Genomic DNA, 288,358 nt, shown 5'->3' on the forward strand with positions numbered 1-288,358 from the left:
AATCAAAATGCAGAAAAAAACCCTAAAGCATTATATGGGAATATATTATGGAGCTGTCACTAGATTTAACTGTAGCTTGATAGCAAAAAAAAGTATGGAAGATGAGAAATAGTATGAAATTTCAAAATGTTATTTTTAAAGTAGATAATTCCTTATGCTTTTGAATCAACAGAGGCTAAAATTTAAATGAATGATGTTGACAGTACTACTATAGGCTATGCATCATTTCTGTAAAGAGGAGAATTTTGAGATTTTTCCCAAGCAAGGGACAAAGTTCTTTTTACGAAATAAGTTATAACAACTCCCCCCCCCCACCCCACGAAAAAGCCTTCTGCAGTGCATGGTTTACTGGAGCATCTAATGCACTTGTGGAGTATGATATCTGAAGAAGCGATCTAATTGCTGACACAACTACAGTTTTACTATATTTTCAATGTCAAGCTTCTAAAATCTGACTACTAAAATTGTAATAATTACATAAAACTGAAATAAAATTTGAGATTTATATTCATAACATAGTGACGCTCCAGGATGTGTCCATCATCCAAAATCCAAAAATGTGTGTTTGGTGTACTTTTAACTGCCTCCTTTTAACATTAATCTAGTATCCCATGAACTTATCCTTTTGATTTTCCCTGATGTTCCAATATCTGTCTTGCTCCTTTCCGCATTTTCCATGTACTCACTTGGTTCCCAGTTTCCTAGAGACCTACTTCCTGAAACCCCCATCCTACTTACTTGACCTGGTAGCCATCCCAGCACTTTCCTTTATTGCATTCCTTCGTGAGGTCTTCTTTTCTGGATCCCAAGCCTTCTTTAGATTTACTCCTTTGTTTTGGTGAAGCATGTTCTGCAGGAACCTCCTAAGAAAGGGTATATGGTAAGATAAAATTTTGAAATCATGCAAGTCTAAACTTTATTTTAGCCCCATACTTGCTTGATTGGATTGTTGGGGTACAGAATTCTACATTGGAAATAATTTTTCCTTTTATATTTGAAGGCCTTGCTTTCATAGTCTCCCTTCAACCAGTGTTGTTACCAAGAAGTCTAAATATCAGGGGTGCCTGGGTGGCTCAGTCGGTTAAACATCTGCCTTCGGCTCAGAGTTCAGGGATTGAGCCCTGCATGGGGCTCCCTGGTCAGCAGGGAGTCTGCTTCTCCCTCTGCCTCTGCCCCTGCTCGTGCTCTCTCAGATAAATAAAATCTTTATTTAAAAAAATCTAAATACCATTATAAAAATATCTTTTTAAAGATTTATCTGAGAAAGAGAAAAAGAGCAGGGGAAGGGAGAGAGAGAATCCTTAAGCAGACTCCCCACATGTGGGGCTTGATCCCAGGACCCTGCGATCATGACCTGACCTAAAATCAAGAGCTGGCGGGCACCTGGGTGGCTCAGTGGGTTAAGCCACTGCCTTCCGCTCAGGTCATGATCTCAGGGTCCTGGAATCGAGCCCCACATCAGGCTCTCTGCTCAGCAGGGAGCCTGTTTCCCACTCTCTCTGCCTGCCTCTCTGCCTACTGGTGATCTCTCTCTCTGTCCAAAAAAAAAAAAAAAAAATCCAGATCTGGATGCTTAACTGACTGAATCAACCAGGTGCCCTGTGAAAAATATCAAAAGTAACTCTTGTTTCATCCCCTTTGGCAACTTTTAGGATCTTTTTAAATCCTGGCATCCTGAAATATCATGGTATGCTTTTCTGTGTTTAATTCATTGTGCTGGGCACTCAGTGGATCCTTTTAATTTGTGTGACTCATTTCCTACATTTTGGGGAAATATTCTTTAATTTTGTTATCTCTTTTCACCTCCTTTCTCTGTTCTCATTTTGGAGATCTTACTAATCAGTTGGTGTATCCCATTCTGATCTTCTGAAATTACTTTTTGTTCTTTCCTATTTTCCATGTCTTTTGGTTCTACTTATTGAATTTTTTTCAACTTATCTTCCAACGTAACTACTGAATGTTTAATTCTAGCTCTATTTTTCCAGTATTTTAATTTTCTGATTGTTCATTTTTTCTAGCATCCTGTTCATATTTCATGGCTGCAGTATATTCTCCTATTTCTGAGGGTATGATAGGTTCTTCTGGGAGTTTTATGTTCTTTGCATTATTTACAGGTTTTTGTTTGTTTTGGTTTTTGGTTCTTTTGATCTTCATGTTTCATTTCAATAGCCAATGTCTATTGATCCTTGGCTATCAGTTTATCATGATTATAAGAGCCTGGAAGCTATGTACGAGTGGACTCTGGGTTTTATTGTAACAAATAACCAAGTGGCAAGTTGTTTTTATAATTGTTCACCTCTCTGGCTGGGGTGGGTAGGGCTGGGTATAAACCTAGCTGCCAGATTTGGAGCTAGCTAATTAACTGCCAATTAGCCAGTTGGAGAAGGGAACTGAAGGCCCATATTCAGAATACTGACATTTTCTCCATCTCCTGTTTTCAGTGTAACACCTCACTAACACCACTACTCTTCTCAAGTCCCAGTTCTAATCCGTTTGATTTGTCCAGAGAATAAGCCTCCCACCTTTGGCTAGAAAGCAGGATAAGTTTCAAATCCTTGAGTCTTTGGGGGGATCTGGAAGGAAAAGATAAGTGTTCCAAATGTGTGGATCTTTCCTGCAATGCAGAATGGTTGCCACAACTGTGCTACCTATCAAGTATTTTTTTTTTTTTTTAAGTAATACCTATTCCCTTCATGGTAAAGCAAGGTGAGAAATTAACTGCTTAAAACATGGCTTAAAATTTAGCAGTTAATCCAAACAGAACATGGACAACAACAAACTTAACCTACCTATTATTGTGACTGGATTTTAAAAATGTGTGTCTGTAAATGTTTTACTGGTTATGCGATTATTTTAGCCAAATAAAATGTGTCTCCTATAAAACTCTCATACCAGCAATTGGGTTTCCCTTACACCTCACATCTCTCTAATCTTGGGTCAACTATGTGTTTGTCTCCCTCTCCCCTAACCCACATCAAGTAGTTGGAGGTAAGTAGGCAACATACAATGGCAGAACCAGACTGCGCTCCAGGAAACTCCATGACTACAACCCACTCAATGCTATTAACACATTTATAGAGCTGCCAGATAAAAAAATGGATTAAATGTGAATTTCAGATAAGTAATTTTTTTCCCGTATAATATTTTCTTGTTTATCAGAAATTCAAATTTATTTGGGCATCCTGTATTTTTATTTGCTGAATCAGTAACCCAACATATTTAAAGAAAGAATGTGTAGGAAAGTGACCAACATAAACAAGTGGAGTATAAAGAGGGAATGTGGGATCTGGACCAAAGCATTCAAGTCACTGGGAGTCTACATTACTACCAGGCAGGTAGCTAGGGGCCGACACCATATAACCCATTGTGTGATAAAATCCTGTGGAATGCATTGGTTGTGGCCCACATTAATGCTTTCAATTAACACAGAATTTAGTTCTCTAGGTGTTGGCCCCTTGTGTCACCGGAACTCTGCCGGTGGTGCAGGATCAAGTCTTTCTAGTTGTTCAGGGTGCAATCATAATCTAGGGTATTCTTTCATGAAAACTGGCCATACCCTTCGACGGTTCCAGATGTTTGGGTGCCTCCCAAAGGAAGCTGTCCCTGCCAGATTATTGCCTAATTAAAACATTGAGAAACACCAGTTGATGTATTGGGGTGTCAGGTCCCACACTTGACACCATGGATGGAATGTTAGTGTTAAATAAGCACAACTTTGGCAGTTAAGCCAAACGTATTTCCCCCCAAGTAAGAACGAGCTCCTGAATTTACAAACTACAACACTGATTCTGACACTTTCATCTGGTTTCTGCTAAAATCTAACTTGATACCACACCAACCTGGTTTCTGTGTATACTAGGAACTTAGTTTTAATCTTGTCAGGCTGACCAGGATCCCGAGTCTTCAAGATGATTACAAATTATGTTCTACTCCAGGAATAGCAAAACAATTCCCAAATAATTCCAGGAATTTTCATATTATGTCAGGGTCATCTATGTCTTCTTAAATAAATTGCCCAAACTCCAGTCAACTTGTTTAAAGGTCCAACCCTAAACCGTCACTACCATTTTAAATTGACTCCATGCTATTTGGAAGCAACAACTCTGGGACACTCTGCCTGCTCTTTTAAATTATTTTTAAAATCAGGCATTCCTTTCCCACATCTGAGAAGAGTTGGTCATAGTTCCCACCGTGAAGAGGAGTTGCATAGCCAACAAGTGTCAGGTCATTGTGTAACCTTTATCCTCCCCATTTTTTTGGTCTCATGTCCAAAACTATTGTATCATCCTACTGTGGCCACCAATTGAAAGGAAGAATTTATAGAGGACTGTGCACAATGATCAGACTCAAACATGTAACTGTTAACTAAACTTTGTTTAAAACTGGCAAAGACATGCCAGAGATTTTCTTTTTGATAACAGCAACTCTACACAGGAGAAGTACCTGGTGGTTGGTGTCAGCTAGTACAGCTCCCTCAATTTCCCTCAGTCCGGTGGATATTGCTCATTGGTGGACTCATATGCCAGGAGCTTGCATAGACTTGTATCACGAAGTCTGACAAGGCATCCAAACTTTCTGGGCTTTTCAATGCGCCCTAGCCATATGAGCAAAACACTCCTGTCCCCGATCTTTATGTGCCATTGCCTTGTGAACTTATCAAATACAGCTTAAATCTGTGTATAAAAGACCTCTTTATCTATTCCTAAGCTGACTACCCCTTTTGGGCTTTCATTGTTGGAGTGTGGCCTCCATGCAACTTTCCATTACACTTGGATGGCCACACATTTACAAATATCTAAGGGTCTGTATGAGGATTAGGCTAATTTAATGTGACCCTAGGAAGCAAAAACAGCATCAATGGCCAAAAGCTTTGGGGTAGTTTATATTGGCTCAATGTATATTATTTTATTGTTTTTATTATTTTAAAAAAGATTTTATTGGAGAGAGAGAGAGAGAGCAAAGCAGTGGAAGTGCAGAGGGAGAGGGAGAAGCAAACTGCCCACTGAGCAAGGAGCCAGATGTGGGGCTCAGCCTCTATCTTAGGACTCTGAGATCATGACCGGAGCAGAGGTCGGATGCACAACCAACTCAGCCATCCAGACACCCCAGTTCAGTATATTTTAAAACTTCTTATGTATAGTACCTTATTTAATTTTGCACTCCCAGGGTCTGGATAGTAGATACTCCATAATGTTATTAGATGAATGACTAAATTTCTAACAAGAGACATGTAAATGTAATGGCCTGCTCCAAAAGGCATTAATTTTTCTAATACTGAAGGCAAAAGGAGAAAATAGAGACAGAAGAGAGAATTTATGAATCAGTAAGGAAATAACCCAAGTGATTTCTAAATTCCCTAACAGCTTTACTAATCTACTTTAATACCAGAATATTTTTATCATAGAGAAATTTTTTTAAATGGATACTTATGATAGGAGTCCCATCAGGATAATCCCCAAAAGGCGACTTAAATCTGTCCCTCATCAGATATGTACCAATTTTTTCCTTCCCTTAGGAAAGCTGATGGGTTTAAAAGACATGATTATGGTCTTCTGTGCTCAAAGTATCTGGACTGCTTCAAAGAGGCTGCCTATCTGCACTGTGAGAATACCTTTAAATAATATTAATGTTTGTTGCTTTAGAAATCCTGTTTTCTTTGATAAATATTTCTATGAAAGCATAGTAAATTTGTCATTTCTCCTAATCCCTTGTGCGGGGGGAGGGTGAAAAGTGGTAAATCTACCCCTAACCCCAGGTCCATGGCACACAAAAAGAAGTAAAGGCTTAAGGCTTTTTCAGGTATCTCTCATTTTGTGTAACCTGTAGTTATTTAACATATGCAAACAAATGGGTTCAAATCCAGGTCTTGACTGACATTTTCTTTTACAAGTATGTTTCATTTTCTAGAGCTGCCAAGTCACCTCCTATCAGAGACACTATATTTTCTTTCTTTATCTATCTATCTATCTATCTATCTAATCAGTTGACTCTATTCAGCACTTAGTGAATATTGAATATGCTTTAAGAAAAGCAAGGTCTACTTCATTTGTTGGGAACAAATGATTATACTCTGTTCAGCATGTACAAAGCTGTTGGTTTATTCAGCTGCAGAGCTGGGGAAAGGCTTTCTTTCAGAGTGAATAGCAAAAACGCTTCATGGCAAGGCACTTTTATATACACACACAGAAAAAGGAACATATTATGGTTACATAAACATCAATATATTTTAATTTTCAGACCTCCCTACCTCTTCCCCCCGCCCCCTTAAAAAAAAAAAGGGAACAGGTTCTTATAACACTTTAAAAGCCCAATTTCACAGAACATCTATACATAGGAACAGTTTGTGATACATTCAGTTACACTAACAGTATGATATGGTTTTTCAGTAATTTTCCATTAACAAATATCTTTTCTACCTACTACAGGTCCCTCTTTTTTCCTTAAGACATGAGAACTAAGGCTCAGTAGAAATATTCATTGGATTATAAACATTCTCCTCTCTCCTTAAAGTTGCCATACATGTATAGAATTTGTGATTTCATTAGTGCTTCCATTTTTTTTTGATGCCACATCATATATAGCACTTAATTATGGAGAATAGGAAAAAGTAAAAGTAAAATGAAAGGATATAGGATCTTTAACAATCTATTTTCTGATTCCTTTTAGATGCCCAGTGAACCAGGATCACACACACAGGTTTTATTCTATGGTAGACGTGTGAAAAGATTTATTGGTCCCATACATCTTCTTTTATGTATGATTTCTATGTTTTGATTCATTTAAATAAATGCATCAAGATTCATTTACAAGGGTACAGTCTCTTCCTTGTTGAGCTAGAAGAAAATCTGAAGCTGATCTACGTAGAAAAACAATGAAGCTAAAAACTCCAACTTCTGATAGATATACTATAGTGCTAAGTTCTTTAAAGTTAGAAGACTTCCTGAAAAGTTTGCAATGGATGTAAACAGTGCATAAAGTACTGCTGAGAACATTATACAGATGAAATATTTTAATTCACTAGCAGTTAATATTGAAAGCATAAATGCCCTTAATCCTCTTCCCGTTTGTCTTTTAAAATGTGATGTGCTATTGACTGAAGTCTGAATGCCAAGATGCGGGAAACCTATTCCCTGCAGAACAGGTGTCTGTTTAACCCCTGGTTGCAATTATTAGGCCAATGTAGCGAGAGACAGCATGGTGGGAAAGTATGATATAAAGGTTTATACTGTAACTGCAGGTACTATGTAACAGGCCTGAAGAAATGCAGTCTAGGTTTGAAACTGCACTCCTTCCCCCCAAAATAGGAACCCTAAAGGGTGCCATATATAGCCTATCTGTATAAAAGCTGGGAGATAAGTCCATAGCCCCACCATTTTCTTTTGTCTAGGGAATTCAAATTCATGCAACTGTCTTACAGACACTAATGTTAGAAAAGAGTATGCTCAGAGAGGTGTTATTGGGAGTAGCTAAGTTCCTCCTTTTTCCACTGGCTAGTCTGAAGGTTAGGTAACAAAAGGGGTAGGGAGCTACTACTTCTTCCTTCCTGTTCACAATGAGACATCTGGTCAAGAGTCCATTCAGAGAGGCATAACAAATTGGTGGGGGAACTGAGTGTGGACAAGAGTCTACCTAACTTTTGTAATATGGTCCCTTTGGTCTAATTTTCTACTGAAGTTCTCTTTTTATCCACAGGGTCTGTCAAAGGGCATGCTCACCATGCATTTTCTATAGCTGAGTTATGGGACCGCTAGGTAGTACTTATGGGCTTGTTAGGACAGGGCACGGTTTGGTTGAAAAGGCATTTGTTTCTTAACCGTGGTAAGTGTGACTTTGTACTTCCTTCCTCAATCAGCAATACGAGAGAGATCAGAATAAATGGTGGGTCTTTAGAGTGATGTGGTTAAGAGTTTGTTAACTGCCTTCTGGAAGTCAGTGTACGAGTATGTAGTGTTGATAGGCTCAGTGCGGGTTGTTTCCTTAACTGTTTTAGTTAACCAGCCACAGCAACAACCAGAAACACATGAATTAGGGATCTGTTTTAGGTATTCAGGTATGGGAGTGGCCCTACTCAACGTTCGGCTTAGCTGTTTGGTGGCAAACTGCAGCGCTCCATTAAGAGTGGCATGATCTCTAGAAAGCCGACTGGCATTTGTAAGGGGCTTTTGAAAAGGTGGGACTCCACAAGAAGCCAGAGGAGGCCATTCAGGAATTGGTTCCAGTTTGGGTACACAATGGGAGCAATGGGAGAGTCTTAGACCTATTTCTCGAAGTATATGGACCGGTGTGCTTGGATCCAAGAGTTTAGCGTGATATAACCAGGAATTAGGATTTAAAGGTTTCCAAGTTGTAGAGTATTTTAAAAGGCACTTAACCTGCCAGGCAAGACTCTCAAGAGGTGTGAGGTTGGGCACCACAGGATCTTCTTCTTCAGAGGAATCCCACTCTTGCCCAGAACTCTCATTTAGGTAGTTAGCGTTTTCTTCTCCCTCACTTTCTGATTCTGATAAGGGGTCAGGAGAGGGATTTCTGGGACCCATTAGATAAGAACAGAAGAAACTAGAAAAAGGTAACAATCTAAGCCAGCAAAATATTGACTAAAACTAGCAAATAGAAACAAAAGGTGGAAAAATCCTTCAGCAAGATTAATTTTGTCAGTCCATTACACACACACAGTATGCCTTTGGCTCATTATCACACTGTGCAGTTCTTCAAGATTATGTTGTATATTCTTCACTTACAAAGAAGACATCTCAGTTCTCAGGACCAGTTCAGTGTGTAAAAGTGTTAAGTCACTTACCAGCGGTGTGGTACAGGTCAGAGTCTCTCCTTCAAATACTGGCTACCCAAGAAGAGAAGGGGTCCTCATCTAGGCAAGCTGATTTTCTTAGCCTGTTCTCAATTGGTCGGGATACTGTGGAGACACTTTGTGTATTCTGTTTTGTTGGTAGGGATATTATATCTACTTGGTAACAAAAAGAAACAATGGTTGCCTTTGTTGTCCGCTGGTGGTGCAAATTTTGTGCAGGGAGACGTGGATGAGTTGTCAGGGACATCTGGTGTACACGGATCCGATGTTTTCCAGAGGTGGTGCAAATGCCCTTGGAAACTGGTGACTTAGTTGTTGAACTATCTGGAAAGGTAGCTTTAACCTGTGAATGAAAAGACTAGAGAAATGATATTAAAGCCTGAAAGCAATGGGTAACATTACTGTCCATCTAACTCTATATGGAGTATTTAAGAACACAGGTGCTGAACATGAACACTTACTGGGCTTTTCCATCTCTCTGTCTTACTCTTAGGCATATTTTTCTACTGGGAATGACTCCTGGGAAGAAGAGCCTGGGGTCATTCTAATCGTTTATTGGTACATATCTGGGTCAATTTATTTTTTAGTGTACTGTTCTAGCCCCAAAAATTATTTCTGCAAAAGCAGTTCCTTTATGCCCCAAACTCCAGACAGAGAGCTGTAAAAGGTGCTTTTTACCCTTTAGATGAGTTTGTTGGGATTAGTTTTAGAGGACCTGTCCTGGTTAGAGAGCTGCTTAGGACTCTTGCTGGGGCCCAAAGGTTGTGGTCATATAACCATATTCTATAGATATGAGAGAGAGATATAAATTTCTTTTTTTTTCCTCACCAGGTATAATTCCCTTTTTTAAAAAAATAATTCGTAATATACCAGAAATTACAATCACAATGAATGTAAACAGGTTAAACTCATGGTTAAAAGATAGACACCCTGATTGGATTAAAAGAAACAAAACAAGATTCAATAATATGCAACCAACAGAAGATACTTCAAAGCAAAAAGACACAGAAAGGTAAAAAGTAAAAGAATGAAAAAAGATGTTATCAGGCAACTGTGGACCAAAATAAAGCTGAGAAGCAATCTTAATACCCAACAAAAAAGATTTCAAGAAAAAAGATCTAAGGGACAAAGAAGGACAATAACACCAGTAAAAGGAACAGAATAAAATTATATAGTAGTCACCATAAACATTTACAATCCTGAAAGCACATCCTCAAAATTTCTCAAGTAACAATGGACAGAACTATATAAGCAGGAGACAGAAGAAGCCCTGAAAACAGTCAAAATATTAATATACTTTAGATGTTATGTCAGTAGTCAGAACTCTATACCAAACAGAACAGATATTTGAGAGTGCACATACACACACATGAAAACAGATCATGTATTAGGTTATAAAGTAAAACTAGATTCTGAAGGGTCTATTTCATTCAGACTAAATTCTCTGACCAAAATGAGTAAAAGTAATATTAAAGGTTAGTTAGAAGTAATTCTATGTTGGGAAGTTAAGTGACTCATGAGTTAAAATGGAATATAAAGGATATCAAATACTAAAACTGAATAATATAAACCACACAAGGCAAAATTTGTGGGACATGAGGAAACATGTACCTAAAAGAAAATTACAGCTTTGAATACTATGATGAGGAAATGAGGAAGTTTAAATATCTACAAGTTAACCATTCAATTCAAAATAATGGAAAAGATCAAGAGCAAAATAAGCAGGAAGGAAATAAAGGCAGAAATGAAATAGCATACAGGAATAATACAGAAGACTGATAAAACTAAAAGATGGTTTTTTGCAAATATGAATAAGAAAAGTGAAACTAGTGAAACTTATCGAGAGACTTAAAAACACAAAAAGACAAAAAAGAGATTAAAAATAAAAAAACACGGGATGCCTGGGTGGCTAAGTTGGTTAAGCATCGTCTGCCTTTGGCTTAGGTCATGATACCAGGATTCTGGGATCAAGTCCTGCACTGGGCTCCTTGCTCAGTGGGGAGCCTACTTCTCCCACTGCCTGCTGCTCCCTGCTGCTTGTGTTCTCTCTCTGACAAATAAATAAATCTTAAAAAAAAAAAAAAAGACAAAAATATACTAAATGGGAAAATCAAGATGAAATGGCTTAATTCTGGAAGAGAATTCTAAAACTCATATAGGAAGAAGGAGATAACTTGAAAAGACCAAACCAGTAAGTGTTTAAGAAAATGAAAAGGCACCAACCTCCTTTTAAAAGCACTAGGCCTATACGGTTTTATAAGCGAGTTCCACTAAACTTCCAAGGAAATTAACTTATTTGTTTCAGAAAAAAGGAAAAAAGCATATAAACTGACAAATTCCTTTTATGAAGATAACAAAATATGAATTCTAAACCTAAAGATGAACCAAATGAAAAAAGTACAGGCTCATTTCACCTGCAAAAATTCCAAATAATACCTAACAAAATCTAATAGTAGGTTAAAGGAAAAAAAAAAGAATATGCCATTCCATAGAGCTTATCCCAGGGAGAGGAAGAATATCTCAACTTCAAAAAATTTATAAATTTATTTCATCATTATAAGAAAATAAAGCAAAAAAAAAAATTTTCATCAAGTGTATATATTTAACCTTTCTTAGTTCCTTCAAAAACAAAACAAAAGGGGTATCTGGGTGGCTCAGTGGGTTAAGCCTCTGCCTTTGGCTCAGGTCATGGCCTCAGGGTCCTGGGATCGAGCCCCGCATTGCGCTCTCTGCTCAGTCCTCTCCCTCTCTGCCTACCTGTGATCTCTCTCTCTCTCTGTCAAATAAAAAAATCTTTAAAAACAAACAAACAAAAAACCAAAAAAATATTCTTACCAAACTAGGAAGAAAAGTTACCCTCTTGATTTGGTAAATGTTATCACCAAAAACTTTCAGCAAATATAACCTACAGGAGAAAATTTACATATATTCCTTCTAAAAATACAATGAGATAAGGATAACCATGATAACTGATATTGCCTGATATAGTACCAAAAGTCCTAATCAATGCTATAAAAATAAGAATAATATAAAAAAGAATAGATGACAGGTGTCAACTGGAAGAAAAGAGATGCAACAATTTACAAATGATATGGTCATCGAATTAAAAAAAAAACCTAACATATCAACAATTAAAGCTAATAAAAAGGCTCAACAAAGTTTCCGGATTTGAGATTAATCTATGGATATTCATTACTTATTATATAGTATATACCACCTACTGTTCTAGGAACTGCAAATGTTAACTCCTTTAAAATTCTCCTAACAACCCTATTAGACAGGTGCTTTTATTCCCTCATTTTAACATGAGGTTTAAGTTACCTGCTCAAGGCCATCCATACCTCTACTAAGTGACAGGATGTGGATTTGAACAGAGGAAATTTTAACTTCTACACAAGCAATACTAACTAAAAATATGTATTACATATTTACAATGAGAAAAAAACACAGCCCCAAACTTCTCACAGATCTAGGAACTACTTAAAAATATATAAGACCTCTATGAAAAATGTAAAATTCTAATAAAAAACATAGAAGGTGATTTAAAAATCTTGGAACAAATGACTATTAAGGGGTTCTTGGCCTACAAGACATTAACACATATTACAAAAATCACAGACATAAAAATAGGGTAGTTAGTGTATTAGAACAAATAGTCCAATCAAACAGAACAAAACTCAGAAACTCAGCCATATAAAGTTTTGGAATGTAGTACAAAATAAAGTTAGCACATAAATCAAGGGGGAATGAACGTATTTAGTACATAATATTGGTAAAGCTGGGGCGCCTGGGTGGCTCAGTGGGTTAAGCCTCTGCCTTCGGCTCAGGTTGTGATCGCAGGGTCCTGGGATCGAGCCCTGCATCGGGCTCTCTGCTCAGCGGGGAGCCTGCTTCCTCCTCTCTCTCTGCCTGCCTCTCTGCCTACTTGTGATCTCTCTCCCTCTGTCAAATAAATAAATAAAACCTTTAAAAAAATATTGGTAAAGCTGGCTTATTACGTAAAGAAAAACCAAACTATATATATACCTATATAATTTTACATACAAAGGAGGACTCATGTTGGATGAAAGACCTAAGTGAGAATGGTAAACTATGATGTTAAAAGAATATAATACAAGAATATAGAATATCATTTTGACTTGGGGCCAGGAAGACTTATTTTTATTATTATTATTTTAAGATTTTATTTATTTATTTTAGAGATGGGGGAGAGAGAGAGAGAGAAAGAGAGTGTGAATGTGTGTGGGGGGAGAAGCAGAGGGCAAGGGACAAGCAGACTCCATGCTGAGCACAGAGCCCCACGTGTGGCTTGATCCCATCGCCTTGAGATCATGACCTGAGCCGAAATCAAGAGTTGGATGCCCAACTGACTGAGCCACCCAGACATCCCGCAGGGAGACTTTTAAATGAAAAAAACATAAAGCACAAGACCAAAATATGGTGGATTCAATTACACCAAAATTAATTATTTCTGGATTGAGCTAAAGATAACAAGAACTAACTTAACTACAAATTCACAATAAAAAGATAGCAACCTCAACAAAGCAAGGGAAAAGGACAAAAATATTCAATTTATAGAAGAGAAAAATCAACTGGCCATTAGCCATATGATGAGTTAAGAGTTATCACACTATTCTACTTGGTAAAAATTAGAAAGCTGGAGACAATGCTAAGTGTTAGTGAGGAGACAAAGAAACAAGACCTGTAGGAACCAGTACCGCTGGTAATATTAGAGCCTGGGGTAATTTTTCTGAAGAGAAATCTGGCTGCACCATTTAGCCAAACTCTTTGCACATCTCATGATTCAGCAATCCTACTCGTGTGTGTGTGTGTGTGTGTGTGTGTGTGTGTGCGTGCATGTATACAGTAAAGAAATTCTCCATTAAGACCAACATGTCCTCTGAAGCTTCATCTTTGATGGTAAGAAGCATCCTAGGTTTCCATCACTGGAGGAATGGATAAGCAAAATGTGGTAAAGGCACACTAGAAGTATACATAGCGACGCAGATGTACTAAAGGCAGAACTCTAAATGTAAAAAGCAAAAAGCAAAATATCAACACCCCATTTGTGCCATTCTGTAGGACTGATTTTCAAAATGAGTTAGTAAACATCTCTAGTTTCAAATACATACTAAGTTGTGCTAATAACATATGGTATGTCTTCAGGTCAATATTCCCCTAAAGAACATTTCTCTGGTTTCTACACATTCTCTTTACTTAACTCTGTTCCCCAAAATGTCTGGCATATATTACAGTTTAATAAGTCTTTTGAAAGAAAATGAGAGATGACAAAGTCTGCTGTAAGTAACTATACAAGCATGTTCTATTTTTATTCTATGAAGACAAAAATTCCCAAATTATATTCAGGTGATTGGGTAGTATGTTGCACAAAGACAAATGAAAAAATTTTTAAAGCAGAATCAATATTGCTACATTTTTACTAGATTCCACCTGCAAGATTATTATTGAGCTATTCTTGTTACTGTGTTACTCAAAGCACTCTTTAAAATGCCCACTGTACTTTGACAAAGACTCTTTGGAGGCATATGTAATTCTAGAGTGAACCCATCACTGAATTCCTTTACATTCCATGTGTATCATTTTCCCACATCAAAACTGAATTAACCACATCTATTCCATTTACTCCTACCTATAATTTACCTTTAAAGAATGACTATCATAATTTCAGAACTACGTAGCCTTACCTTACAAAATCTTCACTTTTGTCATTTCTCCAACTAAACTAAGTTTACCGAGAACAGGAAGAAATTTATTCCCATAGTTGGTATCATTTGTTTTTTCCCACAAAACTAATAGCAAAACTGAAGAAACAGGTAAGCTTTAAGGCAGTGAGACTAGGATGTTTAATAAGCATCTATTTTTTTCCAGCTTTATTGAGGTACATTACATATATTTAACATGTGCAATGTGATGTTTTATGTATACACCGTGAAATGATTACCGCAAACAAGTTACTAATACATCCAACACCCCAGTTACCATTTTCTTGTGTATGGTGTGAACGCTTGAGATCTAGTCTCAGCAAATTTCAGGTATACATACATTATTACTAACTATAGTCACTAGGCTATACATTAGGTTTCCAGAATTTATAACTCAAAGTTTGTACTTTGTCCAATATCTCCCAATTTCCTCCATCCCCAAACCACTGATAACTTACATTCTACTCTTTGTTACGATGAGTTTGACTTTTTTCGATTCCACATATAAGCAGGATTACACAGTATTTGCCTTTCTGGGTCCGGCTTATTTCACTTAGCCATATTGTAGCAAATAGCAAGATCTCCTTCCTTTTTAAGACTAAAGAGTATTCCATTATATATAAATCACATCTTCTTTATCCATTCATTCATTCATGGGCACTTATGTTGTTTCCATATCTTGGTTATGGTGACTAATGCTGCAATGAACATGGGAGTGCAGATACATCTTTTGAGAAAGTGATTTCATTTCCTTTGGCTATATACCTAGATAGGACTGCTGGATCATATTGGTATTTCTCTTTTTAATTTTTTGAAGAAACTCCAGACTGTCTTCTATATAATGGCTATGACAATTTACATTCCCACCAAAATGTATAAGGGTTCTCTTTTCTTCACATCCTCACTAACACTTGTTATCTTTTGATTTTTTGCTAATAGTCATCCCAACAGGGGTGAGGTGATATCTCACGGAGGTTTTGATTTGCATTTCTCTGGTAATTAGTGATGTTGAGCACCTCTTCATATACTTGTTGGCTGTATGTCTTCTGTGGAAAAATGTCTATTCAGGTCTTTTGCTCATTTTTTAATTAGGTTTTTGCTTTTTACCTATTAAATTGTAGGAGTTTCTTATATATTTTGGATATTAACTCCTTATGGGAAATATACTTTGCAAAGGTTGTCTTTTCATTTTATGATCCATCTTTCTTTTTTACTTTTCAGATTATAATGGTCAAAAAATACTAAACAAAACCTTGTTACTAAAGCCTAAAAAAAGTTAATCAATATAGTTAGGCTGACCTCTGGTGGCCAGATGCCTCATCCTTTAGTATCTGACAAAATGATACAAAGTCATCTCTCATTAGTGGAGGGATCACCCAATAAAATACAGTAAAGGAAATAATATTGTTAGAAACTTCAGAGTCAGAGGAACAAGTAGTAAGAACCCAAAGAATAAAAAAGCTGAGCAATTAAAGGCCACAAAATAAGAAAAATGTCTCTAAATGTCAGTTTGTTCTAATTTCTAGTTCGCCAATTTTACATGAAAAACAAATGGCATACACAATGGTTCTCAAAATAATAACAGTTTCACACTATCCAATAATGTAGTCACTGGCCCCATATGTCTATGGAGCACCCAAAATGTGGCTAGTGTAAAATAACACCGAATTTCAAAGACTTAGTAGGGAAAAAAGAGAATGTAAATTATTCCATTAATAATTTGTTGATTACAGGTTGAAATAATATCTTGGATATACTTGGCTAATAAATTAATGCCATTTCTAGCTTTCTTTCTCCACAGCTTTCCAGGCATTCTACATTAGGCACTTATGTTAGCAGTATATCCCATGAATTTTTCAGCCTCTATGCTTTTGCTCCAGCTGATTAACCTAAAATACTCATACTTCTTTGCTTTTTCTGAATTAGACCTCTTGATAATTTGAAATTATAGGCAGCTTAAATGCAACCATATTCATTACTTTAGCATTTGAATACTTACAGTGTTGTATGTATAATATGAAGCAAGAAAATGGGTGAATAAATTATCAAATATCTATAGAACGGAATACTACAGCAACCCATCTGTGCCTCTGTTTCTTCATCTTAAAAGGGGCTAGAAGTTACGTTATCGGGGTTGTTCATAAGGACTGAATGAAGTAAAGTGCTTAGAATAGTGTCTGGCAAGTAAGGTGTAAGTTATTATTACGAAAGTACCCATATGAATAAACCTCAACAACAATAATAATTGAAAAAAGCAAGTTGCAAAGGACTATTTTGTTTGCAAATGACGATTTATATAATGTTAGAACATGAAAACAATACAGTATATTTTTCAGACTTATTCATATGTCATTAATACATAAAATAGTTGACTTCAGAAAAGCCGTTGATGGAAAGAGAAGGTAATTCAGTTGGAAAAAGGTATGCAGGCGTCTTTATAATCTATTTCTTTAGTTGGCTTTGAGTATTGAGATGTTTTTGTCTGATATAATTCCATTTTTTTAAAAAGTTTAAAGACCTAGTTCCTGCTGGAAGGCATTCCAAATTTCTTTCTTTACCACTACCCTAAACACCATCACGCGTTCTCCTTTGTTGGATACATTGTCGTTATGCACCCCGGTAAACTAGGCCTCGGGAGCTGGTGCAACTAGAATAAGGTGGGTCTAAATTAAATCATGCCTCTCTTCACAGCTCTTCCCAGACTGCCTCCCTTTTGCAGACCCTCCACCAGCCGCGGTCCTAAAGTTTAAAATGACGGAGGCGCGCTTCCATCAGCAGACCTCGTTAACGCCCCCCTCAGCGGATCTGGAACGTCTGCTTTCTCAGGGGAAGCCGGGCCGCTGCCCAGCCTCCAGCACGCCCTCTTCCCCTTTCGACGGATCTCTAAACGAATCCCTATGCTTGGCATCCCCAGCTCCCCTATTTAGCCGGAGCAGAAACTGTTCCCCTCAGCAGATTCCCTATTCTCACCCATGGAAGATCCTTTCTTCTTTCTCGCCCCACGCCCAGGGGCACGACCCGGATAGGCCTGGCACCGCTACCTCTGCCTGGACGGCAGAACAGCCCTTCGGCAAACGGCCGATACCACTTCCGGGCAAGCCGACGCCCCCTCCTCTTACAAACGCCACTTCACACTCGCAAAACCTCCGCGCAGAACCTAAGCGCATGCGCCCAAAGTGCCGTACTTGAGGGAGGTGGACCTTTCTCTTCCGGCTCCCGCGGCAGTCTCGCGGTATTTCCTTTACCCGCGGGAGTTATTTGAACGCTCTGGCGGTAACTCCACCCAGCGTGCTCACTCTGCTGCGGGCTAACCTGGAGGTGAGGCGATTTTATATCCTTGACCTGCGCTCTGTGGGGCCTCTGCAGCCCGCAGCTGACGAGGCTCGTCCCGGCCGGGTCCCGCCGCCATGGGGGCGGAGAAGAAGCTGCTGCCGGTTAAGGAGGCTTTTCAGCTGGCGCAGCAGCCGCACCAAAACCAGGCGAAGCTAGTGGTGGCGCTGAGCCGCACCTACCGCACGGTAAGCGCGGCCCGGGGTCTCGGCCGCCGCCCCTCGCCCTCCTGGGACCAGCTTACCCCAGGAGCCTCCCGTGGCCCTCCGGACTCCAACCTTCTGAACCAGTTCGGAGAGGTCTGGAGGCCTGCCCGACGTCGCCCGGGCACCCCCTCTCCCCAGCAGCCTCCGGCGCGGACCGTTAATTCTTTGTGAATTTGGAAAGCAACGTTTACGAGCACCTGGCCGACCAGGCGCCGAGTGTGGGGCCGCTGGGTGGATCCTGAACGGGGAGGTTCAGCGGTTGTTGTCCCTCAGGTCACCGCCCATATCAGGACCGCCAAAGTATTCAGTTAAATTGAATGGAATCCCCGCATAACAAATTAACCGTTAAGACCCGGATCTTTCTATTTATGTAACTACTGTCTTGAGTGGTGCCTTGAGAAGAATAGGACAATGACTTTCGGGAAAATAAATTATTTTGAGGTCCAAGAAAAACCGTAAGTTAATATAATCGGGTTTAAGAATGCGAGATAGGATGTGAAAAGGTAATTGCTGTGTAAAATTAAGGCTAAATGTGGTAAAATATGAAAGCCATTGTTGATTTTGGGTTGTTTCATGAAGAAGCCTGTTTTTACTAATCTGGCACCAAGCATATTGAGAATTCAAGGGTATTAAGAGTCAAAGGAATCCTTTCACTGTCAATATTCACATTTGTTTTCCTTGGAAAAGTACATTTCTCTGGAGAGAAATTTGTGCAGTTTTTTTTCCCTTTGATAGTTTGGAAACTGAGCTGAGAGTTTACTAAATAATGATTTTAGTTTTTCTGAGTTATGAGTAGGGCTTTCAGCAGCCTTCCTGTACTGTTGGGAAAAAGGGATTGTATCAGTGCAGTTTGTGAAGGGTTTCTCTTTTGTCTTTCAGATGGATGTTAAAACAGTTTTTCATGAGGAGTTTGTTCATTATCTTAAATATGCTATGGTGGTCTATAAACGTGAACCAGCTGTGGAGAGAGTAATAGACTTTGCAGCCAAGTTTGTTACTTCATTTCACCAGTCAGATATGGAAGATGATGAAGAGGAGGAAGATGGTGGCATTTTAAATTATTTGTTTACCTTTCTTTTAAAGGTATGAAAACTAGAACTTTGGGGAAGTATTGTAGAAAATTTTGCTATATTAAAAGGGCCATGGGAGTCTTAGAGAATGAAATAATTTATTAACTGAGAAAATGTAAATACTAGAACTGTCATTAAGATTAAAAAATGGACTTAAAATAACTGCAGTATTAAGTTTTTAATGATCTCTCTTAGCCAGTTCTCAGAGCATTTTAAATGAGTTTTCTGTTTTAGAAGTAAAGTAAGAATTCCTACAAAGAGAAGTATGCTCTTGTAATTTAGCTTATACTTACGACTGTGTGTATTGTGAGACTTTTAGTATGCATATGGATAAAGGTAGCATTGTAGTTTCTCTGCGAGTAATGAATTACTTTAGTAATGAAGAACTTTAGTAAGTTCCTGAATTCTAAACAAATTCAAATGATATGTGATTGTAAATAAATTGTGATTTGTTCCCATTTCAGTCTCATGAAGCAAACAGCAATGCAGTTAGGTTTAGAGTGTGCCAGCTCATCAATAAGCTGTTGGGAAGTATGCCAGAAAATGCCCAGATTGATGATGATTTGTTTGATAAAATTAATGAAGCCATGCTTATTAGATTGAAAGATAAAATTCCAAATGTGAGGATACAGGCAGTTCTGGCTCTTTCACGACTTCAGGATCCCAAAGATGATGAATGTCCTGTTGTTAATGGTATGTGTAACTTCCTAAATTCTTTTACAGTTTCCTTGACTTTGTTAAATTCTCAGTAGAGAGCTTTTTTTTTTCTCCTCTCTCTCTCCATGTGGAATAGTATAGGTCAAATATATATATATTTAATTTATATATATATTTATAGTTTATATGTATAACCAAATTACATATATAATTTATATTAATATATGTTTGAATTTTTAAAATACCCAGGTAGCCACCACCCAACTTAAAAAAATAGAGCATCATCAGTGCCTTTGAAGTCTACCTTATGTCCCACCCACTCTCCCTCAGAGTTAATGATTATCCTGAATTTTGGGTTAATTATTCTCTTGTCTTTCTGTTTAAACAATTAGCCACATGTGTGTATCTTTAAAAAGTTTTGTCTGTCATTTTTGTATGCTATATGAGTCATACTTTTCTGTACTTTCCAATAATTATTTATAATTGTAACATTCATCCATGTTGATATATTTACTGTCTTAGAGCATTCTGTTGTGTAAATTGTAACACAGTTAATTATTTCTAATAATGACAGACCATCTGGTTTCCAGTTATTTTGCTCTGCAAAAATGGTGTTGTTGCTATGAACTTCTTATCATGGCTTCTGGTGCACAGGTTAAAGAGTGTTTTCTGGGATATATACCTAGGGTGGACTTGTTAGGATATGTGCACATTCAGCTTTATTAGATAAGATACAAGTGTTCTACAAAACAGTTTACCAATTAATAACCCCAGTAACAGTGCATAAAAACATTCATTGGTCCATATTCTCTCCAGTGTTAGATATTGTCAGATTTTAAAATTTTTGTTTATCTGTTTGTGTGTGTGATATATATCCTTTTTATGCTTCTTTTCATATATTTAACAGTCAGCTGTATTTCTTCTATATAATGCCTATTAATGTGTTCTCATTTTCCTGTTGTCTTATTGATTTACTGGAGTTCTATATTTTGGAAAGAAATTTTGGAGTTGTGTGAATTGTAGATCTTCTTAAACTTTAGATGGCTCTTGTTTCACCCTCTTTGGGATATCTTCTGTTAGAAATTACTAATGTCAAAATTAATCAGTCTCTGACTTTATGACTTGTGCTTTTTTTCTTTTATTTTTTTTTGATTTGCACTTTCTTTTGTTTAAGAAATTTTTCTCTGCCTCTGGGCTTGTAAAGATACCATATTCCACCTTTCCATATATGCCTATCTACATTTCGGGCACATTTTCATTTTTCTCTTTGTCCTTGTTACTAGCTTTATAGTCAGTTTTGATTAATATTTTTTGGTGTTAAATGGTACACAAAATATTGTATAAAATAAATGTTTAATAGTCAACATGTACTTAAGTATAAAACTGGGGAAAATTTGAAAAGTAAGGGTGAATAAACATTTACATACAGGGAATGGATTTGGTTTCAGGGAGTAAAACGAGAACTTTTTTTTTTATAAAGCCTTATTATTTTAAAATATATTGCCTGCTATGCTGGCCTTTCTTCTAGATCTTGATTAACAAAGACATAATCTTATTGATGGATTTTCCATGATCTTTAGGGCTCTTTGTTTTTAGTTTTAGCCTTTGCCTAGTCTATTGACAAATTTTTTATTCTATTTTTTAAAGGAAGTTGGCAGAGAAAAATCTTTCGCTAAAATTAAGTGTGTAAGACTAAAAAATGAATTTAAAAAAAAATATTTTATTTATTTATTTGACAGAGAGAGACCACGTGAGAGAGGGAACACAAGTGGGGGGGCGAGTGGGAGAAGGCAGGCTTCCTGCTGAGCAGGGAGCCTGGTGCAGGGCTCCATCCCAGGACCCTGGGATCATGACCTGAGCTAGAGGCAGACACTTAACAACTGAGCCACCCAGGTGCCCCCAAAATGAATATCTTTATAAAACATATTGTCAGAGGGGTGCCTGGGTGGCTCAGTGGGTTAAAGCCTCTGCCTTCGGCTCAGGTCATGATCTCAGGGTCCTGGGATCGAGCCCCGCATTGGGCTCTCTGCTTGGCGGGGAGCCTGCTCCCCCCCCCCACCTGCTTGTGATCTCTGTCTGTCAAATAAATAAATAAAATCTTAAAAAACAAAACAAAACATATTGTCAGATAACAAAATGTGGGCTATCTTATGACTGTGGTTAAAGAGATAATATTTCTTTAGTGTACTAAAATGTATTGCTCTATTTTTAGCATATGTTACTTTGATTGAAAATGATTCAAATCCAGAAGTTAGGCGTGCAGTGTTATCCTGTATTGCACCATCAGCAAAGACTTTGGCAAAAATTGTGGAGCGCACCAAGGATGTAAAGGAGGCTGTCAGAAAGCTGGCTTATCAGGTAAATAGGCCTAGTAACTTGTGTAGACATATTCTTAAAATACTTTTGAAAAATATTTGGCATGTAATAATGATTTCTTCAATTTTTATGGATTTTTATGACATTTTTATGGATGGAGAGTATAGATAATTTAGGTAGATTCTTATTACATTGAATGTGTTACCAGATATCAAATTGTTTTGGAAATTCTGGGTTGTTAGATGGAGATATTACTAGTTATGAAAAATGTAGACTGTGTTGAGTTTAATGACCACCTTATTATCATTACTATCTCTTTAAGGTTTTAGCTGAAAAGGTTCATATGAGAGCTATGTCCATTGCTCAGAGAGTAATGCTCCTTCAACAAGGTCTTAATGACAGATCAGGTAAGATAGACTTCTGTATATACAAAACATCACTAGGTTTTGCTGTAGTAGATTTTGAAGATTTAGAAAGCATGTGTCCTTAATTATGTCAAGTAAGCCTGTCATTGACATGGCCTGTCAAAGTTTAGCTGGTTACATCATGTAGAAAACATTTCAAAGGGTCAAAGATCCTGGTAGTTAAAGGAGCGGTGTTTTTTAAAAATTTTCCTGTGTTTTACAGATGAAGAAACTATATCTGAAGGCTATATAGCTAATTTATATCAGAGGTAGGGCAGAAACTCTTTTCAACTCTCTCATCTAAAAAAGTGCTATCTAGTGCTCGCTTCGGCAGCACATATACTAAAAAAGTGCTATCTATTCCCTTATTCCCTTTGTGTATTTCTTTTTTTTTTTTTTTTTGGTATTTGAGAGAGAAAGAAGCAGATGACCTCCCACTTAGGCTGAGCAGGAAGGCCTGACACTGGGCATAATCCCAGGACCCTGGAATATGACCTAACCTGAAGGCAGACACTTAATGCACTGAGCCACCCAGGCACTCTCCACTTTGTGTATATCTTGATAGGAATGTGTGCCATGCTATGGAAACAGAAATTAGGAATGATCAGAGTAGCATAATTTTCCTTTTTTTTTTTAAATTTAAGATTTTATTTATTTATTTGACAGAGAGATCACAAGTAGGCAAAGAGGCAGGCAGAGAAAGCGGGGAGGGAAGCAGGCTCCCTGCTGAGCAGAGAGCCCAATGCGGGGCTGGATCCCAGGATGCTGAGATCATGACCTGAGCCGAAGGCAGAGGCTAATCCACTGAGCCACCCAGGCACCCTTTTTTCCCTTTTTCTCTCTGTTAAAACTAGAGACTGCTTACAGGAATGATGAGGAATGATATATTTTAAATTTCCAAACCCCATGAGAAGACTAAGATAGCTTAATTTTGCTGTAGCAAGAAAACTTGAGTTTTAAAACATTGTCAGCAGACTAATGACTGGGAGGATGACTAAAAACTAAGAATAAAGTTTGTTCAGTGATACATGCTTGTATGATTCACTACTGCAAATAGCAGTCATGTAATAGAAGAAGTCAGACATCAGGTGATAAAATCGCTATCGTAATGTTAGGACTAACACTGTAGTCAGTGAACCCTGGGGAGAAGGAATGCAGAAATTTTTGTAGGCTGTGATAGTGGTTGAGCATTTGGGTTTGGGCCTTTTCCATTTTTATTAGAAGTGAGCAGCATTGTGACTTTTGCAATATTATTGTACCTTTATTTTTTCTTCAGTATTTTTCTTTGTTGTTCTTAGTCTCTTCTCGTTTTTATTATAAATGTTGGTTTTATGTTAGCATTAATCTGATAAAAGGTAATTAATACAGACAAAATATAGGAAATGGAAGCTAGAGGGAGCCTCTGTTCACTTGTATTTCAAATGACTTAACAGATGCTGTGAAACAAGCAGTGCAGAAGCATCTTCTCCAAGGCTGGCTACGTTTCACTGAAGGAAATATATTAGAGTTACTTCATCGGTTAGATGTGGAAAATTCTTCTGAAGTGGCAGTCTCTGTTCTTAATGCCTTATTTTCAGTGACTCCTCTTAATGAACTGGCAGAAATCTGTAAAAATAACGATGGCAGGTATATTATTCATTACTTGTAATGTGATGCTCATGAACTTCTGCAATTACAATTAGTTCTTTTCTAGTCCTTTTCTGATTACTTCAGGCTGTTTCAATAGCTTTTGTCTACCTCACTTGTGTTTTCTTTACTCTGGTGGATGTCTTTTCTCTTCTATCCTCCTTGTGTAAGAACTCACTACCTTATAGACTACTTTAGCTGCATTCTTTCTTTTCCCCATTTTTGCATTAGCTTACCATGCAAAGTCCAACAACATGCTTCCCTCTTGTATGCTTGCTTGTTTGATTCTTTTTCTCTAAATATTTTCATTTGTGTGTGGGTGGATAAGATAATGACTTTGCAAATTAAAAGGATGCTAGTTTTAAATCAGGTCTGCTTTTTATTTCCCATTTTTTATACTCCATTCAAATTTTTAACTTTAAGATTATTCTTTTTCTTATTCTCTCCCTTTTAAATGAAGGAAACTGATTCCAACAGAAACATTGACTCCTGAAAATGCTTTGTATTGGCGTGTCCTTTGTGAATACGTGAAATCGAAAGGAGATGAGGGTGAAGAATTTTTGGAGCAGATTCTACCAGAGCCCATAGTATATGCAGAGTATTTACTAAGGTAAAATTTTTTCTTTTTGTTTGAATTATACTTTTGTTCCTGCATGTGTCAACCCTCTAGCCCCCTCTCTCAAAGTCATGCTTGATTGGGGGTCAATTAAAAAGCATTTTTTGGCTAGGCAGAGATAAATAGGAATGTACATTGAGTCTTTCTGAAGAATATTCTGTGCTGGACAGTACACTGAAAGAGTAAAAAGTCAATGTTTAGGGACATTCCTTAAAACCATTAGGATGTGATTATGAACATTTCTCCATAAAGTTGATAATGATGGTGTGTTAACTCTTTGAAATTGGTTGGCAAACCTTTTCTGAGGGTCAGATAGTAACTATTTTATTTATTTATTTATTTATTTATTTTAAATTTATTTATTTGACAGAGAGAGATAGATCACAAGTAGGCAGAGAGGCGGGCAGAGAGAGGGGGGAAGCAGGCTCCCTGCTGAGCAGAAAGCCCAATGCACCCAGATAGTAACTATTTTAGTCTGTAGACCTGTGTCATAATGACAGTTCTGCTGTGGGGGTTCAAAAACAGCCAGAGAATATGTGATGAATGATTGCAACTGTTTTCCAATAAAACTTTTTTCTACTTATATGGACATTAAATTTTAATTTCATATAATTTTCATCTGTATATATTTTCTTTTTTTTTACTTTTTTTAAAGAAAGATTTTATTTATTTATTTGACAGAGAGACAGATCACAAGTAGGCAGAGAGAGAGGGGGAAGCAGGCTCCCCGCTGAGCAGAGAGCCTGATGCGGGGCTCGATCCCAGGACCTTGAGATCATGACCTGAGCCAAAGGCAGAGGTTTAACCCACTGAGCCACTCATGCGCCCCACATCTGTATATATTTTCAAATGTATTTGTGTATACATCCATGTGTAAACAAACTTCCATTTAAAACTTCCACCTGGGTGGCTCAGTGGGTTAAGCCTCTGCCTTCCACTCAGGTCATGATCTCAGGGTCCTGGGATCCAGCCCTGCATCAGGCTCTCTGCTCAGTGGGGAGCATGCTTCCCCCTCTCTCTCTCTGCCTGCCTCTCTGCCTACTTGTGATCTGTATCTGTCAAATAAATAAATAAATAAACAAACAAATAAATCTTTAAAAAAATAAAAATGTTAAACTCTTAGCTTAGAAGCTGTATGAAAACAAGCAGCAGGTCGTATCTGGTGCATGCGCCATACTTTTCCAACTGACAGGTGAACCTTGGTGGCTAGTTTAATATTAATTAAAACTTTCACTATTTGACTTTTTGTTTTTTAAAGCTTTTTCAGGATATACCTTTTTCTTTATTATTCTCATTTCACTTTAAAATTACTAACTCAAACATGAATGCAATTCTTGTCAAAATTCAAATATAGAAATATGTAGAAGAAAAATGTGGAATTTTTCTTTCATCTCCTAATTCCTCAATTCCATTTATCTGAGTTAACAATTTAGGATATACACTTTCAGACCTCTTTCTTTACATTTATATACACATATATTAAAATACATAATTTAAAAAAATTTATATAAATTTTTTTAAACACAGCACACGATACATATTTTTGGTTTTTTTTCCCAACCTCTTATATCTGTGATCATTATATGTTGGTGCATATAAATTTACCACGCTCTTAACAACATATCATCTCATAGTATGATGGCAATGCTTAATTTACTTCTCTGTTAATGGACGTTTAGTATAATTCCAGTTTTCACTGATAAAGTTGTGTTAACTATACATTTTATGTATGTTTGGGATTTTATGGGGTTGATTCCCAGAAGTGAAATTGCTGGCCCAAAAGTTACATATATTTTGGTAGATTTTGGTGTGTAGATTTTTAACTTTGTGCTTTTGATGCATTTTTTAAAAAGCTTCTTTCATATAATATGAATTATAGACCTGAATTCTCTTTATGTGGAATGTAGTATTCTGCTTTTGCTTATAATGATTCCACATAAGTTAGGAGGCAAAACTCTAAATGCATTTTAATTTGTAGGCAAAATATTGAATCAAGGATAAATATCTTAAATGTGAACCAAAATGGAAACTTACAGCCTGAGTTGATAGTAACATCATAAAAAATATGTGTGAATCTACTGTTTCAATAGTAATTGTTTCAGACTTCACTATTTAATTAGAGTGTTCATTATAATGCTGTTTGGGCCATGTTGCAGTATGTCCAAAATGAGTTTGATGCAATGCTTAATAATATGAATTAATATAGAAGTAATAAATGCTTATAGAAAGTAAAGAAAATATGAGGAAGTAAATATTTAAGTAACAGAGGGAAAGCCTCTCCTCAAGGATTGCTTCACAGATTAACTCTTAGTTACTCCTTAGTTGGTAAGGAGCTTGCTTCCCCTGGCTCTGAGAATTCAGGGATTCTTATAATTCCTCTGTCACTTAATCTGTGAGTTTGAAATAGGTAACTTTTTAATCAACTTTTTTTCATTTATAAAGAAGAAAACTTTGAAAATTATATTTTAATTATATTAAAAGAATACCTTAGAAATAGAATGGCTTTCTTTTTGGAGCAACATCACTAGATAGGATTAGCTTATTCAGGTACAGAAACAAAATTAAATGGAAAAATTACTTCCTCATAATCTCAGAGAAGTATTTTCAGACATATTGTAGCAGAAAGAGGTAGTAACTCAGAATTCTGATATGAAACAATTTCCTGTTACCTGAGGTATTCTCATAAAGGAAGAAATCAGGGATATTAAATTAGGCTTGCCAAATATGAGGAAGAAAAAGAGACACCAACACAAGTTTTAGAAAGTGACCTTAAGTATAAATTTTTGAAGAGAGCTTTAGGAAAAGGCTTTCTTATTCTTGAGTGCTCTTCATTGTAATGAATGTGTTTAAAATGGTTAAAAAAATTATTTCATGGTAATTAAAATTGGTGGGTCCATTTTCAGTTGTATTTATGCAGTTTGAAATTTGTACTCTATTAACGAAACAACTACTCTTTGGACTTATTTAAAAAAATTATTTTAAAAAAATTTATTGATGCTATGCATTGTGCTAAAGCTGGAATGGTAAAGTGCTCAAATGGGAGGGAAGGATTCAAAGATGAGTGAAGGCTTTATAGCCTGTGAAAAACCAGTAACTCTAAGCTAATGATTTTGATCATTATTAGCTTCTTTCCTTTAGTTTTCTACTAGAACCCAAAGAGTGCTGATACCACTGAAAGTCCTAATCTCATGGCCAGAGATTTGTGACCTTTTATTTACTCTTGGTTATCATTTTATAGGCGAGTCAGTTTATTCATCATACATAGTTCTGCAGTTTTTATAACTTGATTTTTGTTGACATTTTATTTATTTATTTATTTTTTAAAGATTTGTATTTATTTATTTGACAGAGAGATCACAAGTAGGCAGAGAAGCAGGCAGAGAGAGGGGAAGCAGACTCCCCGCTGAGCAGAGAGCCCGATGTGATGTGGGACTCGATCCCAGAACCCTGACATCATGACCTGAACCGCAGGCAGAGGCCTAACCCACTGAGCCACCCAGGCGTCCCAGTTGACATTTTAAAAACAACGAGCACTGGGTGTGGTGCAAAAACAATGAATACTGTTATGCTGAAAAGAAATAAAAAATTAAAAAAAAATAAAAATGACATTTTTCATCAGGATTGATTTTCATATTACTTTCAGCCTAAAGGCACCTAATTGTGTAAGCTTAAACTCCTAATTCTACCTTTAAGTAGCCTTTTTTTGTTCACACAAAAAGAGAGACCTTTTGGTAGGCTGTTGAATTTTATCTAGGTGAGGCTTGTAAAAGGCCTTAATTTGAGCAGGGGTAGTAAGAATAAAAGGGTAGTTGATGGTACTTGTTTAGGAATATCTACACTAAAATAAGAACAATACAGATATTAGTAGGGCCTCTAAGTAAGGATAATACAAATTCATGAAGCTCTATTTTTCTGATTTTTTGAAAGGTCATTGCATTCCTGGATTACTTGCATAATTAATATTAATTATTACTTTTCTTTTAAGCAAAAGAATAATGGTCAGTTAGGGATGATGAGGAAGACTAACTCTTTTTGAAAAATTGGGTTTTTAGGGGCGCCTGGGTGGCTTAGTTGTTTAAGCGTCTGTCTTTGGCCCAGGTCATGATTCCAGGATCCTGGGATCTAGCTATCTACCCCCATGTTGGGCTCCTTGCTCAGTGGGAGCCTGCTTCTCCTTCTGCCTCTGCCTGCTGCTCCCCTTACTTCTGTCAAATAAAAAAAAACTAAAAAAAAAAAAAAAAAAAAAAAAGCGGGGGTACCTGGGTGGCTGAGTTGGTTAAGCATTTGTGTTTGGTTTAAGTGGTGATCTCACGGTCCTGGGGTGGAGTCCTGCATTGGGCTCTCTGCTCAGCGGGGAGTCTGCTTCTCCCTTTCACTCTTCCTCTGTGCGCGCTCTCAATCTCTCTCAATAAAAAATCTTTAAAAGAAAAAAAAAGAAAATTGAGTTTTTATTAAAGGGATCCAAGACTGTAATTGAGAATACTGGTTACATTGAAATAACGTTACCAATTTGAGAGACATAAATATGTGCTTTTTGAAAATTTCCCATAAGAAATTTGAATCTTTAATGAGTGTATTTTCCAAATTCTTTCTGATTCAAGCCCATAAGTTTGTTTGCAACAGTTCATAACAATCGCATAGAATTTATTCTTTAGGCCAAATTAGTATAACATGGTATAAACATCCATTTGGTTGAAGGTATATGAACTGAAAAAGACACTTTTCTGACCTCATGGGGGAACTGTTTAATGTTTTTTTTAAACAGATTTTACGTTTTATTTATTCTGCTTGTTTTAGTTATATTCAGAGTATCCCAGTTGTGAAAGATGAAAAGAAAAATGATTTTTCCTATATTGGAAATTTGATGTCAAAAGAATTTATAGGTCAACAGTTGATTCTAATTATCAAGTCTTTGGATACAAGTGAAGAAGGAGGAAGGTACGTCTAAATATTAATCCTCGTCCTAATTTGCTCTTTTAATATCCTGTATTGAAATATATTCTTGTTACAGTATGATTAAATATATTTATATTTAACCTATCTCTCTACAGTGTAATAGAGTTTTCTTTTTCCTGTTATACATGTAATATCTAGCAGGAAATACACCCTTTCTCTCTCTCTCTATGTATACATACATACGTGTGTGTGTGTCTGTGAGTGTGTATATGCACACACATATGTATATACTTATACATAAATATAATTGATTCTCTGATCCCCCATCCCACCTCTGTGGAGTCAGAAATCCACATAAAACTGTTGACCTCTCAAAAACCCAATTATTGGGGCAGCTGGGTAGCTCAGTGGGTTAAGCCTCTGCCTTCAGTTCAGGTCATGATCTCAGGATCCTGGGATCGAGCCCTCTGCTCAGCAGGGAGTGTGCTTCCCTCTCTTTCTCTGCCTGCCTCTCTGCCTACTTGTGATCTCTCTCTCTGTCAAATAAATAAATAAAATCTTAAAAAAAAAAAACTATGAATAGCCTATTGACTAAAAGCTTTACCAATAAGCATAACACAAAAATTGATGTAAACAGTTGATTAACATGATTTTCTATATTATATGTATTATATACCACATTCTTATAATAAAGTAAGCTAGAAAAAATGTTATTAAGAAAATCATAAGGAAGAGAAAATACTGTACTGTATTTCCGGAATTATACTGTACTATATATATACACATAAATATATATATATATTTGCCCATATATATGGACAAAAATATGCATATAGGTGTTACCTGTGCAGTTTGTATCCATTTTGTTCATATATATGGAAATACATTCAATTTTTTCAGAATAAATCAATAAAATTGCAGGCTTTGCTTAAAGATCTCTATTACAGGGATGTCTGGGTGGCTCAGGGGGTTGAGCCTCTGCCTTCGGCTCAGGTCATGATCTCGGGGTCCTGGGATCGAGCCCTGTGTCGGGCTTTCTGCTCAGCAGGGAGCCTGCTTCCCTCTCCCTCTCTGCCTGCCTCCCTGCCTACTTGTGATCTCTGTCAAAAAGAAAAAAAAATCTCTATTACAGAGAGGGCTAGTGATATTATCTGAAAAAAATTTTTTTTAAAGATTTTATTTATTTATTTGACATAGAGAGATCACAAGTAGGCAGAGAGGCAAGCAGAGAGAGAGGAGGAAGCAGGCTCCCCACGGAGCAGAGAGCGTGATTCGGAACTCGATCTCAGGACCCTGAGTTCATGACCTAAGCCGAAGGCAGAGGCTTAACCCACTGAGCCACCCAGGCACCCACAATCTGAAAATCTGATTCACTTCTGATATTTAGTCATTTCATCATGCTGATTTATGACAGATTGTAGGGCCATTTATAAAAAAATATTTTTTTGCAGAACATGAATTTTTGACCTAGTCTGTACATATATTTTGTACCTATAGTGATAAAAAAGAACTGATATAAATATAATTAAGTCTGCAGAATGAATGTTAGAGATAAAATGTGTTTCTGTCATGGTTAAATGAAAATAGTTCTTTTTGAATGTAGGAAAGGACTACTGGCTGTTTTACAGGAGATTCTTACTCTACCCACAACCCCGGTATCCCTACTTTCTTTTCTTGTTGAGAGATTGCTCTGCATCGTTACAGATGATAATAAGAGAACACAAATTGTAAGTAATTTTCTTAATTGTTGATAAAGGTTAAAAGGTTTTGGTCAGTGAGATTGAGGATTGTCTTGTTTTCTTTTCAGTATTTTTTGCTGTATCTTCACAATTGCTTTTTGTCTTAGTCTTGTCTATTAAATTTTTAGTTTTTAAAAATGAATCTCTGTCCCACACATGCATTTGAAAAATCATCTTCTCTTCCTATCATTCTGTTGAATCAGTTTGAAATAGAACAAGTTAGGGTAGAGGGGACAGGTGTCTTGATCACTAGAGTGTTTGAGTGTTTGAGAGCTGGCTTAAGTTAGACACGCTTAGGTTCAGATCCTTTCTACTTTCTGGCTTTGTGACTTTCAGCAAGTTATTTAATTTAGCCTTTTTACTTGTCTGTAAAATGAGAATAACAATAAGACCTACCTTGTTCAATGAAATAGTATTCATCGAGTACTTGGTAAATACAGAATTAAGTGTTATCTATTATTATTATTGTTATTTTTAAAAGATTTTATTTATTTATTTGATAGAGATCACAAATAGGCAGAGAGAGAGGAGGAAGCAGGCTCCCCGCCGAGCAGAGAGCCCGATGCGGGGCTCGATCCCAGGACCCTGGGATCATGACCTGAGCCGAAGGCAGAGGCTTTAACCCGCTGAGCCACCCAGGCGCCCCAAGTGTTATCTGTTATTATACTATTGCCAAGTATCATTTTTTCGGGAGTAGCCAAAAAGACCTGTATCAGTGCTTTTCATAAATTCATATAATCTTTGCATTGCAAATTAATTGAGGGGTTGTCTTTTCCAACCCCTTCTTATACATACTTATACATAAATCCTTTCTACAACATACAACATTCCCAGTTAGTGGTTATCCAACGTCTGCTTAAGTACCTTCATATGGATGTAACCTTCTCCTGAGTCAGCCAACTCTTGTGTCCCAGTGGCTCTGAAAGGAAAGTCTTTAGTTATGCTGGCATTATTTATGCATTCTATACCCAAAGGAAGAATAAAAGCGTATTCTGTTTTTCTATATTTAACTCCTGTGGAGCTAAACTAGGGAGGGAGTTGAGGATTGTAGACAGAGAATTTTAGTTTTTGGTGCCTAAGATTAGATACTATATTCATTTTTCTTTGTTTTTCAAGCATTGTATGAGGGAATTTATCTTCAGTGTCTATGTACCTGTTTACCTTCTCATAATCTTAGAGTTTTTAGTCAAATATATTGTTTGGTCATTCCCCACTCTCCCCCCGCCCCCAGATTGTCTAGCAAGTTCTTTACTCTATTTTGCTCGATTTTTAAAGAGATTGTGGATACTATTTGGAGTTCTGTGTAGCAGTTTGGTTTCATTTTATGATATAGAACATATATTAAAGGATGTGCTCTGACTTATAATTTATCAGGTTACAGAAATTATCTCAGAGATTCGGGCACCTATTGTTACTGTCGGTGCTGATGATCCAGCTGATGCAAGAAAGAAAGAACTCAAGGTAAATTTCTTCTAAATTAAATAAATGCTTGAGTATAATGTAGCTGTGCAAGTCTTTTATTTCTTCTTGCTGTACATTTTCAGAATTGTTCTCACAGAGTCAAATTATTGATTAACAGTTAATCTATAAGAGTATCTAAAATGTTACCAGATTATGCAGTCTGAAAGATTTGTCCTTCTTTGGATCAGGAAGACCACAGCTTTTTGTATATACCTGATTCTGCTTAACTTCTGGGTTGTCATAATGTTAAATATTACTCTTTAGTTTGCTATAGATGTTCATAATAATAGCTTTTGCTAAAGCAATTTATATCTTTCCTTAGATGGCAGAAATAAAAGTTAAGCTTATTGAGGCAAAAGAAGCTTTGGAAAATTGCATTAACTTACAGGATTTTAATCGAGCATCAGAATTAAAAGAAGAAATAAAAGCATTGGAAGATGCCAGAATAAACCTATTGAAAGAGACAGAGCAACTTGAAATCAAAGAAGTCCATATAGAGAAGGTATAGATAACTTTATCATACTAAGTTTCAGCTGTTATTAATCATCTCAACTACACTTTTTTTCTTTCTTAACTCAGAAAGCTGCCAGAATATCTTTACTATGGAGGGCTTTTTAGCAGTATCGTGAATTAAGATGAAAATAATTTTTTTTCTCTTGTTCCTTTTTATTTTAGGCTTTGAAAGGAAGGCCTTGATTAGCTTTAATTATTATAACTAAGACTTTATTTGCTCTCCTGTCATGCTAATCTCTGTAGTCTGTAGTCTTTCTTCCTTGCTAGGGAAACTTACCTTCCAGTGTTTTCCTTCTTTGTGTGTGAGTGTATTTTGATTGCTTTAGAGGAGGAAAATGCATCCATCTATCCATCTTTTTCTTTGTGGAAAACTCCTGACCTTTCTGAGCTAGGAAAAGAATTTCTATGGTAACTATACCATTATACAGGTAATTATTAAAGCTTAACTACACTTTTTGTTTTTAGAAAAAGCTAAGTAGTTTGTTATTTTAAATGAAATACTAAGCATTTTATCTAGTAACACTTAAAGCTGAGTTTCAGCAGTTATTTATTTTTTTTAACTTCATTGGTTTGATAAACTAGTCATATTTTAACATAAGATAGAATGGTGTCAATTACTATAATATTCGATGTTAACTTTCAGGAGGTCTTTTAGAATTCTGCTTTTGTAGTAAACATCATTATTATTTCACTTCAGTTTAGAAAGTGCTGATTGGAGTACGTTCATGAGGGGAATACTGAATAGGGAAGAATTTACTATACAGGAGCGTTTTGTAAGTTGTGCTATGTCCTTGGTGTTCTCTAGTCATAGACATCCCTGCTCCAACACTCCACTTTGAGTATGCCTGAATTTTATTTTCATAACTAGTATCTTATTTTGTTTGGCAAAGTCTATGGATCATTATAGGTTCTTAATTTGAGGAGTGGATTTAAAGTGAAAAATGAAAATATAAACTGAAAAACAATATAAACTGCAGGTCTGAATTGGGAAAATATGAACAAATATGGTTTATCATGATTAATATCTGTTTAACTTGACTTCCCTTGATCTGTTGTGTGTCATTTGTCCTACTTAAGGGTTATAAATTTATTATAGTATAATTACAGCATGGCATAATAAATGGTATATGCAAGGAAGTTATAGGGGTTTTATGGTGAGGTATCTAACTCAGGTATGGTGTTGTTGGCTTCCCCAGGGGAAGAAATGTTTTTACTTGATATCTGAGTAAAAATTAATAATGTAAGCTAACATTTTACAAGATGTTTTTTCTGTGGTAGTCACTGCTTCAGGCACTTCACAAGTGTTTGATTCTCACTATAACCTTTTGGGACGGTGCTATTTTCATTTTATAGAGGAAAAGTAACTTGCCCAAAGTCACACAGATAGTAAGTTGTAGAGGCAGGAGTCATATCCAGGCAAGTCAGGCAAGTGGCTTTAGATTTGTGCCTTTAGTGCACTCTGTTGTCTCTCCCTGATGAATTGTTAGAATGCAGGCAGATGGAAGGCATGTGGAAAGGCCCAGAAATTAAAGAGTACCTGCTATGTTTGAAAACTTCAGGTCCACACGACTAGAGAATTGAGGGGGGGAGAGGTAAGAGATAAATCTGGTGGAAAAATTAAGGGCCAGGTCTTGTAAGGCCTTGCATAAGCAATATTGAAAACTTTCATCCTTAGCCAAGGATCATGGTGAACCACTAAATGTTTTAAGTGGTAGAATGAGATTTATATCTTCCTCAGAAAATGTGATAAGAGCTTACATGGTATAGTCGTTGAAGACTACTATGTTATAATGTAGGCTTGATATGACTTCAGCCTGAACAAGATAATGATGGTGGATGTGGAAAGAAGTAATGGATTTGAGAAGTATTTAGAAATTAGTAACAGGGAGAAGAGTGAGTTAAAACTGTATCATAGGTTTTTTGGTTTGGACATTTGGATAGATGACAGTGTTATTTATGGAAATAGCACAAGAGGAGGGATTGGGATAATGATGATTTGGTTCTCTTTTGGACATATGAGTTTGGGAAGCCTGTGGAACATACATGAGGAAATGTCTTGTAGCAATTGTATATATGAATCTGAAACTTAGAAAATAGCTGGGTCAACTCATGGATGGTAAATGGAGTTGGAGGTCTGGATAAGATTCCCTAGGGAATGTGTGTAGAGACAGTACGTTTACCCTGAAAAAGCTAACATTTAAGGAATGGGCAGAAGATATTCTTACTAATGCAGAGTATTTTGTGTTTCATTTTAGAATGATGTTGAAACACTACAGAAGTGTCTTATTTTGTGCTATGAACTGTTGAAGCAGATGTCCACTTCAACAGGAATAGGTGCAACCATGAATGGCATCATTGACTCTTTGGTATGTTTGTGGCCTTTGAGGCTTTATCTTTTAGCCCACTCCTTCCTCATTTCATAAGTAGTATGTTCCTTGAAGTTCCAAAGAAGAAAAAGATGACTGTCTTAAACATCTGATAAATAAAAGTGGTAAAAAAAAAATTATATAGTGGGTACTTCATATTGTGAATATTAAATTAAGATAATGTATATAAAAGTCCTGGTATATAAGTGATATTTATTCTTTTAAGAAGTATGAAAAAATTATGCTAGAAAAAGATGTAGAATATCTTCATTTTTTGAAAGTAAGAGGAAATAGTGAAAAACATTAGGAATATTTAAGTACTGGAATCTTGCTATCTAGAAAGACTATGAGACTGTTAACATTGTGAGTCCTGTGAAAGGAATTTTTTTCCTATATATTTAAAGGACTTTATACTTAAGTAGCTTTTCAAAGGTAATTCCCATATTAGTGACCATGGAGACATAAATACTGTAAGACTGTAGTAAAACAACATTGTCTGAAAACGATATAATTCAAACACATGTAACTTTTCATTTTCTGTAGTCACATTTAAAAATTAAAAAGAAACAGGTGAAATTAATTTTAATATATTTAACCCAATATACCCAAAATGTTTTAATGGCTTCATTTACTCAGTAATAAACTATTGAGATATTTTACATTCAGTTCTTGTTGCTGTCTTTTTTTTTCCTTTTTAAGTATGCTCTGTGCCCAGTGTCGAGCCCCATGTGGGGCTTGCTTGAATTTCCGACTCTGAGATCAGAGCTTGAGCTGAAATCAAGAGTCAGACACTTGACCAACTGAGTCACCCATGCTCCCCCATACTAAGTCTTAATAGCACATCTCAGTCTGGTGTAATCATATTTCCAGTGTTCAATAGCCACAAGTGCTCAGCGGCTACAGTATCACTTTAGTGCAACTCTAGGGTATTGTTTTTACAAGTGCTACTTATCCAAAGCAAATTTTGAATGTGTCCAGACTCTTTCAGGATTCTCCCCCAATTGTTTTTACTTGGGATTATTGAAAAACAGCCAATTAATATAATCTAAAATCAGGTTCCTTGGATTGTCATGAGTTTCTAAAGTCAGTAAAGACCAATTATTGTTTATAACAATGTTATAAAGCTTCTGATTAAAAGATTTTACTGAACCATTAGAATTTAGCTTTATTCTTAGTGAAGCAAATGTCTTTAGTAAAAGTAGTACTTTTAAAGTTCTGTTTGCATACTTTATGTCTGGTCCTATTGTAAGAGAATGTTAAACTATCATATAATTACACAATTGAAGTAGTATATATGAAAACTATACATGTTGGAAAAGATACTCAATTTTGAGTGAAGAAAGAACACAAAATTGAATGGTCATAATGGTTTTAAGTGTACAAAGACAATTATGTCTAAAGATTGAAAGAAACTAGAGGGATGTAAATGAGTAGAGTATTTAGATAGAGGAGTTATAGTATTTTAATGAAGTTACCATTTCTAAATAAAAATTGTAAGTTATTAATTGAACAAATATTTATTGAACATCTACTGTATACTAATTGTCAGTGATAGAGTGTACATGGGATACAAAACATGTAGACTGCCCTTGTAGATCTTCTGGTCAAATGAGAAGGGACATCAATCAAATAAACAAGTGGAAGGTTAGGCCATTGATAATTGCTAGGAAGAAGAGCTATATGGCCATATGTGAACTTGTAATAGTGGAATTTGCTCTATTCAGGGAAGATGACTTTGATCTGATGTTTGAAGGGACATCAACTATGTGTAAAAGGGAATGAAGAATATTCTAGATTTGCTCTTTCCAGTAGAGCTACAACTAGCCACGTGTGGCTATTAAAAACCTGTGTCAATGGCGCCTAGGTGGCTCAGTTGGTTAAGCGTCTTCCTTTGACTCAGATCATGATATCAGGGTCCTGGGATTGAGTCCCATGTACCGCTCCCTGCTCAGCTGGGAGTCTGATTCTCACTCTCCCTCCGTGCTCTCTCTTACTCAAATAAATAAATAAAATCTTTAAAAAACAACCTGTGGCTATTAACCGTCCAAACTGAGATGTGCTTCAAGTGTCAAAATACATTGGGTTTTGAAGACTTAGTACAAACAACACAATGTAGATTATCTCAGTTTTTTTTAATATTGATTACATGTTGTAATGTTAATATTTTCTTTATATTGAGTATAAGGTATTAAAATTAGCTTCATATGTTTCTTTTTAATGTGCATAGCATAAAATTTAAAATAACCTATGACTTATTATATTTCTTTTGAATAGCACTGAATAAAAGACATCAAAATCAATATAAGCAAAGAATAAGGGTTAGCATGATATAAGATGGTACTAAGAAAGACTATGCAATGAGATATATGTCATGTAAGGGAGTTTTATCTGCCCTGTCAACACTGGGGAGCCATTGAGTCACTTTTAGCAGGTGGAAGGGGAGGTATCTCATGATTAGACTGTATTTCATTCTGGCTACATCCTTCTTTTTCAGCAATTTAATATTAACCTTTTTTTTTTTAATTGAAAATTGAGTTACGCAATATGGATAAGAAGTAGATCTATGACATCATACAGAAATTATCTGTTTGACCATGTTTTTTAATATACTGTTATAAATTTCTTGTCCTGGTCAAAATTATTTTAATTAAATTTATTTAATTTAGATTCTTCCTGGAATAATAAGTGTTCATCCTGTAATAAGAAATCTGGCTGTTTTATGCTTGGGATGCTGTGGATTACAGAATCAGGATTTTGCAAGTAAACACTTCGTATTACTGTTGCAGGTAGGATTTATCCTATGATAAAATCTGGGTTGTATTTCCTGAAATAAGTACTTAGAGTCTGTGGAGATCCTGTGAGTGCTCTACATTTAATTTATTCCAGGGCTTATTAATGATGATGACTATAATGGATGACTTTTAGGGACTGGATGATTTCTACCTTTTTATTTCTTTCTTGTTAAAGTAGAAAAATGTCAGTTATTTAAGGTATTTTTTAAATTAAACATATAGCTTATTCTATTCCCAGCATTATTCTAGGCTTAGAAAATAATAAGATGGGGGTGCCTGTGTGGCTCAATCAATTAAGCGTCTGCTTTCAGTTCAGGTCGTGATCCCAAGATCAAGCCCCATGTTGGGCTCCCTGCTCAGTATGGAGTCTGCTTCTCCCTCTGCCCCTGCTTCTGTTCTCTCTCTCTGACACTGTCTCATGTGTGCACTGTCTCTCTAATAAATAAACAAAATCTTTTTTAAAAAAAGAAAATAGTAAGATAGGTAATGAAAAAAAAAGATAAAAGTTGCTGTCCTAATGGAGTTTACATTTTTTTTTTAAGATTTTATTTATTTATTAGAGAGAGAGAATGAGAGAGAAAGAGAGAGCATGAGAAGGGGATGGGTCAGAGGGAGAAGCAGACTCCCCGCTGAGCAGGGAGTCCGATGCGGGACTCGATCCCAGGACTCCAGGATCATGACCTGAGCCAAAGGCAGTCGTGCAACCAACTGAGCCAACCAGGCACCCCTGGAGTTTACATTTTAGAAGGGTAAACACATAATGAAAAATAAACAATATATAGTGTGTCAGATTGAGAAAAGCAAAGAAGACTTAGTACAAAAAAAAAAAAAAGCAAAGAAGAGGAGTAAGGAGTAGAAATAGAGGGATCTGTTTCATAGGAAAGGCCTCACTAAAAGTTAAAATTTGGGTCACTACTAGAGGAAAGTGGGTGAATGAATTATGTTAGGTATCTGAGTAAGATGTTTCTGAGGAGAGGGAAGAACAAGGGAAGGGGCCCTGAAGTAGGATTTTGTTTCACATGCTCAAGGAACAGGGTAACTATGGCTAGGGCCAACAGCAAAGAGAATAGTAGGAGAAAGGATTAGCAGGCAACAGGATCTTCTACGGAATTAATAGATTTCACAGTGAATGAAATGGGAAAGAACTGGAGGATTTCGAGAAGAGGATTATTAGGATCTGACTGGGGTATAGTGTAGATATAGAGCAGGGGTTAGCAAACTTCTGTAAAGAGCTACAGAATAAATATTTTGGACTTTGCAGACCGTATGGTATGTCTCCAGTACTATTCTGTGGTACAAGTGTGAAAACAGCCTTAATAACATATATATATATGAATCGATGTGGCTGTAGTTTAGTAAAAATTTATTTATGGACCCTAAAATTGGAATTTCATATAATTTCATATGTAATGAAGTTATTTTTTTTAACCATATAAAGATGTAGCTCTTCTTAACTTTAAGACTCTGTAAAAACAGGCAGCAGACTGGATTTAGCCCCATAGCCATAGTTTGCAGGTCCCTAATATTAACTGTAGGAGTACAAGTATGGAAGCACAGATACTCATAAGGAAGGTATGCAATAATTCAGGAAAGAGATGATAATGGCTTAGACCAGTATTCAAGTGGTTACTGGGGTTGCAAAAAGGGGTGGTAATTTAAGTTTGGAAGACAACATCTTTAGAATTTGGTGAGGAATCTGATGGGACATGTGAGAGAACGAGGTTGAAGATAGCTGAGAATTTTATGAGACTGACGTGCTGCCTGCTGCGCTAAGGAGGCAGGTGATAGCTGAGAATTTTAGACAAAATAATTGGAAAGATAGACTTGCCCTTTCTGATGATGGGGAAAACAGAGGGAATGGGTTGTAGGGCAGGTGGATGAAATAAGGAGTTCAATTTTGGGCATGGTAAGTTTGAAGTTTGAGTTCCAAGTGGATATATCAAATAGGCATTTGTATGTGAATTTGGAGATACAAGGGAAGTGCAAGCTGGAGAAATGAATCTAAGTCTTTGTAATAGTATCCAGTGCTTAGAGACTGGATTTTACATGAGCGATGAATGTAGATTGATTGGAGATCTTGACTTTGTAGTTCCCGAGGACTTAGGCCACATTTAAAGGAGAGATCAAGAAGAACCAGTACACACTAAGTTGAAATAGACAGTAAGAGGACAGTAAGAACACTTCCTAGAAGGCAATTGAAGATGATATTTTATAGGGGCTAGTATCGCCTGACTGTCCAATGCTGGTGATAGGTTGACAAGGATTTATCATTGACCATTTGGGGCAAATAAGGAAATGTTTGGTGATGTTCATGAAAATAGCTTATGTGGAGGGCAAAGCTTTATTGGAGTGGGCTGAAGAGAGAATTATGAGAGAAGAAGTGGAGATAGCCAGTGTAGACTACTATTTCAAGATTTCATTTTTGTTAGGAGAAACAGAAATGGGAGGTAGCAAGAGAAGGGTTTGGAATAAAAAGAAGTGCTTTTTGGTTTTAATTTTTTTTTAAGATGGAGAAGATTATACCATGTTTGTAATGAATGCTAAGGACAATGGCCCTGTTGAAAGGAAAAAAAAATTGATAATATAGGAAGAGAAGGCACTTGCTAGAGTGCTGTTGAATAGATAAGAAGGATGAAATCTAGTGTATCAGTGGAATATATTTGACTTTTTAACTCCTTTGGACATCTGTCTTTAACATTTAGGCCTGGCTTAACTTCAGAAATATACCTCGTTCCATTTCCCTATATGAAAAGACAGTGTGACTCATGTAGCATCTGGTGTTGCCAAATGTAACAGTATAAAAAAGCTGCAAGGAATTTTAGTGCAAATTGGTTGCCAGCAGGTATATGAGAGTACTTTGCTCAATTTGAAAATAACATGTGACAACACAGATCATCATTTTCATGAAAAGACTATTTTAAAAGACTGAAATCTTGGGTGTCTGGGTGGCTCAGTTGGTTAAGCATCTCACTCTTAGCTCAGGTCATGATCTCTTAGGGTCCTGAGATCTGGCAGTGTTGGGGCTCAGCAGGAATCTGCTAGAGATGCTCTCTCCCATTGCCTACCCCAAATAAATAACTAAATAAATCTTAAAAAAAAAAAAAAAAAGCCTGAACTCAACCAATAATAGATTATTCCCTCAGCATGAAACCCTTATCTTGGAGCATCCTTTTATTTATTTATTTATTTATTCATTTAATTTAAAGATGTTATTTATTTGACAGACAGAGATCACAAGTAGGCAGAGGGGCAGGCAGAGAGGGAGGGCAGGCGAAACAGGCTCCCTGCCGAGCAGAGAGCCGGATGCTGCGGGGCTTGATCCCAGGACCCTGGGATCATGACCTGAGCTGAAGACAGAGGCTTAACCCACTGAGCCACCCAGGTGCCCCTTGGAACATCCTTTAATGTTGCAATCACATTACCAAGAGAAAGAAAGCATACAGTTAGAACTTGGGGAAATTATATGTTCTAGAAATGGTCAAACTGCTAATGGCTTATCAGAGGAAGAGAATTAAAATCATACTTATGTCAAAAGATAGTCATTAGGAATTTCAGGGTTTTGTTCTAATTTCCTTTTTTGTATCATTTGGCATCTCATCAATTTGTTTACTGTACAGTGATGAAATTCCTGTTGATGCTTTGTTTATAGTTATGCTATGCTGCTGTTGTCACAGAAAGATTTCTGTTATTGTTAGATCCTTTTGGAAACTTGAAATGTCAGTAGTATCTTTAAAATGATGTGAAGTTCCTTTCTCAAACGGAAAGAAAAATTTTGGTACTTTGTCCGGGTGAATCATTTGTAGTACTTGGCCCTACATCTGGTTTTGCTCCAAGGTATAGAATGAATCTGCATGTGTTATAGGAAGTCATTCCTTTTCAGTCATTTGGCATCAGTGATTCTGTTAGTAATTTGAAAGGAAGTTTTGTTTACTATTGTGAAATTTTTTGACTTAATATAGGTGCCCAGAGAATAAAATCCTATATTTTCAAAGAGATTTTGCTAAGAACTTAGTGAACAGTAACCTCTTTACTTCTGTTTCCTGGCTTCCTGAAAGATGGGTCTTGATTGATCTCTGGTTATTACTTTAAAGTGGGAGAAAATTCTTTTTAGAACATTTGATAGTAAAGAATTCATTTATTTCTAGCTTAAGTAGTATTTTTTTTTTTTTTGGCTCTAAAAATGGGATAAAACATTCATGAAGATATTCTATATACCATTAAGAATGGTGCTGAAGAACTGTGAGTTGTAGTCAGGTTTGAACTCTAATAGAGGAGATTAAAGGTAGACAGTTATATAAAATTTCTAGTATTGCAGTAAAGTAAATACCATAGAACTTTTCCCAAAAACAATTAAGTTCACTTAACCTTTAAAGATGAAATGTGAATTTTGACCCTTTTAATATTTACTGGTCATAACATCAATAATAAGTGCTGTGGTCATTTAAGCCAGAAGAAATGTAGTATGATTGTAATGCTTAAGTGTGTCCTGGAGTATTCTGAAGTATTTACTACTAACTCATACTCCACTTGACAGAGCTTATAGGAATCTTGATACTGTTTGTTTTTATATTTATACTTTTCTTTTATGGAAAGGAATTGTCAAAATCAAGCAGGTGTGAAAGAGAAATGATTTTTCTTACCCAGACCATTCCACAATTTTACCCTTCTCCAAATCAAACCAGTCAATAAAAAGCAGCCTCGTCATGGAATTAAAGTTTTGAAGAATTGAAGTTTTCCCCCCCTCGCCTTTTTGGTACAATAAACTGAGATCTCTAAACTTTTTTTTTAAGGATGAGCTATTAATATTTGCCTGAAAATATAGCTAGATATAGTTTTTTGGTGGTTTTTTTTGTTTTTTAAACTATGCTCCATGCCCAACGTGAGCCCAGTGTGGGGCTCAAACTCATGACTCTGATGAGATAAAGAGTCAGACACTGAGCCACTCAGTCGCCCTTAGATATTTTTTATAAATTAAAAATATTGTTTGTGAATATCAGGTTCAAATGCAGTAAAATAAGTTACATGTAAAATGTTGTCTTTGTTTTTTTTATGTCATCCTACGTTGGGGTTTTCATCTCTTCTCACGTAAAAGGGTTCATGATCAAAAGAAGTTAACCACTGAATAAATTCATTTGTTTATAAAGTAATTTTTAGGACTATCATTAGAAGATTTTAGATTAAGGGAAAATAGCTCTCTTTTGGAGGAGTAAGAAATTTGTTCTTCTTTAAATCAAGTTTTAGTAATAAAACTTTTAAAACACGTATACACATACTTGCTAGAAAGGCAGGGGAGAGAAATCCTTCTTTCCTTCCCTTGGCTCCAAGCCCAACATGGGGCTCAAACTCAACAACTTCAGGATCCAGAGTCACATGCTCTACTGACTTGAACTAGCCAGGTGCCCCAGAAATTATTTTATTTTAAAGTCTTGCTTAGATAAATACAGTATTGAGTATTTTATTTTAAAGTCTTGCTTAGATAAATACAGTATTGAGAGCTATTGCTAACCAGTAAGGGACTAAGAAGGACAAGGAAAACCTGCTGCTGAAAGGGTAGCATGTTTAGAAATCTTAGAGAACAGTCCTGACATTGCATTTCGCTTTGGCAAATTTGCAGATATGTTTTGAAATTTCAGAGATTTGAGCTATTTTTCTCAGTTCACACTTGACCAACTTGCAGGTGATTTTTATTCATTTTTATTCATTCTAAAGGCTAGGCCATATAACCAAGTAATGTATCAATGTCCAAAATTTAAGTGCAATAAAGAATATAATAAAGCTCTTCATAATAGAAATATACAGCTCTTTTTTTTTTTTCATGGCTTTGATATTTGGTATATAGGAATTCAGTGTTCTTAACCTAGGACAAACTCCTAGAACCTGCTGGATTTTATGGTTTATCTCCTTTTATAAAGGAGTCCAGTTCATTGAGAACTGAATTTACTTTTAATGAAATCTGAATTTATTGAACTAATAAAATTTTATCTTTAGTGAAGCTTGATAACCTGGGAGAGTACTGATAATCTAATGAATTATTTTTATTGGTTAGAATGTAATGTTTTTGACTTAATAGATGGCTGAAACAATTTCAATGTAATTTTCTGGATCTTAAAAAAAATTATATCCAATATATTCATTCTTTTTCAAATAAAAGGAACAGATAAATCAGCCTGATTCTAATGCTAGGAGTTTTCTTGTACTTAAGGTAAGCTTTTTCTGAATGAACTAGAAGTCTAAATGTTATGGTATAAATAAAAGTAATAACTTAAAAGAAAAATTTTTAATTTTTGAAATATGTTTCGTGTGGTAGTTTCATAGACTGAGAAACTAAGGTACATGTTAATTTTGTGCATTATAGACAATGAAAAGTTTACTGAATTTATTTTGGGGGGGGCTGTTTCGATTTAGGTTTTGCAAATTGATGATGTGACAATAAAAATAAGTGCTTTAAAGGCAATCTTCGACCAACTGATGACATTTGGGATTGAGACATTTAAAACTAAAAACAAAGCCTTTCAAAGTGAAAATGCAGAAATAAACACTGATGGAGACCAAGATATCAAAGATGCTGAAGAAGAGACTGCTACAGCCAAGAATGTTCTGAAACTCCTTTCTGATTTCCTAGATAGTGAGGTAAGAAATAATTACAGCCCTGTTATTATGAAATTTCTTTTTATTGTGTATGTTTATGCTCTTTATTTTTTTAGACTAAAGCTTAAATTTGACCAATAAAGACTAAAGCTTTAAATTTGACATTTAAAAATTTTGGCTTTTAAGTATAATTAAATTCTACTTTCATTCCTAATATACCTCATTTCTTACTGTTACATTGTACGTGCAGAGAATTGAAATGTAAACAAAAATGACAATTAGAGGGAGTTTTTTTTTTGTCCTCATGTCTTTGTGATTTATGATTCAAAGTTTTTCCCCTGAAGTCTGAAGAAATAATTTAATTTTACATTGGGTTGGTGGAAGGTCTGAGATAGAATATGGGATTAAATTTTTTTCCTTAAGGTACTCTTGAACTACACTTTTATAGCATATATAAATAATTAATCAAAAAATTTTTGTACTGGGACACCTGGGTGGCTCAGTCATTTAAAGTGGCTGCCTTTGGCTTAGGTCATGATACCAGGGCCCTGGGATGGAGGTCCACATGGAGCTCTCTCTTCAGTGGAGAGCCTGTTTCTTCCTCCCCCTCTACCTGTAGCTCTGCCTACCTGTGCTCTCCATCTCTCAAATAAGTAAATAAAAATCTTTTTTAAAATGTTTATATTTTTTTTATTAAGGTGAAATTGATATAAACAGTTTTAAAGTGGACAGTTGATTGGCATATAGTACCTTCACTTTGTAATGCAACTGCCACCACCTCTATTTAATTTTTAAGAATTTTTGTTATCCCAAAAGGAATATCCTTTGAGCATCCTTTGTATCCTTGAGCAGTTGCTCCCTATTTCCCATGCAACCTGCTCCTTAAAGTCACCAGTATACCTTTTGTCTCTATGGATTTAACTATTCTGGGTGTTTCTTATAAATGGTATCATACAGTATGTGACTTTAAGTCTGCTTTCTTTCACTTAGCTTCTTCTCTTTTCTTTTTCTTTTTTCTTTTTGATTTATTTATTTGCTTTATCTGTAAGTCCCATGGAGGAAGGGACTATATTTGCATGTTTTTGGGGTTTTTGTTTGTTATTTAAATGTCCAAGGTGTAATACATCATTACTTTTTGATGTAATGTTCAGTGGTTCATTAGTTAAATATAACACCCCGTGCTCATCATATCATATGCCCTCTTTAATTCCCATCATCCTGTTACCCCATGCAACTGATTTCTATGCATTGATTTTATATCCTGCCAATTTACTGAATTCCCATATGAGTCCTAGCAGTTTTGGGGTGAAGTCTTTTGGGTTTTTCCACATAAAGTATCATACCATCTTGCAAAGAATGAGATTTTGACTACTTCTTTGCTGATTTGGATGTCTTTTATTTCTTTTTTGTTGTCTGTTTGCTGAGGCTAAGACTTCTAGTACTATGTTGAATAGCAGTGGTGATAGTGGACAACCCTGCCATGTACCTGACCTTAGGGGGAAAGCTCTCAGTTTTTCCCCACTGAGAATGATATTCGCTATGGGTTTTACATAGATGGCTTTCATGATATTGAGGTATGTACCCTCTATCCCTACACTGTGAAGAGTTTTAATCAAGAAACGATGTTGTACTTTGTCAAATGCTTTTTCAGCATCTATTGAGAGTATCATATGGTTCTTGTCCTTTCTTTTATTAGTGTAGTGTATCACATTGATTGATTTGTGAATGTTGAACCAACCTTGCAGCCCAGGAATAAATCTCACTTGGTTGTGGTGAATAATCCTTTTACTGTACTGTTGGATCCTATTGGCTAGTGTTTTGGTGAGAATTTTCGCATCTGTGTTCATCAAGGATATTGGTCTGTGATTCTCCTTTTTGGTGGGGTCTTTTTCTGGTTTTGGGATCAAGGTAATGCTGGCCTTATAAAATGAGTTTGGAAGTTTTCTTTATGTTTCTATTTTTTGGAACAGTCTCAAAAGAATAGGTGTTGATTCTTCTTTAAAGGAAGCCATCTGGCCCTGAACTCTTGTTTGTTGGGAGATTTTTGATAACCGCTTTGATTTCCTTGCTGGTTGTGGGTCTGTTCAGGTTTCCTATTTCTTCCTGGTTCAGTTTTGTAGTTTATACATCTCTAGGAATGCATCCATTTCTTCCAGAATGTCTAATTTTTTTTTTTGCCTGTAGTTGCTCATGATATGTTCTTATAATCGTTTTTATTTCTTTGGTATTGGTTGTAATCTCTCCTCTTTCATTCCTGATTTTATTTGGGTCCTTTCTCCTTGTTTTGTTGATCTGTTCTACTGTTCTTTTGGTTTCTATTTTATTGATTTCTGTTCTTATCTTTATTATTTCTCTTCTTCTGATGGCTTTATTTGCTGTTCTTTCTCCAACTCCTTTAGGTATAGGGTTATCTTGCATATTTGAGATCTTTCTTGTTTCTTGAGAAGGGCTTATAGTGCTATATACTTCCCTCTTAGACTGCCTTTGCAGCATCCCAAAAATTTAACTGGTTGTGTTTTCATTTTCATTTGTTTCCATGAATTTTTAAAAATTTTTAATTTACTGGTTGACCCATTCATTCTTTAGTAGGATTCTCTTTAGTCTCCATGTATTTGAGTTCTTTCCAACTTTCCTCTTGTGATTGAGTTCAAGTTTTAAAGCTCTGAAAATATGCAGGGAATGATCCCAGTCTTTTGGTACCATTTGAGACCTGATTTGTGACCCAGGATGTGATCTATTCTGGAGAATGTTCCATGTGCACTTGAGAAGAATGTGTATTCTGTAGCTTTGGGGTGGAATGTTCTGAATATATCTGTGAAGTCCATCTAGTCCAGTGTGTCATTTAAAGCCCTTATTTCCTTGTTGGTCTTTTGCTTAGATGATCTGTCCATTTCAGTAAGGGGGTGTTAAAGTTCCCTACTATTATTGTATTGTTGAGGTGTTTCTTTGATTTTGTTACTAATTGGCTTATATAATTGGCTGCTCCCATGTTAGGGGCATAAATATTTACAGTCGTTAGATCTTATTGGTTAGACCCTGTAAATGTGATGTAGTGTCTTTCCTCATCTCTTATTATAGTGTTGGGTTTAAAATCTAATTTGTCTGATATAATGATTGCCACCCCAGCTTTCTTTTGATGTCCATTAGCATGGTAAATGGTTTTCCATCCCCACACTTTAAATCTGGAGGTGTCTTTGGGTCTAAAATGAGTCTCTTTCAGACAGCATATCAATGGGTCTTGCTTTTTTATCCAATATGATACACTGTGTCTTTTGATTGGAGCATTTAGCCCATTTACATTCAGGGTAACTATTGAAAGATATGAATTTAGTGCCATTAAATTGCCTGTAAGGTGACTATTACTGTATATTGTCTCTATTCCTTTCTGGTCTATTTATTTCTGGGCTCTCTCTCTTTGCTTAGAGGACCCCTTTCAGTATTTTTTGTAGGGTTGGTTTGGTGGTAACAAATTCTTTTAGTTTCTGTTTGTCCTGGAAGCTTTTTATCTTTCCTTCTATTTTCAATGAGAACATAGCTGGATAAATTATTCTTGGCTGCATATTTTTCTCATTTGGTTCCTGAATATATCCTGCAAGTCCTTTCTGGCCTGCTAGGTCTCTGTGGATTAGTCTGCTGCCAATCTAATGTTTCTACTGTTGTAGGTTACAGTCCTCTCGTCCCAAGCTGCTTTCAGGATTTTCACTTTATTTCTGAGATTTGTAAGTTTTATTATTAGATGTTGGGGTGTTGACCTATTTTTATTCATTTTTGAGGAGGGTACTCTGAGCTTCCTGGATTGTGACTTCTGTTTCCTTCCCCAGATTAGAGAAGTTCTCTGCTGTAATTTGCTCCAGTATGCCTTCTACCCCTCTCTTTCTTCTTCTGGGATTCTGATTATTTTAATATTGTTTTGCTTCATGGTGTCCCTTATCTCTCAAATTCTCCCCTTGTGATCCAGTAGTGTTTATCTCTCTTTTACTCAGCTTCTTTATACTCCATCATTTGGTCTTCTTTATCACTAATTCTCCTGCCTCATTTATCCTAGAAGTTAGAGCCTGCATTTTTTATTACATCTCAATAATAGTCTTTTTTATTTTGACTTGGTTAGATTTTATTTCTCCAGAAAGGGATTCTGTAGTGTCTTCTGCGCTTTTTTCAAGCCCAGCTAGTACCTTTATAATCGTTATTCTGAACTCTAGTTCCAACTTCTTACTAATGACCTTATTGATTAGGTCCCTGGCAGTCGGTACTGCCTCTTGTTCTATTTTTTTGAGGTGAATTTTTCTGTTTTGTCATTTTTTTGAAAGAAGAATAGATGAATGAGAGAAAAAAATGCTAAAAGGGTAATAACAACCCCAGAGAAATGTAGATTAAACAAATCAGAGGAGACCCAAAACTGGGGTGGGGGGGGAAGGAAAGGAAAAAAAAGAATATGGTCAGGTGGTGAATAGAACAGAGCCATACACTGGGTTTCAGGTATATTTTGGTCTGTTAGAAGAAACTGAATCCCAAAATTTTAAAGAAAGAAAAACATAGATGTATGAAAAATAAGGTTAAATACAACAAAAGGATAGAATATATTGTAAAGATGAAAATTTTAAAAGATTTTTAAAAAGGAATTGATAGGAAGTTGAAAAAGAAAAGAAAAGTTTAAAAAGAGAGAGAATGTGGTCAGCAGGTGAATAGAACATAGTGATACACTGGATTTTGGGTTTGTTTTGGTCTTTTAGAAGAAACTGCATCCCAAAATTTTAAGGAAAGAAAAACTTATATATGTACAAAAAATAAGGTTAAATACAATGAAAGGATAGAATATGACTATAAAAATGAAAATTAAAGATTTTAAAAAGAATTGATAAGATAAAAATTTGCTTGAAAAAAGAAATAATAAGCCAAAAGAAAGGAAATAAGTAAAAAACAAAGAAAAATAAAAATTTAACTTTGAAAGACTAAAGAATCATGGGGGGAAAAACCCATGAATTCTGTGTGTTGTATTCCCCTAGCGCTGGAGTTTTGCAATTCTCATTGATTGGTAAACTTGGTCTTGGCTGGATGTTCTTGCTGATCTTCTGGGGGAGGGGCCTCCCAGTGATTCTCAAATGTCTTTGCCCTAGACGAAATTGCACTGGCCTTGCCAGGGGCCAGGCTAAGTAATCTGTTCCTGTTTGCTCTTGATAGCTTTTGTTCCCTGAAAGCTTTCAGGGAGGAGAATGAAAATGGCGGCCTCCCAATCTCTGACCCCAGAGGAGCCTAGAGCTTGGGACCCTGCTCATCAGTGAGCCCTCAGAGACAGTTAATCGTTCCTGTCTCCTTGGTCTCCTGCTGCACACTGTGCTCACCCAGCCTGGTCAAGACAAACAGTTAATCATTCCTGTCTCCTTGGTCTCCCACTACACTCTTTGCTCACCCAGCCTGTGACCAGGTGTTTCTGTCTCTGGCATATGGCCCTGTTTGGAGTTTCCAAACCCAGCAGATTCTTGCGGTGCACTTCCATGCTGCTCCTTCCAGGGGAGGATGGCGAGTCTCCCCAGATCTGCCATTTGTTGGGCCCTTGCAGTGGATCTGTGGCATGGATCACAGTTTATGGCAATCCCAAGCTGAGAGCCCACTCCTGGGCTCACTCTTTGCAGCTGGCTTCCCTGCTTTGATGCCTGGGAGCTTTGCTGCACTCAAGCAACCCCAGTCTTTTTGTGACCCCAAGAGTCCTGAGACAGCACTGTCCCAGCAACGGTTGCACCCCCTGCTTAGCCACCAGAGTGACATCCCTTTCCAGAGCAGATTTCTAAAAGTTCCGATTTTGTGCCGGTAGCCAGCTGATGGAGGCTCCCTTCACCTGTGGTCTTTCTTCCTATATATTGCCTCAGATTGATTTCTGTACATGTCCTTCCTTCCAGAAAGTGGTTGCTTTTCTGTTCATAGAATTGCTGCTATTCTTTTCTTCAATCTCCTATTGAGTTCATAGGTGTTCAGAATGGTTTGCTAAATATCTAGCTGAATTCCTGGGATCAGACAAAATTTAGGTCTCCCACTCCTCCATCATCTTGGACTCTCCACCTCTCTATTTTATTTTCTTTTTCCTGCCTAATTGCCCTAACTGGAACTTCCAGTACACTGTTGAGCAGCAGTGGTTAAAACAAGCAACATTGTTTTGTCTCTAATCTTAAGGGGGAAATTTTCAGTCTTTTAACTATTGAGTATGATGTAGGTTCTTCATAAGTGACTATCATTTTGAGAAAGTTTCCTTCTATTCTTCTCTGGATTTTTTTTTCTTCATTCTGGCTTTGGGTTGCTTTTGTCACAAAAGCATGTTTAAAATGTCAGATGCTTCTTCTACATCACTTGAGATGCTCATATGGGTTTTTATTGTTTTGTTTTATTGATCTACATTATTTTGCTTTGTTTTCTTCTGTTGATCCACCCTCACATTCTTGGGATAAGTTCTACTTGATTATGGTTTATATGGTGTATAATCTTTTAAATATGTGGTCGGATTTGATTTGGTGCCATTTTGTTGAAGATTTTTATGTCTGTATTCATAAGGGAAATTGGGCTGTAGTTGTCTTGCACACTGTTTTTATCTGCCTTTGGTATCAGGTTAATACTGACTTCATATACTGAGTTAGGAATTGTTTGTTCCTCTTCTGTTTATTGGAAGGCTTTGAGAAGATTTCTTTGAATTCTTTTACTGCTTGGTGGGGATTTACCAGTAAAGACATCTGGGGTTGGACTTTTCTCTTGGAGGTGTTTCTGATTACTTATTTAATTGGAGTATTATTATAGGTCTATTTGGACTTTCTATTTTTTTTACTGAGTTAGTTTTATAATTTGTCTTTCTAGGAAATTTTCCATTTTATCTAAGTTATTTAATTTTTTTGTTGGTCAGTTTTTAGTATTTTCTTACAGTTCTTTTTATTACTGTAAGGTCAAATGTAACATTCTTGCTTTTAGTTCTGATTTCAGTTATTTGCATCTTTTCTTTTATCTTTGTCACTCTAATTGAAGGTTTGTCAATTGTGTTCATATTTTCAAAGAACCAGCTTTTGGTTTCATTGATTTTTCTTGTTTTCTATCTCTGTTTTGGTTCTCTTCTCTAATCTTTAGTATTGTCTTTCTCCTTCCTTCTTTAGGTTTAGTTTGTTCTTTTTTTAGTTCCTTAAAGCATAAAGTTATGTTATTGAGGGTTTTTAAAAAAAATTCCAATGTAATTAGTGTACACTGTTATATTAGTTTCAGGTGTACAATTTGGTGATTCAACAGTTCTGTGGATTACTCAGTGCTTATTATGAGAAGTGTACTTTTAATTCCTTTCATCTATTTCACCCATCCCCACCCCTCCCCTCTTTCCTTTGGTAACCACGAGTTCCTTATATTTAAGGTCTGTTTTTTGGTTTGTATATTTTTTCTTTGTTTTGTTTCTTAAATTTCACATGTGAATGAAGCATATGGGGATTGTCTTTCTCTGATTCACTTATTTCTTTTTTCTTTCTTTCTTTTTTTAATGTGGTGCTTGAACTCACGACTGTGAGATTAAGACCTGAACCAAGATCAGGAGTTGGACACTTGGGGTGCCTGGGTGGCTCAGTTGATAAGTGTCTGCCTTCAGCTCAGGTCATGATCCTAGGGTACTGGGATTGAGCGCCTCATTGGGCTTCCTGCTCTGCAGGAAGCCTGCTTCTCTTTCTCCCACTACCCCTGCTTCTGTTTCCTTGCTGTGTCTCTGTCAAATAAATAAATAAAATCTTAAAAAAAAAAGAGTCGAATACTTAACCCACTGAGGCACCGCACCGATTGACTTATTTTATTTAGCATTATATCCTCTAGATCCATTCATGTTGTTGCAAGTGGCAAGATTTCACATTCTCTCTCTTTTTTTTGGCTGAGTAATATTCCATTATATATATCATATAAAGAGGATATATATATCATCTTTATTCATTCATCTATTGATGGACACTTAGGTTGTTTTCTTATTTTAATTATTGTTAATAATACTACAGTAAATGTGTATATATTTTTTCGGAATTGATGTTTTTATATTCTTTGGGTAAATATCCAGTAATGGAATTACTGGATCATATGATAATTCTATTTTTAAGCTTTTGAGGCATCTCCATACTGTTTTCCAAAGTGACTGCACCAGTTTGCATTCCCACCAACAACACATGAGGGTTCCTTTCCTCCACATTCTTGCCAAACTTGTTGTCTCTTGTGTTTTTTATTTTAGCCATTCTTACAGGTACAAGATGGTATCATTAAGGTATTGATTTGCATTTCCCTGGTTAAGTGATACTGAGCATCTTTTCATGTGTCTCTTGGCCATCTGTATGTCTTCTTTAGAGAAATGTCTGTTCATATCTTCTATCCATTTTTTAATTGGATTATTTTTTGGTGTTGAATTGTATGAGTTCTTTATATATTTTGGTTACCAATCCTTTATCAAATGTGTCATTTGCACATATCTTCTCCCATTCAGTAGGTTGTTTTTTAGTTTTGTTGACTATTTCCTTTGCTTGCAGTAGCTTTTTGTTTTGATTAATACCAGTAGTTTGTTTATTTTTGCTTTTGTTTCCTTTGCCTCAGGAGACTTATCTAGGAAAGTGTTGCTACTGTTGATGTCAAAGAAATTATTGCCTCTGTTCTTTTCTAGGATATTTATGGTTTCAGGTCTCACATTTAGGTTTTTAAAGCTTTTTGAGTTTATTTTTGTGTATGGTGTAAGAAAATGGTCCAGTTTCATTGTTTTGCATATAGCTGTTCAGTTTTCCCAACACCATTTGTTGAAGAGACTTATTTTTTTCCTGTTTGTATATTTTTGCCTCCTTTCTTGTAGATTAATTGACCATATAATTGTGTGTTTATTTCTGGGCTCTCTATTCTATTCTTTTGATCTTTATGTCTGTTTTTTGTGCCAGTACCTTACTGTTCTAATTACTACAGCTTTGTAGTGTATCTTGAAATCTGGGATTGTGAAACATCCACTTTTTTTCTTTTTCAAGGGTACTTTGGCTATTTGGGTCTTTCATGGTTCTGTACAAATTTTAAGGGTTATTCTAGTTTTGTGAAAATGTTATTGGTATATTTATAGGGATTGCATTAAATGTGTAGATTGCTTTGGGTAGTATGGACATTTTAACAATATTTGTTCTTCCAGTCAGTGAACATGGACTGTCTTTCCATTTGTTTGTGTCATCTTCAATTTCTTTTATCAGTGTTTGATAGTTTTCAGAGTATGGGTTTTCACCTTGGTTGTGTTCATTCCTAGGTATTTTATTCTTTTTGGTGCAAATGTAAATGGGATTGTTTTCTCAATTTCTCTTTTTGTTACTTCATTTTTTGTGTATAGGAATGCAAACGATATCTATATATTGATTTTGTATGTGAACTTCCTGAATTCATTTATCAGTGCTAATAGTGTTTTGGTGGTCTTTAGGGTTTTCTCTATAGGCTATCATGTCATCTGTAAATAGTGAATTTTACTTCTCCCTTACTGATTTAGATACCTTTTATTCCTTTTTGTCATCTGCTTTGGCTAGAACTTCCAGAAAAAATGTTGAGTAAAAGTACTGAGAGTGGATATTTTTGTCTTGTTCCTGTTCTTAAGGGAAGAGCTCCCAGTTGTTTTTTTACCATTGACTACGATGTTAGCTCTGGGTTTTTCATATACGGCCTTTAGTATGTTGAGGTATGTTCCCTCTAAACCTACTTTGTTGAGGGTTTTTATTATAAATGGTTGTTGTACTTGTCGTACACTTTTTCTACATCTACTGAAATGATCATATGGTTTTTATCCTTTGTGGTATTGATGTGATGTATCACATTGATTTGCAGATATTGAACCACCCTTGCAACCCAGAAATAAATCCCACTTGATCATGGTGAATGATTTTTTTTTTTCAATTTTTGAAAATTAAAAAAAAAATGTACTGTTTCCATTTGCTAATATTTTGTTGAGAAATTTTGCCTCTATATTCATTAGATATATTGGTGTGTAGTGTCTTTATGTGGTTTGGTATCAGAGTGATGCTGACCTCATAGAATGAATTTGGAAGCTTTCCTTTTCTATTTTTTTGGAATAGTTTGAGAAAAATAGGTAATAAGTTTTCTTTAAATGTTTGATAAAATTCGCCTGTGAAGCCTAGTGGCAAGTGGTCTTGAACTTTTGTTTGTTGGGAATTTTTTTGTAATTACTGACTCAATTTCATTGCTTGGTAATTGAACCATTCAAATTTTCTATTTATTCCTGATTCAGTTTTGGGAGGTTACATATTTCTAGGAATTTATCCATTTCTTCTTGGTTTTCTAATTTGTTGGCATATAATGTTTCATAATATTTGCTTTAATCTTCCATATTTCTGTGATGTTGGTTGTTATTTTTCTTCTTTTATTTCTGATTAGGAGTCCTTTTCTTTTTCTTTTTCTTCCGCTTTCCCCCTCTTTTTTTTTGATGAATCTTGCTAAAGTTTGTCAGTTTTATTGATCCTTTCAAGAATAAGCTCCTGGCTTCATTTATGTGTTCTATTAGTTTTTATTTCATTTATTTTTCCTCTAATTTTTGTTATTTTCTTCCTTCTATTGGTTTAGGGTTTTGTTTATTCTTTTTTCTAGGTCCTTTACGTGTAAGTGTAGGTTGTTTATTTGAGATTTTTCTGCCTTCTTGAGGTAGGCCTGTGTTGGGATAAACTTCCCTCCTAGTATAACTTTTGCTGCATCCCAAAGATTTTATTCATTTTCATGTGTCTCTGTTTTACTTTTTGATTTGTTTGATTTCTTGGTTGCTTCCTTAATTGTTTAGTAGCATATTATTTAACCTCCATTTGTTTGTGTTCTTTCCAGGTCTTTTCTTGTGGTTGATACATAGTTTCATTGTGTTGTGGTTGGAAAAGATGCATGGTATGATTTCAGTCCTTTTGTTGAGGTTTGTTTTGTTGGCTAACATGTGATCTGTTCTTGAGAATGTTCCTTGTGCACTTGAAAACAGTGTATATTCTGCTCTTTTGGGATGGAATGTTTTGAATATATCTGTTAGTTCCATCTTGTTTAATGTGTCATTGAAAGTCATTGTTTCCTTCTTTATTTTCTGTTTGGATGTTGTATCCATTTCTGTAAGTGGTATGTTGAAGTCCCCTACTATAATTATATTGCTATCGATTACTTACTTTTGTTTTTGTTGTTGTTGTTGTTGTTGTTACCTGCTTAATGTATTTGGGTACTGTCATTTGGGGGAATAAATATTTACAGTTTTTATATCTTCTTGTTGCATTGTTCCCTTTTGATTATATGCTGTCCTTTGTAGTTACAGACTTTGTTTTAAAGTCTGTTTTTTCTGATATAATTGTTTCTGCCCCAGGTTTCTTTTCACTTCCATTTGCAGATAAATGGTTTTCTATGCCTCAGTTTCAATTTGCATGTGTCTTTAGGTCTGAAAAGAGTCTTTTAGGCAGCACTTTTAAAAAATCCATTCCGTCACTATATGTCTTTTGATTGGAGCATTTAGTCCATTTATATTCAAAGTAATTATTGATAGGTAGGTACTTACTGCTTTTCTGTTACTTGTTTTGTGTTTTGTAGTACTTTTCTGTTTCTTTCTTGGTCTCTTCGTTCACAGTTTGCTGGCTTTATTTAGTGAAATACATGGATTCCTCTCTACTTTTTGCATATCTATTACCGATTTTTTATTTGTGGTTACCATCAGGCTTACATAAAACATGGATATAGCAGTTTATATATATATATTTTATATATATATATATATTTTTAGCAGTTTATATTAAGTTGATGGTTGCTTAAGTTTGAACCATTTTAAAAGTACTAAATTTCTACTTCTCTTTCCCCACATTTTAGATATAAGGTGTTATACTTTATTTCATTTACTTTTGTGAATTCCTTGACTGATTTTCATAGGTATTCTTAATTTTACTCTTTTTGTGCTTCCTAGTTTTCTTACTCCTGCTTATGGCGTTTCTTTTCCACTAATCCCCTGTAACATTTCTCATAAGTCGGATTTATGGTGATGAATTCCGTTAAGTTCTGTTTGTCTGAAAAACTCTTTATCTCTCTGATTCTGAATAATAGTTGTTTTTTTGTTTTTGTTTTTTTTTTTTTTAAGATTTTATTTATTTATTTGACAGAGAGAGAACACAAGCAGGGGGAGTGGGAGAGGGAGAAGCAGGCTTCCCACCGAGCAAGGAGTCCGATGCAGGGCTTGATCTCAGGACCCTGGGATCATGACCCAAGCAGATGCTTAACAACTGAGCCACCCAGGTGCCCCCTGAATGATAGTCTTTCTGGATGAGTATTCTTGGTTGCAGGTTTTTTCTTTAAGCATTTTGAATATATCATGCCACTTTTTTCTTAGCTGCAAAATTTCTGCTGAACAATCAGCTGATATTCTTATGGGGTTTCCCTTGTATGTAACGGTCTTCTCTTTCTACTTTTGAAATTCTCTCTTTATCACCACTTTTTGCCAATTTTTAAAAGATTTAATTTATTTTGGAGAGCATGTGAGTGAGGGGAGGGGCAGAGGGAGAGGCAGAGAATCTCAAGCAGACTCCATGCTGAGTGTGGAGCCCGATGCAGGGCTTGATTCCATGACCCTGAGATCATGACTTGAGCTGAAAACCAAGACTTGGCCACTCAACCGACTCAGCCACCCAGGCACCCCACTACTTTTTGCCAATTTAATTACTGTGTGTTTTGGTGTGAACCTCCTTGGGATGATTTTGTAGGGGGCTTTCTGTGCCTCCTTGGTCTGGATTTCTATTTCCTTCCCCAGTTTCAGACAGTTTTCACCCCTTATTTCTTCAAGTGAGTTTTATTTCCTCTCTACTGTCTCTTCTCTTTCTGGGATCCCTGTAATGCAGATGTTACTGTATTTGATGGTGTTGCTGAGTTCCCTTAATCTATTCTCATTTTTTATTGTTTTTTTCTTTTGTTCAGCTTGATTGCTTTCTATTACTCTGTCTTCCAGATTACTGATCTGTTCTACTTCCTCCAATCTACTGTTTATTCCCTCTAGTGTGTTTTTAATTTCAGTTACTGAATTCTTCATTTCTGATTGGTTCTTTATTTTTTCTATCCCTTGGTTGTCGGTCTCACTGAGATCCTCCATTCTTTTCTCAAGTCCAGTATCTTAGACACTATTACTTTATTTTTTTAAATTGTTTATTTATTTTTAAATTTTATTTTTTCAGTGTTCCAAGGTTCATTGTTTATGCACCACACCCAGTGCTCCCTGCAATACGTGCCCTCCTTAATATCCAACCCCCCACCCCTCTCCCCTCCAAAACCGTCAGTTTGTTTCTCAGAGTCCACAGTCTCTCATGGTTCGTCTCCCCCTCTGATTTCCCCCAATTCACTTCTCCTCTCCTTCACCCAATTTCCTCCATGCTATTCCTTATGCACCACAAGTAAGTGAAACCATATGATAATTGTCTCTCTCTGCTTGACTTATTTCAGCATAATCTCCTTCAGTCCCGTCCATATTGATACAAAAGTTGGGTATTCGTTCTTTTTGAAGGAGGCATAATACTCCATTGTTTGTATGGACCATATCTTCTTTATCCCTTCATCTGTTGAAGGGCATCTTGGCTCTTTCCACAGTTTGGCGACTGGTCATTGCTGCTATAAACACTGGGGTACGGATGGCCCTTCTCTAGTGACCATTACTTTAAATGATCTGTCAGACATATTACATATCTCTTTTTCATTTAGCTGTCTTTTCAACTTTTTTTCTTGTTCTTTTATTTGGGATATACTCCTCTTATTTTCTTTAACTCTGTGTCTATTTCTATGTGTTAGGAAAGTCAGCTTTGTCTTCTGCTCTTGAAAGAGTGGCTGTATAAAGAAGAGTTCCTGTTGTGTCCTGAGTGCAGTGTCCCCTGTTCACCAAAACCTGGTGCTTCAGGGGTATCTCCTATGTGTGCTACAAAGCCTCCTGTTGTGGCTGAGCCATGTTTGCCGTCAATCCAGTCATCTATAATGGTTTTTCCCATTGCTTATTGGCAAGCTTTAGTCCCTATATTTTTAGTGGGCCAGTCTGGGGCCACTTCGGGCTTGATTGGGTCAAACTGGGTTTTAGAGATGTGGTCACAGTGAACTGAAAGGGCTGTCCTGGTGTTGTGCCCTGGGAAGCTTCATTGTTAGGCAGGGCTGGCAGGCAGATTAGATGCCCACCTTCACCGCGCTGCTTTAGCTGCTTTGGAGAATTCCTGCTGTGGGTGGGTTAGAAGGGGTAGGTCTGGAGAATTCAGGAGTGGGGTGTGCTATTAGCAAGGTAGGTGGAAAGTGTTCATCCTGGGTTGGTTCCCTCAAGTGTTGGGTATCTGGGCTGGGGATCAGAGGAGGAAAATGGCACCTGCCAGCCCTGTTCTTGGAGAAGGCTTCTAAAGATCCCTGTTCCTCTAGCACATATTCAGAGATTAGTAAATAAATCTTCCTGTATATTCCAGGCCTTTTTCAAATTATTGCTTCCGTGCTGTATTTTAGCGGGGTTGTTTGATATGCTGTCCCTTTAAGGGCAGGGACTGAGTTTCCTATCTCCATTTGTCTCTCCCAGAGCCCAGTTGGGTGATGTTTTCAAGTTCCAGGTGTTAAGCCCCACTGATTATAAGAACTCACAGTGTTAAGCCTCTCTGGTTTTCAAAGCCATATGTTATGGGGATTCATTTTCCCAGTGAAGGTCTCCAGTGCCTGGGGTACCTGGGGGTGGGGTCTTCTCCTCTCCTCTGTCCAGTGGCTGCAGTGTCCCTCCTGTGGACAGTTCTGTGGGTCAGTTTGGTTCCTGACTATGTCTCCACCCTTCCTGCTCTTTTTGATGTGGCCTCTTCTCTGCATGTAGCTGTGGAGTCTGTTCTGCCAGTCTTTAGGTTGTTTTCTGGATTATTTACACTGATGTGGGTGTTATCTAGGTATATCCATGGGAAGAGATGAGCTTAGGATACTCCTACTTCACCATCTTCCTGGAAGTCCCAAGTTTTTTTTTTTTTTTTTTTTTTTAGAGGTAGGCATTACTACTATAAATTGTCCTGTGAAGACTGTTTATGTTATACGTCATAAGTTTTGGTTTTTGTATTTTTCACTTTAGTGCATTTCTAAGAATTTTCTAAAGTTCTCTTTTATGTCTTCTTTAACTCATCGGTATGTAAAAAGTATATTGTTTACACATATTTGTGAATTTTATAGTCTTCTGGTGTTGCTTTCCAAGTATATTCTCTTATGGTTTGAGAAGATATTTTGATGTTTTCATTCTTTTAAAATTCATTTTTAGTTGTTTTGGGCCTAAATAGTTTCAATCCATGAGGATATTCCATGTGCCCTTGAGAAGAAAGTGTATTCTGTTATAGTGAAGTGGAGTGGACTACACGTTTTGGTGGGTCTGGTTGGTCTGTAAGATTGTTCAAGTCCTTTTTGTTGTTTCCCTATTGACCTGCCTGGGTGTTCTGTCCGTTTCAGAAAGCTCTTCAGTTATTATTGTTGAGCTATTTCTTTCAGCATTTTTGCTAATGCTTGTTTATGTATTCTGAGGCTCTGTTTGTGTTTTACCTATACTTTTAATTATTTTTTGATGAATTAACCTTTTTGTATTTGTTATTTTTTTCTCTTTTAACAGTTTTTGACTTACCACATTTTGATTGCAAAATTGTGGTAATCAGTCCTTTCTTATCAGTGATTTAAGTATAAATAAATTAAACCCACCAGTCAAAAAGCAGATGTTGGTTTTAAATTTTGAGTTAATATTTAATTGATATACTAATTTCCTAATGGGAATTACCCAGTGCTGTGGGCTTGCTGACATTACATCGGCAGGAAATGACTGAACAGTAAAAGTGTGTGACAAAGGAATGAGGCGTTTTTGTTTTTGTTTTAATAGTACTGGTACCATAATCTCTTTCTGGCAATCACATTCTGTGATTTTGACTTTTTTTTGTCATCACCGCTAAACAAAATCTGACTTACTTCACTGCCCTCTGGGCCATAATAAGAGGTTTTGTTTTTTTTTTTTACATGTTTTAAAGACTTGCAGTTTGTTTCATTTCAAATTCCTGACATTCAGCTTCAGGTGGAGCACTATTGCTATCAGGAAAGTATGTCACAGTTAAACATTTTAAAAAGATGGGGAGCATGTAGCCTTTGGAGTTGTAGACTTATACATTTGTGTTCTGGTCGCATTTGTGTTAATCTTCAATAAGGTGTTTACTGTCTCTGGCTTTTTTCCTCATCTGTAAAATGGGGATAATGATGCCTATTCACTGGATGCTTCTTTAATTAAGTCAACAAATATTGGAGGGCAAATTATGTGCCAGTCACTATATGTTCTTGAGAGTACAAGTGCTGAGTAAAACGAAGTTTCTGTCCTCCTGGTTGTTGTGAGCCCTAAATGAGTTAGTGTGTGGAAAGCACATGCTAGTGCCCTAGCACTTATTTATCTTGGTCTCTAAATCTTGATTTTTGAGTTTTGGGAAAATTTTTGGAATAGTTTTTGTATTTGCTCAATCCATTGTTTTTACTTGTGTCTCTCTAGTTTAGACTTATTTTATATTCGTAGATTATAATCTGCAAAGATAACTTCCCTAAAATCTCATTTAAGTCTTTATTTTTGTAGCATTTCAAAAACCTTACGTGGTTCCACATCCTGCCTCACTATAGCTCAATTTTTTGCCTGGTTTTGAGGCTCTCTAGTGTGATCACTGGGGATATTTACTGTTCATTAGTAATAATAAATAATAACTGGTATTTGTTGAGGATTTACTATGTGGATAGCACTTTAAAAAAAATTTATTTGAGAGAGAGTGAAAGAGTGGGAGAGGAGCAGAGGGAGAGGTACAGACAGACTCCCCGCTGAGCTCTGAGCCTTACCCAGGTTTGGATCTCAAGAGCCTAAGATCATAACTTGAGCTGAAACCAAGAGTCAGACGCTTAACCGACTGAGCCACCCAGGCACCCCTATGTGGATAGCACTTGTAAGAGTTTTATTTGTAGTATTTCTTTTTCTTTGTAACTGTAATTTTATTATCCTATTTTAATATGAAAAAAGTGGGGTACATGGGGCACCTCGGGAGCTCAGTTGAGTGTCCGGCTCTTGATTTTTGGCTCAGGTCATGATCTCAAGGTCATGGGATCCAGCCCCACGTGAGGGCACTACACTTAGCAGGGAGTCTGCTTGAGATTCTCTTCCAGTGTCCCTTACCCCCTTCACTTGTGCTCCCTCTTTAAAATAAGTATGTCAATCTTTTTTTTTAAAGGTGGGATACAAAGTTAATATGCACAGGATCATGTAGCTAGGAAGTGTCAGAGGCTTGACTTTAATAATTGAGTATCAGTAACTAGTTTTTCGTACCTATCTTTTATGCCTGTACCTCCATTTGAATATCACTGTATCTTTTCCATTTTCTTCTCTAAGGTTTGCTTTGGTTACTCTCTAGAAATTCCTTTTTCCACATGTACACTTTCTATTCCCATTTCCCCTTTATTCATACACATTGTTACTCCCTCTGGAGGTTCCATTTGTAGGTCACCTTCCTCTGATGGCAGGGATGTTACTGAGTGTTTTCTATATCTTATTTCGTGAGCAGCATGTAATACATTACTGTTTTGACTTCTGGTTTCACAATATTTAAAAGGCCTTTTGGTTTTCTAAAAAATTTGGAGGGAATTGAGGTTTTCTTAGCTAGACTAGTAATTTGTCATATAGCCCTAACCTAAAATCTTTTTATGCATCTTTAAGAAATTCACAGTATGCGTGATTTTTTGATAGTTCATAGAAAAATATTGTAGGACCGGCTACATTGTAAGGCTTAAAAATGAAATACAAATTAAAAAATAAATTCTTTTAATGAAACTCATTTTTATTAGGTGTCTGAACTCAGGACAGGAGCTGCAGAAGGACTAGCCAAGCTGATGTTCTCAGGGCTCTTGGTCAGCAGCAGGATTCTTTCTCGTCTTGTCTTGTTATGGTACAATCCTGTGACTGAAGAGGATGTTCGACTTCGACATTGCCTAGGCGTGTTCTTCCCCATGTTTGCCTATGCGAGCAGGTATTTAGTTATACTGATAAGTCAGAATCTGACTTGAAGTTAAATTCAGGCTCTCCATGAGTCATCTTTATAAATATAATTTTGTCACTCTTCCGTGTTTTTCAGTGGTTAGTAATGAAAATGAGAACTTACCTAGATTTTATTTACCTGAATTATTTGTCTCTTTCTTAGATGAAAATATACTGTATCTTGATGGGGTGAATTTTACACATTTTTTCTGAGAATCATGTGCCTTTTCTTTGCTCACATAATTTTCAAATTGTTTTTCAATAGGACTAATCAGGAATGTTTTGAAGAAGCCTTTCTTCCAACTCTGCAAACACTGGCCAGTGCTCCTGCATCTTCTCCTTTAGCTGAAGTAGATATCACTAATGTTGCTGAGTTACTTGTAGATTTGACAAGACCAAGTGGATTAAATCCTCAGGCCAAGAATTCACAAGATTATCAGGTGGGTGAGTATATTAGCCTATGGATGGTAAGGATGATGACTATCATACAGGTCACTGTTTTTGATAAAACAATCCTTTTCATAGGTACTTAGAAAGAGAGGCCATGGTTTGATCTTGAGATTTCTGGTCTTTATGGTCGCACATACCACAAAGGAGGAAAAAGATCTTTTGGGAAATATGGTGATAATCGATCATAAAAAGACAAAAGTAATTTGCTACTGAAATTCAGAACTTGGAAAAACTCATCTCTCTTACTACCCCCTCCCAACCTAGAGCTGGCTATTAAACATTCTGAAAAATGTCCTATGTTTATCTAGGACTCATTGAGTCTTCAAAGGTTGGCTTATCTGCTATGTTTCTGAGATAAGGAAGGAGAATTCAAAGAATGAAGGTATTAAGGAGGGCACATATTGAATGGAGCACTGGGTGTGGTGCATAAACAATGAATCTTGGAACACTGAAAACATAAAAAAAAAAGAAAACCTAAAAAAAAAAAAGAATGAAGGTCGCCTCAGCTCATTTTTGTTTTTAATTGAAAGAAGATAAGTTAACTGCAAACTGTCCTATAAATTAAACTTAAGCTGAGTTTTGGATCCTTTAATATCATTTGTAACCATATTGAAAATTAATGTGTTATTAGTGATTTCAGATGCCAGCTAATTAAGTTGAAAGTATAGCTTTTTAATTTTATTTAATATTATTAATTTGGTTACTGCATACTCCATTCGTCATTATGTTACATGTTATTGGAGAGAAGATTATAAAGGATATTAAGGCAAAATATAGTAAGGATAGGTGATAGAGCTACTAAATGCTTTAGGACTTAAGAAGGCAGGGTTCATGTAGCAGGGGCGATGAGTATAGCATTACTGGTAAAATTCAGTTTGGTCTTGTTGGGATTTGTACAGTGGTTTGGGTAGAGAAGAAGACTTTAGGTAAAAGTGATTAAATGTAGCTGGCTATCCAAGTCATACAGGGGACTATGGAAGAACCCATTGTGGCTAAAGAGCCAGAATGGCCCTGTTGAGGGCAGAACATTAAGGTAGGGAATTTGGAGTTGGCTGTATTTGCTGTAATAGGGTATATACTGAAAGGCTTAATGGGATGAAAGTTACCTATGAAGAAGCTCAGTTTTTGTGGCCAGTATCATTATATGAGGTGAACCGGTGAGAAGAATAGAGAGTGAATATTAAGAGGGCAGTTGGAAACCTATATAATTAAGAGATAAAAACTTGTAGAAAAAGGATAAGAGCAATAGAAAGTGGAAAGAAAAGAATAGTAGATGGTGATATGGAAAAGAAAAATATGGGTGTTAAAGACATGAAGAAGGAACTTAGGGAGGCAAGGAAGATGGAGTCCAACCAAGATAACACAAAGGTCCTGAGTATGGGTTACAGAAGACTTCAAAGGAGCTGTTGACATCTTTTAATTGCAGAGTTTTCTCCTGATTGACATCCTGGAGGAGTGAGGGAAGTAGGCTGGGGCAGAGGAAGAACTTGAGCTGTCATGCAGTCTTAAAGCCCCAGCTCATGCCACAGGAAGTTCCAGAACTGGGATAGTCCTTTAAGTTGTCCAGATGGAGACAAGGCTGGCCTGTTGTACCTGCGTATCTTCCAGGCATTGAACGTGGACTAATGTGGCAGGCCCCACTGTCTTCAGCCTGGATCAGTTCTGCACCTGAGAACTTTTAGCCTCCAGAACTCAAAGTAGCTGGTGGATGAATGCTTCATTCATGAAGGGGATGGTTCTGGACTCTGTACCATAGCATCGTCTTTAAGAAGAGGGAGAGTTCAGGTTGGGAGGAATATGTTAAATTTGGTTTTAGACATTTTGCATTTGGGATTATTGCAAAATAATTAGTTGGAAATATTTGTTAGATCTGTAGGAACTATATTGTAATACCATTTCCAGTTTATAAAACTTTTTTCTCTTGATTTTCTAGGCCTTATCAGTTCATGACAATCTGGCTATAAAAATTTGCAGTGAGATCTTATCATGTCCATGTTCACCAGAAATTCGTGTCTATACAAAAGCCTTGGGTTCTTTAGAACTCAGTAGCAATCTTGCTCAAGATCTTTTGGTTTTGTTGAATGAAATTCTGGAGGTAAAGTAGTTTCTAATTACTCTTTGTGTAAATTATTGTGTACAAATTTTTTATTAAAGTAGAATTTACGTGGTTGTATTAAATACATTATGTGGTTGTACTAAATTATACATATGTTGGCAAATTGTGTCTGCTCATTTGAAGTAAATATATTCTTTGTAAATTCGATAGGATTTTTAAAATATTTTTAAATGTCTTGATATCCATATATAGCTTTTTTGAAAAAAGTTTAGGAAATGCATTAAAAACCATTAATTATGTTTTTTGTTATAGCAAGTAAAAGATAGGACATGTCTGAGAGCTCTGGAGAAAATCAAGATTCAGTTAGAAAAAGGAAATAAAGAATATGATGGCCAAGTGGTAGCGGCACAGGATGCCAACATGACTATGACTGCTTTTCAAATTGAAGATGGTAATAACATATTAACCTGAGTATTTGTAAGATTCTGTCCTTTTAATCTCTAGAGCCACTTTTTTTCTCCTCTAACATGTGGTTGGATTTCAGAAATGAAGGAAAAATGTTTCTAATTAATTCCCTTAGGAAGTATATTACTGATAAGTGTTTATTCTACTTTCATAGTTTTTTTTTTTTTTTTAACGTGTATGTTTTTCACTGTATGACCATGCATACTGTCTTAGGTTTCCTTTGCTTTCCAATATTCGCATTTTTTGGAACACTGATTTATGATCATTTTCAATAGCTGCTAATGGTACTGGTTTGTCATACCTGTTTTATGAAAAATTGACTTGGAAAGACCATTTAAAATATTTAATGAAGAATTGTATTATTTCCTTTAATAGAAAAAAGTAAAGAAGCATATAAAACTCCTCTCAGGGATGTAAAAGCAACCCGAGCATCAAAATCCACTCAGCAAAAGACTAACAGAGGTAGTGTATGGATCTTTATAATAAAACTTTTCAGTTCTGTTTTCCAATGAAATATTCACTTTGCAAGTTTCCTTGTTGATAAAGATTTTAAATGTGTCAGGTATCCTTTATTTTCAGTTCTTTCAGCTGATAGTAGGTTTTGCTTTTTGTCTCAGATTCTAATACCAGTGTTGTTCCAAGTGCTTTTGATTGAAAGAGATATGATGCAATGTACCATATTGCCAAGGACTATTTGGATTAAATTAAGATTCTTTTGTCAGAAGATCAATGATGATTTTATATTATCAGTTATTGTATTCTGTCCTTTATATGATTAAGCACTTTGGAAAACCTTTTATCCCTGTAGTACTTATCTGGGCTTCTGTTTTCCTTTTTCCCATTTTATTTTATAATTTCTCAACATCATTTCTTTCCCAAGGGGTATCCAACAATAAGGGATTTGTTGGAATAAAGTAAATGTTGACTATTAGGGGATCACTTGGAAAAAAAATCTGAAATTCAACAACTTTTTATTGTTTTATTATTATTACAAAAGCAGTTCATGCTTATTACAGAAGAATCAGAAAATACATGCAAGCAAACTAATATAAAGAACGCAAATCATTCCACCCACGAGCCAACCATTATTTTAATTCTTAAAAAACAATTTTGAGACCCTTTCCTATGCAGATTTAATTTTTTCTGAATGGAATCTGGCCATAATATTTTTGTAGCCAATCACTTATTTACATGCTTATTGTTGGGTATTGTTCCAAATTAGTCCCATATTGTTGGATGTTTTCTTGGGGCTAGCTGCATTATAAGCAATTATGTAAGGTTTTGGAGAAAAACAGTAAGTTTCACATGAATGATAAGTAGGATATATAAATTACAACCCAATGTTCATACGGAGAAATTTGATCCGATTCTTATACATAAATGAGGAGCATCATGGTCTGCTTAACTTTGTCTTCTTAACTTTGGAAGTTTCTAGCAAGTAGAATTTTTGCAATCTTCAGCATTTTGTTAGAAGGTCTAGTTTTTATACTGAAAAATGTTTTATAACACATTTGAATTGGCCATATATACGATGGAATATTTTATAAGAAGCCATTACCTTACATTAAAGTTCTCTCTCTCCTGGACCTGCTGATGGGCTTACCCTACTTTTCTCCCCTTAATTTTCATTAGTTTCTCTGTAGGTTATGTGCTATGGCCATAACAGAAGTACTTCTCTTTATATAGCACGTTTTTCATATTCTCCTTTCTCCAATACATATTTAACTAAAATTTGCCTCCCTATAATTTGATTTCCATATTTTCCTTTTCCTATTATCCAAGCTTACAAAAGAAATCAATAAATGGCTGGAAACTAGGAAGAAATGTGTTGCAGAGGGAAAATGAAGGATTTGGGTAGCCCAGAAAATAGAAACACTAAGCAACTGAGAATAAATTTTGATAATGAATTTTATACTGTCTTGAAGGACGGAGAAAAGTGACAGCTTCAGCTAGGATGAACAGGAGGCGTCAGACTGTGGAGGTTGACTCTGAAAGGTATGCCATATACATCTAGAATTTTTTTTTTTTTGTCTAGGAGTAGAAAAGAAATTGTAGTTTGCTTCCACTGTGAAAGAGAGAATTTCAATATGTAACAAGATACTCAGTGATAACTGTAAAGAGCAAGGTCTTGGATATATATATATATAGTCTAGAATTCCATTATCAAGAGCATTTGACCTCCTATGGCTTGTATGCTTTTCTTACTGGGATGGCCCTTAGTCCTAGGTGAACATCTTTAATATGTTCTTTCAGTTTATATTTCCATGTATGCTTCTAACTATAAGATTGTGTGTAGGACTCCTTCGATCTTGAATTAGCAAACTCTGAGGATTTTGATTTGGGTTCTTGACATTTATAAGCAGGATTAATCTATCATGGTAACTTGTATATACTTGTGGCATAGTGTTTATTTTTAGATTCTACCAATTAAGCCACTGTTGTAAGCTGAAACTTTATAGTTGCCTGAGTTCATCTATTGGTAAAATTGTAATGTGTGTATTTTCAGTGTATAACTTTAAGTTTTGATTAAAATGTTTTGAGGAAACTTGCTTTTTACAGAGTATTTTAAGAATTTTTTGCCTAAATTAAGAGAACTTAAAATGTTTTCTCACTTTGTGTTGTCCTCCAAAATTATTTTGGGCCGTTCCTATTTAATCATTTCATTGCAAAATTTTATTGTTTTTCCTCATAATACCAGGTTCCATATAGAAATAAAATGCAATTAGCTAGGTTTTTTATGATCCATCTGGCTAGACAGCCAGTTAGTCTTTTTTTGGTTTTAGTTTTAAACTTAGTAAAATCAGGATATCAATTACACACTGATAAAATGACAGAAACAGAGTTTTATTGATAAATAAACTTGTTTTAAAGCTTGTATTTAAATTGGTGTATTTTCAACATCTATTTAGTGATCCTGAAATTCCAGAGCCAGAATCAGAAATGAAGATGAGATTGCCAAGACGAGCCAAAACAGCAGCACTAGAAAAAAGTAAACTTAACCTTGCACAGTTTCTCAATGAAGATATAAGTTAGAAGAGATGATGGAGGTGAAGTTCTTTTAACCATGTCCTTTAAAATTATGTTCAGTTCTCTGCTTTAATAAAGTTACGCTTGTATCAAAATTAGAAAATGCCTGATGTTTTTTAGGATTTTGTGCTATGTGACTCCACATTACTTTGGCCTGTACTGAAACATTAGGAGAGCACCTGTCTGAGTGCTCCCCAGAAGCCTGCAGCGGTCCCCTGGGTGTAACCGGCTAGGTCTAAGGAGCGCCTGGAACCGGCTTTATAAATCGGCTTCTTAGGTGATGCGTATGAACTCTTACACTTAGTATCATGGTGTTCTGGACAGCTTCTCAGTGTAACTAGCTAGTAGCTTGCATTTGAGAAGCTTATGATTTAGATGGGGCACATCCAACATAGATGAAAACACTTTAGAACATTTAAAAAGGGACATCTCAAGGGCAAATGAAGTACCACAAACTAGCTAGAAAAGAGCTTACCTTTGGGGAGGAGGACTGCTACAGTGAATCCAAAGTTCCCAGCATCTAAGTTGAAGTTATTTTGATAATTTTGTGATTCTTACACTAAAAACATTTTGGTAATGCTATCCGAATGGATAATTTCTTTTATAATATTTGCATATGAGAGTCCTAGTTTGCTTATGTTTCTGATGGCGTTTCTTGGGTTAGATGTTCATATATACATGTATTTTTTTTATTTTTTTTTTTTTAAGTAATCTTTACACCCAACATGGGGCTCGAACATATGCCCCAAAATCAAGAGTCACACGCTCTCTACTGACTGAGCCAGCCAGGCACCCCCACTTATACATATTAATTATGGAGTTGCTTTCTACATTTTTGGCATAACAAAATAAATATTGTGGATAATAAAAGACAATTCTAGTGGGAAAAACATGACAGGAAGTCTTTTATATACTAGTTTACGAGCACTGTTTCTTCACTGTCAATTTCATTTTTCTTCCCAAATTGGCACTTGCCTCACTTACGGAACCGAGTATGAACTCAGTCCTCTTTCCGTCTGCAACACCCAGCAAAACATGTTTTCTTATCCCTCTGATTACCTTTTCTCTTTATTATCCAGAATAGAAATGCCCTAACATTGGATCTGTTTTAATAATAATTGTGCTTTTTAAGATTTAGGCCATTTATTTAAGATAATGTTCTAAGATAGAACTAAATTAAGATCATTGTGCTTTTTAGAACCAAATTGCTATATTACATACATATATGTGCTTTATAAAACTCAGAAATATAAAAGGAGCCTGAAAGTTACAAAGTAAGAATGCTTATTAAGCAAAAGGAAAAGGCAGATATGGTGGTGGTATAAACAATAAAAAACAGATGATTGTTTTTCATTCTGTTGGCTCTGTGTCTTCCTGTGCTTCAAATTTCTTACTTAAGTCTTATTTTGTTAAATCCCTGTCACTTTAAAAATAATTTTTCGGGGTGAGGGATAGGGAGAAATAGGACTTAAAGTTTACACAGAATGTGCTATAAGGAAAAGTGTTTAGAAACACCATAGACTAAATCCCATTTATCCCACAGTCAGGCTATCCAAAGGGAAGGAGCCATGTTCTTATATACTTCCATGGATCACCATACCAAAGCTTTTTTTCTCTGGCATGGGAAAAATAAATTTAAGCACCAAACCTTTAGCATTCTTAATATTCAAGTTTTAGACACAATCACGTAGCCATTGCTGAAGCTATGCTTTTGCACTATTATCGTTAAAGGTAAGGAATATTATCCTGATTTTCAAAGACATTTTACACTTAAATGGCTAAAATACAATAAAATCAATAGATGTAAATCCATTTACCATTTTTCATTCAAAACTGGTAACTTACACCAAATAGTATTCTTGTCTGCAAGAGGCACAGCTTTGCTGAAGAGTAAACATGCAATTGTGCCACTGATCTTACAGCCCACAGATTTTATAGGTTTAAAAGTAGAGAAAGAACTGATCAGCTCGAATTCTATGAATGAAAACATGCTACTTGATGATAAACTATGATCCATTTTTCTATACATATATAACTTTGAAAGAGATATACTTCTAAGAGATACCTTTGCCTTTTACCAGTTCGCTTCGAGGTAGTTGGTATCCACCTATACAACTGTTCGTGGTCAGGTCATCACAAATCTTTACAACACTAGCCTTCTAAATCACATAATGCAGTATATATTAAAACTTTGTGCACAGAAATAAAACTGGGGACAATTATGTATTTAAACTTAGGGCATAAAAAATTCACAAAATACCATTAAAAAGAGAAACATCAAAATCCATTTGTACTGTAAAATTCCACAATGGTCTTGTGTAAAACGTGAAAAAACATACAAAGAATTATAAACAAATGATTAATGCTAATGAATTGCTAAAAAGACATCACAGGACTAGAAATATTTCAAGATCGAATGATAAATGCAGAAAGAATACTGATGTACAAAATAAGGGTAGTGCAAGAAGAACCGCAATCTATTTCTCTTCACTTTTGAGATTTTGGTTATGAACTGTACAGCTCGCTAGAGATGCTGCTGTCAAATTCAGATTCCATTCAATGGGACGATTAAGGCACATCTTAATGGGGCTCAAAGGGCAACTTGCTGTATTCCCATCGGACAAATTCAATTTCTCATCAGTTTTCATTTGTAGCATGCTGGAAAAAAAGTGTAAAGCCATTTTAGTTTTACTTTAACTTCAAAGAAATTATCAACCTTGTAAAAGAAAATTCAGTCATTTTTATTGTTTGGACCTCTAACCAGAGTAGATAGGGCATTTTATTACCCTGAAAGTACAGGAGTTTTGTTCTGTTTCTCAGCTCCAGCCTCCTTACTGAACTGAATACATTACACATAGCCAGGTACCTAAAATGTCACCCAGATAGCAATGGACAAAAAACTAGTTAACTAAAAAAAAATTAGTATACTCAGGACATTTAACCTACTGAACTTGGCAGGATTCAAACCTTTTCATTTGTCCTTTAACTTACCAGGATCAGAGCCCCTTTGAGAAAAGAAGGAATTAAGCTTTGTTTGAAAGTTTACCATGTTCCAGGCACATTCACTTGTATTATCTCACTTAAATTTCCTAACAACCAAGCAAAGTTGGTATACTTATCCTCATGATAAATAATAAAAGTGAGTCTCAGACTCAAGGACAAATATGTCTGAAGTTACACAGTCACCCAACGAATCAGAATATGGTCCTTCCTCTTTCCCTTATGCTTGTCTACTAGCGCTCTGATGGGAGTCTTTAGGAACAGAAACTTGAGAATCCAAAGGGTAGCTAGTCCACATGTAATGGACATGTAGTCCCGAATCTTAATATTTATGATAGCCCATTCACATTTTCAGATATGAATCCTTATGTTTATACACTAATAGCTTGCTATATGGTAGCTCGTTTGATGCTTAACTGATGAGTTTGGTTGGACTACATCATTCCTAACCTATCTCCAACCACAGGTCTAGGATTCTATTAGTGAAGAGGAAACAGCTGTGTAGTATTTAAGTAACTTGTTACTAGTGGCAGCCACCTCCAGACCTCAGTAGCATTTTCCTGATCTTTCCTTGCAACCTCAAAAACAGACTCATGTGCCATTCAATAAACCAGAGAGATTTAACCTATTATGGCATATATCAATGGCTATCATGTTGCCATGATATACCATGTATAACTCTGAGAACCTCTAAGGCAAGCTATAAGAATACAAATATATTTATTAAGATGGCTTATCAAGTATTAATGCCAAAAGAAGATGATGGCATGAAGCAACAAATGATAAAAACAATTTTTGCTAAAAAAACTGAGACCCCAATTTTTGCTGTTTGACAAAGATATATTCATCAGAATAATACTTTAATAACTACACTGTTCTTTTAAAGATCTTAAAAAAATTAAAGTTGCTTTTCTAGAGTTTTCTCCAAATTTGGGTACACAAACTCCAGGAGTGCATAGAACTATACACATGCATGGGAAGAAAATTCCAGTTTTAAAAGAACTGTATGTTAGTACCAATACACAGATTGGCATACTTAATTCATAAATACACACATAAAAATTGTTGGTATGCAAAGTTTGGGTCTACTGATCTATGAAATACTAAGAGTAGAAGAATATAGCTATCTTCAAGTGCTAGAAACAGACACATTAGAATGACAGAGCTAGAAGGGACTTTTCTAGACACCACCTAACCACCCCTTTTTTAAGATGGGGAAACTAGGGTATAGGAAGATAGAAAAATAAACTTCTCTTTTTCAGAGTGTTCTAACCAGATGTATGTGGACTAATATAAGAATCTGGATCTCTTAGTAATCTAGTAATAAAGCACTTTTCAATTCCATTTTCTGTACCAAATTATTTAACATTGAGTATCCACTAGAAAGCACCTCGGAGGTACAAAGATGAGGAAGTGTACACAGTGCATGCTTTCAAAGAATTTGCAATCTGGAAGAATTTTTAACAAATAATCCTTTATATTTAGAGGTTAAAAAATTTACTAGTTAGATTTAATGTCAGGAATTTGTGGTACGATCATACACATTTGTACCAAGTGAAAGATTAATAAATATTACTCAATTTTTTTTTTGATGTAATCTCTACACACAATATGGGGCTCGAACTCATGATCACAAGATGGAGTCCCTACCTCTACTGACAAAGCTAGCCAGGTGCCCCTTCAAATTTTTTTGATGTACTTTTTAAACTTTTTGTTTTGTATGTTTTAAAAATGAAAGTTGAATATTCTTGTATGTGTCTATATATTTAACTGTATCTATAGGGCTGGTAATCTATAGGGTTGATATCTAGGAGTAGGATAAACTGAGTCACAGGGTGCTTTTAAAATTTTGATAGATAATACCAAAATATCCTTCATAGACTATGTACGATTTTACACTCTTGCCAACAATGTATGAACATGTCTGTCTTTCCTCATTTACTTACCAATGATGTATAATAAAACTTAAAGATCTTTGGGAAAAATGATAGGTTAAAAAATGGTATGTCATTGTTTAGTTTGCATTTCTCTTATGAGGACTGTTCAACTTATTTTCATACTGATATGTAGTTAAGATTGGTCCTCTGTTCTATGTGATTTACAATCTCACTCCCCTCCCTACATGGCCTAGTTCATTAGTCTTTATATCTGCTTATGGTGATTTTGTCATGAATCCATTCTAAATTTTAGATCATCAAATTTATCAGTCTTTTGTTCCATGGCTTCTTTGCCTTACATATGATTAGAAAGTTGAAGCAGCACATTTAAACCATCAGATCAAGTGGATTTAGATATCCATACCAAGGATTCTACTGAAAGCTCAATGGCAGTGTATAAAGAACTGGAGAAAGGAACATAAAGACCTGGGTCCTAGTTCTGATAATATCATTCATTAGCCTTATGATCTCAGACAAGTAAACGTAGCCTCTTTCATTCTCATTTTCTCATCTTTAAAAAAAAGAAGTTGAGGGGCATCTGGGGGACTCAGTGAGTTAAGCATCTGACTCTTGATTTTGGCTCAGGTCATGATCTTGGGGTCTTGAGATCAAGCCCCAGCCCCCATCAGGCTCAGTGCTTGGCGCCGAGTCTGCTTAAGATTCTCTCTCTCCCTCTCTGCAGCTCACGTGTGAGCTCTCTAATACATAAAATCTTTTAAAAATATTTAAAAAACTGATTACTGATAATGCTAACAAAAATTTTTTAATATATCTAGCTGTAATAATTCACACTTGTTTTACTTATTACTAGAGATATGGGATAGTTCATTTCTGTTATACAGACAATAAACTTTAATGTAAGCCAGCCAAATCACAGGAAACAAATTTTAGTGTGAGCAAGATAGGTCTGAAAATATCATTTCTAGAGCAGTTGCTATATGCCAGGCACTACGCTAAAAACCTGACAATATTGCATTCAATTCCAAAAACTACCACTGAGGCTCAAAGAAGTAAAATGATGCATTCAAGTTCATTCAACTAATAAGTGCAAGCTTAGAGTCTAAGATCTATTACCCTATCCTGCATACTAGTTCTTGGGTTGTAATTCTGTCATGATTCTCCCTTTGTTAATACCCATTTATCTATTTCTTCAGAATACTTAACATATGATAAGTGTCTGGTCTACAGATTTCAGACAGACATTCTGAAAGGCTACAGTCATAACTGTATCAAGGAAGTTATATATGTAGAGCATGAAGTTTCCTCATATTTAACTAAATAAGTAGTAGTCAGTCATACCTTTCAATTTCTCAAGATAAAGAAAGTATGTTAGGGCACAGACGTGTTTTTGAGAGCTACCACAGCGTATTTTTTTTTTTTTTTAAGATTTATTTTAGAGAGAGAGAGTGGTGGGGAGGGCTGGAGGGAAAGGGAGGGGTAGATAGAATCTCAAGCAGACTCCCCACTGATCATGGAGCCTCACGCAAGGGCTCAATCCCATGATCCTGAGATGATGACCTGAGCTGAAATCAAGAGTTGGATGCTCAACTGACTGAGTCACCCAGCACCCCTACCATAGGTTAAAGGTTTTAAGAAACACAAGTTAATCTTTTCAAAGGAAGAAAAGTCGGCTTTATGTGTGGATAAACTGAAATCTCGTATAGGATTTAGAATGTGAATAGTTACTATAAAGTACCCAAAACTAATGAAATTTGAACTAATCTATTTAACTCAAATTCTGAATGACTGGTTTATTTCCTCTGGCAATGGTGTCATCTTATGTTGTGAAAATTTACTGAATAGCTATTATAGCTATACCCTTGAGCTTGATTCTCCACAAATCTATCCAAATACCACGAGGGTTGTTAAATGTGTAAACTAGATCAGAGAACATTTAAGAAGGCAACAAGTGTATTCTCATGGTTCTGATATAGTGAGAAGTTATAAAAATGAAATTCTTGTTCCACTGGATTCTAAACTGGCTAATTCTAGGGTTCTCAGAGGTCAATACCAAGAACTTTGCTGCCCATCAAAGTGTTTCAGTTTTATGAGGAGCTGGCATGTGTCCATCAACCAGGTCTGCTGGTTACTGAAGGTAGTATTCTTCACTCAAACCCTTAACCAATACCTACCTAATATATTTAGAATATAAGATACTGTGATGGTGTCTGTCTTCAAGGGTTTTGCAGCTTATAAGGAGGCAGAAAGGAAAGTTTTCATAAATTACCAAAATAAATACATTTATTTTATTTTGAATAGATACAGAAGAGGTAAGACTAAGGGATTACAGAGAAGGGAAATTAATCCCAGCAGTTGGGAAGCTGGGGAAAAAATATTGAAACAGGACTAAAGTAAATCATTTACTAAAGGATTTTAGTAAATTGGGACAGAGGGAAGCTTCATAGAACCTAAGATTAAATCACTCACCTGCTAAGTGTACATTCCTTAATCTCTAACCTTCAATTTAACTGGAACATGAAGATAACGAGAATATCCAATCTCTAACCTTAATCTCCAACCTTCAATTTAACTGGGAAATGAAGATAATGAGAATATCCACCTCTTAAGGGCAATGTGATTATTACAGGAGGTTTTTTTTTTTTTAAGATTTTATTTTATTTTTTTATTTGACAGATCACAAGTAGGCAGAGCAGCAGGTAGAGAGAGAGGGGGGAGCAGGCTCCCTGCTGAGCAGAGAGCCTGATGCGGGGCTCGATCCCAGGACCCTGCATGACCTGAGCCAGAGGCAGAGGCTTTAACCCACTGAGCCACCCAGGTGCCCCGATTATTACAGGAGTTTATGTAAACAAAGCAGTTGGTAGAGAGAATACATGTAAAATGCCTTGCTGGATACTGGACTCAATAAATGTTAATATTAGTACTACTAACAAAAAGTCAAAAGGTGCGTATGTGGGGATAAAGGATGACAGATATGTGTATGCTTTGTTTTTGCAATAGTACAACCATTTAATTTTAAATCTTTGGGCTTAAAGGGGAGGCAGGTTCAAATGAAAGAGCCATAGGGATATAGCCAGTTAAACATGTTTTACCAGGAGAACATGAAGTCTAACATAAATCTTTTCTCTTGCTGGCAAACCCTGTAAGAGTTAGGTTGTACAGGTTTTTTGTTTTTTGTTTTGAAACAATTTATCTCAAGAGAAAAATTTCTCTTTGGTAAGATACTGGTGACTTTAAGAACCCTGGCAGATTAAATGGTAGATTTTAAATCAGTCATTTTTTCTGACTTGCTTTTGATCATTTGATGTGGTTATTTGAAGGAACAGAAAAACCTGGTGGTTAAGAGTAAGACTTTGAAGTCTCATATTCTTGGATTAGAATCTCAGATTTGTAGTTTACTCCAAACGATTTTAGGAGAACTACTTTTTTAATATAAAGATAGCATAGTATGTGCTTAACTAGTAAGTGCTATCATGATTATTAGAACAAACCATAATTGGAGATTCACAAGAAAACATCTAGAAGAAAAAGACTAGCTTCCCCTAAGAAGTAGGATATCTACCTGAATTTTTAGTTGAATGGAATGAAGGAAATTAGAGTCTGATTAAAGGCACAAAACCAATTCTCTTCAGAAATCAATGAGCACAGTTTGTACCACTATGTAATTTAGAAGTGATTGTTGGCCATGTAGGGACAAAAAAGAATTTACCTGAATTTCTTAATTAACTTGTATATTAAATTAGTATAACACAACTGTGCCTAAAGCAGTATCTTAAATATAATAGGTATTCAGATATTCAATAAACACAAATGTGACTCACATACATTTATAAAAATAAAATAGGAAATTTTAGTACTAAATTAATTAAAAGCACTTAGCAAGTTGTTGATCTAAAATAGTGTCAACCAACTGACTGTGAAAGACTGCAGAACCCAACACAACTTAGAATGATTTTGGATCCTGTTCCCGTCTGCCTTCTGAGGAACTTAACAATGATCATAATCAATGATCCCTTCCTTTTTTTTTTTTTTTTAAATATGCCATCTGTGGAAGATTAATTGGATTCACAGTCCAAATTCTTCATCCCTCCCTATATCTATCTCCTTCCCTATTATTTTGCAATGTCCTTGCATTCTGGCCTCACCTATATGACTTGCTTTGGCCAACAGGATGTGAGTAAGTATGAACTGTAAACTGGTGGAGGCCAGTGTAAGCTGAAGCTTGAGAAACGACTTGGGCATTTATGTCCCCTCATATATCTTGCTTTTGCCATGAGAACAATGCCTGGGCTGGCCTGCTGGATGGATGTGAGATGTGGAGTGAAGCTAAACTGTCTCACCTGATAGCCAGCTAATACAAGGCGTGTGAGGGAACCCAACCAAAGTCAAAAGAACCTCTTAGCCTTATTTGCCAGTCAGAGATACATGAATGAAACAAATGCTTATTTACTTAAGGGAGTAAGTTTTGGAGTGGTCTGTAATGTAGCACTGTTGTGACAACAGATAAATACGAAAACATGTCTTCTCCTCACCATGATGTTTAAACAAGTGCAAGGTCTCTTTGTCTTAAACAAAACTTCACTCAATCTTTTATTTTCCTCAAAATATCATTTTTAGAGCTAGATTACTTTAATGAGTTATCATCATTTTCTTATCTCTTAACCTACTCCAAATCTGGTTTCCAGGTCTTTCACTCCACGAAAACAGCACTTATTAAAGTCACCAATGAATTGATAAGTCCAATGAATGATAATTAATTTTCAACTTTTTTGACTTTCCAAGAACCTTAAACACTATTGTTCATTTCCTTTGCTATAGACTGAACTGTGTACCTCCCTGTTTCATTATGTCAAATTCCTAACCCCTATTACCAAGAGATTTAGGGCCTTTAGGAGGTAATGAAGGTAAAATAAGGTTACAGGGTAGAGCCCTAATCTGATGGTCTTGTTGTTCCCATAAGAAGAGAAGTAGTCACCAGAGAGTGGGAGGGCAGCCATTTGCAAACCAGCAATAGAAACCTCACCAGAAACTGAACCCTCCAGACCTGGATCTTGGACTTTCCAGCCTCCAGAACTGTGAGAAAACAAATCTCTGTCATTAAGTCATGCAGTCATCAGTGTTTTGTGATGACAGCCTGAGAAGAGTAAACCTCTTTCTTGAAACTCACATTTTTTCGCTTTTCAGACGAAACACTCTACTGGCTTTCTTCTTCTTCTTCCCTTTACTGCAAGTCATCCTCCTCTTGGATGGCTTGGAATTTCTCAAGGCTAAGTCCCAGACTTCCTTTTCTTCTTCTATAATCTTTCTTTAAGTGCTCAGTTTCAGTTACCAATGATATCTCAGACATCTCAAATCCTCCCACTGCTCACACATTACTTCTTCAGAAAGGATTTCCCTGAGTACTCAACCTAAAGTAACTACCAATAGAAACTCTTTAGATAATATAATTTCATTGATACAGAACTTAAAATTGCTTATATTTTTCCATGCTCCCATTAAAATACAAGCTTGATGAGAGTACAACATATTGGTCTTGTTCAACATATTTCCAGCACCCTGCATATAGAAACTGGATAAATATCTGTCAAAAGAGTAAATCTAGGACTTCTCCTTTTGGCCATGAAGTAACAGGAACCAGATTTACCCACTCACTTTAAACAACTTAAAAAATACACAAAAACATATGCAACATATATAGTAGACCCCACATCCACTTGGACCCCAGTGCGGGGCTTGAACTCACGACCCTGAGGTCAAGACCTGAGCTGAAATCGAAGAGTCAGATGCTTAACCAACTGAGCCACCCATCTGCCCCTGAAATATTTTTAAGACAATGGATAAAAGAAAGTACAGGGTGACAACGATCCCTGAAAGAAGGGAACAAAAGAAGGAAGTAATAAAGTCATAAAAATTGCTCTGGCCTACTGCCTGAAGAGTTTCCAGGCTGCAGTATAGAAAAAGAGACCCAAAGGAGCTTGGAAACCTTCCTGACAGTTGGTTGGTGAGGAAGACCAAAGCAGCTAGAATCTGTGGGGCAGAGCACAGGAGACACAGTTACACAGATAGAGAACTCTAGAGATCTGCATTGGTTTCCCTCGAATCTGTAGATAAATACTGATCAGTGCTTAAATATTTTCCAAAGCTTTGAAAAAGACCACTGAAAAGGATCAGGTGGAAAATTGCTAGAGGCCATATAGGACTGGATATGATTTGTGTGTGTTCCCACCAGTAAGAATGGAAAGACCCCCTAACACATATGACAGTAAATAATTATTGGTAGTGTCTCACTACTGGGGTAAAATTAGCCCTATGGCAAGATTTCTCATCCTCAGCACCATTGACATTTGGGGCCAAGTGATTCTTTATTGTGGGTAGCTGTCTTATAAGGCTCTGTAGAATATTTAGCAGCATCTCTGGCCTCTAACCACTAAGTGTGACAATCCAAATGTCTCTATACATCATGAAATATCCTCTGTAGGACACATCCAGTTGAGAGCCACTGTCCTAGACTAAAGGCTGTTCCAACTCTGCCTACCAATGCCCAAAAGCAAGATTTGAAAGAATAAAAAGTTTCCTCATTAAGTTAATAGTGTCTCAGAAGAGAGCCACAAAACATTGAAGGCATTGCAAAAACAAACAGAACAAAAAAACCTCAGCATACAAGGCAAAACTGACAATGTCTAGCATCCAATCCAAAATTACCAGGCATGCAAAAAATAGGAAAATATGTTCCAAAATGAGGAGAAAAATCAATCAACAGGAACTGATAAATAACACAGACTGTAAAATTAGCACACAAGGATGTTAATGCAATTAACTTTCAAGAAGCTGAGGAATGCACGAGCATGAGGAGAAGAAATATAGTAGATACAAAGAAGACTAAATTTATTTATTTTTAAATATTTTATTTATTTATTTGAGAGAGAGAGCACAAGCAGGGAGGAGAGGGAGAAGCAGGTTCCCTGCTGAGCAGGGAGACCAATGTGGGGCTTGATCCTAGGACTCTGGGCTCATGACATGAGCTGAAGGCAGATGCTTAACCAGCTGAGCCACCCAGGTGCCCCAAAAGAGTAAATCTAAGTCTCTGGAGATGAAAATATAATTTCTGAAATGAAAATATCCTGGATGTTACTAACAGCAGATTAGACAATACAAAGAAAATGTTATCAAACTTAAAAACATAGAAATAGCATAATCCAAAACGAAACAGAAAAAAATGAACAAAAATGAACAGGTATCAGTGATCTATGTGGCAAAATAAATGTGACTGGAATCCCAAAAAGATTCCATATATGGTCAAATCTGAACTTCATATCCAGCTAAAATATCTTTCAAAAATAGAAGGGGGGGAGTGAAATAAGAGTTTTTCAGACAAAAAGTCAGGGCTGAATGAATTAATAAACGGCAAACCCATACTACAAGAAATGCTAAAGGAAGTTATTCAGGCAGAAGTAAAACAATATCAGATAGAAGCCTGGACTTATATAAAAGAGTGATAAGTACCAGAAATGGAAAATTCATGGGGAAAATACCTTTCCTATTTTAAAAATCTTTTTGAACAACTGCAAAGGAAAAACGGTAACAACACATTGGGAAGATTCTAACACTTACAGACGCAAAATGTATGACAATAATAATAGCACAGAAGCTTAGAGGAAGGAATGCAAATGTACTGTAAAGTTCTTAGACTACACATGAAGTGCTGTAACATTATTTGAAGGTAGTTTCTGGTAAGTTAATGATATGTAGGATAAACTTGACAGCAAGTACTTCTTAAAAAGGCAATTAAGAGATTAAATAGAATAATAAAATACACTCAGCTTATCCAAAAGAAAGCAGGAAACGAGAAAAAAAGGAGTAAATAATAGATGGGACAAATATAAATAGAAAGTTGGATGGCTATTATCAAAAAGATAAGAAATAACAAGTGTTGGTGAAGATATGAGAAAAGGCAAATCTTGTGTACTATTAGTGGGAATATAAATTGGTATACCCACTATATAAAATAGTATAGAAAATAGAAATATAGTATATATAGTATATATAGTTTTCTATACTATAGTATATATAGTATAGAAATATAGAAAATAGTATGGATATTCCTCAAAAAATTAGAAATAGAACTACTATATGATCCAGCAATTCCAGTTCTGGCTATTTATTAAAAAAGTGAAAATGGTAACTTGAAAAGATATATGCACTCTTGCCACATGTTCACTGTAGCATTATTTACAATAACCAAGATATGGAAACAACTTAAGTGTCTATCAATGGATGAATGGCTGAAGAGAATCTCTCTCTCCATCACACACACACAGACACACACACACACACACATCCAGCCATAAAAAGGAAATCTTGCCATTTGCAATAATATGAATGGACCTTGAGGGCCTAATGCTAGTGAACTAAGTCAGAGAAAGACAAATACCAGGTGATTTCACTTATATGTGGAATCTAAAAGTAACAAAAACCAACCAAGCTCACCAATACAGAAAGCAGATTGGTGGATGCTAGAGGTAGGGGCAAAATGAGTAAAGTGGCTCAATGATACAAACTTGTAGTTATAAAATAAAGAAGTCATGGGGTTGTGATGTACAGCACAGTAGCTGACTATAATTAAATAATACATATTACATATTTGAAGGTTGCTAAAAGAATAGATCAAAAAGTTTTCATCACAAGAAAAAATTCTCACTATGGTGACAAATGTTAACTAGACTTATTGTGGTGATCACATCACAATACATACAAATTTATTTATTATTATCATTATGCTGTACACCTGAAAGATGTTATATGTCAATTAAAGGGAGGAATGCAATATGACAATTACACCTCAATTAAAAAAAGTTGGCAGGGGCACCTGGGTGGCTCAGTGGGTTAAAGCCTCAGCCTTAGGCTCAGGTCATGATCCCAGGGTCCTGGAATCAAGCCCCGCATCTCGCTCTCTGCTCAGCAGGGACCCTGCTTCCCCCTCTCTATCTGCCTGCCTCTCTGCCTGCTTGTGATCTCTGTCTGTCAAGTAAATAAATAAAATCTTAAAAAAAAAAAAAGTCGGCTGACTGAAACTCAACCACTTCAAGTCACATGAAACAAAAATGGTCTTAATATTTAAAGATTGGGTAAGAAAGCAAGTCTCAACTGTATGCTGCCTAAAAGACACTTACTTCAAAAACAGAGGCATATAGCTTAAGAATGAAAGTGTGGGAAAAAATATACCATGCTAAAATTAGTGAAAAGTAGGCTGGGATGACTACAGTATTATCAGATAAAGAAAACGATTTCAGATCAAAGAATATTTCCAGAGATAAAGAGGTTCATTTCATATGATAAAGGAGTAAATTCCCCAGAAGTACATAAAATTTCTAAATGTATATGAACCTAATCACAGAGCTTCAAAATACATGAAACAAAACCTGATACAACTGAAAGGATAAATAGGAAAATCTAGAACCAAAGTTGCAGATTCCAAAACCTCTCTCTCAAGGATAAATAGAATAAGTAGACTGAAACTCAAGAAGGATGTAAAAGTTGAATAGCACTATCAACTTGCTTAACTGACACCCAACAGCAGCAGACTACACATTATTTTCAATAACACAGAGAACATTCATTAAAATAGAACTAGATGGACTCGAGCATTGAAAAACTCAATAAATTCAAAAGAATTAAAATCATACAAAGTATATTTTATAACCATAACAGAATTAAATTAGAAATCAGTAACAGTATCTGGAAAATGCTCAAAATTTAGAAACTGACCAATATATCGCTAAGTAATCCATGGGTTAAACAAGAAATCACAAGGGAAATATGAAAATATTTCTAATTTAATGAGTGAAAACACAGCAGAGCAAAATTTGTGGGATATAGTTAAAGTAGTGTTCAGAGGGAAATTTATAACATAATGATCATATAGGTAAGGAATTAATCTTCTTTCCACTACAACCCTCTACACTCTATACCAACAGTTCTCAAAGTGTGGTCCCTGGGTGAGCAACATAAACATCACTTGGGCCCCACTCTAGAACCTATTGAAACAGAAAGTGCTTGGAGCCTAACCATCTCTTTTTAAATAAGCCCTCCTGGTGATTCTGATGCACACTGAAGTTTGTAAAGCATTGTTTTAAAGCAGTACAGTTCTCATCTGGACCACCATAATGGTCTATGCCTTCACTCTTGCCCCATACCACTCCTTTTCCACAAGGCAGTCAAGAGAGATCCTTTAGGAAGGAGAATCTGATGATGTCATATATCTTTCCCATCCAATCTCTATTCTAAGAGGGTAGGAAGCCACTGAAGGTACATAAACATGGCTTATGGGAATCTACATGGTCTATCTTTCATTTACCTCTCAGTCCTCACACCTGATACCATGCTCCTCCTTTCTTTTTTGACTCAAGACACACCAGTCATTATCTTACCTGCAAAGAATACCATGATGCAGTTTTTCCACAAGCAAGTCTTTCTTTCTAGAAGTCAGTTCTCCCCTCCCAGTTCTCTGCTAGTTGGCCTAGCTAATTCCTACTCACTCTTCACAGCTCAGTTCAATGGCAATTTCCTTAGAGAAGTCTTCTCCCATTTCTCTGACTTGATAAGATCTCCCTATAAGGAATTCTTATAATACCACCTACTAATTAAGAACTTGCAAGATTTGTGTAACTATTTACTCAATGTCTGCCTCTCTTAATAAACTTGAACCATGAGGGCAGAACAATACCTGGTTTTGTCCCCCATCATATCCTGTAGGTCTAACATATTGCCTGGCACACAGGCAGTATTTTTTAAAGAATTAAATTAATGGGGTCTAAATAGCTTTCTGTTTCTATGTACAGAAACAAAGTAGCAAACACATGAATTTCTAGGTTGCCTGGAATTGGAATGGGAGTGGGGTTGGAAAAACAAGCCAAGGTCTTATTAAAATTAAACAAAAACAACCAAGAAAAAACCAGCCAGGATGAAATCATTCAGACACCTACTCAGTTCTTTTTTTTTTCTCCCGGTAATTAAACAAAAGGTGAATTCAATAGACTTAAAATTATAATCACAGAATGCTCAGATCCACTGCAAACTGTTCACTACCTAGGAAAAATGAGGGGGGGGGGATGGTAGTCAGGAGAGATGAACCAAGAATTCTAAATCCCTAAGTGAAGAAATTGAGAAGAAAAAAAGAGTAGAAAAAGAGAAAAGAGAACACTTGAGGAAGGAATTTTAGATGTAAAGCACTGAAATCAATCTTCCTAACAGGTGGTAGCCACTGGTGAAGAAAGAGAAGGGTGACCCTTGGACTTACCTCAGATAGACAAAGCAGGTCTGGAGGCTGCGGGGAGAGAATAAAGATTTACAAAACAGAATAAAACTGCTACTCATGGCTCCCCCAGCACCACTCTGCTGGATAAAGATCGGTCTTTTCCCACAGAGAGAAAACAAAACTACAAGTCAGAAATATATTGTATTGTGTGGGAAGAGGGAGAGGATGGGGTGTTGGGAATAAACCAGATATAACAACTTTAATCTATTTTTAAAACCCCCAATGACTTTCTAGCCACATACCAAAATTCTACTGATACAAACAGGTCAGCAAACTTTTTTCCACAAAAGGCCAGATAATAAGTATTTTAAGCTTTGTGGGCTTTATGCAATTACTCAATTCAGCTTTGGTGGTACAAACAGCAATAGACAATACATAAGTTAATGAACATAGAGTGTTACAATAAAACTTTACTTAAAACAGGTCATGGGCCAGGTGCCCCAATTTAGAGAATTTGATGTTCTGCACTCTATATCCTCTAGTATGGAATCAACCAATTCATCTTTCTTCAAATTATACTGTACTGCCAAAGTAAGAAAAATTTGACATATTTTTTATAAGTTCCCTGAGTTCCTGTGACTCTAATGTCTAACACAAAGCCTAGTAGATCAAAAGAAAAAGTATCCAATTTGTTGAATAAATTGGGTGGTTTTCCATGAAAGATGTGGGGCAATTAGTGAAGTAGAAAACTGTGAAAAACTCAGTAATGGTTGACAAAGCAATAGGATATAAAATATCAAGAAAAATTCTAAGAAAAAAACATCGAGACAGGAGATTATCAAAGTAGCTCTTCTATATTTCAATAAAGCATTACAGCAAGAGTTAGAAATGCTGCAAAACCTAAAACTCTTCTCCTTACTCAGTTCCTATGAAAGTTATGCTGATAGGGAAGAAAATGAATTATAAATAGAATGGATTTTTATTTAAAATTCCTGATTTCATTAGAATACTTCAAATAACCAAAAGTTTTAACAGTTTCGCTTGTGGCACTATCAATTAGCAAAGTGGTAATACGAAGTCCAAATAAAAAAGAATATGCCTATGAGTTTTTTCACTTTTACATTAAAATATCTATCTTCATCCAATTCTGACCAAATTAAGATGGTGGATTAACTAAGACTTGAGGAGATACTGATGTCATATGAAATTAAGACTTGACAAGACATTGATCTCATATGTTTTCCTAAATTCATAAGATATTTTCTCATGGTTTATAATCTATGGTAAAGCTACCTGAATTGAGCCACTCCTCCTTTCTTAACATGAAATGAAAATCTAATATACAAAAATGAAATTTACAAAATGCACTCATCAGAATGTGATCATTTTTGACTTATAGGTATTTCCCATAGTGTTCTTTTAATGGTGAATGTTAATAAAGCACTTACAACTTAATTTTGATTACTCTAATTTATGTCCAAGAATAAATCAAGTATATAATGTGTTTTTTACAGTCATTGCATTCTTTCTGGGAATATCACAGTAAATATAAAGAAAGAGTATCACAGTAAATATAAAGTTTCCTAGCAGGAAACTATACAGAGCAGTGTTTTCCAGTTATGTTCCCCAAACTGTGGGATATAAAAAGCTGTGAGATTTTATATATATTTAAACTTTGAAGAATGCTGTTTAACATGTTAATGTGGCACAGTGATTCAACAGGCACAGGACTGAGCATTTCCCGAAGTTATTAGACCAGAGAACCCTTTGCCCACAGAACATCTTGGAGGACTAGTGCTTCATGGACTATATCTCTGGAATGCTTGTGTGGCAAACTAGATGAAGGTGATAATGAGTCATCTAGAAATGTTTTTCTATCAAAATGAAATTTAGAAAATCATCTACTCTATGCTTCATAGTTCTTCTATTAAATGATAATTATGAAGCTGAATAATAGCACATGAAAAAATGCTAACTCTCAAGTTTTATTTAAAAACATTGAGGGATATTCTGTGCCAACAAATTTAAAAGGAAATTTTGAGTTAGGATGCAAAAAATGCAGTAAACCATTTATGAGCAGGACCAGAGGAGGATGCATGGTTGGTTTCAGTTGCAGGTAGCTGAAGGAGCATACTATTAATTAAAAGTCACCCATCAGTTACATATCTGTGTGAAAACCAGAATTCGGAATGGAAAAATTATACTCAGTCTTTTTTGAAGACAGATGACAAAACAGGAGAAGCTGACAAACTGAACTTTTTTCAGTCAGCTCAGAATCTAATTCAAAGTATCAATTTGAATTCCGAATTTTTATGGCAAAATTTAATGTTTTAGAATGAGTACAATGAGTATAGCAACCTTAAGTCCACATTAGTTATTCTAGTTTTAAAACATTCTTAGATGTGTCCAAAGTAAGTTTTTACATCCAGATATTTATCAACTAGGAAAGGCACACATTTACTTCCATAACTGAAAAGACAATGATACTCAAAAGTTCTATACTATTATTTTTTAATGGTCACTCCATTTTAGGCCATTATCACCTCAAAAATCATCTCTTGCAGTTAGTCTTTCACACACCCCATTTTGTCCTTCCCCTCAAAAATCTATATGGTGCGCTATTATTAGAAAAGATTCTCTAGAATAACACTTTATTTAGTTTCTCACTATTCATGGAATGAATTCTTGGCCTGATCTCTTTGTCCTTCTGTTATACCCACTTGGTGAACCCAATTAACCCAATTAAATCTATGGGCCCACTTTTCTCCAAGCTTATGTTCTGGCAGTTGAGATAAAAATCACAAAACTGTTCAACCCTGTTATTTCTTTAGATAGTACTTCAAATGTTATCTATATTGCACAATACCCACCATATTACTCTTAAATTACCTCTAGACTTATAGAAAATATATCTAATATCCTCAGTATTCTGCCCATGAATTTGTAAACTGAAGTGCATCCCATATATTGTTCCCACTCTTATGTTTTAAGAGAGAAGTTTTCTTCTGGCCGAAACCATTTAAAGATGGTCATAATGTCCAATAATCAACTCTGGGGCTTCATTCCATTTTCACTGCTTGCCATCTACTTTGTATCTTCAACCTTTCATTCTTTACTGGCTTCTCATTGGCATCTCAACTTTTTTAAAAAACCAGTCTTCATTAGGGCTTCCTCTCACTATCTATCTCCTCTCCAGTCAGAGCCATTTGTTTTCTGTGCTAATTTTCTTCATCTCCTCTTCCTGTATTAACTGCATTGCCCTACCAAAACTACTCTCTCCAAAGTCATTACAATAATCTTTTGTGCTATCTTCAGTGGAAACATTTCAAGGCTTAATGAACCTCTTTTCAATAGTTTACACTGTTGTTCTATCCCTTCTTAAAACACATTTCCTTTCTACCACACTCTCCTGCCTTTCCTCTTACTTCCTGACTGCCCTCAACAGTCTCCTTCTGTGAACATTTTTTTAAAAAAAGATTTTATTTATTTTAGAGAGAGAGTGCACGGACACACCCTTGAGTGAGGGGTGAGGCAGGGGGAAGAGAATCTGAAGCAGACTCCCTGTTGAGCGTGGAGCCTGAGGCAGAGCTCTGTCTCACAACCCTGAGATCACGACCTGAGCCAAAATCAAGAATTGGACACTTCACCACCTACACCACCCATGTGCCTTTATGCATAATTTTTTCTTCTATCTTTGGGGCTGTGAGATCCTAGGTTCTTTCCATTTTTACAGTGAACAATCCATTCCACTCTCATGGTTTCAATTATTTATGGACTCCAAAATCTTTATAACTAGCTCAGATCTCTTTTCTGAGCAACAAACCCATATTAACCAAAGCTTGACCTCTTAACAAGACAGGTTTAAACTGCATGAGTCCACTTACAGGCAGATTTTCCCCCCATAAATATACATACAGTGTTGCAAATGTATTTTCTCTTCCTTATGATTTTCTTAATAAAATTTTCTCTAGCTTGCTTTATTATAAGAATACTGTATATAATACATATAACAGAAAATATGTGTTAATTGACTGTTCATGTTATCCGTAAGGCTTCCGTCAACAAGTTATTGTTAGTTAAGTTTTTGTGGAGTCAGAAGTTAAATGTAGATATTTTAAATGCACAGGATATTAGCACCCTTAACCTCTGCATTGTCCAAGGGTTAACTGTGATTGCTTCCTAAACATCTTTTCTTGGATATCCCACTCAAACTCCCAATGTCTAAAACTGCACACTTTGAATGTTCTCTTTTATCGCAGTGAACGTTACTATCATCTATCACTTAGATGTTCAAGCTCAAAACTGGACATTACCCTTTATTCCTCTACTCTCTAAAATATACTGATTCTCTTAGACCTCTGTCAAATGTATCTGTCCTCCTCCATTACTGCTATTATTAGGGCTCCAAACATTTTTTTCATTAACTGATGCTGGCTCACAATTTGGGCTATGCTTCCCTCAGTAGCTTTATCTTTTGCCATTTTTCTGTCCACCCCTTGCTACTTTCTTAATTCCTCTTTACGCCTCAGCTATATGAATTAAATTACTCAAGTGTTCTATAATCCTGTTCTGTAACCCAAATTTTCCACATGCAGTTTGCTCTGCCTGAAATAATTCCTGACTTCTAATACTTTGGCATTCTTCAAATCTCAGATGTGACTATGTAAGAATCCTTGCCTAATTTTCTAAACCTGGGTTCAATTATCCTCCTAGGTGCTTCTACAAGCCACCTCTCTCCCCAGTCATAGCACTCTACTTTGTACTGGAATTGCCTAGTCACTGTCCCCTATGAAATGATAAGCTCCATGAAAACACAAACCATGACTTTAGCCATTCTACCCCCTTAATTAATGTAATTAATAATACCTCACTTAAAACATAAAATATACTCTATTTATTGAATATATACACAATGCAGGGCTTGTTTTCTTACTCAGATGGAAAGGCAACTTCCTGAACTTTCTATAGTATCAAAGAGCATATTGTAGGCATTCATTAACTATATACGGAATTAAGAGTAGGATAGAATTACATTTCTTCTTTCCTTTCCATGTCTACAGTTGATACACAGCAGTAGATATGTAGTAAAGCATAAATTTTAAAACTCCTCTATGTGTTAAACTATATCTTGACAGTTAATCTTGAAATGTACAAAACAAGATATTTGTGGCAGAAGAAAAATTTTCACCAATAGAAATATTCTCTAATTCATTATATACATTGCCTTATGAATTTTTCTAGAAAAGTCCTTGTTGATAAAAATCTCTCTCAAATCTCCAGTCACTAATTGTTCTACAATGAAGAAAAACACATATAAAACTAATAATGAATTTTAGTGTCACTTCCAAAAAGGCATTAAGAAGTATGGAATACCAAGAATAATGAGAAAAAAAAAAAACACCTTAAGAAACATTTTAAAATCAGATAAATATAACAAATGCTGCTATAAATACAACTTTGTAAAAATAATGTCCTTGATTAAAAAAAAACAATGTTAAATAAAGAAGGAAAGTTATCAGTAAAAGATAAATAAAACTTTAAGCAGAACAGGGCATAGTACTAGTAATTTTTAAAATGAGAAAAGGTGAAAAACAACTCTTACTCTGATACTAAATTTTTTAAAAATATCACAAAAGGGTTTTGAGACTAATTTGAAAAAGTAATAATGAGGCATCTTCCATCTTATTTTTCCAGGGTGATCTCATATTTAGTGAGGTAAAGAATCATATTAATATAAATTTTATATTCATACCTTAGGAAGATACAATGCTTAAGAAGCTAGAAGGACAAAATATGGTTCTGTTGTTAACTACCTTTGGTAAACTCAAACAGCATGAAATGAGAATGGTAGTAAGAATTAAAAATGAAACACTGCACTTTATACTCTATTTATGACAATCTTTTAAAGATGTGTATATATTTTTAGGTGAATTATAAATTTTTTTTTAAATCACTATCAGTTTTCTTTTTTTCCTGACATGCTATTTGTTATGTTTAATTATCCTAAGGATAAGAAACAAAGAACATTGTTTTTTTGATTTGATTCATCTTTCATAATGGAAACTCTAATTTGACCAACATTAAAGCTTTAACCATCACATGTTACAAAGTTAAAATTTTTAATTAATGCATGTTAAATACTACTGAAATAGATTATTTTAAATTCATTCAATTAACTGAATGTTGGAGGCCATCATAATCATCTAACCTATTAAAACTTGAGTTTAATTATTGCTTTTAATATTTTAATATTAGACTTAATAGTTATTTTTTAGCTTTTGAAAAGGTTTTAAAAAGGTAACAAAAATAAAGCCATCGATACTTCCATAAGCCCCTAAAATACACAATGGAACAATGCAACCATACAATAAATGTCCTTAAATTCACAAATGTAACCTGGCACTCTCTCCCGTCTGGGAAGTAATGAAATAAGCACTACCATACTTCTACAAATCCTGGACTGTCTAGCACCTATCAATAAGCTGAGAAGGAACTGGCTACATTGGCAACTATGCTGTTCATACACTATTTTGCTAGGGTCTGAGGGTAACAGTCTCCCTGAGGCACCAATTCAGGCCAGCATAACTGAGTAAAGCTCATAATTACTTACTAAAGTAATTTCAGTTTACATTCTAAATTTAGCATTACCTTAACATTATCTGTATATAACTTTCTCCCTTGCTATCTCTGGAAAGAAACCCTCATCTTTATATATGTGGAATCTAGTTCAATGACTCATCTGAAAAAAACCTATTCAACAGGTTTCCTTATTTAATGAAGAAAATACCTTGTTCCTTGACACTATTTAAATAAGCAGAGTCTTAAAATGGTTCCCAAAAAGCTGTACCAGAGGGCATAACAATTTGATGGTGAATGTGAGACTTGTATACTAGAATTACTATATATGTTACAGACCTCATCAACTCAGCAATGAGACAGTCTTTATGTCTTTCCACATGGTCTCAAAGCTATTAATTTATCAAGACAATAAATAAGTATTATCCTGTAGTGTAGCAGTTAATTTTTAGACAGCTCCTTGGGTATATTTACCATTCATCCTATTTCTATATTTTATATGAGGTCAAATACAAAAACAGATAATATAACTTGTACATTAATGATATATGTTTAGGAGCTTTCTATGTCTCTACTAAATATATTTTAATTTGCTTCAAATCCTGGACACATTAAGATGTAGGGAAGTGCATGGGTATATTTAGTAGGACCTAATATCCTGAGTTTCATACTAGGTGCCAAGAAATTAGGTTGTCCAAATATTTTGGAAATAAACTGAAACTAAATCAGCTGTTCCTTTTCTACCCATTGTCTCAACTTTACTCAAGGCACCTAAAATGAAACTTTAAAATTAAGTAGAGAAAAACTTACCTAGTTGGGATTTTGAATAATAGTTTGCCATTTGTCCACTGTTGCAGGACTGTCGTTTATGCCTTTTTGTTGACATTTCTGTGGTCTTCCATGGTGGTCTTTTTCTTTTGTTCAATTTGCTAAGAACATCAGAACTATCAGGATTCTTGTCATAGTTAACACATTTATTTAATTTACTATTGTCAAGTTGGCTGGGAAATTTATCGATTGAAGGACTATTTGTTTTAGCATTTTCCATTTCTTTAGACTGCTTTTTAAAAGAATTTTGCCTAGCAGAATGGGATCTTAAGGTAAAGCGCTTTGATTCTTCTCTGTGAGTCTGAGGATTACTTCCACTGTCAATAGATTCAGGAGAGTAAATGATTGTATTTAGCTTAAAAGTATTTCTGTGTTCAAGATAGTTGATCTTCCTCAAAAATATTCTACAATCTTTTAAGGTTTTTGACTTCCAATTATTTGGACACACATTTCCTAGTCTTGGTCCCTTTTCAAAATCTTTTTGGCTGCAATTTGTTCCATTCTCTTTTGCTTCTGACTTAAAATTATTCTCTAAACTAGCATGTGTTTTCAAGTCAGACATTGCCACCTTCTGTTGCAAAGAGTCATCCCTGATGTCAGGTGGCAAAATAAACTGATTAGCTATTGTGTTTTTTCCTTGGAGTGGGATATCAGCATTTGTTCCCCTCTCAGTCTTACTTAAAAACTGGTTCTGGCAGAAAAATCTTAAGTTTTTCCTTTTGGAGATCCAATCAATTGTTCCATGGTTGTGCAGCTTTCCCTCTCTTTTCCACCTTTCATGTTGCAATCTCTTAAACTCAGTTCTTTTTAATCTAGCTAACGTTAAATTATTTTTCACATTTAACAGCGGAGAGCTAACCATTTTATGCAGTATATGCAACTTCCCTGCTGATTTTGAAGGAGAAGATAGTGCAAATTTTTTAAAGTGCTTTCTGAAGGGGCTGGTATTAAAATTAGAATATTTGGTCCCTAACTTAATTCCTCTAGTATTTATTACTTCCAAAGGGTTTCGAGCATTTGCTTTTCTAACTAGTGAAAGAGACTGTGTTTCTGTTGTTTGCATAAACCAGATACAGAGTTCATTCAAATCATACTTTTTCCGAAAAAGCATTTTTACAGGTGAAACTTCAAGTTCTAAAAGACAGGTTTCCAAAGGGTTTGCTATTTTGAAATTATCATTTTCAATGTGTTCTCTCTTTTTATGAGCACAATTTCCAGCTTCATCTCCACTCACTTGCACCCAAGCATTTGTTATCTGCTCAAATCTATTGTTTAATTCCTCTAATAAGGAATCGTTTGATGTAGAAGCAGCCCACCACCTGAGCAAAGGATTTGATGAAATTATTGGGTCCAAGGATACTTCAGAAATGGGTATTAATTTGTTATCTTCCAAACACATTTTTTCATTCCTTGAATTTCTGGTTGCTGGGGTACCTTTCGAAGCTATTTTTATCCTTGACTGCTTATGTTTTTCCTTCTGACTTTTACCCTTCTGCAAATGGAGTTTATATGATTTATGGAACAGAGCATTCCTATAAATAAGTGAGCTAGAAGATGCTAATGGATGTAAGAAATGGAGAGATGGTTTTCTATCTTTAATAGAATGTCTCAAAGGTATAGTAGCAACCATACTTTTTGATCCATTCTTAAATATGTCAGCTCCGGTGTGCCCTGTATCCATCTTATTGCACTGGTGATCATACTTTTCTTCAGCCAGAGTTTTTTCTAATATATTTTCTTGTTCTAAAGGAGGTAAGCAGCTGCTAATACTTACTTCTCTCTCCTGAGGTGAAACTCTATTAATAGTCACAGATATGCCAGAGATTTTCACTTTTGCAGGTCTACCAGGCTTCCTAATTATAGCAAAAGGCTTCTGAGTTGGTCGAATGATGTTCTTGGAAGGTTGAGGTATCACAGACTTGTTCTTGATAGGCCTAACATATTCAAAGCCAGACCCCAAGACCTCACTTTCAGTAGTTAAACTTGAAACAGCCCTTCTTTCACCTGCATCAATTTTGTATTCTCTAATATTTCTGAGACTGTTACTTTCAGTTGGAATATCAGCAACTTTATTGCTGAAAGATAACACATTGCTTATGTTTACAGTTCCTTCAGAAACATGCCTTCTAGTTCTTCTTGACCTTCCATAAATAACAGTTACGGTAATACTCTTTTTATAAATACCTTCTCCTACTTCTGATAGGAGAGATTCTGGACTTTTCTTTCCAGCACTAGAAGACTCATTTTGGCAAATGGTGATGTCTGTTTGATTAGTTTTAGGTTTTGGTGGTCTTCCAATTGGCCGCTTAATTTGTTTCACAACCTGGGGACCTATTTTTTTAGGTCTACCTGGTTTCCGTTTAAAAGATGAATCAATACCATTGCTTGGATTTTCCTTAGGTTCATCTTGTGGCTTATCACTATTCATACCACCTATGAACATTGCAGGGGATTCTGTAGTTTCTTTTGCACAATTAAATTTGTTTAGTTCTCTCTGTAGAGTGTCACTATCATTAAGATTAGAACTATACTTTTCAAAGTTAGCAATTGAGACATTCTTATTTGTTACTGTTTTTTTTTCAATTACATGATGAGTTAGATATTTGTCAGAAGGAAGTTCAATATTTGACTTGGAAGTACCAACTGAAGTTAAAGTGTATTTGACTCCTTCACTGCTTTTAATCTCAGATAAAAACATGAGTTTAATAGGACTAGAATAGCTAGAAAAAGGAGAGCTTTCAATGGCTTCATATTTTGTTGACACACTTTGAACATTGGAAATCAAGCTACTTGTATCCAAAATAGATGTCTTTTCCAGATTATCAAGTCTTTTGCTATTCAAATCTATTGTAGGAATATGATTGCTTTTGATATTGCTGGCTGCTACCACAGATTTTGATAAACTCTGCTCTTTGCATGTCATTCTGCTTACAGTAAGAGTCACATTTCTACCTGCAGTTTGATCTTTACCATTAACTTCTATCAATTTCTTGGATGCCTTGCATCCTTCAGATAATGAGTGATTATTCAAAGACTTTTGGGCCATATTTATTGTGTCTTCCAAACGCTCCACAACAACTTGTAAATTAGAATTCATTGCAATTTTGTTTAGATCTATATTGTGTGAGCTTTCAATTTGAATATTTTTCACGGGATCTTTTTTTTTTGTAGATTCAGAAACTTTTTTGGCCTTAGGGGATTTTTTGAAAACATAATTATTTGTTACATATATAGAATACCACCCTGGGGGCATAATATTTCGTTTAGTTCTGCTCAAAAGTCGAGGAACATCACTTTTCAAAGGAGCTTGAGTATTCTCCAGGTTGGGGTTCTCCTTGTGATTTTGCAAAAGTTTTTTTCCACCTGCAGATTTCTCCTGTAATTTTCTTATGCTCATTTTCTCAGGGAAAGTTGTTTTAAAGCTATCTGAAAATGCATCAAAAGCCAAGTTAGTTTCTAAACTATGAAGAGGTAGTTGTAATGACTGTAATGCACAATCTGGTGAAAATGATGTTTCTGTATGATTATTATCTTGCCGGTTTTTAGAATTTTGTAAAGACCCTTGGCAATGATAGAATTCTTCTTTGTCCGTGGAAAATATCTCATCATTGCATGTCAACTTCCTTGAATTTTTTTCAGTGTATTTTTTTCTTACAAAATTTTCATCAAGACTAGCAAGTTCTCTTTTTATTTGTAAAGACTGCCTTCTAAACATGGGGGAATCAGGAGAGCTGTGCATTGAAAATAAGGTTTCTTGACGCTTTCGAAATCTTGTCTGAATAATTTTATTTTCTACCTTTTTATCATGTTGACTCAGCAATTCCATGAAACTGTAATCACTGGCCTTGGCATTATGCAAGAGTGAGGATATTAAATCCCTCAATTTTAAGTCATTATCTTTATTACAATCACTGCTAGATAACTTTATAAGGTTTGTCACATCTGTAGCTTCTATTGATTTTAATTTTTCATTAATACGATCCATTAAATCTTGAAAAATTACAGTAGTTTCATCTTTTTCATGATTTGTAGTACAATTATCGCTGTCTTCCAGGAGCAAATAATCAGAGTTACTGGATTTTTTAGTTTTATGTACTTTACCTTCGGGATCGCCCTTGTCACTGTTTATTTCTGCTGGTATGAGAGATGGAGGCTGGTTAATGTTTATTTCAAGTCTGTCATTTTCTAAGGCTGAAAGCTCTGAGACGATGTCTTTCAATTTTTCAAATCCTTCAGTCTGTATAGGTGATAACGGTGGAGGTGATGGACTTCGCGATCTACAAACATCCTCAAGACTGACTGAAACATTGCATACTTCCCTTGATGAAAGAGGAGCATGAAAGGTTGATTTTGTAGAGTGAATGTTTGGTAACAGTCCAGAACAGCACCTGTGAGAATTATAACTGTTTGCAATTCCTCTATTCACCACTGTCTTAATGTGTTCAATAGTTACAGTTTGGCAAGATAAACAATGTAAATCTTTAATACAGACTGGCAGAGGCACAAAACCAGGGCTTTGTCTTTCATTTTGTAAACACCCTCTTTCTGCCAGCCTATATTCACAACTACAGAATAGACCATGTAAATCATCTTCAATTAGGGGCTTTTGAGATTCTGAAGACACAGTATATGATGAATTACAATAGCAAAGAGAAGCAGCATTCTGCTCTTGGACTAGAAATTTCAACATGGCCAAAACTTGTTGCTGGTGATGTATGCACAAAGATTCCAAAACTTTGCTTAATGCTGATTTTCCTTTTTCCATTTTAGTAGCTTCCTCTGATTTTGCATCAATAGTTGAACTAAAAATAAAAATCAAACAAAAAATGAATTACAGCAAAAATACCAGTATTATAAGGAGTTATAATTTTAACAGAGTTTCAACAAAAGAAGTTTTGGTATTGCTGGACTCCTAACTCCTATAGAGCTGCAATAATGACATCTTGATTATTGTTCAGCAAAAATATAATGAAGCACTGGTGATAATTAATTTCCTATGGCAAGTAGAAGAGCCAAAGAAAAGCCCTAGTTTTGTGATATAAAACCTGATTATAGATTATAATAATAATATAGATTATATTTATATAAAATATAAATACAATTATATTTATATAAAATATAAATACAATTATATTTATAGATTGCTAATGTTTAGTGCTTTGGATGTATTAAGAATATTTAATGGAAAGTGCTTCAGAAAGTTACATTTTTGAAAGTAGATATTTTATAAGTTATTTTGATAATTATCAATCCATATTAGTGCAAATAAGAAAAATAAGATATAGGAGAAAATCTTATCTTTAAGATAGATATTTTTTCAAGGTAGTGAAAATAAAAATTATTAATAAAATAAAGCTTTGTATACTCACAAGGAAAATTAAGGAATTTAGACTTCATATAAATAACAGTATCTTTTCTAAGATTAAGCTGCAGGCATTTTAACCTAATAAAAAATTTAAGCTATTTAAAAATAAAATCTATTTTTAATTGATTTTAAATACTAAAGTAACTACATGAAGACTAAAGGCATTACTTACCTAATTATTTAATTTCGAATGCTGGAAAATGTCCCACTGAAGACTAACATACATCTAATTTTAACTAACACCCAGGATTACTTAGTAACCAAGGCAGAAGTCTACAAAAAAATTTTTTTAATCCAATACCAGCAGCAAGAAGAGTAAAATATATTAAAAGAATTCTGTTTCAGAAAAGTATCTATTTAAACATATCACCAAACTCTGTACATGAAAATAGCCTCCCATTCATGATTTCTTATATTTGTTATTATTGTTAGTAGTTCCTGGTTTGTAGAAATTTTATTTAGGGTTGGAATTAGGATATGCTGATTATGAATTGCTATAGAAGACTATATTTGTTTAAAGGGTTATTATATTTATGTATATTAAAAAGTAAAGGATTTTTATTTTAAAATGAAAAGTAAAATTAATTTTGTTTTGCTCCCTAAAACTGGCTTAATCTGTTTCACAGGTAAGTATGCAATATTTTATGTATATTTTATAAATATTATGTTATTTGAGTAGCAAAAACATCAAGGCAAATTCTGAACATTAGATCAAAAATTTTCTAGAAAAATGATAACTTTACTAGGTTCAACTAATAGTTCACCAAAATTAATATGTGATTTGACAAAAAGCAGTTATCAGAGTGAGAAAAGATATGAAATTAACAATAAAGTGCTTTAAGTCCACAGACATAACCCCAATACCCTTTTCTTTCTGAAAAAAATTTTTTTTTTTTGGTAAATTTTGTCATGATTGGGAGTAAATAATGGAACTGATTCCCAAGATTCACTATTAGATAATTCAAAAAAATACAGGGAGAAAAAAGACATGAGGAAATGTTAACTATCAAATATGAAGATATGTGATATTATACTCTTTTCCAGCAAATTAAAATTGTAATTTTTACATAAGCAAAGAAATCCCAAAGAGTTCTGATAGATGCACGTCAACAGTTTTTTTTAAAGTCATGTTATGACCTATTAAACATATCTGTGATTAAATAAAAAGAGATTTTAATTCTTAGAAAAATTCATTGTACCATATTTTAAAGATTAATTTGCTTTCCTAAGTTTCTAAAATGCTTAAATGTTTTTTCCATTAGCAAAGTCAAATAGAAAGTAGAAATAACTAAAACTAATGATTAGTGTTAACTATTCTGAAAACCACCCCAAGATTTTTACAGTTGTCCTCTGAGATTTCAAGGAAGTCTATTCTTTAAAAAAGTTTCTTATTCAGTTAATTACTTCCCCCCCATTTTATTACTTTTAATAATGGAACTTCCATTCCAAAATACCACAGTGGTCAATAATTTCCATGTAATGGTATATGAAGAATAGCTCCATAAAGTCACTAATTGGATATTCAGGTATTAGATTATATCTAACACACACATATCAGATATTAGCTAACTAAATTCTCAAATTATAAAATTTCATAATGTTTATTTGGCTCCAAATATTTTCTTTTTCATATTTCTTGCATGTTAGAGTCTCAAAGAAAAACAATATGAGTAAATAATAGTTGAATACACAAAAGTCTCCAATCTAGAATTTATTCTGAAGTGATTATGTAAAGGTTCTATAATTATATCTGTCATAGCTCCCTTGTTTTTAATGTTAAATTTTTTTCTAACCCTTGCAGTTCGATTTCTAAACCAAAACATCCTGCCTATTTTTTATACGTTACTATCGGTTTTGCTTATTACAAGTTTTGTTGTTGAAATAGTTCTTTGGAGAAGTCAATTTTTCATATTAATATAAATAAAACTCATTCCTACAGTGAATCAAAAAAGTCAGTGTAGTCAGTTTTTTTCTTTTCTTTCTTTTCTTTTCTTTTACTGAATGAGTAAATCAATCACACACCAACAGTGTTGTAAATTTAAGTGCAAAAGCATTGAAGTGCTTTACTACAAATTACAACCTAGAAACACGTTAACTGAACAATTAAAATTCATACAATCAGATTTAGATATATAACAACACAAAGTAGGAACAGAATTACAGTACATTTACAACACAAGACAGATACATGAATTCATTAGAAAATATTGTAATAAATAATTCATGAATTATAGTGCAATTGATTTATGCATAAATATAACTAATTGCCTAACAATCAGTTTATATTAACAAAATCTGTCAAAATCAAGGCAGCCACAGAGTTTTACTAAATTACTGCGACAATGGAAATACTGCAATTAAAAAACAAATACAAGTATTTGTACTGTAAACAACTAAAAAAATCAGTCTCACTAAAGTTAGTATACAATTTAATATAAAATTGTCATTAGCTACCAGAAATGGTTTAAACAACTTTACTGAGCAGTAGTTTTCTAAAAACAGAGGCACTGTTTTTTCTTTTCCTTCTTTTTTTTTTAAATATAAAATACTTGAGGAACATTCAAATAAGTAGAAAGCATAAAAGGGTTGCTTTCACCTTCATTAAAAGTCTGCTGAAACTGGATTTTTCAGAAAACTGTCAATTAATAAGTAGTAACTGGTAACTAAATTTATAAAGTACTTTGAAAGTTTAACATAAAGAACATCTTAATAGAATCACTGGGGAGAAGGGGAACCCATAAATTTCCCTGCCTTTCCTAGTTTGTATAATCAAAAGTTAACTCAATAATTAGAAACATTTTGTTTCTTTTAAAAGTTATGGGTTGATCATTACCTATAAACTATCAAAAAATATTTAATTTACTATATCTGACCAAAAATAAATAATACAAATACTAAATGCTGCAAATTAACTATAATATTACCTATAAAACTACTGATCACTGTGAAGTCAATAGCAAAATGATCCCTGATTTTATGAATCCTGTAAAGTTTTTGGTCAGGTCATCTTTTAAATGATATAAAAGTGTTCTGTAAGTATCCCTTTACTATAAACTTCTCAATCAATTTATTAATGTAAATATAGTGTGAGGAATAAAAAAGCTCAATATAAATATTATGTAATGCATTCAGGCCCCCAAATTTTTGCAAGTAAAATTCTGTATAAAGAGGTCAATAAAATTGTGTTGAAACATTTACTTTATTTTTTAAATTTGTTTTTCAGTGGGGGAGGAGGGGAAATATATTAAATAATCCAAGTTCTGGCCCTCACAAAATATGGCTTAATTCTTTAAAAAGAAAGATGACCCTGACATCTGCTGTTTTGCAATCTATTATGTATTCTTACCTGGAAAAACAAAAAAGCAAGAGGATTCATACCCTAGTATGCAGGTAACATTAAGCTGAAGAGGGTTCAGTATAGCTCTAAGAGACCAAATAACTACTTGGTTGTGTAGCTTCCCACTCTTCAGTTTTTTTTAAATCATATGTAAGCAGTTTTTAAATGTAATAGCTGAAAATCTCTTTAGTATTACATGTATATGTGATTATTAGATACACACAAACACAAGTGTAAAAACACAAGTATTTGACAAGGTGCACTTATTTTTTTAAATTCAGCTTTAAGTATTCCTTTTGGACTTAGGAAAATTGGCTTAGAAAAATGATCAGAACCTGAATTTTAACAGAGAAAAGGGGCACTCGGAGAATTCTGAATACATGAAGCAAATCCCCATTCTTTATATGGAGGCACATGCTTATAACATTTTACCACTAAAACTGCATACTCCATAAATCCAACATGGATACTCTGAACCACATTTTAAAACTGCTATATAAAAATTATTGGTCTCTCTTATGAGTCTAGTAAAAGTTAAAATGCACTGCCCAGCTTCTAACTACCCAATTAGTAGAGAGTTTACATTACTGAAAGTTCAAAACAGCTTCAGTGTTAAATATCTGTAAATCTATTCAAGACCCTGAACAAACTGCAAATTTGGTTATTAGCAAAATGATAATGTATCGCCCACCAAAATGAAATCTGTAATTCATTTTGATAAACTGAAAATGTTTTGAAATGTCACAGCAGCAAATATATTAAAGTTACACTGAGGTTTTTCAATAGTAGGAGTGTGTCACAATCCTTAAAATTTAAAGTAGTCATAACATCAACTAACCAGCACATTTAAACCAAATATCATTCTCAAGCTTTTTCTGTGCACATTATAAACATGCTCTAAGTTGCATTCCAACTTTTTTTTCTAACCTTACACATTAGCTTATTTTTCAAATGAAAAACAAAATTAAATTATTTTAATAATTAAATTTAAATTACTTTTTGTTCTTAGTATTCCATCTTATATTAAAGGATTCTATAGCTGCTGGGGTTAACTATGTGTCAGTTTTTTTAAAAAGTATATACCTTATAAACCCCAACTTCCTGTAAATCAACTATTAAATGATAAATATTAAATTTCATTATACATATCATTTAAGGTTTTCTTTTCTATTCCTGGTGGATGCACTTGAGTGCATTTCATATTTCATAGAATACACTGTAGTGTACTAATACTGTATATATTAATTTTTCTTCATATGGAGATAGTTATTTAAACTTTGATTGGTTGTTTGATGTACTTACAATAGCTGTAAGTGTAGTATGTAAAAATGTTTACAAACTATTAATATCATATTTCCCTTATAAGATGGATCAAATGAATGGCTGGAGTGGTCTTTCACCAATAAAAATGTTTCACTTGACAATTACTTGTTTTCCCACAACGCTTTATGCTATTGACTACTAAAGAAAACCTGAATCTTTTTCACCTATTTATACAAGGATTAAATACAAACTATCAGAATTAAGTAAGCAACTATATAATTCTGTCCACAGTGAAAACCCTGAATAAAACTTTTTTTTCAAAAGGCATGTAAGTGGTTTTTGAACTGTAAAATTTCATGTCTCCTGTCAGAGTGAGCGTCTGTAATTCCCACATGTGTGTATAGACACACACAAATACACACCTGTGCACATACACACACACACGCAAACACACATACACACACGCACATACACACATACAAACATTTTCCTAACAAGTAATCTACACAGGCTTGCTGTTTTTGCAGCTGCCAGTCCCTGAATCTGTCATATTATATAACCCAGTGTCTGGTAATCGGAGTTTCTTCTTCGGAGGAGTCTTCAGTGTTCCAGATCTTTCTTTTACCTTGTATTCTAAAGTGCTGTGAGGTACCCCATAAATTCCTTGTGCTTTGGAAACACTCATTTTTCCGCTCATTACCATTGCAATAGCCTCTTCCATTATTTCATGATCATATTGGCGATAACGGCCACGTTTTTTCCTGGGCTGCTTGCTATCTTTTCGATCCAATCCATCTTCAGTATTTTCAGAGGTTCCATCAACTGTTCCATTTTTAGAATTAAGACACAAAGGAGAGAGGTCCCCATGTAGAAAATAAGAGTCAACACTTGAGTGAGTTACAGGCCCAGAACATTCTATTTTGTTCTGTTTAGGGAGTATATTTTTCAGTTTTTGGAGAGCTGATCCTTCTAGGACTGGAGAGGTTTTGGAAACTTGATACATAACATCCAGCAGACCAGGACCATCAGGTTGTGGTTTTGAAACAGAACTTACTCGGAGCTGAGGAATTTTTAACTGTACAGTAGGGTGTGAAGTTTCATATTGTAGGCTTTCATTTTTTTCTTTAAATTGAGTAACCATTTTCTGTAGAGTTAACTGATGGAGGTAACTGGAAGCTGTTGGGAATTTTAATTCTGAGGTTTCAAGTAGATTGAGTTTACTTTTTTCTGTGCGCTCTGCTTGAGCTCTTGCCCACAAGGCTACTTTTTGCAGCACTGCACAAGTTTCTTTACTGTCTTTATATGAGTAACTATCATTGAAATCTCGAGTTTTGTTTTTAAAAGATGCAGGCTTCCCTGCTGGTAAGGCTTCTAAGTGGAGAAGTAAAGTTTTTTGAGGTATGCCATAAAGTATGCCTGCTTTACTTATGTCCAGTGCTCCAGACTGAATGTCTTTCAAAGCTTTTGAGAGCAAACCATCTGCAAACTCAGCACTTCTTTCCACATAGTCCTCTCTGTTTCTGTGTAGTCTCCTGGATGGATGGAATGAAACGATGGTAAACTGATGCATGAGAGACTCTCACACAGCTATGGAAGGGGAGGGTCCACTCCTTTATTATACTCCTTGCTTAGGTAACATCACTGCTTATGACTCTTTTTAAGTCTGTGAGATGTAGTAGTTACTCCTTATCAAAGCAAACGCTACAGTCCTGGTAGGACAATGTGTCAATCATACGGTGGCCTCAACGGGCAGACCTTCCAAGAACATAAAATCCTAACTCGGTATTTGTAAAAATATTCTCATGATGTTGCTATTCCTCTGATAGATGCTTGCAGAGCAACACTTATAATTTTTATTTGTACAATTAGAGTTCCATTATAAAAAATACCCAAATCCTAAAGGAGTTTTTGTTAGTAGAAACGTGACGTTACCGCTAAACAAGTAATAAAAGAGTCAACCCCTTTAAAGGAAATTTGTAGCAGCAAGAATATTTCCAAACACAAACATCCCATATTTCCACAAGACTAATTTTTCTCTAGACAAAAACTTAAAATTTGAAACAAGTAGATAAGTTATATTTGGGTAAAATAATTTGATACTATAAATTGTTCTTTCTATTTCAAATACATCATTGTAATTTTCAGTTTCTCAAACAGAAGCTAACTATACCTTGTGACTCAAAAGCTACTATAGTCTTAGTTGAAACAAGTTACACTCTATATCTAAGATTTAAATGTGGTAAAAAAGCTTCCTATGCAGTTTGTTAATGGGAAGATGCAAAAGTTACTAAATAAAAATCCAAAAATCCAACAGAAGAGCATCTCACTGCTATTTATTTATTTATTTAATTTAATGAGAACTTTCAAAGCATGAAAGGACTTTCTGTGGTGTTTACTAGACATATATTATTATATATATTATGTAAAGTTTGCCACCACACCTAAAGCACAGTGAAAAAAACGTAAACACTATAAGCCAGCTGTTAGAATTAGTAAGCATGGTACTTTTAAAATTTGTTGATTGTTTAAAAATATTAAATAGTGAAATCACATATTTTCCTTAAAATTGCCTCCTGAATACTGAATTTTAAAGTTTCTTTATATTCGTCCTGCTTCTTAGTTTGTAGCCTATGATTAAGTTGGTAGTTCATTTTAGTAACATGAACTAAAGTTTGGTGATTGTTCTGATAACTTTTCTTTAACAGAAAGAATAAAAAAGAAAGAGAAAGGACAAATGAAAGGTATGAGAGACACACACTTATGAGTGACAAAAATTCTGGAGGAAAGCTATATATGTCAATCTACCCAAAGTAGTATTAAGAGTTCTCTGAAGAGATAATTTCATATTAATATTAAATTATATTTCCTAGATATTGCTTACCCAGCCATTGAATTTTCAGAAGAAGGATCACATATGGATGACTCTTCAGATTTTATGCTGGTTTTCTTTGTAGAGAGATCTAACACTCCATCCCCTATAATTTTTGCAAGAGAAAAAACTTTATATTTGTGACAGATAGGTAATCCTTACATTTTAACATTTCATATTTTGCTGATCTACTAATTCATGACCTAAAAATTAACACTTGTATTCGACATGTGGCTATTACCAACTCATATTGTGGGTTTAAGAACAGTACATGACTGGGAAGGCACTACATAGGAAAAAACAGAGAAGGAGCTGGCATTGCTGAATGATATGAAGAAACATATGAAGGCTATGATATAATATCTGTTTAAAATCAACCTTTGGTTACTTTTCCCCTTGTTCTGCTGTGAACAGCCATCAACTGCTTATTCATGAATTTTTTCTAATCAAGGCTGCCCAGATGATGCTTCAAGAAAGTAGGAATGATGTAAGTTGTACAAAACAGAGACCACAGAAAAAATGATGATGAATAAGAGAACAATAATTAGCATTTACTAGGACTAGCAATATGCAGAACATATGCTTTAAGTAAACTGTGACTATATATAATTGAGGTATTTTTTAGAACTCGGTGTAAAATTTTAAATAACTGAAATTTTAAATAACTGAATGTATAGCAGTTGAATCATTGCTTATGTAATATATTATGTTTACATCTGTGACTGGATGAAGACATAACCTACAATATTAACGTTTTAGGAAAAATAGCCTGTTCGAAAACAACTGCCTAAGTATTTATTAAAATGTAGTTGTTTTTATTACTATTCTAACACTGAATTTACATAAATAAAAACAATGATTCAGACATGTTAATCTGACAAGGATTGAAAAGAGTAAAAATAAACTATGAATTTAAAACAAAGCACTAAGCAACAGTGTGACTATTTCTTTACTGATAGCTAAAAAATTGAAAATTTAAGTTATAAAGAAGCATTATAAGAAAACACATGTTTAAAAAATACACTTAAAAATTTAAGTTGGTCTAAAAAAAAAATTCATCTGGGTTTTATTGTTACAATATAAATTTACCTAACACTTAGGTGCTCTGGCAAGACACAAAGACAGAAAAATAAAATGTCTCACTCATAACCTATGTGTAATTCAATAATTTCATTGAGTGCCTACTGTGTTCAAAGCACTATCTGAGGAATTTGGAAGCAGCAGTAACAAAGGCATAAACAGTACCTATTGTCATGGTGCAAACCATGACCAACCAAATATATTAACAGGGAAAAGCTTCTGTAAGGATCAGTTTATACAAAGGCTGTGTTACGGAATCATTTTTGAAATGTCTAAGGAATAGCAAAGAGCAAAGTCCCAGCTGGAAGCCAGGCTGAGTGAAATGAGATCAGAAATGTACAAAGGCAGATCACATTGGGACTTGTTGGCCATGGTAAGAAACCTGAATTTTATTTTGAGAGAGAAAGGAAACCACTGGAGGTTTCTGAGCGTAGGACCAACAAAGTTTTAATTTGTACTTTTAAAGGATCAATCTGCTGTAGGGAGAATGGACGGCAAGGGCTAAAGAGGAGTAGGGAAACCTGTTTGGAAAACACTACGGTATTTCTCAACTCCGAGCTTTCACACTTCGTTAGCTTCCTCTGTTAGAAGACTTCTAATCCTTTCCTTCTATCCCATACTCATCCTAGTTCTCATCAAATCTTATTCATCATTCAGTCATTCAGGCCACAACTTGAATTTGGTTGTCATTATTTTAGGTTCCTATACCTGCCACACTTACCTATATTATTTAGCATTTAGCATGCTATATTCTAGTTGCTTACATACTTACCAGCATTAGCCATGCAGACCATAAGCTACGTGAAGAGAAAGACCATGTCTATTTTATTCACCCACATATCCCCACCCCACTGCCTAGAATAGTGCCTGGCATTCAGTAAATATTTGCTGAGTAGAACTTTGAAGAAGCAAAAGAGAAGACTGGATAGGTAAACAAAGCATATGGTACACAGTACCTTGAAAAACTGTTAAATGAAGCACCTTGCCCCAGGTTATCTGCCCGGCTCAATTTTTTATGCTTTGTCTCCAACTCAACTCAACCCTCATACTTCCTTGCAGTTCCTCACAAACGCTACGTGGTGTCAGGTCTCTCAAATTGCAGTACTGTGCCAAGAATGTTCTACCTTCTCAACTTGTCAAACTCCTACTCAGTTTAATTTTTTTTTTCAGTGTTCCAAAATTCATCCATATGCCCCCAAGTAGAGCCTAATTACTGTTTCCCTTGAGTCAACATTTATAATTTATACTTAATGACACTTATGAGACTATCTTGCAATTATCTATCTATATATATATCTATACACACAAACACATATATATGTACATATTTATCCCACAAGACTGAATTCCTCAGGTCAGGGATCTTATTCATTTGTATTTCATAAATAGTAGAGTGCTGTAACCTACTAAAAGAAGAAAGAACTGAATACTCGTCTTCTCTTTTACTATCTCATTTATCTCCTTCAGCAATTAAGATTTTATTATTTCAAGGTCTTATAAGATCATCTTCTTAAAAAAATCATTACTACCTAATCCATGTTCAGATTTACCTCCGAATGCACCAGTTTTGATTCTGCTCAAGTTTTACATAGTATGCAGCACATAAAACACACTCTCCATAAATGTGTTATTCCTAGTCAGTGTTACAAAATGAATTAATGAAAATTTTCCAATTCTAAACTTTTAGACGTTTGATATAGTCAATTTAAAGTCAATTATTTCACACCAGAAATAAGAAAAGGAGGTACAGGGAACTCCTCTCTCTTCTTTATGTTAACTATGCAAATTAAGCTATAGCTCTCCAGCTAGGACAATAAAGGCATTCTTGTCCTTTCTGGGCTATTCCTAGACACATGGCCCTGGTTAGGGATAATCTAAATCTGAAGGATGAACTAGACCTAAGTCCTGTTCCACCTCTAAGAGAGCTACCCAAATCAAGCTTATACTCCTGATTCTTCTTCTTTTGAAACTCTAAACAGTGACCAAGGTGAGAGATGCTTTAATTTTTTCCCCATAGCCTTGTCTCGATATGCAGTACATATGTTAAAAGTTTTGCTCTAGAAGTAATATATTATAGTCTGTTATCCAGTGAAAACAAAATACACTCCAACATATTTCTGCCACACAGGAAAACTACATAATCAATGAGCATTTATGTGCTGAATACAAGATACATAAATATATAAGAACTTATAGAGAAATTTTAGTTATCATAGAAAATCTCACTTTTTATTAGTAGCGCTTTGACCACACTAAAGTATCTTGCTGATATCATTACTTCTTTATACATCATAAAAGCTGTAACTCAAGAGCTAGAGAAATCAGAGAGTTATATCCAGGATTATCCAAATTAGAAAAGCAAAAAACAGTAAGAGAAGGGGAGAAATAGCTTGGGAAGAAGGATTCAGAAAAAAAGAAAAAAAAAAAAGATCAGGAATGGGGAGAAAGGGCATTTTCCTGCTCCTGCTGCTGATTTAGATCTAGCTGAAGTGATTACATCTATAAGCATCACTCCTTCACAATGGAGATAGCACACTATAACTAGGTTGTTTTGTGTATATATTTCCAAAGTTCTAATGATTAACTTGATGGATAGAAACTAAGCACTTAAAAAAAAAGATTTTATTTATTCATCTGAGAGAAAGAGAGAGAGAGAGAGACAGCACAACTTGGGGGTGAGGGATGGGGGAATGGCAGAGGGAGAGAGAGCAGCAGGCTCCCAGCTGCAGGGAACCTGACATGAAGCTCGAACCCAGGACCCAGGGATCATGACCTGAGCTGAAGGCAGATGCTTAACTGACTGAGCCATGCAGGCACCCCTCTTTAAAATATTTTATTCATTTTTTGAGACAGAGAGCAAGAACAAGCAGGGGTGAGGGGGAGAGGGAGAAGCAAACTCCCACTAAGTAGGGAGCCCAACACGGGACTTGATCCCAGTACCCTGAGATCATGACCTGAGCAGAAGACAGATACTTAACCAACTGAGCCATCCAGGCACCCCAAAAAACTAAGCACTTATTCTGCTCTAGGGCAATATAAAATAAATAGAAGGACTGAGATTTATTTGCTATTCAACTATTGGTAGGCACCTAGGTTGTTTTGTTTTACACTTAACAAACAATACTGAAATGAAAACCCTAAATGCTTTCTTGTGTTCATGTATAAGAATTTTTCTAAGATATACATCTAGAGGTATAAGTGCTGGACTTAACATTTTGGAATTTAGGAGATATCACCATTTCTTTACCATATCCTTGATGACATTTGGTGTTGTAGAGATTTTTAATTTTTGCTAACTTGGTAAGAAAAGCAAGTTGTAGGAATAAATTAACAAGAGTGCATTTAGTATGCATCACTGTGAATTTTTAAAGAACACAAAATTATTTTACTTATAAATGCATAAATAGGCATTATCAGAGGTTGCTTCCAAGACTAAACAAAAGGATGTGACAATTCCTTAAGAGAAAGCATATTAGAAGCAAACATGATCAAATAACAAATTTATTAGCTCTGGATGCCAGAAGCATGATTATTAAGCAGTATATTTCTCTATATTTGAAAACTACCTAATAATAAATACAAATTATTCCCACTTGCTGATTATAGACTGGGTCTTAACACTACAATTTACTTATTTTTGATCAAGCACTAATGTAAAATGTGTAGAATTAGAGACCAGTTTCTTTCAACAGGGTCAGGTAATTGTATATATTGTACTGCCAGATACAACTTTTAAAATGGACTGATTCTTGAAAAACTGAAACCATGACCAAGCTGGGATATTTCTTTTTTTTTTTTTTTTTTAAGATTTTATTTATTCATTTGACAGAGAGAGACACAGTGAAAGAGGGAACACAAGCAGGGGGAGTGGGAGAGGAAAAAGCAGGCTCCCCACCAAACAGGGAGCCCGATGCGGGGCTTGATCCCAGGACCACGGGATCAGGACCAGAGCGGAAGGCAGACACTTAACAACTGAGCCACCCAGGTGCCCCTGGGCAATTTCTTGATATCAAAACATTATTGGGTTAATATTTTTTTAGAATTCACCTGTTAAAATCAAGATTTGATTTTTTTCATTTACAAATTGTTTTCATTTCTATATTTTCATGCAAATTCCTAATCAAGGATCTATTCAAAGAAGACAAGTGCAACTGTCATAATACAGAATTGTTTTTCACCCCTCCAAGGATACCATTTTTTTTTATCTCTCATCTTACAGCCTTTGTCCATTCTTCAAAGTATGTTCTGTGTTCTCTTGGCCTGACAAATTAATTTCTACTCATCCTTCAGGATCATCCATCCCCTCAAATGTTTTCCGAATTTCCCCCTAATGCCCTTTATATTCTTCTATACTGTATTTATGATGCGTTATAATAATTTGCTTAGTTTAGCACCTCACGTCTAATAGGGGAGTAACTATTTTTAGAATCTATTTAAGATTTATATGCAATTAAGCATCATTACCTGGCTGATTTTCTCACAAGAGTACCCCCCCTTAAGCCAGGGCCTGAAAGCATGAAGCTCAGTCCATATAGGAGGGAATATGAGATTAAAGTTCTCTGAAACCACATTATCTCTCATCAATATTAAATATGTAAATATTAGTAAGATTCAGTATATGAAAGCAAGTGAATTTTAATGAGAGGAAAATATCACATAAATTTTATGTTGTCTAGAAGGGGGAGAATATTCCAAATTAAATTTCACAGAAATGGCAATTACTAGCAAAAAAACTTTCATCAAAATCACTGCTACTTAACATTAAATAATGTTTGATGCAAACTGCAAATTTATATTACAGTTTTAATAAATACCTTAAAGCTATTTCTACCTTACATCTTGGATCACTTCTTATCTCCTTATATGGGCCCTTTTTTTTAAAAAAAGATTTATTTATGAGAGAGAGAGTGTGAGTGAGAGAGCATATGTATCGGTGGGGAGGAGGAGGGAGGGGCAGAGGAAAAGGGAGTGAAATCCCAAGCAGACTCTGTGCTGAGTGTGGGGCCCCATGCGGGGCTTGATCCATGACCCAAGACCATGACCTGAGCCGAAACTAAAGGTCGAATGCTCAGCTGACTGTACTACCCAGGTGCCTGGGTCTTGTCTTTATTTTAGCCCCTCAATGTATTATCCTAGTCATCCTCTGGTTCTTTCTGGTCTTAACTGTACTCTCTAGGAGATTCCTAGATTCATAGATTCCTATGAATTACTAATCCATTTATATTCAACTGATTTCTAGAAAATATTAGTAACTCACAAGAAATCTAAATATATACAACTAATATATATACACATAAAGTATGCACTAACGGTTTTACTAATTTGGAAATTTTGATGATAAAACTGAAAGTGATAGAGAAGCTTATTATCCTACCCACAGTGACAGAGTTCTAAATAGTGAGAAAGTCATTCAAACTCAGGCAGCCATGTTCCAGAGTCTGCATTTAACTATAATTCTAATCTATGATATTTTGAAAATCAAATTATAATGTTGGTAATGGTGTAATAAACTTGACACGGTCAAACATTGCTGGTTCAAGAGCATAACCCTTTTGGAAACATTATAGCAATACGTCATCAAAACTCTTAAAAATGTTCACACTTTTCTGGGTATCTATTTTAAGAAAATATTTAACATGAAAATGCCTTTATGTACAAAGATATACCAAAGATTTCAATATTACTGATCAATACAATTTTTTTACAACCCTGAATATTTAGGTCTAGCATATCCATTAAGGTAATTAATAAAACACTGAACACTGCAATTGCTATTACAGTGTTTTTAAAAGGTAGGATATAAACTTGAATAGAGATAATAGACAACTAAACATATAAAAAGCCAAAAAAAATCGGTATAGAACAAACCTGGAAGTAAATATACCACATGACAACAATGCTGATCTTTCATGAGGATCTGAACAGTTAAAATAAGTGTGTGGGCACATACTTGCATACACATACTAAAATTTATTAACACGAACTTTTTAACAAGTCTTGTTAACACAATAATACCGAAGCATAAAAGCATTCCCTTACGTTTATCCAAATTTTATTTTTAAAATTATTTTTATTGTTACTGGTTTAACCAATGGGTTAAAGTTTCAGAGTCATGGGGGGAATAACCAATAAAATATAAGAGCAGCACATCAATTAAGTTTTAACATTGGTTTTTCCTTCCCTTATTTGCCTCCCTTGACAAGCAAACATGTTCTTAAAAGGGAAAGTTATAGCCTTTCCGATGTTTTATTTAGTGCATATATAGCTGAAACCATAGAATTCATTCATCTACTATTTGTCAATAAAAGACAATATAAATTAAGTACTTATAGTGAATTTAGGATGTAAAAATTAGCTAAGCACTTCCACCCAATACCATTTTAGAGTTTCATTGCAGTTTTTTCTTTCTTCAGTTACCTCTACAAGTACTGAATTGAAACAAAATTTCAAAAAGCTTCAAGTCCACACTTAAAAAATATTTTTAAAAACAAGTTCTCTTTTTTATCCCATGTATTGCATTACCTTATTCTGTAAGTTCAAGTTTTAACCAAACATTTCACTTAAAATGTGGGACGTATGCTTATTACAACAATGTCATACTGAAAGACTTTCCACTTGTCGATCATACACTTGATAGCCTTTGTCATGCTTATTCAAAATGATTTATGTTATGAAAAACTTTTTATTGAAATATGACATTCATAATAAAAATGCACAGAAGTATAGTTTAATGAATTTTCACAAACGAAACAGTCCTACGTAAACAGTACCTAGATTACCACCATCAACTAAGAAATACCCCCCATCCTATCTCCCTCTGATCACTAACTTACTCCCACACCCAATATCTTGACTTATAACAGCTTTATGCATGTGCATCTTGATGCAGCAATTTTACTTCTAGGAATGCTTCCTAAGGTAAAAGTTAAGATTGAGTGCAAAGTCTTAGCTTGAGCATGTTTACTTACATATCTAGAGACAGAATTAAATATGTGATACTTCCATAAAACAGAATACTATTCAACTAAATGATTCTGTAGAAAAATATTTAGTAATATAAGGATATTTAAAAATATTATTTTAAAAAACACAAGTTGCAGAGGATTATATAATGTACAATTTGTGGGAGTGAGTTCTGGGAAGACAGAGAGAGTGTGTGTGTGTATTTTTTCCCAGAAAGTGATTCAGAAGGATTGAAAACTCAACAGGAGCAGTTACCTCTGGGTAGGTAAGAAAAGAATAATTTTTATTTTCTTTATTTGTTTATTTTCTAATTTTCCTATAAATACATAGCTTTTATAGTTCATTTATTCAGTTAAGACTTATTGAGTGGATACAATATGCCAGTCATTTTTTTAGGCACACAGGAAACAGTAAGGGAGCAAGACTCCTGTTTTCATGGAACTTACATTCTAAAGGGGAAGACAAAGAAAAGACAAACAAATCATTAAAAAATATTTTTCCCGGGACACCTGGGTGGCTCAGTTGGTTAAGCGGCTGCCTTCGGCTCAGGTCATGATCCCAGGGTCCTGGGATGGAGTCCTACATCGGGCTCCTTGCTCAGCAGGGAGCCTGCTTCTCCCTCTGCCTCTGCCTGCCTCTCTGTCTGCCTGTGCTCACTCTCTCTGACAAATACATAAATAAAATCTTTTAAAAAAATGTTTAAAAAATATTTTTCCCAAGATGATAAAACTTATAATGAAAATAAAACAGAGTAACAGGACACAATGGCAGGTGGAAAGGGGTTACTATGCTGGAATAAATAATCAGGCAAAGCCTCTGAGGTCATCTCCTTTTTTAAAAAATAAATTTTATTAAGATAAAATTCAAACATACAAAAATATAGAATGATTCTCCCTTACATCCTCTCTTCAGTTTAATAATTAACTAGATTTTTGCTATACTTGCTCCATTTATCCCTATTTACTTAAGTATTTTAATTTTTTTAAAAGATTTTATTTATTTATTTGACAGACAGAGATCACAAGTAGGCAGAGAAGCAGGCAGAGAGAGAGAAAGGGAAGCAGGCTCCCCGAAGAGCAGAGAGCCCGATGCGGGGCTCTATCCTAGAACCCTGGGATCATGACCTGAGTCAAAGGCGGAGGCCTTAACCCACTGAGCCACTCTAGCGCCCCTCTAATTAAATATTTTAAAGCTAATTCCAGTGTTACATCATTTCTATTATCATGAATCTTTAAAACATACAAACATTTTCATACAAATTATACCAATTCCTTGCTATTGTCTAACACCTGGTTTGTACTGAAATTTTCTCTAATGAGTCTTCATGATACTTCTTTTTTAAAGTTTATTTTAGTAATCTCTACACCCAACGTGGGGCTCAAACTCACAACCCTGAGATCAAAAGTCACATGTTCTTCCAACTGAGCCAGCCAGAAGAAGCTAGGTAATTGAAACTACTAGAGAACATTTTACATTATGGTTTGTTCTGTCTCCTGTGGTGTCATTTCCTTTGTTCTTTTTTTTTTTTTAAGGATTTTATTTATTTGACAGAGAGAGATCACAAGTAGGCAGAGAGGCAGGCAGAGAGAGAGAGAGAGGAGGAAGCAGGCTCCCCACTGAGCAAAGAGCCCGATGCGGGACTTGATCCCAGGACCCTGAGATCATGACCTGAGCCGAAGGCAGAGGCTTAACGCACTGAGCCACCCAGGCGCCCCTCCTTTGTTCTTTTTATCAATAATTCTGATAAACTTGGAATTAACTCTAAAGCAAATGGTTCTCCCTAGATGTCCATCAACAGACGAATGAATAAAGAAGATGTGGTACATATATACAATGGAATACTATGCAGCCATCAAAAGAAACGAAATCTTGCCATTTGCAACGATATGATGGAACTAGAGGGTATTATGCTAAGTGAAATAAGCCAACCAGAGAAAGACAATTATCATATGATCTCTCTGGTATGAAGAATTTGAAAGGCAGGATGGGGGGTTGTGGGGGTTAGGGAAGGAAAAAATGAAACACGATGGTTTTGGGAGGGAGATAAAGCATAAGAATGAAACACGATGGGATTGGGAGGGAGATAAAGCATAAGAGTCCTTATCTCACAAAACAAACTGAGGATTGCTCTGTGGGGGTGGGGAGTAGGGATAGGGTGGCTGGGTTATGGACACTGCGGGGGCTATGTACTATGGTGAGTGCTGTGAAATGTGTAAGCCTGTTGATTCACAGATCTGTACCCCTGGGGCAAATAATACATTATATGTTAATAAAGCAAATGGTTCTCAAGCTTCGGATCTCATAATTTTTTTTTACTCTTAAAAAGCACTGGCTGTGGTACATAAACAATGAATTTTGGAACACTGAAAAAATAAAATTAAATTTAAAAAAAACCACAACTGTGGGGGCGCCTGGGTAGCTCAGTTTGTTAAGTGGCTGCCTTTGGCCCAGGTCATAATCCCAGGGTCCTAGGATCGAGCCCAGGCATCAGGCTGCTTGCTCAGTGGGAGTGTGTTTCACCCTCTCCCTCTGCTTGCCACTCCCCCTGCTTGTTCTCTCTAATAAATAAATACATAAAATCTTTAAAAAAAATACTGTGAACTTCAAAGAGCTTTTGTTTAGGTGAGTTACCTCAATTTATATTTACCATATTATAAATTAAACTGATTAAGTTCAAAAAAATTCCTAATAACAATAACTCTACAAATGTTTATGTTTTTAAAAACATTTTAACAAAAAATTACATTTTCAAAGTAAAACAGTGAGATTTTAAAATAATTTTGCAAATCTCTTTAATGTCTAGCTTAATAGAAGATAGCCAGATTGTCATCATATACGCTTTTGTATTCAATATATTTAAATATACTAGTAGTCTCTGGCGGACTTCATTACATACTTGGGAGAGAAAGAGTGTGAAAAGGACAAATAATATATTATTTGTTTTGACGTGGGGTATCCCCCGAAAAAGTTTCAGGGGCTCCAAGAATTTCCTGAACCATATTTGAGAACCACTGGCCTAAAGAACTGCCTAGATTCATATTCAGTGTTTTGGGCAAGAATACTTCAAAAGTGATGCAACATATCATGAGGCACATACAGTCAGAACTTCTATGAAGCTCAAGTGATCAGTGTGTTTTGATGGTGATAATCTGACCACGCCCTCCACTGTACAGGTTCGGTTCCCCAAACAGACTTTCCTCTAATAGTTTTATCATGTTTCCCATATTTATTAGCTGAAATTCTTTAAGAATCTTTTTTTTTTTTAAATTTTATTTATTTGAGAGAGAGAGGGAGAGCACAAGCAGGGGGAGCAGCAGAGGGAGAGGGAGCCTGAGGCCTGGCTCTGATCCCAGGACCCTGAGATCATGACCTGAGCCAAAGTCAGACGCTTAACCCACTGAGCCACCCAGGTGCCCCTTTAAGAATCTTTCTTAAATGATGGCTATTTGGTCCTGAAATGAATGAATGAATGAATGAATGAATGAATGAAAGAAGAAGGAAGGGAAGAAGGAAGGAAGGAAGGAAGGAAGGAAGGAAGGAAGGAAGACAAATGCTTAACTTTTCCCTTTAATTGCTCATTTGTACACTATGGTACACTGTGTACCCCCAGTGTGGACTAAAGACTTTGAGGGGCACTTCCATTTTCTGATTATAATAAATGAATGGATTTTCAGCTGCAACTGTTCATTTTGATACTCAAATGTTCTCATATGGCCAATGGGGAACTCTTAACATTGGCTTCTGTACTCTGCTGACAAATTAGTCTTTGGAGCTTCCTTGCTTGCTGGCACAAGACGTCCTAGGCTTATTTCTTACACTTTCTGATTCTCACCAGGATTACAAGGAGGCCAGCTTCCTTTTAAAGGAAAATAATGTTTAGAGATCATAATGTGGGTCTAGGTTCAATTGAACTGTCATTGCTTTTAGGGTACTTCAGCAGTCTAAGAAATCCATATTTTTGAAAAGAAAAAAAATTGTGAATTTCCCCGACATTTCCAATCCACATGTAATATTACAGGGTTTTTACTTCTTTGATTTTACTCCTGTGCTTCTTCTCTTACCCTGGAAGTCTTGGTTCCCTAACAATGTTACATGATTACATATTTATCATCTAGATTCAAAAGAACAAACAATGGCAATATTATTACTAATATTATGTAAAGGATTTCTTTGAAGCACTCTTTGTCCTTAAAATACACTCTACTAAGAATGTAGTCAAAATACTGGCTAAAGTTACCTGACATAATTCTTTCCTCAGTGTCACTATGTTACTAAAATAATGCAGCCAGATTGATTGTGACATTCTTTCTGAAATTTTAGGGATTGCTCTATTTTTAAAAAATGTATATTCTTTGGAATATGTAGAATATTTACATAAAACTATATAACAAAATCCATTCACAGCACTTTCATCCTGTCTCCTCTGCCTCACCTACTGCATCCCCTTATAGGTAACCATGCTTATAGTTTTTAATCCGTCCTGCTTTTTTTTGCAAATGAGAATATATTCCCAACCCTTTGCTATTAAATAATGCCCTCAATGAATAACATACACACACACACACACACACACACACACACACACACATATATATGTATTTTATATATAAAACAGAGAGGTGGGCAGGGGCAAGATCTTAGCAACGTCATGGAAATAAATTTAAATTTTGTTCTTCATGTAACAGAAAACTAAGAGTAAGATTTTATTATTTTTTAAAGGATTTTATTTATTTATTTGACAGAGAGACAAAGCGAGAGAGGGAACACAAGCAGGGGAATGGGGAGAGGGAGAAGCAGGCTTCCCACTGAGCACGGAGCCCAATGCCTGGGTTCGATCCCAGAACCCTGGGATCATGACCTGGGCCAAAGGCAGCCACTTAATGACTGAGCCACCCAGGTGCCCCTGAGGAAGATTTTAAACACATTTTTTTTTTTTTTCAATCTAAGCACAAGAACACAATTTTGGCAAACTGATAACTTCAAAGTTATATTAAGATACACATTATGAATGGACATTGGGGAGGGTATGGGCTATGATGAGTGCTGTGAAATGTGTAAACCAGACGATTCACAGACCTGTACCCCTGGGGATAAAAATACATTATATGTTTATTAAAATAAAAAAAAAAAGATACACATTATGAAAGTTATCTCTTTAGAGGGAAAATAGATGAAAAAAATTATGAAGGAAACTAAAATACTAGAATCCAAAGTATTGTCACTTAAAAACCAAGTGTTGCTACAGTGGCCAACTTTCTATCAAACTGCAACAAATATTCAGGAAAAACGTAATGGCTATAAAGAAGTTTTTCTTTTCCTTCTGCTCTTCTTTCTCTCCCTTCTCTTCCTCTCCTTCTTTCTTTTTATGCTTCATATAGCTAAGTAGGTTAGTCAAGTGTTGGTTTGTTTACATGGCAACATTTAAGGAACATCTGATTGTAGTGTGTATTGGTATTTGCTTGTGATATTCTTTACAAGACAGAAAAGTGAAACATCAAGTTCGTACATTCTGTGACAATTATATTTCTTCACACTTTATAATCTGACTTTATAGAAAAAGCTTTGAATAGTCTCCTGATTTTTAAGTAACTGAGGATATTTTCGTATGGTTCCTCAAATATAACTGATTTGTTCCTGCCTTTTTTTGCTATCTGAAATTTTTGTCTTTATTTTTGATATTTCTTCTGCCTTGTCCTCAGATCTTCATGTGGAGGACTTCTCATTATTCAAGGCTCTCCTCAGGGAAACGTTCCTGACCACCTTACCTAAAATAATCCTCCTAAATCACTTTTGGTATCTTGCTTATTGATTCTTTTGTAAAATTAGGGGCACACTGACTGGCATTTTCAAAAATGTTACAAATAATTCTGGAAATGAAAATGTAGTAACAAAATAGAAATTCAAGATACAGGTTAAGCAGTAATCAGAATAGTTCAGGAGAGAATAAGTGAATTTGGAGATTGTTCTGAATACACTAATCAAGATGCAACAAAAGGAGACGAAGAAATGGAAGATATAAAAGAAGATAAGTGATATAGAGGATAGAATGAGAGGATCCAAAATATGTCTCAGTAGATTCTGACAGGTGATAAAGTGAGAGTTACAACACATTTGAAAAGATAATGGCACAGAAGACATTGGGAGATAGAGAAGAGAAATGAGTTGGGGGAAATTGGAGGGGGAGACAAACCATGAGAGACTGTGGATTCTGAGAAACAAACTGAGGGTTTGGTGGGGGGTGAGCCTGGTGGTGGGTATTATGGAAGGCACGTATTGCATGGAGCAGTGAGTGTAGTGCATAAACAATGAATTCTGGAACACTGAAAAAAAATAAAATTAAATTAAAAAAAAAGATAATGGCTAAAAAAAATCACAAATGATGAAAGATATTTGTCCTAAGTTATAGAAACCATATGATTACCAATCAGAATAAATAAAATTAATCTATACTCAAACATATCCAAGAAAACCGACAGAATCCATGAACAAAACATACATACAGAGAAAGAGTTGTTAAAAGTTACAGAGTATGAAGATTACTTATAAAGGAAAGGCTATTAATTGTAGTTATACCAACAATGGAAGTCAGGACACTCTCAGAGTAGCGATACTGACAAAAAAAAGTAATTGTCAGCCTAAACTTGTGTACCGAGAAAAATTATCCCTTTAAGGACATACATTAAAAAAAAAAAAAAAAAAGTAAGAAACTGAAAAAAACCTGGAAATTTGCTATCAATGAAATTAAGAGAATTCTGTTTACTACAAGAATTTTTGTTCCCAGGGGAAAATCTGAGATATAGGAAGGAATGGTTAGCAAAGGAAAAAAAAGTGAAATAAGGGGAAAAACGTAATTTAAAAGAAAATAAAAGATGGGGGAAAAAGCTTAACAAACAGAAACCACAAAATAAGATGATGGAAACAAATAATTATAGGGGTAATAGTGCTACAAAAGAACACTTGATGCTATGAGAAAATAAAAGAGACCCAAACTAAATTTTGGTGGGAAATTAATAGAATGTGCACACACACATCAGTGTGTGTGTGTGTGTGTGTGTGTGTGTGTGTGTACACATGCAATTTAGGAGGTATGAGAGAGGTTTCCTTAGAGATGTGATGTTTAAAAGACCTGAAAAAAAGAAGAGTAAGTTTTATTCAGAATAAATTGGTAGGGGTAGAGAGTGGCTTCTACAGAGAGGCACTAGCATGTGTGAATGTTCTGAGGCCAGAGTGTATGACATATTGAAGAAAATGAGATAGCCAGAATGAGGACCAAAACAAAAGAGACACACCAGACGAGACTTGGTAGACAGGAGCTGGATTTTGGCAGTTTCAGGATTTTAAATTTTATCCTAAGGACAATCAGAAGCCATTAAAAGGTTTTAAAGCAGATGAATGGTATGCCTCAATTTGGAATTTTTAAGTATCACCTGTCTCTTCCATGCCTAAAATCAAGAATATTAGATTGAAAGCAACATGAATAATCTAGATATATTTTTTTATTCTTCAGGTTTAATAAAATATGGTTATCTATCTTAAACAGGACATAACATTTTTCTTCCGTCTTTAGCCTTGGAAAACAAAGGCTCAGCACTGAAAAACAAGATGGGTAATTTTATTGCCTTCATTAGCAGACACATAAATACCTTCTGAACTGAACTATAAAAACCATTCAATTTTTTCCTAATAGAATAACAACAGACTCCATTTATAAACAGCATAAACATAACATCATAAAACCATAATGGCTCTCTTAATTACAGTTTAACATCTCAGCTGACAACTTCACCTACCTTAATCTCAGACAAGAAACCAGACTAGTAGTGACAGCAGCAGCAGCAGCAGCAGCAGCAAAGGATACTTAATAAACATATCACTGAAAGTCATATAAGTTATTCAGTGCAGTCTCCAAATGCTCTCTTGAAGCCTAGTTGATATTAGTCTCATACATAATTTCTTTTTTAATCTTACTCAAACTAGGAGATATGATTTCCAAAGGTTAATCTACTGATAGCAATGTGTAGTGGTAATTTCTGAAATTTTTTTTTTACTTATCTGTTGTCAATTAACTTGAGGGAAAAAAATTCTAAAATGTCAAGATACTACAAGGCAGTGCAATAACTAATGTTCATTATGACGTTTAATGTTTCACATGTTGTTTAAGAAAGCATTAAGGTATTTTCCATTTAAAATGATTAAAATAAAAAATTTCATTGCTAAAAAATCATAAATCCAATGATCAAGTCTCAATTCTCATTTTAGTTGTCAGCAGCATTTGAAAACAATGAAGGTTTTTAATCCAATAAATCCAACATGTCATATATCATACATGTACTGGGAATATAAAAATGAAGAGACAGATTCCTACTTCCAAAGGTATATTATAGTGGAAAGATAAACATGGAAACAATTGCAATGCAGTAAGAAATTTACTATAAAGAAAGTTCTATGAGAGTATCACCAGACCTCATGGCAAGAATCTACACCAACAGGGCCAATGACATGCTACATGCTACTTCATCTCTGCCCCACATTTGATCTTGTTTTGTATAGGACTGATAAGTTCTTCATGAGTATCACAAAAATGATAAAGTCCGTAAGTTGCAAATTTCTTCCTGGACTTTAGAAGTTTTCAGTTTGGCCCCAGATTAAGACTGAAATTTTAGAAAAATGATATACAGATGTTATTTCGACCTGTTTTTTAACTTAGTGTGCCAGGGCAAAAAAGAATCATTGGTACAAGCAATGGGTGTTTTACTTCGTCCCAGTTTCTAAAGCTGAGTATTTCCACAAATCTGCAGAAATGAAAGTGCACAAAGAAATATCTCTAATATTTCAAACACCTGGTTAGAAAGTATTATGGAGAAGTAAATGGCAATTTTAAGCTGGGCAATTGCATTTTAAGCTAGTCTAAAGTTTGTAGAAGAGAGGGAAAGGAAAATGAGGAATATGGAAACTGACTTATGAAGAATAATTGAAAGAAACAATTATGAAGAACAAGATGAAAAGATCTGCATGGAAAACAGAAGTTTAGAGAGACATAATAGTTCCAATAAATATTTATAGCACTAGTAGAAGTAAATTTTCTCATATTGCTGTGGACAGGGGAAAACCCCCCTGAAGATTAGCATGGAAAAGAGAAGTCCTAGAGTTACAATAATTTCTACAAGTATTTATAGTACTGTTAAGCAAAATATTGTTGCAGATAGGAAAAATATAAAACAAAGGATGGATATTTCAGAGATACGAGCTTAATTATCAGAGCTATCAAAGGTTTTTTGCAAGTACTTATTGATCAGCAGTTGAATTACCATCTCTTATATGATAGTTATTCTATCTAAGAATGCTATATTGGGGCAGAGGCTAGGTAGGATATTCTTTTGAATATCTTTTTCTTTGCTTATATGACTAATTCTGTTCTGACAGTGTTTTTGCCCATTTTTCTACATAGTTGTGTTTTTCTCATTCACTCTAGTTTCGTTCTGTTAGTTGAAGGGGTTGTCAGTTAGAATAGTTATAAATACTGTCTCCATTTGAGTCTTGCATTTTCACTCTGTTCATAGTGACCTTTATAAGAGTTAAGTTTATTTTAATACAGTCGAATTTACAAAATTGTTGTATGGATTGTTATTCTTGTATCTTAAGAAAGTCTTCTTTGAGTTTATCAGGATTTAATCCTGTATCTTTTCTTTTCGTTTTTCTTTTCACATTTTAGCCCTTTAGCCCACTGGAATTACTTTTGTGAGTTGTGTGAGGTAGGAATCATCCTACCTCAGAACCATTTATTCAATAGGCCATCCTTCCCAGTGATTTATAATGGCATCTCTGTCTTGTGCCAGATTCCACTAATGTCTGGAGAGTTTCCAGATTGCTAAACTGTTCTACTAATTTATATACGGCCAACAGCACCATGTTTTAACTGTTAAACATATTAAGTAATATGTTTTAGAGGGACTCCCTCAACCACCTTGACTTAGTTATGCTTAGCTCTTTAAGAACTACCCATAAAATTTAAGATTGGCAAGTCATTTTCCACAATAAACCCAATGAGATTTGAGTGGAGTGACACTAAATCTGTAAGCATATTAAGGATGAAATGCCATCTTTTAGAGTCTGTCCATTCATTTAAAATATAATCGCTTATTTTGGGAGTCTTATTTTTCATCCTTCAAGTAGCAGTATATTATCCATAAGGTTTAAAACACTGTATTAGTTTCATTCGTTGGTGTTCTGGTGCATTTCCTGCTTTTGCTGCTATTGTAAATGAGATTTTTTAAAAAACTGTGTTGTCTAACAGGATGGTTGCTGATTTGATGTAATATATACTGATCTTGTGAGCAGTATATTTTCTGAACTTTTTATCAGTTCTAAAAGTTTAACCTATTCTTTCATACTTTCTACATACACAACCATGCTGTTTGTAAAGCAACCACAATTTTGTTCATTCTTTCCTTATATTTATTATTACTAATTTTCATAATTCTATTTTTTTTTCCCTCACTGTGCTACTTAAGTCAGGACCTCTTTGGTCTGGAAAATGTTGAAAACTGGTGATCGTGTGCATTGTTATATATTACTTTAAATCATTAGGATATGATATTTTTGGTAGTGGCAGTGCACATTTACTCTTAATTTGATAAACAATTTTATTATAAATTTGTCAGCTTTTGTAGAATTTTTCTTATCTATTAGGATGATATGTCTCGTTTCTTTTCTTTTTTGGCAATGTGGAAAATCATAGAGGTTTTTCAAATGTGGAATCATCCTTGCCTCCCCGTCATTATTTATTATGTTTTTATACTTCACTATATTCAATTTGCTAATATTTATTTAGGATTTTTGTACCTATGTCTGTAAGTAAGACTGCTTTGCAACTTTTCTTTCTTTTGTTATTTTTGTCTGGTTTTGGTATAGAGATTATAACAATATTTCTCTTTTCTTTAAAACAGTCTGTAAAAGACAGAAATTATCTATTGCTTTAAGGTTATATGAAGTTTACCTACAAAACCATCTGATTGATAATTTAAAGATTTGTAAGTTAGACCACCCAAAAATATTCACATAGATTAGCCATTAGATTTATGGATTACATTATCTAATTTGAATAAAATAACTCACAGAATGAACAATGAGCTTAAATGTGTGCTGTTAGAATACTACGAAAAATGTAAGCACTAGCAAATAAAAGTGGAATACTACTACTGCTAGTATAAGCACTTAATTGATTATAGGTAAGAACAGTGAAATCAGGCCAAAAATTTTAATTCCTTTTCTTTTTAAGATTTTATTTATTTATTTTGAGAGAGAGAGTCAGAATAAGCAAGTACCAGTATGGGGAGGGACAGAGGGAGGAGGACAAGCAGAATCCCTCCTGAGCAGGGAGCCCCGAGACGTGATGCAGGGGCTTGATCCCAGGATTCTGAGATCATGACCTGACTGAGCTGAAGTCAGATGCTTAACCAACTGAGCCACCCAGGTGCCCCCTACCCCCAAATTTTAATTCTTAAGAAAACCATTTGAACTATGGATTTATATCTTCTATCATCACTAATAAAATTCTCCCAAAGTCTATACTGTGTAGTAACATATTGGTAGTGAAGTCATGATTAGCAAGTTATTTAAAAATTGTTTATAATATCTTTATTTCAACCTTAAAAATTTTAATTTATGGAAAGATTAGTACAGATATTGGTGTCCATACACAAACACACACGCACACACAAATGCATCAAAGGATATGTGCTCCTTTTTTGTTTTGTTTTAAGATTTCATGTGCAAGTATGTAAACTTAGAGCCTACCAATCTACACCACAGCAGAATGGCTTTACCAAAAAAAACACCTAATTTTATTACTCACTGCTTGAAGCAATCTAGTAGCTTTCTGTGGCCCTAAGAAAGTCAAAATCTTTAATAATTCCTGTGTAACTTTCTCATAATTTGGTCTCTATCTATTTCTTTGGCTCACTCTATTAACATTCTCTCCCTTGCCCTCTACACTACAAGCCACACTAGACTAAATGATTCCTATAATCATGTAAGATATGAGGTAATCCACCAAAATCATCAACAAACTATTTATTTAAGGTACAAATTTATATCCACTATCATTACTCTTTTCAACCTTCAGATGAAAAGGATGTTCACATACATATCTGTGCACTTTGCTGAGAATATCATTACTTGGGTTTGCCTTATCACTTAAGTTCATAGAACCACAGAATGTAAGGAATGGAAATTTACTTTTAAAATGTCATTTATTCCAACCACTCATCTGATGCTTCTGAATACCTCTAATGACAAGGCAACCACTCTCCACCTGGAGAAATGTCTGATCCTCAGAAATATTCTTTTGTATATGGACCTGAAATCTGTTTCCATTTAATTTCTAGATCCTAATTCTACTCACTGGGCTACTCAAAGAAAGTTCTGCCCTACTTTAATATAATGAGCACACAAATATTTACAGATCACTATAATGTTACTGCTAAGACCTCTCTTCTGTGGTAGTAAGGAAAAGGAGGTACAGAGTATGGAGGCCAGTGTTTATCTTTTATGAGTCCGTTAGCTCAAATTTAATTTTCACATTTCTCTAATGAGTTTGCGATTATTATTAATACCAAATAACAAATGAGGAAACTTAAAGCTCCAACAAGTAAAGTTACTTGTTCAAGTAATTAGTAGCAGAGCTGGTCAACCACAAGTATGTCAGATACAAAAACCTATGTTTTAGTCTCTTTAGAACACTGAACTGCCTTTGACAAAGAGCTATAAGAGGATATGTAACATGGAAAAGCAAAAAAAAAAAAAAAAAAGCAAAAAGGAAGCAAAATTCTAAAAATCCTATGCTTTCTATTTTCCAAAATTCTATGTGTTGATATATTTTTCCCTCAAGCCTCATATCACAGTCATCTTTGACATTTCTGTCTAATAAACTAATTATTATTTACTATTTCTCAGATCTTTCTATGTAAGTAAACTCCCCTGAACTAAAATTAGGCAAGCAAAAAGAGAAAACCATTTCCATATTTCATTCCTTAATTTTAATGTTTTATACAATGAAAAAATTATCTTCTTTAAACATTGACTAGATACTCTTCTTTAGAGCCCAAACACACACTGCCTTCTGTGATCAAATCTAATGCTGATATTTTCCTGGCTTCAAGGATTGACTAACCTGTGTTAACAGAAGATATCTGTTCTCTGTTCTCTAGGCAAAAACTTATTTGGCATCCCCCACAAGCACTTAAAAGGCCTTTCTTTCTTTTCCTCTAGAATCATGGCTCTTCTTTAATCAACTATCAGATAAGACCAACATAGCCTTCATCATTCAGAATTCTTATGAAAAATTTATCTCTATATATTTAATTGCATGATTATTTATCACATATATTAATTTTTCTTTTTCCTCAGTTACATCATAAATAATCAAAGAAAAATCATTTATTTTTTTATTTTTCACTTAGGTGTAAAAACTGAATAATAAGTACTTAGTGTTCTTAGCTGTTAACATTTTAAAAATAATTTACACATCTCCTTATTTGTATTCTTCGTTTTTAAGCTGCTTGTGAAGATTCTCTCACCATACATTTTATTGTGAAAAGAAACCAAGAGCAACCCAAATTTCCTTTTCTGTAAACAAAGTCAAATACAAAATTCAGCACTTCTCTCTAGTTCATATCACATAGGCTAATTGCAAGTAAAATTATTTCTAAAATAAATTTTTTATGAATGTAAGGTTTTATGTATATTAAATATTAAAACATAAAATTATGACTTATACACACACAAAATCTTACCTTGCTGAGTATTTTGTTCTTGCATTCGATTCACAGTGAGGTCTAAGGGGCCTTCCTGCTCTTCCTGAAGGGAGTTTTCTGCTTGATTCATTTGGATACTTTTACATATTAGACTTGGTCCAATTGAACCATTTCTATTTTCTTGAATTTTACCACTTTTTGAAATATACTCAATTGCAAACTGACGTATCATCTTTTTCATTAATTCCTGAGCAACTAAGGGAATGTTAGGATCACAGTTCTGAGGAAGATCTAGGGAAGAAATAAACATGATAGGCATTAAAAAAGAGAAATGGAAAATAACCAATACTTAAACTTATTTTTATTAAAAAGTAATGGTTTCAGAAGTCTTCAGTTCAGTCCACAATTGCTAATGGCTTCTAGGACTTAGTAACAGAAACCTTGTAGATTTAATTAGTATTACATCAACCAAAACTTGGTATATTTAATCATTTCTTAAAAACAAACGTTTTCCAGGGCCCCTGCGTGGCTCAGTCAGTTGAGCATCCCACTCTTGATTTTGACTCAGGTCATGATCTCAGGGTTGTGAGATGCATCCCCAAGAAGGGCTCCCTGCTAAACGTGGAGTCCACTTGAGATTCTCCCTCTTTCTCCCCCTTTGCCCCTCCCACCACAGGCACCCACATCCTCTCAAATAATTAAATAAACAAAATCTTTGCAAGACAACAACAATAAAAAAGACCAAACATTTTCAGTCTCAAACTAAAATACAGACAAAGAATTAGACATAGAAGCAGAACAGCTTATTTTCAGGGTTTAAAATACTTAGAATGTGAACATAAATTGTAACTAAGCAATTTGTAACTTAATATACAAAGTAAGTATATGCATTAGCTATTAAACAAAACTCTTATAAAATCTTAAAACTCTTTATAAAACATATACTCTTATAACTATTTATTGCCATTAAATTGTTCCATTCTGTCAAATCTGTATTCCATATATAACCTAAATGTCATCATCAAAAATTTTCCTTTCTTCAAATTATATTGAGAAATTTCAATCATTAAGAAAAAATAAAGAAAATAAAGTGATACAGGCAGTCTCTACCAAGATTCAAGAATTGTTAGTATTCTTTCACATTCACTTTTTAAACTTTTTTTTATTTGCAGAACCACTGAAAGTACAGTGGAGAATTATGTTATTTCACTCCTTAATATTTCAGCATGCATCTACTAAGACTCTCATATAAAAACAACAATACCATTGTTGAGGGTCTTAATCAATCCTTGACCCCAAAACATCTTGATCAGCTACAACTATAATGAAGGTCAGTAGTGATACACACTTCTGCTTGAAACTTGTACAAGAGCTACAACAATTAATGATTTTATATAAGAAGTGTAGAATAAGGACAGACAACTTGTAAACAATAATAGTGATAAGGAGTTTTGGTATTTGAGGAAGGTGGGTGGTGGTGGCTTCTTCACACACACACACTTCTGGCCTCACTTCAATCCTTTTATTTACTCTGCTCCTTCAGAGGCAGAACTACTGGTAAATTGGGAAGGATGACTATGCAGATGTGATTAGGCTCCATACTTCTTCCTTTTAGAAGTGAAACTAGAGATACTAATTCTTTCCTCCTTAAATACCTTAACTCTTACCCATGCAGATCAGTGTTATATAAATAGGCCTGCTTTGATCCAGGGAGACTGAAGGAGTAAGTCTTTTTAGTTTTGGAGTTCAATATTAGCTGGAGCACATGTCTAAGAAATCTGCAGCCAAGTTCCCCAACTAACATCTACAGTTATAGATACATGATTCTAAAATGCAAGATGGTTTGAAAACATATACTATTTGGAGGTGAGGAGAGGCAACATCTACCATCTCCAAATTTGGTAGCAAAATGTGATCTGGGCTAAAATGAATCTATTTATGGTCCTGCAGAAATATCAATATATTTGATCACAGGATGTTGTTTTGGAGATGTTACAAAATAAATATCCTTATATTACCTCTTTCAAAAACAAAAAATTTAGAATTCTGAAAAAACATCTGAGAGAAGAAACTATGGGGAAAAAAAATGTAGTATTTTAGCCTTCACATTTATTCTTCCTTTAGAATCCAGTAGGGAAGAGAGGCACTATTGTTCTTACGTACTGGAAAAGGACTTAGCTATATGCTGGAATCTTAGCCATCCTTATGAACTTAGGGTAGTTACATATCCCTTCTAAGTTTTAGTTTCTCTGTTCATAAAAATGGAAATGATAACAGAACATTCAAAATCATAATAGGGCCTGCTCACAGGATATTTTAAGGTTATGTAAGAATGTAGATAAAATACTAAATTCCTATACTTGGCATTTTAACAGTCTAGGAAACATTAGCCATTAAGATGTAGACTGAGCAGTTATATTTTATTTAAGTCACAAAATGCCAAATAAATAAAAATATTAACTAGATTAATATAAAATTACTAGCTAATTGGGAAAATACAAAGGACCTAACTTCTAAGTACTTTTGATACTTTTTGGTCCAGAATAGATAGTATTAGCAGAAGTACCCTAAATGACGCAGATTACCAAAACAAGAAATTTCCATGTTGTATATAAAAACTCCCATTTTTAAAAATCATTTCTTGATTATTACCTCCAGGCATCTTTAAAGGCTTCTGTGAACATTCTTCTCCATCTTTTTCTAAACCTAATTTTGCTTTGTATTATGTGTTAAAAGGAGATACTAGATTTACTTCTAGGTATTTTGTTTAACTGTGCTATAATTTATTGAATGTCAACTTATAAACTGAAAATAATTAAATTTACCAAAAAAGAACAGAAACATACTTGGATTCATATCATCAGACTGGGACTACAGCTTTAGGGTTGAGTTTAGAGCTAAGTTTAAAAAGTTTAAAGCAGAATACATTGTGCCACTCTATTTTTTGTTTTTTCATGTACTCAGTTTTTAGCCCTTTATATTGGGGAATGAGTGTATGTTTATTAATTAAAAAAAGAGAAAGACAAAGAGACAAAAAATGCTGATTAGCTAGTGAGCCTTCTAGATTATGTCTACAAGCTGTCATAACCATAAAAAAGCAAAGGAGTTAACTAGAGATACAGACCAGGAATTGTAATGTTTCCAAAGGTCAAGCAAGTAATAAGTATTTGGCTGGAAGAGAGAATGCTGCCACGTGGAAATAGTGTCTACTGTCCCCAAGAGAACAGAATTAACTTATTTTTTGCCTTCTTAATTTTTCAAACCTAACTAACTCAAAAGTTTTAACAAGCTTTTTGTAATAGTCAGTTTCAAGATAGTCCTCAATGATTTCAACCTTCTGGCTTCATTCTGTTGTGCAGCCCCTTCCATGTTATATCTGTGGTGGCATGGGTGATTGACAGCATACTAAAGAAGTCTGTCACTTCTAAGATCAAGTTATAAAAGAATGTGGGTTCTATCTTGGATATTCTTGACTGTTACTATTTGCTGTTACCTCCCCCTGCCATCCCCTACTCTGTCCTTCAATATCTCTTATCACTCACTCTGGAGGAGGCCACACTGTTAGAGAGGCTAACATGGAGAGGAACCGAAGTCCCCTGCAAACAACCAGTGAGTGAACTTGAAAGAAGATATTCCAGATCAATGAAATCCCAGATGACTGTAAGCCTGGCTGACCCCCTAAGAGCAGCCAAATATCCAGCTATACTACTCTGTGAGATTCCCAGCTCAGAGAAAATATGAGATAATAAATGTTTGTTTTAAACTGCTAAATTTGGGGGACAATTTACTAAATAGTAATAATAAATAATAAAGATTTAGTTACATGTTAGTGGGATGTTATTGTAATAAAAATCTAAAATGTAGGGTTGGCTTTAGAACCAAGCAGTGAGCTTTGGAGAAAATTAACACTGTAAGCCAAAAAGTACCTTAAGTTGTTAATAGGAGCCTCATGGTTTTTGATAAGATGTGTAGGGTGAGGATTTGTAAGACAATGAGGTAAATGTTACTTGAAAGTGGAGGAAAGAATATACTTATTTTGTAGAGGCAGAAAGTTTTATTTTGTGTGCAGTAAAGTTTTACTGCTATGTGCAGTAACTTGGAAAGCAGAAAATGTGCCTAATAAATGGGGTGATCTATCTAGGGAAATTTCTAAGCAAAGCAAAGTGCCCTCTGGTTTCTTTGTGCTAATTACTGTAAATATATAAGAAAGGAGACAGACTAAAAGAAGAATTGTTAAACAAAAAGAAATTAGGTCTTAATTATTTTGAAATTTTTCAGACGCACAGATAGGAAGTGAGGCTAAAATTAAGAAAGGTTGAATTAAGACCAAATCAGGGAAATAGCCAGGAAAACAGCTTAAAAAAAAAAAAAAGACGATTTTTTTTCCATATTTGACTTTCTTAATAATGTCATGGGACTCATGTGGATTTTTAATTTTATTTGCGTGTGTGTGTGTGGGGGGTGTCATTCCTTAATATTAAAGGACTCTGTAATTAACCAAATCATTTCAGGAAGTGTCTATTCAAGAATATTGGCTAAATCTCAGTAAGACTAGTAAGCTGTATACTGTTTTAAATTGCTTTATTCCCATTCTCCTTCCCTACTGTTGAGGAAGCCTGTCCCAGGGCAAAGAAGGTAGGTATGTGAGGAGAAGGTATGGGAGGGGAGGAAGAAAGAAAATAAACAGAGTCTCAGAAACCTGTGGAATACCATCAAGTGCACCAACATTCACAATGGTAGTCCTAGAAGGAGAGGAAAGAGGCACAAAAGATAGCTGAAGAAATGACAACGTCTCAAATTTGATGAAAAACCTTTATCTACATATCCAAGAAGCTCAACAAACTCCAAGTAGGATAAACTCAAAGAGAGCCACATTTAGATGCATCCTAATCAAATAGTCAGAAACCAAAGACAAAGAGCAAGTCCTGAAAGCAGAATGTGTTCTGTAAAGCAACTTCCTAGAAGCAGCATGGCGTAGTTCTAGGTGAGGGTCTCACCTTTTGTCACTGTGCTTCAATGTACTCTGTTCTCCCTTCCAGGGCTGTCAATTTCTTATTTAGTGTTGCAAGTCTTTTTTTTTTTTTTTTAAGATTTTATTTATTTATTTGACAGGCAGAGGTCACAAATAGGCAGAGAAGCAGGCAGAGAGAGAGAGGAGGAAGCAGGCTCCCCGCTGAGAAGAGAGCCTGATGCAGGGCTCGATCCCAGGACCCTGGGATCATGACCTGAGCCGAAGGCAGAGGCTTTAACTCACTGAACCACCCAGGTCCCCCAAATGTTGCAAGTCTTTAACAAAAAGACATATCGGACAAGTTGAGAACGTCTATGATTTTCTTGATGCTGTGGTGATGACCTCAATGTATTCCCAGTTCACCCATTTCCGGTGAATCTCCTGCTGCACTGGATCCTCTTAACCCGCCATACCTGCTGCCTGAAGAAGACCTGTTTTGTTTCCTAAATTCCACATAAGAGTGAAATCATATAATTGTCTTTCTCTGACTTTTTTCACTTAGCATAATACACTCTAGTTGCATCCACGTGTTGCAAATGGCAAGATTTCATTTTATTGATGGCTGAGTAATATTCCACTGTACATACATACATACCACATCTTTATCCACTCATCTGTTGATGGACATCTGGGCTCGTTCCATAATTTGGCTATTGTCAACATTGCTGCTATGAATATCCCTTCAGATCACTACATTTATGTCTTTGGGGTAAATACCCAGTAGTTTAATTACTGGGTCATAGGGTAGCTCTATTTTTAACTTTTTAAGGAACCTCCATACTGTTTTCCAGAGTGGATGCACCAGCTTGCATTCCCACCAACAGTGTGAAAGGGCTCCCCTTACTCCACATCCTCACCAACATCTTTTGTTTCCTGAGTGGTTAATTTTAGCAATTCTGACTGGGGTATTTCATTGCAGTTTTGATTTATGTTTTCCTGATGCCATTGATGTTGAGCATTTCTTCATGTGTCTGTTGGCCATTTGTAGGTCTTCTTTGGAGAAATATCTGTTCATGTCTTCTGCCCATTTCTTGATTGGATTATTTGTTCTTTGGGTGTTGAGTCTGATAAGTTCTTTACAGATTATGGATACTAACCTTTTATCTAATAAGACATTTGCAAATACCCTCTCCCATCCTGTCAGCTGTCTTTTGGTTTGGTTGATTCCTTTGCTGTGCAAAAATTTTTTATCTTTATGAAGTCCCAATAGCTCATTTTTGCCTTTGTTTCCCTTGCCTTTGGAGAAGTGTCTAGCAAGAAGTTGCTGCAGCCGAGGTTGAAGAGGTTGTTGCCTGTGTTCTGCTCTAGGATTTTGATGGATTCCTGTCTCACATTGAGGTCTCATCCATTTTGAGTTTATTTCTGTGCATGGTATAAGAAAACAGTTGTTTCATTTTTCTGCATATGGCTGTCCGATTTCCCCAACACGATTTGTTGAAAAGATGGTCTTTTTTCTATTGGATATTCTTTCCTGCTTTGTTGAAGATTAGTTGACTGTAGAGTTTGAAGGTCCAGTTCTGGGTTCTCTATTCTGTTCCATTGATCTATGTGTCTGTTTTTGTGCCAGTACCATACTGTCTTGTTGATTAAAGCTTTGGGTTTTGTTTTTTTTTTTTTAAGATTTTATTTATTTATTTGACAAAGACAGCGAGTGAGCACAAATGGGGGGAGCAGGAGGCAGAGGAGAGGGAGAAGCAAGTTTCTTGCTGAGCAAGGAGTCCGATGTGGGGCCTGACCCCAAGACCCCAGGATCATGGCTGAGCTGAAGGCAGATGCTTAATGGAGTGATCCAGCCGGGCACCCTGATGATTAAAGCTTTGTAATAGAGCTTGGAGTCTGGCATTGTGATACCACCAGCTCTGGTTTTCCTTTTCAACATTCATTTGGCTATTCAGGGAGTCCTCTGGTTCCGTACAAATTTTAGGATTATTTGTTCCAGCTCTGTGAAAAAAGTTGCTGATATTTTTATAGGGGTTACACTGAACGTATAGATTGCTCTAGACAGCATACACATTTTAACAACATTTATTCTTCCAATCCATGAGCATGGAACATTTTTCCATTTCTTTGTGTCTTCCTCAGTTTCTATCATGAGTGTTCTATAGTTTTCAGAGTACAGATCCTTTGACTCTTTGGTTAGGCTTATTCCTAGGTATCTTACTGTAAATGGAAATGACTGTAAATGGAAATGGAAATGACTCTAACTTCTCTTTCTTCAGTCTCATTGTTAGTGTATAGAAATGTAGCTGATTTCTGTGCACTGATTTTGTATCCTCCCATTTTTCTGAATTTCTGCATGAGTTCTAGCAATTTTGGGGTGGAGTCTTTGGGGTATTCCACATAGAGTATCATGTCATCTATGAAGAGTGAGAGTTTGACTTCTTCTTTGCTGATTCAGATGCCTTTTATTTCTTTTTATTGTCTGACTACTGAGGCTAGGACTTCTAATACTATGCAGAACAACAGTGGTGTTGTTCCTGACCTTAGGGGAAAAGCTCTCAGTTTTCTCCATTCAGAATGATATTTGCTGTGGGCTTTTCGTATATGGCTTTTATGATAGTTGAGGTATGTTCCTTCTATCCCTACACTGTGAAGAGTTTTAATCAAGAAAGGATGATATACTTTGTCAAATGTTTTTCCTGCATCAATTAAGAGGATCATATGATTCTTGTCCTTTCTTTTACTGACGTGATATATCACATTGATTGATTTGTGAATGTTGAACCACCCTTGCATCCCAGGAATAAATCCCATTTGGTCGTGGTAAATACTCCTTCTAATGTACTGTTGGATCCTACTGGCCAGTATCTTGGTGAAAATTCTTGCATCCATGTTCATCCATGTTCTCCTTTTTGGTGGGGTCTTTGTCTGCTTTTGGGATCAAGGTAATGCTGGCCTCATAAAGTTTGGAAGTTTTCCTTCCATTTTGCTTTTTTGAAACAGCTTTAAAAGAACATGTATTAATTCTTTAAATGTTTGACAGAATTCCCCAGGAAGCCATCCGGCCCTGGGCTCTTGTTTGTTGGGAGATTTTTGATTATTGCTTCAATTTCCTTGTTGGCTATGGGTTTGTTCAGGTTTTCTATTTCTTTCTGTTTCAGTTTTGGTCATTTATACATCTCTAGTAATTCATCTATTTCTTCCAGATTGTGTAATTTATTGGCATATAGTTGTTCCTAGTATGTTCTTATAGGTGTATTTCTTAGGTGTTGGTTGTGATCACCCATCTTTCATAAAGTCATTCATGATTTTATTTATTTGGGTCCCTTTTCTTTCTTCTTCTTCTTCTTTTTTTTGGTAAGTCTGGCCAGGGGGTTTATCAATTTAATTAATTCTTTCAAGGAACCAGCTCCTAGTTTCGTTGATCTGTTCTACTGTTTTTTTGGTTTCTATTTCATTGATTTCTGCATCTTTATTAATTCTCTTCTGGGTTTAGGCTTTATTTGCTGTTCTTTCTCCAGGTCCTTTAGGTCTAAGTTTAAGTAGTGTATTTGAGATCTTTCTTGTTTCTTGAGAAAGGCTTGTGTTGCTACATACCTCCCTTAAAAGATACACTTTAAATTCAAAGGTTCACATATGTTGAAAGAAACAGGATAAGGGAAAAAAAAGACATTATGAAAACATAACCAAAAGGAAGCCGGGGTGATTCTACTAAAATCAGGCAAAATCTATTCTAAGACAAAAATTGTCAATAAAAACAGAGAAGGTCACTTTATAATAATAAAGGTTCAATCTCTTAAGAAGATCTAATATTAAAAAAAAAAGATCTATTATTTATAAACATATATGGACCTAAGAACAGAGCCCCCAAATACATGAAGAAATAACAGAATTAAAGGAGAAAGAAAACATTCAATATTAACAGTTGGAAACTATTAAAAAAAGCCACTTTAAAATATATCTATCTATATCTATCTATCTACCTATTTATTTAGAGAGCTTGCACAAGTGGGGGGAGTGGGAGAGGGAGAGAGAAAACCCCAAGTAGACTCTACACTGAGCACAGATACCTACTCAGGGCTCAATCTCACAACCTCAAGATCATGACCTGAGCCAAAATCAAGAGAGGTACACTTCACTGACTGAGCCACCCAGGCATCCCTAAACCACTTGCAATAATGGACAGAAAATCCAGAAAGAAGATCAACAAACAGAAGACTTCAACAATACTAACAAACATAAGCAGCACTCCATCTCAAAAGAGCAGAACACATATTTTTGTCAATTGCATGTAGAACCTTATGACCCAGGAATTCCACTACCGGGTATTTACCCCAAAGATACAAATGTAGTAATTCAAAGTGGCACCTGCACCCCAATGTTTATAGTATCAATGTCCATAATAGCCAAACTATGGAAAGAGCCCAGATGTCCATTGACAGATGAATGGATAAAGAAAATGTGGTATGTATAAACAACGGAATATTATTTAGCCATCAAAAAATGAAATCTCGCCATTTGCAACAACATGGATAGAACTAGAGGGCATTAAGCTAAGTGAAATAAGTCAATGACAGAAAGACAATTATCATATGATCTCACTGATATGTGGAATTTGAGGAACAAGGCAGAGGATCATAGGGGGAGAGGAAAAAAATGAGATAAGACAAAACCAGATAGGGAGATAAACCGTAAGGGACTCTTAATCTTAGGAAACAAACTGAGGGTTGCTGGAGGGGAGGGGGCTAGGAGGAATGGGGTGGCTGGGTGATGGCCACTGGGGAGGGTAGGTGTTATGGTGAGCACTGTGTATTGTCTAAGACCGATGAATCACAGACCTGTACCCCTGAAACAAATAATACATTATGTGTTAATAATTTAAAAAAAAATGCATGTAGAAATTCTCTAAGACCATATGGCAGGCCACACACAAAAAAGGTGAAAAACATAAAAGGTATGGTCTCCAAAATCAAAGGAATAAAACAAGTTAATAAAAGGAAATATGGGAAATATACAAATGTAAAAAAAACACACACACACACACACACACAAAAACCCCCACATGTTCCCAAACACCTATTGAGTAAAAGATTGGGTCACAAAGAACATTAGAAAATACTAAAAGTTTAATGAAAAGGAAAACAGAACATACCAAATGGTAGAAGATGCAGCTACAGCAGTGCTTAGAGGGCAATTTGTAGCTGTAAACACACACTTTTTTTTTTTTAAAGAAATTCAAACCGACAACTCATTAACCTACATGCCTTGAGAGAAAATGAACTGAAAACTAAACCCAAAACAAGCAAAAAGGAGGAAATAAATAAAAATGTTGTAGCAGAAAAAAAACCAACAACAACAACATGAAGAATAGAAAACAACAGAGAAGCTCAATGAAACTAAAAGTTGGTTCTTTGAAAAAATCAACAAATTCACAAACCTTTAGCTAGACTGGCCAAGAAAAAAGCTAGAGAAGATTTAAGTTGCTAAAATCAAGAATAAAAGAGACATCACCACTAACCTTAAAGAAACACAAAAGAGAACCAGAAAATACTATAAAAAGTCATATGCCAACAAATTAGATATCCTAACTCATGTAACATTGTATGTTAACTATACTGGAATTAAAAATAACAAAATTTTAAAAAAGAAAAAAAAAACACAAATTACATATCCTAGATGAAATGGCTAAATTCTAGAAAGATAAACTACCAAACTGACTGAAAGATATAACAGAAAATGTAAACAGACCTATAAAAAAAAAAAACATTGAAATAATGACTAAAATACTTGTCACAACAAAAAGCTCAGGGACAGATTTATGAGGAAATTCTATTAGATTTTTTAAAAATTAACATCAAATCCTTCATAAACTCTAAGAAACAGATGAGGAAGGAACACTTCCCAATTCATTCTATGATAGCAATATTAGCCTTATATCAAACTAGAGGAGGAGGGGCACCTGGGTGGCTCAGTGGGTTAAAGCCTCTGCCTTCGGCTCAGGTCATGATCCCAGGGTCCTGGGATCGAGCCCCGCATCGGGCTCTCTGCTCAGCAGGGAGCCTGCTTCCTCCTCTCTCTCTGCCTGCCTCTTCATCTGCTTGTGATCTCTCTCTGTCAAATAAATAAATAAAATCCTAAAAAAAAAAAAAAAAAAAAAAAAAAACTAGAGGAGGAAATCACATGAAAAGAAAACTACCATGCCAAATGAAAACTAACCATTATGAAGAGACACAAAAATCCTAAATAAATTACTATCAAACAGAATCTAGCAACACGTAAAAAAAACTATACACCAAGAATCTACCCCAAGAATGTAAGGTCAGTTCAACATATAAAAACCAATCAATCATTATAATAAAACATTAATAAAAGACAAAAGCCAAATCTCCATAGATGTAGAAAAGCACTTGAGAAAACCCTGCAAGCTTTCATGCTAAAAACACTGAACAAGCCAGGAATAGAAGAAAACAACCTCGATTTAAGAAAGAGGGCCAATGAAAAATTCACACATAAAGTAACATCACATTTAATAGTGAAAGAAAACTTTCCACCTAAGATCACGAACAAGACAAGAATATATGTTCTCACCACTTCTAGCCAACATAAACTAGAGGTTCTAGGCAGGGCAATTAGGCAAGAAAAAGAAATAAAAGGCATTTAGATTGGAAAGAGAGTTAAGGCTCTGTTTGTATGTAACAATCTTTTAAAAATTTTTTTATACTTTAATTCCACTATAATTAACATACAGTGTTATATTAGTTGCAGGTGTACAAAACAGTGAATCATAACAATCTTATGTATAGAAATTTCTAAGGAATCCAAACAAACAAAATTTTAGAGTTAATGATTAAGTTTAGGAAGCCTACAGATCAATTATCAATAAACAAATATCCATTTTACTTCTATACAATGGTACTAAATTTCAAAATGATAAAGAAAAAAATTCCATTTACAACAGGATCACAACGAAACAAAACAATGAAAAAACTGTAGGCTAAAAATGATGAAACTTAAAAACAACCTAAACAAACAGAAATACATCCAGTGTTCATGAACTGGAAGATGTAATATTGTTAAGATGGTTAATACTCCCCAAAGAGATTCAACACAATCCCCATCAAAATCCTAGCTGGCATTTTTGTAGAACTTGGCAAGTTGATCTAAAATTCATATGGGAATGTCAGGAATCCAGAACAGGAAAAAAAAAAAATCTTGCAAAAGAAGAACTAAATTGAAGGGTTAGCACATTGTGATTTTTAAAATTACTATAAAGTGCAATAATCAAGACAAGTGTTATCAGCATAAAGTTAGACATACAGATGAATGTAGTAGAACTGAGCCCCAAAATAAGCCTTTACATTGACAGTCAATTTATTTTTGATATGAGTACCTAGACCATTCAATGGGGGAAAGAATAGTCTTTTCAACAACAGTGCTGGGACAACTGGATATTTACATACAAAATGAAGCTGGATCTCTACTTCATACAATATATAATAATTAACTGAAAATGTATCAAAGACCTAAATACAGGAGCTAAAACCATAAAAATCTTAGAAGAAAACATATGTGTAAATCTTCATAACCTTGGATTAAAGTGACAATTCCTTACATATGACACCAAAAGCACAAGCAACAAAAGAAAAAAGATAGATATACTGGATTTGATCAAAATTAAAAACCTTTGTACTTCAAAGTACACTATCAAGAAGTGAGAAGATAGTCCAAACAATGGGTATTAATATTTATAAATCATGTCTGATAAAAGTCCAGTGCCACAGTATAGAAAGACCTCTTCTTACAAATCAACAATTAAAAAAAAAAATCCCCAAATAAAAACTGGTGAATGATTTTAGTAGATATTTTCCCAAATAAATTACTAATAGCCAATAAACACATGAGAAAGATGCTTAACATCATTGCTCCTGAGGGAAATGAAAATCAAAACCACAATGAGATACCATTTCATACTCAAAAAGAGCATTATGATAAAAAATGCAGATAAAGTACTCATGAGGATGTAAAGAAATCTGAACCCTCAAACACTGCTGGTGAGAATGCAAAATGGTATAGCTACTTTGGAAAACACACTGGCAATTTTTCAAAAATGTAAACATATAATCCAGCAAATTCCACTCCAAGGCATATAACCAAGAAAACTGAAAACATATGTCCAAGCAAAAATGAGTGCATGAATGTTCATGCATTATTATTAATATTAGCATTATTCATAATAATATTAGCATTATTATATTATATTATAATTATAATTAATTATAATATATATAATATATTATATATTATATATATTATATTATATATATTATATATTATATATAATATATTATATATTATATATATTAATATTAATATTAATAATTAATAATTAATAATATATTAATATTATTAATAATAATTATATTAATAATATTAATTAATATTATTAATAATATATTAATATTAATAATTAATAATATATTAATATTATATATTATATAATATATATAATATATATAATTATATAAATATAATTAATTATATTATATTATAATATTATAATATTAGCATTATTCATAATAATATTAGCATTATTCATAACAAGCAACAAGTAGAAACAATACAAATGAACATGAACTGGTGAATATATAGCTAAAATATCATATATCCATACAACAGAGTATTACTCAATTATAAAAAGGAATGAAGAACTGACACACACTGTGAGAATGAACCTTGAAAATATTATGCTAACTGAAGGCTGCATATTGTATGATTCCATTTATGAAATGTCTAAAACAGGCAAATCTATAAAGACAGACAGTAGATTTAGTAGTTGCCAGAACCCGGGGGAGGATAGGAAAAGGATGAGGAGTGAGTGCTTGCTTATCTGCTAACAGGTTTCTTTTTTAGGATGATAAAAATGTTCCGGATTCAGATAGCAGTGGTGGTTGTAAAACTTGGTGAATGAGTACACTAAAACCCACTAAATCATATTTTTTTTAAAAAGTAAATTTCATAATATATGAATTACATCTCAATTAAAAAAAAAACAGAAAGGAGGGATAACTCAGATAGCAGAACATGACAGATCCAAGATCCATAAATAGTTATTCTTAGACCTTAAGATCTAATCAAAGAATTATCAACTTTTGCTCAGCTGGATTTCAGATTAGCTATGAATGGTGACTTCTGTGTGTACCCCTTTCCCCAATTCTGAATACCCTACGCCTGTCCCACCACTCTATGTGGGGTGTGTGTGGGCAGGTAGCTTGTCTTTTTATTTTCAAAGGTCTACAGATCAAAATGAACTGTACTTGAAATGCTGTCCTTAAAGAGCTGCACCCAAAGAACCTTGTTTGCACCTGGAACTAAGTGAGTACTGTGAGATAATACTAAGACCTTAGGTCTTGGACAAAGATGAGTATATTTTGCATATAAAGAGAGATGTTAATCAAAGCGGACAGACTGATTACAACTTCCTCGTATTCACGCCTTTGTTCAGTATTCTCCCACACTGATAGCATATAATGCCATTGTTTACCGAATAGGAATAGTTGCTCCTGAAATCGTTCTAAGAATGCTGATTGGGTTGTCTCAGTTATGAGATCACCAATAAGTCACTAATACAATAAAATGTTTTAAAGGACAGGATGGTGGCATTTTGGTAATCTTTTCCCTTCTCTCCATGTTTGATAGCTACATTAACAACAATTAACACTGGTTTAGTACTTTATAGAACAAGAACTCATGTACACTGGTATCGTTTAATGTCAAGAATCATATTACTACTGATAATGGTATAATGAAAGGCAAAAAGGGAAGCAAAGTCCTATAGAACCATTTATGGAACATAGTTTTTGCCCTTGCCTTTTATTTTTCCCAAGTATTTTACTTCAAAACATTTCGATCTATAGAAAAATTTAAAGAAGAGTACAATGTACTTCCACAAAATTTTACCTCTAATGTTGACATTTTTTATCATTTGCTTTACATATACATAAGTTATTTAGGGGTAAAGCATTTGCAGATGTCATGAATCCTTAACACGAAATACCTAGATAATAAAGAATATTACAATGTATAACTATAATGCCATTATCCCTTTCAAGAAATTCAACGCAAACAATAATGCCTTTAACTTTCCCAATTACATCCTTTATAGTTTTTTTCCTCCCCAATCTCAGGATGCAATCAAGAATCACATGTTGTATTTGACTGTCACGTGTCTCCAGTTCTCTTTTTTTTCCCTTTCATGCCATTTAGTTTCTAGCATGCTCCACAATTTGGGTTACATTCCTTATCATTTAAATTCAGACTAATAATTTTTTACAGGAATAGAATCATAGGTGATATGCTTCCCTGGAGTATCAGTTGGTCCCAGTATCAGTTGGTGGGGTTTTGGAATATAAGTAAGGTTCGGTGGGGTGAAGTCCAGAGCCAATGACCAAGAAAGAATTCTTGAGACATCTTTGGCGCAAAATGGTGGTTTTCAGCAGTCATTATTCTACTTCTTCCAATAAGTATGCTGATTTTTTTCATAGAGGAAGTAAAATCTTCCTGAAAAAGAGCCATTTTTCACCGACCCCATGCTCAGTTCCACAGAGTCTGACCACTTAAAACCTAACAATTTCATATTAATATCCATTCCTGTGGAATTCTCCACCCATTGTTTCAATGTTATGCTGGTTCTAGTTTTGTTTTATTTTGTTTTCAGAACATCTGCTTGCCTTTGAATTGTAAAAGTAAATAAAGTGAATGAATAAGTATCAAAAACAAAAAAAAATAAGTATCAAAAACAAAACAAAACAAAATGGTGGTTTTATTAAAGCACGGGACGAGACCCATGGGCAGAAAGAGCTGCCGCACCAGGGTTGAAGGGGTGGCTGATTATATACTTGGGAGTTGGGGGAGGTAAGGAAAAGAGAGATTTTCAAAAGAATTTTCATATATTAAAGAAGACTCCCAGGATATCAGATGCCACTGTCAAGTTAAGGTTGCTTTTCCTTCTAGCAAGGCATTAGTATGAAGACACTTGGGAGCTTCCTGGATGAATGTCACAGGTATCCCACCCAGGAGTGTGTGGGGGGCGGGGGGCGTATGCAGGGAATCAGCTTATGCTTTGTCTTTAGCTAGCTGCCTGATCCTTCATCATCAGTGATGTCATCCATCACTTGCTTTAAGGTGATACCCAACAAATCTCTCCATTGTGAAGTTACCTTTTCTCCTTTGTAATAAAATCTGTGGAGTAATACTTTAATAGAATTATCCTGTTTGCCAACATTCAACATTCCTCAATGGTTAGCATGACTGATGATTCCTGCCAGAATCAATTGTTACACTAGTGACTGCAAAATAGTAATTTTTAAATTCTATTATTCATTCTCTATTTTTATATAGCATTCTTTAAAAAAGTGCCTTCTCTTCTACGAAGAGAAGACCCTTATCTTTTGTTTTTATCACTATGGACTCATGGATTGTTTCTTGTTATCCAATGTTATTGCTCATGCCATCGTTATGCATTTTAATGTACAATTTTTTTCCAAATTTAGCCAGTGGAAACCCCTTCAAGTTGGTCCTTGTATCCTTTTGATGTATCTCCTGTTTGTGGGGACTTCCTTATTTTTTAGCATGTAAGAATATACTCCATGTCCACCTTCTATTTTTCCTGTCCCTGACTTAGAATCAATCAATACCACAAATGTCCTATTTTTCCTTTTTGTGGTAGGGAGTGCTACTGAGACATCAACGTCTGGATGCTAAGTGTGGTAATTGCTACTGTGGTGTCACTGCTTCTAGAATCTTACAGTAGGCAAAGCTAATAAATACCATACATGTAAGCATTTTACACACACATATGTGTGTGTGTATACATACATATGTATATATATTTTTAAATCATGAATTCATATATAGCTCTAATAACATAACATTGTTCTTTGTCTTCCCCCAGTCCATATTTTTTAACCTTTATCCAAAAGAAAAAACTCTCAGAATTACTACACCAATACTGCTGCTGAAAAATGTTAATTCTTTTCTTTTTTTTTTTTTAAGATTTTATTTATGTATTTGACAGACAGAGATATCACAAGTAGGCAGAGAGGCAGACAGAGGGAGAGGGGGAAGCAGGCTCCCTGCTGAGCAGAAAGCCCAATGCGGGGCTCGATCCCAGGACCCCGAGATCATGACCTGAGCCGAAGGCAGAGGCTTAACCATTGAGCCACCCAGGCGCCCCTAATTCTTAAAATATGTCCCATTGAGAGTAGGTCAGAGCAGTAGGTTAATTATGTAGTTTTTCCCTATGTTCTGTAGTATCAATATGATATACAATTAGGTTTGTTTCTTTTTGTTGTTTGTACTCAATCACAGGGTTAACTCCCCCATCCTTGCTGATTTTATTAATTTTTAATGCTTAAGATTCTCACTCTCCCTCTCCCTCTGCACAAACCCCTCCAAAAAAAAATAGTAAAAAGTTAACATGTTTCAAAAGTCAAAACTATGTAAGACTCAAATAAGTTTCACTTATTTTCCCTATTTTCCACCACTCCCAAAGTAACCAATCATTAGTTTCTAGTTTATTCTTTTGTGTGTAAAAATAGATTCATACATATTTTCCCTCTTCCTTCTTAAAAGTGAACATACTATATACAATATGAAGTATAATTTTTCCTCTTGCTTTTTCTACTTAAAAATATATACCCAGGGGGTGCCTGGGTGGCTCAGTTGGTTAAGTGTCCAAATCTTGATTTCAATTCAGGTCATCATCTCAGGGTCTTGATTGAGATGAAGACCCACATCCGGTTCTGCTCAGTGGGGTGTCTGCTTGAGATACCCTCTTCCTCTCCCTCTGCTCTTCCCCCTGCTCTCTCAAAAAATAAATCTTAAAAAGAAAAAAATACACACACACACACACACACACACACACACACTCAGGAATTTTAATCATTCTCAGTTCACAGAGATGTTCTTTGTTCTTCATTCTCTAGTTCCATGTCTGTTCACTGTATGTTTCTACCACAAAACTGTCAACATGTCTCCAATGGATGAGCATGCAAATGATTTCTAATATTTTGCTGTTATAAGTAACACTGAAATGACTAATTTTGTGCATGTTGTTAAACAAGTACCTTCAGGTAAATTCCAAAAAGTGAGATTACTGGATGAAAGGGTAAATACATATGTAGTTCTAACAGATACTGCTTTATACTCCTTGTAGGAAGTGTATCATTTTGTACTTCTCACAACAATGGATGAAAGTAATTGTTTTATAGGTACCCTAACAGAGTGCTGTAAGGCTTTTGAATTTTGGCCAATCTAAGAGAAGAGAAACGATAACTCACTATTGTTTTAATTTCCAGTTCGAGGGCCATTTAGATGTCTTATTTTTCTGTTTGTAATACTCTGTTCATGCCTTTTGTCAATTTTTTTTATTGGATGTCTGATCTTTTCTCCCCCTCTTAATTTAAAAAACTTACATTATAGAGATTAACTCTTTGTGATACAGCTCGCAAATATTTCCTCCCAGTTTATCTTTTGTTTCCCAACTTTGACTATGGAGTTTTCTTACTGGGCAAATTATTATTTTTTTTTTAATATAAGTGACTCTTAAAAGTAGTCAGTATTTTATCTCATCCAGATTTTAAATAACAGAGAAAGCCTTTACCCTACATCTGACTTACAAAAGAATTCACTGATACTTTCTTCCAGAGTATGTACATGGTTACCTTATTTTGTATTTAAATCTCTTATCCAGTTTGAAATTTATTCAAGTACACATGAGGTACAGATCTAGTTTTACCTTTTTCCAATTGATTTTCCAGTTGTCCTAAGACAATTTATTAAACAATCCATCATTTTCCCCATTATTTGTAATGCCACCTGCCTGCATCATATGACAATTTCCCTGGGTATCTGAATCTATTTCTCAATGGCTGCTTGTCCATTTGGGTGACAGTATGACAATTTTAATTACAGAGGTTTTTTTTTTGTTTTGTTTTGTTTTTAGATTTTATTTATTTATTTGACAGACAGAGATCGCAAGTAGGCAGAGAGGCAGGCAGAGAGAGAGGAGGAAGTAGGCTCCCCACGGAGCAGAGAGCCGGATGCGGGACTCGATCCCAGGACCCTGGGATCATGACCTGAGCCAAAGGTAGAGGCTTTAACCCACTGAGCCACCCAGGTGCCCTAATTACAGAGGTTTTAATACCTGGAAGACCCAGTGCCAGGACTTTAAAAAAATCTATTCTTCATATTTGTATTCCATATTTTATCTCCAAGGAAAAGTGGCGGGTGAGGGAAGAACTATAAGGGATCATATGAAATTTACATATTAATTTAGGGAAAACTGAAGTTATTTGTATGTTTATTCCAAAATATTGTGGGGTTTTTTGGCTACTGTAAATGCTATTATATCATCTCATTATGTGTATATGAAAATCATTGATTGTTCATTTTATGTATCTTGACACTGTGCTGAATTCTTTTACTGTTTGAGTTGGTATTATTATCAGTGCTCTTGGTTTTCTATTATCATCTGCAAAGAGAACTAGCTGTATTTTTTTCTTTTCCAATTTGTACAAATCTAAAGCAGTTCTCTCATCTAATTGTCCAAACTTCTAACATAATGTTAAATAGTGGGAACTGAGAACAGTCCTGTCTTGTTCCAATTTTAATGGGAATGTGGCCAGTGTTTCCACATTAAATGTTATTCTGTATTGAAAAAAATAGGGTATATGTGTTTCATTAAAGAAATATGCATCAATTCTTTTTTTTTTTTTAATGATTTTATTTATTTATTTGACAGAGACAGATGCAGCGGGAGAGGGATCACAAGCAGGGGGAGTGGGAGAAGGAGAAGCAGGCTTCCCGCCAAGCAGGGAGCCTGATGATGGGCTTGATTCCAGGACTCTGGGATCATGACCTGAGCCAAAGGCAGACGCTTAAGACTGAGCCACCCAGGCACCTCACATCAATTCCTTTATTATTTTTTTTTTATCATGAACACATGCTGAATTTTGCCAAAGGTCTTTTCAGCATCAGTGGAGATGAACTTTTTTGTTCCTCCTTAGATTAAAAGATGAATTATATTAATGGATATCCTAAAAGAGAACCATTCTTGCACTACTGGAACAACCTCATTTGAACATGACATCAATCATTTTCTTATTGTAGCACAGAATTCTGACATTTTATTTTCTTACTGTAGCATAGAACTTTGACATTTTTGAATTGATAGGAGACTGTTGTATGTGTTAACTATCTTCATGAGATTTTTATCTAGGTATCTTGTTTCATACTCATGTTAAAATAATGACACTTTCTTTGTTATGTTCTGGAAAAATTTATGGAGCATTAAAACTGTCTAACCTTGGGTTTGGTGAAATATAACTTTTAAATTTTCTGGGCTGGTGTTTTGTTGAGCTTTTTGGTACTTTTTCCTACATTAAAAAAGTGGGGGCTTGTTTAAGCTATCTCCTCTCATAGACAGAAGTCTATTTATCTCTTCTGTGATAATAATTCTGGTAAAGGGGATTTTCCTATGTAATTAATCATTTCATCTAAGTTGTAGAAAATAGAAGCAGCAATTTTGTTTTCTTCCTTTTCACCTTAAAAGTCATTTCAAAGAATGTTTACATTGTAGGTAGACAGGACTTTGAATTTTTTGTTATTCACATTTCTATCTTTATTGTATTGTGGTTGAAAATTGTTTTTATGTGTTGTTTCAACTTTATGGAACTTTCTTAGGATTCTTTTTGACTTAGTATATCAGTTTTTTGGTGAATGTTCCCTCTACACTTGAGAAGAAAGTGTAGAGGCCTAAATTACCTGACGATAGAGTTCAATATATACCCATAAACTATCCCTTACTAATAAGTTCTCTATATCTTTTCTTATTTTAAATTCATTTCACCTATCCTGAACTCAAGATTACATGTTAATAATACTGCTATGTGTTTGTTCTTTCCCCTGAATTTTCTGCTTTTGCTTTATGAAGGTGGTTGCTGTCTTATTTGGTACATAGATACTAGTAAATGTCCTAACTACATTGAGTTATGACTTTTAACAAAGTCTTTTGTCCTCAAGACAAAGTCCTTAAATCCTCAAGACAACCAATATAATTTGGTATGTAACAGAAATATTTTGAGTACTCATATTTAATTGTATAGAATATTTTTTCAAATGTCTAACCCAAGGGTTAAAATTTCACAAATTAATAAAAATTTATTCCTTCATCAAGGTATTCTTTTTTGCTGGTCCTTTTTTGCTACAATATGTATGGTGCTGAAGAACACTACTAGGTATAATCTATCGCCACTGACTTGATTCATGCTAAGGTGCCAGCAATTTTAACCAGCGTTGCTTTTGTACCATCAGTGCAAATGTCAACATGGCAAAAGTGGCAAATAACATTTTAGGATTACTTTTTAAAAAAATTGTTTGAACCTTGCAGATTCCTTGAATGAGTCTCAGGGATCACGGGGTTCCATGTATCACACTTGGAGAACCACCATCCTATGAAAACCTAATATATCTTTATCCCATAATAGTACACTGGAAGGCAATATAGAAGAATGGTTGGAGGTACATCCTTGTGGTCAGATATACCTGAAATGATGTTTCAGCTGTGTTGATTAGGCTTTGTAACTTTGGGCAAGTAACTTAGTAAGCCATAATTTGTTTATCTGTAATGTGATTCTACTGATAGTATCTAAAGGAGTTGCTTCGAGGAGTAAATGAACAAAAATATACAGAGCGTGTATTCAGTACCTATTACATAGACCTCAGAAAGCACTAGCCTAATTATTTAATTTTTATACAGTATAACTATCTTCTACAATCCCTATCAGGAGAAGAAAAATCAAAGACAGTAATTCGGGTAGTTTCTCTAAATCAAAAGCTTATAAAACCCTTTAAGTATTAAATTCCTAAAATTTTAGAATATAAAATTTCAGATATTGGCATATTGTGACATTTTAAAGCCTTTTCAAAAAAAATTGACCATTTAGTCTTGTCTATCTTCTCCATTTTATTATTTTTTTTTAATATTTATTTTAGAGAGGGAGAGAGAGAGCATGAGTGGGAGGGGCAGAGGAAGAAGGAGAGAGAATCTGAAGCAGTCTGTGCTGAGCATGGAGCCAGACCTGGGACTTAATCTCTCAACCCTGACATCAGGACCTGAGCGGAAGCCAAGAGCCAGATGCTCAACCAAATGCGCCACTCAGATGCCCCGTTATCTTTATTTTACCTTTGCATTCTATTTCACTAATTTCATTCATATCTTCATTTGTCTTTCTCCAACTTACTTAGGGTCACTTTTTTTTTCTTAACTCCTTCAGTTTAGATATATGGTTCACTCATCAAATTTCTTTCTCTTTCTAATGTAAGAATTTAAGTTTATAAATTTCCTTTTACCAAATCAGCTTGTCCAATAAGTTTTAAAGTTTCTTTTTAATATCATCCAGTGCTAAATATATTCTCATAAATATTAGTTCTTCATTCCCTGAATTACTTAGAAATGTCTTTAAATTTCCATATATTTATTTAAAGTTATCTTTTTGTTATTATCTTAATTGAATGTATCAAGGAATATGGTGTGTATATGTTTTTACTTGTTGAAAATTCAATGCACAGAACATAGTCAATTTTTATAAAATTTCAAGTAAACTTGAAAAAATGTTTACAATGTTTACCAACTTGATGATAGTTGGGTTCAGGGTTCTATATATGTCCAGTAACTCAAACTTGCCAATATGTTGTTCAAATATTCTTTCTCATTAATTTTAAGTCTATATGATATAACCAAGACAAACCCTCCCTCTATGATGTTCTGCTTATACCTTTAATAACTTGCACTTCATATGTTCAAGCTATGATACTCTGGTATACATATTCACAACTGTCACGGTTTCCTGCTTAATAGTACTTTTTATCGGGGTGCCTGGGTGGCTCAGTCGTTAAGCGTTAAGCGTCTGCCTTCGGCTCAGGTCATGATCCCAGGGTCCTGGGATCAAGCCCCACATCAGGCTCCCTGCTCAGTGGGAAGTCTGCTTCTCGCTCTCCCATTCCCCTAGTTTGTGGTCCCTCTCTCACTGTGTCTCTCTCTGTCAAATAAAATCTTAAAAAAAAAAACCCTACTTTTTATCATGATATTAAAATCCTATTAATTTTTAATACTTCTCTTTGACTTTATAAAGTCATTATACGGAGTGCCTGGGTGGCTCAACTGGTTGAACGTCTGCCTTCGGCTCAGAGCAGTGTGTGACGGTACCCACAGAACATTCCCCTGGCCCTTTGGTGTTCCGAGTTTTTACTGGGGCTCAATCACATCCTGCCCACGTGGCTGACCTTTGGTCTCTGTCTAGTTGTGTTCTTTCCCTATCACTGTCAAATAAATAAATAAAATCTTCAAAAATAAATAAATAGAGTCATTATATTTGATGTTAATACGTTGTTACATGTATCTGGTCAGGTTTTCACTGGCATATATTTCTTCCCAGGGTTTTACCTTTTCAAGGATCTTTTAGGAAAAGCATATAGTGAATCTGAATCTTTATTCTATCTGATCACTTTTAATTTTTTAATTTTTTATTTTTTTAAAGATTTTATTTATTTATTTGACAGACAGAGATCACAAGCAGGCAGAGAGAGGAAGGGAAGCAGGCTCCCCGCCGAGCACAGAGCCCAATGCAGGGCTGGTTCCCAGGACCCTGAGATCATGACCCGAGCCGAAGGCAGAGGCTTTAACCCACTGACCCACTCAGGCGCCCCTCTGATCATGTTTTAATTGGAGAGCTCATACTCTATTTAGATAACTGATTTACTCCTATTTTTTGCTTTTATAGGTCCCAGTTTTTCTTTTGAAATTATTTTTTTCTACACAATTTCTCCTTTTCTACTGGCTTGAAATATTATGTCTAGATCTATTATTACTTGGCCCAGAAATTTTCACATGCATATTTTTCCCTGTCAAAGTCCAAAGTCAATTAATATATATGCCCTATTAAAAGTACTACACAATGCTTTACTTCTAGTCACACCACTCTAGGCTTATATGTTCTTACTGTCAGGTATTCCAGAATCCTTAAACTCACAAGTAGATACTACTTTTATTATTTTATGCAGTAAGTTTTTTTAGATTTACCCCAATGATTATCAGTTTTTATTTTCACTTCTCCTTGCATCTCAGACCTTCTTCCCAGGATTGTTTTGTTTCTTCCTCAGGTATAAACCTCAAAGATTTTTTTGTTTTGTTTTGTTTTTAAAGAGAAAAGTCTGTTGGAAGTAAAGCCCCAGTTTTCTTTTTAATCTGCAAGTAAATCTGTTCCTTGAAAGACATTTAACCAGAATATAAAATTCTAAGTTGACTGTCATTTTTCTTTTTTAGGTGTCCATTTTGCTTAGAAGTCAACTACCAGTCTATTATTTGACCATAGGTAATCAGTCCTTTAGTTCTGGCTGTTTTCAAGATTTTCTCTTTCTCTCGGGTCCCATCCCTCTCTGGTATTTATTCTTTAACTAAGTCTAATGTGAGTTTATTTTCTTTTATTCTGTTAGGTAACACTAGCATCTCTGAATATAATGATTCCTAACTTTCATAAATTCTAAAAAATTCTCAGGCAGTATCTCTTTGAATACTGACCCTATTAAAGTTCATTTTTAATCTCCATTTAAAACTCTGATTAGACACAAGATAGCTCATTTCACTATATCCTCCACTTCTCTTAGCATCTTTCACATTTTTCATATCTTTGCTGCATTTTTTGTGGTTTCTCCAGATCTTTCCAATTATCAATTAACCACACTATAATTATTTAAAGTTTTTAAAATTAAAAAAAAATTCTTTTTTTAAAGATTTTATTTATTTGCCAGAGAGAGAGAGAGAGACAGAGTACACACAAGCAGGCAGAGAGGCAGGCAGAGGCAGCGAGAGAAGCAGGCTCCCTGCTGAGAAAGGAACCTGATGCGGGACTCGATTCCAGGACCCTGAGATCATGACCTGAGCCAAAGGCAGCGGCTTAACCAACTGAGCCACCCAGGCGTCCCTAAACTTTAAGTTTTTCATTTCCATTTTCTTTTTCATTCTTAGACAGTATTTGGTTATTATTTATACATGCTAGTTTTTTACAGTCTCTAGCTTTTACTCATGTTTTTAATTTCTAACATTGTATTTCCATTTAAAAGATTAAAATATATTCTTTTTATATTCTTATCTTTTAACTATAAAATCCACAGTCTTTGAAGGTGGGGTCCTATTTTTATTTTTGCTTATTACTTCAAACAGTGCCTTGTTTGCATGTGTATTTTATGATTTCTTTATCTTATTTTGAGGGGAATGTGTTCATTTTTAAAAGAACTTCGTATTTGAGACTGTTTTGAGATGAAAGTTTTGGATATGTTGTTAGAGAGTCTGTGCCTTTCGTTCTTCTAGATGCCTGGAGGAGCTACCAAACCAAGATGATTTAAAAAATGTTTTTATCATGGTAAAATACACATAACATAAAGTTTACCATCTTAACCATTTTAAGTGAATAATAAATGGTATTATATACATTCATAATGTTGTGCAACAATCATTACCATCCATCTCTGTATCTTTTTTCATCTTTAAAACTGAAACTCTATACCCATTAAATAACCACTCCTAATTCCCCTTCACCCCTGGAAACCACAGTTCTACTTTCTGTCACTAAGATTTTGACTACTCCAAGTACCTCATGTAAGCAGAAGCATATACTATATGCCTTTTTGTGATTGGGTTATTTTACTTAGTGTAATGTCCTCAAGGTTCCTTCATGTTGTACCATGTGTCAGAATTTCCTTCCTTTTGGGGCTAAAAAAAAAATTCCCTTATATGTACATACCACATTTTACTTATCCATTCATCTGTCCAAGGATACTTGAGTTGTTTCCAATCCAAGATGATTTTAATTTTTTTTAATTTTTTTAGATTTTATTTATTTATCTGACAGAGAGAGAGAGCACAAGTAGGTAGAGAGGCAGGCAGAGAGAGAGGGGGAAGCAGGCTCCCTGCTGAGCAGAGAGCCCAATGTGGGGCTTGATCCCAGGACCCTGAGATCATGACCTGAGCCGAAGGCAGAGGCTTTAACCCACTGAGCCATCCAGGCGCCCCCCAAGATGATTTTAAATTAAATTCTAGAATTATGAATTAGTATAAAATTAGATTCCTAAAGCCCGTGTCACACAGCCACTAGCTAAAAATTACAGAGGAGATTTTCTTCTTTTGGGTATAGACATAGGTTCTAATTTTCTATTTACTTTAAATTTTGTTTTTTCAATCTAGCATTTTTCATTGTTTCTTTAATGAGTGTTTCATATTTCCAGTCTTCTCTATTTCTAGACACAAGAAATCAGATCTCCCTGGCCTATAAATTTCCATTCATATCAAATGCCATTTGTAACTAATTATATACATTTTCAAAATAAATATTTTTTTCAAAATAATAGCAATTAAAATTAAACTAACTAAATTAAACTAATTAAACAATTCATTCAAAAACCAAATTATTCATATGCCTTATTTTTAAAAGACATAACTCATTTAAAGATTCAGAATTATCTTTTCAGACAAAATAAATATATTAAAGTGACTTTTGAAATTTTCCTTCAATGACTGAAGTTTAATGATAGTGAGACATTTAAACTTCCTATAGGACCACTATGAGCAGCTCTAGCCTTGTGGGAAAATTTTTAAAGTCTAAATGTAGAATAATAAGCAAAAGAGCTAAAGATTTTTCAATGTTGCCATGATCTTATGATAATTCCTGGAGATTCAATATTGAAACTCATAGGAAAGGGTAAAGGTAGCTAAATCCTTAAAGGTAAACTCTTCTTGGGGCAGTTACTCACCCTGATAAAAAGCAACTCTGCTTCATTTCTGGTATGTCTCTATGTTCTAATGCTAAACAAGGTCTAAAAATTTATGGCAGCAATTAAACTAAAAGTCAGATTAAGGAAAAGAATCCATGACCTGCTTTCAGAATTTTTCCTTCCCTGAAAAAGCCATTCAGTAGATCATATCAGAGAAATTTCAGAATAAAAGAGTTCAGCTTATATTCTATGCCTTTTTAAAAGTTAAAATCAACTGGTTCTTTGAAAAGATCAATAAAATTGATAACCACTAGCCAGGATACTAAGATAGAGAAGGAAAACACAAATTTAAAATACCGAAATAAAAAAACAGCCATCATTATTTATCTCATAGACATTAAAAGGGTAACAAAGGAATACTATAAACAACTTTGTACCCAGAAATATGATAACTTACATGAAACAGACCAACTTCCTAAAATACACAATCTACCAAAACACTCACAACAAATGCAGGTGAGGATATGTGTACAATAGACATTCTTGTTCATTGCTGCTGGTAATGCGTAATGGTACAGCCACATTGGTAGACTGGCAGTTTCTTCCAAAGCTAACAGTTTTACCATAAACTCTAGGAATTATGGTCCCGGGTATTTATACAAATGAGTTGAAAACTTATATCCATATAGAAACCTGTGAATTTCAACAACACCTTTATTTATAATTGCTAAAAAACTGGAACCAAGATGTCCTTCAATAGGTGAAGGTAAACAAACTGGTACATCAAAAGCATGGAATATTATTCAGTAATAAAATGAAATGGGTCTGCAGCCAATTAAGTCGACTGTGCTCTTTGTCCATGGGGGCCCAGTGTGCCTGGGCTGCAAACGGTAGCCTCCTTGGTGTTTATGCAGCCTGTTAATTGCATGGGTTGCCCTAAGGGACCTTAGAGACAGCCCTTTCCAGTGGACACTGAGGTCTGACCTCATGCTATCTCCAATCTAGGCTACAGATAGGTATGTGGAATGCCTTTGGAAAGCCCCAGGGCAAAGTAGCCAGGATCCACATTGGCCAAGTCATCATGTCCATCCACACCAAGCTGCAGAACAAGGAGCATGTGACTGAGGGCCTACACAGGGCCAAGTACAATTTCCCTGGCTGCCAGAAGATCCACATCACCAAGAAGTGGTTTTTACTAAGTTTAATGCAGACGAATTTGAAGACATGGTGGCTGAAAAGCAGCTTATCCCAGATGGCTGTGAGGTCAAATACATCCCTAATCACGGCCCTTTGGACAAATGGAGGGCTCTGTACTCATAAGAACCTTGGCGCTTCCCCCTTCCTACCATGTCCAACAATAAATCCTACTTCCTGTCAAAAAGTAAAATAAAAATAAAATAAAATAGGCTATATCAAGCTACAAAAAGACAAAGAGGAACCTTACTTGCATATCGCTAAGTGAATCCAGAAAGTGTATCTAAAAAGACTACATACTATATGATTCCAACTATATGGCATTTTGGAAAAGAAAACTTTGGAGACAGTAAAAAGATCCGTGTTTGACACAGGCTGGGGGCATGGGGTGGAGGGATGAATAACAGGTGGAGTAAAGGGGATTCTGAGGGCAATGAAACTATTGTGTATGACACTATAATGGTGGCTACATGAAATTGTACATTTAGAAAGACCCACACAACAAAATACACAGAGTGAACCTTACATAAACTATGGACTTTATTTAATAATAATGTCTCAATATTATCACCTGTAATAAGTGTGCCACAATAAAAGATGGTAACAGGGAAACCAAGTGGAGGAGGATATGGGAACACTGTATTTCTGCTTGATTTTTCTGTACACCTAAAACTGCTCTAAAAATAGTCTATTAATTTAAAAAAATGCCAGATTAACTGAAACATCTACTTGATGTCACATACTTTTTTCCACTAACAAAGTATGCAGTAGATGGCACCAGAGATCCTTTAGAATAAGGAATTATAAGATGTACTATTCATAACGCTTAGTTTTGATGTTGTTGATACATGCTTTGAGATTGTATTTATTCACTGAATAATATAATTGACTTAAAAAAAAGATGTGTTAGAGACAGCTAAATTTAGATGTAAATTATATCATCCCATAAGTAAGTAAATAATCATGGACATCTAGCAATGCAGATCTGAAAAATTATGGAGCAACAGTAATTCTACATCATGAGTAAATAAAAAAGGTGCTACATTAAGCTATTTAAAAACCAAATTCCAACTCACATTTGACAACTATATAGCACATCCATTTGACACTTCTTGACTACTAGTGAGCAAGTATCTCATTAGTAAATTGCCTTTTTCCATAGACTAAAAGCATTCACTAAATGTGGCATCAAGGCATTTTAAAATTCATTTTCTCCTCAAACTGGGACAGAAAACAAGTATTATGTCTTTCTAAAAAGCAGAGGGTGAAAACATGTTAATTACCCACCAAGCAACCATCATCTAACCACCCCCTGACATTCAAGCTGACATAATATGTAGTTTTGTAGAGAACAAATGAAGTAGCCCTGATTTATAAAATCTATACAATCCATTCTCCTATCTTAATTTATATCACCCTAAAGTGATATTATACAGGTACCCGGCTATTATGTACTGTACCCATTAATGGAGCCAAATATTATATACTGATACTTTGGTGGGAATAGGAGAGGAGAGTAAAACGTTTTCTTATTTTTCCAAATTTAGAATTCAACTCTCAGAAAACAAATAATGGCAGCATGTGGCTAAAATAGTAATATAAAGAGGTATACTATACCTTAGTTACCATTATGGTCTTCTCTATACTTGAGAATTACTATTTAACATTTATTTCCAAGAAAAGATTTTACTCAGATTTCCAATCAAATTAATCAATAAATTTTTAGAACACAGTTTAACTGCAGTTGTGGAATAACAGAAATAGAATGACATTAAGTCTAAGTACACAATAATTGAAAACCAATCTGGGAAGTGAATCCCCTTAAAGTCTACTACATATTACTAGTTAATACAAAATTATGGACACTAATGGATCTCTGATTTGTTCAGAATAAGTGTATTAATCTTAATTTATATGAGAAAACTATGGTCCCTATACCTTGGAAAATAAACCCTGGACAATGTATGGCATAGTGATTTCCAATCTTTTATAACTTAATTCCCTATTTAGTTCAATTCAAAGCCATGTTAATAAGTTGTTTTGTCTGGCAAATTTTATGAAAAAACAGTAGTATGAATCTGAACCAAATAAAGGAAATTTTTCTTTGGCTTACAGTCATTACCAGTAAATATACAACTTTTACCAACTTTTAGGACTATTAGACCTCAGGCTCCACCAGGCTGGGAAACAAAATCTAATCCAACCTCACAATTTTACAAAGAAGGAAACAAAAATCCAGAAACATCAAGTGGCGGGATTTAGAATATCAATTTTCTAATCTCCCAAATGGTACTCTTTACCTGACCATGTGGTCTCACTGAAAAAACAGTAACACAAGTATCACTCCTTATTCAAATTTATTTGGTTCTTGAATTCACAGTTTGAAGAGCAAGTTCAGGTAGCAAGGGATGTTTACAATTTTTAGAAACCATCTGATTCTCAATTTTCAATAGAGAGAAATTTATTTGAAAATTAGCTGAATTTATTCCATTTCTGAGTTCAGATAATGAGAGTTCAAATAAAGAAGATCGATTTTGTAAGAAGATGGGGAAGAAAAACTTGATCCATTCCTTTTCTTTTTGTGCATGTGTTTCTAATCCTACTCCACCAAGTCTCATAGTCACTGAAATGTCTCTTTTTTTCTTAGGATAATATTTAGTTTAATTAGATAAGAAGATTATAGGTTTCCTTCAACTCCAAACCTTCCTTCACATACAATATTACAGAAGGTTCCCAATTACCACCAGCAGAAGTATAGATAGTAGATTAAATAGATTAAACCGAACAAATATGTTACAAATCAATAAGCTCAGTATGCATGGTTCAGTTTACATTATTTTGTAATAATCTCATAATTCATTATATACATACAGAGTTAAAAAATTCTAAATATGCCCTTTTAATCCCCTTAAACAATTCAGAGGTATTTATTCTCATTTTAGGGTGGGTCTCTATTCCTCCCACATATTCCTTAATGCCAAATTAACATTGCTCTGGGATAATATCCTAATCATTTTAAAGTTTTTCAGACAAATTTTCCCAACACTGGTTGCAACTGTTTTCCTAGCATACTGTAACACACTTCTACGCTATATATATTTCAACAAGCTCTAGCATCCATACTGTACTAAACAACTAGAAAAAAAATTTTTAAAGAAGCATTTACTAATAAAGAAATGTTATCATCTGGAATCACTGGACTATATTATCAAGAAAAGATAATTCCTCAATATGAAGAGTAGTATTAATATCTCTAACTTTTTTAAGCATTTGTAAGTGAATTTAAGAAGAATATGGCTAACTGAATCTCTGAGAAAAACAAACAAACCTGATTTTCACTAATGATTTCATCCTTACTTTACCAAAAGTCTCTTATGATAGAAGCAATAAATAGGAAAATCTTACGGATTTCGATTTCCTCTCCCTTTCCTCATCATTCTCCAAGAAAAGATGTTAACAAGTATGACACTTAGTACACCAGAAGACAAACAGCAGCACACACTCCTGCCCACACAATTAAAAGGCACAACTAAGATAAAAAGGAAATTTCTAAGTCATTATATTAATTACCAACTTATCCGTTGATAAACCTAGCTACATACTTCTCAAACAAGAAAAAGAACTAGAGTAATAAAGTGAAACAAAGTCTTATATAAAGCACGGAAGTAGCATGTGCTACACATGTAGAATTTTAACACCAGCCTCAAATGAGGTTATGTGTTTATATATGACAGGACTTAAAAAAAAAAAAAGGCTTTAACCTTACAACTTCAAATTTCCACTCCTGCAAAATTAGAAATTAATACATTTTATAAACCTAATAATGAATTTATAAATATAATTTTATTACATTTTGTAAATGTGTTTAAGGCTTTGTTACACAAAACATTTAAGATACAGGATAATTTGCCTACCTCAAAAAGGAAAGTTGCTAAACCTCTCTCAACTTTTCAGAGGTTCCCTATTTTCTTAGTTTTCTTAGTCTTAGCTTACTTTCATCTTCTAGTTTCTTTAGCTCCCACATGGAGGATATTAAAACTGTCTTCAATCTCATAAGGCTGAATGAATTAGGAGATAAAAAGGCACTTCAACAAGGTTAAAGCACTATTCAAACATTATGAATGATGACTAATCATTCTAACAAATGAGTTGTATCCAGAATTTATAAAGAATATGTACAAATCAACAATAGAAAGCAAACAACCCTATGAAAAACGGGCAAATGACCTGAACAGATCCCTTAGAAGAGAAGGGATATAAACTGCCTATATGAACCTGAAAATGCGCTCAACATTATTAGTTATCAGGGAAATGCAATTTAAAGCAAAATGAGATATCATTTCATACCTACTACATCAAACAGTAATAAAGACTGATAACAGTAGTTGGGTTCTAACAGGGACCTGGAGTAACTAGAATTCTGATGCATTTCTAATCAGCAAAATGATTAATTTTGGAGAATGGTATAACAGTTTCTAATATATTTAGAAATATTCATTGACATTATGACCCAGCAATTCTACTCCTATGGATTTTCCCAAGAGAAATAAAACAGATGTCCAAAAATCATAAAAATGTTCATAGCAGCCTTATTAATAATCCCTAGCTTATTAACAACTCCTTTCAGAGGAGGTAGTAAGAAAGAACAAAGAATCAAAAATGATTCTTGCACTTTAATCCTGAGTGAGTGGGAAGGTATCAATGGCACTAATTAATGGGGAACATAGGAGGAAAAAGAGAGGGTTTAAAAAGGAAAGTAAGTTTAGTTTAGATTCACTGAACTTAAATTCCTCCCATAATATATATGTGAAGAAGTCTAGAAAATAGAATGGAATCTGCAGAGGTGCTATGGCTCATCTAAACAGAGGTTAAATGTTGAAGCTGGGAAGGGGGATGATATCTGGAGGGGGGGGAAAGGATTATGTATATGTTCATAAATATACATATTTATGTATATATAAATTATAAGGATATGGTTCTTAAAGTATAACATTCTGGGGAGAGCATGAAGATCAAATAGTAAAAGAGGTAGACAGAATTCTTAAATCTTTTTGTGAGAGGACTCCTTCAGCAGTGTGGCCAAAACTTTGGGATCCTACTCAGTCATATTTTAAAAGCACAAATATAGGAGCGCCTGGGTGGCTCAGTGGGTTAAAGCCTCTGCCTTTGGCTCGGGTCGTGATCCCTGGGTCCTGGGATCAGGCCCCACATTGGGCTCTCTGCTCAGTGGCGAATCTGCTTCCCCCTCTCTCTCTCTGCCTGCCTCTCTGCCTACTTGTGATGTCTGTCTGTCAAATAAATAAATACAATCTTTATATAAAAAAGGCACAAATATATAGTATAGGATTAGAAGAGAAACCAACTATACTGAAATAAAACTGTCAAAAATTTTTTAAAGTGAGATACTGCTATATATGTGTTTTTTTCTTAATTCCTTAAAATATAAGATTCAGTAGTTAAGTCTAATATCTACCATAATTCCAAAGTAGTGAAAATTGTAAACAATAAGATATTGCAAGGAAAGAGCTATGATTTTTACTGCTGGGACAGGTATTATTACTACTGTTGTTTATTGTCAATATTTATATTTGAAGGGAATATTAAATTTCAGGTAGGGGTTAGTGAAAATAAAGATGTCATTTTTTTCCCCCACGAAATCCTATCCATGAACTTTTGGAGAAATACCCCAGGTTAAGAATCCCTGAGTTAGGAAGTAGAATTAAAGAGACATAAAACCTCAGTGAAACAGTATCATGGAAATTATAGCAGCAAAATAGCAATTTTTAAACTGCCATGATAAAATCCTATATTCACTGTTTCTGCTTCATTTTTTTACAACTGTGAAGCAGAGTAAGGAAGATCAGAGAACAGTACATTAAGCAAAGTAAGACAGAAAAGATTGAGGTTTCTGAGTTATTTCCAGTAAAATAAATCACAACTGTATTTAAACTGATTTTAAAATATGTATCTCCATTAGGAATCACTAGATAAACCTCCATAACCACACACTGCCAATACAATAATCATTCTACGTACCAGACATTCCACTCCCATCCTGCTTCATCCAGCTTCCACTTCTTACCAAAAGCTACTGATATATTCTGCTATGCAAGCCAGGGTCAGAACAGATGAATAGTAATGGCATAGGTCTTTTCAGCTGACCTAACTGCTACCCTAGAGATATGCAATAATTTATTATGATACTGAACAGGAGGGGCAAACCATTTTCTTCTTACAGAGATTCAGTCAGACATGTTACTCCAGGTACATTATCTTACTGCTCATATTTCTCTACATAACAGTCTATATTGTTGTAAAAATTTGACTAGAAATTATTTGGAATGCTGAGTCATTTCTCATGACAGGCTGGTTTTTTCTGCTTCTCAGCAGCTAGGGCACTTGCAATTAAGTAGTATCAGTCTCTGACCCAACAAAGTAGTTGTTCAGATTAATACCTTTATACCTCCCACAGCCATCTTCAACAGAACTTAGAAGTTCCTGTCCAGAGTCTACTGTGGGGGAACTATGGCACAGTGTTTGTAGAATACACCCAATGTGAATTCTCTGCTGTGACACCCAGAGAGATACCAACATCTCCAGACAAGCTGTTTCTTATTTACTTGTTGTTGTTGTTTTTTATTAAGTAATCTCTATGCCTAACATGAGGCTTAAACTCATGACCCGAAGATGAAGAGTCACATGCTCTACTGACTTAGCCAGCCAGGTGTCCCTCCAGACAAGCTTTTAGATCTACTAGAGCTGGGGCATTCCTGGGAACAAACAGAAAACAAACAGAAATAACTAGAAAAGTAAAAGTATTATAAAGCAGGCTCCCTACCAAAGAAAATCTAATACTTTACAACAGAGTGAAGTCAAAATAAGGTTGTAAAAACTATTCTAAAACAGTTTGATAAGTTTGATAAGGATTACTGTGGTATATACTATATAGTATAGTCCCATCTTTTAATCCTATAGTAGAATTTAAATGTATTATACTCTGGACATGATAAGATCATGTAGAATATCTAATGTTTAGTAACAAGCAGAAAATTAAACTGAGGTGTGAGGCTTAATACTTAACTAGTAAAACTACTATTATTGCTCTTTCTTATCTACTGAATATGAGCTATAAAAGACCGTCCCAAATGTTGTTTTTTTACTTTATTATTTTCCATTTTAAATGGAATAAGACTCTAAACAAAATGTACATAAATTACTATTAAAAAGTATTTTTAAAAAAGTATTTTTAAAAACACTACCTATAAAATAATGGGATAGCTATAGAGGCACAGAGCCATGTTTTAACTGAAGAACACTTTTCTTTGTTAGAAGCAAAGTTATTAAAAATCAGCTATCAAGACTAATAGAACTATGATTACTTGCTCAGGGTAATAAAAGAGACATTGAGAAAGCACATAGATTTTTGGTTCTCTAGGTGTTAACAATCTAGTATGGAAAGGTACAACATAAAGATCATGTATTTCTTGGAGGAGCACCTGGAGGCTCATTTGGTCTTCACTTTCAACATTCCTGAGTAGAGAACAGGAATTGAAGGATGACATGTGAATGAAGAGCACATGAACTACTCTGTTTTATCTCCTTTTATCCTCCTATAACATGCAAGTGTCTCCTTGAAATTAAGTACTATATCTTACTCACTTACCTATTCAGTGATCTACCATGGTACCACATACAAGGTAATTCAATCAATTTCATATATAAAAGACTCTTCATTCTTTAAAGGGAGTAAGGACTGCATGAAAAACTCATCAATAAGCTAATCTTTTTTTTTTTTAATTTACAGGACATAGAAAAATTAGCATGTGAAATTTAAGAAACAAAACAGATGAACACAGGGGAAGGGAAAGAAAAACAAGATAGTTGGCACAGCCACTTTGGAAAAACAGTGTGGAGATTCCTTAAGAAATTAAAAATAGAGCTTCCCTATGACCCTGAAATTGCACTACTGGGTATTTACCCCAAAGATATTGATGTAGTAAAAAGAAGGGCCATCTGTACACCAACGTTCATAGCAGCAATGGCCACAGTTGCCAAACTGTGGAAAGAACCAAGATGCCTTCAACGGACGAATGGATAAAAAAGATGTGGTCCATATATATAATGGATTATTAAGCCTCCATCAGAAAGGATGAATACCCAACTTTTGTATCAAAATGGATGGGACTGGAAGAGATTTTGCTGAGTGAAATAAGTCAAGCAGAGAGAGTCAATTATCATGTGGTTTCACTTATTTGTGAAACATAAGGAATAACATGGAGGACACTGGGAGATGGAGAGGAGAAGTGAGTTGGGGGAAATTGGAGGGGGGAGACAAACCATGAGAGACTGTGGATTCTGAGAAACAAACTGAGGGTTTTGGAGGGGAGGAGAGTGGGGGGCTCTGTAAGCCCAGTGGTGGGTATTAAGGAATGCACGTGTTGCATGGAGCACTGGGTGTGGTACGTAAGCAATGAATGCTGGAACACTGAAAAGAAAAGAAAAGAAAAGAAAAAAAAGATAAAATCAGAAAGGGAAACAAACCATAAGAGACTCTTACCTATAGGAAACAAACTGAGGGTTAATGGAGGGGAGAGGGGTAGGAGGGATGGGGTATAACTGGGTGGGCATTAAGGAGGGCAAGTGATGTAAAGAGAACTTGGTATTTTATGCAACTGATGAATCACTAAATTCTACCTATGAAACTAATAATACAGTATATGTTAATTAAATTTAAATTTTTAAAAAAAGGAAAAATGAGAAAATACTGCTTTACTCTCTCACACTTTACACAAAAGGTTACTGAAGAGTGACTGAAAGAAATATTAGAGAAAAATGATTTTTTTTTTTCCTGGAAGTCTTACAAGCTACTTGGCTCAAAGGCAGGGAAGAATGAAGACTTAAATGTTGCTTATGTTGCTCTCAGTTTGTATACTGTGTCCCTACTAAACACGCACTACAAAGGATTAATACAAAATCAAAAATCAAATGAATGGACATGGACTTCCTGAAGCTTCTTTTTATTCCACAGATTCAATGGTCTCAATTGCCCATGTAGAATGAGGCAAAGGAACTTAGAGAACACAGAACCACAGGATCTCTCTCTCATAACACTTTAGGGTTTTGGGGGAATAGGAGTAGAGAGAAAGGAGAATAGAATCATGCGACCATAAGAATTCACACCATTATCATAAAAGGAAACTCTTGCAGTTATACTTCCAGGTTGAGGTTTCAGTTTTAGTAAAAGCCATGGCATACCACAGCTTAATGTATCTACTTACCTATACAGTTTTCCTTAAAAAAGGATATGGATACGTTAACATCTTTTAGTCCTAAATCATTTTGTTCCTTCTTATTCATCCTGCTCCCCGTGTTTTTGCCTCTTTAAAACCATGAAGTGACCACTATATTTATGAATCTCCAACATCCCTGTGACTACAAGTTTTCCTATTAGATCTTTTAGCAATTAAGTCAGGTCACCAATTCTGGACTTAGAAATAATCAATCTCTAAAATATATCTTCACAGCAAAGTTTTAAACTTTGTTGAATATTTAACCTCACCAATTAACAAAACTGAGACTGTGCCTTTAAAATATGTATATTATTTATAAATTACATGGTCGCATCCTTATTATGAGCCAAACATCTCAGAGCATAGCATACACCTGCAGGAAGGTTCATAAATGACAGAATCTTTTTAAGGCCAACTTATCTATTTTTTAATTAATTCAGATTAAACTACATAGCGGAATATTTATATGTGTGTGTGTGTGTGTGTGTGTGTGTGTGTGTGTGTATCCATTTAACTAGGCCATCTAAACTGCAATATATCACAATACTCAGAATGCAAACCAAAGAATGAGGACTCCATTATCAATTCCTCCTTGTGTGAAGAAATGAACTCTAACTCACCTCCCAGGACACTAGGTCTCCCTTACATGACAAGGGCCTTCTGATATAAACCCCAAGTAAGGGTGCTATAGTCAGTCCATATATCAAAGACAGTAAATATTAACTTATTTTTACTGTTTTTAAAAATACTTTAAATTTTGGGGTAATTTTAGACTACAAAAAGGTTTCAAAAGCAGTAGAGTTCCGGTGTATTTTTCTCTCGGCTTTTTCCTAATGTTAACTAACATCCTATGTAAACAAAGGTCAATACCCAGAAGTTAACACTGGTATAATACTATTAACTAAACCATAAGCTTTATTTGAATTCATTAGTTTTCTCACTAACATTCTTTTTCTGCTCCAGAATTCAATCCAGGATCCCACAATGTACTCAGTTGTCTTATTTCCTTAGTCTCCTCTAATTAGTGAAGGTTCCCCAGCCTTTCCTTGTCTTCCATGACCCTAACATTTTGGAGGAGTTCTGTTCAGTTATTTGGAGAATGTTCCTTAATATATGTGAAGGCTTTTCATGATTAATTTCAAGTTATACATTTTTGGCAATCTACTGTGAAGTGATGTGCCTTTTTCAGTGCTTCATATCAGTGCACCAATAAGACTTAATATGTTTTATTACTGGTGATATTAACCCTTGATCACTTGGTCAAGTTGTCTTCTGAATTTCTATGAATTACACTGTTATTTAATTTTTTGTTCAAAGAGTTCCAGTTTGGGCCATTAGGAGCTCTTTCACATTGGCTCCTATGTCTTACCCAACATATTCCTATTCTTTTCTGAGCACTTCCCTACTTTCTGGCATCATAAAATGCTCCAAATTCATTTTATATTTTCCCAATCCCAGTAATGGAAGTAACCACTTCTCCAAGGAGATCTGGTTCCCTTCACTACAGAAGTCTTATTTTATTAACAAGGTATAGCGATGTAAACAGAATTCCTATACTCCAGTGAATCATCTTGTTTAACCACTGTCTTCATGCACAAATGATTTTGGAAAGCTCTATTGTACAGCATTGTTCCATGACGATAAATATTTTTTTGCTATAACAAAATACTCAGCAATAATGAAGGAACACTCTTCTATTAATAGTCTAAAAGATTGCTAGAATTAGTAAGAATTAAGTCAAAGAAATGGATGTAACAGGAAGAACCACAGGCTTGTCAATATGATCCACAGTTTTATCTCTATACCTTGCACACAAGTGAGGCCTACAGCACAGAACCCTAAAACTACAAGAAATGACGATGCCAAAGGTACATAAACATACTTTAGTCTGGATAGGCACTGAACACTACCTCACCGAAGACAAATGTTTCTTTCACAACCTCAATCAGTATCGTCAGAACAGTAAGTGTGTTTTTTAGAAAAACAAATATGGATAAAGTATCACTTGAGAAAAAGCTAGCATTTCATATGGGCTTACAGATGGTTTCGTAGAACTCTAGAACATTTTAAATTGAAAGAATGAGGTATATGAATCAAGAGCCAGTATGGCATACCACACCCAAAAGGCTTTGGAATTCAAACAATACCAGATAATTAGAGTATATGATCAGACTCACTAGCATATATGACTAGCATCATGGTTCCAGTTGCTCATCAGAAACACTGGCAGCCTGATTTAGTGTGTTCACGACAGAAATAACTCTAAAGCAAACCACTTTAACATCTTGCTGGCTTAAATTAAAAATAAATTTTCTTAAATACACATAAAAGCATTTTAACATCTTTTTTAAAGAGTTATTTATTTATTTGAGAGAGAGAGAGAGAGTGCGCCAACTGTGCAAGCAGGGGGAGGGGCAGAGGGAAAGGGAGAAGCAGGCTCCCTGCTGAGCTAGGAGCCCAATGCAGGGCTCAACCCCAGGAACCTAGGATCATGACCTGAGCTAGAGTCAGATGCTTAACTGACTGAGCCACCCAAGTGCCCTGCATTTTAACATTTCTAGTCAAAGTATATTCACCATTACCCATACTTAAAGTAAAAACCAATCTAACATAATAAATAGTCCCCAAACAATATATATTTTGCTTTAGAAAATGTGTCCTTTCATTACAAAAATATATTCACACTAGATTTTCACTTTGTTATTAATATTTTTGGCCAACTTTATAAATTTTTTATGCTGAAATTTTCCCTCAAAGTATCTCACATGATTATTGAAGGTTGGTTGCTGCATATATCTGTAAAATAATTTTTTCAAATTTTTAAAAAAAGATTTTATTTATTTATTTGACAGAGAGCACAAGCTGGGGAGTGGCAGGCAGAGGGAGAGAGAGAAGCAGGCTCCCTGCTGAGCTGAGAGCCCATAGTAGGGCTGCATCCCAGGACCCTGGGATCTCCTGGGATAATGACCTGAGCTGAAGGCAGACACTTAACCAACTGAGCCAACCAGGAGCCCCTCTAATATTTCTTTATACTGTTTCACTTCCTGAATGCTACATACCCAACTATATCAACACACTTTAGCAAAAAAGGTTTCCATTTTATCAACTTAAGAAATTGAAGCACAAAAGTGACTTATTATTTGTACAAAACAAACACAAAGAACATTGTAATTTGTATCCTATTTAGCTGATAATTCTACTCCGTCAGAGCATCCAAAGAGTACTATATTTATTGCTGACAGTTCTGAAGCATTGAGTTTTTACATACATTATCTCTGCCTCTCCAACTTATTGAGGTATAACTGCTATATAAAAACTGCACATAATTAATGTATACAATTCGGTGAGTTTGGATCATTAGCTCTTTTAAGCATCACAATAATCATCTTGAAAAAGCTAGAATTATTCCTATTCTATAGAAATGGAAACAAGTCTTAAGGAGGTTAAAAAGTTTGCCCGAGGTCACATAAGGCTGAATAAGTAGTTCAGCCAGGACTAGATTCTTGGTCTAATCCAAAAATCTGACCTTTTAACTACTATCCCTTAGTATGATTACAGCAGGTCATTTAGATGCCCGTGCCTAGTTTTCTCATATAACAAAAGCAACAAATATTAGTGCAATCCACCATGAAGTTACTTTTCACTGGATGTTCATTATAAATATGGCACTAAGCTGAATGTTTCATTTACATTATATTAATCTTCACAATGATAGAGCTGTGATGCTGGGCAAGTTATTTAACCTGGTAGTACTCTATCATTGTGAAGATTAATATAATGTAAATAAAACATTCAGCTTAGTTTGTTGCTTGCAGTTTTTTTCCATTAAATTAGCTGTGATGTTGGGCAAGTTATTTAACTCTATCATTGTGGTTTGTCTCCACAGGCTTTTTTCCACCAGAGGCTACTAGTGAACACAAAATGTATGTATCAATGACTAAAGCATTAAAATCTAAAATACTGTCTTCTATTTTAACAAAACCATGTTTTTGGTAGGTGAGGGTAGACAACAAAGAATAAATATCTATAATTATTATATCTCTTCTGCAGATGAGAAAGACAAGTCACAAGAAGGGTATGTAGGTTGTCAGAATCACATAATATATTGTGTGATTCTGTGTGAACAGATTTGAATCCATATCTGTTCAATTGCAAAGCTTATGTTTTGCTCCTTCTATTGAAGGACAGAAACATTTTAGAAGACTTCACTCAAAACATTTTAAGGAGGAAAATTCACACATGCCCATAAAAATATAAGTCCATATGGAAAAGGCAGGGGGAAACAGCTAATTATTACTAACAAATCAATATTTCTAATTAATAAACCTTATAAAACAGTCTGAGCATGTCGTGGATATAATGCACAACTAGCCAAGAGCAAATAGTAAACTGTAACTGACAGTTCAAATTATATGCAAGCTAAAAATGGCAAGATGGCAATTTATAATGTAATTTATCACACTTCACAAATGCTGTATTTGAAAAAACCCTCTGCTAGAATCCTAGACTTCTCGTATGTTGGTGAGTAAGAGAAATTCAGAAAAAATGAGTTCCGAAGTACCATAGGGAACAGGTAATTCTTTAAAACAGAATTACATACCATATTAAATGAGATAGAGAGGAAAGCTCATGTGTTAGAGCATGTTTAATAAAGTGCTATTTCCACAAAAATTACATTTAAATATCAGACTCAAAATTATGAGAAGACAGAACTTCAACCTTTTATAAAACAGTGAGATTGTAGACTGATTCAGTGCCTGACCTATAATTCAGGTGGTTTTTACACTAGATTTTTTCATTCATAAAACTACAGTATATGAATAAAATTATCTGGAAAAATTTAGCTAACAACAGACTCCTCTTCATTTTTATTTCAGTTCAGTACACATGAAATACTTCAGTCCTTGGCTAATTTCTCTGGCCATTAAAAGGTTACATTTTTTCCCTTAAAAGGCCCCAATCCTGAGATCCTAATACCATACAATTTAGAATGTTGGGCTCTTAAATTTGCAGGCAGACTGCAATCAGGTTTAAGATCCTACAGCTAAGGTATCAAGAGGAAATATATTTTTTTAAAGTATTCTAGATTAGAGTTTTAGACATGTTACTTACAAGGGTAATGACAATTTGCTATATTAATGCTTTAAAATGACATCCTTTTTAAAAAAGTTGGGCGCCTGCATGGCTCAGTTGGTTGAGCAACTGCCTTTGGCTTGGGTCATGATCCTAGAGTCCCAGGCTCCCTGCTCAGAGGGGAGTCTGGTTCTCCCTCTGGCCTTCCCCCCTCTCATCCTCCCCCCCTCTCTCTCTCCCTCATTCTCTCTCTCTCTCAAATAAATAAAATCTTAGAAAAAGAAATAAATAAAAAATTAAAATAAAAAAACGGACAAAAAATTGTCATAGTAGATTTTATTCTAAACTCATCTAACAACCTGCTATCTCTGGATACACAATGACAGAGACAATCACTGTTTTAAAATTGTATAAGCTGGGGCACCTGGGTGGCTCAGACAGTTAAGTGTCTGCCTTCAGCTCATGTCATGATCCCAGGGTCCTAAGACTGAGCATCAGGCTCCTTGTTCAGTGGGGAGTCTGCTTCTCCTTCTCCCTCTGCTTATGCTCACTCACTCTCTCTCAAATAAATAAAATCTTTTAAAAATAAAAAAAAATACAAACTAATAAATGTTATGGCTTAGTTTTAAAAAGTTAAAATACCATGAAAAACTTGAAAACTTAGAGACAAAATTTTTTTTTTAAAGATTTTATTTATTTATTTGACAGAGATCAGAAGTAGGTAGAGAGGCAGGCAGAGAGAGGAGGAAGCAGGCTCCCTGCCAAGCAGAGAGCCCAACATGGGACCATGACCTGAGCTGAAGGCAGAGGCTTTAACCCACTGAGCCACCCAGGTGCCCCAAAGAGACAAAATTTAAAAAGAAAAAAAATCAGAGAAAAGTAGACCTCCAAGACATGCAGATTTCTGCAAAAAGTTAAAAAAAAAAAAACAAACCTTTATTTTCACAGCATCTCACACACACAAACAAAATTTATGGCAGAAGAACTGAATGATTTATACATATCAGTTCTTATTTTAAAAAGACCTTACACATATTATTTCACAGAGTAAAATCTTAAAGACACCTCAAATATAGCACCTGAGAAGGTGAAAACTGACAGGGAAACTACTCTTGCATCATCTTCTGAGTGGGCTCCTCTTATATTTGCCCAGACATGTGGCAATATTCCTGAACCATATTGCTATATGGTATCTTAAAAACTCATTAGGCAGCTGAGCCATGTTCTTCCACCATATATATGAATGCAGTATGCATGAACGTGCATTTCTTTAAAAGATACTGTGTTTTCATCATTTTATACCTAAACGCATAATCTAATTGTTCATAAATTTGAGTGGTAAATGTATTTATCATGTGTTAAAGAGTGTCTTCTGTGTTTTTTATGTCTTTGACAAAACTATTAAAAAAACAGTATTTATAAGAAACTAAAAGAGTAAAAAAAATTGATACTCTTTGCCTCCAAAGTTCTAAATATACTAAAATCAATACTCTTAGGGAATATGACAGAATATTTAAAATTGACAAAGATGAAAATCATTTTGCAGAATCAAAATTATCTTTAAAATCTCTTAAATAGCCAATAGGTACAGTATATACATCAATTAAGGTCTACAATCTCATACATTACATATTATGAATCACACATCTTTTTGAATATGAGAATCATGCTCTATTTGCAGAGATGCTCTGAAGTACAGGAGGTGTGTAGAAACTAGAAACTATTAAAAGAATAGTAAATTAATTTATCTCCCATCTCATGGTCCCTTATGGGGACCACAGTGGATAAATGCCCACATGATATAGATTTCTATTTTTCATACCTGTATGATTATATCTAATGTGGGTTGCTGATGCATTCAACATTTCTAGATGTAGGATTTATGGAAGAGTTTTGATAAAAAGATAGTCTAAGTGAATCAGGCTTCAGAAAAAGTATCACAACAAACAACGAATGAAGTATGAAAGAAACTAGTATTTTTTTGTTAACTTGCAGAAGTTAAAGGAAATGTTGAATATAAAGCAAAAGGTTTTACATTTTGCTAAGGAGGCTAGATTTAATGAAGTAGACAGTGAATATGTTAAAGAATTGCTAACAACACATAGTGAAGAATTTATGATTGAGAAAATCTTTCAAAGATAAAGGAGGCACAAATACCTGAAGACTGGGTAATCTTTAAGAAATTTTTAATCATACTGGTAAAATGTTTCTGGCTAAAAGTGAGTTAGATTATGATATGAGAAGACTCCTCACATTAAAAAAATGAAACTGCAAGGAAAATCTTAGGTGACCAGGAGCTGAAAAACTCCAAGTGAAGAGAACTTAAACAGTTCATCCATTTATAGTAGTTTATTTTTTTCTGTTGTTTTTTAAAAAAAGAATCATTGCTTTTTCCAAGGATTCACACATTGATGAACCTCAGGCATTTAATTTGCCTATTTACTATTTCACAGCTCACTCTGGCTTATACTACTCACCAATAAGCAGCAACAGGAACTCAAGCTTCCATCTCTTTTCTTAACCAACAAACCTCACTCAGGCAATTCTATAATCCACTAACTGAAGATTTTTTAAAGTGCCTTTTTAAAAATTTTACTAAGTGCTACAGTAATTATTATCTTACATTATTTCATTATTTACTTAGTACATGTCCTTTGGTCAACTTATTTAACTTTTCTTTTTTTTGTAGATATAGGAACAGAAGCAAATAATCTCTAAATCCTCTGCCTGCTTTAAAATGCCATCACTTTTAGATTTGTGTTTAAAAGGAAAATAATCTGGGCACCTGGGTGGCTCAGTGGGTTGAGTGTCTGCCTTCGGCTCAGGTCGTGATCCCGGGGTGCTGGGATCGAGTCCCGCATCGGGCTCCCACCTCCATGGGGAGTCTGCTTCTCCCTCTGACCTTCTCCCCTCTCATGCTCGCTCTCTCTCTCTCTCTCTCTCTCAAATAAATAAATAAAATCTTTAAAAAAAAAAAAAAAAGGAAAATAATCTGTAAAACTGAGGAATGGGAGTGGCAATCGCTATGTAATTTTTCATAACTACTATCTTTAACTTTTGAAATGTATCTCCCCTAGGATTTCAGTAGTTTGCTACCCTGTTTGTTTTTTACATCTGCTCAAATGTCACCTGACTGCCCTTTATAAAATTGTGATCATTACCTCTATCCTGGTATTCCCTAAATTCCTCTATCTGCTTTGTCTCCACAGTACTTACACACACACACACACACACACACACACTCAGCATGTGTGTTAGAGATATGTGTGTATGTGTGCACATACATGCACATTCAACCACAAGTACAATTTACTTATTGTTTGTTTTCTCTCACCAGAATATAAAAGACCATGACGACTGGGATGTGTCTGGTGTTCTGTTAACTGGTATGGTACTGGCATGTAGAAAGAAGCTTAGCAGATCTTTGCTAAATAAATGAACTTCCCTAATCATGGACCAGAAATATGTTTTACAAAGCCCAACATGCTGGTCTTGCTTTGGAAAAAGTCATACTTGGGGGGAAAAAATAACTAAATTAGTAGTATTCTATAAAAGAACATACAGGTGATGGTACAGTTGGTGAGTTTATGAGTTACTCAAGAAAACCAGAAAAATATTATAAAAAGATTAAAAATATATTGAATTAATCCTCAACAGTTACACAGCACATATTGGTTCTTCTGTTACTTCCACATAAAAGTGCTTTTTCTTATTCAGTACTCTGGTTATAAAGTGTTGTGAATAGCACACATAGATTACTAAATATAATATATTTATCTGACATATTAGAGACTGTATAGGGAAGAAATATTATCCAAGGACAGATGGTAATTCAAAAAATAGGACCCCAAGTAGAGTTATACCTCTCCTGAGAATAGGTCTTCCTTCTCACCTAGCAGACTTTATTTTCTCAGCTGAAGGAGAATATACAAAGAAATAATTTAGACAACCTTCTAAAGAATTATATGTAGATAAAGGGAAGAACCATTGCTTCTCCAAAATTTAAATCATGTTCTCACAATGTTATTAGGATTGTGCAAAACCACTGAAAGAATAATTCAATGATGAAACATTTCTGAGAGGAATTCAGAAGCACTTATATATTTAGTATTTTTGGCTGATTCCTAGAACATCTTAGAATATTGGCACTTGCTTGTTACCTACAAGGACTCACTAAAAATTTTGCAAAGTTCCACATACTATGGCTGTCAATCACATTTTAAAACACTGTGGATAGGGACGCCTGGGTGGCTCAGTTGGTTAAGCAGCTGCCTTCGGCTCAGGTCATGATCCCAGCGTCCTGGGATCGAGTCCCACATCGGGCTCCTTGCTTGGCAGGGAGCCTGCTTCTCCCTCTGCCTCTGCCTGTGCTTGCTCACTCTCCCTCTCTCTCTCTGACAAGTAAATAAATAAAATCTTTAAAAAAAAAAAAAAAAAAAACACTGTGGATAGACAATCATGATTTTAAAGCATTGCTTTGATCTTTAAAACATTCCTTTTCTAAATGATTTACATGCACTCCATCAAGTTATTGAGCATTAACTGTACCAGGTACTATTCTAGGTGGTGGGGATATACCAAAACAGACAAAATCCCTGTTTCATTGGTTTTTATATTCTAGAAGTAGCAGATAACAGACTTTAAAAGAAAGTCTGATGAAACAAACAAAAAAGCAGAATAATTGAAAAGATAATGACTGAGATGAATTACCATAAATAAGATGGCTGGGGCAGACTGGTGTTATGAAGGACTGAGCAATGTTCACTATGGAAATGGGATTCTAGATAAAGGTAATAGCAAATATTAAGACCCTGAGAAAGGAATAAGGTTAGCACATTGGAAGAAAAGCAAAAAGCCATGAGTGTGCAAAAGAATGAGCAACAAGAAATGTGATCAAGAAGGAAGCACAACTACAGTTCTTGATATATTTTATTCTAAGTGACATTCAAGGTCATTGTAAGCTTTTAGACAGAGAAATTAATGATCTGGTTTAGGCTTTCTTTGTTCTTCTTAAGATTTATTTATTTACTTGAGAGAGAGAGAGAGAGCAAGCAGGGGAAGGGGCAGAGGGAGAGAGAGGGAAAGAGAGAGAAAGAGAGAATCTTCAGCAGACCCCCCACTAAGTGCAGAGCCCAACTCGGGGCTCGATCTTACAACCCTGAGATCATGACCTGAGCCAAAATGAAGAGTCAGACCCGTAACTGACTGAGCCACCGAGGCACCCCATGGCTTAGGCTTTACATCAATTAGCCTTCTCTGTATAAAAATGAATTGGTAGGGAAGGGAAGCATAGAAGCAGAGACATCACTTAGGAGGCTCTATAAGTAGCATATGCCAGAGATGATGTGCCTTGGATTAGGGTGGTAGAATGGAAATGACAAAATGTGGCCAGATTTAGAACAGATTTTGAAGGCAGAGCCAATGAACTTGATGATAAGGTTAGCTGTGGATATGGAGAGAACTCAAGAAAGGCTCCTAGTTTTTGAAGCTGACCAACTGGGTCAAGAATTTTATATATATATATATGTATATACATGTATATACATATATATGTGTATGTGTGTGTGTATGTATATATGTGTGTGTATATATATATATATACTTTAAAGATTTTATTTATTTATTTGAGAGAGAGAGTGAGAGAGCATGAGAGAGGAGAAGGTCAGAGGGAGAAGCAGACTACCAGTAGAGCTGGGAGCCCGATGCGGGACTCGATCCCGGGACTCCAGGATCATGACCTGAGCTGAAGGCACTCACTTAACCAACTGAGCCACCCAAGTGCCCCAAGAATGATATATTTTACTAAGATGAGAAAGTCTGCGGCAGGGGAAGATTTTAGGGAGTAAAATCAAGTGTTCTGTTTTAGACAGGTTATTCTGAGGTGCCTATTAGTATTCATATGAAGAGTATATCAAGTAGGCAGTTAGATGCAAGAGAATAAAACTAGAGGAAAGACTAGGATTAGATATATTTAGGTGTCAACAGCACACACATGATAATTAATGCCATAGGATAAAATGAGGCTATCAAGTAAGTTAAGATATATCTGTAACAGAAGACAGCTGAGGATTACTAGGGCTATTCAACATTTAGAAGTCAAGAGGATGACAATCAGCAAGGAACATATAAAAAAAAACAATATGTGAGAAAAGAGGGGAAAAATTAAAAGAATATTATTTCCTAGAAATCAAAATAAGGAAGTGATCAACTCTATCAAATCATGCTGAAAGGTTAAGTAAGATAAGAACTGGTAACTTCCCTTTGAATAGTACAAGATGGAATTACCAATGCAATTGATAAAGCAGTTAGTGAAGTGAGGCGCGCCTGGGTGGCTCAGTGGGTTAGAGCCTCTGCCTTCAGCTCAGGTCATGATCCCAGGGTCCTAAGATCGAGCCCCGCATCCGGCTTTCTGCTCGGTGGGGAGCCTGCTTCCTCCTCTCTCTCTGCCTGCCTCTCTGCCTACTTGTGATCTCTGTCTGCCAAATAAATAAATAAAATCTTAAAAAAAAAAACAACAACAATTAGTGAAGTGGAAAGAAAGTCTAATTGGGACAGGTTAAAAAGAGAAGGAGAATTCAGAAATGAAGACAGTAAAAGTACAGATGATAAATGTTTACTAAACATTTATCTACTGTGTGTCAGAAGCCTGAGATATGTTAGTCAACAAAAATACAAAATCCAATTCTTCATGGTGGTTATATTCTAGCAGCAGAAGAAAGACAATAAACAATAAATAAAAGAAATAAGTAAATTATACATGTTAGAAGGTTAATTGTGCTACAAAAAGAAAGGGTGATTTTTAGTTGTTGGAGAGCTAAAAAAGATATAACTACCTGAAAGAGAGGAAACTGACTAAATGAGACTCAGGTGAGCATAATTGGGTGTGTTACTCTAGTCAAGTTCAGCTGGTCCAGGGAAAGTTTGTAATAAATAAGGAACTGGACAGGTAAGGTTCTAACAAGCAAATATGACAAAGGAAAAGAGAGGAAACAGAGTTAAGATTTTATATGAAAGATGATCATAGTGATCAACCATAGTATCTGAGTAAGGAGAGAAGTGAAGTCATAGGTCATGTCCAGGGAGGCACTGAAGAGTGAAAATTGGCATGATCAACAGACTGGAAATTGCAATGGGGTTATAAAAGGGGGAAGGGGGGAGGGGGGAAGAGTACTGGAATAAAATTGTAATCAGAGAAAAAGACGGATAAAATTAGATTTGAGAGGTGGCAAAAGTCTGGGAATAATCACGGATAAAGATGGCTGGAAGGGAATGGAGGAAAAGATCATTGGAAATGAACAGATCATATAACTGAGAGGCTACACTCTGGCAGATTCAGAATCTGAAGTCACTAAGAACTTGATGGGAACAATATTTGGGAGGAAGAAAGTGAAAAAGCTGGTAGAGGTCCACATGATAATGCAGATGGAATAGTTTGATGTCATATGCTTCGAAGCAGCTCAGGGTTTTGAGAAGGCAAATAAATGATGGGAAAGCAACTACAAGATTATTAGAGTTTGCCTGTCTACGGTATCACCCTATATTACACAAAGCAAAGAATTAAAAAGTCAGGAAGAGAGAGGGCTACAAAAACATCTTTTAAGAATATGCAGAGCTGAGTTGCAGAAATAAAATAAAGGGAACATTAAGAGGAAAAGATTGAGGACATAGGAGATTTTGCTGATGAAAGACCATGGGTTTTAGAAGACAAAGTAGAAATATGGGTGCTTATAAAAGGACAGCTGACTCAAATTCAAGAATAAAGAAGATAAAAGGAGATAAAAGTCTAAATGATAATGAGTGACCTGCTAGTTGGCCTCTAATTCCTGTTATGGATGGTATTACAAGTAGCAAGGTGATTTTACCAGAAATGCAAAAATCTTTTAAATCCAGTTATAATTTTAAGTGTATTTTCTCAGAATTTCATTAATAGCTTCCAGGTGTATGACAAATCTTTTCATAAACACCTCTGAATATGGTCCATAACAGTATGTGAATTATTTTATGGCACTAATGTGCAGTTTCCTGAGAGTTCCAAAAGGCAGCCGAGAAATTCAACGTATGACCCACAGTGGTCTCATAAAGACACATTTGTGTAAGAAAAACTCAGGGCCTGAATGAATCAGGTCAAACCTACATAGTTGCTCAAGGATACCTACATTTAGAGAAAAGCAATCTAAAAGATCAACATTCCTGTTTCTAAGAAATCAAAGGTTTTATTAGTTATTGGTGATAACCAATTGGTTACTGAACCACATTAATATTTATATCTTGATACAGTAGAAAACTTAAAAATTAAGAGTTTAAAATAAAAGGAAAAGGATTTGTGTTCAGAAAAGGTTGAAAGACTTTATATAAAATCTGGCTACCAATTAATTTAAGGGGAAAGGGTTGGTTAATAGCAGCTTTCAACTAACTGCATCAAATATATCAGGAAAGCTCTTTGAAAACAAAAAAACAGAACAGAAGTTACATGAATGCTAATTGTATGTGGGGATAAAAGATAAAGCAGGGAAAACACATATTTTGATGAAGAAAGATTTCATTTTATTATATACTTAGCAGTATGATTCATTCAACTACTATGTGTATACTATCTTTCCAATTTAGTCAAGTAGCCTTCTTTAATTTAAAAATAAAAGATGAGACATCTTCCTGACTCATAAACCAGTAACTTATACTGCTTCAAGTAATCAGAGAAGGTGAAGCTAAAAGTCAAAATAATTTAGTTTACATATGATGGGGATACTTTGGAAAAGCATTTTATATCTATAAGCATATGTTTCTACACACTTCAAAACAAACTGACTGATATTCAAACTATACACAGCAATAAACTTTAGTACAAAGTAGGGAAAGGTAAACCGTATGTACATGCTAACTTAATTTCTTTCCCCAAATAAAATAAGTAAGTACTAATACCAGAGTATATAGAGAAACTGGAAGATACCTGGACACTTTATTAGCACTCATTCATATGTTCAGAAATATTTACTCAAGACAGATATGACAAGCACTTCTAAATACTGAGGATACTGCAATTAACAAAACAAAGTGCCTATTATCATGGAACTTTCATTCTATTTATACTCTAGAGAATTTTAAGATTAACCTCTAGAAGGAATTCAATTCTAAAAAATTTCTCAGGAATATTCAAAACTAGCTAAAAGTTCAGCTCTGTACTAAAATACCACCCTCCCCCATTATATTTATTCAACCCTGAAAAAGTATTTTTGACCAGCTCTTAATTACAAGGGGTTGGCAAACTGTATTTAGTATTTAAGTTCCCTCCAATCTATTATTAAACTCTATAAGGAAACTAATCACTAAAACTGTTTTTAGTTCATTTAAAGGAAGAATGGAAATGTATGAGAAATACAGCATTTTTCATAAGTCCTCTCTAGTCTGCCTAATTCAATTAAAATAATTCTAATCCCAAGGGCTAAGTAGTAGAGAATAGGAAGATTTTCCTACTTAGTACATAAAAGAATATATGTGCTTCTCACACAGAACATTTCTCAACTTTTTTTTAAACTTCTTGAGGACTCAAATGTTCATAACAGAACTAAAAGACAGATTATTTAACTTCTCTGTTTCACTGTCTGTACATGTTAAAATGATAACAATAGTACCTATCTCTTAACATTGTTTTCGGATTAAGTGAAAAGGCATAGAAAGGTCTTAGTGCTTAATCAGAACTGATGACATCAATCATCATCATTATCCTGTGTAGTGGGTTCTTAATAACAGCTTACATTTATCACTATCATCATCCTAAAACCATAGTTAGGAGAAATAATAAACAAGCTACAATAAAGCTACACAGAGATTTCTTTATGTTTTGGCAAGATGATTAACATAATATGTTCCTCAAACTGAGCAAAAGATCAGCATCTGTACTTATCAATAACACTAACATTACTAATATCCAGAATTCCTGAAAATGGCTGAATTTGGGAACTTTTCAGGAATCAAATAAAAGTTTCACCAACAATATCCTTTATCAACATTTTATTTGTTACTCCAAACACTCAGAAGTGTTTATTTTTAAAAACATGTTTATGCCTTTTATTTCCATGTAAAGTTAACAGAATTATCTAAATAAATGACAGAGTTATCATCACTTAAAGATACTGGTATTACCTTCTGGCCTTATCCTAGTTGGACCATACTGGAAACCTCTAAAATGATTTTATTCAAAGAAAATTTGAAAATAAGGAACAAAACCAAAACCAAGTAAATGAGTAGAAAAATCCTTGCTTAATTAAATCTGGAAAATCACATTGGACTATAAATAAAGGAATTAACAAAGGTAAGACGCGAAGTAAAGCAAAAAAACTCCAGTAGGAATCTTTCATTTAAAAACTCTGCAATCCTTCAAAGATCTTGAAGAAAACCAAGATTATCCCCAAATGGAGAGGTCACTAAATATCCATGAACACTCACCCAACCTTTGGTAGGAGACCTCTTGAAGACCCAGATGCTTGAATCAGCTGAAATAGTACCAAGTGTTTTCTGATTACTCTTAACAGGGCAATGGAGCACAGGTTACTCCATACTATCAAAAATTATAGGTCATTATTATTGATAATTCTAGCTACTACCATTATAAATCACTCAAGGAAAAGGAGACTGAGTAATGAGTTCTAAGGTGAGTGAAACTTATTGTGTGCATGTATAAATGTGTACATTTCTTCCACTTCTCTTAGTGACAGAAGTCTGTAACAAAATTCTTCTTATAAGTGTAAATACACTGGCAGAACAAAATTTTCTAAATTAATGTTATAAAGTTCTTAAAGAAAGCATGTAAAATATTTTTAATATTGGTTCAGATAAAAAAAATTTCTAGGGATGCCTGGGTGGTTCAGTTGGTTGAACATCTGACTCTCGATTTCAGATCAGGTTGTGATCTCAGGGTCATAAAACTGAGCCCCACAACAAGCTCTCTGCTGAATGTGGAGTCAACTTAAGATACTCTCTTTTCCTCTTCCTCTGTCTCTCCCCCTGCCTCCACTCTCTCTCTCTCAAATTTTTTTCAAGAGAAATGCCAATTTCTCAACACTAAGCACTTCAGTAACATACAGGAAGAGATTTTCAGTCTCCTGCACTTTAAAAAAATATAGTTCTTAGCTTTAGGGTTTTTGTTTTGTTTTGTTTTGTTTTGTTTTTAAGATTTATTGGCGAGAAAGAGATAGAGAACATACACATATATGGCGGGAGGGGCAGAGAGAGAGAGAGGGACTCTCAAGCCAACTCCACACTGACAAGGGGCTCTGTCTCATAACCCTGAAATCATGACCTGAGCTGAACTCAACAGTTGGACACTTAACTGACTGAGCCACTCAGACGCCCCTTAACTTTAGGTTTTTTAATGTAATGAATGTAATCACAGATTCTTATATTTCAACACAGAAAAGAACTCTTAACACTGAGGGACTAAACAAAAGCCTACTTGCTCAAAGATGAAAATTCTTTTCAACATTTTTAATTAAAATCTGAAAGTTAGCAATTTAATAGAAAAATATCCAATATTAACCTAATTTCAAAGAGGGGTTAAGGCAAAGTCAACACCTAGATGAAATACGGCAATGTTTTTCTTGATCTCTGGAAAGTGGGAGGCAGATGATAACTGCTCCCAACCTGCATTCCCCCTACACCATGACTCACTCCAAGGATCTATATGATGAAAATTAAGACACTTTACTAACGAAGAAATTGCCAAGAACAAAAAATGGAAGGTTCTATATTTCTAAAATTTTTCTCAAGTAACTAAGATACAAAAACTACTTCTCTCTGATATATGTGTATGAAGTAAGGGAACAAGTGAAACAAGCCTCACTTGGTTTAAATAATTTAGACAGACAGGAAGCAAAAAAGAACATTTGACATTTAATGTTAAGTAAGCATACTCAAGCTACCAAAGAAACACTGAAACCCCAAGCCAGCAAATATACTCCAACCTGGCTGATAAATGATTTAACTGTTATATTTCTAAAGACAGCTTTGTATATATCTATCACTTATTGAACATGAAAGAACTTTTGAAGTCTTAAGAACAGCAACAAAACAAGGAAGACCAGAAGCATAAAAAAATTTCCTGTCTGCCTATAGTAGATGAGAAAAATGTCTACTAAGGTCAGGAAGAGATTTGAGAAAAGAGTGGTGAAAAGGAATGGCTAATAGAAGATTAGCACTACAGTAACTGAGACTCCTAATGTCCTTAAAAATATGAAGAAAAACTAAAGATAAAAAAATAATAAAAAATAGAATAAAGACTGGCATATAAAAAAGACTTGTGAGAAAAATACAAACAGTCTAGATCTTTATTGCTAATATTAAATGAAAAGGTATACCAATATTACCTTTCTTTCGAAAGAGTGCATTTAGGTAATTTTCTGCTTGGCATTCAATCTTTTCAGTGTTGGACTGGCCCTGAGATGATAGTTCCTCTGTTGGGGTTGACTGTGAAGAATCGACAGATGGTATACAATCCTAAAATTATAAAAAAGCAACATAAAACAATCCATTTTAATTACACATGTGATTCCATTAAAAACAGCCAAAAAATATTCTCTAAATGCTCATTTGTTCTATTTAACAAATTATATAGAGAGAACATAAAATTTGGGACACGAGTCAGGAGAAAAGAAATTTAGCTCTGATATCAAATTAGCTTTATTTCTCAGCAAACTATAGCCAAAAAAAGAGGGGAGGAGTATAGATAAAATGCATTGCTAAATAAATTCACTATACAGCATGCCAGTAATGAGAGTTTTAACAACAAAGTAGGTATGTTTACCCACTAATCTGACCAAACGGGTCAAGTTCTCATTTCTTCTCAACTTTTCTCACAATAGTAAAGAATTAGGATTTCACGCCATACAAGATGCTGCTGCTTGTCTAGTTTATGCCCTGTTTATAGTAGACACAATTCAATCATTTACACAGGAAATAATTCTGATATCTAGAAGACTTCAAGAAAGTAAAAGGCTAAAAAGTAGTACCACATTATCCTCCCAACTATAGATTCCTAAGAAATCAGACTATAGAGTGGTCTCAAACCAAGCTAGGCCTCTGAGCTCACCACTGCCTACCTAAATACAAAACAGATCTAAACTGAACTTCATGAGTCAGGGAGCTGTAAGAAAGAAATGTGAAATAAGCAAAAAGGATGAGTGTTTTGTGATTTCACCTGCAAGTTAAGCTAAATGTTAGCCTTCTAACATAAGACTTTAAAATATTCTTCTCATTACCAAAATCAAGTATTTAAATTTCCATTGTAAGTCACCAATTTTCAGAACAAATTAAAAAAATTGTGTTACAATTGTGCGATTAGTTCAGAAATAATTTCATAGCACTAAAACTTACACTGACTGCTTCTCTCTGTAGGTTACAAAATGAACATTTTTCATCCATAGACCAGTCAGTCAGCTCTTCTGGTTCACAGTCTTTAAAAGAGGGAAAAATATTCATTAAATACACTAACTTTATTTAAACAAATAAAATTACCACTCTCCACAGCAAAGACTCATAAAAAAACTAACTACTAGTGGTAAGGGGAGAAGGCCTAACTAACATCTAGAAAGAAAGAAAGAAAGAAAGAAACAGAGAAGACTGTAAGGAGAGTAATTTTGCACTATTATGGGACAAAATAGCAAGAACAATGAGTTGATTATAAATTTATTTTCTAACAATAGGGTTTTAAGTATCATCTAACCTTCTAAAAGACTTAACTTGTAATTACCTACTAATTTTTAATTTTCACTACGAAAGAAATCAAATAGGGAGGTATGGGGAAAAATAAATTTTACACATCATGAAAGCAACATAAAACAGAGAAATGGAGTACAGCACCAGAAAACCCCACAGATTTGAGAAAATGAAATGCTGCTCAAAAAAAAAAAAGTAGAAATCCATAACTAAGAAGTCAAATCAAATTTTTATTACATTGTTTAAAGGTGGTGTCCCAAGAGTTCAAGTAAAAGGCAGGTAAACAAGCTATATTATTCCACACAAAACATGAATTTTTTTTCACAAGAATGTTTCATATAATCCAACTATTATATTAGAAACTTTGTGCAAAACAAACATTTTATGATGAAGAAATTTTATGACAATATAACAACACTGCCAACCTAACTATACTTGGTACAATGATTTTTCAAACTTACTTCTTGCAGTAAAACTCCCCTCACGTTCCTTTCCCAAATAAATCCTATATAGAACCTCCAATATATGAAACAATTATCATCTGAGGCAGTTACATGGGTACTAATGTGAAAAGCATTGGCATACCACAGTAATTTTCTCTCATACTTTCAAAATAAATAAGTTGAATACATGTTTCTGTTAAACTATGCAGAAAATAAGCTTACCTTTTCTTGGAATGGTAATAAATAAATACCAGTTAGGATCAGCCCCCAAGAAATTCTTGCATCAACTGAGATATACACAAGTCAGAATAGAAGATAATGTAATCTGCTGGAGTATAAAGAGTGTAGTAATAGCTCCCTTTGGTTTGGGCCCTGGTCTAGAAATATTCCTAATATTATCCAAACTTAGAAATGGTAGGAAATGGGACCAATGGGACCCAGCATAGGGTAATGGAAAGATAACTGGGTTTAAAGTCTCCAACTGGAATAGAACGTACTAGTTGTTACCCTGTCAAGTTATTAAGTTTTTGTTTTAATTTTCCTCTCTGTAAAATAATGATCCCACCAACTTATTTGTGGATCAAATGAAAAAATGTGAAAATATTTTATAAACTATAAAACACCATCCAAAGGCTAGTTACTAACAAAGCAAGGTCATCAGGCATTATTTTTAAATCCTGCACAATCACAAATGTATTTAACATGGGTCATTTGCAGAAGACAGATAATTCTAATATACCAGTTTAAGAAAACTGACCACTGTTTTGCAAAGGATTTGATAAATGAGAAAGTTTATGGAATCTATACAATTAAAAACCCAGAACTGTAGTTACCTAGGTTTATAATTTTCTTCAATCCTTTGACCTATCACTATAATAGAATAATACATTCACACTCTTAAATGTGGAATTGTGCAATGTCTCTTACTAGGAAGGCAGAGCTTTCTCATCAGTAGAATGAATGTGGGAAAAGTGACAATATATATTCCAAGCTGAGGCTTTAAAAGGTATGGCAAGTTGCCCCAGTTATCTTGAGTTTCAACCATCCAACATGAAAAGAACTTGCCTCACATAGCCATTACTCTTTCAGACTGGCACTGGCAGTCATCAGAAGTGATCCCTGAAGTCCAGTGAATCAGATTGCCCATAAGGATGAAACAGATTTTAGAGCTATTTGTTAGGCAGTATTATTGTGCAAAAACTTGACTCATATGCTAAGCATAACAATTTTGATAGATCAAGGAAATCTTAATGCTTTTTTATTATGGCTTCATGAATAAAAGATATGAAAGGAATCCAGCATTAGAATTTTTTAAAAATAGCTGGTAGTCCTGGAGAAGAGGTATTTTTGAAAAATCACTGTAGGGTTTCATGAAGTTTTAGTGATAAATATGTTGAATCGAAGAACAACAAGTTTGGAATAATTAAAACAATTACCAGTTGTAAGATAAAATTGGGTATGCTGAGATTATCTCATTTATTTTAGTTACTTAGAAGTTCTTCAAAGAACTTGAATTAACATGAATTAAAATAAATGCCCGTGTGATTAAATAAATGGCCCTGAATAATCAACAATTATATAAATGCTATTAAATTTTGTGGGTAAAAAATCTACAACTTTACTTACCAATGTTTAATTAAACACTTCTTTCTATAGAACTTTTGATTTTGAGTCCAAATAAATGATGGTGAGATATATATATATATATATTTTTTTTTTTGAGATATATTATTTTTTTATTGGAAAATAAATTTTGAAAAATCAACTCTAGGCCAGATTTCTCTGTCCAGGTTACCTTTTCATGCCGTAAAAGTTAAGTAAATACTAAAATAAAACAGATTTATTTCTCAAGCAAAATACGACAATAAATCAGATATCCATAAAATAAATTGTCTCTCATTTTGCAATTTTAATACATGAGGTTGTATAAGCTCAAAAGGGTCAAATTATGTACCTTCCAGAAATAGTCTTATTAATAAAAGGCAATGTCACAATGAAAACTAATAGTAGGGTGCCTCAGTGGCTCAGTCAATTAAGCATCTGCCTTTAGCTCAGGTCACAATCCCAGGGTCCTGGGATGGAGCCCTGCATTACGCTCCCTGGTCAGTGGGAGCCTGCTTCTCCCTCTCCCTCTGCCTGCCACTCCTGTTGCTTGTGAATAAATAAAATCTTTAAAAAAAAAAAAAAAAGAAAACTAATAGTAAATGACTAACAAAAGATCAACCTTTTCACCATGGATATATATTCGTGGTCAAAGTCTGGTTCCAATCATTTTACCTAATCTGTCTTGGAAAGATAACAGACTTTGAAATTAGAGAGCCTTGGTACTGAGATATCTTCCAAATATTAGATGTGGCCTTTGCAAGTTACTTTCTCTGGGCTTCATTTCCTCATCTGTTAAAATAAGGATAATGACTGCATCTTAAGACTACAGTCAAAATTAAATAAGAACATACACAGAACACCTAAGAAGTTCAATAGGCGTTACTGTCATTTTCTTTTAGATAATTGTACTTCCTTTGGACATTTTTATTCTCTTTTGTACCCTTTCACCATAAGAAATAAATTTAAATTTCCTAAAGACAAAGCCCAGTGAAAAGTGAAAAAAGAGAATACTGAACTAGATTTCTCATGAAGGTCATGAAAAAGTGGTTGTAACTATGTTGATTTTGAGGAAAGATACTGAACAGTGGGCAATGTTACTAAAAAATAATTTTTCATTATAAAACTACGTCTTAACTGCACTGAAAACTACAAAGGAGAAAAGAAAAAACTATTTGTAATCCCGTTATCCAGACATAATGATTAACATTTTGCAATATATCCTTCTAGTTTATATTCTATGCTTTTTTAAAAATCAGCATTAGCTGATTCTTTGAAAATATCAATAAAATCGGTAAATCTTATGCAGACTAACCAAGTAAAAAAAGAGAAAATATCAGAAATTAAAGATGGGGTCATCACTGTTGATATTATGAATAATAAAAAGATAATAAAATATTATACATATGAGTTGCCCACAAATTTGGAAGCACCAGATGAAATGGACAAATTCCTTTAAAGACATTATCTACCAAATCTCAAATAAGAAATAATAGATCATCTCAATAGGACTATATCTATAAGAAATTAAATCAGGGACTCCTGGGTGGCTCAGCTGGTTAAGCATCTGCCTTCAGCTAAGGTCTTGTTCCCAGGGTCCTGGGATCAAGTCCTGAATTGGGCTCCTTGCTCAATGGTGAGCCTGCTTCTCCCTCTGCCTTTAGCTCTCCCTACTTGTGTGCTCTCTCTCTCCCTCTATCTGATACATGAGTAAAATCTTTAAAAAAATTTAAATAAAAAATTCACAACTTTCCAAAACAGAAAGTTCCAACCCAGATGATTTCTCTACAATCTGTTTCAGAAAATAAAAGCAGAAGTATTTCCTCATTCTATCATTTTTATTATCTGTCATCATTATTCAAGTACCAAAAACGGTCTGAACACCTCACCCAAGAAGGTATGTAGATAGCAAATAAGGTTATGGCAAGATGCTCAATACTATATTCCATTAGAGAACTGAAAATTAAGATGAGCTACCACTACACACCTACTAGAACAGTTTAAGTTTGAAACATGGACAACATCATATGCTGGTGTAAATGCAGAGCAAAACGAACTTCAACTCATTGCTGGTGAGAACACAAAATGGTACGGCCATTGAAGATAGTCTTACAGTTTCTTCAAAGCTTAACATAATCTTTCTACACTATCTAGTAAGGGTGCTCCTAGGTATTTAGGTAAATGAGCTGAAAAGTTATGTCTATACAAAACCTTGCACACAAATGTTTATAGCAGCTTTATTTTTTTTTTATTTTTCTTTAAAGATTTTATTTATTTATTTGTCAGAGAGAGTGAGCACAGGCAGACAGAGAGGCAGGCAGAGGCAGAGGGAGAAGCAGGCTCCCTGCTGAGCAAGGAGCCCGATGTGGGACTCGATCCCAGGACCCTGGGATCATGACCTGAGCCGAAGGCAGCCGCTTAACCAACTGAGTCACCCAGGCATCCCTATAGCAGCTTTATTAATAGTAACCAAAACTTGGAAGCAACCCAGATGTCTTTCAAGTACATCAATGGATAAGCAAACTATGCTACATCCACCCAATGCAGTATTATTCAGTTAATAAAAAGAAATGAGCTAAGATGCCATGAAAAGACATAGAAGCACCTTACATGGATATTATTCAGTGAAATAATGAGTCTGAAAAAACGAAATACTGGGGGCGCCTGGGTGGGTCAGTGGGTTAAAGCCTCTGCCTTTGGCTTGGGTCATGATCCCAGAGTCCTGGGATCAAGCCCCACATCGGGCTCTCTGCTCAGCAGAGAGCCTGCTTCCTCCTCTCTCTCTCTCTCTGCCTACTTGTGATCTCTGTCAAATAAATAAATAAAATCTTAAAAAAACAAAAAACGGAATACTGTTTGATTTCAACTATATGACATGAAGAAGAAAAAAGGAGAGACAGTAAAAAGAGCAGTGTTTGACATAGGTTGGGGACAGGGGAAACGACTTAAAAGGTGGACTACAGGTGATTTTTAGGGCAATGAAACTATTGTGTAGGATACTGTAATGTGAATACGTGACTATGAATTTGCCAAAATGCACATTACAACACACAGACTTGGCTAATGTAAACTATGGAGGCTTTAAGTAATAAAAGATATCAATATTGGGTCAATAATTCTAACAAATGTACAACACTAATGAAAGATATTAATACAGAGAAACCTTGGAGGGGGTAGGGTATATCGGAAATCTTTGTACTTTCTACTTGGTTTTTCCTGTAAACTTAAACTGCTTTAAAGAATGGTATTTCCTTTAAAAATTAGGATATTATACACATACTTATTTGTCACAAATATTTCCTATGCTCAAATATACTTCTAAATCATTTTTAATAAATAAGTATGGACCATCAAACAGATGTATCATAATTTATTTAATCAATATCCTATTGTTGGATATTTAGTCTATTTCTCTAAGCTTGGTATTATAAATACATGATGAATACACTCAGATAAGTTTTTGTGTGTACAATGATAAGAGCTAAGATAATTTATATAACTATAAAATAGAGCAGTATTAGATTCTCTGGTTATAATCCATATTGGAAAACTACTGACTTAATACTAGGCAATGAATTCCTGGAAGAGATCCCACTTACTCATTTTTTTCCTCACTGCTCATTACAGTTCCTGACACAAAATAAGCATTCAAAATATTTCACCTAACAAAAGAGGCAAGAAAAGACAACAGGGAAACATAGTCTTTTCAATAAATGCTGGGAAAACTGGACAGCTATACGTAAAAGATGAAACTGGACCACTTTCTCAGATTATACACACAAAAAAACCAAAATGGCCTAAAGACCTAAATGGGAGATCTGAAACCATAAAAATCCTAAAAAAGAACAGAGACGGCAATTACTCTGACATTAGTGGTAGCAATATTTTTCCAGATATATTTCCTAGGGCAAAGAAACAAAAACAAAAATAAACTATTGGGACTACATCAAAATAAAAAGCTTCTGGAGAGCAACGGAAACCACTAACAAAGCAGAAAGGCAAACTACTGAATGGGAAAAGATATTTGCAAATACTGTGTCCAATAAAAGGTTAAGAGGTTAACAACCAAAATATATAAAGAACTTATTCAACTCAATATCCCCCCCAAAAAAAACCCACAAAAAACCAAAACAAAACAAAAAACTAAAAAATGAGCAGAGGACTGAAAGAGACATTTTTCCAAAGAAGATATACAGATGGCCAACAGGCACATGAAAAGATCTGCAACATCACTCATCATCAGGGAAATGCAAATCAAAACCACAATCAGGTATCACCTTATATCTGTCAGAATGGCTAAAATCAAAAAGGCAAATAAGTGATGGGTATTAAGGAGGGCAGTTGTGATGAGCACTGGTTGCTGTATGCAAGTGATAAGTCACAAAATTCTATATCTGAAACTAATATTACACTGTATGTTAACTAGCATTTAAATAAAAATTTGAAAAAAAAAGGGGGGGGGCAAAAAATAACAAGAGTTGGAGAGGATGTGAAGAAAAAGAAACCCTTGTATGATGTTAGTGAGAAGACAAATTGGTAGAGTGTGGAAAACAGTATGGAGGTTTCTCAAAAAATTAAATTTGAAATACCATATGATCCAGTAATTGCACTACTGGGTATTTACCCAAAGAAAACAAAAACACTAATTCAAAAAGACATATGCACCCCTATGTTTGCTGCATTATTTACAATAACCAAGATATAGGAAGCAAGCCAGTGTCCATCAATAGATGAATAGAGAAGAACGATGCAAGACCCCCCACAGGAATATTACACAGCCTTAAAAAAGGATGAGACTGTGACATTTGCAAGAGCATGGATGGATCCAGAGAATATTACATAACTGAAATAAGTGAGAATGAGGAAGACAAATACCATATGATTTCACTCACATGGAATCTAAATCAAATGAGTAAACTAAAAACTGAACTGGACCTATAAAAACACAGAATAAACTGATGGTTGCCAGAGGGAACAGGGGGTGAGTGGAAGGATGGGCAAAATTGTCTAAGGGGAGGGCTTCCAGTTATGGAATGAATAAGTCACAGGAATAAAGGCACAGCAGAGGGAATATAGTTAATGACACTGTAATAGCTTTGTATGGTGACAGATGAGAGCTCTATTTTCGGTGAGGACGGCATAACATGTAGAGAAGCTGAATCGCTATGCTGCAACACCTGAAACCAATGTAACACTGTGTGTCAACTATACTCATAAAATTTTTTAATGTTTTACCTAATAAATCTCATTAAAAGGTAGTTTTGTTGTCTCTATCATCATAGTGTTTACAGTTGAAAAAGATATTAAGTCAAAAATATTAAATTTCAGTCAGTGTGGGGCGCCTGGGTGGCTCAGTGGGTTAAAGCCTCTGCCTTCAGCTCAGGTCATGGTCCCAGGGTCCTGGGATCAAGCTCCGCATCGGGCTGTCTGCTCAGCAGGGAGCCTGCTTCCCGCCCCCCCCCTCTGCCTGCCTCTCTGCCTACTTGTGATCTCTGTCAAATAAATAAAATAAATAAAATTAAAAAAAAAAATTTCAGTCAGTGGTACACTCAAGGGTTAGTAAACCTTTTCTATTAACAGCCAAATAGTAAGTATTTCAGGTTTCGTAGGCCAGACTACCTGCCACACCATTCAACACTACTTTTGTAGTACAAAAGCAGCCATTGACATTTCGACAAATGAGACGTGTTCTCAATATAAACTTATTAACTGAACAATTACATTTGAATGTCACATAATTCTCATATGTCATGAAATATTAATCTTTTGATTTTTTTCAATTATTTAAAAATGTAAAAATTATTCTTAGCCCACAGGCCATTCAAAAATAACTAACAAGCTGGATTTGGCTAATATGCTATAGCCTGCAGACCTCTGACATAATCTCCCTTTGGCTCTATCAGTTTACACAGGTCAACCACACTCTACAAATTTTTTGTAAATATCCATAGTCACGACATGTAAATCAGATGATCCCACAGATGAAAGAAACCAGCTCACAAATAAGACATGAGAAAGGAATGACTGAAGCAGAAAAAAAGAGGGAATTTTTGCTTAAAAGTTCTGTGGCACAGGAAAAACAAGTTTTGGAGAGATGGAGAAGGAAGAGAAGCACAGAATATAAGGAACTTTTCTGGGCATACATAAAAGTTGAAGTTTATGACATTCAAAACTTCTTTGTAGAGTCCCCCTTCTCCTCGCCAAAATATTTTCCCTAGAAGGAGAAAAAGTCACAAAACATACCAAGGAAGATAGAAAACTAAGGCTTCTGTTTCGTTTCCAACAAAATAAAAATTAGCACCACTTAAAAGCTTCCTTCAAACCATTCAATCTGGAGGTGGTTCCGAATCAAATTCAAGAATTAAAATACAAACCTCTTAAAACACTCATATATACAATACAAAAGTCTTAAACTTAAAAATATGCTCTGTGCCACAGTTGATTTAAGGTAGTAGTATGAAATTTAGAATATATTTTCCACAGAAACAGCAGTAGATATGCAATTCTATCTAAATCAATGTATTATAAAGTTAAAATACTATGAACTTAATTGTATAACAAAAAATAATTTAGAGTAATATATAAGAATCCTTTGCTAGCCAATATATTTGGTTTCTCAGTTTTGGAAAGTTAACCTTAACAAAGGTTCGGATTTCCAACGATTTATCTAAAAACATACACTAATCTATTTGATTCCTATATACAGATTTGCATGGTGAGAAATACCTATACCTGTAGTTCCCGCATCTAAATATTAAACCATTTTTAACAATGACAACAAAGAAACCACACTTATTTATCACTTATTTATAAGAGGATAAGAAAGAAACTGGAGATATCTATAATGTATAGTTTCTACATGCCTTTTCAAGAGGCTCTACATTTTTGATAGTACTAATTGAATTTCCCTCAAAATATATGGCTGTCTTCATTCTTGAACAGATACAGATGTATTGCAATAATTAATATCATCATTCTTAAGGCTACAATTTAATTAGATTTTTTAATTCAAAAAAAGGAAATAAAAGTAGAAGAATTTACCTAAGAAAACTGGAGGAAGAATATCTGGGGCGAAAAAAAGCAACAAATATGTGTCTACATGCAAGTTCCAAAGCTTAGCTCATTTTGTTAACTACCCCACCAAAAAAAGCACTAAAATGAACATAAAGTACCAGATCTACCTGAATTTAAATAAACTGAGATATGCAGCAATGGGTATTAAATGAAATAAGTAAATTAATTATAAATCTACAATGAAATACTGTGCAGCCATTACAAAAGATGGTCTAGACTTTATATACCCAGTGAGCACAATAGGCACAAAAATTATAGATAATTATTATCTTAATTATCACAGAAATTATATATACTGTGCATATAGTATATACTGCTATAATTAAAGAACACATACAAACATATTTTACATTCATATAAAAATGTTTAAAAGTTATCTACAGATCATGGAGGTAGAGGTAATTTTTTTCTTTCTGTCTTATCTGTATTTTTGAATTTCCTAAAATAAACACGTCCAACTTGTATACTAAAGAAATACTAGTCTAAAACCAAAATACAAAGCATTTATTTCCTTTACGACATTCTGCCCTTTGTATAATAAACAATTTCTGAAGGATCATAAATATATACATATATACAACTAGATAAATAAACAAATGAAAGTGGGGGAAGCAACAGACTGAGTCACAAGCTGTAATTTGGGTTGTCAGAAGGCAATTAAGTATAATGCTGACTTCTGATATGAATGAGGACAGCAGGTTAAGAAAGGAAGTCTGAAGAAATGTCAGGCTTCGGTTAAATTCTTGTTTTTTTAGATTTTTCCTTTGTTCATTTGTAAGCTCAGAAAAATAGGTGAAACTAGTATTAGTATTGCTAAAAAAAAATCAGGTAAAATACTTAATTCAGTGTTGAATTATGATTAAGATGAGAAATGATTAAAGTTAAGAGAAATAAAAAAAATGATTTTAGCTGGAAGAATAACAGAACATTAGTACAAGCACATTTCAGAGTCTCCACTCTTAAAGTCATGTTTTACATGGATATGAATTCATCTCGGAGAAGACAGGTGGTTGAGACAAAAGAGCTTTCATAGATACCTTCAGATCTATGATTCCTAATTTAATTGTCCAGCTCAACATTAATAAAGAATGGGCAAAAGTTTTGACTACTCCACAATCATTCCCTCACCGCAAAAGACTTAAACAGCAGAGAGAGAAGAACCTTTAAAGATGTCTGGAGTCTCAGAAGAATGTAAGGTACCATAGTGGAATAGAAGTCAAAAGAGTTAGGACATAAAACAGATCAGATACAAGATGCAGAAATAATTCAATCAAAATCGAAGCAGAAAATCTATACTAGCGTTACCTATTTTGTGAATAAACTGTACTATAAAATCTCAAAGGTCTACAAAAGCGTTCTCCTACTGCTCTACTTTCCAAGCCAGCAATAGAACAACTAAACTATGGTATCGCAGCAATTATATCACAAATCAAAATCTTCCACTAGGCTTTCTGCTACAGCATTTGAAAGAAGTGACTAATAACAAACAGTATTATACGTAAATATAAAACTCTAAACATACACAGTGGGATTTCTCAGAGGAACAATCTGATTTCCAGGCTGCCTGTCTCATGAGCAAGAGGAAATATTTACTTAATTGAACGCTTTTAAATCCTCTTTAAGAATAAGCAAGGGACAGCAAAGGAAACAGTTAACAAAACCAAAAGACAACTGACAGAATGGGAGAAGATATTTGCAAACGACATATCAGATAAAGGGCTAGTGTCCAAAATCTATAAAGAACTTAGCAAACTCAACACCCAAAGAACAAATAATCCAATCAAGAAATGGGCAGAAGACATGAACAGACATTCTGCAAAGAAGACATCCAGATGGCCAACAGACACATGAAAAAGTGCTCCACATCACTCGGCATCAGGGAAATACAAATCAAAACCACCTCACACCAGTCAGAATGGCTAAAATTAACAAGTCAGGAAATGACAGATGCTGGTGAGGATGCGGAGAAAGGGGAACCCTTCTACACTGTTGGTGGGAATGCAAGCTGGTGCGACCACTCTGGAAAACAGCATGGAGGTTCCTCAAAAAGTTGAAAATAGAGCTACCCTATGACCCAGCAATTGCACTACTGGGTATTTACCCTAAAGATACAAACGTAGTGATCTGAAGGGGCACATGCACCCGAATGTTTATAGCAGCAATGTCTACAATAGCCAAACTATGGAAAGAACCTAGATGTCCATCACCAGAAGAATGGACAAAGAAGATGGGGTATATATACACAATACTATGCAGCCATCAAAAGAAATGAAATCTTGCCATTTGCGATGACGTGGATGGAACTAGAGGGTATTATGCTTAGTGAAATAAGTCAATCGGAGAAAGACAACTATCATATGATCTCCCTGATATGAGGAAGTGGAGATGCAACATGGGGGGTTTGGGGAGTAGAAGAATAAATGAAACATGATGGGATCGAGAGGGAGACAAACCATAAGTGACTCTCAATCTCACAAAACAAACTGAGGGTTGCTGGGGGGAGGGGGGTAGGGAGGGTTATGGACATTGGGGAGGGTATGTGCTATGGTGAGTGCTGTGAAGTGTGTAAACCTGGCGATTCACAGACCTGTACCCCTGGGGATAAAAATACATTATATGTTTATTTAAAAAAATAATAAATAAAAAAATTAAAAAAAAAAAAGAATAAGCAAGGGTACCTTATAATAAAAATTAAATTTCACCACTAAGCCAAAACCAAGCTTCACTTTCCATTTTGATCAGTATACTGAATTTTTTAAAAGATTATGATATGTTATGTAATAACATAAACAATATTTGGATCACTTATTTATTTATTTAAAAATACTAATTAAACAAGACCACAAATTTATGTTTAATGTAAAGTTAGCACAGAACAACTACTTTTCATCTGTTAAATGGGACAAAAAGTCACAATTTTAAAATAAAACTTAAAAAGCATTACCTTCAAATAAACTGAGGTCTCTTCGTAGCCGTGGTCCATAAAGCCCTTCTAAAATACTCTCAAAACCTGTGTTGTAAAAGAGAGAAAAGTATATAACCTACTGGAAAAGTTAAATTTTACAATAATCAAAAACCATAAACCCAAATGAATTAGAAAATTACAAATTTAACTATGAGGTGTCATTTTTCCTTTAAGTGAAGTAAGCTGAACTAGGCTTAGTTCAGTAAACAATCACACGACTATCAGAAATTACATGATTGTGACGAATTTAAAATATTCAAGTGTAAACATTCTCTATTAAAACAAGTAATCATCTTTGTTATTTAGAAGTATTCCAAAGTTGAAATACTATAGCAGATTTTTTTGGTAATAGTTTTGTAGAGGAGAATGAAAAAAGACATCTATTACATTCCAGTTTATACCTGTAACAAAAAATATTAACATGAAAGAAAGCAGCATCTTTTTTAAAAATTTTATTTTTTATTTATAGATTTTATTTATTTATTTGACAGAGAGAGACACAGAGAGAGAGGGAACACAAGCAGGGAATGTGGGAGAGGGAGAAGCAGGCTTCCTGCTGAGTAGGGAGCCCCAATGCGGGGCTTCATCACAGGGCTTGATCCCAAGACCCTGGGATCATGACCTGAACCAAAGGCAGATGCTTAAGGACTGAGCCACCCAGGCATCCCAGAAAGCATCATCTTTAACCTCAGTTACAAGAATGAGTAAATGAATATCAATGGGGAGAAAATCTTGGCTGTGCAAAGTATGATATAAAAAATTTAAACCTACATACTTATAAAAATTAAAACACCACAATTTGTTCATGGCTATAGACTACCTTGGAAAGGTAATACCTTTCTAAGGTATTACCTTGGAAATACCAAATATTTGGAAAAAAATACCAATAATTTTGTCAAGTTAACAAGTATCATGAATTTGCAAGAATATTCTACCTTCTGGATATACTGACTTAAATATTTTACAATTTTCTTTGTGAAGGCTGTATCTTATTCAATTTTAAGCAGCTTACTGATAAAGTAAAAGGCATTGCAAGAAAAATGACCAGGATGGCAAAAAAGAAAACCAAAAAAGTAATGCATTTAAGAGTGCTTAAATTAGGGAAGAAAAACAAAAGGTAGAATGATAGGTATGAAAAATGAAAGGTAAAGCAGATTTTTTTCAGTGGTGTTTCTAAATCATAGAAAAATGGAAATACTTCTATAGAAATGTTTCATAAATACTAAAATGCTTTAAAAAAACATTTTAACATCTTTGAAAGCAAGATGCATTTTAAAATCAATGGTGTGTTATAGTCAAAGAGTGGAAACACTTTTTCATTTAGAATGTGAAGAAATGATGCAACTTAAAATTAATGATGTCTTAGACTTGATAAAATAATGTAGTTATCATGGTACTTAATAAATATGTAGTTAATAAAACCTTTGTGAAATGATTCAGTACTAGTTCCTATGAATGGAAATTTCAGGCAGAAAAGTGAATAAATCATCATCAGACAGCGCTTTCAAGAAGGCTATATAAGACTTTCATATTAGGTAACGATTCAGACTCAAAGAGCCCCAAATCTCTATTACTAAGATACTCTATTTATCAATGTGCTCCAAAAATATTGTAAACAACTATTTTAAGATGTTATTCTGTGTTATACTGGACAAAATATCACGTCCTCTCCCCTCCCCAACCCAGCATATAAGCCTACTGAATTTAAATGCTGCACATTTCCTAGATTTAAGTCTGAAAAGATGACAAACAAGGACTTACTTTGTTCTACTGGGCTTCTCAGCTCTTCCCTAGATAAGACCAAGGTCTTAACACATATCTCGTGTTAAGATTTATTCATAGTACATAGTATTGGTGCTACTGATCTATGGCCACCAAAGAAACTGGTCTGTAAATTTCTTTTGTACTTATCAAGTTCTGATGTTAATATTATGCAACCCTCATAAAATGAATGGTAATGTTGTTTTCTTTTGCCACCTGGGAAAAATGAAAAAATGTAGGATGTCTTGCTTGACTATCTGGTAGAATATGCCAGGGATGCCACCTGGAAATAAAGTCTTTCTGAACAGGCTTATTACCAATCAAATTTATTTAACTGTCATAGGTCTACTCAGGAATTCTATTTCTTATGTTAGCCGTCAATTTCAACTACATTTCTCAATTTATTTGCATAAAATGTTTCACTGTATGCTTTTATCTAACTAACATCAACATCAGCAGTCATGTCCCTTTTGCTTTTCATTCCTTACTTTGGTTATTTATGCTTTCTCTTTTTTCTCAGTAAAGTTCATTAAAAGTTCCTCAATTTTTTTAATTTAAAAAGAATGCTTCTGGGGCGCGTACGTGGCTCAGTGGATTAAACCCTCTGCCTTCGGCTCGGGTCATGATCCCAGGGTCCTTGGATCGAGTCCCGCATCAGGCTCTCTGCTCAGCAGGGAGCCTGCTTCCTCCTCTCTCTCTCTCTCTCTCTCTTTCTGCCTACTTGTGATCTCTTGTCTGTCAAATAAATAAATAAAATCTTAAAAAAAAAAAAGAATGCTTCTTTTGATTCCTTAATCTTCTGTTTCATATTTATGTTTTCTTATCCATTAATTTCTCCTGATGTTGAGATACATTTCCTGTTTTTGCATCTTTGGTAATTTTATGTGGATGCCAGACATTATGAATTTTACATTGTGAGTGCTGGATTTTTTTTTTCTCTTAAAGAGTATCATACTTTGTTTATTCAAAACATTAAAATACTTGAAGATCATTTGGGGGCTTTTTAAAAAACGTTTCTAGAATAAAAGCACAAAAGTCTTCCCACTACTATGTCTAGCTTTTGTGGATCTCCACTGAGTCACCCTTTTATTCCATTATTGTTCTTACTCTGGTTGGTGGGAACCTGAATGACTCCCAGCCCTAAGTCAGTTCTAGCAATTGTTCAGATCACAGTTCACTGGTAATCATTCTTTCCTTAAAGTGTTATTTATCAGCTCTGTGGATGTCCGTCCTACATATGCATTAACTGGCTTCCAAAGATTCAAGGGTAACATGTGCTGGTTTCTTGAGCTCTTTTTCTACATAGCTCCTGCTTTTCTGGTACTATGCCCCCACAAATTCTAGCCACTTAAAATACTCTGAATGCTGATCTCTGTCTTCTCAAGTCGGTAGACCACTGGGCTCTTTTTGGAATCATCTTGCCTGTGCTACAGTCTGGAAATGACCTCCAAGCAAAATGGTAGAGTGATCATAGAGCTTCCACCATTGATTTAATTTTTCTCTGGGACCACAGTCTTATGCTACCTGTTTTCCAATGCTGAAACAAATTTCTTTTAAATATACACTCCAGTTTCTGAGCTGTCTACACCAGAGGATAAATCCATACCCTCTTATTTCAGGAAGTTTATCTGCTGACTTGTTAGCTTAATAATTTTATTTATATAAGTTCAATTACGTTCTTTTTCAAATATTTAACATCTTTTTTTATAGCTCACCATTCCTTACAAATATTTAGGTCTTAAAAATATTCTTACAAATATTTAGGTTTGTTTTAAATACGGGAAGCATGACGATTTTAAAAATCAGCATCTGATCATCCCAATAACTTATTGTGCATGAGTGTGTTCTGCTGTCCCATCGTTCTTGCTCCTCTTGCCTGTTTCTCTGTGTACTTATTAATTCAGTACTTACTGGCTTCTGCCCTCAAAAGATTAAAAATTCCAAGGCCTAAGATGGATGTACCCTCCTCCATAGATGCTTACTATTTGCTTCCAGAAGGCAGCTAAAGGCACCATCAGTTAGAAACCATCTTGTGGTAGGCAGAATGAATGGCCTCACAGAAATATTCATGTTCCAATACCCACTATCCATGAATAAATTATGTTACATGGCAAGAGGGCATTAAAGTTACAAATGGGATTAAGGTTGCTAATTAGCTGATCTTATAATAAGATCATGCTAGTGGACCCACTATAATCACAAAAATCTTTAAAATGGGAAGAGAGAGACAAAAGAGTCAGAATGAGATGACATCATTAGAAAGACTCAACAGGTCATTGCTGGCTTTGAAGACAGAAAGAAGCCATAAGCCATAGAGTGCTGGCAACTTCTAAAAGTTGGAAGACACAAAAAAATATACTCTGCCCCGAAGCTTTCATAAAGGAACACAGCACTGCCAACAACTTGATTTTAGTCCTCTGAGTCCCACTTCAGACTTCTGACCCTAAGAATTTTAAGATAATAGTAAGTTAGTGTTATCTTAAGCCACTAAATCTGGGTTAATTTGTTACAACAGTAGGAAACTATATACATTTCTTAGTCCATTCAGGTGGTTTTAACAAAACAACAGAAACTGGGTATCTTAGAAACAACAAACATTTATTTCTCACAGTTCTGGAGGCTATAAATTCAAGATCAGAATGCCAGCATGGTCTGATTCAGGTGAAGCTCTCACCTGGGTTACAGAATGCCAACTTCTCTATGTCCTCACATAGTGGAAAGGGTGCTAGCTCTCTGGGATCACCTTTAAAAGGGTACTAACCCACTAATTCCCATACTGTGAGAGCTCCAGCCTCATGATCTAATCACCTCCAGAAGGACCCACCCTCCTAATATCATTACTCTGGGGATTAAGGTTTCAACAAACGAATTTTGGGGGAACACAAAAATTCAGACCATAGCAACACTTCAATCCAATATTATAGCTTGAGATTCCTTGATTGTCAGGATACAGATCTGCTAGAAGGCCAGTTTGTGACAAATTCAGTCTCAGACATTTTTCTCCTTTTAGTTCTTCCTTTTCCTGCTCTGCTCATCAGGCAACATTCTGGAAATGCAGAGAGGAAGGATGACTTTAGATCTGGTTACTTTTACCCTGAAGGCATGGCCTTTTGAAGTCTAGCTTAATTTGCAGAAGATCTCCTATAAGAATGTCTACCTTGGACAAGCCCTAAGGCTTGAATTTTGATCCTTTGCCCAGTTAGCCAGGAAAATACAAATAAACAATATTAACAAGGGACTTCAAGCTTAAGCAGCTTTGCCTCTTATTTTCTACTTACCTCTAAAATTAGCCTAGGGATTCCCAACTGTCTTTTCAGCTCTAATTTTTTTTTTTTTAAATCTAACATTTTTTCATTGCTTTCAGCAGAGAGACTTACCTATATAACCGAGATCAATCCTTACCAAAAGGCCAAAATTCCTATGCATTCAGTTTGACTATAACACAGAGTTTATTTATATAAATACATGCAGTTTATCCAGTTCTCTATTGAGAGCTATATGACTTTTCACTTTTTTGTTATTATGAAAAATGGTACATTAAAAATCTTGATAAATGTGTCATCCTGTCCAAGTGTTAGTTTCTTCCTGACAAAAATCCGTAAGTGGAATTACATGGTCCTAAGGTATGCACATTTTCAACTTTACCAGATAATGCATTATATGATTAAATCATTTTACAACTCTTATCAGCAATGCTTAAGAGTTCCTATTTTCCCCCAAATAACCAAAACTTGGTATTATCAGACTTTATAGTCGTCAAACACATTAAAATAAAATCATTTATTTTAATTTGCAGTTTCTTAGTTATTACTGAGGTTTAGCATATTTTGAAACGTTCTACAATCCCACTGCCCTTTTGCCACTTTTCAACTGACTGTTGGCCTTTTAAAAATTCAGTCATGGGGCGCCTGGGTGGCTCAGTCATTAAGCGTTTGCCTTTGCTCAGGTCATGATCCCAGAGTCCTGGGATTGAGCCCCACATCGAGCTCCCTGCTCAGCCAGAAGCCTGCTTCTCCCTCTCACACTCCCCCTGCTTATATTCCTTCTCTCGCTCTCTGATAAATAAATAAATAAATAAATAAATAAATAAAATCTTTAAAAAAAAAACTTCGGTCACAGTTTTATGCATTCTTGATGCAATGACAATGACAATTGTCAATTTCATGAACCACATCCATGCCCCAACTATGGCTTGATTTTTCATTTTGTTCTCTCACACAGAAGTTTGTTTTATTTTAATATAGCATAAATAATTTTTTTTCTATCTTGTTTTATGGCTTATAAATTTTTTCTTGGGTAAGAAAGTTTTTTGACAAAGATAATTATTTTACATATGTATGTATGTGTATAAAATTCTATAGTTTTGCTTTATATATGTGGTTCTTAAATCCATCAGAATTCATTTATTTAGCAACAGTCTAATATAGAAACCAACTGTATCCTAAGTATTATACTACCTCAAATGAGGGGCACCTGGCTGGCTCAGTCAATTAAGCGCCTCACTCTTGATTTCACCTCAGATCATGATCTCAGGGTCCTAGAATCAAGCCCCACATCATGCTCCATGCTCAGCATAGAGTCTGCTTAAGATTCTCTCCCTCTTCCTCTGCCCCTCCTTCTACTCAGGCTTTCTCACTAAAAAAGTTTTTTTAAATAAAATTTAAGAACAAATTTTTTAAAAATATTACCTCAAATAGTAAGGCTACCTTCACGTCCCTAAAGTCCCAAAACGTAAGTCTATATGTTTTTAATTAATAGCTTTATTGAGATGTAATTTACCATCATAAAATTTATTCATTATAAATATATAATTTGGTGATTTTTTTTAAGATTTTATTTATTTGTTAGAGAGAGAGAGAGAGAGAGCGCGCGCACAGGCAGACAGAGTGGTAGGCAGAGGCAGAGGGATAAGCAGGCTCCCTGCCAAGCAAGGAGCCCAATGTGGGACTTAATCCCAGGATGCTGGGATCATGACCTGAGCTGAAGGCAGCCACTTAACCAACTGAGCCACCCAGGCCTCCCTAATTTGGTGATTTTAATATAGACATTGTATACTCATCACCATAATCTAATTTTAGGACATTCCATCACTTCCAAAAGAAATATTGTACCCATTTAAGAGATACCTCATTCCTACTCCAGCCTTAAGTACCTATTAATCAACTTTTTGTCTCTACAGATTTGCCTCTTCTGGGGATTTCATATAAATAAAGTCATGTAATCTGTGCAAATTTTTTGTGCCTGGCTTCTTTCATCGAGCATAAGGTCTTTCAGATTCATCCATGTTGTAGCATATATTAGCACATCACTACAACTGTATATCCATTTATCAGCTGATAGAACTTTGGGTTGTTTCCACTTTTTGGCCACTGTCAATAATGCTGCTATGAATATTTGTGTCCAAAGTGTAGACATACATTTTCATTTCTGGGTTGGTACATAGAAATAGAATTGGAATTGCTAGATCATATGATAATTTTATGTCTAACATTTTAAGAAATTACCAAAATGAAAAAAAAAAAATGAAAGAAATTACCAAACTGTCTTCCAAAGTAGCTAGACCATTTTATACTCTCACCCGTGATTTCTCTACATTCTCACCAATACTTGTCTTTTTCATTATAGCTACTCTAGTAAGAATGAAGTGATATCTCATTTTCCTAGTGACTAATAATGCTGAACATCTTTTTATGTGCTTATTGGTAATTTGTATATTCTTCAGTTAAAAAAAATCTACTCAAATCCTTTGCTTACATTGTAACTGAGTTATTTGTCTTTTCATCACTGAGTTATAAAAGTTCTTATGGGTATAGGTCACTTATCAGACACATAATTTATCTGCAAATATTTTCTCCAGTCTGTGGGCTCTTCTAACTTTTTTGATGATGTCTTTAAGTACAAAGGCTTGTACCTTTGACTAAGTCCAGTTTATCAACTTTTCTTTGTGGATCTGTTTTTAGTCTCTCCATTAATCTGTTTGTCTACTCATAAGCAAATACCACAACGTGTTAAGCATCACAAGGGTTTTAAAAAGTATTCTTCATAACAGTTTTTTTTTTAAGTGTAACATATAATTTGTTAAGATTATTCTTGCTTACCTTATGGTTTTCATGGACAAAAAAAATTACAACTTAAAAAAAAATTTCTTTTTGGTGTGCCCAATGTACATGGCCAACGTCTATCCACTAAACTTGCTAAACTCCTCTACCCATTTTAATAATATATCTACTGACTCTCTTATATTTTTCCATACAGATACATGTGGAAAGCCACAAATGTATTTCCTCTTTCAAATCATTGTGCTTTTCTTCACCCCTAATTCTATTGCTTCAGTTAAGGCCTCTAGTTAATGTTCAACAGAACTGGTAACACTCTAAATTACATACACAAGAACAAAGGTAAGAATTATAGCATATTTCCCATCCAAAACTGTGCAAGCCAGAAGACAATGGAGTGACATTTTTAAGTACTAAAAGAAACTATCAACCCAGAATTCTATACTCAATAAAAATACCTTTCAAAAATGAAGGTGAAATAAGGACATTTCAGACTCCCCCCTCAAAAAAAAAAAGGAAATTAATTATTAGAAGACCCCCAATACAAGAAATATTAAATGAAATTATTCAAGCAGAAGAATACAGATCCGTGGATCTATTTTAAAAAAACAAAGAAGGTTCCTCAAAAATTATTATGATAAAGGTAAATATAAATAATTTTCCCATTTTCAATAACTAAAAGATAATCAACTATCTAAAAATAGTAGTGATATTCGTTAATAGCATATATAAAATTTTTGCAAATCATGTAACTGATAACAGACTTGTATCTAGACTAAAGAACTCTCAAAACACAAGAAAACACTCATTTTTAAAAAATGGATAGAAGATTTAAACAGGATCACTAAAGAAGACATATAGATGGCAAATAAGCACATGAAAAATTGCCCAACATCATTTATCACTGACACTCAAATCAAAATGCCAATAAAAGATACCTATTAGAATGGTTAAAAAGAATCTGCTAATACCACATGCTGGTAAGATGTGCAGCAACTAGATTTCTCCTAAACTGCTGGTAGGAATGCAAAACGGCACAACTTTAGAAAACAGTTTGACAATTTCTACTAAGTTAAACATACACTACCACATGATCCATTATCCCACTCCAAGACATTTACCCAAGAGAAATGAAAACTACATTTACACAAAAACCTGTATGCAAGTGTTCATGGGGTTTCATTCATAATTACCTAACCCTGGGGAAAAAAAAAAAAAAAAACAATGTTCTTCAACTGCTGAATGGATAAACCATGGTACAATGGAATACTACTACTCAGCAAAAGGAACAACTACTGATATATGCAACAATACGGCTATATCTCAAATGCATATTGTTAAATGAAGGAAGCCAGACTCAGAAGTACACACTATGTGATTCCATTTATATAACACTCTAGAAAAAAAGCAAAACTGTAGGGTCAAAAAGCAGACCAGTGGTTTCCAGTGTCAGAGTTTAGGTAAGGTGATGACTACCAAGGAGCACAAAAGAACTTCTGGGAATGGGGCACGTGTGTGGCATAGTCAGGGTCATCAAATCAAGCCCCATATCAGGCTCCTCACTCAGCACAGAGCAGAGTCTGCTTGAGATTTTCTCTCTCTTCCTCTACCCTTCCTGCTTGTGTTCTCTTTATAAAATAAATAAATAAATCTTCAAAACAAAGGAACTTCTGGGGTTGACAGAATTGCTCTGTATCTTGATAGTAGAAGAATTGGTTATTCAACTGCTTGTGTTTCAGAATTCATAAAATTGTTCTCTGTAAATTATATTTTAATAAACCTTGCTAAATTTTTAAAAAGCTTAAGAGATTTAAAGCAGAGAAAGGTGAAGGTCATTACTGAGAATTAATGAACTGTGAGGTTAGACGGTTTAATGCGTTATCCTTAAGAACAATAAAGTCAACCACAAATAATGTCAGGGTTTAAAGTAAAGATGGCAGACTGAAAATTAGATGTCAAAGTCATCAGTGATGTGGAAAAGTAACTTATCTTCCTGCATGTTCATGACATACCAAAAATCCCATGATCCTCAATAATAAAGAACCTTCTCTATGGGGTAGAATAATGATTTGAAAGCAAAAGCATAATAAAGTACACTCAGAGAAACTACTTAAAAAAAAAAACCAAAAACTAAAATTATGGAAGTGAAATATACCAGGAGATGATGAGATACAGGAATTAGTGGGTAACTAAAATAGAACAGAGATAAAACTTGCTGATGATAAGTAACCATGATATAAATTTGAGGGTAGGTACTACACTGATGCTTTCTTCATTCCCAACTCTGTTTATCATAATGCTATTATTAAAGTTGGCCTAAGGGCTACAAATCTAATACTGTATTTTTGTAATGAAAACACACCTGATTATAATGCTTTCTATCTGTAAATAAACTTTAGACAGATTCTTGAGTTGCTAGATTCTATTCTATGTTTTAGATTAAATGTAGCAAGTCTAGTAACTCTGACCTATATAGCATACAAACTGTCTTTTCCTAAGGTCACAATTATTTAACGAAATGCTTCTTTAGTCAGTAGTCAGATGATAAATCCATTTAAGTGTATCTTTACTTCCACAGTGGTAAATCCACGCACGACACTCAACATAAAGCTATACTGAGTAAAACTATAGTTTACACAAAATTTCAATACATTCTATCTCCTGAATCTTGCTACTAAACAAAGACTCCTGGATTTAAATATAATAGGCACTCAGGCAAAAAGCAAGAATTCAGACTTCAGCACTGGAGGAAATAGAAAAAGACGGTGTCAGGTAAAGTTCTCCAGAAATAGATGACACCCAAGAGTCTTCATGGAAAAAGATTAGCATATATAAAGACATGGGGAATAGAGAGCTTCATGTACTCAAGAACAGCACTATTCAACAGAACTGTTATATAATGATAGAGATGTTCTATATCTGTGCTGTCCAATACAGGAGTTGAGGAACAGATTTAAAATTTTTATTTAGTTTTAATTAATTTAAATTTAAACGGCCATGCCCAGAAATTGAAAAATAATCACAAAAATAAAGAATGTGATGTGAAGAAAAGGGAAATATAAAAGGCTGGAGAGATGAGCATAACACAGACCCTGAAAGGCTTATTAGCACATTTTGCCATGTAGTTAATTTTTACCTTGAAAGTCAGAATGAGCCATGCTAGGTCTTTAGGTAGTCAAAAGACAGGATTAGCTTTACATTCAGAAAAGATCACTAAGGCTGCAAGAGGCATACACACTAAATGGGAAAAGAATAAAGACAGATGGCTAGAAAACTTGCAGAAATACAACAGAGGAAAAAAAAACAAAAACCTAGGTTTAGGCAGAAGTTTACTTAAGAGAAAGAAGATAGCTCTGAGTGATATAATACAATTAGGTGGAAATAATAATTAAATGGGGACATAGCTTCATTATTTTAAGGTGAGGCTGAGTGGAATTAAAATTTCTGGCTTAAGAAATTGAGTGAATAAACATTCACTGAGACAGAAAATCCATGAAGTAGTTTTGTTTTGGTTTTGTTTTACGTAACTGGTAGATATGAAAAGAGTTCACTTTTGGATATGTGAGCATAAATCAAACAAAAACATCCAGAGGCAGAAACATAGATTTAGAGGTCGTCAGTACATAGATAGAAGATGAGAGTCCCATTTTCTAATTAATTAAAACAGATTTTCTTCAAGTACCAAAATAAAAAAATGTTTAAATTACCACTTAAAAGATTTTTCTATTTAATTGTTAATACTGTAATGTTATTACTGTTTTTTACTTCAAATGTTCAGTATTTCAGTACACATAAACAAAAAATCAATGTTATCATCTGGTACCAGGCTAGACCCCTGGCCTCCCCCAGCCACCTCTGCCAACTCTCAAGCCCTAAAAAATGCTATATTATATCCCTCCTCCGGCATTCACACAAAGTTGCTCGTCAACCTACAATATATTCCAAGCCCCCACCTTATCCCCAAAACTTCTACTAATTCTTAAAAAGTCTTGGTATTAAGAATCACTAAGGGCACCTGGGTGGCTAAGTGGGTTAAGCTACTGCCTTGGTCTCAGGTCATGATCCTGGAGTATTGGGATCGAGTTCCACATCGGGCTCCCTTCCTGGCGGGGAGTCTGTTTCTCCCTCTGACCTGTCCCCTCCCATGCTCGCTCTCTCATTCTCTCTCTCTCTCTCAAATAAATAAATCTTAAAAAAAAAGGGAAAGAAAGAAAAAGAAAGAAACCCTAAAACTGGGGCACCTGGGTGGCTCAGTCAGTTGAGCGTCTGCCTTCTGCTCAGGTAATGATCCCAGGGTCCTGGGATTGACCTCCGCATCAGGCTCCCTGCTTGGAGGGAAGACTGCTTCTCCCTCTCCCACTCCCCCTGCTTGTGTTCCCTCTCTCACTGTGTCTGTCTGTCAAATAAATAAATACAATCTCAAAAAAAAAAAGGGGGGGGGCTCCAGTGGGTTAAAGCCTCTGCCTTCTGCTCAGGTCATGATCCCAGGGTCCTGGGATCAAGCCCCCCCCCCACCCCCGCATCGGTCTCTCTATTCAGCAGGGAGCCTGCTTCCCCCCCACCCCCCAGCCCCGCCTGCCTCTCTGCCTACTTGTGAACTCTGTCGAATAAATAAATAAAATCTTAAAAAAAAAAAAAGAACCAATAGAACTATAAAACTCCTAGAAGAAAACACAGGGAAAATACTCCTTGATATTAGTCTTGGCAATGATTTTTTTTTTATATGATATCAAAAGCACTGGCAATGAAAGTAAAAGTAAACATGTGGGATTAGATTAAACTAAAAAGCTTCTGCACAGCAAAGAAAATGACAAACAAAATGAAAAGGCGACCTATAGAAAATATTTGCATACCAAGTGGTCTAGTTTTACATGATAAGGGGTTAACATCTAAAATATATAAAGAACTCACACAATTGAACAGCAAGAAACAATCCAATTAAAAAGGGCAGAGGAACTGAATAAACATTCTTCCAAAGAAGACATACAAATGGCCAATAGGTACATGAATAGGTACTCAACATCACTAACCAGGGATATGCCTATCAAAACCACAATGAGCTATCACCTCACACCTGTTAGGACTGCTATAATCAAAAAGACAAGAGATAACAAGTGCTGGTGAGGAAGCAGAGAAAAGTGAACTCTTGTGCATTATTGCTAGAAATGTGAATTGGTGCAGCCACCATAGAAAACAGTATAAAGGTTCCTCAAAACATTAAAAATGGAATTATCATATGATCCAGCAATTTCACTTCTGGGTATATAACTGAAGGAAACAAAATCACTAGGCTGAAGAGCTATCTGCCCTCCCCACTTCACTGCAGTATTATTTACAATAGCTAAAACATAGAAACAACCTAAGTGTCCCTCAAGGAATGAATGGATAAAGAAGATATGGTATATATAGATAACAGTATCATTCAGCTGTGAGAAAGTAAGAAACCTTGCCATCTGCAACAACATGGATGAATCTAGAGGACATAATACTAAATAGAATTAGCCAGACAGAGAAAGACAAATCTGTATGATCTCATCCCCCCTTTATTTGGAATCTTTACCAAAAAAAAATACCACCAACAAAAAAAGATCAAACTCCTAGAAACAGAGTACAATGGTGGTTACCAGGGGCTGGGATAGGGGGTGAGGTGGGGGAGATGGAGAGATGATCTGGTTAAGGAGAACAAGTCTTCAGTTAAAAGGTCTGAATAAGCTCTGGGGATCTAATCAAGAGCATAGTTAGTAATACCGTGTTGTATACTGGAAATTTGCTAAGAGTAGATTTTAAGCTTTTTCATCATATACACACAAAAAAAGGGAACTATGTGAGGTAAAATGTGTTAACTCCATTATGGTAATCACTACCCAAAGTATACGTTTGTCAAATTATCACACTGTGTACTTTAAAATATATAATTTTATTTGCCAATTATATCTCAGTAAAGCTGGGGGAAAATAGTGCCTCAATTTAAAGCTCTGTCTAATCTAATTTAGCTTTAGACTACACTAGATCCATTGTTTCACGATTTGTGTTATATACCTGTATTATTTGCTTTGGAGCACTTATCACAATTCTAATTAATCATTAATCATTTTTAAAATGCCTCTTTCCAAGTAATCAATATTCATTTACCAAATATTTACAAATGAACCAGGTGTTCTAGAAGCTGGGGATACATAGGTAAGCAAGAAAAGACAAGTATTCCGCCCTCAACTCAAATTGGAAGGAGGAGAGAAAGGGGAAAACATTCGCATAAACAAATCTTTGATATTTTTACTTGTAAATGCCGTGAAATTTTAAAAGCTCCAAGAAGTAAAGTACCATGTCATCTTGCTTGTTATGCTTAGCCTTAGTACCTGGCCAACATAAGGCACTTAAATACTTGTTGAATAAATGCTTGAGGAAAAAACTTAACCCTGAGACCAAAGACATTTATTTTCAAAAGAACTTTTAGAACACAGCCCAACTGTAAGTTAAAAACTACCTGTTCTTGGGGCACCTGGGTGGCTCAGTGGGTTAAAACCTCTGCCTTCGGCTCAGGTCATGATCCTGGGGTCCTGGGATGGAGCCCCGAGTCGAGTCGGGCTCTCTGCTCGGCAGGGAGCCTACTTCCCTTCCTCTCTCTCTCTGCCTGCCTCTGCCTACTTGTAAACTCTGTCTGTCAAATAAATAAATACAATCTTAAAAAAAAAAATACCTGTTCTTAATCATTATCTTTCTTTATATTGTTTCTTTCTGAAATTCAGCCATTTATTTATTTATATCCTATCTTGTTCTAAGAATACTCATATTTATGTCTTGCTTAGTTTTTTTCTATTTCTTAGAATCTAAGACACTAGTTTCAATGTAACCACTGCCTTTTTAAAAAAAATTTTATTTATTTATTTGACAGACAGATCATAAGTAGGCAGAGAGGAAGGCAGAGAGAGAGAGGAGAAAGCAGGCTCCCTGCTGAGCAGAGAGACTGACGTGGGGCTCAATCCCAGGACCCTGAGATCATGACCTGAGCAGAAGGCGGAAGCTTTAACCAACTGAGCCACCCAGGCACCCCACTGCTGCCTCTTTCTTAACCTGTGTCTTATTGTTCTGTTCTTTCTACAAGCATACGTCAAGTATATTTTCTACTATAACTTAAGGGTTGTGGTGCCTCTATTAATAAACATGCCTCTATTACAAGGTCTTGAAGTCTTCTCTAATCTCCAAACATGAGCATATAATTGGAACTACTGGTATCTACTCAAATCAGGATGCTGCTAAATATCCTACAATGCACAGGACAAAACTCCAAAACAGGAACTGTCCAGCCCAAAATGTCAATAGTGCCAGGGCTGGTTCAAAACTCAGGGTTAGGAAAACAGGGTCAATTATGTCTAAATATACACTAAAAGAGAAAAACCCAAAGACTATCTTAATTATCCACCTCTTTCTCTGATTTACATTTACACATGTGTAAATCAAACTACTCATAAAGAATTACCAAGCAATAAGCACACATACAAAATAAATGGTTACATTGTACAAGGCAGATCAGATCAACTGGTACAACACAGTTGATCTGATACTACAATAATTATTTCACTGAATTTAAATGCTTTTTAGTCACTGCTGGGGAAACTGATCTCATCCTCTCATTAAAACTACTGGCATTCCCTGACTTTTATACCTGAGTCTGTTTTGTCCTCTCATACATATAGGATGATAATGGATATGGAGTCAAGATCCAGGTTGGAGTCCCAGATTTCCCATCATATCAGCTATATGATCTTGCAAAAATGACCTAACTTACCTAAATCAGTAATCTTTCTTCTGTAAGACTTGGAATACTATCAACACTTCATATGTTGAAGATTTACGTATTATAATCAAACATTTAATAAAACTCATATATCCCAAGTACAGAGTCAATCCGTATAGAATTTTTAGTGAAATGTAAAGCAATAAACAAAAGCTAAACACTATTGACAAACTAGAAAAATACACACGTATCTGAAATAGAGTTTACCCTTACTTGAGTATATATGGACAAACTCAGAAAATACATTCTGACCATTCTGTGTCCACATTATTTCCCTTTATCTTTTACTAAGTTTGTAAATTATTTTTATAGAGTTAAAATGCTAGAATATTCATAATTTATAGCACTGATGTCTGATTTTAAACAAGACTAATAGGTGAAACTAGATTTATTTACAAATGAAAAGACAAAATATGGTATAATAATGTGCTCTAGGAAGAAATTTATAATAATTTAAATAAGAAGGTTTGTGGAGCATTTAAAATAATCCAGAACAGAAAAATTCAATGTGTAACTTTTACGAAAGATACCTTAGTACATAAAGTATATATGACTCTCACTTTGAAATCATTTGTAGAAGGCAGACTGTGAATGCTTTAAAGCAGCAGCAAGAGAAAAATACATACATCCAGGATGAGGGAAAAGGAATAGGACAGGCAAATGATAGATGAGAATTTCAATTTCATCTGTCATGTTTTATTTAAGATGGAGGGTACTTGGATATACATAATAGTACACTCTGTAAATTTTCTGGAAGCCCGAGACAGTTCACAAATTGAAAAAAAAATTTATAATTCCAAACAGTGAAATTTTGTTATTTTAAAGATGCACCTCTATTAAACATTATTCTCAGCAACACAGAAAATGTGAAGTCTACTGGAGTAACTCTCTGTTACTAAGGCTCTTATAACAGATATCAGGATCATTATTCTAATCGACTTCCACCATTTAAAAGAGCATAAGGCTTTATTAACTCTACTTAAAACTCTATGGTCCCTACTCCTTACAGGAAACAACTTACTATGCTTACACATCTGAGCTTTTCGCACATTTTTCTCTCTGAAATCCTCATCCCCCCATAATTTTTGTACACCTGTCAAGTATCCTGTCTTCCAAACTAACCTAAAATACTTTCTTTCAGCTTTACAGCTAGCTGAGTATCCATATTAAGCAGCAGTTTGTTCATGTGTAAAATACATAGAGTTGGTATATAAGCACTGCCTAAATGGTATCACGAAGTCTTTTCCAATCTTATTTGTCAGAATTTATTGTTATCAGCACCACCTTCTCCAAATACGTTCACAACCCGATTTGAGACATTTCATGTTTAGCTCCTTGACAATAGGAACAACATTATTGCCTTTGTTGTACTATCCCCAAGATCCGTCACAGTGATTTGTCTAATAAAATGTAGTTGAGGGGCACCTGGATGGCTTAGTTGGCTAAGCATCTGCTTTTGGCTCAGGTTATGATACCAGAGTCCTGGCTGAGTCCTGCACTGGGCTCTTTGCTCAGCAGGCAGTCTGCTTCTCCCTCTCCCTCTGATGTTCTCCCTGCTTATGCTCTCTCTCCCTCTGTCAAATAAGTAAATAAAATATTTAATGAGGAAGGAGGAGGAGGAGAAGGAGGAGGAGGAGAAGGAGAAGAATGAGGAGGAGAAGAAGAAGAAAGTCTAGTTGAGGGGCACCTGGGTGGCTCAAATGGTTAAGCATCTGGCTTTTGATCTCAGCTCAGATCTTGAGCTCAGGGTCATGAGTTCAAGCCCCATTTAAAAAAATAATTATAAGGTAGCTGAATTTCATGGGTGACAGAGGAGAGCTGTCAGGGAGAGAAGGACCATCTATACTTAATAGTATTTCAATAAAGAGAAGAAGAAGTTTAAAATAATAAAGCGACCACTATAAAAACAAACATTTGTGGCAAATGACAGTATTTTAGAGAAGACTAAAACAGGTGACAGTTTCCATTTTTTCCAAAAACATTTTTGTTAAACTCTTAATAAACACTTGACTTAAAGTCAGAGTTTAGTGGGGAAGAAAGGGAAAGCAACAAACAAGATCAATAAATATTACATAAAATGTGTGAGATAAGCAAGCCTAGAGAACTGAAGTCTAATAGAAATGGGAGAAATAAAATAGTTAAAAGTATACTATTATTATTTAATTAGGGGAGGGGAGAAACAAGTGTTAATAATGAGCATGGTGGTTAAAAAGCAAAGACATCAATTTTAATATCAGAGAAGATAAATTCAAGATGAAAAGCAAAAACTCTTACAAATAAATGATACTCAAGTGTAACATAAGTAATGTGCAAAAGAAACCAGTTAAGTGACAAGAAACTCAAAAGCAAAATATACTATAAACTCCAGCTTATCTCAGTGGCTTAACTCTACTTGAATTTAGTGACATAATTCTGTAAAAAGAGACAGGTTTTTAAGCCCATAAAGGGAAGGAGACAGGAGAAAAGAGTCAATGTTATATTTCTTGAAATCTTAACTCACTTTTGATCCCGGTTATCATTCATAAAAGTCTTATCTGGGCTCCAATGTCTTCTGGCTATTTACAAAACTCAAGACCACTCTCAAAGGACAAATAACATCACTTGCTACAAATGGGGTTATTAAATATGCAATGAGTGGTAAGAAAAAAAAAAAACATTTTCCAAAAATACTTTATACAAATAGCTGTATGGTAGAAAAAAAATACAAAAGGGACAACACAGATGCCTGACAAATTACAAATTTTAACATAACTTTGTTATTTTAAAGTAACTACATATGTAAAGAGAATAAATGGCAGGAAGTATTAACTCTATTATTCAATTTCCATTAGATTTATATTTATTTATTTTTTTTTTTAGCAATGGAAGGGTGAATATACTGAAAAAACTCATTCACTCAACTATTATTTAAGTACTCAGTGAGTGCCAAAAAGACAGGGAAAGAGAAAACATGGTTTTTCTTTTGCATGCAACACACACACTTTGAGTGCACACACACACATACTTTGAATATGGTGGAACATATATAAATGTTTATGGTAGAGGAAGATGAGAGTGATATTGGTGCACAGAAAAGAAAAAGAGGCTAAGAAAGGCTTCTTAGGGAAAGTGAAATCTAGTCAGCTAAAATGTGGTAGAAAAATAATCCAGGAGTTGAACCAAAATTAAAAATGTATAATGTGGAACACTTAGGTGGCTCAGTTGGTTGAGTGATTGCCTTTGGCTCAGGTCATAATCCTGGGGTCCTGGGACTGAGCCCTGCACCAGGCTCCCTGCTCAGTGGGGAGTCTGTTTCTCCCTCACCCTCTGCCCCTCCTGCTCATGCTCTATCACTGTCTCTCAAATAAATAAGTGAAATCTTTTTAAAAAAATGTATAATTATAAGAATGTTAACTGTATGGTTGGCAATAATGTAAACTGGAAATAACTAAATTATCCTTCAAAATGAGAAAAGGTGATACATACATACATATTTATGTATCAAGATATTACAGAGCAATGAAAAGGAATGAACTGTATCTGAAGGCAACTACATGAATGAATCTTACAGATAAAATGTTGAGTTTAAGAAGCCACACACAAGAAAAATAAATGCTATACAATTCCTTTTACACAGTTTCCCAGTAACAGCCAAAAATAATCCATGGTGTTATCAGAAAATTATCGACATTTGAGAAGGGAGGTGAGATTAGTGATAGGGAGAAGATATGAGGGGACTTCTTGGGGAGAGATTCTATTTCTTGATCTGGTGGTGGATGTTCAGTTCATGCTCAGTTTGTTCACTGAAGTTTAAAGTACATATACTTTTTTCTATGCAGTTATACTTTTTTTTTTTTAAAGATTTTATTTATTTGACAGACAGAGATCACAAGTAGGCAGAGAGGCAGGCAGAGAGAGAGGAGGAAGCAGGCTCCCCGCTGAGCAGAGAGCCCAACATGGGGCTCGATCCTAGGACCCTGAGATCATGACCTGAGCTGAAGGCAGAGGCCCTAACCCACCAAGCCACCCAGGCACCCCTGCAGTTATAGTTTTTAAAAAGTTTGTAAAAAGCAGTGAATAGCAGCTATTAGTAATCCAAAAGGAGAAAATAAATATGCAAAAGCCCAGAGGTACAGTGTCTGAGAACCCCAAAATAGTTCAGTGTGACTCCTCCGTAAAATGCTAACTACAATACCTATACTCCAAGTTATGACAAGGATTAAGGGAGAGGATACATATAAAGCACATACCTGGTACAAGTATTAATAGGTGTTCAATAAATGTTAGCTGGCATTACTTCTATACTACTATTACTGAGCTACTAATGCAGCTGATTGATGGTAGTGCCCAAGGTAGAATGACAAAAAGGGTAAGGTGGTATAGAGGCAGCAGGTTACGATGGACTTCCCTAAGCTGTGTTATGAATTTAGACTTTATCCTAAGGTTGGTAGGAAACCAATGAAGCTTTTTACACAGAGAATCATGCGATCACATTTGAGTTTAGGAAAATTATGCATAGAAAGAAGATATGAAACTTAAAAAAAAAAAAGACATCAAGAAGAAAGAGACTGTCAACAAATATCACAGAGAGGTCCACTATGCAGAAAGGAAGAAGGAAAAAAAAAATCACTGATTTGAAAAACAGTATGTAACAATTTGTACAGCACAGTTAACTGACACCTAGAATAAAAGGTACTCTAAATTTACAATTTACTACAAAAATCTCCATTTAATATCTTTTATAAAATTGTAACTTACACACACAAATTGCAACAGGACATCCTGTTCATTAAAATTAAACTAAAAACATATTTAAGTCTCCTGTAATCATCACAATTATTACTAACGACAAATTATACAAAGGTGAGTATCTCTATATATCTCCATCTATATCTCATCTTTATCTCTATCTATATCTCATCTGTATCTCGTAAAGTCCAGATTTTCTAAGCCATAAATTAATTTGCTGTGGTTCTTTTAACAAACACTCAAGACATAAGTACCAAATTATCACAAGTGCTGACATATATTATTAACACTAATGTGAAACCAATTTAGCAAGTTATTGTTATTTCAACAACAACCAAGTAAGATGAGTGCTCTGAGGGATTCTGACACATTAGCTACATCACTGTCAATTCAGTGGCTCTACAAGATTAAAAAACAATGAACTGCTCTTCAGCATATTCCATGAGTCTATTAATAAGCAGTACCTTCTTTGGTTTGCTTGAGGAATAGAAAATGTCAGACAGATCCAAGACATAAGCAGCAATGGTTTCTTACTGGTTTTAGAGTTAATCATAACACAGAGGATAAAGATAGGAGGAAGAGAGAAAAAGGGTAAGAGAAAAAGTATGAGAGAGAGAAAGAAAAATAGAGAAAAAGGGAAAAAGTAAACTTCTGGGTTCTAAACTCAATTTTTTTTTTTTGGCTCATAACTAAAGCATATACAACCAAAAATAGTTTATTATTAAGCCTAAAAGCAAGTAAGATGTTACATACATCATATTTTCCACAACTCTTACATAAATCCACAATTACTTGCAACAAAAAGTATAATCCCGGTTTATTCATATTAGAATAAGAAATGGTGGCACCTGGATGGCTCTGTTCTTTAAGCATCTGCCTTCAGCTCAGGTCATGATCCCAGGATTCTGGGATCAAGCCCCATATCGGGCTCCCTGCTCCAGTGGGAGTCAGCTTCTCCCTCTCCCCCGTACCTCATTCTCTCTCTCTTTCAAATAAACAAAATCTTAAAAAAAAAAAAAAAAAAAGAAAGAAATGGATTACAGCATTCAGGCAACCAATGTATAAAATGCTTTGTTCTCATTAAAAATTTTAATATTAGGGGCGCCTGGGTGGCACAGTTGGTTAAGCATCTGACTCTTCTTTCAGGTCGGGTTGTGATCTCACGGTCGTAGGAACAAGCTCCACGTAGGGCTCTGCATTCAACGTGGAGTCTGCAGTATTAAAAATTGGGCCAGAATTTGTAATATTGTTAAAGCTAGATCACAGGAATATGGAAATTCATTATGCTCTCTTCTACTTTTGTATATAATTAAAATTTCCCAGAATGATTTTTATAAAATACTATGCCCAAATTTTCAAATATTCTCCTGGGAAGGCTACTTTTGGTTTCTCCAAAGAGTAATCATGGTTTGCATAGGGTTGGTCTAAAACAGAGAAGTGTAACAGTATATTCATTGAATGGAATGTAGAAAGTGGCATTCCTATGACCTTCCAAAAATAATGTCAGTTGAATCTCAAATATCAGAATAAGGGCTAATTCTTTAGAACAATTATTTTAAAACAAACAAACAAACAAACATTCACAATTTGGCCCTCAAGCCAATTTTTGTACTCCCACGGTTTCTGCCACCTCTCCACTCTCATAGATACTATAATAATTTTTGGAGAAAAAAACAAGAACAGAGGGAGATCAAGAGCTCAGTTTTATGGGTGCCTGGGTGGCTTAGTCTGTTGAGTGTCTGTCTGACTGTTGATTTTGGCTCAGATCATGATCTCAGGGTTGTGGGATCCAGACCTGCACTGGAAACTGCGCTAGGCAGGGAGTCTGCTTAAGGTTCTGTCTCCCTCTCCCTTTGCTTTTGCATGTTTGCTCGAGCTTTCTCTTTCTCTCTCTTGCCCTCATATATAAATCTTGAAAAGAAAGAGTTCAGTTTTAGATATGCTATATTTAGGATATTTGAAAGACATACAAGTAAGTGAAGAAAGCTCAAGTAAATAAAAAATGAGATAGGTTAGTAACTGGAAGGACATAGACAAAATTAAGGTAAAGGAAGTGTTTGGGATTTTGTTTAAAAGATGGAATCATTGTATGTCAAAGCTATGGGGGTCTAAAACCTATAGTGAACCATGTTACTCTCTAGCAACTTCGACAAAATTAGGGAAAACTGATCTGAGACAGTCTTTCCAAATTACTTATGTGTATTATAAAATTATTAACAAACAACATATAATCACAACATAAAATTACTCAGTCTATCTAGGCTAAATTTTCCTGACAGATAATGAGGAATCAAATCTTGGAGGGAAAAAACAAAATATCACACACACAATAATAATCAAGGTCTAAAGTCACCCCTCGGCCTTCAAACGTTAAGAAAACACGAATGCACAGGCACCACATCATTCCTGCAGCAGAAGTAGGAACCTTTGAACTATGAAATATGAAAAATATGCTGCTCTATATCCTATTTTGGATAACTGTCTCACAATCCAACTAGGCCTTCTAAAAGAAGCCTAAAAATAATTTTCTCTATTCTTCCCCCTTTTTCTGTGTGCCCATAGTTCGTTAATATCTAAAATCTGTTAATTCTAATGCATCATATCTTTTGAGTTTTCCTTTCTTTTCCATTACTACTACTCTTATTTCAGATCCTCATAATTTCTTGGTTGGGCTATCTTGACACCCCCCCCCCGGTTGATTTGTGTGTCATATTCCCCTATTACTCTACTGGCAGAATAATGTTATAAAACCACAAACGAAACTATGTCACTCCTGTGCTTAAAATCCATCAATGCGCAGGGGGTGGGGGGAGCTGAGTGGCTCAGTGAATTAAGCCTCTGCCTTTGGCTCAGGTCATGATCTCGGGGTCCTGGGATCGAGCCCCGCAATCATCGGGGGGGGGTTTCTGCTCAGCAGGGAGCCTGCTTCCCCGCCCCCCCCCCGCCTACTTGTGATCTCTGTCTGTCAAATAAATAAATAAAATCTTAAAAACAAACCAACCCATCAATGGTTTTCCACTACCTATGAGCTATTTAATGGGGATGATAAAAATAGTTCCTACTTATATAATGATTGTGAAAATCAAATGAACATGAGTGTAAGCATTTAATGCCTAATCCAAAGTAAAATAATTAAAAATAACAATAATTACTATTATATTCCACTTAAAAGTTTCTTTGTGACTCATCTTCTCTCTTTTCCATATCCCACAACCATCCTATGACCATTCCTGGACCCATACAAGGAAACCTGATCACTATCCTCCTTTGTATCATAACTGTATATGCTTCTATTACAGCACTTATTATAGTAAGAAAACCTTATGTAATCTACAAGACTGTGCTTCATGAAAATAATCTAAAGCATCTGAGTTCCCTAACACAATGCCTGACCCTGTAAATACTTAGCGAAAAAAAATTATGAGGAAGAGATGCACAACAAATCAGGGCAGATGACCGTGCTTCCTTCAACACTGGAAATCCTATTATTTCTGATATAAAATAAAGGGGTAATTTTGGAATGGGTCTAAAGAATGAGAGGGTCAGCAAAGAACTCTGTAACAAGGATGAAAGGATCTGTGAGTTCAGACTGATGAGAAGAGTGAAGATTAAGAAGATAACGTAGTAGGATCAGTTAGATAAGTAAGCTAATGTATACTCATAGGGATATTCTAACCCATTTATAAGTTATACTGATGCCAGAATGGAAATATTAAAAGGTCAAATAATAAGGAAAAGGAGAAAAAATAGGTTATGATTAGGCTGATCATTAATGCTGGTGTGTTAAAAAAAATTTTTTTTTTACCAGGCACTATTTTCCTAGACTCTAGATGGGTGTCAGGGAATTGAAGAAACGGGGAGTTAAAATGAAGTAATAAATTGTCATTAGCTACCCTCTATTTGATCATTTACCATTCTTTGGAAAAATTCAGAAGAGATGGAAAGAAGATGGCCATCATTCTTGGAATTGGGATAGAGAACAACTTTATACCCAGACTAAAAACACTGACAATCTGTGCCGGCAAAAATCCTTGCCCTGCTAACTCCATGCTCTTACCACCCACTATTTCCAATAGTGACCTAGAAAGAAATCTGGGTATATTATTTCTGATTAATCTACCTAAATAGAACCCTTAACTCAGATATGCATTTTTAAATAACAGAAGACCCTATTCTCTCTTATTTCTTACCAAGAACCAAGCACTGAGGTGGTCTAAATCTAAAACACTTTTACCTACTCTTCAAACTCAGGGTTCTGAAATGAAACAGAGAACAGCACTATTTTACTAAAGCTTTAGACACAACTATCTGATTAGGAAGGATCAGACTTGTTAATTTTTTAACCAGGTTTGATCAAGAAAGTAGTAAAGACCTGGATGTGAATTCTACCTTCATATTTCCTCTATGGAAAGTCTTGGGCAGCTTCTCTAAGCCTCAGTTTTCTAATCGGTAAAATGAAAACAAAAATTGTATTATTTCACTTATGAAAACTGAATGTGATGAATACACATACACGTAGTGTACGATACATGGTAAGCACTCAAAGATATTAGCTATCATTATTTCAAAAGGCAATTCTCAGTGTTGAAAAACCTACAATTTATAAACTGCTCTGTGGTTTTAAGGGCTGAAAGTGATTAATTCAAGAGAATGTAATATTTTGACTCAACACTGCTTTTAAATACTTTCACTTTATAACATATGTATTTATTTTAAAAATTTTATTTATTGGGACGCCTGGGTGGCTCAGTTGGTTAAGCGGCTGCCTTCGGCTCAGGTCATGATCCCGGCGTCCTGGGATCGAGTCCCGCATCGGGCTCCTTGCTCCGCAGGGAGCCTGCTTCTCCCTCTGCCACTGTGTCTGCCTGTGCTCGCTCGCTCGCTCTCTCTCTCTCTGACAAATAAATAAATAAAATCTTTTAAAAAAAATTTTATTTATTTATTTGAGAGAGAGAAAGAGAGAACAGAGGGAGAGGCAAAGGGAAAAGCAGACTCTCCACTGAATGGGGAACCGGATACAGGGCTTGATCCCAGAACCTTTCTATTTGATCATTCACCATTCTTTGGAAAAGTTCAAAAGAGATGGAAAAGTCAGATGCTTAACTGACTGAGCCACGTAGGTGCTCCTGTAACACTTTTAAGATTATAGAAAATGTTTTAAGTATGATACAAATTTTCATTTTTCCAACTATTTGAGAGTAAATGGCCTACATCATGTTCCTCCACCCTTGAATCCTTTTAACAAGTAATTCCTACAAAAGCATTATTTTAGGAAGACAACTATTAAAATCAGGAGATTAGCAATGACACATTATGTACAATGTTACTGGACTGTCACTGCTACTAGGCCCCTCCTCAGTGAACAGTATAGAGCATAAGTGTGTATACATACACACACATTAACTTCTATATTTCTAATCTATACATAATGAAAACCATGAATTCACACCAGTATCTCATTTCCAGTCCAACACTACAGACAGCATTCTAGTTTTCTCCAATTCCACATTTGAAACTCCCCTCTCAACAGTGAGAGGCCTGGCTCCCATTACATTTAATATTTATTTTTTTGACCAGTCTCCCTGTATGTAACGGATGTGTGGTTGTCTCCCCTTCCCTACAGGGATACTTTCCTCACCCTTCTCTGCACTAATACCCCCACACCTCCCTCATGTATACAACTTAATCACTTTGTTCAGGCCCCTATTTCTCATGCCTGGCACCCCTCCTACAAGAATATCCTCCTCCTGCTGCTCAGGGTCTAACATCCTACCTATGCTGAGCTGACCCTCCATGGGATGCCTTCCTCTCCCCACCCTCAGACTCTGACATCTTACACTGGGATGTTTCCACGCATCAACTTCCTCCTCATCCAACTGAGCCTCAATACATCCACACCAGGTTACCCCCTACACAGATGCTTTTCTTTCCTACCCTTTCTCCAAGCAGATGCTCTCTTTATCTTCCTACCCTGTTCAGGTCTGGACACTCCTTACTAGGAACAACCAATCCTCCCTCATACCAGGTCTACTATCCTTCACAGACACCCTGCTGGGACTCTGACAACTTGCACCAGCATGCCCTTATAGACAGAATACTCTTCACCTCTTGAAACTCCATCAACCCACATGGGGACCCTCCTTATTCCTGTCAGGCTCTGACATTCCACTCCTCCAAGAAGACATGACTCTCTCCCCCACATAACACCATTCAGTGTAGACACTTACCCTTGCTTTGTTCCACCTGATGGTTTTGGTACTGACTTGTTCAGAAAGAGAAGAGAAAGAGGATAAGGAAGAATTGATAACATTTTAAAGAAAGAGATACCAGTGAATAAACTGCATAAGCACCCATAGTCAGAGCTGATTAAAAGCATAATCTATTTATCAAAGTATCAGCTTTTCTCACTTAAAAAAATAGTGCTCTATTCTTTCTAAATTTAAAAAGTCACTTGATAAAGAAGTTAGTATTATCTTTCTTTTCTCACCAAACATGATTTTATTCAATTATTTTACACAGGTCTGTAGAAAATCTAGTTCATTAAAGAAGAGTTTAAGAAATACGGTTATTTCAAACACTAGAATTAAATATTTTTTTAAATATCCAGAATATGTAAGTCTGACTTTTCAGTATAATAACAGTTGAACTTATCTACAGATACAACTAAGCAAAAAAGTAGCCTGGACGGTGAGGAATAACAACTTTTCCTTGCTCCTCATTTCTATGAAGAAAGGTGCTTCACAAACACAATATGAGCGTCTCTTCACCCCTAGGGAAGTGAACCAACTGCATGATCTGATCAGTGATTTTGTAAGGAACAACTGAGTAGACAGAGCTCAGTTCTGCTTGCTTTCCCCTTGGGAGTGAGCTATTGGGAAAATATACCTGCAGAGAACTCGTATTTTGCTCTGCTTCCTAGTATGCCTAGGATTGGGTGGATAAGTGGGCCAGTGGCAGACCATGTGACTCTCCCACCGAGCTGTTCCTCTAACCTGGTCTGATCAGTAGAAGTGATTTTTTGGCTCCCAACTTTTTCCTTATTTTTCAAGTTGTTCAGAGCGCAGGCAGAAAAGAAGGGTGCCATTTGTGAGTACTTCAGCAATCCAACATCTTCATTAATATATTGATGTGGAGATTGCTCATTTTCCCAGTTTTGATTTAAAAGGGCTGCTTCAATTTGAGCTTCTTAAAACTATTACAGACAAAAAAAACCCTCAAACCTGAACCAACAGCAGATGTTCAAAATGAACATAAGCCAACTTATCTGATCGTGCTTATTACCCGTTTAAAAAAAAAAACTTAAAGACTCATAATTTCTTCCTTATAGAGGACGTAATTTATACTTCCAGTCCTCCTCCCTACTCCCACCTTATACTCCAATGATACTAGAACGCTGAATATTTTCAGAATATATCATTATTTAGACTTCTACACTTTTGCTTACGCTATCCTTCTGCCTGTTGCCTCCGACCTACTCTCCCACTAGATCATTTAACGTAGGGATAAGCGAACTATGATCTGTAGGCCACATCTGGCTATTTTTGTAAATAATTTTTGACTGGAATACAGCCATAGCCATTCATTTATATATTGCTTTTGCACTTTAACAGTAAAGTTGAATAGCTGCAAGAGGGACCAAATTTACTATCCAGCACTTTACAAAAAAGCTTTTGTACAGCACAGAAAATCTCATCAACAAAAAAAAAGTCAACCTACTGAATGGGAGAAGATATTTGCAAATGATATATCTGATAAAGGGTTAAAATCCAAAATATATAAAGAACATATACAACTCAACACCAAAAAAAAAAAAAAATCCAATTAAAAAATGGGCTGAATAAACATTTTTCCAAAGACATACAGATGGCCAACAGACACAAGAAAATATGTTTAACATCACTAATCATCAGGGGAATGCAAATCAAACCACAATGAGATATTACCTCGCACCAGTCAGAATATCTAATATCAAAATGATAAGAAATAACAAGGGCTGGAGAGGATGTGGAGTAAGGGAATGTTTATGCACTACTTGTGGAAATGTAACAAGGTCCAGCCACTGTGGAAAACAATATGGAGGTTCCTCAAAAAACCAAAAATAGAAACACCATATGATCCAGTAATACTACTGGGTATTTACCTAAAGAAAACAAAAACACTAATTCAAAAAGATATATGCACCCATATGTTTATTGCAGCATTATTTACAACAGCCAATCAATACATCCACTGATGGATGGATAAAGATGTGATACATACACACACACACACACACAAAAGAATATTACTCTGTCATAAAACAAAAATGAGATCTTGCCATTTGCAGCAACAGTGATGAGCGAGAGGGTATTATGCTAGGTGAAATAAGTCAGACAGAGAAAGACAAGTACCACATGATTTCACTTATATGAGGTATCTAAAAAACAAAACAAACATAAACAACAACCAAAAAACCCCTTCAATACAGGGAACTGGTTATTGCCAGAGGGGAGGTGGGTGCAAGGATGGGCAAAATAGATAGGGATTAAGAAGTATAAACTTCTAGTTATAAGATAAGTAAGTCAGGAGATGAAAAGTACTGCATAAGGAATATTTAAAAAAAAAAAAAAGTTTGCCAACTCCTGCTTTCACTCAATCTTTGGAAGCCTCACCACTTCGAATCAAAATTGTTTCTGCTTCTCTCTTTCCATTAACTTTAATTCTTAACTTTAATACTTAACATCCCTGATAACTGTGAGTACTTTAATAAAAACAAAGTCTAAGCCTTATTCCAAGTATATACAATAAGCTTTTTATCCACCCACAGTTCCCAGCTCTCCCAACAATTTTTGCATTCTTAGGGGAAGTATTTTGAAAGAGGCTTCTGCCCTTTTCTCTACCCTTTATTCAGTCCTCCCAAAGGAAAGAGGAATGACTAATATTGGCAACATCCTGATAGTTGTTCTTAGTGGGATGAATTAATGTTTTAAAGGTCATTTTCATGCATGGCCAAGCCTACGTCTCACTCTGCCTAGATGGTCATACCTACCAATAAGCAAATCACATGGTAAATTCACCAAGCTCTATCAGGCACAGAGCTTCCTGCTGGCTGCTGTATCTTTGATAAGTTGGTAAATTCAATTAAGGGGGACAGGGAGTAAAAAAATCTGAGATTTGGCCTCAATTCCAAGCCAAGTTCTTCCATACAACCTACCATTTAAAAAGTTAATATTTTAATCTCTGATTCCTAAGTCTATTTTCAGTTCAGAACCCAGTAAGGAAGAAACATAGAATTACACCCCATTAACTGGCACATACAGCAAGACTCATGATATTTGATGATTAACCGACAAAAGTAAATTAATTGGAGAAAAAAATCATTCCTTTAAATTGTGTAACACACTAATTCTGCATGTATTTTAGTGATGAACTTAATTAGGAAAATATTTTTTGAAGAAAAAAAGATTTTGATTTTTTTAAAAGATTTTATTTATTTATTTGATACATACACACACCAGAGAGAGAGAGTGTGTGTGCACAAGCAGGGGGAGTAGCAGGCAGAGGGAGGGGGAGAAGCAGGCTCCCCCCTGAGCAAGGAGCCCAATGTGGGACTCAATCCCAGGACCCTGGGATCATGACCTGAGCCAAAAGCAGAAGTATGCTTAACCAACTGAGTCACCCAGGCGCCCCAAGAGATACTTTTATAGTTCACATTCAGTGAGTCAAACCAAGCCATTCTATTTATATGTCTCAATATCTTGTTGCATTCAAGTGTCAAATTAAATAATATACAAAGTAATCATCAATTATTACTGATTCAAAAAAGCATTCACCATCATAATGGTTATCTCCCACCTAAATATCCCTAGACCCCAGGTTCATCCAATTACTGCTTCATTTATCTGTTTTTCCTCAAATGTAGCTTCTCAAATCAGTAGTCTACTACAAATGTTATCTCCTCTTATACACATCTTAATTATTTTCTAGCTTATTACAATATGGCTTCCCTCCCCACCACACTGCTGAAATTACCAGTTATGTTACCTAGAACCTAAATGGTGTCAAAAACAATGTATACTTTCCTGTTTGAAGGTACTTAACATCTCAATAATATGTAACAATCCTTTCTTATTGTAACACTCCTCTCCTTAGATTTGGTGATACTACTGTCTTCTGGTTTTCCTACTTACAGCCAACTGCCTTACTTTTTAGTGTAAAAGTTCAGTGGTTTATTTTGAAGGTCCCCTTCTTCTGCCCAAGGAATGTTAAGATTTCTTAAGGCATGATATAGAGTAAAAAGAACTGGCCAATTTGAATGAAGAAAGGTCTCAAATTTGTTTTTCAATAAATACCTTAGAAAAGACTCTAGGTTGCAACTGATTTTTAAAAGTGACCGAGGATGCAGGGTAGAAGATACAACTAAAAAGATAGGTGGGAATTTGGAGCAATGTGTACAAAAGAGAATTAAAAGCAGATGAAAATCTATGGGTTGTAAAGAAGTAGCTAGACAAACAAATGGGGAAAAAGCAGTCTGGTAAACTATGATCAACTATTGAATATGATTATGAGGTTTTACTTTTATGAAGAAAGACCAATGTGAGATGCTACTGCTTTGTAAACTACAAAACCTAAGCACGTATTCCAAATAATGACTTAATATAGATTATAAGCTAGACTGAAAGACAATAAAACCAGCAATGCACATAGATATAAACTAAAACCTTATCTGTCTGCCCATGTGCTTACTTCATTATAAAAACGGAATCTGTGAGAAACCATAAAGTAATAATAACTTGGCAACAAATAAAAATACAGAAAAAAGAAAAACAAGAAGTGAATGAAATAAGCATGTTAGGTTTGTTGTCGACCATTAGAAAACTGTACAAAATAAGATATAGAAAAGTGATTCTTAAGTTTCAAATTCTTTTACTTTCTGTGGTGAGTAAAAACTTCTGAAAGAATTGCTTAATGATAGATTCAGCCCTAAGTATGGAGTCTAATGAAGTTAAATGGTCCTCCAAATTTTGAATGCATGGATTTAGTGCTCTAACCAATTGTTATCTAACACACATGAATGCTGGAGATATATATGTGTGTGTATGTAAGTGTGTGTGTATATATATATATATATATATATATATATGAATGAAGGAATACTATTGACAAAAGAAAAAGACAGGAAATCCACACACACAAAAATGTAGAACATTATAATTGAAGGCTGGATTTACTAATAAAGAAAAAAAATTACATATCCAAAAATCTACATGCCTTTGTTGCTCCTCCCAGGACTGCACTGTGGTAGAATTGAAGACCAGAGCTGAAAGTCAGACAAGTCAGGGGAACATCGAGGACATATAATAACAACATATCAGGGTGCACAGCCAAATAGAGAGGGATGCACACAGATAGCCAGCCAAAGGAAACAGCATGGACATGAAGAGACAGCACCATGCAGGAGGCTATGATATATTTAGACCAGCTTGTAGTCTATATCTAACATCTGCAAAAATACAAGTTTCATACACTGCTTGGTTCTAAGGATGGCAGAATTTTAATTTTCCAAGTATAAAATAATCCAGGAGTACACAGAATTTCAAATTTTACCAGCGAAATCCACTGATATCCCTAATGTAAAGACAAATGTGGATACACATCTTAGCCACCCAACTATTCATTATCATCACAGATCCCATCTGCCTTGTGCATGTAATTAGTGCCATAATTTACACCTTTTTAAATTGGTAAAACAACAGCAAGTGCTTGAAAAAATAGTTGTACAGCCAAGTGCCAAGGTTTTTGGGTGGACCCACCCATACCAGTCCCCATCAAATTCAGATTTCTAAGGAGATTTACTCTTCTGGAAGTTACATGGCAATAATGAACAGATGAAGCAGAAGTTAGTGGACAGACAAAAGAGCGGAAGGCAAGAAGCCAGAAGAAAGAAATGTCAAGTTGATTATCTAGAATTTTATTTACCTGGACTGTCCTATCTTTAAAGAGTCACAGCTCCATGAAGTGCTCCCATAACTTCTTCACAGGCTAAAAATAGAGGAAGAGACTAGCCTCTGATACCCATACTGCTATTATAAATGGCACAGGTATTTTGGAAGAAAGTCCACTCTACAAACACATGCAGCATGCAAAGCTCTAAGACAGTGATGTGTTTAACATGAAGAGTAAAATAGAGAAGGTACTGACACATAGCAGCTTCAAGATGATCTAATATGATACAGATTTTTAAAATGAATTTAAACTGGGCACCTGCGTGGCTCAGTTGGTTAAGTGACTGCCTTCGGCTCAGGTCATGATCCTAGAGTCCAGGGATCTAGTCCCACATCAGGCTCCCTGCTTGGCAGGGAGTCTGCTTCTCCCTCTGACCCTCCCCCTTCTCATTATCTCTCTCAAATAAATAAATAAAATCTTAAAAAAATATATTAAAATGAATTTAAACTAACTTCTTGTATTCAGGTACTCCAAAGCCAAAAGATTCCTTAGAATATAGGAAGGCATCATTCTTTTGATCTCTCCATATATATGAAAAGACAGTATTATGATAAATGATATACTGTGATTCTAAAACTGACTCTGTGACTCCAAAATAACCCTAAAATATAGATCATGCACGCCCTCACTATCTTTTCCTCTAATATGCCTCATGATCCTTTTATTAGTTTATCAGCATTCCCACCAGAAAAAAAAATCTATTGACAAAAACATAAAGCTCAAAGCTGCTAATAACCTGTGTAAATCACTAATAATAATACCTAATATTTATGGAATGCTTTTATATGGTAGACACATATTAATATATATCAACATAATTAATTCTCAAACCACTTCATTATCTCCAATTTACAGATAAGAAACTGAAGTACAGAGAGGTTAAGTAACTTGTCCACATTGGTAAGTGGTAACACTATGCTTCAAACACAGGTACTCTAGCTCCAGAGCCTATTTATTTGCTATTTATTTGCCGATTTTTTTTTTACAAATAAAAGATCTGGAGAAAGATAAATTAAGTTGTGGGTTTGGTTGTTATTAACACATTTGAAATAAGTGGTACCATAGTATCAAGTGTTGGCTGGAGCTATTATACTATAAAACTGTGTTGTCCAATGAGGTAGCCACTTGGCCACATGCGGCTATTAAGCACTTGAAATGTGGCTAGTTCAAATTAAGATGTGTTAGATGTATAAAATCCTAACTTCAAAAATTTAATATTAAAAATGTAAACTAACTTATTAATAATTTGGCATGGATTAATGTTAAAATATTTTGAGGATATTGACCTTAAAAATTTGCTTTTCAAATGTGGTTACCTGAAATTTTTAAATTAAATATTTGGCTCCCATTATATTTCTACTGGACAACAATGGTATGTACAAAAGAAACTGGAGTTTAAAGAATGATTCTCATCAGATCTTTGCCATTTTGTTTTGTTGTTGCAACCTTAGGCAAATCAGTTACACTGAGTATTAGCTTCTGTACCAGAAAAAAATAGGGTTTAAAAACAGTCCTGAAACCCAGTGTTCAGATTTTGGTGTCTAAATTTATTCTCCACTAAAAAGAATGGAGGGTTCTTTGGAGAAATGATTTATGTCAGGGCTGGGACAGGTTAAGTACAAGATGAACCTGGAATATCTTGTTTGGGCAGGAAGGAAGTGCTCAAAAAGTCATTCGAGAGATGAGGGTGAGAGGTGTGACTTGCCAAAAAACACTGGAACCAGCTTGATGAGGCTCCCAAAGACCAATCCAAGACAATCGGGGAATCAAAGTAATGGTCGTAATGGATTTAACCATTAAATAAACTCCAAATCTATGAGTTCATGTTGATAAAAATAACTGGATAAATAAATAAATAATGGCGGAGATAGGAAAGATTGCTTTATGACAGACTACCAAGTACTAATTATAGAAGGAATGACAAAGTTAGAAAATCATGAATGGATGTTAAAACTTGTGGGTGAAATACTGGTGAGACTGTTAATATTCTGTTCCTCAAAATATTTTCTCTATGAATTACATCATTAATTGTAAAAGGATAAATAATAACTTTCAAGAAGGAATATGGAGATACCACCTTACTCAAATTTTCAAAACTAACATCACCAACATTGGGACAAACCAACATTATGAACCTCAAGATATGATGTACTGATAAAGAGAGAACATCTCTTGAGAGGTATTCCTGTCAAATATGTATAAGCAATCTAGTCATGAGAAAGCAACAGACAAATTCCTATTAGGGACACTCCACAAAATAACCATCCTGTACTTTTAAAAAAATGTCAAGGTCAAGAAAAACAAGAAAGGCTGAGGAAGTGTTCCAGATCAAGACAGACAAAACAGATAGTACTAGGAAATACAATACATGATCCAGGACTGGGAGGTGGGGGGAGCTTATAGATAAACAAGATAAAAATTGAGCATGGATTATGAAATAGATAATAGTATTATGTCATTTTTAAATCCCCTGGTTTTAATAATTTACACTGTGGTTACGTAAGATAATATCCTTGGTTTTAGGACATATACACTGAAGAATTTAAGGGTAGAGGTATGATGTCACTAAATTATTCTCAAATGGTTCAGAAAAAAATAGCTATAAGGCAAGAATGATAAATGCAGCATAATGTAATACAACTGGTGAATGTGAGTAAGGGTACATAGGAGTTCCTTGCACTAGTCTTCCAACTTTTCTTATAAATTTGAAATTTTATCAAAATTAAAAGCCAAAAGTAGAAAAACAAAGAACTAGGCCTATCTCCCAGACTGAGTATCCTAAGAGACTACACAAGACCTGGTAATATTTAAAAATATGCTAATACATTTCTTTTATGCTTGACTTTGTTTTAAATTTAATGACTTATCAGATACTAATTGTATTATATATTTCATAAGACCCAAGAATTTATCCATTATCACTCAATGTCATACTGAATACTAGGATACTATTTACTATATCCAATAAGCACTCAAACATTTGTTAGCTGAGCATACTCAAAATTATAGCATTGTATAGGATTACAGAAAAATAATCAAATTATAAAAAGCACCACATTGTAAATAGAGTTATTAATTAGGACCTAAGAGTTCGTAGAACTTTTCAGTTAAATTGTAAAAAAGAAATACCAGGAATAAATCTCAGAGTAGTCACAAATCTAACCTAAAGACATGAGTTCCATAAATAGAGAAAAGCAAACATCGCTTTCCATATCAAGAGTTAAGCATCTTAGCTAACTTCCAACAGTCCTGACAACTAAAATGAACTTTTTCCCGTATGAAATTAGAATATTATAAGAGTTATTAAAAAAATCAGATTACTTTAAAAACTTAGGCTAAGAATTGAGATTTAAAACTTCACTACTGGCTCAATACTAATTCGCTGTATGACCCCAGGACATTGCTTACAATTTCCGTCTCATAAAAATAAGATTTGGGGATAATTTTCTTTCCCAAATTATAGAAAGTATAATTTATGAAAATTATTTCAAGCAATAAGAGCACTGAATATATTCAATACAGATATATACATGTAAATATTCACACACATGCAAAAAGGAAAAAGATTTGTGCTTTTTTGTAAATATATTTACAAAGTTAAGTATTGAATATAAGCACATTAATAGCAAAAGGTAATTTAATCCTAATTCTCACTATGAATAAGTGCTTCACATATATTATACTGAAAAAAACAATCAACAAGTGTATATCCTATTTTAAAAGTTTTATTGTTTATGTAAAAATAATGAAAAAAAGTATGAGATGGGTTTTACTAGGTTTCTTGACTGAGACTATGGGAAACAATTCACAAATATAGTTAGAGCCCCGGAAAAAATTTCTTTTCAAATACAGTACAGTTATACACTACATTAAAAATATAATATAGAGATTGCATGTTACACATACCACATCAACTCAATTTTCAATTGAGTTCTACTTGTGTGTTGATAAGGCAGAAAGATATTCTAAATAAATCCCTTTTTCCATCAAATTCAATGTCGTGTTTAAAATTTGACTATTTTTCAAAACTACACATATTTTTGTGATACAGAGCCATACTTAATGTATCCAACAAGAAGAAAAGAGAAAACCCCAAAGTATTCCAAAACATAAAAACTGACGGAAAACATCTACAGATCGCTCTGTGCCTCGGTAAAACTTAACACAATTTTATCCTGAGCCAGTACTTCAATGCTGTCATCCTGCCTTATTCTCACCGAATGAACTCAACAATTTCTAAACAGGTTGTCACTGGAAGAGATCTTTACATAAGCAATTATAAAAATGGGCCCGTTTTGTATTCAGGAAGCACTAGCAACACTTGGTTTAACGTTTTTATAAAAGAACATCGTGAGGGTTTAGAAAAAATTTTTTTAACTTTTTCTAAGAACTAAAATCACTTATAAATACTTGACTAAAGCTATTTCCCAGAATGTTTCCTAAAGTAAGACCAAAATATATTTTATAAGGATAAAACAGTTTATTGCTTAAAGTGAACTTAAATGCTCCTAGTCGGAGCAAGCTTCCTTCTTGCACATTTTCCCATATCCACCGTATTCTGCAGGCACATTTCTAAACTGAAGCTGCACTAGTTTATTCTACCACGGTCTCCTTTTCACTAGGGAAAAACAAGAAAGATCTTCAGGTACTAAGCAAACAAATCTGAGGGGGGGGGGTTGTGGAGGAAAAGGGGCGCGAGGTGGCGCAAGAACAGATGGAAACAAGGTAAGAGTTGTTTTCTTAAGGCACTAAGGTTACTACTCCTCAACTACAAATGCCAAGATTTAATCGCCAGTCGAGCAAGCTGCTATCACTACCCATCCACTCCTTAAAACAATGCAACCTTCCTTTATACCTCTTCTCCCACTCTCCATCCCACACCCCCTTCCAAAACAAACAAGCACAACACACCCCATCCCATAACCCTCATAGTCCCTTCTATGCCCACTAAGCCAACCTGCTGGGTAACAGCTCCTCGCACACGTCTCACTCAGACAAAAAAGCGACCGCGGCACGGTGGGGAGTTCCCAAAATCTCCTGCCACCCCGAGTAACCCGCAGAATGACAGCCCCGAGCCCAGAAGTTTGTAGCAAAACGATTCCGACCCCACCGAAAGGGAAGACGGAATTGCAAGAGAACGGGGATGGGAGGTGGGGAGAGCGCGCTATGTGCGTGAATGTGCAGGGAAGGGTCCATCACATGACAGTACAAGAGGACCAGAGCCGCCCCGGCGTCCGCGAGGGGAAAAGGAGGGGGGGGGGGTAAGGTGGGGAGGGGGAAAGGGTGCCGTCACCATGGCAACACCCCCCATCCGTCCAGACTTCCAAAGAGGGAGGAAGAACTTCAAATCCCAACCGTCAGTGCTCGAGGAGCTCCTTCTTAAAGGGGTACACACAGCGCCGCCGCCGCCGAGCGCGAGAGGGCAGAGTTGGGTGCCCCCGCCCCTCGGGCGACGCCCCCGCCGCCCCTCGCCCCCCGCCGGCCCACCCGCGACCCCCGCCCCGCGAGCGCCCGGGGGGTCGCCCCGGTCCCAGTCCCCGGTAACTCGGCCGCATCGACCGGCCCGGCCGCCGGCGGCGAGAAGGGGGTGTGTGTGCGCCCGGCGGGGGCGCGGACCAGCCCGCCTTCCTCCCGCCGGCCCTGCCCGCCGGCTCCCCTCCACCCGGAGGCCGACCCACTGGGCCACTGCCTGCCCCCCGACAGGGTGGACGGCAGGCTGCGAGGGGCGCAGCGGAGTTTCGGGGAGAGCGCGAGCGAGCGGTTTCCTCGGGGGCTCGGCGAGCGGGTCCGAACTAACAGTTCCTGAGGAGCGCAAGAGCTGATGAAGGAAAGGAGCGCGAACCGCGCCGGGCGAGAAGCCCCCAGACAAAAGGCGAGCGCCGGAGCCGCCGCGCCGCCGCCGCTCCCATCGCGCTCCCCCATTGAACTGACCCGAACGGGAGATTCAACTAACCCCCTCAGCCACAAACTCCTCGGGCTGCGGCAGCCGTCGCCGCGCGGAGCAGGGGCCCCGGCCCGTGTCTCTCTTACCTACACAGTGCATGAGGCGGTGGCGCCAAGAGTCGAGTTCCCGCCGGAATCCTCTCCTCTCCGCCGCGCACCTAGGGCTCCGGCACTGAGCGGCGGCGGCGGCGGCGGCAGCAGCGGCGGCGGCAGCGGCCATTCTCTCTCTTCCCTTGTCCATCTGCGTCCCGCGTCACGCGCCCTCATTTACATACGAGCGGCGCAGGCACGAGGCAGGGGCGCGAGCCCTCGGCGCGAGCCCCGGAGCGCGCGCCCCCCGGAGGGGGGGGTTGATTGACACGTGTCACTACCTTCCCTCTGCCCTTCCCTCCCCCTCCCACCGCTCCCTCAGGGAGAGGCGGGGAGGGAGCCTGAGGAGAAGGAAGCAACCTGCCGCTTCCGCTGACCCCGCCTCCCCATCCACTCCCATCTCCCTCCTCCCCCCGGAGTTTACTCAAGCAAGCCATACTGCTCCTGCCGCCGCCCGCGAAAATCCTGAGCGGGAGCAAGAGGCTCGGAGCTCGTCCAGAAACCGGCGTGCTAATGGAGCGGACTAGCAACGCCTCCCTTCTGACTTCGCGACGCGACTCCGGCCGCCCGGAGACTTCACTTCCCAGGCTCCGTTGCGCCGGGGTCCCGGAGCGGAGCTTGCCGCCGCTGCGCGATGCATGCCGGTCCTTGTAGTCCAGCAGGGATGGGTGCTGACCAGTTCTCTCGCAGTGGGCTTGCAGCTGTCCTTGACTTCTTTGCGCTGTGCAGCTTGTGGGCTTAGCTTCCAACTCGCTGAGCACAGGACTGTGCTGCCAGCGTCGCCGAGTCTGACCCAGTTGTCTTAGCTTCCCTGGGTTCCTTGATAAAAGACCGGTGGAAACCGCTGGAGTTGTCTGCCCCTTTACCGTTCAGGCGGCGTTTTGTGCTTTAAGTTCTGGAAACTTTTGGCGGAGGGGAAGGGGCGGGGGGAGCGTGGCGCGGGGCGGGGGGGTGGGGGGGGTGTCACTGTCATCCCGACACCGCGGGGAAAATCAAGCCGGCCATTCGGCTGCATCAGAAATAACTGCCATATATTCAGAGATCCCACAGTGATTTCAGTTTTCAGGACGAAGAGATCTCGAAAGGCTAGAATATTTGCAAAGGATTAGGGAAAAGATGAGGGGCCTTTCATTGAAAATTGTTTACGGAGGGATGGGGCGTGGCTGGGTGAGAACTCCGAAAAGAGAAACTGTTATGCTCCGCAAAATGTAAACTCCTGTAGGTCAGCGACTCATCGAGATTCTGTACCTTGGCTTCTCTCACTTTCATGTCTTTCGTACAGTGGGTGACACGGGATTTAGCACTTTACAAATGTTACGGAATAAATTCTGCGCTATGCTAGAGAAAATACTTCTTCAGAGAAAGGGAAAACTAACTCTCTTTCTCGCTCTCTCCCTCTCCTCCTTTTCCTTCCTTCCAAAACTTTTGATTGGATATAAACTCCAATGATACTTTTTTTTTTTTGCTTTGGCACCAGAGTGCGTGGCTTCCTATATATGTGCAGGGGTCAAACCAAAGCTAAGACACCCAAAGTTTGCTGAGAAGTACTGTGTATTATTGGAAATTTATGCAAAAATATGCTTTACTCTTCTTGGAAACTCCTATGCACTCAGTTCCACCCTCCCTATTTTGTGGCTTATCCTTACTGGCCTGCTTGCTTGCTTGCTTACTTACTTTTCTATGAGAAAGTATTTCACTGTTCATCATTACCCCTCAATAGTGAAGATGTGGTTTTACATTTTAACAAAGAAAAAGGAATGAAATTTGAATTTCACAGTTACCTTTTCCAGAATGTTACAATTGAAGAAGCAAGTGAAATCACTAGTGAAAGTGCTTTTGGAATTATCAGTAGATGATTTCAGTTACAGATTCCACTCAATTGCCAAGCTGATCAGCCTTATAGTTTTCATGATCACTTTTACAGTATCTGCATTAGGTAGGATGGGCTAGATTATAGTGTACTAACAAAAAATCTAAAAATTGTAGGGGCTTAAAACAACAAAAAATGGTATATCCTGCTTATCTGCTTGTTCATGGGGAGCTTGGGGAAGGGGGGAAGGCAGAGGAGTTTCACTACAGATGGTTCTCACCAAGCAACCAGAAGGCTTGAGAAGTTTCCAATCTCTAGAACTTCCCCACTTGTACGATATAGAAAAGGAACATGAAGGGCAAACTGGTTCTTCCTGAAAGTTACACAAGTCAATTCCACTCAAATTTCTTTGACAAAAGCAAATCATATGGGTTTGCTAACTTCAAAGGGGCAGGGAAATATAATTGTATTTACCCAGAAGGAAGATAACCCAAATTTACTGGTGAATTGCACCAGTGCTTACTGCAATTCCTTCTTCTGGTCATCAATTTACAGTTCATTCAACTTATACTACAAAAATACTTTCACTCTTCACAAATGAGACAATCTAAAAATTTTATTTAGTAATGGCATTAATTTCAAAGTTCAGCATCTCTGGGTGATGCTTGGTAGTCCCCATGTTAGAACAGGATAAAGCTCTTGTTAAAGAGAAAATATCTATCTTCCCTGTTTATATACATATATGTACACTCAACATATAATGCTTGAGTAGGAACAGGATAACCATGGTGAACATTCCTATTTAGAAAGGGAAAGAATGGGAGACACACATTAATGCTTTTAGCAAATATTTTACCACAGCTAGCATGGATTGCAACTTTCCAGCCTCTAACAATAGTTTCCTTGCTACCACCCACTGAGTTTCTAAGCCACAGCTACATATTTTAGGTTTTCTGTCACAACCATACCTCCTTAGTATCAATTTCTACATTAGTCAGAATGGACTAGGTTATGCTTTACTAACAGCAACCCCAAATCTCAGAAGTTTTATACGAAGATTTCTTTTTTTTATTTTAAGTTTTTACGTAAATTCTAGTTGGTGAACATATATGGTAAACTTGGTTTCAGGTGTAGCATTTAGTGATTTATCACTCACATATAACACCTAGTGCTCATAATAACAAGGGTTTATTTCTTACTTAAACTGCATATTCTCCAAAAATCAGTGTCAGGGAGGATGGGGAGGAATGCCCATGTCCACTAAGGGACCCAGGTTTACGAAGCCCCACCATCTGGAAGTACCCTAGTCACCATGACAAGAAAAATAAGTTGCTGAATCACAGTCCAGCTCTTAAAGGCTTCTGCCAGAAGTGACATAGTTCAGTGGGTGAAGCAATCATGTGGCCATGCCTAACTTCAAAGGAGTGATATATCAAATAGCTTTAAGGGCATAACAAACCATTCCAAAAACTTAATAGCTTAAAACATCAACTATTCATTGAGCTCATGAGTCTATGGAATGGCAATTTGTATTAGGCTCAGCCAGACACTTCTGCTGGGCCTAGGCTGCGCTTACTTAGGTGTCTGTGATTAGCTGTCTGTCAACAAGGCAGCTCTGTTTCTGAGAGTGAACTGATTATCAGCTGTAACAACAGAGCAATCAGGCCAGGTGTCCCTCATCATCAAGAGGCTAGCCCTGGCTTGTTCACAGGGTTGCATTCACAGTGTTTTAAGAGCAGCAAGAGAGCAAGCCGCAGTATGCAAGCACTTTATAAGTTTCAGCTTGAGTTACATTCACTGCAGTTCCAATGACTAAAGCAAATCATACACTCAAGCCCAACATCAGGATGGTCAAATAGATTATATCTCTTAACACAAAGAGCTGGAAGACAAATTGCAAATGGATACAGATGGGGGAAAGAAATAATTTGTGGCCACTTCTGCAGTCTACTGCATATGAGAAAGTGCAATTCTACCATGTTCCCATGAAGAATGAGAAATAGAAATATCAATGAACAGAACTAATGAGTATTATTGCTGAAGAATTTCTGCGAGAAAGGAAGATCATGACCATATATAATGAAATACATAAATGGAGCCAACTTTGGAACTCAGCTTGACTTAGAAGAAGCAAAGAATTTTCCATGGCAAGTACCACAAAGTATATTATAATAATCCCATAACTTGACTTTAGTGTAAGCTCAATAAACATAGAGATAGGAGTCTAGGTGATTCACTCCTGTATTCTCAGCATCTAGTGCTGTTCCAGGCATTTAATTGGTTCCCAGTATTTTTTTTATTGATTTGACAAATATTTAGGGTATCTATAAAGCCAAGGATAGAAAAAGAGTCATATCCAAGATGATCCCCTACACTGAAAATCTAGTTACTTACAAAGGAATTTTTCTATAACAACAGATACATGATATGAAAATGTCAATGTTCTTTGGAAAGAAGTTTTTGTTCTGGTAGTTCCTATGTATATTATATCAGTTATTTATTGCTGTGTAACAAAACAATCCATAATTTAGCTACTTAAGAGAGCAATCGTGTGTTATTGTTCAAAAGTCTACAAAGTCAGATTGCCAGTTCTGCTAATCTGGAGAGGCTCTTCTGATCTCGGCTGGGCTGCAGAATCCAAGGTGGCTTCACTCTGGTCTGGAGTTTGGCTCCATGTTTTCTGGGGTAATGGGAATTACTGAACCATGTGTCCCATCATCCAGAGGCTGACCATAGTTTATTTACATAGTGGCAACACATGAAGCACAACAAGAGAGTAATATGCAGGGTGGCTGGATGGCTCAGTCAAGTAAGTGTCTGCCTTCGGCCTGGGTCATGGTCCAGAATCCTGGGATCGTGCCCCAAGTTGGGCTCCCTGCTCAGCGGGGAATCTGCTTCTCCCTCTCCCTCTGCTTTTCGCTCTGACTCGTGTGCTCTCTCTCATTCACTCAGCACTCTCTCTCTCAAATACATTTAAAAAATCTTAAAAAAAAAAGTAATATGCAAGTGCTTTTCAAGACTTTGTTTGCATTGTTTGCTTGCCACTGTTCCATTGGCCAGGGCAAACCACTTGCCCAAGCCCCAAAAGTGAATAAGAGGACACTAACAAATGGCATGGATATAGAAAGGTGTGAGAAAATTACGGTCAATACTATAACCAAACCACCATGAATATCCAAAACTGATATAGTTTGTTTGTTGTTTGTTGTTTTTAGAGAGAGAGGTGCATATGGGGAAGGGGCAGAGGGAGAGTGAGAGAGAGATAATCTTAAACAGTCTCCACACTCAATAGGGCTGAGCCAGGCTCAATCTTATGATCCCCAGATGGTGACCTGAATCAAAATCAAGACCTGGGTGCTTAGCTAACTGAGCCACCCAGGATCCCTAGCACATCAATAGTTTTTATAGTGTACCAAGTACAGATATAAACCACTGGCAAAATTAATAGTTTCTTGATTTATGTGATCACTGGGCAGTTAATTCTTTTTTTAAAATTAACATGTAATGTATTATTTGTTTCAGGGATACGGGTCTGTGAATCATGAGTTTTACACAATTCACAGCACTCACCATAGCACATAACCTCCCTAGTGTCGATCATCCAGCCACCATATTCCTCCCCCTGTCCTGCCCCTCCACCTGCCCTCAGTTTGTTTCCTAAGGTTAAGAGTCTCTTATGGTTTCTCTCCCTCCTCAGTCCCATCTTGTTTCATTTTTCCCTCCCTTTCCCACATGAACCCCCTGCCCTGCCTCTCAAATTCCTCATATCAGAGAGATCATATGATAATTGTCTTTCTCTGATTGACTTATTTCGTCCAGCATAATAGTCTCTAGTTCCATCCACATTGTTGTAAATGGCAAGATTTCGGGGTTTTTTGATGGCTGCATAGTATTCTATTGTGTATATATACCACATCTTCTTTATCCATCTATCGTTGATGGACATCTAGGCTCTTTCCATAGTTTAGCTATTGTGGACATTGCTGCTATAAACACTCGGGTGCACATGCCCCTTTGGATCACTACATTTGTATCTTTAGGGTAAATACCCAGGAGTGTGATTGCTGGGTCATAGGGTAACTCTATTTTCAACTTTTTGAGGAACCTCCATACTGTTTCCCAGAGTAGCTGCACCTGCTTTTGTTCCCACCAGCAATGTAGGCAGGTTCCCCTTTCTCTGCATCCTCACCAACATCTATCCTTTCCTGACTGGTTAGTTCTAGCCATTTTGACTGATGTGAGATGATATCTCACTGTGGTTTTAATTTGTATTTCCCTGATGCTGAGTGATATTGAGCATTTTTTCATGTGTCTGCTGGCCATTTTGATGTCTTCTTTGCAGAAATGTCTGTTCATGTCTTCTGCCCATTTTTTTTTTTTAGATTTTATTTATTTATTTGATAGACAGAGATCACAAGTAGTCAGAGAGGCAGGCAGAGAGAGAGGAGGAAGCAGGATCCCCACTGAGCAGAGAGCCGGATGCGGGGCTCGATCCCAAGACCCTGGGATCATGACCTGAGGCGAAGGCAGAGGCTTTAACCCACTGAGCCACCCAGGTGCCCCTCTTCTGCCCATTTCTTGATTGGATTATTTGTTCTTTGGGTGTTGAGTTTGATAAGTTCCTTATAGATTTTTGGATACTAGCCCTTTATCTGATATGTCATTTGCGAATATCTTCTCCCATTCTGTCAGTTGTTTTTGGTTTTGTTGACTGTTTCCTTTGCTGTGCAAAAGGTTTTTATCTTGATGAAGATAACATGTTTTATCTTTTTTTTTAAGATTTATTTTATTTATTCATTTGACAGACAGAGATCACAAGTAGGCAGAGAGGCAGGCAGAGAGAGAGGAGGAAGCAGGCTCCCTGCCGAGCAGAGCCCGATGTGGGGCTTGATCCCAGGACCCTGAGATCATGACCTGAGCCGAAGGCAGAGGCTTTAACCCACTGAGCCACCCAAGTGCCCCAACATGTTTTATCTTGATGAAGTCCTTGATGGGCAGTTAATTCTTAATCTGGAGTACACTTTAATAGAATATGATGTAAACATATAAAGAAATTGGAGTAGTTTGAAATATTCATGTTTTCATCGTAGAGAAATAAAAAATTTACAGAGGGGTATGACTAGGGTCATGTTTTTTGAGACAGTAACCAAAAATGAAAGCTGTTCTTCTACTTAGGCATAAAAACCCCCAATATACTAGTAGGATTGCAAAATACCTACTCAATTGTGAATTACCAACATGTAACATATAAACATAATGTACATTTCTAATTTAATAAAATTGAAACACTTCTGTATGAATTTGATATTTATAATTACAAGGCATAAATATTCAATGCCTTAATTAACTATAAAATGATTCGTAATTCTGAGAATTCATTTTTCAGTAAGTTTTATTAGCTGCTTTAAAAATATCACAATTTCCTATATTTCCTTTAGTTCTGAACTATAATGCACTGTACTGATCAGAAATCTAAAAATCAAAGACAAATTTGATCAACCAATTATTTAAGGCATGAAACATAGTCCCCATCCAGAAAATTTCTAATCAACCACATAATCATATTATGCAAAATTTTATGCAAACATCTTAGCTTCATCCGGGTTTATGAGCCAAAGATTTCTCAGCATTCTTTTTCTTATAAGAGAATGGACTCCAAGGACACCATCATCTCAGATATACATGCTGTGCATTTAATTTCAATACTTCAGTTAAATAATTAGAGATATCTAAAATAGATGAATGATTTCGTCTTCTTGATGCATTTCCAGATGTGATCAACATCTCTTTTGCACATTTTATAGGAAACAAAGAAAATTTCACAGCAGGGAATAAAAATTGAGAAAGAAATAGTGATGCACTTCATTTTTACATTATAATGTCTACTTATTTCCTATCCTAAGACTATTCTTAATATACATAAAAATGGACATGGTAGTTGATCCAATATTGTCACTCATCTCAGTGTGGTATCTCAAATTTTTTTCTTGGTGTTCTTTGTTTAGTTATACCACTAGGAATTTTTTAAGCATTATTATTGTACCGTGTTACCATCTTGTTGGACACAGTTTTCACTGTATTAAGAAGAATTAGGCCCTAAACTGACAGGATAACCAATATAAAATTAGTAAACATGTCTTCTAATTTTTTTTAACAAAATCATATACCTTTTAGCTTGGCATCTGAATTTAATACTATTTACCATCTATTTTCTCTTATATCCAACCAGATGATAATAGGAGCTGACCTATCAGTATTCTTTTTGTGTCCACTTGAAACAACTCCCCCAGCCTAACTCATTATTATCACATTCATTTTCAGCCCTTTAATAATTTCAATGTATTATATGCTTATTGATGTAGTTTGATCCAATTTAATCCAATTGCATGGTTTAGTATCAAAATCAAATAAAAATGTCATCTATATCACCTAGACTATTATAGTTTAGAGAGAGTGCAGATCTTATAGGTCAATTCTCTATTTTGGCAGATAAGGACATTGAGGCCCAGAGAGGATAAGCAATTTGTGTAGGTCACACAGTTTATACCTAGTAATACTTAAACTAAAGATCAGATTTCCTACTTCCTAATCTTGACCCTTTTTACTATAATGATAGCCACCACTTTTGAACACTTCTTTGCATTATTAACTCATTTAACCTTTACCATAACCCTACGCAATAAGTACTGTTATTTTTATTCCCATATCTCAGAGAAGGAATTATAAATTGGCTCAATGAAGTTAACTTGTCCAGTGTCACTTAGCTAGCTAGTGGTGGAACTGGAATTTCCATCTCTGTCTTTCCAAATTTAACCATTACTTTACATTGGCAAAGCAGAAAAGAAGGTGATAAAGCTGTCTTGTAAGGAATCAGAACTTGAGAAACATGGACTTTATCTGATTTTCATGAGAGACTACTGTTGATTTGGAGGAAGATAGTAACACAAACACAGAAGTATGGTCTCCCAGTATTTAAAATATCATTCAGCCAAACGAGGCTTTCTGCTGGCCCCCATCTCACACTTCCATGCTGTTCTACTCTCACGAAGCTTGTTCATTACCTCCAAACAAAATTATAATGACTCCCTCCTATGTTCTTGAAACATTTTATTTATACTTTTTCCCATGGTGTTATCACATTCTTCTAGGTATTATAATTATTTGTGGATGTATCTTATTGCTCCACTCTATCACCTTGCAGATTGTGAAGTCAAGGCCTGGGTTTTCATCATTTCTGTATCCCACTCTACACTTATTTGGTACCAAAGAGACTTTTGTTGAGTTGAAATGAAATGGTAGGAAATTGGGATTTTCAGAAGAATATAAGAAAGATAAGACTTCTTTCACCCCCCGCCCCACCAACATTCTCAAGCCCTACTCATAAATCCAAATTTCTTTTTCATCCTTAATGTCAAGACAGTAACAAAAGGAGATGGCCTGGTTGCATTTTCCAAGGGTTAGATTTGAAACCAAGAAATTGACACCATTTTGCATTTCTGCATGCTAAAACTTCTGGTACAGAATAAAGCATAATATCTTATATGAATAAATCTCATTCTTTACTTCCTGAAAGGACATAGCAAACAGAAACATGAACACTTTGCAAATTTGGAATTGTTTTTCCATGGTGTTAATAATAGCTAAAATTTGGTTCTCAGTTTTGACATTCAGAATATACTTATTTTGATATGAAAACAGTAAAAAAATACCAGTATATTATGAAGAGGTCTAACAGTAAACCTCCAAAGTGAATTCCAATGGATTGAAGATGTTTATTTTGAAATATTATCATAACACGGTGAATATGATAGTGGCCCATATCAATATCCACCTAGAGAATAGAGGTGAAATAAAAGTAGAAAAGAAAGAAGCAATTAAATTAAACTACAATTCACCTTCATAAAGAAGAGATGGGAATAAAAATGTGAAGTTGGTATAGCTTTAGCACCTTTTAACTTAGTAGTAAGTATGTTGAAATTATATCATATTTGAAGATTTAAATTATAATGTAGAATTTAAATGGTAATTAATAATCACTTACGTAACCATGGAAGGTAAAGAACAGTCTAATATTATCCTGTTACAGGCTTTCAGATTTAATAGGCAAAGTCGCCTGATCTTATTCTTATGCACTAAAGTCATTAAGCTCTAAATCAGAAACTTGAAAGAAAAAGAAATCTAAATATAAAACTCAGCAACTATTTTGAATATCACTGGTCTCCGTGATTTCCTTCTCCATTGTTCCCAGGAAATAGAGACTAACAACGCAGAAGTTTGAGATGGGAAATAGGACTAAAAGCCTGGGATTGGTTGAAAGATAGTGTAAAGAGCTGTGAGAACTACTTCTTCCTCTACTACTCCCTCCCACCAGGTATAGCTAGGCTTTATCCCAACTCCTGCAAGAGATAGGCAACCTGTTCTGTGGAGAAATTGGACTGGAGAGATTATGGATTTCAGGGCATCAAGTATAGTAGGAGTTGGGCTAAAGTTGCAAAATGAACACAGATTATTAAGTAAAGGTTTGCTAATTCCTCCCAGCTTGCTCCTACAATACACATAATCAGATTTGTACTTTTTAGCAGGTAACTGGAGATCCTTCTCAAGAGAAATTCAAAAGTGTCATAGAAAAGACTTACAGATGCTGACATCTGAAAATGTCCCCAGTGAAAAACTGGCCTTGTGCATGATCACATTTAACTCAGAGTTAAGTTCACCAGCCATACAGCCCACCCATCTACATAGAGCCTCCAATAAATGTTTAAGGGTTTTATGAATTGGCTGCTAAGAGCCCTTAGATGTTTGAGGAAAATACCCAACGTGAAAGAGACCAAAATAAGCAGATAAAAGCAATTCAGAGAAAAACAGAATATTTGGGAATAGAAGAAAACTTCCAATTAATTATAATTAACATCCTCAAAGAGATAAGAGAAGATATTTCATCATTAAAACAAGAATTACTTTGGAACAAGATGCCATGGAAACCAAGCACAATGAGAAATCAAGAAAGAGCTCTTGGAAATTAAAAATATGTCAGAGGAAATTAGATGAAATTTAAGGGAAGTGTTGAAATAGAGTATTTCTTCAAAGTAGCATTAAAAAAAGATACGGAGATGGAGAAGAAGAGATAAGAAAATTTCAAGATCAATCCATGAAGTCCAATATCTGACAAATGTGAGTTCTAAAAAGAGAGAACAGAGCAAACCAAAGAAAGGTATTATCAAAGAAATAATAAAAGTGAACCTCTAGATTAAGAGGTGTCACTCCAAAACACATAATCATGAAATTTTAGGATCTCAAGAATAATGAGAAAATTTAAAAAACTTCTAGAGAATTAAAGTAGACCATGTGTAATGGATAAGGAACAGAGTACTATTGGGCTTTTCAATAGATGACAATGGAGCAATGTCTTCAAAATTAAAAAAATTAAAAATGACCTCCAACTTACAATTCTAAATTCAATTAGGGGAATAAGTTAGGTATTTTTCAGGCTTACCAGGTCTCAAAACATTTACCTCTCGTATACTCCTTTTCAGGATGCTACTGGGGAATGTGCTTCTTCATAACAAACAAACAAGGAATCCAACATAAGGTGAGGAACGGCTGTTACAGGAAGGGCAGCTGGTAGCAGGTCCTGAAAGCAAGTCCAGATGTGATTAGGATGATGGAAGGATCCAAGGAGGAATTTCCTGGGACAAAATGAAACAGAAATTTTATAACAGGTTTGATTTATGAAAAACTAGAAATTAGAGTGCTACTGGAGGGAGCAAAAAGAAGTAATAATAGGCCCATAGATAACTTAGAAAATAGAAAGATACTCAGTGTCTGTCACTTTGAATTTTTATTTCTGTTTCTCCAGTGTCTAAAATAGTGCCCAGCATGGAAGAGGATCTCAATGAGTGCTTACTCGATAGATGGACAGATAGATGGATGGATGGATGGATGGTTGCTAATAATAAACAACTTTGTGCATTCCTCCATCAGCACTCAGCACAGTTGCTTGAACATAGATAAACCTCTATGAGTATTCATTGAATTGTATGAATGCAGATTGTTTATTTATTAGACAAGCTCTTTGCATTAGTCAGATTTCTTTGTTTTGAAGGACAGAAATTAAATTTAAATTTGTTTAATGAAGGAAGGAAATTTATTAAAATTCTGAAAAATACAAGATGATAGCTTTAGTCATAGAATGGATCCAGGTACTCAAAAATAATCTGCTTCTGTCTCTTACCACTGCTTTCCTCTGGGTTGTTTTCATTTTTAGATCAGCTCTTCCCTGACTAAGGTGGCCATGAGCAGTTATAGACTTAATCCTCCAGATTACCAAACACCTCTTTTTTAGTAGTTACTCCAAAATCTAGAGTTGATTCACAGTTGAACAACTTTTATCCATTTCCTGAGCCAATTGTTATGATTAAGGTAATGAATCTGATTGGTTAGGACTGGGTCACATGATGAATTCTAGCATCATGAATCAACTTCACCCAAACCACATGGACTCAAAATGAGGGAGAGATGGTTCCTCAAGGGAATACCAGGGCACTATTACCAGAAGAAGGGAATATAAACATCCAGACAGGCAAAAGCAAATAGCTCATTTACTGAAAAAAATTTACCTGCTTTACCCTGACCTCTATAGGAAAGGCAAATATGCCTCCAAATATGCCTTTTGGAACAGAAATAGTGTTTGAGAATGTTTGTTAAATGTGACTTTATTTTTCCTTATATCTCATGTGACCATTCTCATTTCTTGACATGTAAATCGTGGACCAGCTCTGTTCAATAGAAATATGATGTGAGACACAATGCAAGCTACATGCACAACTTTAAATTTTCTAGTAGCCACATTTAAAAGGTAATAATGAAATTAATGTTAAGGGTATATTTTATTTAGTCCAGTACATCTAAAAGATCGTCATTTCAACATATAATCAACATAAAAGTTATTAATGAGGTATTTTACATTCTTTTTCTGTCTTAAATTTTTGAAATCCTATGTGTATTTCACACTTATGGCATGTTTCAATTCAGATTAGCCACATTTCATAGTTACATGTGGATAGAAGCTACCATACTGGGCAGGACATTTCTGGTCTGTGAAAGCTTTTATATTCTATTAAGTAGAGTCTTTATGCTCTCCCTTCCCCAGCAAATTTCCTCCTTTAAAAATTTCCTCTTTCCACTCTAGCCATCTTTCTTTCTCTAATCAAATAGTACAATGTCCAAATAGGACAATGTTAATTAATTCACAGTCTTACGATTTGGAAAAGAGAATAAAGACAAGTGTTCATATAGTTTTCTATTTTTCAAGAAGAAGAGCTGAAATGACATGGCAAATCACACTGGTGCTTTCATTCAGCATGAGTTAAAGCAATATGAAACAGATGATCACATCATGATGACAATTATGGTTCTATTTGGCAGGAAGAAGTGAAGAAAGAATTGGGCCTGGTAGCAATAAGTAGCTGCCCAGATAGGTTCTACAAGAAATAAGGAGACAGAAGAATCAAGTTGCCCCACATGCAGCTAATGAAACAGTTGCATCATGGTGTTGGGGGAAGCTCAGTTGCTAAGATAGAATGCCTGTTCACACACCTCTATGACTCAACGGGGTCTGGTATGTACATACTCACTTTTGAGAATAAATCTTCAGATGTGCTCTCTATGCATTTAAAAAGCAGACTTTTTTTTTCATTATGAATTCCTTGATCTGTCTGAGGGTTTATCTTGACACTTAAAAGATTATGTAAAATGTAATGCCGAAGCAGCATTTTCTTTTAAAGCTTTGGTTGTAAAGCACTCTAAGTTAAGATAGATTTTAAAAAGTGAAATAAAATAAAAAACCCTCCAAAATGTCAACTTCTTTGGGATGTATCTCTCATGACTTTCTCAGTTCAAACAAAACCATAATACAGTTTACTCTTGAACAATGCAGGTGTCAGGAGTGTCAACCCCCTGCATAGTTGAAAACCCAAGTGGAAATTTTGGCTACCCAAAAACTTAACTAATAGTCTACTATTGACCAGAAGCCTTATAGATAACACAAACAGTTGATGAACACATATTTTGTATGTTATATTATATATATATAAAATATATACAATATATTATATATATAATATTGTATTTTTACAATAAAGAAATCTAGAGAAAATAACATGTAAAGAAAACCATAAGGAAGAGAAACTATATCCACAGTACTGTACTGTATTTATTTTTAAAATTCGTGTTTAAGTAGACCTATGCAGTTCAGACCCATGTTGTTCAAAGGTCCAAAAGAAAAATATATATACACACACACACACATACATATGTGTGTGTGTGTGTGTGTGTGTGTGTGTATGTGTGTGTGTGTGTGTGTGTGTGTGTGTGTATATAAAAATATATGACAGGGGCACCTGGATGTCTCATTCAGTTAAGTGTCTGACTCTTGATTTTGGCTAAGGTCATGGTTGCAGGGTCATGGGATCTGCCTGGCATTGGACTTCGAGCTGGGAATGGAGCCTACTTGGGATTCTCTCTCTCCCTCTCCCTCTGCCCCTTTCCCGTGGCCCTCACTTCAAAAAATGTGACAGAATTCAAATTTGCTTTTTTAGTATGATTGGAATGTATATACAACTACAAAAATACTGTTTATTTTTTTATAGAATTATCTTGAACAACTTGCATTTATACAAACTGGGTGATTTGATTTTCAAATGTCAGTATTTGATATACACCTAATCATAAAATATGTCTTTTCTTCAGAAAGCAATACCTCACACATTAAAATTCCACAGACTTTTTTTAAAAAAAAGATTTTATTTATTTATTTGACAGAGAGAGAGAGAGATCACAAGTAGGCAGAGAGGCAAGCAGAGAGAGAGGAAGGGAAGCAGGCTCCCTGCTGAGCAGAGAGCCTGATGCGGGGCTCGATCCCAGGACCCTGGGAGCATGACCTGAGCCAAAGGCAGAGGTTTAACTCACTGAGCCACCCAGGCACCCCTCCACAGACATTTTGGGCACTTAACATTTGTCAAGTACTACTATAGTAGGTGCTGGGTTTTTAGGGATAAGTCAACAGAATGTGCTCTTGGGATTATGGCAGTATTTGCACACTTCCCTTTTGAAGTTACATCTCAATTTCCCTTTAAGAACATTCCCTCTCCTATTCTCAATTTACCTGCCTTCTATGGCATTGACTTTATCTCCTGGGAGTAGGAGACCCAGGATTGGCCAACAAGAACATGGTGTTCCCCTGGCATAGTGATTGACTCAAGTATAGGCACATTACCTGCCCAGGGCCAATGAGACACAATGAGGTTTGGGAAGGCCCTTGCTCTTTTCCACTAAATGTGCAATCAACTATTCTGGGTTCAAGAGTGAAGCCAACACCAAGGAACAAGCTCATAAAAGGTGAGAGGGAAGCCAAGTCCTGTAATGAGCTCTGTCTAAAGCCAATCGCCTGGGACAACAGGATGAGAAAAGAGTAAAGCACATGGAGGCAAGGAGTTGGGGAAGGGTGGGAGCATGTTGGAGTTTAGAAAAGGAAAGAGCATTTCATCCAGATAATGTAAGACTAAAGGCAGATAGAGCATGATGAATAGGGAAAACCTTAAACAATTAGTCTGCGGAAAAGATAAAGTGACAATGAGAGAGTTATCAGAAAAGACACTGGAGGGAGAGTCATCTTAGCTCCCATGTTAAGGAACATTGCACGAGAGTGCAAGGATCATTGACATGGTCATATTTTTATTTGAGACAGAACACTGTAGAGGCATTGCAGGATGTATTGGAGGGTACTACAGGCAAGGAAAACATTTAGAAAACTTCACCACAATTTATTCAGGAGCTAATAAGGTTTGGAAATAGACAACAATAGGGAGAAGGCAAAGAGGAAATTAAATTCTTATTTATTTATTTTATTCAATTGGAATTTATTTTTTTTGTGCAAGTAATATATACACATGATTTCAGAGTAAGCTAGTACTATTTTTTTTATGGGAAAAAAAAAACACCTCACAATAGTCTGCCTTGCCCTTCCTCAATCCCAGTCCTGTTTCCCAGAGCAAACTACTTTTAATTTTTAACTGTTAATATTTGTTCTTGGGGTCAGTTAGGGCTGCGATACAGTTGTATCTTGTAGAATTTGCCCGACTCCATGTGGCATCCCTCAATTACCTCTAGCATCTCTAAGTACTATGTATCTACCACTATTTCTTGATTTCAATTTTAGATATTATCAAACTACCCATTTCCCCCACCTCCTATTTTTCATTACAGTTATACCACTATCTTAATATTTGTTTTTAAATACATTTGTGATTATTATGGGTGAAAATGTGTTCTCCCAAAATTTATATGTTGAAGTCTAACCTCCCTTACATGTAATGTGACTGTATTTGCAGACAAGGTCCTTCAAGAGGTGATTAAGTCAAGATGACAGGGCCTGGTGTGCTTAGAAGAAGAAGAAATTTGGACACAAAGAGACACTGGCAATGTGTGCAAAAAGAAAAGTCCATGTGAGCATACAGCAAGAAGGTGGCCATCTGCAAACCAAGGAGATATGACTCACAATGAAATCAATTTTGCCCACGTCTTGATCTCAGACTCCCAGCTCTGGAAATATGAGAAAATAAGTATCTGTTGTTTAAACTACTCAGTCTGTACTATTTTGTTATGGTAGCCCTAGCAAATTCATATAATGATTAAACTTTAAAATATATTTTTTATTTTGTATATATATATATTTTTTGTTTGTGTGTATACACACACACATACACACACATATACTTTTATTGCTATTTCATCATTATAGACAGTATGTTTGATTCTCCATTTCTCAGGATGAAGGCTTTTAACACCCTTACCTTTGTATTTGCTCTTTCTGTCCCTTTCAGTTTCCACTTTCCATCATTTGTATTTTTACATCAAGTTTGATAAAATTTACAGTCTACTTGGTGACCATATTGAAGTCTTCTGTGCTTTACAGGTTGATCTTAAAAATTGATAATCAGAGTAACTTGTCTACGTGTTATGACTATGTTCACTTAATAGCCTAGAAGTTTATTTTTTTATATTCCTAATTTTATATTCCTGTTTCCCTCTCTCTGTCTCTTTCAACCTGACAGACCTATGGGTTTTCTTAGATGAGGTGGGCTTGGCTAGAGTTGCAGATCAGGTTTATACGCACTCTGTGTGTCTCATTCTGGGATCTGCGGCTGCTTGGGGATGGTCTCATCATGAAGATGGCAGAAGTGCATGAGAGCAGACAAGAAAACAGTACTTAAAGCCTCTCCTTATACCACATTGGCTAACATGCCATTGGTCAAATCAAGTCCAAAGACAGTGGGATGGGATGAATATTCTGCCAACAATGACCCTTGGCAAGATTGTGGGAGGGAAGGCAGAATTTTGAGCCGATCATATAATTTACCACAGGAATCAATGGCTGTGGTCAACTGCCATAGTTTCCCCCAAAATATTTGCTTAATTCCTTTAGAGAGGAACACTACTGTTTTTGTTTTTCCAGGTAAATCCCTGCTTTTGTTAAAGATAATATACATTAAAAAAAAATTCACACATGTAGAATTATAAAGCAATAACATCTAATAGTGCCTCACATAAAGCAAGCCCTCAATAAATATTTGAACAAGTAAATGAATGAATGAGTGAGCAAAAAGAAACTACTTTCTTTATTTTAAAAAGGAGCACTTGGAAAGATAGGGAAGTTTAAAAAATATTTATCTTTTTCTCTTCCAGATAATTGAGACAGTTTCAGAGTCATCCATGAAAATGTACCTTAAATGTATTCACTCTTCTAAGAACTGAAGCTGTTCAGTGAATGTTTCATTTTCATTTTTAAAATACATGGAAGACTGGTTTAAAATTGTTTGCTTCACTAAAAAAATACTATCATACAGGATAATTTGCTTGAAAAATTTAGGATTTCATGGTATAGCATTTGAATTCAAGTGAGAAATATTTCATATTTTCAAAGTCACAAAAAATAAATTTTTATCAGCCATCTCATTTTAATTGAAAAAGGACTGACCTGAAATATATGGGAAAAAAGAAACCCAAAAGGTGACTTTTCCTAATCTTTTTTTTAAAATTTATTTATTTATTTAAGAGGGAGGGACAGATGGAGAGAGACGGTGCATGTGCCCAAGCAGGGGTAGAGGTAAAGAGAGAGGGAGAGAATCTCTAGCAGACTCCCCATTGAGCACGGAGCTCCAACATGGGACTCCCTCTCAAAACCCTCAGATCACGACTTGAGCTGAAACCAAGAGCTGAACACTTAACCAGTTGAGTCACCCAGGATCCTCTCCTAATCTTTTCGTAGGACATTTACAAGCTTCAATATTAAGCCTGTATTTGCAAACATTCTAGAATTAGAATGTACTTGCATAATGATTTTGTTTTCTAAAAAGTTAAAAAACAATTAGTAACTAGTAAATTGTATTAAAAATAACTTACCTGGTTAATCTTTTTAGCAAAGATGAAAAACAAAAAAGTCACTTGGGCCAGTGCCATGGATTTCATTCATGTAATGAAGCCAACTGAACGACTGCTTTAATAACCTTGGTTTGATTTCTTTCTGAAAGTGTTCTTATGATAAAATGATGAATTTGGTATTTCAGTAATCTCTGTGATGTTAATGGAATGCGAGTTTATACTGCAGTGGTAGAGTACCCACTCTAAAATGCATAGTTTGCCTTTACCATCTTGCTTACTTTATTTAAATACTCTGTTCCATCTGCAGATGGAGACTAGCGTTATATGACCAATAAGTTCTATATTCATATCTTGTTCTGAATATACCTCATTGTCTCTTGGGCCATTGATATCTCTGTATTTCAACCAGTTAATTTTTTTCTCCCACAGTGCCTATGATAGAGACTTGGAAAGATTGTAGTTGGGTAAAGAAAATTTTAATATTTTAATTTTCAAAATTTTGGGGGGTGAAGAAAATTTTCGTTGTCACAGAATGTTTCAGGTTAAGGAAACGTCTGCTCTTGAGAGTTTAGATCACAGGATTAAGCTTGCTAATCATTGGCAAAATGTATTTGTGACAGTCATTAGTATCTAATCACCGTATTTATTTTGCAAAGGCAGTTCTATGTCGTAGGCAGCAAGGAAACTTTGCATAAAGTCAAATTTCTAAGCATAAAGAAATGAATCCACAGTACGCTTTTTGTGCAAACTCAGGTGCCAATTCGACTATATCACTGGTTGTATAAAGAGGACTTCCTTGAATTCACTACAGCTTCTGCCTTGGAATAAGACTTCTATCCAACAGAGGTGGGGATGGAGAGGGTGATAAAACAGGGAAAGGTATCTGCTAAGTTGACAGTAGACGGGGTTTTTTGTTTGTTTGCTCATTTTTTTCCCCTTTGCTTTTGGGTTTTTTTTGTTTTTTGTTTTGTCTCTGTTTATTAACCTTACCTTACAAAGCAAGAAGCTATAGGCAAGCATATCAGATTCCTAGGGCTGCTATAACAAAGTATCACAAACTGGCTGGCTTAAAACAATATAAAGATATTATCTTGCAGGTCTGGAGGTCAGAAGTCAGAAAGCAAGTCTTAGGCAGGGTCTTTCTCTCTGAAATCTGTAAGAGCATTCTTCCTTGCCTCTTCTAGCTTCCGGTGACTTGCTGGCAATCTTTGGAGATCCTTACTGGCAGCTGCATTACTCTGATCTCAGCCTATATTATCCCTGTGTGTCTCTGTCTTCATGGGGTTGCCTTCTTATAAAGACACCAGTCATTTTGGATTAGAGGCTCACGCTGATCTAATATGACTCCATGTTAACTATTTACATCTGCAATGACCCTTTTAAAAAATAAGGTCACATTCTAAAGTGCTGGTGGCTAGGGCTTCAGCATGTCCTTTTTGTGCCAGGAGAAGGACATGTCAACAATTCGATCCATAACAGAATATGAAGTAGAGGATGGACTTGAGCACAGAAGTGAGACCTGTCAGGAAAGGACCTCCACTAGCCTGTATGGAGACTTTGAACTGGGAAAGGTCCTCCCTCTAGAGTGGGCATGGTACATAACAGAACTCACAGCTGGAGACAGAGCTGGATTTCAGCTCCCCTTAACCGGCTCGCAGAGTGTCTTTCTGTAGAGCACAATGAGACCCAACTAACAGACTGGAAGTAGATGTTGATGACGAGGTGCTGGAGATGAGAATGTTGGCAAGGGCAAATTGATGGAAATGGAGTATCTGTGGAGATGGAGCTGAGTAGGAGATGATGGTATACATTGACTAATTCCACCAATATTTGTTAAGTATCTGCTACGTATTAGTTGCTCTGATGGTACTTGATATACAACCCAGAAAATAAGGGAATAGACATTTTCCTACCCTTAGGAACTACGGTCTAGTGTAGAGAGCAGACAGCAAGCACATTACTGCAAATTGTGGAAAGCATTCCGAAGAAACAAAGGGGATGTAATGAGAGCAAAAAATAGGGGGATAGAGTAAATTTTTTTTTTGGAGAGAGTGGTCAGAATAATACCTCAGTGACATTTAAATAGACACCTAAAGGATAAGACTTAGAGATGATATTGGTTAAAGTTGGATTAGATGGGGTGGGATGTAAAAGATACCTAACCTAAAAAATTCCTGAGCTCAATGATTTTATATTTTCCTGTATCTTTTTCAATTTAACCTTTTTATATTACTTCTATTTCCTATAAGTCATAGAATTCATTGTTTTGCTAAGAGTTTTTAATAGACTCATTGGATACAAGTTCATAAATACAGCCCAGTTTAGGGTTATCAATTGTTCAAAATCTTTAGCAATTTTGAAATATACCCATTATCATATAAAGATTTTATTTCCTCAGAAAGCTGGAGCCTTGGGGTGCCTGGGTGGCTCAGTCAGTTAAGCGTCTGCCTTCAGCTTGGGGCATGATCCCAGGTTCCTGGGATCTAGTCCCACATAGGGCTTCCTGCTCAGAGGGGAATCTGCTTCTACCTTGCCCTCTGCCTCTCCCCTGGCTTGTGCTCTAGCTCACTGTCTCTCTCAAATAAATAAATAAAATATTAAAAAAAAAAAAAAAGAAAGCAGGCTGGTTTCCTATGGAGCCCAGTGATTCTCCTAGAACTACAATCAGCTGCCAAAATCTCTGATGGGAAACTGAAGTTGTATGCAATGAAACATTATTCATCATGAAAAAAAGAAGAAAACCTTGCCATTTGGGACAACACAGATGGGCCTTGAAGGCATTATGCAAAATGAGATAAATCTGATGGAGCAAGACAAATACTATACCATCTCATATGTGGAATCTGAAAATAAGCAAACAAAAACCCCACACACAAAGATACAGGACACAGATCAGTGGTTGCTGGAGGTGGAGGGGGGTGGGGATGGTGAAGGATGGGTGAAATGGGTGAAGGGAGTCTACAGTAAAAACCTCCAGTTATAAAATAAGTCATCAGGATGTAAGGTACAGCATAGTGACTATAGTTAATAATACTAGACTGCATATTTAAAAGTTGCTTAGGACGTTAAGGAGACTTATTGTGGTGATCATTTCACAGTGTATAAAAACGTAGAATTGTTATGTTGTACACCTGAGACTAATATAATATGTCAATTATACTTGGATTTAAAAAAAAAATGAGGATGGATTTGTGCTCACACAAAGTTCCCCATACCTCATACTCCAGAAATGGTCTCAGTCATTCCTGGGCAGGGTATTAGGTATAAAAAGAGTTAAAATGAAATTTGTATTTACTGAATCTCCTCCTAGTTTTGTTACATTACGTTCAGTCTAAAATTTAGCAAAAAAATAGATTTTGTAAAAAATAGTATGAACTGCCTACAAGCTTTACATTCAGATTTTTTTTCTGTGCTCAAATACTACTTGCAAAAAATGAATTTGAAGTATCAGCAATTACAAAATAAGGAATTACATTATTTATTTGTTTATTGCCTGATTTCATACAGTAAAAGTCAAGCTACATGCAGATAGAACATTTTTTGTCTTCATAGCTGTATCCACAGCACTTAGAACATGGCATGTAATAACTGCTCAATAAATACTACAGAATGGAATTTGGGAATAAAACACACTTCCTGACAAGCACTAAAAGGGTATTTATCAAAGGTGGCCAAATATTTTCTACATTAAATGGTTATTCTGAGAAAATTATTGTGTTATGCAAGCCACTTACATTTAACTCATTTAAAATATTACTGTGTATAATTTCACATAATTATACCATTAAGGAGACTATGATTCTCCATTCCTCTCAAGTCCAAATGATCATTTGCAGATTGTGCATCCATGAAGACCGAAATTCCTTCTAATATTCAGTAGGCATTCCCTTGTAGTGGATCACATTGCTTTGCATATTGCACACAGCAAGAATAATAATGTTATTAGTAATAATACTGGTATAGCTAATATTGAGCACTTACTACATGAAAGACACTGTTTTAAGTGTGTTAATAGATTATCTTATAAACATATATCACACAACTTGTTCACAGTTACTCCGTTAATAAGCAACAGAGCCAGAATTGGAACCTAGAAAATCTAATTCCTGCTTAACCTCATTTATACACTAACTCCAAGAATATATGCTCGAGAAACAAGTCATTACTATAAAACAATTAAGCTGATTATTCAAAACACAATGAATATTTAGTGAGTGTTCTTCAAATCCCATGTGTGTAAGTTACACATCTTTGAAAGACTTTGGTTGTTAAAATTTTTTTAAGGATTAAGCTATGCCATTAAATGTAAAATCATGACAAATCTTGGAAGACAATTCTAGAGTAATTATCTCAAAAATGTCTTGCACAATGAAAGAATGATTAGAATGGGATATGGTTTCTTTTCTTAGAGTTTCTTTATTTGCAAGTAGCAGAAACCCACACAAAAATAGCTTAACATAAGGGGCAATTTATTTGAAATAAACAAGAATATCTTGAAGAAATCCAAATGCACAAAGTAGAACTGTGTTTTGTAAATCCCAAAGTGGAATTTGACAAATAATTAAAATTCGCTCTTTCTCTTTCTTTCTGTATAGCCACAATTATAATTTGCCATACCTGCATCATTAATTCTCATTCCCACTCCCTTTTTAGTTTTTCTACTTTTCTGTGCACATGGGGAGGAATGGGAAAGATGGCTGGTTAAAAACCGGAGTCCTGCCTTCAGTATACAAGCTCAGTACCTGCGGATAACTGATGTGTGCTCCTTATCTCCAGGTGTCAATCACAAATTCTGAACAGGAAGAGCTCAGTAATCTACCTTGTTTCAGTGTCAACCCTGGTCTAACTGACTGTGATTGGATAACAGAGTTGACCCAGCACAAAGGCTCAATACTTTAGATGAAATGGTATGGGCTTGGGAGAAGTCCTCAGAGAACTGGGGGCAGGAACTGAGCATATGATTTAGAATTATACAACTTTCAAGATGACGACCTTGGGGGAGATGGCCACTATGGAAAAGTATAAGTTCTTGAATGCAGATTTGTTATTTTATAATATTAAAAACAGGAGAATTTTTATGATGGCATTCCAAATAAGAAAGCTCAACCAGGTAACCAATTTAAAAAGATACAAAATTAATCAATGTATTTTCCATATTGCCAGAAATAGTTATTGAGAAAAAGAAAAAAAATGCATTTCACAAAGCCATAGAAAATAGACATAACAGTAATGTTAACAAGAAAGTTTGAGGGACACCTGCGTGGCTTGGTTGGTTAAATGTCTGCCTTTGGCTCATGTCATGATCTGAGTGTCCTGGGCTCAAGTCCCTCATTGGGCTCTCTGCTCAACAGTGAATTTGTTTCTCCCTCTCCCTTTCCCTCTGTGATCTCTCTCACTCTTACTCTTTCTCAAATAAGTAAAAATCTTTTTAAAAAAGTATAATATCTAGAAAGCTACAGAACAATGTTGAGAGATAATAAAAGGAAGACATAGTGAGATATACCATATTCATAGATGAGATGACCGCAGCAGACACAATTTTGTGAGGCATGCAGAGATGAGTGATTTGCTAAGACTGAGCTGAATATCATTTCCCTTGCTAGGGTAGTTGGTCCAAAACTTGAGTGCTCAAACCAAATTGGGATGGCCAGAAACCATCTTAGGATTTAAAAAGTTGAATCTAGTAGAGCTATTCTACTGACTTTCAAGTCTTAAAGCTGAGGGACTGCTGACAGCCATGTTTCCTACCACTTGGAGAAAACTCATGTGTGATAGCAGAAAATGGAGTCGAGAGAGAGAGAGAGAGAGAGAGAGAGAGAGAGAAGCAGTGACAAGCCTTAAGGTCAGCAATGTCCTGGAGATGTCAAGTCCCTAGTTCCAGTTGTTAACTCTACAGAGCTATTTTACTCCTTGTTTTATTACTATTTTTTTCATTCTGTGCCTAGTTCAGTATCTTTCCAGTAAATCCACATTTTTGTTTTAATTTTTTTGCAACACTTATTAAATATCTAGCACATACACAACAAGTGTCCTTATGTTCATAGAACTTACATTCATTCTAATGGGTGGTGAAAAGACTATAAACAAGTAAATAAATAAGGAAATACTAGGTATTTCCTAGAGATAAAGGCTGTGATTAATATTAAAAGAGGTGATAGGATGGAAAGTGTGGAATGTCAGCAGAGACCTCTCTGATGAGGAAAATATTTAAGCCAAACCCCAAAATATTTATTTATGTATTATATATCTTGACCATATGTCAGATATTATTTAATATGATCTACAAATATTAACAATAATTTTGCATGGGATTTCTTTCACCAGCAATAGAGAGAGTTCAGATTAATACAAAGGTCAATTGTTCCCAGATTCAGTTCCAATCAAATTTCAAGTTTTGTCAAATTTAGTTTCCAAAGTCTAAAAAAAAATGTAAGTGTAATAAAAATTCCAAGAGGATTAATTCATTTTTTTAATTTTGTGGGAACATTAAATATAAAAATAGTAAAAAAATATGGAAAAAACAGTTCTGGGGAAAACCTGTCAATCACATACTAAATACATTATAAATATTGTAATTAAAAATTATTGCATGAAAATACTACAAGAGTAGATAAGCTGATCAGTATTAAAGTATAGGCAACCTAGAAACAGGATCTTGATGTATATCCAAACATATGCAATATGATGAAGGCATAAAAAACTAAGGGGCAATGAGAGGAATTTTTAAATAAATTAAACTTGATAATTAGACATAGTGGTAAGTAGAATTCAAAGATGATCTTCAAGATTCATGGCTCCTGATGTGAACACACCTTCTCCCAGTTATTCAATAAGCATGAATCTAGGTGCTGCTGTGAAGGCATTTGACAGATATAATTAAGTTCTCAAATCAGTTGGCTTTAAAAATAGGGAAATGATCCAGGTGGGCCTGATCTAATCAGATGAGCCCTTTAAAAGGATAAGCTCTTTCTGGAAGGAGATTTGAAGTGTGAAAGGGATTACATGTGAGCTAGGTTCTCTTTGCTGACTACATATATGGGAAGCCTCCTAGAGCTAAGAGTGGCCCCCACCTGACGGTAATTGTGAACCTCAGTCTTACAACAACAATGACCAGAATTTAGCCAACAATCTGAAAAAATTTAGCAGCAGATTCTTCCCCAGAAACACCAGAATGAAAGTTAGCTCAGCCAACACCTTGATTTTAGCTCGTTCCTTGAGATCCTGAACAAAGAAATTTATTACATCACGATTAGATTTTGGACCTACAGAACTATGAGCTAATAAATGGATGTTGCTTTAGGCTATGTTTGTGGTAATGTGTTATGCAGCAATAGCAAACGAATGTAGTAGCTTCTTGGAAAAAAATGAACATAAAGAATCACCTCCTTGTAATAGCTCAGATAAGTTTCTGTAAGTATTAGTGCCTTAAATATAAAGAACGTAACCATAAAACTAACCTATCTCATCTCAGAATGTGGACACGTTTTCCTTAATTTTTTTGTTATGTAATATTAGGTACAAAAAAAAGGATTCATGCATTATCTGTGTAAGAGTTGATGCATAACCATAGAATGAACACTATAGCACCTACCACTATAACTTAAGAAATGGAATATTTCAATGCCATTGAAACTATCTGTATTCTTTTAGGACACTTTAGGACACTTTCCTTCTTATTCTGGGCCTCCCCTTCTCTATCCCAGACAGATAAATTTTATCCTGAAGTTTATGTTTATCCTTTCTTTGCTTGTATTTGTATTAGCAATAAATTCCATATATGTATGTTTCCTTAGACAACATATTGTTCAATTTTGCTTGCTTATGAGCTTTGTAAAATATCATACTCAATGTAGCCTTCTGTGGTCTGCCTTTTTCCCACTCAAGATTGTTTTTAACATTTTACTCCTATTGGTTGTATGTAGCTGTGGTTCATTCCATTTTATTGCTACATAATAATCCAATGTGTCAACATATTACAATTTATCCAACCTTTTGTTATTGGACATTTTTTGTTAGATCTAATATTTTTGCTCTAGGGAACAACACTTCCATGAATATTTTTAAACATGTTTCTTGGTTTCTCTAGCATATGTACCTAGGAGTTAAATTGCTGGATTGTAGGGATGTGAATGACCAACTTTACAAGATAATGCCAAATTCTTTTCTAAAGTAATTGCACCAAATTGTAATCTCACATAGCAGAATTCTTGTCAATATTTATTATTATTATCTTCCATAATTTCTCTTAATCTAGTGGGCATATCATATGCTTCATCATGGTCTTAGTTTAATTTCTCTGTTATTATTGGAGTTGAGGGCATTTTCGTATTTATTGGACTGTTAGCTTTCCTTTGTTGTGCAATGATTGTCCCATATATTTTGGAAATTTTTCTATTGAGTTGTTTTGACTTTTTCTTATCGATTCAGAGACGTTCTTGATGTATTCTGGTAACTAATGCTCTATGTCAGTTACTTGTGTTGCAGTTACCCTCGAAAATTTGCAGTTTTTCTTGTCACTCTTTTTATGGTGTCTTTTGATGAAAAGTTCTTAATCTTATAGTAGAATTTGTAAGTCTTTTCCTTAATAGTCTCAATCTCATTTAAGAAATCACTTGTTACCCCCAAGGTCAGAAGATAGTCTCCTATATTTTCCTCTAAAAGTTTTTAAAGTTTTATATCACATACATGTTTTTAATCCATTAGAATTTGATTTTTATATATGGCATAAAGTAGGGATTTGATTTTACTTTTATTTTTTCCATGTGGAATACCAGCTGTCCCAGCATCATTTTTTGAAGATTGATGGATTAACTGATTTATGAGAGAGAGAGAGAGAGAGAATGGGGGAGAAGCAGAAGGGAAAGGAGAGGGTCTGAACCCAACTCCTCCCTGAGTGTGGAGCCTAATTCAGGTTCCATCTCCCAAACCTGAGATAATGACCTGAACCAAAACTAGAGTTAGAGGCTTAACTGGCTGAACCACCTAGGTACCCCAGTATCATTTTTCTGAAAAATTATTCCTTCAGTTACCTGAGAGTTGTCTCTGCCAGATATTGAGATTCCATACATGCATGGTTCCGTTTTTGGCACTTTAATCCTGTTCCATTGATCATACACAAAAAAAGATTTGTTCGTCTTTGTGTTCATAAGACATTGTTTAATTAAAATAACTTCAAAATAAATCTTGATATTTGATAGGGCAACTTCCCACACTTTGTTCTTCTTCTCCAGATTGTTTTTGCCTTTGGCCATGCAAAATTTAGAATCTGTTTTTTAAGTTCCTAGAAGAAATCTGTTGGGATTGAGAAAAATTTCTTATTACAAAAAATTTCAAGTGTACATAAAAATAAAAAATAGTGGTGTAATTATCCATTTCTATTGGAGAAAATTATTTTTGTAAGGGAATGTGGAGGCTAAATCCAGAAAAATAATTTGCTAAGGCTATAGAAATAAAGTACCACAGACTTGGGTGGCTTAAACTATTGCCCACTCCAGATAGAAGGAATTAAGGTACAGAACTGTTATAATGTTTCACCTGAAGTAAATGATATATGACCATATCAGTCTTTGTATTATATCTGGTCATTATCTATATTCCAAGGGGAAACATGTGCTGGTATATCTTGGGTCACGGAATTGCTATTGGGTTAGAGGTCAGGTCACCTTGATTGACAGTCTCAGATGTGACAAAGGAGAGGTAATTATCTGAAGAAAATCAGAGCACTGTTACTGAAAGAGCAAATGCCAACACAAGAAAAGAACCTAGAGTCAGGGGCCAGGGAGAAGATCATTCAGAAGCACCATATGAGGTGATGCGATAGTGGACTAGGGTAGGCACAGTATGGAGAGTTTTATAGAACCCCAAAACAGATTGATGATGGGGGGGGATACACATATCCCCATATCATGGGTTGAAAACAAAAGTAATGTGGTCAGATAGGAAAGCTAGTTTTATAGGAAGTTATAGGAATATATGTTATTTTTGGCTGTCCAGTGCCCAAATGCTCTTTGAATTTTGAAAGGATCCTAAACTAGGAAGGTAGGGTCCTACCTTGACATGGGAGCCAGAAGTCTTTATGTGGGAACACATAATCTCCCTCTAAGCTTCTACACTGAGTAGCTGAAGTGTAACTTTGTGATCTAGGCCGGGCACATTGGATGCTCTCATCTGGAGCTTTGGTTCTTGAGGAAGTGATGGAAGGGGCCAATGAGTGGTTAGAGACAATTTTGGGGGGAGGCAGAGTTGTGAGCCCAGTAGCATGGGAGTGAGTAGTTGGGCAGCATTGTCAGCAGCCTGGGTCTGTGGTGGGGTTGTGGCTGTGTTTATTTGCTCCCTTTGGTTTCTGCCTATTTTCTGAGGCTGGTTCTCCAACCTTCCCACAGATCCTGTGAGCTAGCCCATACAGCCTCGTAGTCAACTCATTTTCTACTTAAGGTGAGAGTTTGTTCCTTTTGTTTGGAAAGATGGATGATGATATATAGAGGCCACGGTGGGGTCGGCTGTGAGTGGCATTTCAGTCATGACAAGTGAAAGCAAATAGCATGACAATCACACAGAAAGGTCTCAAGTCAGCTGGATATGTGCAAGGAGTGCATATGAGGAGTCAGTACGGAGGCAGGGCTGGTTGTTATCTACCTGGATGTGATTAAGGCAATTATGACAGTGGATGGGTTTGTGTGGGGGGAGAGGGTATGAAGAGAGAAAAAAGGGCTAAGGGCTAACCTGAGAGAATAGAAAAAGAAAGAAATGAATAACTGGGACCACAGAGATGGGGAAGAAGACAATATAGCTCATAATACAGAAGTTGAGTTAAGGAAGGAGGAGGAAGGTCCAGGAGAAGTCAAAGGGTCAAATGGGTCATGAAGTGTTCAAAGAGAATGAGAACTAAATATGATTTACTCAATTTGTCACTTGTAGTATTTGAAAAATTCTAAATATCAAAGCAAAATATAATCTATGTAGTGCTAAAATTAATTAAAAATTAATTAAAATTAATAAAATTAATTTAATTTTAATTAAATAATAAATAATAAAATTAAATAATTAAATAATTAAAAACAATTAAAATTAAATAATAAAATTAATTAAAAAATTAATAAAAAGCATTAATAAATGCTTCCTGTGTGGCATTCCCTGTGACAAGCACTCTGTGTGTATTATTGTATGTGAAATAGATATTATCTTTGCTCTCTGCATATAAAGAAAATGAGACTTAGCGAAATGAAGTAATATGCCTGTGCTCATGTGGCCAGTGAATTATGGATCTGGGATAGAAACGGGTTTGTGTGATCCCAGAGGCTGTGTTCTTCACTACTCCACTCTAGTTAATCGACATGGCAGGTTGACCATATTTTAACACCTTCAAGCTGAATTTGCCAGTTTTGTTAAGCCTTGTGATACAATGTATCAATCTCTTGTTCCCTTTGCTGTTGATTCATTTTCACCTTTCACCATTTTATAATTTCATGCTATTGGATCTTTACCACTTATAAATGCAATCAGTTAGGGCTGAGTTTTAAAAATCAATTGTGATTATGTTTGGAATCTTTGGATTCACATGATTCCTTGTACCAGATAGTTTATTCAACTTTTGTAAAACATGGAAATGTCTGCTCTCAAAATTTGGTTGTTTTGACTTGAAAGTAATGTGCAAGTGTCTGTGTGTGTGTGTGTTTAGTTTCCCTAAAGTATACTGGAAAATTGATAAAAATTGTGCATTCAATTATTCACATGTATGTACACATAAATACATGTTTGCAAAAATACATCTTTATCTTTAATACATTTTAATTTTGAGCTTTCAAAGGAAAAAAAAAACATTTAGAAGTCTTCATTTTCCTGCTTTTTTCCTCTCCCTCCTTTCCATTCTGGTATAATAATTGGGTTGGGGCCCAATGTTAGACTGCTAGAGTTTAAGTTTTGGCTATGACACTTATTAAATATTTGGCTGTAGGTGAGATAGTCAACCTCCATTTCTTCACTTGGAAGTGAAAATCATACTAGTACCTACTTTTGTTGCTTCCTGTGTTTGGGTAGAGGTAAGAATAGCGCCTGACACGTGGTGAGTCCTCATTAAATATTGGTCATCGTTACTCCAAGTTACCTTAGCCTCAATGTAGAGGACTTGTTTTCTGGTCTTAGCCTGTAGATTATTTACAGCTTTCAAGTGTCTGCTACGTCTCTTCTTTCTACCCATTACTCCATCTTCCCACATTTCCCACTTTTTAAAAAAGATTTGTTTATTTTAGAGAGAGAGAGAGAGAGAGAGTGAGCACACATGCAGGGGGAGGGGCAGAAGAAGAGGGACAGAATCTCAAGCCACTACAGCTCCCCACTGAGTGCAGAGCCTGATGCAGGGCTCAATTTCACCACCCTGACATCATGACCTCACCAGAATTCAGGAGTGAGCTACTTAACCGACTGAGCCCCCTAGGCTTTCCCCGTGTTTCCCACTTTTCATCAAAGTATGATTTATTTTTTTAATTTTTAAAAAAGATTTTATTTCTTTATTTGACAGAGAGAGAGAGAGCAAAAGCAGGGGGAGCAGCAGGCAGAAGGAGAGGGAGAAGCAGGCTCGACCTCAGGACCCTAGGATCATGACCTGAGCTGAACGAAGGCAGACGTTTAACCGATTGAGCCACCCAGGTGCCTTTTATCAAAATATGACTTAGAAGTATTCCTGTGTGGCCATCCTGACCAATCTTAGGATATGACCATTTCACTCATTCAAGTGTTTCTTCCACTCTTAAATCAATTGTTTCTCACAGTTGTATCGATTTACAGTCCCTTTGAACATCAAGTTTTATGTGTTTGCAAGTTATTTTTCCCACTGCTATCTTTTGTTTTCGTGATATGGTGGAGAGATAACTGGATCAGTGTTGGGAAATGTAAGTTACAATTCCTGCTCTGACACTAACTAGCTATGCTGCTTTGGACATGTTCTTTATTTTGTCTGGATCTTATTTTCAACTTCCGAAAAGTAGAGACTTGGGCTAAGAATAAAATCTAAGGAGTGATTTTTATATGCTAAGCCCTTTTCTATCAGTTTTACAATAACCTATGAAGTAAGCTCTATAATTATGCCTGTTTCACAAAGGGACAACTGAGGCTCAGACTAATAACTAACTTGCTTCAGCTGAGTCAGGTCTGTTCAACCTTTACATTTATACTTTCCTATCTATAAGGATTCTGGAAGATCATGAACTTCTTGGAATCTAGACTGATGCTCTGCTTTTTTGTTTATTTGTATATTTTAAAAAATATAATTCTTGTCCCAAGTAGGGCCAATAGTCTTGATGATACATCTACTTGAAAACTGATGGCATTTAAGTCTCCTTTGAAGAATTGGAGGTAAGCAAACTTTGGGTAAGTTAAAAAAAAATCCTGATATATGCACAAGATCACTGTCAACATTTTTGAAATAATGCAATCCATTTCTCTTAACATTTGGTTTCAAAGGGCTTTTAAAAATAGAAAACTCAGATTTTTGAATTCTAAAATTTTGGGGGGATTCTTAGTTCTTTCTATGCTTATAGAACTAGGTCACTGAGTAATGTTCAAGATTTTGTTGTTGTTGTTCTTAACCTTTAAGAAATTATATTGACATTGGGATAAAGAGTTGTATTTTTATCTAAAAAATCTGTTAAAGATGGTAAATTGGTATTTACACAGTTTGAGGAAAATAGACTGTTAGAGAACTCAGAGCTAGACTATCTCCTATAACTGAGCTCATTAATTTTCCCATAATGTCAGGAAACTGAACAAAATTTAAAAGATTTTAAGGTTTCTACTTCCCTCTTGAACATCCCTCTCTAATTGGAATTACTCAGACCACTGGATAAAGTACAAGTGCCTTCAGGACTAGTCAAGGTTCCAGAGAATTCAAACAAAATATTTCCCAACTTTTAGAGCAAAACAGATCTGCATTTGTTTGACTTACTGTGCCTATCAACATTTCTCAGAACATGATCCACAAAACACTAATTCTTTTTTTAAACTTTTAAATTTTTATTATTTTTATTATTTTTTATTAATTTTTTAATTTTTTTAATAAACATATAATGTACTTTTATCCCCAGGGGTACAGGTCTGTAAATCGCCAGGTTTACACACTTTACAGCACTCACCATAGCACATACCCTCCCCAATGTCCATAACCCCACCCCCCTCTCCCGGCCTCCCTCCCCCCAGCAACCCTCAGTTTGCATAAAACACTAATTCTTTTTTTTTTTTTTTTAAGATTTTATTTATTTATTTGACAGACAGAGTTCACAAGGAGGCAGAGAGGCAGGCAGAGAGAGGAGGAAGCAGGCTCCCCGCTGAGCAGAGAGCCCGATGCGGGACTCGATCCCAAGACCCCGAGATCATGACCTGAGCCGAAGGCAGAGGCTTTAACCCACTGAGCCACCCAGGCGCCCCTAAAACACTAATTCTTAAAAATAAAAAAAAATAAAAAAAAAAGATTCTCTGTTCAAAGTGAAACAGAACTGAAAAAAATATGTTTCAAACTGTAGTTCTTCTGATTATTTAGTATTGAACATGCATTTAATTTTTTTTTTATCAACAAATATTTGTTAAGTACTTTCCATGGGCCAGACACTACTAGCCCTTGGGGCATCACAGAGGCCTCATTCCTGCCCTTTGGGATATAAGGGCTGTGAAAATCTCTTGTCAATCTGCAAACAAATATAAGGTATGCCATTTTTCTTACTTTTTTTTGACTCCAAGAATCTTTCTTCTTCCTTCCCTCCCTTCCTTCCTTCTCCTCCTCCTTCTTTTCTTCTCTTTTCCTTCCCTCCCTCTCCCCCTTTCTTCTTCTTCCCCTTCACCTTCTTCACCTCTTCGTCATCCTCCCCATCCTCTTCCTCCTCCTTCTCCTTTTTCTTCTCCTCCTCCTCCTCCTCCTTCTTCTTCTTTTTCTTCTTCTTCTTCTTCTTCTTCTTCTTCTTCTTCTTCTTCTTCTTCTTCGTGGAACATCTCTGGGGACCATTTTTCTGAGGAACATTCTTTGGGAATACATTTATTGGGACAATATTTATTAATAAATTTTCTGGATATTACTTTTTTATTCTTTGGATATTACTTTTACTCTAAGAGGTCCAGATGCTGGAGAACAAGACTGGGATGACCCAGTCTTGACCCATGTCTTTACGTACCAGTGTTGTCTGAGTGCATGTGGTCATGGTGAGGTCAGCACTAGGAAGACAGTGACAAGCTGTCATACAGGTACTTTGAAGTATCGAAGATTTTCAGTAGTTTAATATGAACAGGAATGTTGATGGAAAACATTTAATTAAAAAAACTAATTATCAATTTGAATTCTAATCAGAGAGATTCTGTGGGTACAGTATCTTTTTCCTTCCTAGAGGTGGGGAGATACCACCAGGAGACTACTCTGATATCATATGATTAAAGGGCTCTGGGTAATTTTTCTTTGTGGAGAAGAACCAAGAAGGTAAAAGTTTGAGATGGTGAGAGCAATGGAATGGGATGAGATGGGAGAAAAACATGAGTCAGTAACACAACTTGGGGAGCTGAATGAATTTATTTCCAACCTAAAGCCAAGTGTTAACCTGTATCTTACATGTGTAAGACCTGCTGTTGCTCATAGAGCCCTCAATATGGTTGTAAAAAATGAGTGAGTATTTTATGGTTCTATGATGGTATCAGAAAAGGACAAATCTTTTGATGTTATTTGTCTAGACCTGGATTTGAAACTAAGCTGCTTTATTTTCTATTGGGTGCCTATGACTTACAGTTACTATATTCTCAACTATGTGCATAGGCTCTGCAAAAGTTATGAAGGAGAATCCAATAGGAACTCAGTACTCAAAGAGCTTACGATTTGAATGGGATATAAGATATGTACTTTTACTCATGATATAAAGTAGAAAATGGGGGCACCTGCCCAACTTAGTCGGAAGAGCATGAAACTCTTGATGGGAGGGTCATGCATTCAGGCCCCACACAGGATGTAGCAAGTGCTTAAATAAAACTTAAAGAAAAAAAAGTAGAAAATGAATAAGGCCTGGAATTCTCCTGTTGACACAGATGACCAAATTTTCCTTTTGACCGAGCTGTTGATGAGATAGGACACAGAAGTCTGCTTCTACCCTTATTTTTGCAATTGGTCTTATGAGGTATTATAATATTTATGATTGGGTGATCCAACCACCAAAAAATTTATCTTATAATTTTATATCAGATTAAACAAACTGGTTCTGGTACTGTTACATGGGATGATAAAAATCTTTCCATTTAACTCCTCAATAAAAAGAAACAATTTTTGAATTGGGTTTTTAAAAATCTGTTATCTTGGGCCAGAGCAGAACAACAGTAAACCACTGGGAATATCACATGACAGAATGATGAAATAAAAAAGAGAATCGTGGAGGCACCTGGGTGGCTCAGTTATTTAAGCACCTGACTCTTGATTTTGGCTCAGGTCATGATCTCCAGGTCATGGGCTCTGCACTCAGTGGGGAGTTTGCCTCAGATTCTCTCTCTTCTTCTCTCAATGTCCAACCCCCCAAAAAGAGAATCATATTTGCCCCCTTCTTTCCATCCCTTTCTCCACATGCCCCTCATTGCCAGGACACTTTTGCCAGTGAAAGGAAGTGATATTAAGAACTGTGCTGGTAAGGCGCCTGGGTGGCTCAGTGGGTTAAAGCCTCTGCCTTTGGCTCAGGTCATGATCTCAGGGTCCTGGGATCGAGCCCCACATTGAGCTCTCTGCTCAGCAGGGAGCCTGCTTCCCCCTCTCTCTATCTTCCTGCCTCTCTGCCTACTTGTGATCTCTCTGTCAAATAAATAAATAAAAGTCTTAAAAAAAAAAACAAACCATGTTGGTATATACTGGTCAGTCGCCCCTAGCAAACTGGGAATGATGATCCTCTAATTTCTCACAACAGTTAGGTACATTTAAAGACAGTTAAGTATTTTAGAATTCCTTTTCCACTCACACTTGAAATTTGACTCCCTATATTAACAAAATGGTCTGCACGCTTAGTTGTTTTACTGTTCAAAGACTGCGAGAATAGTGATGTCTTCAAAATAAGTCAGAATGATATTCTCATTAATCCTTGTGTTTTAGCTCTCTCATAAATCTTAGTAGTACAGATAAGTGGTTGACAGAAGCAAGTCTTTTCAAATATGCAAACGAGGGAGAATAGTTACAAGAAAATGTTATTTCTTGATGATTCCGTTCTATTTCTTGAGAGTAAAAACCAAATTTAATTAAAATATTGTTTATAAAAATTAATATGAAGATAAAGTTTCCCAGTTTGTCTTCATTAAACCCACCATTTCTTATCCTCCACTTTTTGTTCTATTAATTTTATTTGTTTGTGTGTTGCCACTTCTTACTAGTTAATTATTGGCTGATTTATTTAAAAAGATGAAAATGGTTGACTATGTTAAAGATTAAAAAAATAGAAATTTCCTCCCTCATAAAATGGATGATGTGGGACTCCTACAGAAAGTCTAAAAACATCCAAAACAATAATTTATAATGATTATTTATTTATTTGATGATTTTTAAATAAAGAAGAAATACAATGGGCTTTAAAAGATGACTAATGCAATCTCATACATAAACCTTAGCATCTTCTTAGGAATTTAAAAAGTCCAGAACTGGTAGATTGTGTTTTGAACATTTTTGATATTGAAAGAAGAGACAAAGCAGCTGGGATAGTTTCAAGAATATAGCTGGGGGACACCTGGGTGGCTCAGTGGGTTAAAGCCTCTGCCTTTGGCTCAGGTCATGATCCCAGGGTCCTGGGATCAAGTCCCACATCGGGCTCTCTGCTTGGTGGGGAGCCTGCTTCCTCCTCTCTCTCTCTGCCTGCCTCTCTGACTACTTGTGATCTCTGTCTGTCAAATAAATAAATTTAAAAAAAGAAGAAGAATATAGTTGGAATTTTTTTCAGGCTTTTAGATGATTTAAGTAGTTTTTTATTTATGCAAAATTATGTGTATTTTTAGAAGTTTGTGCTGTACTTGAGGGCAAACAATATTTAGTCTACTGTTATAATTTATAGTCATTATTTCTAGAAGGTCATGTGAACAGTGAGTTAGTGAATCCTAAGTCTTTGCTCCTAGGGGAAATATAGGATCAAGTTCCTGTAAGTCTCTGGTCACAATATTTTCAGCAACTGATCAATCCAAAACCTTGTTTTTGTTCTGTTTCTGTTTCAATACACCTTATATAATATATATTGATAACTTATTAGCATTAAAGTCATAGTCAACAGCACTACAAGTCAGGCCTGAATGAAACTTATCTAACACCTGAATTTTCTCCATAAGGGCACATCACAGCCTTCATGTGCTCAGGAATACTAGATAACACTACAGTGTTATGCTTGGTGGCCATTTTAAACACCACCCCATAAAAAAAAGGGTACACAAATGAGAAAAATATGGTACTAAATAAACCATGAAACAGTCTCTAGTTTACAGTACGGAAGACGAAATGAGAAGGCAGTGTCTTGGGGTGCCTTGGTGACTCAGTTAGTTAGCCATCTGACTTTGGCTCAGGCCATGATCCTGCGATCCTGGGATCCAGCCCCATGTTGGGCACCCTGCACAGCAGGGAGTCTGTTTCCCCCTCTCCCTCTGATCCTCTTCCCTGCTCATGCTCTTGCTTGCTCTCTCTGTCTTTCAAATGAATAAATAAAAAAATCTTAAAAAAAAACAAGGCAGGGGGCGCCTGGGTGGCTCAGTGGGTTAAGCCTCTGCCTTCGGCTCGGGTCATGATCTCAGGGTCCTGGGATAGAGCCCCGCATTGGGCTCTCTGCTCAGCGGGGAACCTGCCTCCTCCTCTCTCTCTGCCTGCCTCTCTGCCTACTTGTGATCTCTGTCTGTCAAATCAATAAATAAGGGGCACCTGGGTGGCTCAGTGGGTTAAGCCGCTGCCTTCGGCTCAGGTCATGATCTCAGGGTCCTGGGATCGAGTCCCGCATCGGGCTCTCTGCTCAGCAGGGAGCCTGCTTCCCTCTCTCCCTCTCTCTCTGCCTGCCTCTCTGTTTACTGTGATCTCTCTCTGTCAAATAAATAAATTAAAAAAAAAATCAATAAATAAAATCTTAAAAACAAAACAAGGCAGTGTCTTCTTGTTTGCCCTCACTGGAAATGTGCATATAAGATGTCTCAATCTGTGCATGCCTGCAACTGAGAATGAGTATCAATTTTAGGGTTACAAATAAATTTTAGCAAGGAGTCAAATTTACAAATACAGAACCCAAGAAAAATGAGAATGGATTGTATCTTGTTCACCTTTGCATTGCTGGTAACTGCAATGTTGCCTGTCATATAGTAGGGAATCAACACATATATGTTGAACAAATGGAATAGTGTCCCTTATTTTTTCAATGAATCCCAATTGTATTATTTTATACTTAAGTTTGTGTTATACCAACTTTGTAAAAGTGAACATTTTAGAATAATAAGACTACTTGCTTGTTTAATCATTTCCCCTTAGAACTGGGAAGATGCTGCTCCCTTATGTCTAGAATCTAAAACTGATGACAATTCTGATAAATTCTCAGTCCTTTGTAGGGGATCTTTTAATCCTCCCCTCTTCTTACATCACCCTCCTTTGGAAGCTTTTAGAATTATTTTCTTTTCTTTGGAATTCTGAAAATTCATATTTATTTAGAGTCTTTGGATGAGAAAATTGATATATTTCTTTAGTTCTGAGAAATTTTCTTCTTTTATTTCACTGGTTATGTTTTCTCCTACATTCTGCTATTATTCTCTGCTATTATTTGTAGAAATCCTGTTAAATGAGTTCTAAACTTCTGAATCCAATCAGCGTATTTCTTGAAGTTTCTTTTATACATTTAGCATGTTGTCCTTTCATACTGTGTTCTGGGAGCACCACTTGGCCCAGATTTATCTTCAGTTATGTTCATTATACCACTCAGTACATGTGTTGAATTTTAAAAGAATTGCACACATATATTCATTTTAAGTTATTTTTTATAGATGATATGAGGGATAAGGTACAACTTCATTCTTTCACATGTAGATACCCAATTGTTCCAGCACTATTAGTTAAAATGATTATTCTTTCCCCATTGAATTTTCTTGGCACACTTGTTGAAAATCAGTTGACCATAAATGCAAGGGTTTCTTTCTAGATTCTCAATTCTATTCCACTGATCTATATGTCTGTTCTTATGTCAGTATCACACCATTTTGATTACTGTAGCTTTGTATTAAGTTTGGAAATCAGTAAGGTTTCCAACTTTATTTTATGTCAAGATTGATTTGGCTTTTCTAGGTCCCTTGTGTTGCTATATGAATTTTAGATTAACTTGTTAATTTCTGCAAAAATAATTGCTGAGATTTTCATAGGGATTGCACTGAATGTGTGGATCAATGTGAGGAGTATTACAAATGTTAATAGTAGCAAGACTTCCAAATTTGTAAACATGACTTTCCATTTGGTTAGATTTTCTTTATTTGCTTTGAACAATGTTTTGCAGTTTTCAGTGTGTAAGTCTTGCTCCTCTTTTGCTAAATTTTTTCTAAGTATTTTGTTTGCTTAGATGTTATTATAAGTCTTGACTTTATATTTGCATTTTTCATTGCTAGTATATAGGAACATAAGTGATTTTCATAAACTGATCTTATATTCTGCAACCTGTGGAATGCATTTTTTAGATTTAATAATGTGTGTGTGTGTGTGTGTGTGTGTGTGTGTGTGTGTGTATTACTTAGGACTTTCTGTATACATGGCCATGTCATCTGTGAATAAGATCATTTTACTTCTTTCTTTTCAATCTGATGCCTTTTATTTGTTTTTCTTGCCTAATGTCCCTGGCTAGAACCTCCAGTACAATGTTGAATATAAAAAGTGAGAGTGGACATCTTTGTCTTATTCCTGATCATTAGGGGGGAAACATTCAGTCTTTCTCTATTAAGTATGATGTTAGTTCTGTTTCCCCACCCCCCACCCCCCCCCCGCCGAGTTCCATGATCAGACTGAGGAGTTCCTCTCTATTCCTAGTTTGTTGAGTATTTTATCCTAACTGGAGATCCAATTTTGTCAAGTGCCCTTTCTATATCTATTGAGATGACATGAATGACTCCCAATAAAAGCCTTGGATTCCAAAATTTGGGAGAGCTTCACTGATGGGCAATAGTCAGCACACGTTGTCACAGTCATTGTTGGGAAAATTAAGCGTTGTTCATATAATTCCACTGGGGAAAGACAACTAGAAGCTTGTCTCTCCTGCACCTGTCCTATGTTTTTTTTTCCATTTGTGATTTTAAGATTTTTAAATTTATTTTATTTGAGAGAGAGAGAGAGAGTGAGAGAGAGAGAGAGAGAGAGAGCATGAGAAGGGGGAGGGTCGAAGGGAGAAGCAAGTCCCTGCTGAGCAGGGAGCTGGATGCGGGACTTGATCCTAGGACTCCAGGATCATGACCTGACCTGAAGACAGTCACTTAAACAACTGAGCCACCCAGGCAACCTCCATTCCTGATTTTAATCTGTTTCTTTTTCTCTGTAATAAGATGTAACCATGAGTGTAACAGCTTATCTGAGTTCTCTGAGTCCCTCGAGTGAATCATGAGCCAGAGAGTGGTCTTGGAGACTTTCAACACAGCTGCTTTAAAATCTTTGTTGGGGGGCACCTGGGTGGCTCAGTGGGTTAAAGCCTCTGCCTTCGGCTCAGGTCATGATCCCAGGGTCCTGGGATCGGGCCCCACATCGGGCCCCGCATCGGGCTCTCTGCTCAGCAGGGAGCCTGCTTCCTCCTCTCTGCCTGCCTCTCTGCCTACTTGTGATCTCTGTCTGTCAAATAAAAAAAAAAAAAAAAAATCTTTAAAATCTTTGTTGGGTAAGTCCACAGTTCAGACTTCCTCAGAAACAGTTTCTACTGTGTGTGTGTGTGTATGGACATACTTTCCTGTTTCTTTTGATGTCTCACAATGTTTTGTTGAAAATTGGACATTTAAAATAATAAATTGTGGCAGTTCTGAAAACCAGATTTCCCCCTTCCCTGTGGCTTATGTTGTTTATCTTTGTTGTTGTTGAAGTTTGCTGTTGTAGTAATTTTTCGGAACTAATTCTCTGAAGTCACTGTTTTTTGGTCATGTGTGGTCCCTGAAGTTCTTCTCAGTTAGCTTAGTGGTCAACTAACGATTAGGCATTTCCGTGAATGCTTTGAAATGACAATTCTCCCTGCCTTTGCCGAAGAGTTCTGGGTGCACGTTTGGCACAGTTTACACATTCTGGTAGTTACAGCTCTGCCTCAACTTTCACTTCCTGCTTCTCAGAGTTTCAAGCTCAGTCAAAGGTCAGAGATAAGGGCCTTCTCAGGTCGTTCCTGGGCATGTACAGAGTACTGTGCATGCACTTTGCCTTCTAGATTCCCAAGAATATGTGAGGGCTTTCAAAGCCTCCTATGGACATCTCATTACTTAGCTTTAACAAAAATTTTTTTGAAGTTTTTTAGTTAGTTTCTTGTTTGCTGCAGCTGTTAAACCTAACTAAGGCAGCTGTAATATTAAATAATTACTGCAGGTTTTTTTGTTTTGTTTTGTTTTTGTTTTTTCAGTAAATGCTCTGTAGAAAAGACTGTTCACATTGATTGAGCTCCTGAGTCAGGTCGAGTGAAGATAAATCCTATGAGTGGGGATTTCTAGGTGTTTTAAAATTATAACTGGGATTTAATTCATAACGATATGACTGAATGATGATATACAGAGGCTAATGCCACTGAAAGAAGAAGTTTTCACTTACATTTCTTGATAGAAGGGGACCCACCACACCATGTAGAGCCATAGAGGAACTACCAGGGTTGATTAGGTAGAAGTAGGAATGAGGGGAAGGCTCTGCTGGAACATTTACTGAAGTTTCTGAAGGCAAAGCAAAGCAAAGCAGAATAAACAGTTTAGTATTGGCCAGTTTGAATAATTCTGGTATACTTTGGGCTTTAGGTGTGGTCCCTAGTTGCCTGGTATTGATGGTGATGGAGTTAGCATTTTATTTATTTATTTATTTATTTTTTAGAGAGGCAGAGAGAGAGAGAGAATCCCAAGCAGGCTTCATACCCAGAACTGAGTCTGATGCAGGGCTTGATTTCACAACCCTGAGATCATGACCTGAGCTGAAATCAAGAGTTGAATGCTTAACTGACTGAGCCACCCAGGTGCCCTGCATTAGCGTTTTAAATAATGTGGTTGGGAAAGCCTTAACTGAGAAAATGACATCTGAACTTTGATCATCTGGGGAAAGAGCATCCTGAGCAGAGGGGAGAGCAAGTGTAAAGGCTTTGAAGCTACCTTGTGTTTGATGTACTTGGGAAAAAGCAAGGAAGCCAGTGTGGCTGGAGTGGAAGAATTAAGGTGGAGAGTAGTAGGAGCTCAATATCAGGCAGGTAAAAGAGAGGGAATTCGATAGTTAAAGACTTTGTAGGAAAACTTAAGGACTTCAGCATTTACTGTGTGAATAAACAGATGAGCTTTTGGACAGGTTTGAGCAGAAGAATGAGGTGAAAAGATTTATATGTTGAAAGGATTCATGTGATTTATGTTTACTGAACAGATGTGGCTTGGAAGACCAAAAGTTTAGTTTTTATCCATTTTAAGTTTGAGATGCCTGACATCTCAAGTAGAAATATTGCTCAGGCAAACACAGAGTCTGGAATCCAAGGAAGAGGTCTGAGCTAGAGGTATAAATTCAGAAATTGTCAGCATATTGATGGTATTTAAAGTAATAAGTTTGCATGAGAGCACCTAGTGGATGAGTGAAGAAGAGAAAAGGTTCAAAGATTGAAACCTGGGGTTCCAACATTAAGAAATAGCAAAAGAGACCGAGAAGGAGCATCCCAGGAGGCAGGAAGACAACCAGGAGAATGAGGTGTCCTAGAAGCCAAGAGAAGCAAGTGCTGAAAAGAGGAGCAAATGTCAACTGAGTAAAATGGCCCAGAACTGGTGTATGTGGAAGTAAGAAGAGAGAGAAAGAAATATTTGGATATGTGTCCCTTTGTTTCAGCTAAGAGAATTTTCTTCCTCCTCAAATCCTCTGTAAGTTCAGCCATGTGGTGATGTAAGGTGATGGGCTGGGTTGAGTGCCATGGTTGACTTGTTTTTGGTATGTGTAATCCCACTGTCCCTTCTCTGGCCTGATTACTAAAGATCCTGGCGAAGAATATATCCATGGGGATCTGTGCATTTGCTATGTCTGGCTTGTAGACGAGTAAATAAAAATGCTGCTTTATCAATTTTCAGTATAATTGCTCTGTGGCCAAAAGCAGATTTGGAAGTCTGCCTCCAACTGCCTCCAGGATAGAGGCCAAACTCTTCAGCACGCCATATCAGTCTTCATCAGATGGCTTCATTTTTTGCCATCCTCCCTCTTTTCCACCTCCTCTACCTACCCCTTTCCTCCTTGCCCTACCATGCTCCATTCACATTAGACTTCATTCTCTTTTCTAGGCACACTGTGCTTTCCCACTGCTCTGCCTTTCACACATGCTATTCCTTATGGTTGCAATGCCCTTCCCTGTTTTTCTGTTCAGGAAGGTGTTACAGGTCCTTGGAAGACCAGCTCATTTGAAATTTCTACTGTGAAGTCTTTCTGATCCCAGGCTGGAGTATTTCTTTCTCTGCTTACTCATCTATGGAATATCCACAGTGTATTGAATTTTTTATATGTCTGACATTTCTCACTGGATTTTATGGTCTCCACAGTCAAGGATCTTACTAATATCAGTATTCCCTACTCTATCTGGCACATAGTAGGAACTTAATAATAATAATAGCTAGCTTAAAAAAAAACTTTATGATATGCCTATCTTTGTGATTAGTGCTTTTGCATGTACTTTGTCATTTTATCCTCACAACAACTCTCTGAGGTAAGATCAATTATTTTCCCATGCTACAGGTGAAGAAACTGAGATTCGCAGAGGTTATGAAATCACCAAAGTTTACTTAACCTAGATTTCAAATCTCTCTACTGCAGGGACTGAGTACTTAATTTATGTTCTACACATTTTGATAAAGGAGAAAGGAAAGAAGAGTTAGGGTGAAAGATCTTTTTTGTTTTTGGGGTATCCAAAGCTCCCATATTTTCAACTCTCTTTAATTTCTAAACCAATGTGCCTTGTATTTATTACCTTTCTAAATGATTATGTGGCATCCTTTCCCCTTTCACATGTATTTTCCTTTTTAAACCTGTGTCTTTTTTTTTTAAAGATGTATTTATTTATTTATTTAGTCAGAGAGAGAGAGCGAGCGAGCGAGCGAGCACAAGCAGGCAAAGTGGCAAGAAGAGGCAGAGAGAGAAGCAGGCTCCCCGCTGAGCAAGGATCCCGATGCGGGACTCGATCCCAGGACCCTGGGATCCTGACCTGAACTGAAGGCAGTGGCTCAACCGACTGAGCCACCCAGGCGTCCCATCCCCTTTCCCATGTATTATAATAGTCCTGTTTGTTTATCCAGGAAATGTTCAGTAGGGATCTCTGCCCTAGGTATGCCTAGCCAGGCAACTGTGGCCAGACCTGTGTCCAGGCAAAGTCTCAGGTAGTCAGGAGTGGTGGGGCAGGAGAGCTGGGAAATCATTGAAGAGGCAGGTCTAGTACATTGTGGAAGTCCTGGAGGAATCCATCTCATTGTGTTCTCCTGTGAATGGTGCCCTCAGGGCAGATGATAGAAAGAGAGAGGTGAGTAGATGATCAGTTGTAAGTATGCCAACTTGGGTAGACTGTGATCCCCACTTAGTCAATCAAATACTCTTCTGAGTGTTGCTGTGAAGGTATTTTGTAGATGGTTAACATCTATAATCAGTTGACTCTAAGTAAGAGATTATCCTGAAAAATCTGGGTGGGCCTGATCTAACTCACTGAAAGCCTCCAGGCACAGCACGAGGTTTCCTGGAGGAAGAAGAAATTCCACCTGTGGGCTACAGTGTCAGATCTTAGAGGAGAGTTTCTAGCATGGCCTTGCTCATAGCCTGCCTGAAGGATTTTGGACTTGCCTAGCCAGTCCTACAACTATGAAAGCCAACTCCCCACAAGAAGTCTCCCTTTATCCTTTTTCTCTCTCTGTCTCTATATATCCATTTCTCTTTTTATATTCTATTGGTTCTGTTTTTCTGGTGGAGCCCTGATTGTTATAGTGAGCAAGTCAAAAGAGTGTCTATAAGATAAGTTAAATAGGAAAAATAACTGAGTAAAGGAAAGAGAAGAATATGATAATGTTATAATAAATAATATGAAGAAAGATCAAGGAGTGGAACTGGAGGATTAATTGTCATCCCTCAAGATTCTACTTAGGTTCTTCATTATCCACACGGCCTTCCTTTGCCTCCTAGCCTGAGAAATTAGTCTTATTTTGCCTTGCCTGTTGTCATCTATCACGGCAAAGGCGTTGTAATTACATCCTGATATGTTGTGATGCTCCACCCTGCGTTCCCATGCCCTGGTATGAGTTTGAGACTCAGAGTGTAATTCTTAGCTTTATCCCTAGTACCTAGCTCTGTGCTTGACTCATATTAGGGGCTGAGTACACATTTGTTGATTAGTGAATGAGAGAGTTCACAGCCTTAGGGGTTCAGAGATGCCCAGCCCAGGCCAGCCCATGGACCAAGGAGAGCTTCTGGAAAAAGCAGCCTCTGAGAGCCATCAGAAGGGAAGCTCCAGCCATTTGTTCTGGATCTTTTTCCCTTCATCCATTTATTGAGCACACAATTTGTTGGGTCCCCTTCTCTGCAAGATGGTCCCACCAACATATTCTAGCACCTCCAGGAAACAGCAGTCAGTATTTCCTACTGGGTACTCCTACATTGAAAGACCCACAAGCCGTTTTGCAACACCCTGGCAACTCTCACAGGGTATTTAGATATCTTGAGGACCCTATGGGTGTTTCTATCTTCACCAGACATTTTTCCTGGGCTCCTTTCATCCTTTTCTTTTTTGCACCAGAGTTTGAACCATCTTAGTGGTTCAATGTGCTGCATTTGTGTTCTCTCTTTGCAAGGTGAAAGGCAAAGGCTTTTCCCTGAAGGAAAGAGAACAGAGGTTCTTCTAGAAGGAAACATCCACTGTAGGGATGCTCTGAGAGGGTCCAGGCAATGACTTCTGTCTGTGGAATTTCCTCTCTGGTAGTCTGAAATTATGACTCACTTCCTGGGAACCCATGGAAAAGATGTGAAATCCCCTCTTTTTTCTACTCCTTAGGGATCTGCATTCTTTGAACTTATTTTTTTGTCTGCTTCTCATCTCTTTGTTGGAAGCAAAAGAAAACAGTCACCTCATGCTCCTTCATTGAACAAAGAATTCCCCACCCCTTACCCTCTGGTCCAGGACATGTCCAGCTCTTTCAATACAGCAATGCTGCCACATATCCAATTTCTGATGAGCTAGTACATTTATATGTCACTCAAATATTCACTCCTCTTATAAATACTCAACTTCAACCAGCAGGCTGGGAGTTGATGATAACACCCAGTGTCCTGTGCCAGGTTCTTTGTATATGGGAGCCCCCCCTCGACAGGTCATCTTCCTTGCCAAGCTGTTTTTGTGGGCTGCAGGTTATTTCTTCACAGCTAGTTCTCTGGAATAGTTTCCCAGGGCTCCACTCTATGGCAAGGGATGAGGATGGGGACAGGATTGCTTCTCATCATTCTTTCTGCTGCCCATGCTGCATTGGGGTTGCCTGCCAGAGCTGCTAATTGCTGGTAAGAAGCCATTTCTCCCAATTGTTGAAAGGACCAGAATTGATAGTAAAAATGAAAATACAATGGAAGAAATTTCTGATTCTAGGACTGAGGCAGGAAATAATACAAGATGAGCCTGGTACATCTTTTAGTGTCCAAAAGTAAGGAAGAGCTACTTCCTGCTCCAGAAAAAACCCACAATGAAAGATGTAGGTCATTGGGGCACAAGAGGCAATGGAAAGAGATGCCAATAGTCAAAGCTGGAACAATTTAAATCAAACAAATTTCTTTTAATAATTTAAAATAATTTAATATTAAATAATTTAATTAAAAAATAAAAGTTGTATTGGATTATAACCCAAAGTACGCAATAAATATCCACGAGTCTAAACTGACACAGATAAATGATCAAATAAATAAATAAATGAGGGAGAAGGGACATTTCCAATGCAGAAAACACCCAAATAAGTTGTGTAGACACTCCACCCTAAAGAAGGGGAGCATGACTTTTCACTCTTTAAGTGTGGTTTGCATGCATTAGCTTCTTTACAAAATGTAGACAGTATAGAAAGGTGGGAAATTAACTTTGTAGAGGATAAACCTGACAAACACTACTTCAGCCAGCTGATCAATGTTGACGTCAACAATAATTAGTTATGTTGATGGTATGATGTGGTGAAAAGGACCTTTCACCTCTGTAATCTTCCTCCCTCAAACACATAACCCCAGCCTAAACATGTGAGAAATAACAGACAAATGTTTGGGGCATCCTATAATACACCCAATCCGTACTACTCAAAACTGTCTAGGTCATAAAAACAAGGAAAGTCTGAGAAACTGTCACAGCCAAGAAGAGGCTAAAGGGACATGACAAATAAATATATTGAGTAAAGTAGCCTGGATGGGATCCTGTAACAGCAGAAGTAAAAACTTAGTAAAAACTAAGGAAATCATAATAAACTATGGATTTTATTTAATAATAATGTGTTAAATAATGTATTATTTAATAATAAAGTATCAATGTTGGCTCATTAATTGTAACAAAGTGACCACACTAATGTGTGGTTAATAATAGGGCACACTGTGTGTTAGGGAGGGTCTGTAGGAACATGGGAATGTTGTACTATTCGCTCAATTTCTCTGTAAATCTAAAATTGTTCTAAAAAATCTATTAAAAACAGAGGAGAAAAAGAGGAAAAGGGGCATAAGGGTCTGCTGTGGTGGTATAGGTATGTAGAATTAAGTGTGTGTACACACACATACACATACATGCACACAGAGATCAACACCTTATGACAATCTGGTAAAATGAAGGCTAAGATACTGCAAAGAAAGTATAGTGTATCATCTGCTTCTTACCTCATATCTTTTCCCATCAAGTCTTTGGCCACCATTGGTTCTCATGACCATGATTTCTTGGATAGAGAGGGAGAGAAACAGGAAAGGATTTGCTCGGTGCTATGCCTACTTGGAATACTTCCCATCTTCTTGAAAATACCTATTTTTTAAGGTTTTGTTTATTATGGTTAAGGTACTATGAACAGAGCTGAGGGAGAGTAAGTAGCTTATAGGCCAAACTCGTAGGATCACTAACCATCACTCTTCGAATTCACGATTTTCTTAAATGGAAAGGAGAGCATATACTCTGTTGAATGAAAATAGCATTTTGTACGATATGTGTAATATGCCCTCTTGTTGTATCAGTATGGTTCAGCAATGGTCCCAACCCCTCAAGGATGTTAAACTGAATTACTAAAAAGGACAAACATTGGCAAAATGGTAAGCAAAAACAAAACAAAAAAAGAGAGAAAGAAAGAAAAGAAATGAAGGAAAACTACTGGGGACTTTAGGTTCAGGGTCACCTGTGCCTAAATTGAGAGATAAGAAAATCTGAAGGATTTCTAAAAAATGGAGCAATATCACTCTGCATCAGAGAAATAGAAATCAAAACCACAAAGAGATACCATCTCAGACCAATCAGAATGGCTAAAATTAACAACTCAGGAAAGGTTTTGGTGGGGTGCCTGGGTGGCTCAGTGGGTTAAGCCTCTGCCTTAGCTCAGGTCTTGATCTCAGGGTCCTGGGATCGAGCCCCACATCAGGCTCTTTGCTCAGCAGGGAGCCTGCTTCCTCTTCTCTCTCTCTGCCTGCCTTTCTGCCTACTTGTGATCTCTCTCTCTCTCTGTGTCAAATAAATAAATAAAATCTTAAAAAAAAAAAGAAGGGTGTTGGCAAAGATGGAAGAAAGGGCAAATCTCTTACACTATTTATGGGAATGCAAACTGGTACAACCACTCTGGAAAACAGTATGGAAGTTCCTCAAAAAGAAGTTAAAAACAGAGTTGCCACCATTGCACCATTTAGTATTTATCCAAAGTATATAAACATAGTGATTGGAATGAGCACATGCACCCTAATGTTCATAACAGCAATGTCCACAATAGCCAAAATATGGAAAGAGCCCACATGTCCATCGACAGATGAATGGGTAAAGAAGTAGTGGTATGTGTGTGTGTGTATATATATATATATGAATATTACTCAGCCATCAAAAAGAATGAAAGCTTGCTATTTGCAATGATGTGGATAGAGTTAGAGGGTATTATGCTAAGCAAAATAAGTCATCCAGAAAAAGACAAACGCCATTTGATTTCACTCATATGTGGAATTTAAGAAACAAAACAGAGGAACAAAGAGGAAGGAAGGAAAAACAAAACAAGATGAAAACAAAGAGTGAGACAAATCATAAGAGACTTTAGGAAACAAAATGAGCGCTGCTGGAGGGGAGGTGGGTATGGGTGTGGGGACCCAGGTGATGGGCACTAAAGAGGGCACTTGATGTTATGAGCACAACTGGGTGTTATATTTGATTGACGAATCACTAAATTCTACCCCTGAAACTAATAATACACTTTGTTAACTAAATTGAATTTAAATTAAAAAAAAAAAGAAAAAAAAAGAATATAACAGAAAAAAGTAAGTAGTTTGTATTGACACATTTTCCAACCCAAAGTCAGGACACAGGGCTGGCAAGTATGATGGAATTTATGGGGACAAAGGGATAAACAGCTTCAACTGAGGCTGCTCTGTGAAAGCTGGGTCACAGAATCAGTGAAAAGTGAAGAGGTTAGGAGAAAAGAAGAGGGACAAATAGGTAAAGGGGAGATAAGCTGTTGATCCTACCAGTCCTGTTTACCTTTCATAATTTATGTACATAATGACCAAACCAATATCCAGGCTTTCTTTCTTTTTTTTTCCCCCCAAACTCAATGAATCCTTATTTTATTGTGTGGAAATATGCCTAGCTACAAAAGGCATTTCTCAACCTCCCTTTCAGTTGTTAGCAGCCATGGGACATGGTTCTGGACAATGAAGTGTAAGCAGAAGCTCCTGGGAGGGGCTGCTCAGAAAATTCTTGTAAAGGAACAGAATTAGCTGCCCTTTGTCTTTACCCTCTTTTTAACTCGGACACAGACTCAACATTAGATATGAAAGAATGGTTTTGTCACAGTGATGCAACAGAATGGAAGACACCTGCAAAGAAGAATGATGAGGTAGAATATTAGAAAGGACCCAGATCCTTGAACTCATCACAGTATTACTGTATCATTCTTGGACTGCTGGACTCTGGACTCATTTTGCATAAGAAAAATGAAAACCCTGAATTGTTTAGGTCACTATTGTTATGGTTTCTGTTACTTCCAGGGGGACCTCCAACTTTAATAGATAGGCCTCTTAATTGGAGTATTTGTTGCATACCATAAAATTCTTTCCAAGCAGTGACTGAGAGCAAGCACTCTTAGGACTAATGCGATCTCTGCTCTACCCTATTAAGAATATAAATCTTTGAATATAAATCTTCCTGAATATACCTTAAATGAAGTTGGTGCTGACATTTTGGTTTCTTTCCTAACTGAAAATGATACTCTGTGACTGAGAGGCAGCATGATGAAATGAAGTCAGAGGACTTTTGTTTGAGATCCATTTAATTGCCATCAACCTGTGTAATGTATGGCACTCTCTTTAATCTTTTTGTACTTCTGTTTCTTCGTACACAAAATGGGGTTAATGATATCTTATAAGGTTATTGTGAAAATGGAATGAGATATGTCGTATATAGATTTAGCTTGGCTCCTGGCATGTTGTAAATACTCACTAGTAAAGTGTGGTTATTATTTCAATTAAGTCTTATATATTTATATATATATTTATTTATTTTTGACAGAGAGACACAGCGAGAGAGGGAACACAAGCAGGGGCAGTGGGAGAGGGAGAAGCCGGCTTCCCGACAAGCACGGAGCCCCATGTGGGGCTCCATCCAAGGACCCTGGGATCATGATCTAAGCCGAAGGCAGACACTTTGTGACTGAGCCACCCAGGCACCCCTCAAGTAAGTTTTTTTTAAAAGCTTTTCAAATTGTAAAGAGTTATACAAGTATAAAACATCATTTTTCTGATTATAAGTGTGCCAGTTATAAAGCTAACGCCTTTCAACTCCAAACCCTCCTTTCTACATTCAGCTCAGCAATATTGGTTCTGGGGCTCTGCAAACCACAATTCTCTTTGGAGCCGCTCTGTTACTCTTCCATTAGGGGGCGCTAGAGGGAGACTGAGGGTCTGGAGGCAGAAGGGGCGTCTCCTTCCTCCCTGCTTCCTGTTTCTGTGAGCTGGGCTCTGGCGATGCGCTTCTGTGTCAGGCCGCACAGCTTTTCCCGAATCAAAGTTGAACCCAGTTTGTGTGTTTTTCCGATGCTTCCAAATGTTGCGCTTCACTTGGGAGTCAGCAGCTTCAGACGTACCTCCTTTTGTTGGTGTATTTATTTATTTTTTTGGAAAGAAATAGACTTTGAGAAGAAAAAAACATGGGCCGGACAGGTATGGAATAGAAAATAAACACACATGTAAGCTGTTTCGCTAATTTTTAAAGTTTTATTCTTATTATTTTTTAAAGATTAATTTATTTAGAGAGAGAGTGTACCTTGGGGGCGGGGGTAGGGAGAGGGAGAGAATCTCCAGCTGACTCCCTCCCTCCTGAGCACCCAGCCACCCAGAGATCATGACCTGAGCGGAGATCGAGTCCTATGCGCAGCTGCCTGAGCCACAAAGGCACCCCTGTTTTGCTAATTTTCAGACAAGCACCACCAAATTAATACAGAGAATGACCTCCACAAAGCAGCGCAATAAAGATTCAGAGATCGAAGTATTCCCTTAGGCAAGGCTGAAGATCTCCATCTTTGGTATTTGGAATTTAGGCTGCAGTCCCTGTATTTCCGTGGAGCTCTGGGCGCGTGGCATAGTCCGTGCTTTCAATCAGATTTGAACGGAAGAGTGGCCACTTGGCCCAAGTAGGAGTAGATGCGTTTGGTTTCATCTACAATTCGGAGTCATGCAGGATTGTACCTTTTGTCCAACGTCTTAACAGAGTCCTTCTCTGTTACGTTTCTTTAGTTTCTGAATAGCACACTCCACAGAGTCCTGTTGCATCTCCACCGTATCCCTATTTTTGATCCTGGCCTTTTGGTTGCACGGAGTTACCGTGGTTACCATGGAGCAGGAGCTGGCAAGTGGAAACGGTCTCCTGGTGGATGACAAGACTCAGGCAGGCTGCCCCACACCTCTTTTTTAGAAACCTCTTCTTTTTAGGCTCTCAAGTCCCTGGGCCTCCTAGCAGCTCTCTGACCAGCGCCCGCTGTGCAGCTCTCCTTCCTTAGATCTCTGTTTCAGCCCTGCAGGGCCCTGCAAGCTTCTAAATTTTAGTAATTCCAGCCTCTTTTTGTTCCTCATCCCTAAGGGTGTTAGCTGTTTCCTGTGTCCTGGAATCAGCCCATATTGGCTTGTGAAAGCCCACTGTTAAATTTTCAGGAATTTTGCAATTCAGTTGTTAAACCGTTGGTAGCTGGAAATCTGCCAGTCAGCCACAGTGGGAGTATTTACACCATAGAAATTGGCAAATGCTACAAACCAGGTTTCCCCAAAGAGAGAACTAGTTGTAGACACTTAGAGGCCCACCTAGTGTTCTTTTTACTCCTTCCATTAGCTAGTTAATAACTTTACATTTACTTATTACTTTATATTCAATGTTCAAGTAGTTGAATATTTTCTTTATTCAGTTAGTGTGGCTTCTGTATCCCGAATGGACCGTGAATGATACATAACCTGTAGAGTTGTGCCACTATGAACCCCAGTTGTACCCATGGAAACTGGTGAGTGTGTAGTTTTTTGTTTTGTTTTTTGACTAATTTCTTTTGCAAAAAGTGCCTGACACTTTTTATATCAATAGCATGAATTGATGCTGGTTTAACCTCTCCAGATGTAATGTGGGAAGCTATCTTGCCTGTTCTAGGATGTAGTTTGTAATTCTTTCCTCTGTATAGAAGGAATTGAGATATGGCCACTCACTGAATTTTTGCTGAGCAAGGAGGATGGCATATTTATTGGGGAAAAAAAAAAAGAAACTGAAACAAATAAATCCTGTTTTAAACACGTGAGGGTTCTCTGGGTCACAAGGCATCCTATTATAATCTTTTGTAAAAGAAATAAGCATTCCCTATTCTGGCAGTGGTATAGATTTGGTTTCACATGTCAGGTTTCTAAAAAGCTAGGTATACTTGATATCTCTGATTCCTTAATATATACACTCTGGCTTTCAATAACTATATGCTTTCTTCTGAAGCTTTTGATCTCCATTTTAACTGCATAATTTTGGTTATTAGACTTGGGGAAACCTTTCGTTGGCTCTCCAAAGCTTTGATCTTGCTCAACATGTCTGTGAGGCTCCACAAGGTTATATTCTAAAAAGAGATGCCAATATTCTAACATAATCATCAAAATAACTTGTAAGAAAAAGCAAACTTTTCACACAAATCCTATATTTAAAGATGCCTTCCTTCCAATAACATTCATTAAGCGACCATCTGTTTGCCTTTGATTATCATCTGGACCACTAATAAGCGAGTTTAATCTGAGCAGTGTTATTTGCACGCTACTTCTAAATTTAGTGCTTTTCAAAGAAGTCAGCAAGGCTGGCCTCCAGGAAATATTGGCTTTGATGTAACATCTGGTTTTCAGGGAGGTTCTGTGTAGTGCCCAACTAGGGGGTGGACCAAAGGGCAAAGGGAAATCAAGTGACTTGCCCAGAGTCATGTAATTGGTTAATGACTTAACCTGCATTACCTGCGGTTTCTATCTGTGGCTAAAAGTTCTAGCCTGTTTATTTCTATTCTGTGTTGTATAGATACTGTATATATAGATAGAGCCACTCCCCCATCCCCAGTTATTCACAAACAGATAAATGTGTGGACCTGTAAGACTAATTGTTAATTTGTTTATTTGCATTTATCTTTTTTGGTGTTTGCTCTCTATATTTTGAGAAGAAAAGAAGTTTTCCTGCATTGTTCTCCCCTCAACTAAAAAAATGATTTGAAATAACAGTAAACTGTTATTGCCTGCAAAAATTTCTCTACAAGTAAACTGATATTTTTCCTTTCAGGGGAAATGGAAGGTTAAAGTGAATGGCTAATTCACTTGATTTGAGGCTGACTGAAAGGCATCATCCCCAGTCAACCTTTCCCGGGCTGGAGCTAACAGAGCTGTCAACACCTAATATACCTAATCATGTGGAAAGTTCAAGGTTGTGATGCTTTTGTTACAAAAGAAATTCCTTTTTGTTACTTTACTGGGTCAATAATCAATATGTGATTTTAATATCCCAATACTAATTATAATATAATATATTCAGTCTAATTAGTGCTTTTAGTTTTAAAGCTATTTTCACATTTATGGTTTAATTTAATCTTCTCAGGCTTTTATTATAAAATAGTTTGTATATTATGTATGCTTAGGATTGTTTTCCCATCACCTAAAAGAACACTTGAATTTTTGTAGGCCAAGCATATCTTGATATCTTATAAATTAAGTAAATTAAAATTCTAATCTGACAAATTGGGGTTTAAGTCTCATTTCTACTGGCTGTGTGACCTTGGGCGAATCATTATATCTTTCTAACCTTCAGTGTCTTCATGTGAAATACCTATCTCATAACACTGAGAGAGTGAAAATAGATTATATGTGAAGCTGTTAGCATAGTACTCTGATACACATTAAAAGGCCAGGAAATAGTCCTCAATATTTTTTCTTTCTCTGTGTTTTTTTTTTTCCTTCTGTAAAGTACACTTTTCTTGTGCTGGTTTCTCCTGTGCCCATTTCTGCCTGACTCTTAGAGATTTTGTGAAAATCAGTTACCTAGTGGGGTAAGAGAGATCTTGGAAATCTTAGAAACCTGAATTACAAAATTAAATGAAATGGTGTGCAAGAGACTTTTGTATTTGTCTGGACAAGATCTATTCCCTTTGCTTTAGGTGGTGCCACCCAAAATTCCCTTTAAGAGAGTTCTTGCTCTTTTCTGTGCCGTCTCAGGAGTAGATCGTAAAACTGATGTGTCCTCCTTTAGCCAAGGGCTGGGTATGAGACTCAAGCCATTTTAATTGTGCTGTCTCTCCTGGGATTTTTGAATCCTGGTGAAGTAACATAAGGGCACGACTGCAGAGGCTACTATGGGTAATGCTATCTTGCTATTCCTGCCTTGAGATACCAAGTTCTGCCTTAGTTGTGGTCATTCCCTGATCTGGT

At 35.7% G+C, this 288,358-nt stretch overlaps 3 protein-coding genes across 6 annotated transcripts; 1 reads left to right on the forward strand and 2 right to left on the reverse strand.

Moving 5' to 3' along the window:
* Positions 1–6,081: 6,081 nt before the first annotated feature.
* On the reverse strand, positions 6,082–8,906 carry DCAF16 (DDB1 and CUL4 associated factor 16). The gene has a single exon (XM_080797117.1). The coding sequence runs from the start codon at positions 8,535–8,537 to the stop codon at positions 7,887–7,889; it is 651 nt and encodes a 216-aa protein (XP_080653243.1). The 5' UTR covers positions 8,538–8,906; the 3' UTR covers positions 6,082–7,886.
* Positions 8,907–17,793: 8,887 nt separating this feature from the next.
* Positions 17,794–69,259, forward strand: NCAPG (non-SMC condensin I complex subunit G). The gene is made up of 21 exons (XM_080796073.1): positions 17,794–18,047; positions 18,945–19,148; positions 19,600–19,828; positions 22,005–22,150; positions 22,431–22,515; positions 23,946–24,138; positions 24,599–24,748; positions 29,552–29,692; positions 31,254–31,377; positions 32,764–32,850; positions 33,173–33,352; positions 35,619–35,729; positions 38,396–38,515; positions 44,927–45,151; positions 62,960–63,141; positions 63,415–63,589; positions 65,533–65,694; positions 65,968–66,106; positions 66,496–66,582; positions 68,046–68,115; positions 69,030–69,259. Exons 1-21 carry the CDS (start codon positions 17,937–17,939, stop codon positions 69,151–69,153), a joined length of 3,045 nt encoding a protein of 1,014 aa, XP_080652199.1. The 5' UTR covers positions 17,794–17,936; the 3' UTR covers positions 69,154–69,259.
* A 599-nt stretch (positions 69,260–69,858) lies between these two features.
* On the reverse strand, positions 69,859–233,972 carry LCORL (ligand dependent nuclear receptor corepressor like; the record flags this gene model as incomplete). 4 transcript variants are annotated; one of them, XR_013966379.1, is made up of 8 exons in its annotated part: positions 233,811–233,972; positions 195,435–195,500; positions 183,030–183,109; positions 182,024–182,153; positions 180,108–180,154; positions 127,371–127,622; positions 105,547–105,640; positions 103,620–104,197 (listed from the first exon to the last, which is right to left on the reverse strand). XR_013966379.1 is itself a non-coding variant. In XM_080796075.1 (7 exons), exons 1-7 carry the CDS (start codon positions 233,962–233,964, stop codon positions 71,625–71,627), a joined length of 957 nt encoding a protein of 318 aa, XP_080652201.1. In that variant the 5' UTR covers positions 233,965–233,972. The 4 variants fall into 4 exon arrangements, 3 of the variants coding, with proteins under 3 accessions (XP_080652201.1, XP_080652200.1, XP_080652202.1); XM_080796075.1 differs by lacking the exons at positions 103,620–104,197; positions 180,108–180,154 and adding an exon at positions 69,859–71,805; XM_080796074.1 differs by lacking the exon at positions 180,108–180,154 and having other exon boundaries at positions 102,656–104,197.
* Between the last annotated feature and the right edge of the window lie 54,386 nt (positions 233,973–288,358).

Source organism: Martes martes (assembly GCF_963455335.1).
Source record: "Martes martes genome assembly, chromosome: 2".
In the NCBI taxonomy this organism is placed as follows: domain Eukaryota; kingdom Metazoa; phylum Chordata; class Mammalia; order Carnivora; family Mustelidae; genus Martes; species Martes martes.

Coding starts and splice junctions, on each gene's coding strand:
- DCAF16 (XM_080797117.1), bottom strand. CDS start 8,537: ATGGGTCCCAGAAATCCCTCTCCTGACCCCTTATCAGAATCAGAAAGT.
- NCAPG (XM_080796073.1), top strand. CDS start 17,937: ATGGGGGCGGAGAAGAAGCTGCTGCCGGTTAAGGAGGCTTTTCAGCTG. Junction 18,048..18,944: donor TGAGCCGCACCTACCGCACG/GTAAGCGCGGCC, acceptor TTTGTCTTTCAG/ATGGATGTTAAAACAGTTTT. Junction 29,693..31,253: donor ACAAGTGAAGAAGGAGGAAG/GTACGTCTAAAT, acceptor TTTTGAATGTAG/GAAAGGACTACTGGCTGTTT.